This window comes from Tachypleus tridentatus, chromosome 11 (assembly GCF_004210375.1).
Source record: "Tachypleus tridentatus isolate NWPU-2018 chromosome 11, ASM421037v1, whole genome shotgun sequence".
NCBI lineage: Eukaryota > Metazoa > Arthropoda > Merostomata > Xiphosura > Limulidae > Tachypleus > Tachypleus tridentatus.
The window spans coordinates 64,362,965-64,651,322 of NC_134835.1; the positions used below are offsets into that span (position 1 = coordinate 64,362,965).

Sequence of the window (288,358 nt, forward strand, 5' to 3'; positions counted from 1 at the left end):
TTGCAGTATATTTCTCGTATAACGATGAAAAGTTAAACCTCAAAAAGAATAGAGTGAAGCAAGCGCAAAATTCTTGCACTACGTGGCCAGAACTTTCATACATCTATCGGGAGGCTCGGCATGGCCAGGTGGGTTAAGGCGTTTGACTCGTAATCTGAGGGTCGCGGGTTCGAATCTCCGTCACACCAAATATACTCGCCCTTTCAGCCGTGGGGGCGTTATAATGTGACGGTCAATCCCACTATTCGTTGGTAAAAGAGTAGCCCAAGAGTTGGCGGTGGGTGGTGATGACTAGCTGCCTTCCCTCTAGTCTTACAGTGCTAAATTAGGGACGGCTCGCAGATATCCCTTGAGTAGCTTTGCGTGAAATTCAAAAACAAACAAACATCTATCAGGACTAAACGAAATCTTAGTCTATGGCAGTATTTTCAGTAACAGTGGAGAATGAAACCGGTGTTCATATCATCTCATCCTCGACATCTTCGTGAAGACACCTCAATATGCATGCATAGACTTCTGTACGATTGGTGTAGTTGAACACGTGGCAACTATGTACATTGTGAAGAGTACGAAAATTTCGTGAACATTACGTAATAATGGTCATCAAGCTCAAAACAATCGATGGTTGAAGCAATAGTTCCAAGGACAGCATGGCACCTGAGACATCGTACTTTTACAATGCGATTAACATTCCACAGAACATTCTAACCAGTTAATTTTGTAAATAAGTATTCTGAAAACAATTTTCTGAATACTTTTTAAGTACGTAGATGAAGGTTTTATTATTCTGGAACTTATATATATGAAATCAGTATCTCAAATGAGTTACGACACTTTACAGTCGGGCCCGGCATGGCCAAGCGTGTTAAGGCGTGCGACTCGTAATCTGAGGTTAACGGGTTCGCATCCCCATCGTGCTAAACATGCTCGCCCTTTCAGCCGTGGGGACGTTATAATGTAACGGTCAATCCAACTATTCGTTGGTAAAAGAGTAGCCCAAGAGTTGGCGATGGGTGGTGATGACTAGCTGCCTTCCCTCTAGTCTTATACTGCTAAATTAGGGACGGCTAGCACAGATAGCCCTCGAGTAGCTTTGTGCAAAATTCAAAATAACAAATAACTTTACAGTCATATCAGACGATAACAAACGTAACGTTTAAAGTAAATTCGTGCACTTGTACGAATAGAAATTTTGACATAACGTATTTTAATCTCCGTTTAAATGTTTTGATATCGCTATAAGCTATTACTAAAAGCTACTAAAAACACGAGCAGCATGCGTGCTTCTTAAAGCCTCCTCGTATTTGAAACATAATTAGGATCACTGTAGTCTGTATCACTTAATCATAGGGCATTCATGTGATCACCAGTTGTTGAAATAAATGAACACGGAACGTAAAATTAAAATCAAAGAAGAAAAGCTATTAAAACCTGACATAAAATCTACTGACCTAATAACTACAAAACAAAAAACCTGGTATCACCAAAGATTTTATCTGGAACGGAAACTGGCTGAACGCCTTTGAAACTTTATATAAAAATAACATAACTGCAATCAATAATGCGACAATAGTTGCATGAAAAAATCAGAAAATCGTATTTAAATGGATAAAAAAGTACATTCTGCAATACAGACATTTGGGAAATTTGCAAATTAAAATGCTATAATGAAGAATTTTTAAAATGAGGTAAATAGGATAACAAGCTACGTATCAAGAAAACAGGTATCATCATGAATTTGTTTCAAGGGGAGTTCTCAAAAGTTTTCAGCCAATGATCCCCTTATTTAAGAGTGAACATTCAAGACTCCCCACGTGATTAATTAACACATAATAACTGCTGATGAAAACGCTTGTAAAAATATTTTCAAAACGTTCAATTTGATCAAACAGAGAATTATAAAAGAAGTTCTGGGTATGATCTAGTGATTATTGTGCTCTGGAATACGAAGCTGAGGATTTGTGGATTGTGTCCCGTTGTCACAAAACGCTTTCCTTACATTGGAGCCAAAGGTGCGCTATAAGTGTGACAGTAGGTTCCACTTTTTTGATCGAAGAAGAATGGTCTAAGAACTGGCGGTATCTTTAACCAGTTACCTTAACTTTAGTTTGTCAGTTCAAAATTGCGTACGCCTATTGCGCAGATAGTTCTTGTGTAACTTTGTGTGAGCATCGAAAATAAACTGAAAATGGAAATGTTTCCCCTGTATCACAACCAGACTTTGATGTCAAGCGCAAAACTACACAATGGCGCGGCTACCTGTACTATGTCCACTACAGGTAGCAGAAGAGACTGGAAAGGTAAAGTAACTCTCTTTGAATACATAAGTATTACAAAAAGAACAACAAAAAACCCAAGAAATCTGCTGCATCATTTCAACTTTTTCATCTGGAGCTTCCTCTGTGTGAGATCTTCTGGCCTAGAAAATAGAATAAAACGAGTATCGCGTCATAAGTATACGTAACAATGGGATCGATTTATGTCATGCACACAGTTGCTATGGCTGGAACTGCCACGGTCAAAGTCAGAACCGGACCGATCACCAATAAGTAAAGCTCTTCTACAACGTAACGTGGAACAATCTTATATTCAACGAGGTTATCTGGCAAAGAGGTGGCCTACCCGATAGGTACGTCTTTATATTTCAGTTATTATTGTGACCTACAAGTAATACGTAGACGTCTTATGAGGGTTGGTTTACAAAGTACGTTGTGCAAAGCAGTAATATATAACACAAGTAATTAACTTTTTTTTTTTTTAAATCGTTAAATTTCGATATGGTTGAAATTGTGAATTATTGTTATTGCAACAAAGTATAGTTTCACAATTTTTCAAATATTAACATATTTATGTAAATACAATTTATTAATCATAATTACAGATTGTTGAGCACTAACTGAATTAAAAACAGTTTTAACACTTTTATCGTATGACACAAAACAGTATTTCGAAATTTAATTTATTCAGTGTATCATCCTTTCTTATCCTATCTTTAATTCGGTTTCGATATCTGCAGAGAGCAGCACAGATACTTTATTATGTAGCTTTGCCCTTGCCAATAACAACAAGAAAGCAATGTTGAAAATAACTCCCAGCTTCTGATACACAATTTTGATTTTACCAAATTAAAGTCAAGATTTGTATTATTCAGTCGTAGTGTCATAGGCCAGGTTTAAAGTAAATCATTGTATATTAAGTAACGCGAGTGAAATTTCTCTTTCTAGTAAACTATTATAGTTTTTATTATTGCTATGTATAACCAGGATTCACAACAAACAGAAGAGTATAAAGTTCCAATATTTGGACAGTTTTTGCTTCACGTTATTAAATATAGTTTTGTACAATATGGAGGATAATTCTGGTAAGTTATTTATTTATTGCTGTGTTTCATTTTTCATGTTCAAAATTATGTTTCTTTTAAACCTACATGACTACGGCTTACACGACCTGGTGGTTAAAATGCTCATCTTTCAAGCTACGGGTTCTAATATGCTCATAGAAACTTTTTGTTGGTCGAAGAGTAGGCTAAAAGTGGACGATAGTGGTGCTGACCAGTTGTTTTCCTTCTAGTCTATCATTTCAAAATTAGAAATCATTAACCCAAATAGCTCTCTAGTGTACACGAAATTTGACAGACCAAATAAAATGTTCGATTACTTGTACAGTGAATTACAATGAAAATAATAATGTCAAATGATGAAACAAGAGTTAAACTAAATGTAACTGTTAAAAGATGGGAAAACTTAACTGAAAAGCAGCTTCACTAAAGGCGACTATTGTGGTGGCTTGTCAGAAGTGTTCTGTCTTTATATCAGAATAAAAAGTGGTTGAACTTTCGCCATTAAATATATATAGGAAAACTCCTACCCTTATTACAGGTACGTTAGTGTAACCTGCTCCTAAACTATCGTTGTTTTCTTTTACTGCAAGCTGAAGGCTCGAATCTGACATTCGTCAAATTACATTTTTAGACATATTTTTTATAAAAGTTTATAAACAAGTTATTTTCTGTGTCAAGTAAAATACTGCTAATCTACAAATATTTCTGTTAAGTGAAGACTTTCATGTGCTTATAAACACAACTTACCCGATCTTTCTGATTTTCTAGAATGTTTCTTCTCAATAAGCTTGAAAATTATCAAAACAATATTCTACAATTTTTTTCTACTGTCTTTATGTTTGTTCATTCACACACCAAAACATCAATCTGTCTTATCTGTGTTGGCAATTTTTCACGAGTAAGAGATTTCACAAACAATGTTCCTTTTCTTGTCATATGTTTTGTTTGTACTAATATATATCTAACTGTCCTGTATCATTTCCAGTGGATATCTAAGTTTAAAGTTTTACTATTTTTAATTTATATTCTGTGTATAAGGGAGGTAAATAAGAGCTGCAGATATATTATTAATTTTCATGCTAGTGGGACTTGCGTGCTGTTCATGCTGTGTTTTATAAAGTTATAAAAGTAGTATATATGGTCGTACATTATGAAACCTTTGAAACAGATGTTTTTAACTTTATTACTTGGGTATTTGATGGTACAATGTTTTATTGAAAATGGGTCACGTAATTGGAAAAAAGCTTAGATTTCAATCTGCATATCCTGCTATTTCGTATACTGTAGTTGTGAATTTGCCATCATATTTGCTGATGAAAATCTCCGAAAATAGCAGAGTTTACGTTATTTTCCATTTCTAATGGGAATATAATACTGTGGTTTATAGACTATGTGTTTTCAAGTGACATTTTAAAATATATATATGAGTGAAAGGAAAGATCTTAAAACATATCAGTCACGCTACATCTGCCATATCCAGTGTCGACGAGGCTTTTCGTCAAATAGTAAGGCTCAACAAGCCAGCTGGAATACCACATACATAGTAGTAGGCCAGGTGTCATCGTGAATACCAATTCTGAAGATGTGAATCAAGTTAAGTCAGGTGTTCCTATCCATGTGACCAGACGACAAATGTATTGTCAACAGAACATCTAAACTCTGATCAATCAATGTAGTTCCAATACATCAAAGGCCCAGCATGGCCGGGTGGTTAAGGCACTCGAGTTGTAATCTGAGGATCGCGGGTTCGAATCCTCGTTACACCAAACATGCTCGCCCTTTCAGTTGTGGGGTCGTTATAATGTGAAGGCCCATCCCACTATTCGTTGGTAAAAGGGTAGCCCAAGAGCTGGTGGTGGATGGTGATGACTAGGTGCCTTCCCTCTAGTCTTACACTGCTAAGTTATGGACGGCTAGAGCTGATAGCCCTCGTGTAGCTTTACGCGAAATTCAAAACAAACCAATCTAAAGAATCACATCTTACATCAACACCTTCTCCCAAACATTTTATATAAACTAGTTGTTATTCTGACCTAAAGACTGAATATTTCTGGATCGTTATTACTTTAATTTCGCTTTCTTCTTGTCGAAAGTTCTACTTTAGGTGTAAAGCTGTTTAGCACTCTCTATAAATGTAAATATTAGATATTGTAGTTTAGTTACGTTGCTAATGAACATGCTTTGTACGATATAATAAATGTGTGTTTCTCTTATAGCAATGCCACATCGGGCTATCTGCTGAGCTCACCAAGGGGAATCGAACCACTGATTTTAGCGTTGTAAATCCGTAAGCTTACCGCTGTACTAGTAGCGGGCACACGATATAATAATAATTATTCGTATATATTTTAATTCTTCGTTAATTTTTTATTGATCAATAATTAAGAAGTAGTCATATGCACCTACCTACAAAAAGGAATCGGTTTTCAAATATATACTGCTGGCCAAAATCTTAAGGCCAATGAACATAAAGAAAAAATATGCATTTTGCATTGTTCGTCTCAACCACTTATTTGAATAGAGCTTCGAAAGATGAAAAAAAGAAAAGGGAAAATAAAAAAAAACATTTTTAGTATTTAATAGGGAAAATGTGAGCACTGTGAAATTAGCCTAAATACTAGCTGGTCAAAAGTTTAAGACCATACCAAAAAGAAGTCCTAAACAGGGTAGGAAATGCCCAAAAAGAGGTCTCAGTAGTGAGACTCTTGCACAACCGTCATTGCGAATAATTGCAAACATTCGCTTTGGCATGGTCGATATAAGCGTTTGCAGAAGGCTGGCTGGAATGGTATTCTAAGTGGTGAAGATGGCTTCACGAAGATCATGCACCATTTGGAATTAACGTCAATTTCTATAGACTTCCCTTGCCATTCACCCCAAACATTTTCAACGGGGTTTAGTTCGGGCGAACACGTTAAATGGTCCAAAATAATCACGTTATTCGCCATGAAAACGTCCTTTGTCCTGCGGGCATTATGGATTGCAGCGTTGTCCTGCTAAAAGATCCAGTCATTTCCACACAAACGATGGCCTTCAGTCAATAAGGATGTTTTCTCTAACATTCCAATGTAGCTAGCTGCTGTTTGACGCCCCTGTATAACCTGAATCTCCATTGTTCTATGAAAGGAGAAAGCACCACAGATCATGATGGAACCTCCTCCACTGTGTCGTGTAGAAAATGTTTCCGGTGGGATATCCTTATCGTACCAGTAAGGGTTGAAGCCATCTGGACCATCCAGGTTAATTTTTTTTCTCATCAGAGAACAAAACCTTCATCCACTTTTCTCCGTCCCATATTTGGTGCTTTTCAGCAAAGTTTAACCGAGCTCTTTCGTGTTATGAAAGGAGGCGTGGCCTTTGAAGACGTTTACGGTTTTTAAAGCCTTTCTCTCGTAGATGCCATCTTATTGTTTTTGAGCTGCATTCTGCGTCCGTAAGGGCCTTAATCTGGTTCGACGATTGGCTGGTGTCTTGCCGGACAACTCGTCGAATTTTCCTGCTCAACGCCGGCGATATTTTCTTGGGCCGACCACTTGAAATTTTCGTTCCGTATCTCTCAAGGTGTTTTAAGAAATTTGCAACAGCAGTTTTACTACACCCAATCTCACCAGCGATGGCACGTTGAGAGAGACCTTGCTTTTGCAGCTCGACAATTCTGCCACGTTCAAACTCTGTCAACTTTTTAGCCTTTGCCACGTTTTTACCCAATGTAACAATGTTGACAACGCTAATGCTTGAACACAAATGACTAAATTTGGTTACGTGTTTTCCGATAACGCTTCGTTTCAGTATGGTCTTAAACTTTTGACCAGCTAGTATTTAGGCTAAGTTCATAGTGTTCACATTTTCCCTATTAAATGCTAAAAAAGTTTATATTTTTATCCTCCCTTTTCTTATTTTCATCTTTCGAAGCACTACTCAAATAAGTGGTTGAGTCTAACAACGCAAAATGCATATTTTTTCTTTATGTTCATTGGCCAGCAGTGTACAAAGAATAGAAGGTATGCCTTTTAATAACATCATACTTTGAAAGATAGCGCCATTCTAGTTAATATGTTATAAGGCTTCATGAAGATAAAAGTCGTATGTGTTATACTTACATTTTTAAATTGTTTACGCAATACATAGGCACACACAGTAGATATGTTGTGCATGAATATTAAATGTCTCTTTCGCCACATCATCATTAAGTGAAAATAATGTAATAACGCAAGAGCAACTGGAGTTTTGTTACGAAATAGTTTTTATACACAAAGTTTTAATAGCTTGAGTTTATGATATAAGTCACTTAGCTCATTGTTGATTTTGTTCTTTTATGTTTGGCTTGGAATGGTCACGTGGTTAGGGCGCTCGACTCGTAATCTGAGGGTCGTGGGTTCGAATCCCCGTTACACCAACCATGCTTGCCCTTTCAGCCGTGGGGCGTTATATGTTTCAGTTAATCCAACTATTTGTTGGTAAAAGAGTAGCCCAAGAGTTAGCTGTGGCCGGTGATGATTGGCTGATTTTCCTCTAGTCTTTCGCTGCTAAATTAAGAACGACTAGCGCAGTTAGCCCTCGTGTAGCTTTGCACGAAATTAAAAACAAAAAGAGACAAATATTTTATACTCCATCGAATTACTAAAACATTTTAAATACAACAGTAAGTGTTTTCTAGCAACAAATAGATTTCAATGATACAATTTCTGTGCTAAAAAGCGGGTTTCGAAATCCGCAATGGTCACAGCAAAAATAGTCTGTATGTAGTGTTGTAGTTAACACGAAGTAAGTAGTAAGTGAGAAATACTGTTTTTTACTGAATTCGTATTGCCTTTATGCTTGAGATTTTTGTTTGTTTTGTTGAATATTCGCACAAACATATTCGAGAGTTGTCTATGCTTGCTGTCCCTGGTTTTTAAATGAGAGACTAGAGGAAGGGTAGCTAGTTAAAAACACTCACACCCTAACGTCTCATATACTCTTGTATGACCATCACCATTATGTCCGAAAGTGGAGGATACGTCTTTCCTTTTGTTACTGGACGGTGGACGCGGATATTATAGTTAGGCAAGCTAATCAATGGGCTATGTTCGGTCACTTGATTTTGAACTTGATAAAAACATCAAATATTATAAAATCATATATATTTCTACATGAACTGGCATCGCAGGAATGTGAATCAGAGTAGGGACAAGTAATGTTTATATTATCGAAAAATAAAAACATATTGGAAAACGGAGCAATGAAGAAAACAATCGTTTTAATTTTATTTGAGCAGTTTTAGAATAGTGATCATACGTGAAACGAAAAAATAACAACTAAACCTATTGGTGTTACATCGACATCCAGGTAATACTCTAGCAACTTGTATTATAACTTAGTTAATTATCTAGAATTCTGTTCTATTATAGCCCAGCTAATGCGGCATCATTTGCTGTATCACAGCAAGATTAATACTGGAATATCATTTTGTATAACAACCTGGCTAATACTGCAGCATTCCGCTCTATAATAACGCAGCTAATATTATTGTAGCATCCTGCTGCATAATGACCTGGCTAATACTGTACCATTATGCTATATCATAAACTGGCTAACGCTGCAACATCCTGCTGCAACGTAAATCATCTAATTCCGTAAAATTTGCTGCATCATAACCCTGTTAATACTGCAGCACTGTGTTATAGTGTAGACAAACAAATAATATTGCATCTTGTAGCGAAACCGTGCTAACCTTAGTGACATTTTGATATCGTTGAAACAGGCTAATTTGGCGACGTCCAACTTTATAGAGTTGTTTGTTGTTAAACGCAAATCTACACAATGGGCTATCTGTATTGTGCCCACAACAAGTATAAAAAAATTATACTTAACGATTTAAGTGATTTTAAAAATTATTGACTGACCTAGCGACACTGTAATACAGAGGAAACCGTCTATTTTACTGGTATTCTCTGCTCAGAAAAACTGGCTATTGTTCCAGAGAAATCCGGCTAACGTTGCAGAGAAAATCGGCTGTTTTAGTTACATCCTATTGCAGAGAAAATCGGCTAATTTAGCGATATCCAGCTGTAAAGGAAAGCGTCTATTTCAGTCACATCCAGCTACTGAAAAAAAATCGGTTAGTGCTGCAAAGAAAGCCAGCTATTTTAGTTACATCCTACTGCAAAGAAACCAGCTATTTTAGTTACATCCTGCTGCAGAGAAATCAGCTATTTTAGTTACATCTCGTTTCAGAAGAAACCGTTTATTTTAATTCCATCCAGCTAATTAAAAAAACAGCTAGTGTTGCAGAGAAAAAAATTCTTTGACTGAAGTAAATTTTCCACAAAATACCACCTTTATTAGAAATAAAAAGATCAAAACGTTCTGTCAGAACAGTTGCTGCAGGAAACTACTCAGTTTATCAGAACAGTTGCTGCAGGAAACTACTCAGTTTTTCAGAAAATGCATCAAAAAATGAATTGGCTACCAGAAGAACTCTTATTGGTCAGCACACACTTGACCTGCAGGGCATGTAGTTAGCGTTTTGTAACTGGTCACTTATTTCAACAGTCTCTGGTTCAAATCACTGAGGATGACCTGAAACAGCTATTTCACAGGGCAGTGGCGTGACTTTGGTCACAAAAATATGGATGAGGGTGAAGTTTCTGTAACAGGGATGTTCATGAAGGTATTCTGTTCTTGGAGGTCTTACCTGTAACCTGGGGCCTTTTCAACGCTCTGACTTGGAACAAGCAATATCACTAACAGTCTGTCCTTCTTGTTTTCGACTATATTAACTGTAAGGTTATAAAGCTACATCTGCTAATTTTGACTCACAGAACAGATCGTCAGATGTCAAGTTAGCATTAAGTGATCTAAGAATGACATCGAAGATGTCCAGCTAATGAAACGTGCATTATAAGTAAGAAAAGTATATTTAAATAGCTATGTTGATTACCAGGCTGGTTATAATTTTGATCTAAGTAGTTAGACTGCTTTGATCAGAAATGAGTGATAATTATTCTTTGTTGGTAAAGATGTAGGAAAATGCTGTTTATAAGCACTATCTTTACACTACAAGGAAATTGCTTTACGTAAATGGGACATTTTACACACATTTTAGTAAGAAAATGATATTTTTTATATTTCCTATCGTGCACACATAACAAATTATTCCACAGAAATATGAATCAGTTTCTCATATTTACAATATAAGTAACATTAACTGGAATATAGATGAAGGTTCGCTCATAAGAACGTTAATTTTACTTCTCGTATCTTCAGATATCTTCATATGTAGCCCCTTTATTGCACGTTGTCTTCCAAAAAAAAAAACGTTTACCTCCTACCCCATAATGAGTAGCAGAAACAAAATCATTAAAGGACTTATGCGTTAATTTGTGTAATTTTGAACGTTTCTTTCTGTGGTATATATATATATGAGTCCTACATTCACTGTGCTAGGATATAAAACAGCAAGGAAATAAATACACGTTTTTATCTGCTTGACTTCTTCTGAACATAGTTATCTGTGTATAAATATTTCTATAGGCCCATCGGTGTGTGAAACTGTACTTTTATCACGGTATAAAACATATCTATATATTATCAGTATATAAAACATTATTATACATTCATTGTAGAATAAAAACAGCTGTAAGTTCTTCGGAGTATGAAACACTTTTTATACGTTCACCAGTGTATAAAACACTCAACACATTCAGCAGGGTATGAAACACTATTACAGTTTATTAGAGTATAAAACATTTATATTCTTCATTGTGAAAGGAAGCAGATAATTATATATACATATATACAGTCAAAATTTTTACATACCGTTCTGTACTGATGTTAATATTATTGTCTACATGAAAAAGTAGTAACCCAGAAAGTAACGTATGATTGGACAATTCCTCCACTAATACAGCGGTACGTCTCCGGATTTACAACGCTAAAATCAGGGGTTTGATCCCCTCGGTGGGCTCAGCAGATAGCCCTATGTGGCTTTGCTATAGGAAAACACAAACACACATGATTGGACAAATATGTACGAGTTGTTATTCTGACTTGTGTAAGCTGTTTTGAACATTTGTTTGTCAAAGCACACATACACAAACAAACATGGGCATTTACGTAATTTTTATCAGCACAAATTAAGAATAACGTTAGTCGTAGTTAATTTTGAAAAATGAGGAACATATACTTTTTATATTATTATTCAATCACGCAAACCATGATCCGACATCACTATAATGTCAGATGGTAAAGTGGTTTATATTATCTGCAATATAATCCAAATAAACTATTTCATAATAAACAGCTCGAAAAATAACTATTGTAATCTATTAAAAAAGTTATTATAACGTGTATTATGGTATAAAATTATACACTAACTTCCAACGATATATTACAGAATGTAAAAGTTGTCAACATTATCCGTGGAGCTTTGTCATAATCGATAATTATTTAATAAACATCCAATTATGAACATGCAATTGCTAAAAATACCTTTCTGGAAAATTCTACTTAACTTGTAATGTGAAACACTATACCGTTAAGCCTAGCATGGTAGACTTTTCTTCTATTAAGGATGAAAAACATCTATGTTTATATTAGGTTTTTATAATAATATAGAAACAGTTAGGGGAACCTGAAAGTTGGGTAACTGAAAAACAAACAAAAAAATTAATAATTTCCCAACTCAACATATTTTGACATCAGCCACTCTTGGGAGATCTGGTATGGCCAATGTTTAGGGGTGCTTGATTCGTAATCTGAGGGTTGCGGGTTCGGATCCCCGTCTCTCCAAATATAATTGACTTTTCATCCGTGTGTGGTTATAATGTGACGTTCAATCTCACTATTTGTTGGTAAAAAGAGTAGCGTAAGAGTTGATAATGGTTGATAATGACTAACTGCCTTTCACTGCTAAATTAGGGGCGCCTTATGTATACAGCTCTTATGCAGTTTTGCGTGAAATTCAAACTAATCTTTAGATAAGGGCGTCTTCTTCTTCACTTAAATTTAAAGTTATATAAACAGTATCATTTTATTGTAAGACTACTCATCTTGATTTTCACTAATTTTGAACCCTTATATTGCAATCCAAATTAAATTTCATTCAGATATGTAAAATGCAACACGAAAAATTAAACAAGTGTGTCACGATTACGACTGGTTGTCAGCTAGTTAAGCCAAAATTTCTGGTAAGTTTTATAACAAATCTATTTTTATTATAATTTATGCAAAATAAACAAGTAGTGTCTTTGCATTACAAGATGTCTGCAACGAAACCAACATACAAAAATTCATTTTCTGTCACTGACTAGACGAGTGGCAAATGTTTCAGATGTAGCGAAAACTAAAATAACGTAGACATTCACCTAGTGAGACATACATCAGGTATGAAGGAGGACTGTAAGAGATAAATAATGCCCTGCAGCAGTGAGAAATATAACTGTAGAAAGTGGTCACTCTAAGTGCAAAAAGTGATACCTTTAGTAATCAATATTATAGCTGTAAAAAGTAATCAGTCTAACTGTGGAAAATGATCAATATAACTGTGAAAAGCGCTAAAGGTAAGGTAGGAAGAAAAAATACCGTTACTCAGGAAGTAATCATATAACTGTGGAAAGTAGTTAATATTATAACTGTGATAGGTAATCAATATATCTGTGGAAAGGAATTAACCAATAAATTTGTGAAAATTAATCAATATTATAATCGTGGAAGGTAATCAATATAACTGTGGAAAGGGATTAACCAATATAATTGTGAAAATTAATCAATATTATAATCGTGGAAGGTAATCAATATGACTGTATAAAGGAATCAACCAATATAATTGTGAAAATTAATCAATATTATAACCGTGGAAGGTAATCAATATAACTATGGAAAGTAATGAATATTATAACTATGGAAACAATAGGAACATCCTTCAAGAACAACTATAATCACTTACTAAGACATCATAATGTCAGCTGAAGCTGTGAATGTATAAACTTACACCTGAGGATCCGTCTTAATTACACCAAAAATGTCGAATGTCGGAAATCAGAATCCAGGAGTTCGTGTATTTTGCGATCTACTTTTAATCTACGTTTGGATGCTTTATTCTGGCGTTAACATGAACTAACAACAGCCTGAACTAGTTAAAACGACTCAGATCGAGGTTTTTATTGTGGATTTTCTATGGGGATTCATGAACTGTATGTACACATAACATTATAAAATCTGAAAATAAGGGAAATCCGAATGTTTTAGATGCTAAGCTACAGTTTCAAATTATTTTTCTCAATTAATAATTAATAAAAATGTTTTTTTTTAAAGTACACCAGTAATAAGAACTTCTGCATGATATTCTCGCTATAAAATTTCAAACAACATTTTAAGGTCTTAAGCGATTTTCAACTGAATTTGCTCCCCATTGGCACAGCAGAATGTTTGCAGACTTAGAACGGTAGAATCAGGGTTTCGATACTTTTGTATAGGGTTTGTGTAGCTTTGTGTTTAATTCAAAACAACAACAACAACTCATTATACGCCTGATTATAAACCTGGTTAGTGGACACGAGCTGCATCAGTTTTTGAAGATTTCTAAATCACATATCCAGAAGTCGTGTACCCAACGGCAGTCTATAAACATTAAATTTATTTTATATATCACAGTGTAACAGTGAATCTCATACTGCGGATGTTATATATATACATATTGTGATTTCTATTTCCTGTCTCTTACAATGCACTTTATTTCCAACTTCCTATTTAGAAGCCTGATATTTTGAATTGCAAACACTAAATGATTGGTTTATTTCAGGTTTCCTCGCTTCACCCACTTTTTAGTTTTTGTAGTACGCTTTAATTGCATGTGTCGGTCGTGAGACACGCGAACAGTCTATTAAAATGATATACAATAGTCCTCTTATGTATATATTAATAACAAACGCCTTAACCTCGCTGTTCGTTAGTTAATGAGTGATTTTGAGACTATACTTCACAGAACTGCTTCCTATTCCAAGAATCTTAATTCGTCATTAACCATTACAGATTTAACTTCTTTTTTTGCATATTAACATTCCATATGTAATTATTTAAGCACGTTACTGAGAAGGACCATTATGTATTACCATTCTACTTTAAAAATGGATTATACTTAAAAACTAAAAACAAATACATCACAAACAGCTGATTTCAAAACAATGTAACAGCAGCCACAACAATGCAAGTGAAATAAATTTCCTTTAACAAAAAAAAACAAAACAAGATTCATGTGCTGAATTAGAGAATTTCATGATGTACTTTATGCATACAGTGCTACATATATATATATATTTTAAACAAAAGAAAGCTAAAATCCTGATTTACTACATACAAAACGAGAGAATTTCCTGATATACTTTATGAATAGAGTTCTACATATATATATATATATATATATGTTTTTTAAAACAAAAGAAAGTTTAAATTCTGATTTACTTCACACAAAACGAGAGAATTTCATGATGTACTTTATGGATGCAGTTCTACATATATATATACATTACGTATAAAGTGAGAGAACTTCGTAGTGTAATTCATGAAGGGAGAATTACTACTATATGTACTTCAAGAAGATAACCAACTTTATCATGTACTCCAAGTAAAGACATTTTATTTCATTCACTTTCGTATCCCAAGTTAAACGAAAAGTGTGACCTGGCGAACTAATGAATGAACATTTGCTATAAAATTATTATGACTGCTATAAGTGCAGCAACCAGTTTGACAACCAATGTTGATTTCAGTCCTTTAAGTCGCACGTTTAATACTATTGTGACCGTACCTCTTTTCACACCTAAGGTGTTTTGGATTGGATAGATACTAGCATGTACACACGTACTAACTAATGATTAACATGCTGTGAATTTGATGTGAGTCTCACCAAAGACCCCTTTAGAAGCCGGTGAAAATATTTTTTCATAATTAATTCTGGCCCGGCATGGCCAAGCTTGTTAAGGCGTGCGACTCGTAAGCTGAGGGTCGCGGGTTCGCATCCCCGTCGCGCCAAACATGCTCGCCCTTTCAGCCGTGGGGGCGTTATAATGTGACGGTCAATCCCACTATTCGTTGGTAAAAGAGTAGCCCAAGAGTTGGCGGTTGGTGGTGCTGACTAGCTGCCTTCTCTCTAGTCTTACACTGCTACATTATAGACGGCTAGTGCAGATAGCTCTCGTGTAGCTTTGTGCGAAATTCAAAAACAAAAACAAACATAATTCTTGAACGTCGTAAATCTATTGATTTTCACTTTAGATAGAAGTACAGTCATTTGTAGTTAAAAAAGTTAAATACTAAATTTTACGTAATGTGCTTAATTCGTCAAAATCAAGAAGTATTAAACTGTGGTTGATGTTGAAACACCGTACATGCACGTGTACGGAGAACAAGGAGCAATTACAACAGCTGTACGAACAATAATTTACTTACAACAGAAGCCGGGCTCACCCAAGAAAACGTGGCACGCATGAAGACAATGCGTGAGTTGAGATTGTAATACGCGTGTATATACCTTACACGATATATATATTATTTCTTTTTTTAATACGGTGAGCTACTAATTAGATCAAAATCGAGATTTATATGAAGATTCATTTTTCTGAAATTTACTTACCATTTATCTGTTTAGGGAAACCGGTATTTCTGATTAATTACTTTTTTCAAGCATAAGTTGGTTTATTGTTGTAGCGGAAGAATACGATATTCGTAGCGTACTTTCGAAAAAGAAGCGACATTGATTACAAGTCGCAGATCAAAATATTGTTTAGTTCGATTGAAGTTAAGCACAAAGCCACACAATGGGTTATTTGTGCTCGACCCACCACTTGTATCGAAACAATATTTCTAGCATTGTAAGTCCTTAGACATACCGCTGTGCCACTGGGTGGACAGATCAATAGATTAAAACAATCTAAATTCGTTACATGTTCATAAAATCGAAACAGCCGCGATTTGGTTCATGGTTTGTCTTTTCAATATTTTTGTTTTAAAATGACCGCTAACGCTAGAAATGAGTCATTAATTAGCTTTATAAACCCTTAAACTTACTGCAAAGTTACCAGAGGACATTTAAAAGTGACTTAAAACAAAATATGTAAGGAAACATTTCTAACTGTTGCATTATTTAACTTTCCAATGCTTGTCTTATAGAATATGTTTGTTTTAATATAAGCAGTTTTGTGACTGGTAAAAACAAATTTTATTTGTTTTTCAAGTTATGACTCTGCCTGCAACTAAAACCATGGGCATTTTTATCAACACTAATATCTGCATCCTTACAATAAATTCAGTAAATTAACCAAAAAGATCATTAACAACTTTACTTTTTTAGGAGACCTCAACAGCCAGCGGAAAGTTTTATAAACTTACAATATTAAAACCTAAGGTTCGATTCCTTGCGGTAGACAGAAGGTAGCCAGCCCATTGAATAACTTTGCGCTGAAACATCAAACAACAAAAACTATTTTTAGAAACATAAACATTAATGCTCTCTGTACATTATACCGAGGTTCGGCATGGCCAGATGGTTGAGGTACTCGACTCGTAATCCGAGGGTTCCGAGTTCGAATCCACGTCACACCAAACATGCTCGCCCTTTCAGCCGTGGGGCCGTTCAATCCCACTATTCGCTAGTAAAAGAGTAGCCCAAGAGTTGGCGGTGGGTGGTGATGGCAAGCTGCCTTCCCTCTAGCCTTACATTGCTAAATTAGGGACGACTAGCGCAGATAGCCTTCGTGTAACTCCGCGCGAAATTCAAACCAAACATTATACTGAATTTTTATGTACCTTTTTTATTATTTAAGTGAAATCTGGCGTTATGCTTAATAATTAATGCATGCCGTGAAAATAACTATTGACTGTTGGATTCAATCTAATGAGATCTGATAGTCTAACCCTAGTTCACGTTACTATTAACAATAGTTGAACTTGGCTTGAATAATGTATGATTTGACCTTTATTTACGAAAAAAAATGTTTGAATTAATTTAGCAATGGTTCGAAAATGAATATTTGATATTTATTGATTTATCTACATTTAGAAATTATAATGCTGCAATCTATAGCTCAATTCCTCACGATGTACAGAGTATAAATAGCCCATTGTGTGGTTTTGTGTTGAAACGATCAAACTTAAACAGCCTAAATTACAATATATTAGTGTAACATTAGTTCAAACTAATTTTCAAGACACACAAACACATGTATATAGCGGTTTCAATCATAAGAAGTAATAAAATGTAAATTAAAACGCATATAAATAAATTATAACATCATTTGTTTTAGTTGCTACATAAAAATAAAAATAAAACAATTATCAGCCTACAAATGTGAGTTTGATTTTTGGTCCTCCATGTTGTTAGGTGCAACGAGTATATGAACAGCTCTTGGGCTTACTCGTTGGGTTCGAATTTGCATTCATTACAAAGACATGTAATTGTATTTTAGCTCGTACTTTCGCGAGCAGAGCATACAAGCAACCAACTCGAGGAAGTTCATGTGTGGAATAAAGAACTTACACAGAGACAACTGAATACAAAATCAAACAACTTTTTTATTTGTAACCGGTGAACAGTTGCTGTATATCGAAACTCTCAATGTTTGTTGTTTTTTTTCTATAAAACTATCTCTAAGTCATTCAGTTCTTCATGTTGGAAATCTAGATGCCCGTCAATAAACCTTTTTATTGCATTCAATAACACAGATACAATATTAGTTAAGTTATCAATTAAGTTTATACAAGAAATTTTCTCGGTTATAATCTGTATAACGTTGTCAGTTATTCTTCTAAGTTATATTTAAGTAATTTTACTTCAAGCTTTTCAAATCAGTTAACGTTCTTCACTTTTCTCTTGGAGCAACTTGATCAGTGCAGAGAAATCAATGAAGTCGGAAAGGTGTCATTTAGAGTCAGAAACATAGAAGTATATACATAATTGTTAGTGTTTTTCCGACTTTTAAAGAAATTTATTAGAGCTGTTTTCAAAAGTAGCTCTTTTAACTCGACTGGTACAAGTGGGATCTTCTAGCAACAAGTGAACTAATCAATCAGAATGTAACCAAAATCTACTTTGTTATTGGTCCTTACAGAACTTATTTTTGTCCACATCATCCAAGACAATTAACTTAGGGTGTACAGAGACAAACCTTGTAACTCTTCACTTGGTATATCTTACCCTTGTCTTTCTCCGCCTCTGTTAACTGCTTTTTGTGTGTGTGACATTGGTTCATTTCGTTGTACTATTGAAGTTCCTCACCATGCCATCTCTGCAAGCTATCTTTCTCTTTGCTTGCTCACGCTTACTTCCATAACACTTCCTTGTATTATTCAGGAGTATTTTTATATTTTTTTACTTAGTCTATTTAAGAGTATGTGTGCTTGTTCTTACTGAGTATATTATTCAGAAGTAGGTGTGTTTGTTCTTATTAAGTGTACTATTCAGAAGTATGTGTGTTTGTTCTTACTAAGTGTACTATTCAGAAGTACATTTATTTTACGTTGTGTGAAAATTGTTAAAAATCCGTTATTTTTCAAATTCTGCGAAAGCCTGCGATTTGTTTAAACTTGTGTTGCTTAAAGGATTTTCATATTTAATATTTTAAACACAGGATAACCGTTTCTGAAGAATAGGAATGGCCAGAAGCAGATATTAACTATAACATGTTCAAACCGTATTGTACGACACTACATTAAGTATGACAAGAAACACACAGTAACTCAACTTAGAGGAATTAGTATGAAGCTCAATCTACCATGCGATCCATAACTTGTCACTTAGATACCTGTTTCGAGATACTTCAGCCCTCACCAGTAACCCTGGACAAGGGCAAACAGAAAAGATACAAGAATAGTCCACAGTGGTGGACCGAATTACATGCATGGACTCTTTAGTTATCTTTTGCCTATCATTGTGGATCTGTATTATGAAACGTGTAAATATTTAATATTTGTAGATGTCATGAGTTGACATATAGCAAAATTATAGTGTTAAAAATACAGAGTTCTAAATTCTCAGAAAAAATTGAAAGAGGAAAATATAACAAAGTTTAACTTATAGTTATACTGTGATAGAACGTGACTGCTTGCACAATAATGTAACACACAACAATGCACCTAGACTGTACTCTAGACTGAATAGAGGAAATGTCAAGAGTCACAACATAGAAGTTATGAAATATATTACCAGAGCAATAATTCTAATGTGGTAACAATGAACATAAATACTTTTCGAGAAATGAATTCCATACTTGAGTAAAATATTTTTGGTGACATGAATTGTTGTTGTTATTATTTTCGAGACTGCATAGAAATATATTATAATCATTTAGACAGATTAAGGACATCAGTTTTCCCAAGCATTAATAAGAACGGCTTAAAAATTGTAAGTATGTTAAATTGTTTATAGCAAAAAAAAAGTCATTAAAGTTATGAGAATTGAAATAATCGATATAAACAACACTAGTAGGCACAAAAAACACTAATAAAAATACGTAAGTGCAAACGTGCCTATTATCTAAAGATACAATAGTGTTGTAGACACGTCCTCCAAATGAAATTTACTTCCCAGCTTTTGTAATCTCTCGGTAACAAAGGTAAGTTTATAAAACACGAATATAGCCATTGATGTAAATATGCTTAAAAAAAACAACATTTATTTGGAGAAATGAAAGAAGTGGTGTTACCTTGACAATTAGTCTACGTCACAGTTATGGTGAACGTTAGAACGTAGAAAAATCTACACATTGTTACTGCGAGTTGTTATACTGTTTCTCTTTCGTGGCTTCAGAATATATATGATTTCCAGTGTAAAGTGGTCGGATAAATTTATAGACGGTTCAACACGGACGCGTTATAGAATCATTTTTGCGTTTTTAAATAAAAAAAATACCTAAATGTCAACTTTTCTGTCTAATTTGAAACTTTGTCATTTATCATAAACGTCGAATAAATCCATCCGTTGGTCTTATTGCATAAGACAAAAATTCATTCTATCTTTGTCGTGACATTTAGTTGAAACGAAGGGAAAACATAACGGTATCAGTCCACAAGCAATTTGACAAATGGTTATCTCAGAAAGTAATTCAGACGAGTACAAAGCTTCATAAATTAAAAACTGTTAAATTAAATTGTATCAACCGTTACCTCTTTTTTTTTTTTTTTCTTTCTTTCTTTTTTTGTTCACTGAGGCAAAGTGTTTTAGTTTCATCTTCTGTGCCATAAACTTTCAGATACAGTCTGGTAATGTAATTTAAAAATATCGTGAGGTACGTCAAAATGCTATTAAATGTTACTCTGGCACGCGCTGACTACACGTTTTCCCGTTATGTAAATCAAGCGTTATCGATAAACTCGTGCTGCGAGTGTTCATAAGTAAAACCAGTAATGCCTGTTATCTTCAGTATTGTCTTTTCATGATTATAAAGCAATATGTTTTCTTTAGCTTCTATCAGTACTCTATTCGTTTATAAATATACTGGCCAAATGTTAGCGTGCCGGACTGTGAATCAGATAGTCCATGGCTCGCGTCCCGTTGCCGCAAAACTGCACTTTGCGCTCTGAGGCTATGGGTACTTCATAAGATTAACTGTAAAGTTCGATTTATCTCTGTGTTTTCCCACGTTAGTAGCTGTATTCTATCAGAAACTTCCACACATCACCAGGCAGTATTATGGCAAAAACGTACGGAATCAGTAATTGAAACAAGTAGCAAACCTAGAGACAAAATGGGAACACTGTTTTTCAAGTGGAAGTAATATCACATATCTAACTGTATATATATTTATAGGTTGATACATGGATTTTTGGAATTACAGTCAAATGTAATTTTCCAGACTGTACTAACTATTTGTGGGCCCGGCATGGGCAAGCGTGTTAAAGCGTTCGACTCGTAATCCGACGAGTGCGGGTTCGAATCCCGGTCGCACCAAACATGCTCGCCCTCCCACCTGTAGGGGCGTAATAATGTGACAGTCAATCCCACTATTCGTTGGTAAAAGAGTAGCCCAAGAGTTGGCGGTAGGTGGTGATGACTAGCTGCCTTCCCTCTAGTCTTACACTGCTAAATTAGGGACGGCTAGCACAGATAGCCCTCGAGTAGCTTTGCGCGAAATTCAAAAAAAAAAAAAACTAAATATTTGCCCTCTGATTGTTTTTGTAGTGAAAGAGTTGATATGTCGCGTGCGAAAAGTGGACAAACGTTACATACACGCCATTTAATTAATCCATAGTTTCGTTTTCAGTTTACTTATTCGTTATAAGCATTATTTTATTACAAGTTGCAACTTTTACATTAAGAAAGAATGTTTTTTGAAACAGACACGACGTCTTGCCTGTTTTTAAAATATTCTTCCTTACTGTAACTTGTAATAAAATAATGAATATTTGAGTTTCAATACATTACTATATTTGAATGTATAAGAAAGTGATCAAAACTTTTATCAAAATTTGCCAAAGAGCTGATAGTTTATTATAAAGTTTCACAAACCTAAAGGTCATTCTAATAATAGCTGTAAGTCTAACAGATTATCAAAATAATTTTAATGCTGACAGATTAAGACAATAATTTTAATGCTGACAGATTAATAATTTCCCGGATGACAGGTTAAGACTACAAATGTGAGGGATTAAGAAAATTAATGGAAAGTTTACGCGTTAAAACATGAAATGTAAGGTTAACAGATTGAGATATTAAGTCTAAGGCTGACAGATTATAACTATAAATGTAAGACTGATAGACGAAGACATTAATTTTAAAGCTGAAAGATTAAGACAATAATTGCAAAGGTGGCAGGTTAAGACCATGTTTGTAACGTTGACAAGTAAAGATGGTGATTGTAAACCTGAGTTAACTTTATGAACACTTTATGAAATGTAATAATCTGCAATCACATACTATTTTATTATTTCGTCTCTATCATCATGACTAAATAGAATTAGGGTCAGATATTTTTTCATCCTAAATGATAATAGAGTTAGGAAATTTAACTGTTTCTGACCTAATTAACTGACCTAATATTTGTAATGTATGAATGAGGGGGTAATAAGATAAAAATAATCAGCCGTTATTAAAACAAATCAACTATTTTATTAACATAACCAACTGTTCTTTAAGGGGACAATGTTGTATAGAATCATATAAGTCAGGTCTTCCCAAAGTCTAGATGTAAACTTTCATTTCGTCCTAGCTAACACTTTCTACATTTAAATTAAACGTTTTAATTAGATGTTTTAATAAATAGCTAAAAGTCGTGGCTTACAGACATTGTAGATGTGCACATGTCTCTCTGTATATGTTAGGATGACTAGTCATTTTTAAATAAAAGACCAGATTTTAATACAGCTAACGCAATACAGACATTCATATTTTTGGTAAGTGACACACCTCACAAGAATACGTGAGACTGAAGATTTTTTATTTTATTGTCAGTGACTGAAGTCTATTGAAAGTACGATGGGTTAAAATTAGTCACATATATAGAACTAAGTCTGTCAGAAATTCATCAGAAGATTTTTTCTTTTAAATATTGTTTCTGGTTTTATAAAAAGACTTTAAAAGGTATTCCTGATGTCAAAACGGAAAAATAATTAAAGGCGAAGCAGTCTTTCGTTTCCAATGATTACTATAAATAGAAAATAGCTTTCTTTTTTTGCGTGATATTATACCAAACGAAAACATAATTAAGTGTGTTCGTGTGTGGCATTAGGAGTTCGGTCTCCATTATAAACTGGCTTAGTCTTTTCCTGAATCAAAGTTATTTCCTTGAAGACAGTTAAATTTATATTATAGTTTAACTTATTTCCAAGTGGGGACATCTGACGGTAAACAATATACTGTTAATTTACTTTAGTTCTCTTTCTGTTGGTGTTATTTTTTTATCTGAATGAATGACATTTCTAACATTAAGAAAATGAAATTTACCGAAAGAAGACCCCTAATATTTCGAATTATCCTCTGTTCGAATTAAACGCTTTACTCTAACTCACGTACTAGTTATTATAAAACGCTTTAACCTCAAGAAAGCTTAAGCTATAATGATGGATAAATACAGGGGTTAATTGCATTTTATAAGAAGGATTTGCATATGTTAATACAGTGGCGTATTGCCACACATGCGAGGAATGGTGCCACGGGCGATATGTTTCAGTCTTTATAATTTGGTTCACAGATTACCAATCATTCAACTATGCAATGCGCATAAGATAGACTTATGGCCTAAGAGCTATGCCAAGACACTGTCCCAGGAAATATTTTCGTACACACTTATATATCATACAGAATATCTAATTGTTAAACATTAACACGAAACAACTCTCTTATCTGCAAAGTAGGCTACAGTTACAGAAGATAAACCTAAGGTCGAATAAATTTAATGCAATAAAGTTTGGTATGTCACTTACTTAAAGGCCCGGCATGGCCAAGCGTGTTAAGGCGTTCGATTCGTAATCCGAGGGTCACTGGTTCGAATCCTCGATGCACCAAACATGCTCGCCCTTTCAGCCGTGGGGGCGTTATAATGTGACGGTCAGTCCCACTATTCGTTGGTAAAAGAGTAGCCCAAGAATTGGCGGTGGGTGGTGATAACTAGCTGCCTTCCCTCTAGTTTTACACTCCTAAACTAGGGGCGGCTAGCACAGATAGCCCTCGAATAGCTTTGTGCGAAATTCAAAAACAAACAAAACAAACACTTACTAAAAACATAAACAAGGATCTAAAATTGAAGACAGCTCACAAGCCAAGTTCCTACAGTTTTCCGGTTCTAGCTCGTGAATAGTAATTGTTTTATTGTAAAAATATAGGTGGTTAAAAAACCTGGAATTACAATAATTCAATTTGGCCATAAACCTGACAAATCCCATGATTTAACTCTAATGAACTTTTTGTACCTTAAATGTGATCTTGGAAGTTGAAGCCCACATACAGTTCAGTGTTTGTGGACAGTCCATCAGAATATGTGGCTTAACATTGACTTCGTTACACTTCACACAGACTCACTACAATGAAAATTGTGGGGTCAAGCAGCTATACGTAATGGTGGTTATTAGATGGAAAAAGTGTTTCAGATGGTGGCAAAGAACCTAAAGCATTATTCTGATAAAATGTGTTGAAGAGCAAATAGTTTTTTTCTATAAGGTTAAGTCAGTTTTGCTACCCGCTAGTACAGCGGCATGTCTACGGATTTATAACGCTAAAATCAGGGGTTCGATTCCCCTTGGTGAGCTCAGCAGATAGCCCAATGTGGCTTTGCTATAAGAAAACACACACACTTGAGTCAGTTTTAGTGGTAAAATATTCTTTACTCTACTGTTCTCTATACAAGATTGAAGCTTTGAGAACAGATGATGAATCTATTTTAAACAAGGCGATATCTCAACTGAATTAATTTGGGTAAATAACTCGAATATTCATTTCAGTGTGGAGAATAAGTTTCGTTTGTCTTGACTTTATGCGCAAGTCTAGCAGTGAACTACTTGAATTTTGGCCATTGCAAGAATGTATCCCCAAAATTTAGCATTATACGCTCTGAAACTTACCGCTGAACTACTAGGGAGTGTGAAACAAGTATGTTGCTGTTTTATTTGAAAAGTCTTGGAAATAAATACAATAATTTTTATTAAGACATATAAAATGATAAATGTTATTGCTTTATACAAGTTATTATTAACATTTACTCAACTACTAGCAAAAGTACTCGACTCTGCTCAAGTTATTAAATTGATAGTGTTTGTATTCTGAACACATTTTAGCAACAAAATAGAATCTATATACTTTTGTTGCTAAGCAAAATGACATAAAAGGTATTGTTGGAACGCATAGTTATTAAAACATATTGGCTTTTCTTTATATTAGAAGTTGTTATACAAAGAACCACTTTTTTGTGTGTGGTTTTTCGCTGGCTTGCATCATTAAAAAGCGAATTAAGAAGCGCACGCGCGAATTCAAGTGGATAAGATAAGTAATACCCAGGTGCATACCCTCAGAGTCTACTCAGTATGATTGCAAAATTTCAGGTTTCTAGATTCTTTCCTCTTGGAGTTATATTGGACACATTTTCTCTATGTGGTTTTTAATATAAAAAAAAGAGCATGCGTGCGTGCATGTAGATAAATGTTAATACTCGGATGCACATCCTCTGGATCCACTTAATATGAATTATTTTATTTTTTATATTTACTTAAAAATTATTTAAACCGTAATTCCAGAAGATAAAAAGCAACCCATAATTCTAACTTCAATTAAGCTGCATTGAATAACACAATATTTTACAAAAAGCACTTATGAAGAATAATATTACACGTTACACAATCTGAAATCATAGTTTTAAAAGAAACTCTCCTTACTCTTGGGGAAGAAGAAAGTAAAGCTAATAATCTTACGTTTAGCAGTTCTGTGTTTCTTTAGAATAAAATATTGAAGCTGAGAATATGAGTTTTGATCCATGCCAAACCTTTTACATAAACACCCCAACTACTTAAATGAGTGGCTTATATTAAACATTTTTACTAGCAAATCTCTGCAGCTCAGGCTCACAGGTTTAAAAAAATCACACAACAAGGTGTTTAAAATTTCACAGGACTGCATAGTTGAGGTTGTGATTGCTTGTTTTGGAATTTCGCACAAAGCTACTCGAAGGCTATCTGTGCTAGCCGTCCCTAATTTAGCAGTGTAAGACTAGAGGGAAGGCAGCTAGTCATCACCACCCACCGCCAACTCTTGGGCTACTCTTTTACCAACGAATAGTGGGATTGACCGTCACATTATAACGCCCCCATGCGACGGGGATGCGAACCCACGACCCTCAGATTACGAGCCGTACGCCTTAACACGCTTTGCCATGCTGGGCCTATTGAAGTTGTGAAGCACTTTCTGAGATTTTTAATTATGCTTCCACTGGTTATATTCTATTTAACTACTTGTTCTATTTAGTGGTAAATTAAAGCACGTCTCCAGCATTATTAAGGAAATAGTTTAGGAAATTAGAAAACTTTGTTTTATTTTACATAACAATTAACTTTTGCGTGAATTCCAACGACACAATAGTAAAAAGATATCTTTAACGAAGTAATTAATTTTAATGAAAGAATCTCGTGTATATCTGTGTACATTCAATGTTACCCAGTAAGGAATAAAACAGCAACAAAAACATTTGCTTTTTATAAAGGATTTGTTGTGTTTCCATTAAAACAAATTTTGTTCCACCCGTTTTTATGAAAAATGAGGCTATAAACAAAAAGTAGATATTAAGTAGTCCACCCATTTAGTCTGTATTTACATACAATGCTAGAAGGATAGTAAAAACAAATACGATACTTTTGCATGTTGAGAGTAATTATCTTTCACTAAATAATACGTCTAACTAATACTTAGTCTTAGTAACAGCCTTAATAAGTTACTTTATTAACTCGTACTTTATTCAGGCTATGTTTATAAAAAATCGAAAACATCTCAGGAATAATTTAAAATTACGTTACTACTAAATAAGAGAGAATCTACTGTAATAAAGATAGCGCAAACGTAGCCAGTTCGACCATAGCACAGATAAGCGTTTTTGAACTGATTTTGCTATAACTCATTTTCATCATAAAACTGTAGATATTGTTATACACAGATGTGAAGAGCAGCAAATACATTAATCCTAGTGATAAAACTGCTGAAACAGCTTCTGTCGGCAAAACCTTTTCCTTTATGAAAAGCATAAAAGTTCATAGCGTTTGAATCTTGTTTGTATTAATATGTCTACATAAGACATAAACAGAGTTGACAAATAATGCTAGAAGAGTTGTTACCGGAATGTTCCTCAACCATTACCGCGAGAAATCTAAGAACTTTTATTTGTTTTTTTGTTTTATTTCGCGCAAATCTACACAAGGACAATCTGCGTAAGTCGTCTATAATTTAGCATGGTATGAATAGAGGAAAAACAGCTATTCACCACCATCCACCGGCAATGCTTGGGCTACTCTTTTACCAACGAATAGTGGGATAGACCATAATATTATAACATCCCCACGGGTGAAAGGACAAGCATGTTTGGTGTGACGGAGATTAGAACTCGCGACTTTCAGGTTACGATTCGAGCGCCCTGACCATCTGGCCATGCTGGGCCTTAGAAAACCTGAAGAGGCATTAGTAAAATCTGAGGAAGCTACATCCAAAAGCATTGTTGGAGAACCGCTCCTGTAAATGTAAGAAATGTTTCTGTTTGAATTTAGGTTTAGACATTATGTATATTTCATTGTTTGTAATTAGTTGCTTGGAATTAAGCGCAAAGCTACACAGTAGATTATCTGTGCTCTGCCCACCACAGGTATTAAAACCCAGACTCTAGCGCTGTAACTCCGCAGACATGCTGCTGTGCCAATGGAGGGCATGTACATTTGAAACGAAATTCTGTATCGTTTCGTCGCTGTGAGCTACGATAGTTTAACAATACACTGTTGTTGTAATTACATTATACCTGTATTTATATGAATGGCCAACGTTTAGAATAAAAATGTTTATGTATTTGCTTATTTTTTTTATTCGATGGTTCTATGATACATTCATGACAATAGTTCAGAGCAATTTTTTTTCATTTCCTTCCAAGTGAAACATCTATCTGTATTGAACTTGTAAAATACCAGTAACACAATAGTTATGCTCTGTGAAAAACAAATAAATGAAATTTACGTTATAATGCTAAAATAAGCCAGTTTTGGGTTATATTTCGAAGAGGACTGTCGAATTTTATTTCTACCCTTCACTATTAAAATAACACAACACAAAATCAAAAGTTTATTTACTTTTAGTTTTCAGTCAGATAAAACTTCTCTGCTTTTTCTGACACTTCGTGTGTATTGCAATAATGTTTCTTTGTGTTCTTAAATTAATCCATGTTCTTCACCGTCCTCAGTTGTATATTTTAATACAATAGAAAAACCTACATTAGCGTCACGATTCTTGCAACTATAGTTTATTGTAGTTCCGGGTAATCAAGCCTGGTAGCATTATCTACTTTTATTACCTACTTAATACATCCATTAGTGCCATATATGATGATTAATCTCCTAGTATGTCTGAAAAAATGATTACATTTAACATTCTAATAACGTACGACTATGATATTAAGAGTACCAAACGGTTTTAACATATTAACACGAAAAGCGTTAAAACATATACTGAATATCATACTAACTTACCAAATACTTTTAACATATTAACATGTCAAGCACGTAAATATACAATAGATTAAATATCGTACTAGTCTGCCAAAGAGTTTTATAGTGCTAGTACGTCAAACATTGAAACATGCACTGATTATCGTATCAACGTATTAACATGCCCAGCAATAAAACATTAATTTCTCACTGTGTCAGACAAAATAATTACATTTCGCATTCTATTAACGTATTAAGCACTAAAATATACAGTGTATACTAAACTAACATACTAAATACTTTTAACTTGTTAGAATTGCAAGCATTAAAACACACTAACCTACCAAACAGTTTTAACATGTTAGCATGTAACGCATTAAACATATATTGAGTATTGTGTTAACCTGCGAAGAACTTTTAACATGCTAACATGTAATGCGTTGAGTATACACTAAGTATTATACTAATTTGACAGTTTTTACATATTAACATGTCAAGCACTGAAATATATACCGAGTATTGTACTGGCCTGTCAAATAGTTTAATAGTGTTACCATGTCAAGCACCGAAACATACACTGATTATCGTACCAACCCGTAAAAGAGTTTTAACATGATAACATATCAACCAATAGAACCTTCAGTAAGTAGTGTGATAATTCTGTCAAACAATTTGAACATGTTGTTACCATATCAAGCACTAAGAAACACTCTGGATATTGATAGCGTTCCATACAATTTTAATATGTTAATATGCCAAGCATGTTATATATACCGAGTAGCATATTAATCTGTTAATCAGTTTGAATATGATAATAAGACAAAACTTTCAAACAACTCAACAGACTTTAAATATTATACTATCATGTTTTAGCATTTTTACTTTTAACCTTACATGGAGTCATCATTATCAAATGATGAACCATGCATGAGTATAGAACTGTTTCATCTAAGATTTTTAAAATCGTTTTTAATGTCACACTTTATTCTACACACCTTCAAACAGTTCATAAAAACGTATCTATGTGTAAACATATCCGAATCATTTTTCGTAAATTGCTTTATTTTATGAATGCTCAAAATATTTTTGGGCAATTTCTAAGGAATACAATGATAAACATGAAAACTAAGCCTATTAAATTTGAACACACTATATATGTGTTTACACGACTTTGTCACATTTCTTCTTGTGTGTTTAATACGGACTACCGGAAATGTTATACTGAAATACGTAAGTTTGGTTTGTTTTGAATTTCGCGCAAAGCTACTCGAGGATTATTTGCGGTAGCCGTCCCTAATTTAGCAGTGTAAGACTAGAGGGAAGACAGCTAGTCATAATCACCCACCGCCAGCTCTTGGGCTACTATTTTACCAACAAATAGTAGAATTGGTCGTAACATTATAACGCTCTCACGGCTGAAAGGGCGAGCACGTTTGGTGTGACGAGAATTCGAACCCGCAATCCTCAGATTATGAGTCGAGTGCTTTAATCACCTGGCCATGCCGGTCCAATGCATAAGCCAAACCACAAAACAAATATATAACTTTGAAATAAACATAAGGAAGCATAGAAAATTCTGAAAAATAAACAACATAAATTGTAGTTTAATATACCTATATGCTGGTTGCAAATGTAGATAAGCCATAGCAAACTGTGAGCGTTAGAGAAAAGAAAATTTAGACAACTTTACAGTAAAAGACAGTGAACGTGTAAGAAAAGTGAGATAACTTTACAGCAAAAGACAATAAAGGTACATGAAAAGTGAGATAACTATACAGTAAAGACAATAAAGGTACATGAAAAGTGAGATAACTATACAGTAAAGACAATAAAGGTACATGAAAAGTGAGATAACTATACAGTAAAGGAGTAAAAGGCAATGAAAATACAAGAAAAGTTGGACAACTTTAGAGTAAAAAAGAACGAACATGTAAGAAACGTTTGAAAACTGTACATACAAGAAAAGTCAGACAGCCTTACAGTAAAAGACACCTTGTGTTTTGATAACTCCTAGAACCCTTACAGTAAAAGACGCCTTGTGTTTTGATAACTCCTAGAAACCGGGAAATTACGAGTGAAAACCAGTAACGCTGACTTCATTTTATTACTTGTACGATAAAAGTAGTCTTTCTTTAGAGTCTGGTCACAACGGTTTGTTTGTTTTTTGTAATAACGACACACGAATGAAAATACACGAGAGTTTTGAGTCGATTGAGCGTTACTATCTTTTAATTTTTTATGCTTAATCTAGAACCCATGAAATGACAGCTTGCGCACATATGATGAGAAGAAATATTACATATGATCTATCGTCTACACAATAGTAAACATGATATAAATAAACCTAGGTACTCTAAAGATCTTTATTCATTAACAGTAGAACAAAATGTTCGGTATTGATTCAACTTTCGTATACATATCTTAAAACATACTGATTTTTTTTCTACCTGTTATTCGAGATACATTTAGTTGTTTTTCTTCCGTGTGAGTGTGTAAACCTGCACATTGGATTCATTAAAGTTTCAACAGTCTGTTTCTTTTCTCCTGCTGGGGTAAACAGAAAAGCGGCCACTCACAGCTCTGGAATAGTGTGATGTACAAGTAGTCGCTGTCGTGACAAACGATATACAAACATCCAGCTTTCTTTGGTCACTTTAAACTGCCTGCTTTTAATAGAGAAGCTCCGTGTTTTTTTCTGTCATAAATTTACCGAGGTATTCTTTTTATCGACAGCTGGGTTGGAACAAATTTGTGTTGAAGTTATTTTGAAAGAGAAAACATTGCAGTGAAATTCAGCTTAAAATGGCAAGACAAGAAGACCTCCATCTTGTTCCACTGCCTAAGGAAACAACGGGTAGAAAGTTGTATACCAGTTCTACAGTTCTGAAAAAAGGTAGGAGTAGACAGATAGATACATTCGTACACAGTTATTTGATAAAATCTCAAATAGAAGTTGCAATTACGGATGTAAAATGTTTATTTTCTTTTACTTGTATCTTCAATAACTATGTAAAAGTTTTCTCTTACTTGTATCTTCAATAACTACGTAAAAGTATTCAAGTATTACGAATAACTGCAAAAAAAAATAATGTTTTTACGTTATTGTGTTATTTGAATCTAAGAAAGGTGTTTTCATTTATAAAGTAACGAAGTAAATCTTAGGTAATAACAACTAATAAAACTGTGTGCAGCAACATTTATGTCTTTTAGATGTATGGACGATGTTAGAACCAAATAATTTGTTTCAGGTAGTATTCTTTACCCTCGATGCCAAGGTTCTCAAAGCTCGAGTTTTCAGCTTCCACCAGGTGGTGTTCCAGTGACGAAAGACATAGCAATGGTTCGTATTACAGTCATAGATTATACCTAATTGATTACGAGTTCTTGCTGTGTTGTTATTGTATCGGTTTTGAATAAAAGCAAGTCAAGTTAAATAATTTCGCTTGTTTAAAAACGTATTATGCATACGTGTTTACACAAAACTTTGCTATTCATTTATTTAGCAAAAATAAAAGTATATCATATCAGCACGTTATTTTGTTTTACTATATCATAAGAACTAATGCTTCTGAGTTAATGCGATAATGTGTTTTACATTAGCTTCCATCGTTACTGGAGAACGTAATAAATCAACACATACTTTCACGTCTGTGGGCGTTGTCCGAAATGCATGGGAACACATTGTTATAAAAATCACTTAATCAACATAATTCATCAACTGAAATTTAACAAGTATTCATATTGCATGTTATAAATCATTCGGAATGTTCGTAAACCGATGAAAGTGAAAATTACGTAGATTCAAATGTAGATATTTCCATTCTGATGTTATAGCTTTGGATCAAAAACTAATGTTATGTGTTTCACTACAGGAAGCTGTAACTGTCGCGCTTTCGTTAAAACTGAGCGAATTTCGCATTCAAGGAAATGATTTGAACCTAAGTCGTCTCGTATTCCACATTGAATTCCTTATTTTGTCTCATCAAGCAGGCGTTTTAAGAATAATGTTTAATAACAATATTTCGATGACACTATATCCGCCTTATAAAAAAATGTGACTAATTATAATCATGTTTCGCCAACGCATAAAAACTTAATATAATTATCGTTGTTCTACAAATCAGTTAAATCAAGCATCACTAACTGTAAAAGGCTTATTTTCTATGTCGCTCCTTCAAGAACTATTTCTCGATCCTTTTGTTTTGTCGTTTGGCAAAGCGTCATCTGATTGTTCTTAGGCCAACTATGGTGTTTATGTTGAATGCTCAATATTCATGTTGATTTGATAAAAAGGTTTTCTTTATTCTTTATTTTTGATAAAAAAAATAATTTAATTCAAAAATTTTATAAAATTGCGTTGTAGCCACAAGCAAAAAAAAACAAGTATTATTTCAGCTAAGTCTTACGTTAAATTTATGCATTAAATTAGACAACAAATAGGCCTACTATTACTAAGGTTATAGAGTCACTATTTAAAAACTTTTAAGTGATGTATAAATGTTAATTAACACATATATTATCTTTTTTGGCCTTAAAACATAAAGAAAAGTAAACGTTTATTAGTACCAAATATCGTTTATCCTTTGTACAATAACAAAAATATGAAAATCTGTGTTCGTGTTTAAAAGGTTTTAAGTAGTGAATAAATGTTACTTAATATATATTATTTTCATATTTTAACACATATATGATCTACTTGGCCTTTAAACATAAAGAAAAATAAAAGATTCGAAAATATTTATCGGAATGTTCGCACAGTGTTTTCTACTTCCTGACCTAGATGTCAGGGAAAAAATAAAAGCGCTATATAGGTTTTTCAGATTGCACACGCACTTTTGTTCTCAATATTGGTGAAATAAGTGTAGAGTAGGTGCATGTTGGAGGTGCAGTTTGTTTGTTTTTTTTAATTTCGCCCAAAGCTACTCGAGGGCTATCTGTGCTAGCCGTCCCTAATTTAGTAGTGTAAGACAAGAGGGAAAGCAGCTAGTCATCACCACCCACCATCAACTCTTGGGCGACTCTTTTACCAATGAATAGTGGGATTGACCGTCACATTATAACGCCCCAACGGCTGAAAGGGCGAGCATGTTTGGCGCGACGGGGATGCGAACCCGCGACCCTCAGATTATGAGTCGAACTCCTTAACACGCTCGACCATGCCGGGCTAAAAACGAAAACATCCCATGCAGGGAATCGAACGCGGGCCTCCTGGGTGAATGGCAGGTATCCTAGCCACTAGACCACATGGGATGTGGAGGTACATACAAATTTGTTTTAGTTTAATCCAAGAATTTTCATTAGTTATTCAACAGTAATTTTCGTCATTTTTGACGGGCTTTTATACTAATCATGTTGGAAATACAAACCACAGTCTTTTTTTTTTCTTGTTTTTAAAATTTTCCGTATATTAAAATAGAGAACAATGGTTTTTGCAAAACCTTAATTCAGGTGTTCGGCTTAATGGAAGTGTAAGGAAAAAAATGTGTGTCTTTCTTCTAGCAAAGGCAGATTACGAGTCGCGGGTTCGAATCTCCGTTGCACTAAACATGCTCGCCCTCTCAGCCGTGGGCGCGTTATAATATAACAGTCAATCCCACTATTCGTTGGTAAAAGAGTAGCCCAAGAGTTGGCGGTGGGTGATGATGACTAGCTGCCTTCCCTCTAGTTTTACACTGCTAAATTAGGGACGGCCAGCGCAGATAGCCCTCGAGTATCTTTGCGCGAAATTAAAAAAAAATATTCTTGCAAAACTACATCGGGCTATCTGCTGAACCCACCTAGGTGAAGGGGTTTTAGAATTTTTTCTCATAGCAAAGCCACATCGCGCTATCTGTTAAGCCCTCCGAGAGGAATCGAACCCCTGATTTTCGCGTTGTAAATCCGTAGACTTACCGCTGTACTAGCGGGGGGGCCGAGGTGAAGGAAAAAAATTTATTTCAATAAATAGTTTCATTAAGACAAACTAATTACTCTGAGCCCTTATTTTTGTTGTACACCATTTTGAGAGGCTAAGAGAAAATAATATAGTTTTCTTTAACGAACTCACGTATTTCTTGAATGGAAGTTAGAGTTTTATTTGAATTTTAATAATATTATTTGTGCTGAACAATTTTTTTTAAATGCATTTGTGTATTTGAGGCTTCCTATTTTCAGTTTTTTCACAGTTATTTTTAGATATAGAAACTGATTTTAGTTATTAATATTGACCTTAATTCAAGATAATTTTTTTTTTCGTTTTTACAAAAAGGTCAGCTAACTTGTTCAGTTACTCAGGATAATCAGAATGAATGTCACAACTTACCTAATTCATGATTACTTATGATAATAACAATGCGTACTTGAAACGTAGAATACCACAGGGTTTGAAGATGCACTCTAGTGAAATAATGAACACCCCACAAATGGTTGTTTTTAGAAACTTGATACCTAAAATAGGTGATCGAAATTAATTTTATGTTTGTATTTTGTGATATGTTAATAAAAAAACCCACATAAAACCACGCCAGAGATCTATGCTTGCTCCCTAACATAAGCAATCAGGTCACTTGATTTCGAGAAAAGAACCCTCGCCTGTCATATCCTTGTTACAGGCCTGTCATGTCACCATCTGAAGTGGCCTAGTGTTAAAATTTCATTTGGAAACCACTGATTTATGGTCAACTAACGTGTAGTTCTGCAAATATAATTCATAATTATATAAAATAAATTATGAATATTGTTATTCTGTGTTTTTATACAGTCGTTACGAACACTGCTCTTCGGTGGTTGTATTTATTTGGGAAACCAGGAATGGATGAAATCAACCTTCACCTTTCGTGAACCAGGCTCTGTGTTCGGATACGGACTAGTGGCTGTCAAAGTAAGAATACATTTACAGAGTACAGAGAGTTGAGTACGTTATATTAAAACGGCAGAGCAGCATTTCTCAGAACTACGTATTGACACTGTTTCGCCTTATGTAGGAAATGAGATGCCTCAGAAACCTGACAAGTTTGGTAAGAGAATATGATATCCCTTTCCAATACAAATTATTCAAACATTTACATTGTCAAACTGAATTCAGATTGGGAATTTTCGAGACGGAAATATTCCTTGTATTCAATGACAATGGAAAACAAAATAATGTAAATCAACTTGGGAACCAAGACCATCAAGAAAGAGACCTGCAACAAGTCGTACCAGGAAGTGATAAGTAATGTACGACGTGTTATAATAGATAAGAATCTATGAGTACAAAGATCATTTGCAAAAACAACCTAGCTAACCCAGGCATCAGTGTATAACATAACCAAGAATGGTTTCTGTATACAAAAGCGACACAAGTCAAATATTCATAAATTGTTTATGCGATATATGCGGTAAGTTGTGGCATACCTCAAGCAATAGGACAATTAAACGGGAATTACATGCAATTCCATACAAAGATGCATCAGTCAAGTCGCTAGATGCTGCACTATGGATTTCTGTGCGATCACCATTGACCTCCTAGACTAGAAGGCTTGCGAAAAATTAACAAAGAGCAAGAGTGTAACTTTGACATGAAAGCTTTATGACGGAGCCTTTTGCAATTGAAACTACGCTGCAGGACTATTGTCAGTATGCATGACCGCCATACTGAGAATGACTAGAAGTAGACACATGGAATGTAACGGCGTGGTAAGGCTCCGAAATCGTTTTCATGTAACGCACTCAACCTCTGTATATTTAAACAAATCTAGAATAGTTCTGACAATCTGATAATACTTCTAATCAGTTTAGGGATGATTTTGTTTGAAACTACAGTTCTCGGACATCCGTGTATGATATTGTTATCCAAGTGAGCTGGCTAGTGTGTTTAATATTATCAATGTTTCTTACGTTCCAACTTTGTATTTATTTTGTAGAAAAGTAAAAATATACATGCTTATATCTAAAAAATACTAATACAAATAAGTAAATACTAGTTATACTTTATAAAATTATGCTTTGTTTAATCCCTTAGAACAACTCCAAAGCTGTTATTATGTGTGTCCAAGCCTACATTTTAAAAAACTTGCTGTTTAATAACAAAGATGTCAGCCAGGAGTCGTCCCGTGACAGGTGAGTCAAAATCTATGATTATCATTTTATTTCAATATAATAATTTAGGTGGTGTTAGAATCTTTTTTTTTTTCAATTTTTCATTTGGCAGTGTTCAGAAAAATAAAATGAAAAAGAAAAAACGTGAAATGACCTCTGCCTCTCTAGGTCACAGGTCATATTCTATTTATCTACCTTGAATGGTTTTGCAGAAAAGCCTTAATTACTTTGATCGATAAAATTGCAGTTAAAGACACTCTTAATTAAGAACTTTCTCATAGGGTGTGCTGCGGCACACCAGTGTGTCACAAGTGAGCTGAGCGTGTAATGCAAAGAACAACAACCATTCACTTTTCAGTAAGTTCCCTGATAACTAACAGCAGAAATTTAGAATTTATGACATTAAGATTCGAGGCTCAATGGCCACCAGTGTAGCTTTGTGATTAAAAAAAACCACAAACAACGTTTACCATTATTTTGAATAAATAAACAATTATAATAAAATACATCAGAAGATCAGTTTCAATGAGATGACCAAATGTAATCACGAGTCATTTTACTTAACCCTGATTGCTTTCATACGTTTGTGTGTGTGGTTTTATTCTCACTTTATTATGAGCGCCTCCATGTATGCCTTGGAGAAAAAGGTATGAGAAAAATTATTTCAGTCCAAGATACTTTTTCGTGTATTGAAATATGAAATAACAAAATATATTGATCCTGTATTTCCTTGTTTTTCAAAATAAATCGATATCCTAAACAGTAGAAACAGATAAAGTAATATCCAAGTTTCCATATAATTTCAGTCTTTACCAAATAAGAGCCCGGCATGGCCAGGCGTGCGACTCGTAATCTGACGGTCGCGGATTCGCATCCCCGTCGCGCCAAACATGCTCGCCCTCTCAGCCGTGGGGATGTTATAATGTGACGATCAATCCCACTATTCGTTGGTAAAAGAGTAGCCCAAGAGTTGGCGGTGGGTGGTGATGACTAGCTGCCTTCCCTCTAGTCTTACACTGCTAAATTAGGGACGGCTAGCGCAGATAACCCTCGAGTAGCTTTGCGCAAAATTAAAAAAACAAACAAAACAAACTTTACCAAATACCTCTCTAAACTTGAAATTCTATGTACAATAGGATATCTCTTTTCATATTTCTTATATTGTCTGTTCCTTCCGTTTGACCCGGCATGCCTAGGTGATCGGGGAAGGGGGGGTCGTCTCGCAATCTGAGTGTCGCGGATTCGAATGTACGCCATACCAAACATGCTCTCCTTATCAGCCGTAGATCCTTGTAATGTGACGATGAATCCCACAATTCGTTGATAAAAAGAGTATCCCAAGAATTGGCGTTGGGTTGTGATGACTATCTGCCTTCCCTCGAGTCTTACGTTGCTAAATTATGAACGGCTAGCACAGATATAACTTGTGTAGCTTTGCACAAAATTCAAACAGTCCTTCATTTCTCGATTTCCACTTTGCTGTCACCTCTCCTTATCATATGTCTAGCCATCTCAATTTTCGTTCCTTTAATGTTTTTAGCGTATTAATAATTTAGGCCATTTTCTTATAGTTCTATATTTGGTCTTGTCTTTTATTACGACGCCCAACACTGATCTCCCATTGTTTTATACCTTGCTTTCTGTCTTCTTAGCAGTAACCCATACTTGTAATCTGTATAACATTGTTGGAATGTACGCAAAAAGGATATTTTCAGCTTGAGAAAGTTGCCCAGGTATTTTTTCCTTTGTTTAAAACACAGTTATAATGTATTTAGTTATTTTAGTTACGTCCTATGACGTAATCAGTGTGAACTATTCAGTGATAGATTTACACTACACATTCCTCTCTCTTCAACAAATGGTCCGGCATGGCCAGGTGGGTTAAGGCGTTCGACTCGTAATCTGAGGATCGCGGGTTCGAATCCCCGTTGCTCGCCTTTTCAGTCGTGGTGGCGTTATAATGTGACGGTCAATCCCACAATTCGTTGGTAAAAAAGTAGTCCAAGAGGTGGAGGTGGGTGGTGATGACTAGCTGCCTTCCCGCTAGTCTTACACCGCAAAATTAGGGACGGCTAGCGCAGATAGCCCTCGTGTAGCTTTGCGCGAAATTTAATCAAAAACAAAAACAAACAAACCCTTAAAAACACACCCACAAAAAATAAGAATATGTCAATAGTGTGTTTTCCACCATCGTAACATTTTTATTTGAAATTAATTTTTACCTATCTTCTTTTTTGTTTATCTTAGAGGCAATAGTAAAAAGCAAGTGAATCAGGCGTGGACTAGTGGCTAAAATGCTCCGGCTGTAACTCCTAGGTTCAAAGTTCGCAGTTGCCACAAAATGACCCTTCGCGTTTTGGGCTCAGAATAAGAGTAAATATTAAATTCCACCATTCTGTCAGACAATAATAACCACTAGAACTGGCGGTGAGTGGCCCGACTGGTTAAATTCCATCTGGTCTATCAGTTTAGAATTAGGTACGTCTATGTGCAGCTGAGATTTGTGCACAATATTTTTGTGAAAATCCTAAACAAACAAAAGAGTTCTAAAACCATTCGAAGTTTAGTGGTAGTTCTTATAAGTTTCTTATGTGTTCTAATACTCCTTTTTACCACAAGAAATGTGTGATAAACTTTAGAAAGAGTGCAACAAATTAACACACAGTCATGTAAACAGAAAATATGCACTTGTTAAATAAATATTTAAAGAACGGATGAACTACAAAACCGCACAGTCGGGTGTAAAGTTACGTGTAAAACTCAGACGAAAGCAGCGTTGCACATCGTACGCTGTAATTGAATTACATAAAGACAAAATGTTAATGTACCATGACTGTTACGTGTGAACACATCAGGTGATAAGATATCTTGTGTCATAATCAAGAATTGTCTTTTATTGTCTATGTAAAACTTCTCGTATGTGACTTGAAGGACGAATGGAGAACCAAATTACATATGTAGACGTTGGAAAGCTTTGGTGAATATACAATGTATTTCTGTTTCAGGGGTCGTTAAATATGTATATTGAATGAGCGCTAAACCACGTTTTGCAGTTTATGAGATTGCATTATGTTTCACACAGTTTAAACAAGTGTATATTGAAAAATGCTTAATAAACTAGATTTTCGGCAACTGCTTATGAAACTATCTTACTCAAAATACTAAAGGTCCCTCAACAATATTCGATATTTTTAACCTGAACAACACCTCATGAGACGTTGGGCTTACGGGCAAGGTCAGATACTTTAAGATTCACGCATAGCCATCTTTAATTTATAACTGCTGACCAGAAAGAGAGAATAAGGTATTAGCAGTACCTGTCACCTGGCCTGGCATGGCCAAGCGCGTAAGGCGTGCGACTCGTAATCTGAGGGTCGCGGGTTCGCGCCCGCGTCGCGCCAAAACATGCTCGCCCTCCCAGCTGTGGGGGCGTATAATGTTACGGTCAATCCCACTATTCGTTGGTAAAAGAGTAGCCCAAGAGTTGGCGGTGGGTGGTGATGACTAGCTGCCTTCCCTCTAGTCTTACACTGCCAAATTAGGGACGGCTAGCACAGATAGTCCTCGAGTAGCTTTGTGCGAAATTCCAAAACAAACAAACAAAACCTGTCACCTATGGAACTACTCTTAACCAGCTAGCAAGATTAACTGAGACGGTTATAACAATCTCACGCTCAGGGTTTAAAGTATTTTCAACTGTATATCGCCACCACCACTTAGATGTCCATTTATTTGTTGTTGACAATGCTATTACCTTTAGTCAAGCTTATAATTTTTAATCTTAGTTTATTTGTGCTTGTATTGGAGCTAATATTTTAAATTGGGAATTGAGAAGTCTCAGAGTCTTGCACTGTTAAAAATAAGTATTTCACCCAGATAAACAGACTAAAAATAGTGTTACTAGAACGTATTAAACATATTATTTAGTTTCAAAAGCTAACAGTAGGTAATGTGAAATCCGCACTATAAATTTATAAGTTCTTTCGTAACCGTGAAAATAAATTTTGGGACATATGAATTCAACGTTTATTCTCACTGTACAGACTTTGTATTACATTCCTTATTCGTAGTCTAAAGTTCGCAGTTAAAAGTCATGAATTTTATCCAGAAGCAACGAAACATTTTCAACTTCCAAGCGTAAGACAAATTTCAGTTAACAAACTCTCAAAGTTAGTGAGAACAGAGCAGTTTTGAAAAATGCGTATCTTGATTTTTTTAAAAACGTTATACAAATGAAAGAATAAGCAAAAAGTTTTGCAAAGAGTTTGTATGTCATTGGATCCAGTGTGAAGTTTTAAAACAATAACCGATACTTTATTATATTCTAGAACAATCTTAAATATTTCCAGTAAAGAGATGATAAACTAAGTTTAAATTAACCATTTTGGTAATATCTCTGTATTTACATGTGTTTTTCCTCCTAAGATGGCCCGGCATGGCCAAGTGGGTTAAGGCGTTCAACTTGAAATCTGAGGTCGCGGGTTTGAATCCCTGTCGTACCAAACATCCTCGCCCTTTCAGCCGTGAGGGCGTTATAATATGACGGTCACTCCCACTATTCGTTGGTAAAAGAGTAGCCCAAGAGTTGTCGGTAGATAGTGATGACTAGCAGTCATCCCTGTAGTCTTACACTGCAAAATTAGGGACGGCTAGCGCAGATAGCCCGTGTGTAGTTTTGCGTGAAATTCAAAAACAAACAAACCTCCTAAGATATTTCCAATTAGGAAAATTGCTGATGGTTAGGTATTTACAAGATTTCAAATAATATCCAGTGAGGAGAATGTTAAACTTAAGATATAGTAATTAACTTTTTGTTCTCGGCTGGTACTTTGCTTTTTTATTTCCCCAAGCGCGTTTTCCAACAATGAAAATATTGATTTGAAACTAAATTAACCCTTTCGGACAAACTGTGGCCATAGAAACGTTATTCGAATTATGATAAATTTCCAATAGTGAAGAAAGCTTCACTCAGTGCAAGCAATTAACCAAATAGCTCAGTTACAATGAAGAAAAAAATTACAGCCTTAAAAAAAGAAAGAAATTATGCATTGAAATGTTTTTCAGTTGTAAAAGTTCATCCACACGCTTGTTGAAAATTGCGGAAATAGTAGTTTCTTTTGACGGAGGCTCGAATAAAGAAACCATTTGGTTTAATGACACATCAACTTAGAAATCTGTATTTATACCGCTTTAAAAAGTAGAAGAATTTCAAGCACACAAAAACATAAAACAATCACATTTCGTGAAATAGTAGGGTATTATTGGATCCGAACAAAAAAAATGAAACTTTCATGATGTGTTAATGATAACAAAAATATTAGTTTCGTAATGAAATAGTAGTTTCACACAATTCTAGATTAGAGGGAGCTTATATAAGTAGATAAAAAGAAATTTTAGGTTACTAAAAAAAAACGAAACCAGATAGTGAAATTGAAAAGGACTTTTTGTTTTTGTGTAAATATTATATATCTTGTACACAATGACCTCTGACCTTCTAATACAGTAATAGTTGACAAAATAGATTCCTTAGCCATTCAAATATCTAATTTTATAGCTAGCTTTGTTCATTAGAGTTATGTATATATATACATAACGTTGTAGATCTCTGTAGTACACAGATTTGAGAGCTTCTAGAACTGGGAGGACTAATATTTAACCTTTTATTTTTCTTGAATGATGTCACACCTGTTAATGTTACCACAAGACATGAGTAATTTTATCACAATTACTGTTTAGGTTCGCTAGGTTGTTTTTCTTACTTCTAGCCTACACTTCATGGTTGCGATCTTTGTGAAGGAGTTTTGGTTTTGGTTTTGATTTCACAGCTTATTGTTCTCTTAAACAAACATTACCTTGAGAATGTTTCCGCTTCCATGGCGAACATCGAAACATCCCTTCGTCAAAATGTTGTAGTTGTTCTTTGTGATTAAGCACACGACTACATAATAGTCTATCTATGCTCTGTCCACCACGGGTATCGAAACACGGATTCAAGCGTTGTAAGTCCGCAGACCTGCCGCTGTGCAATTGAGGGCCAAAATGTTGTATCTATTGCTCTAGGTCGATTTTTACAAACTCGCTCTACAAATATTTCTCTTCCGAAATACTTTAATTTTTTCTCCAGTTATAAATTTTTCTTGCTGAAAATGAATGCATTGCAGAATAGCAAGGAATTTGCTGTGACTTCCACGGATCGCACCAACCTTCTGTAATTTCTAGATGATTTACGAGTGTTTGTGTGTGTGTGTTTTTCTTATAGAAAAGCCACATTGGGCTATCTGCTGAGTCTACCGAAGGGAATCGAACTCCTGATTTTAGCGTTGTTAATCCTTAGACTTACCGCTGTGGCCCGGCATGGCCAAGCGTGTTAAGGCGTGCGACTCGTAATCTGAGGGTCGCGGATTCGCATCCCGGTCGCACCAAACATGCTCGCCCTTTCAGCCGTGGGGGCGTTATAATGTGACAGTCAATCCCACTATTCTTTGGTAAAATAGTAGCCCAAAAGTTGGCGGTGGGTGGTGATGACTAGCTGCCTTCCCTCTAGTCTTACACTGCTAAATTAAGGACGGCCAGCACAGATAGCCCTCGAGTAGCTTTGTGCGAAACTCCAAAACAAACAAAACAAACAAACAATCTAAATTTGATTTCACATAACGACAATTTACTTTCAAACTACTGGGAACAACAGTCTCAATGTTAGGACTATTTTATAGTTATTAAACTAATTCACTTAATGCTATCGTAGTTATCGTATTTCACATATATTGTGGTAATAAACTATTTTTTAAATCACTAGTCATTTTGTCAAAAACCATTTATAATTATATTTTAAATTATCTAAAAGTTATAATTAATAACTTTCTTACCCATAATATAAATAAGTATTTTAATACAATATGTATTTTATACTTATTGAAGTCAATCGATACATTTGACAATTACTTCCAATCTGTATAGATTAAACTAATGTGTGCTAATTTGTTTTGGTTTGTTTAAAATTAAGCCCACAGCTACACAATTGGATATCTGTGCTCTGCCCGTCACAGGTATCGAAACCCGGTTTTTAGCGGTGTGAGTTCGTAAACATACTTCTGTCCCACTGGGGGTAGAGCTAATTTATTTTATGGCACCTTCTTTCTAAACATACATTCCCTCCACACACACAAATATTGTATAACCTATTTGTGTATATATACTGTGCATATTATTTTCCCATATTAATTGTTGTTACTATATCACTCAACACTAGTAATATTTGTACTGTAGTTCGTATTACTTTATTTTAAAATTTGTATTTTTTAGACATAATTTATATGCCTCTATACTAATAGTTGCGCGCCCCCACAGTCTGCGCACAATGAATGTAAACAGATTTAGGCTAAAATGTATTTGCAATTATTTGTAAGATATTTTAGGTAGTACAGATGTATGTATTTGCCTAATGTTCATAGTACCAATAAAGAATATTGAGTATTTCTATTTTAAAACGAAGAAAAAATCGATCAAATGCATGTTTTTGCATATGCACACTCTCTATATGTACATCATGTCACGAGCGTTCATTTATTTAGAGACCCTTTGCGACCTTACAAAGAAAAACAACAGCAGACGTTAGGCCTTGCCATAACAGATATAATCTGGAAAGCTATCGAAGGGAACTCGCGTTGCACAGTGTGTTTACCTGGAGAACAAGCATATCTGGAAAGAGATCTCACCTACACTCCCGATGGACTGACAGAAAAGGTAAAGTTCTGGTTATTCTGATAAATAAATGAATAAGTTATCAACAGAATCTCTAATATAGCTGGTTGATATAGACATATTTTGTGAATCTTGACAATATAGCGTTTTTTAAAAATTTGCAATAAGACATTTTGTAAATATAGAAAATTAAGTGAAACTTAGTCAATAGAGGTATAAGAAATTGAATCAATATAACGCGACTGTTGACCAAAACATGTCTAGATGTCAAATAGTAAATGCAAAGAACTATATTCATCTTGACCAATAAAAAATCAATTTAAAAATTCATGCGTTTCTTGAATAACAGAATTCATTTAGAACTAGTTTGTGTGAACAAAATCACGTAACTCATAAATCACAAGGTTTTAATAGTTCAGGAAATATCTTCACCGTATTTAGTTTTAACTGACCTTTTAGTGTTAACATTACAGCCAAAAAGTACAGTTTTTTTGTTTGGCGAAGGGCCTGGCATGGCCTACCGCGTTAAGGCGTGTACTTCGTAATCTGAGGGTCGCGGGTTCGCGCCCGAGTCGCGCCAAAACATGCTCGCCCTCCCATCCGTGGGGGCGTTATAAGTGACAGTCAATCCCACTTTTCGTTGGTAAAAGAGTAGCCCAAGAGTTGGCGGTGGGTGGTGATGACTAGCTGCCTTCCCTCTAGTCTTACACTGCTAAAGTAGGGACGGCTAGCACAGATAGCCCTCGAGTAGCTTTGTGCAAAATTCCAAAACAAGGAAACAAATGTTTGGCGAAATTCCAAAACTATTAATAGTTATAATGTCCTTACAAAAATAAAATATTAATTATTTCAATTTACGTTCTGAGAGTTTTCTATCGATATTTCATTTGTGAAATACTCATTATTGATTTATTTTATGTATAAAATATGATGGATAAATTATACTATATTTTAGTATAATTAATAGTATAATATATAGTATATACTATATTTTAGTATAATTAATAGTATAATATATAGTATATACTATATTATAGTATAAATATACTATATTTATACTCTAGATGCTTATCAGATATATATATTTGTAAAGTTTTATTTTACACACAATAATGAAAATAGTGTTTGGTAGTGTAAGTGAAATGAATATAAAATGCGAATATTAGTGAGTGTTCCACCCTTTATATATATATATGTGTGTGTGTGTGTGTACATAAATAAACTGCCCAGATTACAGCCATATGTTGATAGTTTACATTGCTACTGGCTGTCATCCAACCAATAAGACAGTACCACACCTTTATAATACCTATAAAAGAATTTGTGTGAGGGATGCACTCGTGGCTCCCAGGATGTGACATAACAAATGCGTAGAAATAAAAGTCTTAATGAGGAAAGATACATGAGGAACACGTGAAACTACAACTCTTTGAGATAGAAGAAGTCGGGGTGAAAAGCTCAGATCTTTTAAAATCGTATTAGAATTAATAGTGATTTTGCGAAGGATCTAACTCAAAAATATTCCTCAGAAGAGTTAATTAAATCAAACGGTTAAAATGTCTATCAGACTTCAAACAATGAGCAAGTCTGGATTAAAGTGCTCTTTACATATGAATCAAAATTTAAATTGTTTGGCAACTGTTGACGATAGTTTCTTCTGTTCTTGCGGGTAAAATAGTATTACAGTTAACTTACGACATCTACCGTAATGTATGATTGGAGAAACAATACAAATACGGGCTGTATCTCACTCTATATTAATGGAAATCTATATAAAACGGACTAGCTGGGCTACCCCTATCCTGGAAGAAAGTTATGTAAATTCATGATTAATGAAATATTATTTTAATATAGGGACAGATATTTTCTTTATGTACAATTTAAAAAAGACACCAAAACGCTCATAAAACTAGCAAAACACAAAATGCGAAACCATAACTTTGCATGTATCTCCTCATGGACCCAACTAACCTTCATGCCAAAGTTAATAAAGATCCATCAACAGGAGCGAAGTAGTGGTAAAAAAACCGCATAAACACTTATAAAAAGTTCAAAATGCAAAATTGAAAATTTGTGTGTATTTCCCCATAGACCTAATGAACCTCCATACCAATTTTGGTGAAGATCTATCTACACACTGCGAAGTATTTACATAGACATACAACAGACAGTACTATTATATTTATATAGATGGCGCCAGTGCCATATATCTGCGTGTGACTTTTCATGATGTCATATCTCCACCCTGAGAATGGAAAAAATGAAGTTCTCCGTGACGGGAAACGGAGGTGAAGCAGGAAAACCTTGACCACTATTGCAAATCTACATGCACACAAAACAAAAACTGCGCGAAGTTGTAGGTTGCACATCACGTAATAAAGATTTTTTTTTTCCAGTATCATATAAGCAAGAGTTCCTTTATATTAAGATGGCACCTTGACCACTAATAGATACAATCGTATTATTATTTGGCATGCCCTTCTTTTAGAAAGAAACTCATATTCAACAAGACAGTGATCCCAAGTATGCAGCAAATGTGGTTAAATAGTACCTGGATATGAAGAGAGGCCGAAGGAATATTAACAACTGTGGTTTGACCTATTTACATTCCGAGTATAGATATTAATAAGACTGTATGGGTTATATAGAAAATGAAAAGGTCAATAAACAACCAAACAACTTATAGAATTCTGTGGAGTAATAGACAACATTTGGCACAATATTTCACTATCATATATTAATAATCTTAGTGTAATATAAAAGAAATACAAAACACTGGTACCATATACCACTTATTAACTTGTCTGTTATATTTAATATAGTAATGTGTTACACTAATGATTAACTGGTTGTTTAATCGTAATTACTCATTGTTGGCGATTCCTGTGTATCATCTTTGCGTTTTAGTAATTGTTTCCAATATATATTTTATAAAGACATAATTATACCTTAAGTTTAAGAAGTGCAAGTCTTATTATACCTTGTTGCAGTTGCACGTGAGCTTAAAATAAAATACAAAATCTAATTATGGAATATGGTTTTGGTATTTACAGTCCGAAATGGACCTCGTGTGAACACAAAGTAAAAAGGCTTAAGTATAATTGGCCCCAGTTTAGAACAACTGACAAGAAAAAAACTGTTGGCAGCAAATGACGCTTTCACTGATACTGTTGATCAAAGAGCAGTTATTTTTATAGCAGAGCCGAAGCTTGCTTAGGGGCATATCCCGAACACGAACCTCAGACTTTCTAACCTCTAGGTTACGGTCTGTTGAAGAAAAGTATCGAAAAATATTTATTTTTAGTAAGCAGCATAACTAACAGACCGTTACTTCGGCTTCTTTAGATTTACGATGAAAGAGACATGGACTTATCATTTCTTATGTCAAAATTTTGAAGTTGTATGATCTTTTTCAATACTTGCATTGCTGGTATCTTGGTTTTTACAATGAAATATTGATTAAAAAATTCTAATATTGTAATCTTGTTTTTCAACAGCTGAATTTGTTCGAATTTGACAGAAGAGAAGATTTATTATGTTTCGTTACGAAATACTTGTACGTGGTAAGTGGTTTCATAAAACAAAATTAAATTTGCATATACTTATTTCATTACTGGTATGTGGCAAATTAACTGAATAATTCTGTTTTTATGTAATATTAAATTATTAAATGCCATAGAAATTGTGAAAACGTAAAAAAAGAAAACTAAATCAGTCACACAAAATAAATTGATATAATTGAAGTAGCAGATAAATTGTCCTTATTAATGCTCGTCTTGTTTTCATTCGCTTAGAAGCTAAAACCTTTAGATTTATAACGTTAAGTATGCAGAGATGGTACTGCCGTCTATTGTAAGGATAATTACAACAAAGGTTGTATGCACTTCGACTTTATACAGTAATCTGTGATTGTTACATAACTTGCTGATCTGCTTTTCCAAACTTATTTTAACGCAAAGCAATCAGCATCTTTCTATGGATTTAAGACTAATATACATCTCATTCGGATTACAGACGAAAATACTTATAGCTCCGACAGAACCCAGCTGATGAATCAATGAATTCTAATCACTACCAAAAATACCCGTACTCTGCTGCGAGGGTCAATGGTCCCTTTATGATTCACAGAAGCTCAAGTGCTTCCATATCTGCTCTCAAAGGATAATTTTTACCCGAAGAAAAACCTTTAGTTTCATTCCACTAGCTTGTGAGTAGGATTATAGCATCCCTAGAATAAAAAGAAACGAATACAAAAACACAAAATCCAATAACACATATATGATAAATGATGACAAAAATCTATTCACAGACCCCAAGCACGCTTGAGTAATCTTAAGGGCGCGTTTTAGTCCTCCTTCGTAAGAAGCTATGCCGTATGAATAAAGACAGTTCCAGTTTTGACAAATTGGTTTTACTAGCTCTAGAAATATGGGAAGAGTTAACTGTACATACATACAAACAAAACTGGAATCTAAATTATTAGTTTGATCTTTATGATCCTACATACTCCTAGTTTGACCAAAATATTAATTAGATACTTTATTTACTAAGTTTATTTACTTTATTTTTGACCTCTGGAGCTAAATTATTTTGATCGGAAATTACTCATAAAACTATTCTAGAAAATGTTATGGTCTCAACTAAGGGCATGGCTTGTGGGTTAGAATGATAGACTCAAGATCTGTGGGACGTGAGACCACAATCCGGAGCTGAACGTGCCCGCTCTTTCAGCCATAGGAGACGTTATAATACGACGGCTAATCCTACTATCCTATGACAAAAGAATAGCTCAAAAGTTGACGGTAGTTGGTGGTGACTAATTATCCTCCGTCTGATGTCTCGCTTTAAAATTAGGGATGGTTAGCACAAATATCTCTCGAGTAGTCAGTGCGAAATTTCAAAACACAGAAAACATGATGACTTCCAATGTGATTTAACTTCCAAATCGTTTTTTTTATTTACTTGTGACTTGTTATTGTGAACAAATTGAAGAACAGTCCTGGAATGGAAAGAAATGAAAAAATAAAATTTATTGATTATTCAGCACTTACATGAACAAGAAGGTTATTTTCCCACCACTTTTAACATTTTTTTGTTTTGTGTCTGCAACTAAAGCACATTTATTGAAATGTAATACCAGTTTGAAATGCGAGTGTTTACATTTAAGTCATATTATTGGGATTCTGATAATTATACTTTTTTTCAACTAATACCTGAGTTGAGACATGGAAAACCATTGTTTGTTTGTTTGAATTTCGTGCAAAACCACACAAGGTTTATCTGCAATAGCCGTCCCTAACTTAACAGTGCAAGACTAAAAAAGAAGGCAGCTAATCATCACCACTCACCCTAACTTATGGGTTATGTTTTTACCAACGAATAGTGGGATTGACAGTCAAATAATAATGTCCCCACGCCTGATAGGACGAACGTGTTTGATGTCACAGGGATTCGAACCCGTAACCCTCAGATTACGAGTCGAGCCCACTAACTGGGCCATGCCGGGCCCTAGGAAGAACCACTCACTCTTTTATAAGTTCGTTTTAGTTACGTTTGAAAAAAGTAGCTTGATTTGAGCTTTACTTACAGTTTGAATTTAGTAAGCTGCTATCTACAATTAGCACTATGTAAATCGAACCAGGAACTGGTGTTTGTTCATTTGTATAATAATACACGTTTGTCTTTTATCTTGAGTAGATGGTAGTTCAGGTTTTCACATAATATCAGATATTAGACTGGTAATACTAATGCACATGTTTGTAAATTATTTGGAAATTATAGATGAATACAAAAACAATGACTACAACAACACATTCTGTTTGTAATTTCTACGTTTCTCATTTACAGTTCCAGCAAGGAATAGGACACGGAGTCATGTTACTTTTATACAGTGTAATTTTGTCTCGAGGGATCGCCAGGTAATTATAGAGAAATCGATGAGTGATTGTTTTCTGTGCAGTGATGCCATATAGATAGTCCTAAGTATCCACACAGCGTAGGCTTCAGAAATATTGCGTAAGTATAATATGGAACACGTATAGCAAATGAGATTGAAACAACAATTCCAGCACTCAAACACAACAAACTTTATTCATACAAGTAAGTGTAATTCTTAACTTACTGGCCGTCTTGTAATTCGTATATATCTTCAACTGACTGCTATGATAATGAACAGATGAAAAGCAAAACATATGCACAAGACGAAGATAAATTAAAAAAGAGAAAGAGAAAAAAATATCACGCTATTAAGTTGGACTAAATTCTTAGTGCTGTATCCCACAATTCTCAAATTACCTACGTCAACAATAATTTCCATCATACTTATAACGAAAAATAGAGAGAAGCGCCAAAGTTATATTAACTTTGTATATCTACCACCCTTTGTAGTTGCCACATTTGGTTACAAAGATATAGTAGCTAGATACTAAACATCTGAAGGAGGATAATTTGATAAATAATTAGCCATATTTACCTCCGCTACTGAAGGTTAGAGGTTATGATTCACCACAGTATGTGTGTGTGTATGTATTTGTCAGCAAGGTTTCTCGAAAACAAAAAATAATGTTAAGAACGTTCGTAACTTTGCTGTGACCTTGACCCTCCAAAACTAATCTATTTTAAACTGGATCGTACTCCAAATATATATCAGCTTAGGATAGATTAGTTTTTGGATTGTCGAGATCACAGCAAAGTTACGAAAATCCTTAACTTTCCTTTTAGTTAGCACGATGACTGATTTTTCACATTATTTTGCTCTTTAACTTTGTAAAAAATGGTTAGATTGGGATAAAACTTGGTGGATTTTTGTAAAATATTATTTCTTATTGTCCAACCGAAACTAGTACGTGTTTGTTGTTAAAGACGGACATACTGACACATATTTGAGATCCGTTGCGTGACCGATGCGCTATACTGAGTACTTCTCCAGTTCTTACGACAGAGTTGACAAAGTTATGCAGTAGTCAATATATCGTTAGATTAATTTTGTTACTATCGCTTTTCATTGAACATAGTAATATATAAGGATGCCACATTGTTACAACGGCTAACTGTCGAATATTAGGACATGCTGCAAGTATAACAGATATTTAAAAAAACATTGTCTGTTAACACTTTAGTACATGACGTAAGAAACCTTTAAACTCACCATTTAACAATAATAAAGAAAGTGATGTTTATTCTGGGAAAAGTGGTACGAAACCTTAAAATGTGGTTTGGGTTTAGGGCAGGTTTCTTTAATATATTGGTTTATTTGAGTTGCATTTAATGATTTTTACAGCATTAAAACTACAATTATAATTGTACTTAGTTAATTATTTTATACTTTTTACTTTAAAAAATGTAGATTTTTTGCGGGAGGGAAGGTCTTACTCCCCTGATTTAGGGGATGGTTTCGTAGAATATCATCTCTTATCAGTAGTCTCTCGCTATACCAAAGCAAATTACCCCCAGTGGCACGACGATATGTCCGCATACTTACAACGCTAGAGACTGAGTTTTGATAATCCATGGCGGGCACAGCATAAATAGTCCATTGTGTAGCTTTGTGCTTAGTCCAAACAAAAGCAATTAGTTTTTATCCGAAACCTCAACGTTCGTTGTTACAATGCTTTCATAAGCCATGTTTACTGCTACTATTTGTTTCAGCCCTTGCTTTTTTGAGAGAAATTAATGTTTTTTGTTTGTTTGTTTTTAATAGTAATTGCATGGTCATTTGTGAGATATATTAGCAAAGACGCCTTAAATATCCTCACATTTCATTGCCGTAGGATGCGGTCTATTATATAAAAAAGGTTTAATCACACTTTATAAAAGTAATTTTCACATTCTAATAATATAGTAGTACGTTACCATATGTAAGAGTCTTCGATGATACGTTAAGCACCAATATATTTGGTAAATTTACTGTTCAGAAATGTGTCACAGTCCTTCCTCAAGATGAGATTTTTAAAGGATGTAGGACCAATATCTGAAACATTTCGAGCAAAGGAACACTCATTGCTTTCCATGGAATTGGAATATTTTGCACAGCAGAATTATTAAGACAGCAATAGGCTCTGAAATAATACCACAAGCCACTATGGAACAACACTCACATCAGTAAAATGAAAATTATGATTACGAAAGAGAACCCTCTAACTCAATCAGTCATTACAGTGAAATTGGCTATACGTTCTTGTGCCCTTAAAAATGATAGACATAAATTTGATGTAGATAAATCACCAGCTGTTTTTATGCATCAGATATGAATGAAGACACTGGAATGTCGGAAATCCTTTCATTACATGTCCGTTAAAAGCTCGGATAGATCTTTGCGCATATGGCTCACTTCAGTGTACACTGTTTCGAAAACCGACAACTTGAAAAAGGGAGAATCTGTAGAAAATTTATTAATATGACTGGTCCATTAGTAGGCCTGCTATCATTCCTAGAAATTTGTTGCTTTAGGAATTGTGGTGTCAGGCGATGGCCATAAGAATGAACCCAAAATGAGTGCTTTCAAAGGTTTAACTGGGTGTAAAGCATCGTTCTTGGAAATTGCAACTAACCTTCAACATTTTATTTTCATATTAATTTAACGTAACTGAAAAAAATATTAAAAATACAAAGTGCCAAAAAAATGGTGTAACATATTGGCTTTCAATGTCGAGACATCTCTACTTGGTACCCCAAGTACTATCAGCTGAACGTATGATACAAATAAAGTATGAAATTATGTGTTTTGTGTGTGCTTTGACGGTTTTGTGTGTTGTGTTTTTTTAGAAACATTCTTTCAATGAACTAAATGTTAATTATGGAACTATCTGTACATTAGTGAGGCTTTCTAAATGTGTAATATTTTTTTATGATAAGTATTGATATTTGGTAAACTTGTAATGTGTTAATGACTGGTTAATGGTATTCAGTGAATATGTAATGTATTTATGACAGGAAAATGATAGAAACTTTCTATTTATACAGAAATATTTATAATAATTTGATTTTTAAATAGAGGAATGACAAAATACATGATAAATTGCTTGAGTTTTTAAATTATTGTAACAAAAGTACTTCATTCCTGTTACATATTTTTTCTGGTTTTCAACAAACAAATCTCTTTCTTGTGGTATGAATTAGATATAAAAAATATTAACAATAATAGACACAATCTGGTCTTTGAAGTTTGTGACGTAAGTCTTAGTATAATTATTTCATATGTAAATATTTGTAGTTGCTTTTATCAGTTCGTTTTAGTTAATCCATTGCTGATTGCATGAAAAATCCATTAGTATTTATTTACTTATGAAAAAATGTATGGAACTGTTGACTAACAATATCAGATATTATAATAACACTTGCTGTAATCGTTACTCAGGGTACAAGAAGATTTAAATGAAGAGTACAGTGAATTACTAACACCTGGGTGTGAGGCTAGTCAGTCTCTAGTAACTCTCTTTCTGACCGGTAGGGCTACTCCTTACCTTCACAATGGCGTAGTCAATACATTGAATGAAAACAATGAGGTAAATATGCACAAGGTTTAAAGATGTTCTTTTGAATCCACTTAATTCTGTAGCTAATTTCATAAAATTGTGGCTTGCAAAAGTGTTTAAAAGCAATGTTTAAGCTAGTTATTATAAGCTAACAAATGAGTAATTTAGTAAAAAGTTACACCTAGTTTACATTATATTGAGAATAGTAACTGGAGGATACATAAACAGTTTTGTGTTTACTGTTATTATTTATTTACTGATATAATAAGAAACCTACTTTTTCTTCCATATCTTCCTTTGTGTGTCTTCTGATAATATAGCGATTTGGTGCCTAGTATGCTTAGAACTTTAGAAAATGATTGTCGAATATTTATGTTATTGATTTTTATTAGGTTAAAGAACAAGTTGGTCTAATGTCCAGAGGAGAAATTGGTCTTCTCAAGCATAACCGGAATGATGAACGATCAAAAGAGGTAGTTGTACAAATATGTACTGAAAACATTTAATTGTATGAGTGAGAGGGAAAAAAGTCAATATTTATACAGTTTAATTGCAAACTACGTAAACACCTACTGATGTATGGAAGATGAATATTTCTAGTGTTATTACAGTATCTAAATGTGTTCAGAAATTTCACATAAAACGGATAATTTCGAGGTAGACTTTGTGTGAAAGTCCTGTCAGAGAGATTAAATACAAAATTTAAAAACTTGAAAATTATTTGCTTTTAAGGTGTATTTGCTAATAAATAGAAAATAATATTTTAACAGGAACAGTGAAATTAAGAGTAATGTGGGTGTCATTGTGATGGAATAGGCTCTTGATGAATATTGTGGATAATAAATATTACATTAATGATATTTGGTTTTTAGTAATTATTCAGTAAAACATTGTGTATTTAGATGTTTCTTTGTTTCTGTTAATCTTATAAGAAAACTGTACGTGTCATTCTTAAGTCTCTAACCTAGGACCCTTTCAAAATGTTGGAATATCATATTCTGTTATTATATCGTTCTAACATACTGATTTTACACAAATTTTTAATATATTAATAATGTGTTAATGTACTGTGGCACCATCTATTGAAAATTTCTAAACGTTTCCAGATTGTAATGTCTTTGCTTTATATATGTATATATTTTCATAAGCTAGTCTAATTTAAGCTTTTTTGTCCCTGAGCATCAGTATTTTAAAGCTATATCCCAATTCTGTTTATTTGTTTATTAACTTTAAATCTCGGGTATAAATTTATTTTGGAAAAGACTAATATTTTGAATTTTTAAGATATTTTAAAATTGATTATTGAAGCTAGTTTCCACAGTTTTTATCAAACTATTTCCTTATCAGTGTTATTTCAATTTTTGGTAAGTCAGGAATGACATTTATTTTTTAATGTAGCTAGGAAGTCGACTCAAAACTCCATCGTTTCCAATTTGGGTTACGTGTGCAGATAATCATTACGGTGTACTTTTCAACCCGCGCAGAGACTTAATACGTGATCATCGAGCAGAACATCGTTTTGATCTACATTACTACAACGGTTGTCCTTCTCAAGTCGATTCGACAGTACTTACATTAGGTAGCTAATTTAATGACAAGTAATTCAGTATTCTAACCGTTGGTTTACCTATATTCTTTAATCAAATTGTTTAAAATTATTGATCGTGTAGTTAGCGTGACGCCAACCAAACTAGTTAGTTAGTTGAACTTAATCCCGACTAACATCTCATGGGGCATTTTACCCAAGATGGTCATTAATTTAGACAATATTTAAAATTAAGTTCGTCACGATTGAGCAGTTACCATGGTTCAAGGGTGACAGAGTTTGCTGGACATAAAGCTACCACAAAATGTACATAGCCTCTCCTGTTGCTCTCATACAATGCTTATTGTCCACTAGAAGGAAGGCAACTAGCCATTACCACCTACTGCCAACTTTTTGGCTACTGTTTTACCAACGAATAGTAGGATTGATCGTTACATTATAATATTATGAGTCGATCTCCCTAACCATCTGGCCATGCCGGGCCCTTTTAATTTAGAAGTGATACACTAGAGGGAAAGCAGCGAAATCATCACCACTCACCGACAATCTTGTGGGTACTCCTTACTAAAGAATAGTGTGATTGACAGTTGCATTATTACACCCCCATGGTTGAAAAGGTAAGCATATTCGGTGATGGGTATTTGAAATCATTACCTGCAGAATACGAGCCACTGCCTTAATCACCAGTCCATGCCAAGCCGATAGGGTTAGATGGTAGTTGTAAGTTCGGCCCGACATGGCCAAGTGTGTTAAGGCGTTCGACTCGTAATCCGAGGGTCGCGGGTTCGCGCCCGCGTCACACCAAACATGCTCGCCTTCCCAGCCGTGGGGGCGTTATAATGTGATGATCAATCCAACTATTTGTTGGTAAAAGAATAGCCCAAGAGTTGGCGGTGGGTGGTGATGACTAGCTGCCTTCCCTCTAGTCTTACACTGCTAAATTAGGGACGGCTAGCGCAGATAGCCCTCGAGTAGCTTTGTGCGAAATCCAAAAAACAAACAAACACACTTGTAAATTCATTGACACGTACTCGTAATGGTAACAAACCTCAGTTTCGAATAAGTAGAAATACGTGTTACTATTTTAAATAAAGAAACAACTTTTAATATTGTTTCAATGAAAATGTACTAAATAATGTACTATGGTATTTTGGTATAAATCAGAAGTATATGTTACTGACACGTTTTAAAGCATCAGTATAGTTTTTTAGACTTATGTAATGAAGCACATGTCCTAGTGCAAGTATATAAAGTTGGGTTTAAAAAATATATATATGTATGTAGGTGACATTTTGTTCATTAAAATACTGAAAAATATTTTGTGAAACACTTTAAAATTCATTTTTTCTAATACGACAAACATGGCTGTTAAACACGATAACATATTAGTAAAACACTATAAATATATCTATTTATGAACAATAATTATGCTAATAAAACACAATAAACATGTCAAAGAAGGCTAATTAAACATGTTAGTAAAACACGATGAACATCGCTACTTAAACATTATAAACACATAATAAGTATATCATGTTAAACACAACAAAAATATTTATTAAAATCCTACGAATCATTGAGGAATGTATTCTGGTTTGTCGTTAAGTTGAATATAACGTTTCGAAACTGGTTTGGTTGAAGATAAACTAGTTATTATTTTTTACGCTTTTTTATTTCAGACACGAGATTCAACAAATCTCAAAACGAGTACCGGATGCCCGCTCTTGAGAAAATAATAATAACCAAGTGAGTAAAGCAGTTTTGTATAGTTTTTGATGTTCACTGACTGATTGTTCTAGACAGGGGCGGTTGTGGCCGACTGATTAGTGTGCCTTGACTGTGAATCCGTCCATTCGTGGCTTGTGTCCCGTTTCTGTAGAAAACTCGTTCCGAACTTTGAGGTCATGGGAACGTCGTAAGAGTAATGGTCAAATTACATTATTCGACTAAATAAAAGTAGCGCAAGAGTTGGCAGTGGGCGTTTTAGTTTAGCTGCCTTCCCTTCTGGTCCATCTGTTTAAAATTACGTTCTCAAACAGACAAACTATTCTGTGCTATCCAGAACCTTGTTGGTAGAGCAGTGACGTAGCATGTTCCGCGTGACTTTTGCTTATTTACTAACTGGGAAAGATTGTTATGTGGTAATTGAAATCTTAGTTACCCTACGTTGCAAGGTAGCTTCAAAATAATCCCAAAACATAATAGTTTCGAGTAATCTTTAGCATTTACACTAAACAAGAAAAAATGAAAATAAAATATATGCAAGGAGCGAATTTTTTACGCTGTTTCTATAGTTTCTTTATCTCAAATAACACTTAAAAATTAACCTAGGCAAACATCGGATGTAATTTTGTATAACTGTATTGTGCAAGTTGTTGTACATGTGAACATTGTGTGTACGTTATTAAATTTAAACTTAGGGTAATCTTTGGCTGTTTAAATGGTATGATTACCATTGATATGATTATTGATTTCATCTTATCCTTAATGATTTCCTGTAATTTCTTGGTTGTATACTTACAGATGGCAAGGGGCTAAAGTCAGCTGGAATGAAACCGAACCTTACATCTAGTTTTTGCTATTGACTAGTGAAACTGAATATTACGTCTAGTTTCCTACTGAAACCGAATATTACATATAGTTTTCCTACTGACTTATGAAATCGAATCTTATATCTAGTTTTCTTACTGATCTATTCAACCAAAACTGACATAAGCCTTCCTGATCACTAATGAAACCAAACTGCACGTCTAATCTTACTATTGACTTATAAAATCGAACCTTACGTCTAGTTTCCTATTAACATATGAAACCGCAGCTTAAATCTAGTTTTCTTACTAACCTATAAATCCGAACCTTAAATATAGTTTTTCTAGTGACTTATAAAACTGAGCCTGACATATAGCCTTCTTACTAAATAATAAAACTGTCTAGTTTTCTTACTGACTTATGAAACTGAACTTGACATATAGCCTTCTTACTAAATAATAAAACTATGTCTAATTTTCTTAGTGACTTATGAAAACGAAACTTAAATTTAGTTTCCTACTGACTTACAAAACCGAATCTCGCATGTAGTTTTCTTACTGCTTAATGAAACTGGGCCTTACATCTAGTTTTTCTAGTGACTTATGAAACAGAACCTAGCATATAGTCTTCCCACTGGCAAAATAACCTGAATCTTATATCTTAGTTTTCCTACTGACTTATAAAACTGACCCTGACATCTAGTTTACCTACTAACCAGTATGACCGAACCTTAAATCATGTTTCTATATTGACTTGAAAAGGTAAAGGCTGAACCGTTTAAGATATTTGTATATAAGACAGTTTCAGGTTGAACTTTGAACGTTTACTGTTAAATAAGATCTATTTTATTGTGTTTGTTTTTTATATATTTTTTCTCTTTTTATGGTATACAAAACAAAACTAGTGATTTCACTGAGAAAACTTTTGCAAAACTGCTTTCATTTTGTTATAGAGCACAAAACGAAATAATCCTTTCACCTAAATATGTGAGTGAATTTCTTATAAAATGAATAAACAGTTTCCTAATTTTCTTCGCTGTTATAATAAGTGTATATTTCTTTGAAACCGTTCTCGACATTCTAAGTAGATTCAATAATCCTACCAGATTTGGAACAGTATTTATCTATACATTAAAACATTTCGTGAAAGGAGATCTTCAAAGTTTACTCCCCCGTGTTATGAGTTTACAGTGAAAATATAGTATTTTGCTGTAAAATTCCCAGGTGTTTCCTGTCACAAAGAAATACATATTTTTAGAACGCCTAGATCCCCACGGGTCGACAATCCATACAACAAAAAGAGCCATTTTTTTCAAATTTGGTAAAAAAACACAAGATATTGAAAGCAGCAATGTATGTAACCCCGCTTTAATAAATGGACAGAACAGGGATAGATAGCCGCAGTTTGCCGAACCCCTAATCCACGATAAACGAAGCTTACAATCAGCAGACATTAATTGTTTACAAATAAATGATTTTTTCAAACTTGTAACATCTATTAAAAGTTGCTGGTTTCCTTTTCTGTCACAACTCGCTAAGAAAACCAGGTTAGCACAGATAAAGAAGAAAAGAAAATTGTTGTAACTATTGTAAATGGGAATTTCAGAACATGTGGTTTAAGAAGCCAAACATGCATACTCTAATAACGTAATGAAAATAATTAAAAACTCATTTTCATTTTACCACCTTTAAAACAACCTGAAAGCTGTTTAGAGGTAGCATAATTCTGTCACCATTTAATAACCGTGTTGTTCTCTTAAAAATAAAACATAGCACAATGTTTCTAATGGTCTCAAACTTGCAGCAATGTTAAGAGCTTACGCAATTCTGACACATCTTAACAAACATGTCCTTCAAATTTGAAACAGTATTGTTTCAACTTATCTCAAGTTAGCACTTGGAATGCAATAACAAAATTCTTTATATTAATATTGGTTGTTGTATGGATTTGTTTTGTTTTTATGTGTTGGTTTTACATCCAAGTGTTTTACCAGCTTTTATCAGTCGTTCTTAGTTTTAATGGTAAACTTTAATATGCTATAATCTGAAGACGACTAACACACCTCTATATTAAAGAAAACTATATACTACACGCACACTTAGCTTGTGGTACAAGACATGGAAATATAAAAACTGATTTCAGGGTAAACACGACCTACGGCATCTGGATCCACTGCCATTCATGGGGAATTTTATTTAAATAATCACGCTTATTTCATATGATTCGTGTTGCTTATGAGGAATCAAAACACACATTAGTGTGTCGTGCGGGCCTAAACAACCTTCTGCCAAACACATTGTGTTGTTAACAAAAGTGATAGTTTAGACATTTTCCACCTATTATATTTCAGATTGCGGTAATCCAAATTATCGTATATTTTCAGTGATTTGTTCTGCTGGGCTCTTACTTCAAATACCAAAATTCAAGATATCCATTAAGAAATACCAGAAATACAACATATTCAATTTTGACTCAGTTTTTTTCTACTTTTTTTTCTTTCTTCGTATCAAAGTATGAAAACTTTATTTAATAGAAAAACATATTTAACTTCTACGGATTTTTTTTTCAAATTTGATACACTGCTAGGTCTTTTCAGTCAACAATTAGAAGTTTCATTTGGTGTAAATATACTCTTCAAAAAAAGAAACGCAAAAGTGATATTTTTGTTATTTTAAAGAGAAATATATGTAATAACGTTACAAGCTCAGAGTATGTGACGTTACACGTGTTAAGGCACTGATTGTCAGACCAAAATGACAATAAAAGTTGTGCACGTTGAAAACGGAGGAAAACATCGGATTTTTCGCCAAAACGCATTCGTGTCCAATAAATTTGTTTGAGAGATCTGCATGTTCTGCAAGTGCAACATGTGCAAAATCCCTATAAAAATGACGGGTTCTCGGTTTCCATAGCTCAGTGTTAAGCCACCGACACGCAATACAGTTACGCCAAGACTGACTGAAGCACAAGCAATAACGCCATTGGTCGCTTGGAAGCAGGCGAATCTCGATCAGATGTTGCCAGAGCTGTGAATGTCCACCCAAGCACCATCACAAGGCTATGGAATCGTCACCAACAACATCGATCAACTCGTGACCGTCCACGATCTGGCAGACCTCGTGTGACCACGCCCGCACAAGATCGCTACATCCGGTTACGTCACCTTCGGGATAGGACCACCACTGCGACGTCTACTGCCTCAACCATACCAGGGCTGCGTAGGATTTCCGATCAGACCGTACGCAACCGTCGACGAGATTCTTAGGCCCCATGTGCAACCCATCATGGTGAACGTCAACGACGTTTTTCAACATGACAACGCCCGTCCTCACACAGCCCGACTCACCACCGTCTTCTTGAGACACCACAACATCAATGTTCTTCCCTGGCTCTCCAGATCACCAGATTTAAATCCCATCGAACATCTTTGAGACTAGTTGGACCGACGTCTGCAACGGCGACAACCTCTACCGCACACCCTACCTCAGCTTGCAGCAGCTTTGCAGGACAGCCGTTCCACAAGATGTGATTCGTCATCTCATCGCTTCCATGGGCAGGAGATGCCAAGCAGTTATTGATGCTCACGGGGGGCATACTCGTTATTGACGTTGAGTGACGTTGAACGTCAACTAGTGAGCGTGGACTTCGCCTTTGCAGACTTTGGATGTTCAGCAGTGAATGTGCAAAGTTTCACACATGTCATACAGAACTACCCGGAATAAACTTGTTAACAATATGTCTCAAATTTTGCCTTTTGCGTTTCTTTGTTTGAAGAGTATATGTACCGTACGTTCAAATTTATTCAACAAAAATCGCTCAATTTCCACTAAAAAGTCACGTGAGCTATCGGTTTAACATTTTTTTACTACATCTTCATCCAGGAGCAAAAAATGAACCATTTGTAAATCTTTGTCGTTCGAATTAAAGACAGTTATTTAGATCAGCAAAACTATAAGATAAAAGAACGTGTATATACATAAGTATTGACTAGGCCAAGCGAACTAAATTAGCAGTTTCTAACTCGAGCTTTCAAAAGAATCATACGAGTGGACGGTATTATTCATTACCACCTTTTCAGCAGATATTTTCTAAATTTTATGAAACTATCCTAATTAAAAAGCGTCTAGCGTTACGCGATATTAGCTTAAGAATTAATATAAATAATGATGCTTTATGCCGCTGTACCGATTGTAAGGGGGTGATGACAAGACACTGTTTATCTAAATTCTATGGCTTTACTATAAAGGAAACTATTAATTAACACTTATTTAGAAAGGAAAATCATCCCATATATTCTAAAGAGTATGGTTGGTTCTGTAAAGTAAAGATCTGTTCATAATGTTCCCCAGTGGTGCAGCGGTATGTCTTCAGACATACACTGTTAGAAACCGGGTTTCAACACCCGTGGTGAGCAGAGTAGAGATAGTCAGTTCTGTAGCTTTGTGCTTAATTATAAGCAAACAAACTGTTCAGAATGATAACGTTGCGATCCTAAAGCTAATCTGGGTTGCTATCGATTGTCACTTTCTTACCTACTGTTGTTTGTTGGTATGTATTGAGAAAAAGTCATGATATCTAATCATAAACACTTTAGGTAGGAAAGAAAAAGTAAGCCAAAAAAAAAGGATTGAATGTGCCATTTAAATGAATAAAAGCAAAATTGGCAGCCAAACTTGTAGTTGCACTTATAGCATTAATAAGAATTTTACAGCAAATATTCACTCATAAGCTAGCTAGGCTGCGTATTTCGTTTCATCCACAACCATTATGCCCCACGTTGAACAAAATACGCGGTTTGGCTAACTAATGAGTGAATATTTGCTGTAAAATTATTATTAATGCTATAAGTGTAACTACCTGTTTGACTGTCAATTCTGACTTCATTCCTTTAAGTCGTGTACCCGATTATTATCCCTCAGATTTACTCTTTAGCTACTTGTTTGTTCGTATGTGGATGTGAGTAGGTGTTGGAAAGGATATATATATATATATATATGATGATGAATTTGTTATATCTATATCTTAAGTAGCACCAGTGAGCATGTTCAAACCAATACATTAACATGACTGGCACCAGCATACATGTTCAAATGAATACATTAACATAACTAGTTCCAGTGTACATGTTGAAACCAATACATTAACACAGCCAACACCAGAGAGCATGTTGAGACCGATACATTAACGTAACTGGCACCAATATACATGTTGAAATCAGTACATTAATGTAACTAGCACCAGTGTACATGTTTAAGCCAATACATTAACTCATCTAGCACCAGCGCCCATTTTGAAATAATACCTCAACAAGTACAGTAGCTGGCCCGATGATCTTATACCTTATTGTACCATAACCCAAACCAAAATGCAAAAGAATTTCTGTCTCCTGTTTTGAATTATTATGAGTCTCTCTAACTTTGACAGAAGTTATAACTTTCTGCGACTTTGCATAATCTCGAAAAATTGATTTTGATAACGTCATAGGTAAACAAAACTATCAGTTTGCTGTTTCCACTGCATACATCATCATACAGTGTCTCATTAGGAAGATTTTGAAAAATTAGTTTTGATTAGCAAAGAAATGATAGAAGTAAACGATAATGTTGATTTATTGATCTGTTATTATGTAGTATTGACTCTCATACCGTCATTTGCCAACAGTCACTACGTACGCTGTCACAACAAGTATAACCTCATCATGTAGGAACTTTTTAAAATAGTTTCGAAAAATTATTTCCAATAAAAAATGAGATACATTCTTTTTGGAGATAATTCAATGAAGAAATTATTGTGTAATCCTTGTGCATAGTCAAAAGGCACTATCAACTTGTGAATCAATGGAAAGGATCACCAGTCCAAAACTACGTCTCATTCAATAGACAGGGAACGAGGACTGGCACAGCTGATACCATGACACTCTTCACAACCAAGTGAACACTCAAGTACAGTTTTGTGCAGTTGCAACACTTTGTGTCACATCATTGCGACAGGTGCATCGAATTACTTTCAGTAGGCCTGCAGGGGGCGAGGAGCAAGTCAGTTATAGTTGACACAAGGATGCTTATGTCGATATTCCAGTCACATTCTGTTGGTTTCAGACCGTCTTCTATTCACTGCTTCACTTGAAAGTATACGCTTAGGCTATGTAATTTTACTGTCGCTGAAGTCGGTGGTAGAGTGTGGAACTGCAGAAACATCGTCGTTCCAAATGCCAATTTTGAGCAGAACACTCAGTGGTGCAATTCACCTAAACTATTCTCAGATTTTCCTCTGTACAGCAGGGCAAGCGTTTTTTCACCTTTTAATTACACATGTTCAACAGACTACAACTCCTGAAAGAAGACACACGTAAAACGTTGAAAGACTGCATTCTCCTGGATTTGCTTGAATGTTGTACCTTTCCAGATTCTAAAAAGCTTTGATGTTGTCACAACCCATCGTAAATCTCCAAGAATAGTGATCAGCTCTTCCATGCTCCAAGTCTCTTTGATTTTCATTCTTTCTCTGAGAAAAGAAGAACATCATTCGAAACCACATCACTGCAATGTGCCAACAGCACGAGAAGGTCTGTGTTCTCTACAATAACGACTAGGATGCTGTATTTGGCACAATTTGTTGCCTCCATGACAATCTTCAAATCAGTATCACCATTAGCATGACTGATAAAACGTGATGATGCCTACCAAGCGTCTCCAAGTGTTGCTTATTGTCTTTATTTGCCAGACACAGATATTTTGTAGATTAAATTATTGTGTTAAGCACAAAGTGTATTGCAGTTTCTTGGAGTCTTCTCTCTTATCTGGGATTGGTCATTTCCTTTGTCGAAAGGCCAGACATTTACTCATCAAAGACTAGAACTGCCTTGGGATATTTTTTTCACTGACCAAGTGGACATACACGTCATTGATTTGATGACAAGAAACCCACTTTGTAGAAAATGAAAGTTTGGAGACGACCTGACTGAAGTCCAGTTTCGACAACATTATGTCATCCTCGGGTGCCAGTCAGGTTCTGAAAAGCGCTACCACATTTTCATGGTGCCTGTAGGTGCTGCAGTAGAGAGCCTCGATCAAGCACAAACTGTACATCAATGGATGTTGGTTTACTTGGAGTGATGTCTTGAACAAACGCCCAATTTCATTGTTAATAATGCTTGTTTGGTTGCCGAAGAAGTCTTGTAAGTCAAAGAGCGAAAACGAGAAGCAGTAATTTTTATATTGTAAGACCTCCTTTTTGTCTTCATTATTTGTATTAGTTCTTGCTGTTAAACGCCGAAAGAGCAGTTGTGGGTCGACTGATATGGGGTTTCATTGGCTTTCACTGACTTTTCGTCCCAAGTGTCATAACATGAGTTGTTGTTTTTTTTCTTAGGGTGAGTTCCATGCCTTTGCAGATGCATAACCAACAAAACCAGTCACAATGTTTCTGACAGTGGGTCTGCAGCAAACGGGTTTCTTCCAAGAAGGTGTGAAAGGATAAACATCATATCCTCGGTGTTCTTTGACGTTCTTGTGGGTCTCAATTCTATGTGATGGTCTCTCGTACGTCAATGTGTTCCTGTTACTTCTCGCATCATGTTTTTCATTTCAGCACATAATGGCATGGGCAGAAGTCAGCTGACACGCTGTAACTCGATCATTCCTCTTCCACACGTTAATTTCCCGGTTGATTTCACATTTCGCATCAGACTCTAGTCAATAGTTAGGTCATATAAAAGACCAGACCAATATTTGCTGCTATATCAAACAACGTGATGTTCATTCTTGAAGATTTTGTGAACATCAGGATGAATTTTCTCAAGTTTGTTCATCAGCTTTAGGTAAAAATAGGTAGAATTTATGTAAAGGTTGTGTTCAGCAGTGGCCAAGTATGGTAGAATCACTTCAACAGCAGCTTGTTCTTCCTACTTTCAAAACAAAATTCATGATGTGCACTATTGATGTGTACTGAAGCTGCAGTTTACTGTTTTTACCAGTCAATGCCAGTTTTCTGTCATGCAACTTCCTGCTGACTTCGGCAAGGCAATCGATGTTCTTGAAAAATTGTTAGTGACAACCTCTCCCCGCGACATTTAGCCGTACAAAGCAGAGGTTGAATTTATATCTTTCCTAACATCCATAAGATTCTTTGCTACACATTGGACATTACATGAGAGTTCTAGTTTTGAAACAAGTTCCAGTTGAAGTCTCACCAAGTTCGAGATGCTCCAGCTCATTGCTTTGAAAAATATGTTGTTCATGAAAAATAAGCGTGAGATATTAATCAGTGACTAAAATCTTTACAGATCAAGCTATATAAACGGATAAAATATAATGTCAGACCTTTAAATATGAGTGGGCTGGGATTCTTCTGCAGTAATTGTCTGTAAGTTGTTGGAGATAAATTTGGACAATAAGCATACAATACACAATACACTTATTTTGAAATAATATATATATTCAAAACAAGTCAAACACATGTACAAAAAAAATTTTTCACCATAGGAAATCACAGTTTTATCTAAACTCTAAATAATTCTTTTTTGTCAAGAATCCAAACAATTTGATTCAATTACTTTAGAAATCAATTGACAAGACGAATTTTTTCTCTCTACTCTTATCAGTGAGTAATTCACTTACGTTACTTAATAGGCTACTACAGTTGTATCCTAAACTTGTATCAAAATCTGCGCAGTCTAGTTCAACTACTTTAGAACACCCTGTGACAAGATAACTTATCCCCTTATCTCTATTAAACTGTGAAACTCACTTTAAGATATTACCCGTCAAGGCTAATTACTCACACATCCGCTAATTTCACGTTTTCTTTTACTAACTGTCTTGTTTTCTATCTCCTGAAGGCCCGGCATGGCCAAGCGTGTTAAGGCGTGCGACTCGTAATCTGAGGGTCGCGGGTTCGCATCCCGGTCGCGCCAAACATGCTCGCCCTTTCAGCCGTGGGGGCGTTATAATGTTACAATCAATCCCATTATTCGTTGGTAAAAGAGTAGCCCAAGAGTTAGATGAAACTTGTAGATATTACTTACCAGCGTTCACTTGATCAGTCTTAAAGTAGATTATTTCTTATGCAGTTACTTTTGGGGAAAACTTTCATGGCTCCAGGATATAGTGGCAAACATACTAAGTCCGAAATTTTTACATATCGAGCAAAATTGTCAATAGTGTTTTCTACGTCTCTGCAAAGATACATATTGTTTTGCTTTTTCTTTTAAACACTTTTCATTTGGCCACCAATCCTTCAAGAAATGAAGGACTGACTTGATATGGTAGTGTTATATTTCAGTCCTTCACGCCCAAACTTTAATTATTATTTCATTTAAGCCTTTTCGTGGCGTTAAAAACCAATCAACACAAAATTCTATATTTTGGGCTCCTATGCTGCCATATTTACAGCAATCAAGGTGGAAATTGGCATAAATGAAAATGTTCACGCACCAAACATACTGTCATAATAAAAAAAGGTTAAATTTGCCCATTTTGAATCATTTTAGGGCAGTGGTTTTTAACCTTTTTCATCATCTTAACCCCTGAGTATTACCGTGACTCCTATAATAATTTTTTGTAATGGTGAACTTTGCGTAAAGGTAGAATAAAACAAAACTATATAAAGATCCTAATTTATTGAAAATGTTACAAATAAATGACCTTGAGAAATGCTACAAATGCAAAACAAATGTAAAATCCATGGAATTAATGAACATCATACAAAACCTACATATTTACTCAGTGTGAGGGTTGATATAATATATATATAATGAGAAAATATAGTAAGTACGATGAAAACTTTGATATTTAAATTTTAAGTTCGATGTATTAATATTATATAGTTAAAAAATTTAGGCAATTTAAAGCGTTGTAATATATGAAAATTTTTACTCAAAATTCGACAGGTGGTTACACAACATGCATCTCGACGTGGTTCAACTGCCGCACTTCAGCGTGTTTCTCATTGGTGGACAGTTACAGGCACTTGCAACAAAAACTACAAACTGCTCCGTGACTTCCCCAATAATTCCCAAACCTTCCGTGACCCCCGAGAAACTTCAAACGACCCCCAAGTTAAAAACCACTAGTTTAGGGGATCAGAACTAATATAAACACAATTTTTATGTTTAGATCTATTATTCGACCATATGTCGACCAGTTTAAATAGGATTTGTTACGAAAATACCTTCTTATAAGTCTGAAGTCGTAATATAGACAATTCTTTTCTCTGTTGTCGCAATTTTTCTTTGTCAAAATTGACCATGTTGGGATTGCATAGTGAATACATGCTGCATTCACGAACAAATGTTGACCTCTTTGACTTTGTCCAATTCTTTAATTACTAGAAAATTATTTTACAGCCTAAGTACTCAAAATTAATAACCTATTCACAAGCAACAAATAAGGTGTTTTCCTTTCAAATTGTAGTGCACGAATTGTCATAAAAAATGCCACAGTAAACGGATTGTTATCAGAGAATATCTTATTACTTATTATAAATATACAAGTGACAAGGAACTTTGTTTGTTCCTTGCAGTCTGTTTAGTAAATATCTATGAATGTTTGATAAGATAATGTTTGTTCAAATAAATTGAAAAACAAAGTACTGACACTGGCCCACCGTCATCTGGATATAATATACGAAAAACTGAATTCATTCATAAGACAGAGTAAATACTCATGAAAAACACCTACTTCTTATTTCAATCCTTTTTTGTTATTTGAAACATCAAAAGTTTCCTAAAAGGTATTTTGCTTTGACGCATTTTTGTCTGTGTAAAATGTTCGAGTATCGTTTTTATTACATAGATGGCGCTCTTCTGAGCTAAGATTTGTGGCTTAATTAATTGTTAAAAAAACGTCATGTCTCAATGTATCAATCGTACAAGTTATAGCGTGTGTTCTGTAATGGATAGAAATTATTAATTTAATTTATTAAAGAAAATTAATATCTTTAATTCTGACATGCGTGAAATCTGGGAAATTATTTACGAAACGTTTAAGTATCTCAAACAACGCATACAACATAAGTTATACAGGAATAGAGAGAAAAAAAAGAACTATTTATTGTACATATAAACCGATTATGCAAAGACTGAGTGATATTAGAATAGAACTGACACAAGTCTCGAGCTAATGTTATGTTCAGCATGGATATGATTATGCAAAGACTGAGTAATATTAGAATAGAATTAACACAAGTCTCGAGCTAATGTTATGTTCAGCATGGATATGATTATGCAAAGACTGAGTAATATTAGAATAGAATTGACACAAGTCTCGAGCTAATGTTATGTTCAACATGAATATGACATAAAATAACAATAGAAAAAGTTCAGAAATTATAATAAAAAGTATATGATTTTTAATACTATCCGCTTCGTCTTTATTTTCTCCCTTACATAAATCTCGTGATATTGGCACATCAAAATATTTGTTGTTTTCGATCTCAATATTCCATAAACAAAGCTGCTAAGAAGCTTTAAAACCATCAGAAAATTGTTACAAATGGCTTAAACAGAACCGGAGCCAAATTTGATTCATATAAATCTTCAGTGAACTCAGTGTTGGGCCTGGCATGGCTAGGTGGTTAAGGCACTCGACTCGTAATCTGAGGGTCGCGGGTTTGAATCCCCGTCGTACCAAACATGCTCGCCCTTTCAGTCGTGGGGGCGTTACAATGTAACGGTCAATCCCACTATTCGCTGGTAAAAGAGTAGCCCAAGAGTTGGCGGTGGGTGGTGATGACTAGATGCCTTCCCTGTAGTCTTACACTGCTAAATTAGGGACGGCTAGCGCAGATAGTCCTCGTGTAGCTTTGCGCGAAATTCAAAACAAACCAAACTCAGTCTAATTAAAGTGTGGATCCACAGAACTGAATAAATCAGAGATGGGAGCTAAGACCTTGTCATTCCATGTCGTATAAACGAACTCTATAGAAATAAATAACTAGAGGGATAAAAATCTCATAACTTATGCAAATTAAAAACCTAACCAGTGTCTATGGCAGGAAGATGTCTGTCTAATCTACGCAGAAAATATTTAAAGAATCTCGTCTACTCAGAAACATGGGTCAAAGTACTGTTTAGAGCATCCGCAGTAATCACGAGTGAATCTGTACTTTCTTTGTTATTTAGCGAAGATATGATATCTGAGTTTACAAGAAAAATGTTTTATATGAACTATCACTCTTTCTTTTAAAGTGAGTGAGTTTTTGTTAGTTGTTTGGTTTATATGAAATGTGAAGTATTTTTCTTAAATAGCTTGTTACGTCCACAGACAGTTACACCAAGAACAGTCGTACTAATCTACGTATTTCGAGATTGGGCGAACGTCGACAGCACATGCCCGTGTCTACACGCGTAAACTTCGTGCGTATCCAGAATTCTTGCTGTCTGTAACGGAGTTCCTATTTCTCACGGCCTGGCATGGCCAGGTAGTTAAGGCACTCGACTTGTAATCCGAGGATCGCAGGTTCGAATCCCCATCACATCAAACGTGCTCGCCCTTTTAGCCGTGGGGGCGTATAATGTGACGGTCAATCCCACTATTCGTTGGTAAAAGAGTAGCCCAAGAGTTGGCGGTGGGTGGTGATGACTAGCTGCCTTCCCTCTAGTCTTACACTGCTAAATTAGGGACGGCTAGCACAGATAGCCCTCGAGTAGCTTTGTGCGAAATTCCAAAAACAACAACAACAACAACTTTGTTAAATCTCTTGTACTAAAGCAGCAAATCTACAAGTTTAAAAAAACAAATTTATAAAAAGGGAAGTAAAGGTAGTGGTGACTAATATCCATTCTTCAAAACAATTAAAATGGGATAGTATGGATATCATTAACATCATCCATACGTAATAACACAGGCACACAGCCATCTCTACACTTACTTATTTTTAAAGTTTTTCTATAGTTGTTTGCTTGTTTATTTTTAATGTAGTGCCTTAATAGAGATAAAAAGGTCGAATTTATAGTAAAATTGTAAATACAATGAGATTCCAAGTGAAATATTTATTGTTCATCAATTGTTGGATTGGTAATTCCTGATTCATTCTGTATTCAAGATTTTTAAAGAACACCAAATGCCTGTATAAAAGCCAACTTAAAGGGGTAATAATAACATGGTTTACACTGTAATGATGATCTTTAAATTACTACTAATTATTAATAATAATACTTATAATAGTGGATACTCCATTTAAAACTGTCATCTCAGTGAAATTGGTTGACACCATTGTTTTGGTTCATAAGTCATAATGTAATAGAAAAAGAATGAAAGGAATGAATTGTAACAGATTTACTGTTATACATTTATTTTAATACCTACGCTATTCTCAGTATAATTTTCGTTTTTGCATGTGACGTATATTGTTGGCTGAGTATGACGTATGTTCCGCCTGTCCTCTAAATTTGTAAAAGATTCTTGAAAGTAAGAATCAACAATTTTTGTTTTATATATGTAAAAACAGTTGATTTGGGATGAGAAAATTTTTATGTAGAGAAACGAACAACGTTTCGACCCTCTTTGGTCATTGTCAGGTTCACAAAGAAAGAAAGAGGTAACAGACCGATAGCTGACCACATGTTTGTGAGGAGTTGTGTTACTGAGTGTAGGAATGTAAAGAGCGTGCTTAGATGTTTGATTATATTTATTAATATAGGTATAAAGGTGTTTATATTGGTTTATTTTGAGTTTGAGTTGTTGTATAAGTAAGGCTTCTTTAATTTTGCGTTTGTTTATGTTTGTTTCTTTATTTAATATTTGGGTGTTTTCTATGGTTATGTTGTGTTTATTTGATTTGCAGTGTTCGAAAACGTGTGAAGATGACTTTTTGTGTTCTTTGAACCTGGTTTCCATTTTTCTACTTGTTTCTCCAATATAGAAGTCGTGGCAGTTATCACATTGTATTTTATAAATAATGTTGGTGTGGTGTTTGTCAGTGTAGTTCTTATATAGTATAGACCTTAGTTTTGTGCTTGGTTTTTGAATAAATTTGGTATTAACTGGAATGTCATATTTTGTTACTAGTTTTTGCCAAATGTTGGTTATTTTTCTGCTGATGTCGGGAATATATGGTATGCAGCAGTATATGGTTTCGTGATTTTTTAATTCGTGAGATATATTTACTTTTGTTGGTTGATTTTGCTTTCTGTCCAGGTGTGTTTGTATAATGTTTTCTACGGTTTGTAGAGGAAACGTATTAATGTTGATGAAGTATTGTTTTATCTTATCTAATTAATCGTTAATTTTATCTGGTGAGCATAGTTTTATGGTTGTGTTTATTTGGTTGCTTAGTATGTTGAGTTTTTGTTTTGTTTCATGTGCTGAATCTCAAGGAATGTAGAGTCCAGTATGGGTGATTTTTCAGTGGATTTCTGTTTAAAATTGTGTATCGGTTCTTGTAATTTTGAGGTTAAGAAATGATATTTGATTGCTTTCTTCCTGTTCACATGTGAAGTTAATGTTGGGATGTATAGCGTTAATGTGATTGAAAAAATTAAGTGTGTGTTCTGTAGATCTGAATCCCGCAACCGTGTCATCTATATATCTGTACCAGTATAGTGGTGGATGTAATGCTGTGTTAAATGCTTGTGTTTCAACTTGTGTCATAAAAATATTGGCTAGAACTGGCGATATTGGGTTGCCCATGCTTAGGCCATTTGTTTGTATATAGTTGTGGTTGTTGAACATGAAGTTTGTCTTCATCGTGGTGAATTCTATGACGGTTGCTAATTGGTTGCTGGGAATGTCTATTGATGGGTTAGGGTCTCGGGTATAGAGTGCTAAGGCTATCTTGCAGGCTTCAGTGGGTGGGACTTCTGTAAAGAGGGATATAACATCGAAACTGGCTATTAAGGCTTTATGATTAAGTTGATTTAGATTAAACTTGAAATTAAAAGAGTCTTTGATGAATGAGCTGGCTGATGTTACATATTTGGAGAATGCCCATGCTATGTATTTACCAAGATTGCAATTAAACGATTCATATGTGGACATTATTGGTCGTAATGGACAATCTGGTTTATGAGGTTTGGGGATGCCGTATATTTGTGGTGTGCGTGAGTTGGTCTTGCGTAGGTAGGAATAAAGTGTTTGTGAAATTGTGTGGCTTTTTTCATTTTTAGTAGAATTTTGTTTTGTTGCGTTTCGTGTGTCTTTGTTAGATTTGTGTGTATTGGTTTAAAATTGTTTGTGTCTGATAGGATGTTCTTCATTTTTTGGATGTATTCATTATAACGCCCCCATGACTGAAAGGGCGAGCATGTTTGGTGCGACGGGGAACGTAACATAATAAATCGGAGACTCGTTAGAAATAAATAATTTTTGTTTTAAGAAAACGCTAGTGCGTTTTCGAACATTGTTGAAACTTCGAGAAACTCGCGTAATTCGTATAAAACCAACTAGCCGAGTTACTGTAACGGAAAATTATTAGTAGTCAGCTACAGTCAGTGTGCTATAAGCCTCCAAAGTTATATTTGTGATTAACGCCTATTAATCGGAAAAATACAGATACAGAATTGGATCAGGAAAGTTTGTACATTTTGACTTCAGTGAATTAACTTCTGTCATTAGTATTTCTATGAGGCCAGTAAATATATTCACCGGAAAAAGTCAGCTTGTAAGGGTGTGAGGCTAGTAAAGCTGGGTGGCTTAACAGAGGTGCTACAATATCAACTCAAAATCAGTTTGCTCGTCGTGGATCTGGATCGTCGATAAAATATTCAGTTCTAAGACTCTGTGTTGTCTGTAACTTTGTAGATCTGTTGTACATAAACCATCACTTGTAATAACTGTTAGTAATAACCGTCATTATAAATTGTACTGTTTTTGTTGTTGTTCTTGTTTTATATCAAAATATAAGAAAGAATATTATGTGTATCAATATTGTTTGCAGATATCTTAATTTAATACATATCAACATTTAATTAACTTCTAACTTAAAATTTCTGGTTATTTGCGCTACTCAAGGGCTATCTGCCCTAGCCGTCCCTAATTTAGCAGTGTATGACTAGAGGGAAGGCAGCTTGTCATCACCACCCACCGCCAACTCTTGGGCTACTCTTTTTACCAACGAATAGTGGTATTGACCGTCACATTATACCCTCCCCCCTACGACTGAAAGGGCGAGCATGTTTGGTGCGACGGGGAACGTAATATAATAAATCGGAGACTCGTCAGAAATAAATTATAATACATAATAGAAGTAACAAGGAATTTGAACTTTTAGCTATGATATGTACAGACTTTATCAAAACTTGTGACTCAGTCATTAAATAGATATTGTTATAAAAGAAAACACTGTATAGTATCGTAAACTTCTGATAACCTATTAAGAAGATTCTAAAATACTATTTCGATGAACAATCAAAGCCATCCATACATAGACAGTGCTACTACCTGAGTGATTACATACTTTAGCCGATTACATTTTGAGATATGTTTGTAACCATTCCAGAGACTTATGTTATTGTTACCCGTAGTGAAACCTTCCAATTTTTTTAAAACATTGTATTAAAATTCTCAGAATAATAATCATATGATTATTATCATCGAAACAGATTGATAAAGGTAAATAACAATACAGAGATTTAAACAAACTTCAATACCAGTAGCGGAGATTTTCCGGAATATCATATCACACTAGTTCCACGAAACATGCTCAATCTTTCAACTGTGGGGGCGTTATAATATCACGATCAATCCCACTATTCGTTGGTAAAAGAGTAGCCCGAGTTGGCGGTGAGTGGTAATGACTAGTTGCCTTCCCTCTAGTCTAACACTGCTAAATTAGGGACGGCTAGCGCAGACAGCCCTCGTTTAGCTTTGCGCAAGTTTCAAAAACAAACAAACAAATCATATCACATCGCTATGACCCCTTTAACTTTACATCGCGGGTTAAACATGGAAATCTAAATATTATCCAACTTCTCACTAGCGTTTCAGAATTTGAGCTGCATCCACTCTTTAGGATATCACTGCACAACAATTGTTTTGAAAAGTTTTGCTCCTGAAACGTTTTTGCTGATTGCGACAGGTACCTGGTGGGTATGCACAAATATAGTTTTGGTTTTGCTTCATCACGTAGGAACTCTGAGAAATAGACAGTTAACTGTTTACCGGCAATAACGTATTTATTTGCGTTTATGTTTCTAATACGCCATTAAGTTCAACATGATTTTCGTTTGTATTCAATGTCCGGTGCATCACGTTGCAGCGTCCAACAATAGTCAGCAAGCATTGACGGATTCCAATTGCCCTGATATCGTTTTTCCATTGTAGAATGTCCTGGTGAAACTGAAGATTTCGATGAAATGGTACGTGATGGGCAAATTTGGATGTGATTTTCGTGATCAGCAGCCAAAAAATCTATATGAAACACCCAACAGTGTTCAAGTTTATTTGTTTTTTTAATTTCGCACAAAGCTACCCGAGGGCTATCTGTGCTAGCCGTCTCTAATTTAGCAGTGTAAGACTAGAGGGAAGGCAGCTAGTCAACACTACCCACCGCCAACTCTTGGGCTACTCTTTTACCAACTAATAGTGGGATTACCGTCACATTATAACGCCCCCACCGCTGAAAGGGGCGAGCATATTTGGCGCGACGGGGATGCGAACCCGCGACCCTCAGATTACGAGTCGCACACCTTAACACGCTTGGCCATACCGGCCCCAGTGTTCAACAGGCAAATACTTTGTTGTGCAGTGTATTTATTATCTAAACAGATGCGTTACGCTGTTTGAAATATAAAGGTGATCATGAAGGCTTTCATTATCGAATATCTTATTTTAAGTATTATGTTTCGATGACGTTTAAGCGCGGTCAGATTTTTAAGATCTGTTATTTCCTGGCTGAGAACACTTCTATTTATACATACTTTCAAAAACCTGGTTGACTTATGCTCCCATTTTTAGGTTATTTCAAAAGAGCTGTGTAATTATTTCAAACTTCTGCTTAAGCTTTATTCGAAACTCCTAGGTGTAACCTAAAAATTGAAATTTTAAAATCTAGCAGTTTCTCTGTGAGCCCCAAAATATAATTTAAGCATCTGTTCAAATGTTTTTAAGAAACGTGAATGGACCTTTTCAGAGCTCCAGTGTTTCCATCTAAAAATCTATAAATGTGCCAAAAACGTAACTGAATTTGGAAACATAAGTGTTACTAATATTACGACAAAGTGTATGTGTTATATTAACACTGAAAACAAATTATCCAAATTAGGAGAAGAACACGATTCAGTTATAGTTTGTTTTTTTAATATCGCGCAAAGCTACACGAGGGCTATCTGCGCTAGCCGACCCTAATTTAGCAGTGTAAAACCAGAGGGAAGGCAGCTAGTCATCACCACCCACCGCCAACTCGTGAGCTACTCTTTTACCAACGAATAGTAGGATTGATCGTCACATTAAAACGCCCCCACGGCGGAAAGGGGCGAAAATGTTTGATTCAACATTCGATGCCACGATCCTCAGATGACGAGTCAAACGCCTTAACCCACCTGGCCAGGCCGGGCCGCTTTAGTTATGAGCATTTTAAATCGGAACCCAGACCAACTTCCAAAGGAAAACCTAACCACATTAATGTAGCAAAAATTTGAAGTTTCACGTAACGTGGAAAGAAAATTGTTTAAACTATGGTGCAGTTATCGACCATCATAATATTCAGTATTAAAAAAAAGTGAAACATTAGTTATTATCACATGATCTGAATTTATTTCAACGTTTCTTACCGTCCGCTTGGATAGCGGATTTTATTTTAAATTTGTCGTTGTTTATGACCAAGATTAATATTGCGTTTTATAATAATTTGTTTCTTTAAAGGCAAAGCGACGTTGGACTATCTGTTTGGCCTGCTGCTAAGAACCACCGATCTTAGCGTTGTAATTCTGTAGACTTAACATCTGTATAATATAAACACAGACTACAAAGATTCGTTAGCCGTCACTGCTTCACTTCTCTAACTCATTCGTGTTAATCAATTTACTCAACTTTCTACATGAGTAAAAACTAGACACCATGGAACATTCTTAACTTTAACAAAGCTGAAAAAGTGTTTGAACAAAGACTTATGACAATGAATAATGGCATATTTATCTCTTTGTTCTGCGGCACGTGGCAATGACCCGTATGAATGATTTACATATTCAAGAAAAATAGGGTTCTGCTTACCAAAATAAAAGTACGATAAGCTATTCGAAACGCTTATTTGAATTTGAACACCTGTGTTAAGGAAGCTATAATTTGCTTGAAGCCATACACGATTTTAACGACCTCACAAAACAGGTAAAAGGTTTAAAGTTAAGTGCATATGTTTATTGTTTGTTTTTTGAATTTCGCGCAAAGCTACTCGAGGGCTATCTGCGCTAGCTGTCCCTAATTTAGCAGCGTAAGACTAGAGGGAAGGCAGCTAGTCATCACCACCCACCGCCAACTCTTGGGCTACTCTTGTACCAACGAATAGTAGGATTGACCGTCACATTACAACGCCCCACGGCTGAAAGGGCGAGCATGTTTGGTGCGACCTGGATTCAAACCCGCGACCCTCGGATTACGAGTCGAACGCCTTAACACACTTGGCCATGCGGGGCCTGGTCAGGTATAAAGAACAATAACTTAACATAAGTGCATACGTTGTGGGAAAAAAAGAAAAGAAAATTTTAACGTCTATTCCGATTAGTGATTGCCAGGTAAGCTGTACATTATTTACAAAACATTTCTATGAATGATTTTAATTTAAATAATATTTTTCGTTTACTCCAACTAATTCCGCGTCGTCGTGAAATTTCGCTAGCAGAATGTATGTGTACTTTCTTTATAGCAAAGCCACATCGGGCTATCTGCTGAGTCCACCGAAGGGGTTTCAAACCCCCTGCTATAGCGTTGTAAATCCGTAGACTTGCCGCTGTACCACCAGGGGACCTCTAAGGGCCTCTAACAACTGATTATATTACTTCATAAGACTTTATCCGATAGTCATACAAAGAACAGTTGCTATTAAGACTCCTGCCAATTGTCGGATTGGACCAACTGTGACCATGAGAAGAGAATGCGATCGGCGTGACATATTCTTTACCAGGTTCTGGAAGGTTTAGGTACTCACGGTGAGGATTAACCGATTAGATATCAGTCGTTGTAATGGCTAGTAGTCTGTATGATGAAATTATTACTGTGTTTCTAATTTAATTACAATATTATTAATTGCTAATAATTAATAATTATTTTATGACTCAAGTGTGAATCTGCTGCCGTCCTTAAGGAAGTCCTCACAAGGACTTGGTTCTTGGTCACCTTGTCAGAAAGGCTTGCATGATAACTACGTGATTGACCTGCTTCCCCTCTCTGTTAAAACTTCATCTAGCTGATTATTTTTAACGGAGATGAAGTTTTGCTAACTTCTATACTAGATTAAGTGTGTATACAAGTCTTTTTTTACCTTTTTTTTGTGTGTGGTTCATATCCTATTTATTCCAATTTATTGTACACAGTCTTCTTTGATATGACAGGTTATTGCAGATAGGCCGGTACTACAAGGTCTTCTATACATATTATATTTGTGAGTTCTAGCTTTATTATTTGTGTTTCCAATGTATTGGTGCCCACATTTACAAGAGATTTTGGAAATGATTTTTGTTCTCCACTGAACCTCTCTAGGTGGCGCGATATGTCTAAATTATGACCATACTGTGTTATGGTTTCTATATACTGTTTTGACCTCGTACTCTTTGTATACCCTCTACTTGCTTTCGGAGAGACACCTTGGACAAAGAAGAATATTGTTATGCACCTATTCTTGGTGTTTACCTATATTTCCTCTTTATATGGCTAATTAAGTTGAGGTTACAACTTCCTTATATGTATATATATATATATATATATGAGTGTGTGTGTGATTTGTACATTTCGTTAAACACGTTATTGTACTTGTTCTGTTTCAAAACGAAGTACGTCAAAAACGCATGAGTAACAAACAAAGTGTTTTACCTTAATATTTTCATTTCGTTTTTGTTGTTTTTGCCAGGAAGTGTGAAAAAAAAAATCCCAAGACATAAACTTAATGCGCTGTTGTTGAGAGCTGCACCCTCCCTCTAAAATTACATCTTCACAACATTGAAGATACGCTTGAAGCATTAAAATGTCTATTGGTTAAGCTGTCAGACCCTGATGTACAAAATGAAGTAGAACATTTTCTAAAAATTATCTTACAATAACAAAACAAATTGGTTGGTTATTTTTAATCACGGTCTCGAACGTGTTTTTATTGGAGTTGCGTGAATGTATTGTTTAACTCAGTAAATAAGGCTGATCAAAAACTGAATCGTAAAAATGTGTATTTCTCATGATGATGCGTAATTTAGTCTGAATATAAGTTGTTTTTTTCATTTCATTTCCTATACATAGCTAAAGTAACAACTGCTCATCTTAAATAGTTACTGGTAGAAACAAACATTCCTTTGAATGGGAGGTGATGTATTAACCAAGAAAGTCATTAGTCAAAAAGACTTATCCTGGTGAAGAAAATGTTCTCCCAAACGTGACTGTTAAAAAATTGGTTAGTTCGATCCACTCTATCTCAAGAATCGTTTAATATTAGGAGAAAAAATGACCTTTCCTCTTTGTTACATATTAAGTCAACTCAATCTTTCGTCCATTTTAATTACACGTTATTGTTATTTCATCTTTCGTGGAGTTATTTCACAATGACCCATAGATTACCCCATCACATTACTGTAATCCTACTTCTTTGTGAAAACCTGTTTCCTTATTTTCGGCCCAGTGTGTGTTCATAAATATTTTATTGTTATAGTTCTGCTACGCCCGAAGCGTTGTTTGCTTTATTCCTTCCCTCTAAATCCATCACTTCGTAAACATATTCTAGTTCTTCTCTTGCGTTAACCCAAAGCTGTATTAGTTGATGCAAGGGACGAAGGTGCAAAGAACATTCGTGTCAAGAGCCCACGAACAGTTTTGTCGATACATAGCACTGTAGGGAAAAATAAAACAAAAAAAGTCCAAACAGAGTCTACATAAGTACGTGGCATAATTAATTATCCTAGGGGTCTTTTACTAGTTCGTTTACAATTACAAGTGTTCGTAGGGGTTTTTTACTAGTTCGTTTACAATTACAAGTGTTCGTAGGGGTTTTTTACTAGTTCGTTTATAATTAGAAGTGTTTTTAAGTGCCGTTTATAATTAGATCTGCTAAACAAAAGTGTTTCTACAAATTAAATTAGAAACATGAAATTCTTGCGTACTTGAAGGGAAACTTCATATGGCTAATACTAATACTGTTCGACGTATTGCAACATTGTAGATTTTATTTTTAATGTACTTTTAACGTTTATTTAATTAATATATCCTTTTTACCGCTTAAACAAACTAATGATTGTTTGGATTTGTCGATCGTCTAACATCGTAACTGACTAATTACAGAATCTTTCTATGTTGTATGTTTGAAAAGTTTCTTAAAGGTAAAAAAACTTTAGTTCTAAGAGTGTCTCGTATTGGAATAATGAGTCCATAGGATTAAATTTTGTAAGTTAGCTTACAAACAATGACAGTGTATAAATCTCTAAATCTAGAAGAAAATACCTGTTGTTTTGTTCAAATCTAACAGTAGATTAAAAAGTACTAGCTATTGTTTTTTCGGTAATTCTCTGTAACAAACGTGTAAAGATGCAAGTCTAGATAGATTAACATCTTTCTAGCAACTATGGAGGTCGTGGAAAGCTACAATTGTAATGCATTAAAATATTATAATCCTCTTGAGTTATTTACGTTTAAATCTGAAAAAGAAAAATCACGTTTATAATTATAATATTTTCTATTGTTAATTTTTAAGTATCTTTTTACCTGCATAGATCCGTGGAAAATAATAAAATAAAAGTGATCCGTTATTGGTTACTGAAATTAAATATTATTATTTTTTTCATTATTTGTATAAGAAAGGTTAGGTTTTAGTCAGGGCATTGTGTTATTCACATTTGATTGGCTGAGATTTAAAAGAATCTGTTGAGCTTAACATGCATATCGAGGTCAAAGTTTAGATCTTATCTAAGAAACAGCTTTTAATAAGGTATCTGGTACAACTGGATTTTTAAGGGACCACTGCTATTTGGTCTATTTAGCTGTAGAGACGTGTTGACAAATGATAAAATGATACCAAAAAATATATGAAGCAAAAACACAATTACTTCGCTTGCACAACCAAATAATTAACAGTTTTTTTAATAAAACAAGTAATATTTTATCTTATGCCAGGTTTAATAATCAACCGTCTATTATCTGCCCAGTGAAGGAAATAACCGTTTAATCTTCAGTCTGTTCTAATAGTGAGCTGTTTTCATGTGTTCAGTACAACATCAACCCTTCTTATTTTATACTTTTTTTCATCAGGTAACCATTTTCATCTGTGTAGTAAAATTAAACATACATATTATCTTAAGTCTTATCTATTCAACTCTGGAACTAGGAGTGAGTAAAATAGATTAGGCCTAGTAATACTACATTCAGTGTTATTAAAGTTCATGAAATCGCTACCATTAGCACTAACATTGCTCTATATAATGACTTAAATGATGAGCGACAAAAGGTTTTATTGGGGTGTGATCTTTGATAAACGTAGACAACTGCTGGTCGACCCAACACATTCCTTCGCACATTCAGAACATGCGAACTTATAAACTGCAAAGAACTGTTTATTTAGGAAAATTATATCTTTAAAACGTGCTCTTACATATAGCCTGCAGTATAACTTTGCGCTTCAAAATAAACCTTAAAATGAAATTGCTTTTTCGTCTAAAAATATGTTTTAAAGCACATCTGATTATGTATAAGAATTATGGTACTTTAACTACTACTTAACATATATAGTCTGCTGCTGTATACAATAGTACTGTTATAACCAGTTTGTTGGGCAGGTTAAATCATAAAATGTAAGAGTGAACACTTTATTTACTCGATCAGAGGTTTCGGTAATAATGAATTTTAATAAAAGTTAATATGCATTAAAAGTAAAAGAAACATTTATTATTCATAATATGTTTGTTTGTTTTAGCGCAAATTGTTCTGAACTCTGTTGATTGTAGGGAATCGAATCTCTAATTTTAGCGTTATAAGTTCATAAACGTACCTCTGACCAACTGGGAAAGAGTGCCTAATCTAAATACTATCTGTTTCAATAAGATAAGTTTTACTTCATCGTTTTAATCAGATATTAATTACTTTTGCCTTTGTTTAATGAACTGTGGTGGCCTAATGGTTATAGTTATTAGACTGTGAATCCGAGGATTTAAAGTTTGTAGCCCATTTTCACGAAGCGCATTCTGCACTTTGAGGTGGTAGGTGAACTCTAACGGTAAAATCACGTTTTTCTATCATTTAAGTGTAGCCAGTAGGTGTCGAAGGATACTTTAACAGCTTCCTTCAACTCAAAATTAGGACTAATTACGGATAGCCCGTTGTGTCGCTCCGCGCAACATTTTTAAAACAAATTATTTGTTTAAACTAGAAGTCAATTTTTTTATTATATCTAACATAATAATGTTATAAGCTATATCTTTAAAACTTTAATTTAGATGTTTGTTTGCTAGAGGGAGCTAATCTTACATCATGAATAGAAATTTCATAAGAATTAAGGAATCAGTAGAATATGAAAACTTCCTATATTGCATAGAAAACTACACTGTATATAAATACCAGACTCAGCGAACTATCCAGTTTAGTGTCAGTTATTTAATTAGACAATAAGAATTAGTGTGTCTGATCAAGTTAGTATTATATATAGTAATAATAAGTTAGTACGTTAGTTAGCGGACGAATTCTGCAAGTAAATCTATAAGAAAGTTAGACGCATATTAGTCTTCGAATTTGTGTTGCAACTTTGTTTGTGAAGTTAGGCTTACCAATGAACGTAACTTCTAGTAAATTTTGCAAAAATAAATAAATTAATTCAATAATTTTACGTGGAGAGGACTTTCCGTTTTCTTTATTTTACTACGTTGTCCAAAAACAAAATCGCAACCGCCCAACGACAGAACACGTTACAAAAATAATTAACTTATGAACAGTAAAGTTTCTTTTCCTCTTTTTTTTCTGTATATAAGAAATAATTTGGTATTTTCTCATGTTTTATGTTTAATAATACTGTATACACCAAACAAATTGCGCTGACTCTGTATGTGAATGATTTTAAAATATTTCAAACAACATAACGAATTTTCATGCTGTTGGCTATTTTGACCACTGCTCTGTTTGTTATGTTCCAACAATATGACTGATGAGTTCTGGATTGAGTAAAACGCGTCGTAGACAATGGATACAGTAAATATAATGTCGTTGCAATACCATTTCTGTCCCCCCAGTAGGAAAGCGGTATGCTTACGAAGTTGTAGTGTTAAATCTGTTGTTTAATTCCTTGCACAATAAGTCTCCAAGAAGATTTAATCAATTAGCAGTGCCCTAAAAACAAACAAACACTCCTCTACTTCTTAAAAATCTATTAGAAAACAGATATAAAATGCAGTGTTAAAAATATAATAGGCCCAAAAGTAATGCCTAATAACCAGTGATTTTACTGAGTGTGGAAAAACACTGAAAATATTTTTTCAAAACAAGGACCTGGATTATGTAAATGCTTAGTCCATTATAAAGGTACTTTATGTCTATTACTTTAAATAAGACTAAAAAAAAAAGAACTTAAGAGGAGGAGTTCATTTATGGCTTCAAACAAACTAACGCCGTAGGTTTTTTTCCTTGTGCCATATAATCAATAATCTTGCAAACTACCCTTCGTAATTTTATTTCAAATATCAAACTCTGTGTTCACGTTTAAAATATATGTTTTTAAAGTAATGATAATATCATTTCTCATTGGCATCTTAATCTTCGGAAATTACAACAACTCCATTGGATCGATAGAAGCTTGTGGAAAGAAAGTGATGTAGGATTTCTGCATGTTCTCGCACTTGACTTAAGAACTGGTTTGATTCACGTAGTCTGGAGCTAGGTCATCCAAAGGACGTTGTTTCGTGTGCTACTTTTAAGGGTCAATAACATCTGGGAGAGCTGGTAACAACAAACATGAACTGAATGTTTCAGGAACTGCCACAGGGTCGGTACCCATAGCTGTCACAGGAAGGTGAGTATACATACATGAATCAATCCTAGTTAGTCTTTTCCTATTGGTGAGTTAGTTAATCCTGTAGTACCTTCTCCTCTTAATAAGTTAGTTAATCCTGTATTGCCTTCTCCTGTTGATGAATTAGTTAGTCCTGTATTGCCTTCTCCTGTTGATGAATTAGTTAGTCCTGTATTGCCTTCTCCTGTTAATGAGTTAGCTAGTCCTATATTGCCTTTTCCTGTTAATGAGTTAGCTAGTCCTATGTGGCCTTCTTCTGTTAATGAGTTAGCTAGCCCTATGTGGCCTTCTTCTGTTAATGAGTTAGCTAGTCCTATGTGGCCTTCTTCTGTTAATGAGTTAGCTAGTCTTATATGGCCTTCTCCTGTTAATGAGTTAGCTAGTCCTCTATGGCCTTCTCCTGTTAATGAGTTAGCTAGTCCTATATGGCCTTCTCCTGTTAATGAGTTAGCTAGTCCTATATGGCCTTCTTCTGTTAATGAGTTAGCTAGTCCTATATGGCCTTCTCCTGTTAATGAGTTAGCTAGTCCTATATGGCCTTCTTCTGTTAATGAGTTAGCTAGTCCTATATTGCCTTCTCCTGTTAATGAGTTAGCTAGTCCTATGTGGCCTTCTCCTGTTAATGAGTTAGCTAGTCCTCTATGGCCTTCTCCTGTTAATGAGTTAGCTAGTCCTCTATGGCCTTCTCCTGTTAATGAGTTAGCTAGTCCTATATGGCCTTCTTCTGTTAATGAGTTAGCTAGTCCTATATGGCCTTCTTCTGTTAATGAGTTAGCTAGTCCTATATGGCCTTCTTCTGTAAATAAGTTCCGTTCTTTTTGTGTTTTCTATCCTCCCTTTCCTTTAGTTCCACTTCATTGTTTGATTGTTTATATATTGTGTTTCTAATTAATACATTTTAACAACATGCCTTCTTCTTCATCATCATGCACATTACATCCTATACATTTCATTCACGAACAAACAAAAGATCATAGAACTCATCATGAACACCCTGGGCTTGGTCCTATCACAATAAACATAACACCGAAGCTGTTTCAGTGGAAACTGTTTTCATGCGAGGAAATTACATTTTTCTGATTTTTATTCTGTAAAAAGATATACACTAATACAACTAAATTACACTCTGACAGTTTCTGAATGGCATATTTTTATACTTATTTCTTTAAGTTAATCATAAGTATCACAAACAAAAGAAAGGATCAGCTGTAGAGCCCCACCTGTCACTTGTAGGTGGATGTGTATAAAAACTGATGTTTAGGTAATGTAAAAAAAAATTAAAATTTAAGCCACAGGATTGGATAAGGTCTGCAGATTACACATTCTTAATGTGGCATCATGACAACAGTATGGTAAAATAATTTGTTAATTGTTTAATTTGTATTAACTCACCAATCTAGTTTACACATGAAATTGAAGGAAATAATCATTTAACTTCTGTCGATGTTGTTCTAAACAATATATAAAGATTATGCTTTAAAATATTAGTTAATTATAAACTTTTGCTGTTGTGATGCCGACACCTCAGCACCCCGCTAGTACAACGGTATCTCTACGGATTTACAATGCTAAAATTAGGGATTCGATATCCCTCGGTGGGCTCAGCAGATAGCGCGATATGGCTTTTCTATAAGAAAACACACACCGACACCTCAAAAATAATGTCATATAAGAAGATACGAAAATTTTGCGAACCGTACTTATGTTTGCAGAACTTTGAAAATAAGTTTTCTCCAAGAAGTTTTGTTTATTTGTTTTGGATTTCGCACAAAGCTACTCAAGGGCTGTCTGCACTAGTCGTCCCTAATTTAGCAGTGTAAGACTAGAGGGAAGGCAGCTAGTCATCACCACCCACCGCCAACTCTTGGGCTACTCTTTTACCAACGAATAGTGGGATTCATCGAAACATTATAACGCCCCTACGACTGAAAGGGCGAGCATGTTTGGTGCAACCAGGTTTCGAACCCGCGACCCTCAGATTACGAGTCGATTACGCCTCAGATTACGCCTTAACCCACCTGGCCATACCGGGTCAATCTCCAAGAAGATTTAATCAATAAGTTGTTAGTAATCAAATACGCAGCGATTAAAATAGGAGTTAAACCAGATATTACAGATAAAACTTTTAATAAATTGAATAATGCTTAAATAGCAGTTAAAATTATTGTGTTCAAATCTGTCTATGAGAAAAACTCAAACAAGAACTTTATATTTCATGATTAAAAGGTTCAGTTGTATCCTATCTTTAAACTAATGAAAAAGAATAAACAAATGTTAGGGACACCAAAAATAAAACTGAGTTTTATCAAATATAATATGAATTCGGTTGTATTTGTGTCAGTCAAAGTAAAAAGAGCTTAAAAGACAGAGTGCAAGAACATAATAATTATGTAAGGAACAGCTATATCATAACATATGAAAGCAACAAGACACATATTTGCCAGACAAAAGTATAATTCTAAATATCACACTGTGACTATTATATATCCAAAAATATTGGATATAGTAAGACGTAGAAAATATGAATTACTATAAAGCAGAGATGAGGACCCAGCTAGTCATTGAATTGGTATATGTCGTGATCCATTGTAAAGGTTGGCCAAAAAGTTATGAGCATAACTGGGAAACTAATATCACATCACTTGTAACCAGTATATAAATATTGAAAACCTAGTCATGCTAGGTACTCCTAAATATTACTTAGAAGACTAGAAAACATCGAATCATGTACCGCTTTACATATATTGGTTTGTTTTGAATTTCGCGCAAAGCTACTCGAGGGCTGTCTGCGCTAGCCGTCCCTAATTTAGCAGTGTAAGACAAGAGGGAAGGCAGCTAGTCATCATCACCCACCGCCAGCTCTTGGGCTATTCTGTTACCAACGAATAGTGTGATTGACCATCACATTATTACGCTCCCACGGCTGAAAGGGCGAGCATGTTTTGTGTGACGGGGATTTGAACCCGCGACCCTCAGATTACGAGTCGAGTGCCTTAACCACATGGCCATGCCGGGCCCTGTTTTAAATAGAGGCTGTTGAGAGCTTCATTGAATATTTTTTAATTGTGTAAAGTAAAATGTTGTGTTTAAATTATTTATTTAATTTTAAGTTCAAATCATTCGTTTCCTCAAAAGGTTGCCTTTTTTAACTACTCGTACAATTTTACAGTAGCGGGCTGGCAGTTAGTCAGTAGACACTAAAACGACATTACACATAAGGGAAGGTTAATGTTGCAATTTCCTTTCTCATGACGTTAATAAAACGTGCGCATGTCATGAATCACGTGAAGAATTGTGCACCTCATAGGCTACAACATAACATCACAAACTTCAAAACAAAAAGTATTTGTTGTTGTTAGTCTTGATTTTATTCACTCTTGAAACAGAACTCTTTCTGGGACCTTGCGAAAATATATGTAGTAACTTACTGTTTTACTGTTAGTGTACATTTCCTTCTATTAACATTTAACTGTTGGCTAATTGATGTAACATGCATATCATCCTTTGCTACATTTCAACCGTTAACTCAACAATGAAAACAATATTCTGCTCGTTGGTATCAAACAGTGAACATAAAATTCAAATCAGTGCACGTCTTTCCGATTTCTATGTTCATTCTTTACTGAAAACACTAATATCATGGTCTTGTGTGAGAGTTCCTGGTTCTATAAGTTTTATAAATCACTAAAATGGATTTTCCTTTTGCAAAAAGTAGAAAAATTGTATACCAATATTACATGAGAAAAACCTTGCTTCAGTTGTAAACAAGAAATAATCCTCAATATCTTCGACTGTAATTAGGTCTTAAATCGATCACGAGATGGAGGTATGAACTAAAAGTATGTACTTGGAGAAAAAACAAATTCAGAGGTATTCTGTGAGCTGCTACGTCAAGGTTAGAAATGAACAAAGAAATGTTTTAAATGACTTGCATAAATACATATATATCTAAATTATACTTTACCAAATCTATACTTTGTCATTAGTATAGGATTTAAGTTTAGCTCCAAATGCGTTAACCAATATTTCTAACAGTTTAGATATTGAAATTACTTGTTGTATAGAAACTCTCCATCACGAATATCTCACATAGTTACCAATTCTTGCTGGAAGTAGCTCAGGATACCATATAAAAAAGAACAAAATATTAAAAGTGAATAATAAATCATAGTGTTTCATACATATTACCCGAGTTGAGTTTTATAGACCTTCGTATTTCAGTCACAACCATCTTGATCTCCTCTACCTTGGGTCGGTTGGTACTGTTTTAAGTCAAGAATTTTTATACGTTGGTATCCGACCAAGTACATAGTATAAAGTGGATTCGAACTTGCGGCCCTCATATTTGCGAGTCGAGCGCCCTAACACTAAGCTTACAGTTCGGACACCGTTACCTCCAACATACCAACAGGTCTTCCAGAGTCGGTGTTATTACAATCCCTTCAGCCTCGTGTGACCAAAATAGAGGTTTAATTAATATTTACTTCGAAATTAAGGAAGGCTGGGTGAGCTATCTGGTTGGCGTGCTTGAATTGGGAATCTCGTTGGATTGCTTCCCGTCGTTGTTAAAAAGCGCTGCGTACTTTAAGGCTGTGACGAGCAAATTCCACTAATTAGTCAGAAAAAGCGCAGCCGAAAGGTTGACAATCATGCTGTGGGGTTGATATTCTTATCTATCAGATTAAAATTTGGAAAGGCCCAGCTTTGTACAAAACGTCTAAAAACACGTGGGCACGGCGTGGCCAGGTAGTTAGAGCGCTCGACTCGTATTCTGAGAGTCGCAGATTCGAATCTCTGTCACACCAAACATGCTCACCCTCTCAGCCGTGGAGGTGTTATTGTGTCACGATCAATCCCCCTATTCAAAATAAACAATCTAAAAAGACGTAAATAAAATCATTTATGACACACCATTTATGTCAGTGACACAAGGCCCGGCATGGCCAAGCGTGTTATGATGTGCGACTCGTAATCTGAAGGTCGCGGGTTCAAATCCCGGTCGCGCCAAACATGTTTGCCCTTTCAGCCGTGGGGACTTTATAGTGTTACGGTCAATCCCACTATTCGTTGGTAAAAGAGTAGCCCAAGAGTTGGCGGTGGGTGGTGATGACTAGCTGCCTTCCCTCTAGTCTTACACTGCTAAATTAGGGACGGCTAGCACAGATAGCCCTCGGGTAGCTTTGTGCGAAATTCAAAAACAAAGAAACAGTAACACAATCTTTTATAATTCAGTTACATTGTGCAGCGAGGTGTCACAGGCATACACATTCTACTGGTAAAACGGTGAGTATCCTAACTTCTTATTTTCACGTTCAACAGCCGAAACTGGGCAGGATTTAAATAATAAATATATATATATATATTATGTGCAAAATAAAATAATCAATTGTACTGTCTTTAATTTGTACATGAAAAATTAAAGATCTTTGTTTCACAAAGTGTGACAGCTCCGAAAACATTACATCTTTAAAAGTTGTGATACAATTCAATTTTCGTCTGTTACTGGACGAGTGCGACATTGTGATTAGTGCGCCCAGGCTGTAAATCCACAAATTCGTAGATTCATGATACAAATATGTTCTCTGCATTCTGGAGCACGTCCCACTATTCGATCAGATAAAGACTAGCCAAGAGTTGGAGGTAGGTGGTGTTGACTAGCTATAGTCTCTCTAGTGTATCAATTAAAACTGCCGTCGGCCATACACAGATAACCATTTGTTTAGTTTTGCGAGAAATTCTGAAATAAGCAAATTATTTTGTAAATTTGAAGCATAAAACGAAACTCTAAGTCCAGTTGAACCATAAGTTCACGTCTTATTAAGAACGAAGCTTCATCATGAACTATCTAATCCCTTCCCACAACTGGTATCGGAACCCGATGAAAGCACACTTACACTTGGGCCACTGGGAAACTAGTTATACGGCCCCCGCTAGTACAGCGGTGAGTCAACGGATTTACAACACTAAAATCAGTCTTATGTGGCTTTGCTATAAAAAAACACATACACTAGTTATACTGGTAATGGTAATAGTTTTTAAGATATATTTTTGTCAGTATCGAAGAAGTAGATTTGAAATAAGTTATTTTACAAAAAATAAGACTGAAGCATCAAACTATTTTCTTAAAATGTACTAATTATTATAATCGGTTTATTTTTGCAACTGATCCATTTTTAGCAATTCGGAACACAGCTTCTAGAAAAGCAATATTTTAATATTATGTTAGAAACATCAGCTATACTGAAAGTTTGTTCTAGTATCATTCAGATATGTAAAATGTCAAAGCTGAATTTCCGACAGTTCTCCCAAATATAATAAGCTTCTAGAAAAAGATGACTAAAATATCAAAGCTAAATCAATTACATTAACGAAAAACGAATTACTAAGAACACCGTACATAAGAGAAAACTTGTGTTCATGTATGTATTTTTCGCAGTGTTTTTTTCTAGTGTTTTGTTATTTTGTTGGCACAGAGCTACACAATAAAATATATACGCTGTTTCTATCTCAGAGATCGAACCTCAAATTTTAGCATTAGAAGAGTCACCCAAAATGCCGAAATTGAAAAAAAAAAAAAGAATATACTTACCTGACTTAAGTCGGTAGTCTCTACGTGGAGATACATTCATGATAGTAGAAAAAGATAAAAATGTTTGGTAGGTCATACTAAACAAGAAAGAATTAACACTGTTGTTGGAAGAAAGTGAGATAACATTTGGACTTGTTTTCTGAGACCTCAGTACAAAAGTCGAAACGAGACTTCTTTTTTTTCGACAGGAGATTGCAGTCCATTAAATTTATCAAACCTACTATGTTCACTCTGCTTAAAGTTCCACAGCACTAACTACAGTGCTTGGTTTTAATGGGGGTCAAATCGGGCTTTATATTTTTATTCAAATCCAACATACATTTTACTATCATTAACACAGTAAAATTAATATGAAAACCGAAATGATTACGAATAAATTTACTTAAAACATTTACTGCTCTATAAATCTTAGTTACTTTAATTAATAACTAATGTTTTGCCAAAACACACTACTTGATCAGTATCACATTTTCCGTGTATAGAAAACTAAACTATATTACACAATTCATCTACGTGATACAACATTTCGTGTCACCGTATGTTGTACACCGGTCCTTAGTATGTCCAAAGAAAGTAAAATGAGGACAGAAAGTACACACTCACTATTTCTGTAACTTCATGACCTTCAAAGAACTTTTTGATTTATATTTAAAAAACTGCTTGAATTATCTTACAAATAGAAACATCAAACCTAGAAACTCGTACAACACATTGTTAGACCATTCTTAGTACGTGGAACAATAAACCATAGAGATAAGAATCTAGCAGTGAAAGCAATTTCAGCGATACTGATTCCTCAGATCACTAAGTCTGGTTCTCTACTGAAGTTTAAAATTATGTTTTATATTTTGTATATTTAAAAACGACTACTTAATAAAAACTTGGAGAAATTATATAAGGTCACAGATATATCATTTCAAGGCACACTGACTAAAACGTCCAGATCAGAGATACCACGTAGTTCAAATATATCTGTCCCTAACTTATTTGATCGGTTTCTTTCCAGCCCAAAGACGTATAATGGTCTATCTGCGAGCTGTCCAACGCGGGAAATCTAACCCTGGATTTTATCGTTCTCAGCCTGTAAACTTATTTCTAACCCACCGGAGGACTCCTAATTTAGAACTGCTAAAAGGATGAGGGCACTAGTCGCCTATTTAAGTATTCATAACCGAGTAACGAGATTAACTGTCAAATCTGTAAGACATCCATAACTATGGAAGGTGTTTAGCGGAATATCGCGAGCTCGAACCTTGGATCTTCCAGTCCACAGCGCGGTGTGCTAAATAAAACCATTATACCAGGCTTAGCCTATTAAATATACTTATTCGTGGTAACATCTACACGAAACGTCTGAATAAAGATATTGCTTGATACATTTTGTATGTACAATCATAACTGTAGTTTAATTAATCACTTTTGTCCATCTAATAATAGATATGTTCGTATTTGAATGGATATAAAATTATCCATCATGCTATAATACAGTTTTGACTAATGTGGACGGAGTTATTTAACTTGTACATCATATTATTCTACACTTTTTGTATTATTTAAACACAGCACAATAATTTTCAAATCCAAGTCTACCTGGTCAAAAACTTACTTGTTTCATGATCAGTTCTTCCTTGGTTTAAGATGGTTTCAGTCAAATCTGTAAACCTACATGCAACATTTGCAGACTCATATGATAAATTATCATGACAAATACTTCGTCTTGCTTGTTTACAATTATGTCAAGTTGGTCTATCAATATAAATGACAATACATGTATTGAAAGAAATAACTCAACTTTATAAAGTTGGAATATATGTTTGATATTAAAATTGCTGAGTGGGAAATTATTCATTTTTTGTAAATTTGTTTATCGTGAAGAATTTTCAAAAACAGACTTTCAGTTTAACCTGTTTAAACTATTAAGTTTTTTATTTAATTTGCAGTTAATAAATTCCAATACAACTTATACAGGTCGTATAATCTACAGTAAATAAATTCGTATTAATAAAATAGTTGCCAATAAAAAACGAACTTTAACCTGCAAAACTACTTTTCTCTTTGTCAGAACTTTTATTTATTTTGTACTTAAACGAAAGTCAAACAGTTACAATATTTTACAGAAACTGATATTATAATATTTTACGTTCAAGTTATTTTAATTTCATTTCTCACACTTTATTTCTGTATATTTAAAGTGTTTAATTTTGAAGAACCATGAATAATATCAGTAAATATATTAGTTATTAGTTCAACAAAAATAACTACAAATAATATATTTGTTTAAGCTCACATGTATGATAACTGTTTTTCAAATTCGATTACTTATATGTTCACAGTATTGAGATAACATCACATTAAGTCCGTCGATGATACAGCGGTAAGTCTACGGACTTACAATACTAAAATCATGGGTTCGATTCCCCTCGGTAAACTCATCAGATAGGCCGATGTGGCTTTGCTATAAACAAAACACACATCGTATTAAACTTAGGAAAACAAACCATTTGGCAAATGATCATTCACCCTTAGAACAACAACAGTGACCATGAATTCAAACTACATGCAGTCTTCCGTAACCAAATACCCATTAATTAATCGATATTAATTTGAAACAGTTAGCGCACTCTAAATTAGCCTTGCAAATAAGGGAAATTATCCCCATATTATTTATTATATTTCTCAGCCCTATCGCGAGTCTCTCACTGACAAAAGTCAGTAACGATTTTTTGATAGTGTGGTTATTTATAAGTTTTCTCCAGATACCCTTTTGGCTTCAAATTACTTCAAACTATTTCAAGCCAAATATAAGAATAATGTAATTAGTAGAGCATTAAAACAAACTCCCAGATAATCTGCATTTCAAAATCATCAAATAGTCTTATTAAATAACTTCTAAAAGTAAATCTTTATGGAACCCAGATGGAAATATCCACGTCAGTTAAATCTGTGTGCCGAACCTAACTAAGATACCAAACATAGATTAAACATAGAGTTAATTATAGCTTAAATTTGAAAAAGAACCAACAATGTCAGAAGTCTAGCTGACCGCAGAAGATTTACTAAGTAATTTATAAAACATTAATTACATTAACATTGAATAAGCATGTCCTGTGAATTTTTAATGTCTCCAACTATAACATCTAGAAGCTACAAATAATTCAAAATTCTATTTCACCTACAGTCAGACCCGGCATGACCAGGTGGTTAAAGCACTGGACTCGAAATTAGTTAGTTCGAATCCCTCTCATATAAAACATGCCCACCCTTTCAACCGTGGGGGCATTATAATGTGACGGTTAATCCCACTGTTCGTTGGTAAAAGAGTGGCCCAAGAGTTTGCGGTGGGTGGTGATGACTAGCTGCCTTCCTTCTAACCTTACACTGCTAAATTAGGGACGGCTACCGCAGATAGCCCTCGTGTAGCTTTGCGCGAAATTAAAACAAACAAACACCTACAGTCACATAGTTTATCCAGACGTTGTCACGTAGAGTCCGCCAATATTCCGTTACTTCCTTTAAGAAAAATTTGAACATAAGAATGAACTGAAAACTAATCTCAATAAGTTTATTAAACACAATAATCAAATAAAACGGGAGTTTCGTAACCAAAATTAAAATGGCGAAGAAGAGGCGAAACTGTTGTAGTTCTTTTTCTGTTTATGTAGTTCGCTCATTAAGCATTACACACACATATTTATTGCTTTCCTTCACAATAAGAACAAATGTTTTACTTTATGTCGAACATTATGCACCCATAGCAACAGGTCATTAAAATTTCACTTCACCCCTGCCTACTTTTAACTTGAAAATGTCCAGAAAAATGTTGACACTTTATCTATCGCCAATATTTGATCAGCAATAAAAAAATGTTGATGCAAGCATTCTTCTTCTCAGTGTATAAATATAAAGAGGGAAATTCAGTGTGCATCCGCTTTCAAAGTTTTATTGACAAAAGTTTGAAACCTACTTCAATATGGCTTTCAAAATAACCTAAGGGAAGTAGCTCCGAAAAAGTAAGCGTGTCAAGTGTAGTGGCGGACGCTGAACTGAAAAACTTGGAAAAAACAAGAAGCTAACAACCCCAGTAAACAGATTCTTTACTTACGTCTTATGTTTCGCAAACGTTTCGATATATTAAGCAATAATATATCATTTATTGTTATTTTCATTAACAGCATTGGTTACACTATGTATTATAATGAATGTCATCATCTTTTCTTTTGTTTACTGTTAATTATTATTCTCTTATTATAACGTTTGTTTTACATTGTCATCTTAATATATGCATTTAGGACTAACTTAGATCTCCTAAGATATCTAAACCTTGTAAGGTATTATTGGGATTACGGCCAAAAGTATCGATAACAGCAAAGGCACCAAACTAATTAAACAATGCTTTCTTATCCATTTAAGAAGATACTTTAGAAACGTATACTTTGTTAGCTAACTGATTCCCAGCTATAACGTCTCTCATAAATAAAATATAACCACTTTTGTTTCCTGTCGCACGATCGACATCAAACATATCCCTAATGATGTGAATTATGTTAGGGTCACATAATTTGATTACATATATGTATCTCTATTTGGATGCAGAAACAAAGTATACAACAGATAAATTTAGTTATGTGCATCATTCATTTAGTTTTAACAATTACCAATTTACAAAAAGCACACGAAGTAGAAATGGGGAAGACGGTGGAACTTTCAGGTTGCAATGTTTCAAAAACCACCTTTTAAGTGTTGTAATGTCAACCCACCAATTCATACCTTGTTTCCTTACATTTTGGTGTTCCCATTTCTACTTCCAAAGTTTTATATTTAAAAATATTTCACACTTGTTAACATACTGATCCTAGCGCTAACGGCATGTAGCAATTATTTCAATTTATGTCTACCTAGCTGAGGCAGTTATCTAGTAATTTTTATTTCAAATAATAATGTTTGAAAGTTTGCCACATCACCTGAAACGAAAAATAACTCAATTAATAGAAATATTATTCTCTCCTTCTCAGACTTCGTTTGGCATAGGTCAGATACATGCTAAAGTTTTATGATGTAAAACAAACGGATTAGTACTGTGTTCGGGCCGGCATGGCCAGATGGTTAAGGCACTCGACTCGTAATTTGAAAGTCGTTGGTTCGATCCCCGTAAGACCAAACGTGCTCGCCCTTTCAGCCGTGGGGGCGTTATAATGTGACAGTCAAACTCACTATTCGTTGGTAAACGAGTAGCCCAAGAGTTGGCGGTGGGTGGTGTTGACTAGCTGCCTTCCCTCTAGTCTTACGCTGCTAAAGTAGGGACGGCTAGCGCAGATAGCCCTCGTGTAGTTTTGCGCGATAATCAAAACAAACCAAACTACTATTTGTCAAGAAGATTTAACTATTTTAACACAAAACAAAAGTCCCAATGGAAAACATGTAATTCTGTAAATATGACCTGACTTACTAGTAGTTCACCTGTGCATGAGACGTTTCAGTTAGATAATAGGTAAAATACCAAACAGTAGCCTATTAGTGCGCCTGAATACTTGATTTAAATCTTTATAAGCCATACAAATATCTAAATTTAGAAAGCATATTTAAAACGGTACATTTATCAATAGCACTCTGAAGAGGAAAACCAAAACGATCTTAATGAACTGCAAATAGAAAAAAATGTTCTAAAGTAACCTCAGGTGTACTACTTCTGTTGCTTTCCAAGTTTCAGGTCAGTATGTCATTGGTCGGGCGCTGCCCCAGCCTTGTTTGGATAACTGAATGCGAGAGGGTAACTATTTAACGAACACACACCAGTAGAGGACGCATCACCACACCTAGCTCGTGACTGACATTAGGCGTTATAATTGAATGAAAACCAAGATAATGTACCAGTAGCACGATCTCGACTTTTTTAACTTACAACATATTGCAGTGTCATAAAAACATTCTTTTTTTCTCTTTAATATTATGTGCTAACTGTCTTGTAACAGTCGGCATGAAACTTAAGAAGTTGGATGTGAAATTTTGTTTAAGTTTTGTGATTTTGGATTCAGCATTAAATACCAACATTGCTAGTAGATTTTTCCTGCTTTTAGCATAACAAAACAGTGTTTTCTCAAAAGTTTTACAAGTGTTTAGCTATTTCATTCAGAGCACGTCTGATACAACTAAAAAAAGGTATTATCCGTAAACTTATGTCTGATATATTATAAACCTCTTTAATAAAGAGAACCGAAATGGCCAGGTGGTTAAGGCACTCTAATCGTAATCTGAGGATCGCGGGTTTGAATCCCCGTCGTACCAAACATGCTCGCCCTTTCAGCCGTGGGAGCGTTATAATGTGACGGTCAATCCCACTATTCGTTGGCAAAAGAGTAGCCCAAGAGTTGGCGATGGGTGATGATGACTGGCTCCCTTCCCTCTAGTCTGACACTGCTAAATTAGGGACGGCTGGCCCAGATATCCCTCGTGTAGCTTTGCGCGAAATTTAAAACGGACCAATCTTTCATAAAGACATAAATAATTTGAAAGATTACATTTAGCTTATAATTTTTAGGAACATAATGTTCCTTATCTGGAAATTTATGTGTTGATCCTAAGTTAACTTGGAAAAGTAGATACCATCAAATTAATGTGATTTGTTTTTTTTGTTTCTTATCTGAAAATTAAGTTTTTTGGACCTAAGTTAATTTTAAAGAGTAAATTAAGAATATGTACTGGAAAGCTTTGGGTTACTTATTTAAAAAACTGATGTTTTGAATGTACGTTAACTTGAAATAGTATATTTACAGTTTCGGACCTAAATCTTCTTCTGAGATAGAGACATAAATAAAGGCAAGGAAAATCTAATGCGTTTACATTATTAACCACGCATTAGATCCTCACTTTCGTCTTTTGCGTTATAATATTAAGCAAAACATAACAATGATATCGTCCACTCTGACTGCGTTACCCCTGTTGTATATCATTTATACTGTTATTCTATGTTCGAAATATGGGCAGATTCACAACTTGACGCAAGTGTTTTTATATTTATCAGGTCAATACTACTCAAGAAATTTTCGTTTATTTGTTTGAAATTAAGCACAAAGCTACACGGTGCCCATCACAGGTCTAGAAATCTTGTTTCTAGTGTTGTAAGTCTGCAGACATACAGATGTGCCACTCGGGGCACCTAAAATGTATCCATTGAGTTGTTTGTTTGTTTTGAATTTCGCACAAAGCTACTCGAGGGCTACCTGTGCTAGCCGTCCCTAATTTAGCAGTGTAAGACTAGAGGGAAGGCAGCTAGTCATCACCACCCACCGCCATCTCTTGAGCTACTCCTTTAACAACGAATAGTGGGATTGACCGTCACGCTGAAAGGGCGAGCATGTTTGGCGCGACTGGGATGTGAACCCACGACCCTCAGATTACGAGTCGCACGCCTTAACACGCTTGGCCATGCCGGGCCCCATTGCGTGGAAAGAATAAGTTTGTATTTAACTTCCTATAACTTATCTTTTGAATAATTTTGGAGTTAAAATGTATAAGCATCATGATAATAAAAATAAGGAGATTTATATATTTATTATAATAATATCTGATTGATGTTAAAGTTCACCCCACTTATTTAGAGTCGTGATTTTATATATATATAAACTAGACTAGTTAGCGGCTCCTGGTTTTTCATTCAAGGCCCCCAGTGTCTCAGCAATATATCTGAAGGTTTATAACGCTAAAAACTGGGTTGAAACCAAGGTTTTGCTCACTAGTGGCACAGCGATATGCCTGTGGACTTAAAACGTTAGACACCGACTTTCGATACCTAAATCGAGTCTGGAACTGGTGCAACAAGTGGAGAGTGGTTTTATGTCCATCAAAAAAGGAAGCAATCACTTTTTATGGAAAATTAAAATAGAAAATTTCTGGAATAAGTTAACATCTCACTCTGCAATACGCCTATCACATTCTTTGGTATCACTTTCGACTCAAGATTAACATGGCAAACACATGTTAACAACATACACTTATCCATTAAAAAACGCATTTCACATTTGATGACCACAGCTAGCAAACACTCAAACTGCTCACCAGAGACCATCATCCAAATATACAAGGCTTACATCAGTTCGTTTATAGAATATGAATGTCATATCACATACAACGTCTAACAACACACTACAAAAAATCCAAATATAACAAAATAAAATATTAAGAGCAGCTAACCGACTACCATCGTACACACCTGTAAACTATGTACACAAAATCAGCAACCTACTCACCCTTAGTAACAGGCTCACAGAAATATCATACAAATATTACTTAAAAACAAAACATAGAAATCAACTAACTGCATCACTATGTAAATTATCCAGTGCACCTACAAAATACATTTCACCATATAACATATTTCAACAATCACAAATCATTCAACAAAATACATAATCACAGATAAGGTGAATAGTGAATAAATGTTTATATTTGCATGTATTTCCTTTCAGATCCGGGCACAGGACAGGTAAAGCGTTCGGCGCTTCTCCTGTGAAAGTGGGTTTTTTCGGGACACTCCCGTTCCCCTACATCCAAATCTCAGGCATTGGATCGATTCCAGCCAAGAAAACACTAATGCCGAGCCCTAAATCGGGTCGTTTTACTTTGATATCTGCTCCGGCCTGACTCACTTCTCCGGTGCCGCCTTTGTCTCGCTCCCCCCTTTCTCACCCGTCATTTTATAATGCCCCACTGTACTTCATCACCTTAAATAAGTAATAGTTAAATAGAGGCAAATTTCCAAGCACAGTTAAATAATCTTTAATGTGAGAGAAACCACAATGTTTCTGATCACCCATATTGGGGTGAGAATTCTTCAGACTTCACTCTCTCTAAACTAAATCCCTGTCAAGTTTCTTTTGCGTTCGATGCCTGTAGTGGGCAAAGCACAAACAGCCCATAGTGCAGCTTAATGTTTACCTATAAATCACACCTTTTCTTTTTAGTTATATATTGATATTGATTTACTGCACATGAATTTATTTTGCTGTAATAAATTTCCTACTTTATTACTGCAATTATTTGTAAAATGTATTAAAAAAATATCAAATATAATTATTATAGAAACCTCTATGTGACTAAATTACAGTTCATTATTAATAACATGAATGCACTGTAAAGGGTGACGAGTTAACTTTCTACGTTATCACGTTTCTCAGTATCTGGTTGTTTATTCAATAACTTGACTTTATCAAGTACCAATAATTGGTCTAAGAGAAATTTTTGGTAAAATAACTACTTAACTAACGATCCGTGAGCGACGTTTTATTAAAAGCACGTGTTATCAGAACCAAACCGTTATGCAGTGTCTTTGTTAATAAAATAATCGCATTCGTGTTACTTATGACGTGTTAACTTAGCGTTCTAGTAGATGTTGCGAAACCGATAGAATGAGATTGACACAAAGTCTGAAGTGACGAAACAATATATCAGTACTCGAAAAAAACGACGCTACGCTTAACTCTATTATCCAACTTGATAACACAAGTTGTCATGACTAATACATTTAAGGTGTACCCAATTTGCATAACACAGAAAATGATTTATCCGTGTAGATTTTGCTATTGAGACATCTTGTTGTCTCTACGTATATGTGTACATATGAGTATGCGTATGAGACATCTTTATGATTAGTAATGTTAACTACACTGCATCAAGTGTTGTTGTAAACTTTATTAGAAGAAGGCATGAAACGCCACAGATTGCTTAAAGGGAAAATTCTATCCTTATTGAATAACACACGTTGGCTTTCAGAAGCTAATTTCTTTATTTTACTATACACATAGGTATGTACGTGTCTAACCAGGCTTGGCCAGGTGGTTAGGGCACTCAACTCGTAATTTGAGGGTCGCGGATTTGAATTCCTGTCACACCAGGAGACGTTATAATGTGACGGTCAGTTCCACTATTTGCTGGTAAAAGAATAGCCCAAGAGTTGGCGGTTGGTGGCGATGACTAGCTGCCTTCCCTCTAGTCTTACACTGCTAAATTAGGGACGGCTAGTGCAGATAGCCCACAAGCAGCTTTGCGCGAAATTCAAAACAAACAAACAGACATTCCTAGTGTCCACTTTAGATGTAAACTTATACACGAGAATGGACTAAGACAAGTTGTTTCTTGAAGTTCTCGTTTATTTTTTGTGTTGTTATTAACACCTGACTAAGGTGCTATTATTGAAAAAATCACTACCAACTGTACCGATCGTTCAAATCTGTAATCTCTTTCTCTGATCTAACTGAAAACATGTGATTTCCAGTGTATCTATATACAAAACATTCTTTTCAGTTATTTTTAACGTTGTAAATGCAAGATTTTTTTCAAATCGGTTTAATCTAATATAGGATGTATCATTTAACTACTAATTATTTTTAACCCTACATATGTTACGACACTAACGCAGCAGGGGGTAATATTTTCTTGTGGGCTCTACTTTACTTGTCTTTTTCTTACAATCACATGCATACACTATTGTTGTATATAGCAAATGATGTTTAGGTTTTGTGCATCGTGCTACAATCACGTACGTACATTATTGATGTAATGACAGATGATATTTTTCTTCCAAACATCTTCATCGCGCACAGTTTCTTACTGAGTAACAGTTTAGTTTGAAGACTGCTCCAAGAAAACAAAGAGTTGAAAGCTTGCTCAACAAATATTGAACATGGAAATAAAAATACGAATGAGTTATTATTTCATCTGTTATTTAAAAACATTGTAGAGTATTTTATTTTTTTTAATTAATAATTTATTTCATTTTTATAAAGACTTTTCGGTGGGTCCTGGGACAATTACCCCAACTTACCTTAACTATTCCGACGTACGTATATTCCGACGTGAAATAGATTAAGCAACCCTTAACCAGATAAATAATTCTTCCCATTCCAAAACCTTAAAAGAAATATCGCCCTTTTCTCAGAATGAAAGAAAAACCACCGGAAGTCTGCGCCATTTTGCGACGTCACATAAAACCAGACGGACTCGGTATGGAAGAGAATGTTCGGATTGTTTGCATTGAAAAAAATCTACTTCCAGAATCCTACAACGAAACATTTCATTCTAATGTGGTTAGAGAAATGCTTAGAGTTCTTCCGCTTTTACATGAAAAATCAGAAAGACCACGTGTGCTAATACATCGAAACGTCTAGTTTAACCCACTTCCAACACACACATAAACGGTGTTCCTGTTCTTCCGTATGAACTACAGTACTCCAAGTGTGAGTTCTAATCAACAGTTTAACCGACACGCTGCTTTGTAATTGTATCAGGCAGGTAATTTTTATAGAACTGTACGTGTGTGTGTGCATTTGTCTAATTTAAATGGTTTAAGTACACTTAGTGTATGTATTAATGTGTGTGTATATATATATGTGTGTGTGTATATATATATGTGTGTGTGTGTGTGTGTATATATATATGTGTGTGTGTGTGAGGATTACCATACTTTCCGCTTCGTAAGAGTTGCATACTATGTTTTTAAATGCGCTTCTCTACGTCACATAAAAACAAATCCTCGGTAGTTTAAGACAAGTGGATTGACTTTCCTAAGGAAATCAGAACTATAATAAATGTTTTATAAAAAAAATAAATCCATTTAGAGATAGAGATTTAATCGTAATAATTTATTCTCCAGACAAAATTAAACACATTAAAAAGACTTACCTACGATTATATAGATAACAGGCAAAAGATAAACATAACAATGTTTCTCACTACGTTGAGATCGTTCCCTTGACAACCACTTAACACTCTATTGCAACACTGTCCAACTTAGAAAGATTAGGCTGAAACTACATAGCCTTAGTGCTAATAATTTACAGGAAAAGGCAGAGTGAAAAGCTGAGTCATTATAATATATGAGGTATATAAATCAAATGCAAACTTCGAATCACTTCGAGGGACCGATGATTTCTCACCATCACATATACATGCGTACAAAGTATGTAACATTTGAGAAGCACCGGAAAAACTAAAAAGGCCCTTTCAGTTAAACAACAGTATAAATACACCTCAGAATTGTTCCTATGTGTATCTGTGTGTGCGTGTTATAGGTACAGATATCACGTCGACTTTGATTTTCATGTTACCAGTAACTTTTGTAACAAGCGCTTAACAAGAAATAATAGCCAGTATAATAAAACCATAGAAATGATATATCACTGTATTCAAGCTTCCAGTTCGACTTGGAGGGTAGAAACGTCGAAGTGTCTTGAATTAAGTTTTCCTGGATAGAATTAACTTGTTTAACAAACCCTGGTATTACTTGAGAATGTTTAAAGCTAGGATGAAACATGTGACCTAGCAAGATTCAATATGCAGGCATGAAGGAAAAAAAAAGTGAGCCTTATCGATTTCGCAGTTAGATATGGGTGAAGTTTCTTACATTACTTCTTCACAAACAACAAACAAAAGCCAGAACCACACACACAACAACAATATAAACGCAATATCTCCACTTCACTATGCACGATATGCTCTTATAAAAGTTCAAGGGCATCTATAGATTATTAATAGTAATTTCTGCCCAGAGTTTTGTCTCTTTAATCGTATTTATATTTCGTTTGAATGTAGCAACAAGCCACATGTCTGTATATCACCCACCCACCCCGAGGCATAGCAGGATTTATAAAGCGACGGGGATTTGAGCTCGCGACCCTCAGATTACGAGTTGGGCGCCCTAACCACCTGGCCATGTTGGGCCAAAACTTATATAGTTCATATAACATGAATATACATAACGATAACAGCAAAATCAGACACTTACACGTTTTATTTTGAAGTTACTTATTATACACTATATTTTACGAGATGTCTGAACCCTACACATTGCAGACAAGTGATTTAAACTTTTTTTTTCCCTCCTTAGGCATAGAAAAAAGGCCTTGGACAATGAAAAGTAATAAATAATGAACGACAAATTATGCTAAGGTCATACTTAAATTTGCTTCATCTTGTCTGTGATATATGATATACACTTCATACCCTGTAGAGGAAGTGAAGATACACCGGTATTTTATTTTGTGGACTTCAGTAACAACACCTAGCAGCAGACGGCTTCCTCAGCCAATGGGACGCGCGAATGTTTCTGTGACGTCAGTAGACAGTGTAGACAGGTAGTAGTCGAGTTAGTTCACAGTATCAGGTAGGACGTGATACGGTGTTTGCGCTTAAATGGTGAATTATTTTAGTATTTTAAGATATTTTATGTTAAGCTTAGAGTTATCAGAAGGTAACGCCAAGTTTTTACATTTTAATGTTGTAGCACTGGCAAAGTAAACTTGATCCTTGTTCTTGTAAAGTTCTTCCGAAAAATACCTACCAGGTGGTTCTGCCTCCGCGCGTTCGTCTGTAGAAAGAGTCCTCAAAGCGTGGCAAGTTTAGGTGTAGCAGCATAGGAGGGATTTCTGAACCCTGCGGCTACGTTTAAAGGAAGCCAAGCAAGGAACGACGTTGGGTACCCTTTCTTGAAGCCATTGAACTGACCTTATTCAGTCATAGTTTGTGTACAAGAGAACTAAGTAGTAAGCGTAGAAATTTGATCATAAGTTCGTTGTTCTCTTTTGGTGGTGATTATGAGTTAGAAGAGTGTAGGAAAGAGACACAAAGTAATGGCTCTTCCAAACAAACCGTTTTCTCCTTCAAATATGAAACGAAAATTAAAGTTCTGGAACAAAAAATCTGTGCTAATAACTGAATATGATCCCACATATAAAGTGATTTACCTCGGAAACGTCCTCACACAGTGGGCCAAAGGAGAGAGTTGTGTAGATAAACCGCTGGCGACTTTGTGGAAAAATTATTGTTCTAATGTTAAACATGAAATCACTATGAAAGTTACAGTGTGTAATTCAGGTATCAAAGCAGTGACAAAGGAGCACGGGCTGACAGAGTACTGGGCCAACAGAATAACGTTCTGTACCCACCATCCTCAGTATCCACGGGTATTTTGCTGGGTGTATCGGCACGAGGGCCGACGAATGAAGCAGGAACTACGCTGTCACGCTGTTCTGTGTGGTAAAGAGGAGAAAGCTCAAACAATGGCAGTTCGGCTGAACCAGAAACTCTCGGCAGCACTTCAAGAATTTCGACGTGAAAAAATCAGTCGACAGAAGGCGAGACTCTCGTTGGCTAACTCTATCGTCGAACATCCAAGTCTTCCAAGGCGGAAACAACTGCTAATTACGGGAACTGTAAATTTTAGACCTCCGATGGAACGTTCTAGGAGTGCTCCCAAATTAACGTCCATCGACGAAATTGAAGAAGAGCTGGACGAAGATGACGACGATTTCGAGGATATGGAAGAATATCTAAATGGATCGATGGTGTCAGAACAAGAATCGTCATCTGACATTATACCAGATGATATGGACTCACTTTCTGATCAGTATGTTGTTCTCGGTAGAGAGAACGATTCTCTGGATTCAGACTCTGTAGAAGAATTACCCAATCCTCGCCTTCTTAAACCGCTCAATTCCATAGATGAAGAAACTGACAATATATCCGATGAGTCTGGTTATTCAGAAGAGAAAGAATATATTTCAAGAATGTAACCCATGTGTTCTACTTCCAGGTCTTAGACAATTTTTCTAGGGAAAAAAAATATCAAAATTTAAAATCATGTTTAATTAAATGAATATGTAAATATATGTAAAATTTCATCACAGAACCGGATAAATAATTGTGTTATTTGTCTCAGCTTATGTTCTTGCGAACATTCGCAGGTATGTATGAGTTTTCAAATAGTTATTTTTAAGGCAGTTCTTGGCTTATTTTATTCATTGCGCCATCATATGTCGAGGTAGTTATTTCAGCTTTAGAACAAGTCTTACAAACTTAAAAAGCAAATTTTATGCAAGACTAAGGCGTCAATATAAAATGGAAGCGACATCTAGAAAGTGTCCTTTTTTGTAAACCCAACACACACAGTTTTAGTATTTGTAAAATGTACCTTTTAACTATTACTAAGCACTAAAATAATCTGTTTTTTATTTTATAAGTTTCTAAGATAAATTAACTTCGCAAGTATTTTTTTCCGAATCTCAAACTTTCTCCAATTTCCACTAAGTATACATATATATATAAAGAGAGAACATAGTAAACAAATGCCTGATTTAAGTTTTTCTTGGGTTTTTTCAACTTGATTAACTTGTTAAATATAAAGTTCAATACGTGGGAGATCAACCACGTGAAATATTAAGAGCAAAATTATATACCTACAAAATAAACATTTAATTTGTACTTTAAGTATATTATTTTTTCATTATCGCTCATGTTACAAAACTTAGATTTAACAAGGTGTTCTAAAATTGTCATCAGCTCAAAAGTTCCAGTCTTTACCGATAGGTTTAATATTAATTATTACAGTTACTTTCGAGCCTTACTTTCGAACACGAGATAATACTACTACTGTTACTAAAACTATAAAAAAAGGTCATCGCTACATAAAAAAAACAAATTTCACGCAGAAAACTATTGTAAGTCCAAGTAACGTTTACAGAAATAATATTTGTGCACATAGTTTACTTAATTTATTTGAAATATATTTAGTCACCAAATGAAAATATTATGGTTGTGTTTTTATATGTTCGTAAGTTTTAAGATTTTTTTTTCGAATGAGTGATGTAAATCGGGTTATAGTAGGAATCGTACGTCAATGTTTAACGATTATTGTTGCATTTCTGACACAAAGTTGCTTGATACCTCCACTATTAAAGTCACTATTACTTATTAGACAATGATTACTGCTATGACACGAAAAATGTCTTATTTATATTTAAGGTTTACCTGAGGTGATTTATCAGCGTAATTAATTATTTCCTGTTGGTTTAATTTAAAAAAATAAACTAAATATTTAAGTTTGAGATTAGCTGTGACAGAACTAAAAAGTTAACAGCACTTTTTAAAACTTTTGTGTGCAAAGTTCCCCACATTTTTTTTTTTTTTTTTTTTTTTACAATTTCAAAATTTTCCAATGTTGAGAAATTATTTATGTAATTTATGTGATTAGCTTACGTAGAATTTGACTCTTTCTAAATAAATACAACACACGTGGGAAAGCAAAACATAATTTAATAGCTTTAATATTATATTTATTCACTAAGTCTCAGTTTTATGCTTTAATTAACACTTGTATAATTGCCTGAAGGTAATATAAGGGATATTTTTATCATTGTGGATAATATTGTAATGCTTCGAAAAAAACAAACTGCTGTAATCTCGACTGTAGTGTTGTATTATATTGTTTAAGTGTAAATATAAACGTTGATATTTCAATTGTGAAGATTCTGATTATTAATTTAATCTTAAAATAATTCGTTATCATTACTAGTAAATGCTTAGTTCCCCAAACTTGTGGCTTTTATTATAACGTCTAGATACGTCTAAGTACATAATAAAAAGCACCCATCGAGTCCACTCTTCATAAAAAAATAAAAACAAAACACTAACGATCAAAATATCCTAATTTTTAGCAGAAGCAATCGAACCCCTCATGCATGGCCGTTTTTTCAACAAAATATTATAAGAATTTACACTAACAGCATAATCCATATCACCAGGAAAACTACTCAATAATTTTATAACTGTAACAAAAAATACATAAAATAATATTGTCTAAGAACAATTCCTCATCTACAAGTCTGGAAATGAAACTTAATTCACCTTATATTCAAGTTAACAATTTCAACTTTTTCATTGAAAGAAGTGAGAAAATCATTTACTAAAAGCGAACTAAGAACAATTAATTAAATAACAACTTCCCTAATGCTTTCCTGAATGACTTCTAACAATAAATATTTAAAACATTGCTAACAATAACACTTGGACTAATAAGCTTATATATTCTTGAATCTTTCCTTCAAATCCCAACAGAAATTTTTGTTCACAATGTTCTTACCATAACGAATTTTTATTTAGTATTATTTTTCTCTTAGTTTTTCTTATAGCAAAGCCACATCGGGCTATCTGCTGAGCCCACCGAGGGGAATCGAACCGCTGATTTTAGCGTTGTAAATCCGTAGACATACCGCTGTACTAGCGGGAGACTATTTTTCTCTTACATGTCTGTAGATAGCTCAGCACTCACAGTTTTAGGAGAGAATTGCATACTTTTATAAACTATAATTTATTTTTTAAATAAAAAGTTTAATTCGCTTATAAAAGAAAGTTTTCTGTTTAGGTGTAAAGTTTAGCTACCCAGTTTCTCTCTTTCAGCTATTCTGCAGCTATAGGAAGTCTCCTTTTCTAAATTCAAGGAAGTGGGTTTCAGGTATCCACAACTGATTTCAATGGAAATATAACGTCGTTGTTATTGGTGTTCAAACATACTTTGTATTAAGTTTCATTTTCAACCATATTCTGGTTAAGCATGGTTGAGCAGTATCAAGAAAAAATTCTAAATTAACATTCTCGAGATGCTAGGATCTTTCACGAACTCAGATATAATCAATCAAATCTTCAACTTAATACAAAGAAAATAATCAATTTTTCCTTAGATGAAAATGTTCCATAAGTCAAAACCCATTTCTCTTTGGCACCATAAGCTATCTGCTGTGCGCATTTGAGTTGGACTGTTCTAGAAAGTTCCAGTAACATTTCCTTTATTTCAGGAAACACAACCTAAACATTCTTCATATTTGTTTTTACCTGTAATGATGTTACTTTTTCAGTGAACTTTCACTTCGAACAATTAAAATTACTCCTCCAACTGCTTCATTATCACAGATTCTATGAAACAAATACATTAAATCTTTCTAAACGATCTCGTACTTCTTATCCTTGTCGGGTTTTTGACCTTATAGACCAGGGAGGTCAGGTTAGCTTGAACATCTTCCTTCTAACGATCTCGTACTTCTTATCCTTGTCGGGTTTTTGACCTTATAGACCAGGGAGGTCAGGTTAGCTTGAACATCTTCCTTCTAACGATCTCGTACTTCTTATCCTTGTCGGGTTTTTGATCTTATAGACCAGGGAGGTCAGGTTAGCTTGAACATCTTCCTTCTAACGATCTCGTACTTCTTATCCTTGTCGGGTTTTTGATCTTATAGACCAGGGAGGTCAGGTTAGCTTGAACCTCTTCCTCCTAACGATCTCGTACTTCTTATCCTTGTCGGGTTTTGATCTTATAGACCACAGATAAACATCTTCCTTCTAACGATCTCGTACTTCTTATCCTTGTCGGGTTTTTGATCTTATAGACCAGGGAGGTCAGGTTAGCTTGAACCTCTTCCTCCTAACGAACTCGTACTTCTTATTCTTGTCGGGTTTTTGAATTTTATGCAAAGCTACAAAGGCTATTTGTGCTAGCCATCCCTAATTTAGCAGGGAAGGACTAGAGGGAAGACAGTTAGTCATTACCACCCACCGCCAACACTCGGGTTACTCTTTTACCAACGAATAGTGGGATATTGACCGAAACGTTATAATGCCCTCGCGGCTGAAAGGGCGAGCATGTTTGATGTGACGGGGATTCGAACCCGTTATTCACAGATTACATGTCGAGCGCCTTATCCAAATGGCCATACTGGGCCGTCTCGCTTATCTTCTATTTAATATAAATCAAAACTGACTTATCCACTTGATCTGAAATCAATGCATAATTGTTCATGCAAATTGATCGTAATAAATGTAACAGGTGAATGAACAATGGTGTTTTTTTTGTTTACATAGGACAAACGTTATGTAGACTGAAAAAATTAGTAAAATGTATCAAAACGAGAGATTTAACTAACAAAACTTTGTACACCTTAACCGCGTTTTAAATTTTAAAATAATTATCATTAAATGAAATGTTCTTGCATAGAGTTTAATATTGTTATTTATATATAGAAACGGTCAGTTATAATTTACCGTTGTTAGTTCCGAATAATGAATTATGCTTAGTAAGTTTCTTAAATTTGTCAAATCAAAGTAGGAATCACATTTACGTGAAATACATTGTAAGTTTGGATGTTAAATATTTTATATTACTGTTTCACCAGAAGTAAACTGATACTCACGAACATACGAACGTATAACACAAATAATTAGAAATGTTTAAAACAAATAATGTGTCAGGTTGTGAATGGAAATGCACAAGTTTCAAGACTGTTTAGTAATATTACTAAAAACAGAAAATGAACCAAAATATTACAATATATTTTGATCCAGTTCTTGAAAAAATCACTAAAAATAAAAGCACAAAATAGTATTTTCATTTTATGATTATTTTAGTAATTTTTCGACAACTTCAGTTAAGTCTGTTGCTACTTTCACAACAACACTTACTATTCATTTTCATCCAATACAATAAGCTATTTTATAAGTTGGTTTAAATATGTAATACCAACGTGACGATTAATGATCATGTATTCATAATCAATATATTTCAATTCAGCCGACTTGACGAGCCCTATATTGAGCGGGTCCGGCACGGCCAAGCGTGTTAAGGCGAGCGACTCGTAATCTGAGGGTCGCGGGTTCGAATCTCCATCACACCAAATATGCTCGTCCTTTCAGCCGTGGGGGCGTTATAATGTGACAGTCAATCCCACTATTCGTTGGTAAAAGAGTAGCCCAAGAGTTGGCGGTGGGTGGTGATGACTAGCTGCCTTCCCTCTAGTCTTACACTGCTAAATTAGGGACGGCTAGCACAGATAGCCCTCGAGTAGCTTCGTGCGAAATTTAAAAAAAACAAAAAAACAAAAAACTATATTGAGCGAAACACGCCCTTGACAAAGTAATGGCGTACATAGTGGGCCCGGTGGGTTAAGGCGTGCGACTCGTAATTCGCGGGTTCGCATCTCCGTCGCGCCAAACATGCTCGCTCTTTCAGCCGTGGGGGCATTATAATGCGACGGTCAATCCAACTATTCGTTGGTAAAAGAGTAGCCCAAGAGTTGGCGGTGGGTGGTGATGAATAGCTGCCTTCCCTCTAGTCTTACACTGTTAAATTAGGGACGGCTAGCGCAGATAGCCCTCGAGTAGTTTGCCTGAAATTACTTTAGAACGTTTTTTTTCAAGCAGTTCATTAGATCGTTGTTGAAATACTATACTTCAGAGTCTCCCACTAAATGTACCGTTTTAAATATGCTTTCTGAATAAAGATATTTGTAGTGTTAGAAAAAATAATAGACCTGGTACTAATGTCTTCGGCCTTTCGTAGGTTAAAATACCTATAGTTTGCTTGATTTTGTTATCCTGGTGAACTAGTAGTAAAAGGTCATATTTACAATGTTTCATGTTTACCATTATGGACGTTTGTTTTATGTTAAAATAGTTAAATTTTCTTGTATAAATAGCATATTGTTTGGTTTGAATTTCGCGCAAAGCTACTCGAGGGCTATCTGCGCTAGCCGTCCCTAATTTAGCAGTGTAAGAAAAGAGTGAAGGCTGCTAGCCATCACCACCCACCGCTAACTCTTGGGCTACTTTTTTACCAACGAATAGTGGGATTGACTGTCACATTATAACGACCCCACGGCTGAAAGGGCGAGCATATTTGGTGTGATGGAGATTCGAACCCGCGACCCTCGGATTACGAGTCGAGTGCCTTAACCACCTGGCTATTCCGGGTCAAAACTGTATATATAATTTAATTTCAATAAAGTAGCTTTATGATAACATAAATTAAAAGCGCATAGCTAGTGATATACCAACGTACTTCAAAAGTAAATTAGCAACAACATGTGTTATTTTGAATCATTAACAGCAGGTTTACAATTATTTTAATTGCATTGAACAATGAAGAAATTGAAGTTATAATAAAATTCTATAATTTTTTTTTCAGTCATCATTATCTTTTACTTCCATAAAATTCTATACAAATCTAATCTTTTTTCTATATAATATAAAAGTTTTCACTTTATTATGTACTATATCTCTGGAGAAATAAGCAAGAAAATTATGCAAGGCATCTAAAAATTGATTGTGGGCTCAACGTCCAAATGACAAAGAATTCTTATAAAGCAAAACACAAACTATGTTTTCCTTAAAGAATTTGATGCTTGGTTACTGACAAAATATTACTTAATATTTTCTACTAATATATTATATTAAAATTATATTTGCTGCAAAATTCTTAATAGTACACTAATAAATATAAATACATTGATATTTCTTTAAGAAATGTGAGTCTCCTGATGAAGTAGCGGTAAGTGACCACAACAGATATAACTTAATGTAGTTTTGCTCTGAAAACAAACAAGCAAAAATAAACCAGAAAATGCGAAAGCCATACAAAGTAGAATACGTCAACTACAGTTAGACATTCTCTACCTTCCAGTCAGGCAATATTATAACTATTCTTGCTTGTCTCTTTCTGTTGAGCCCTCCAGTGATACAGTGGTATGTCTACAAAATTATGAACGCTAGAAACCGGGTTTCAATATCCGTGGTGGGCAGAGCACAAATAGCTCATTTTGTAGCTCAGTGCTTGACTTCAAACAAACAAACAAAGTTTCTGCTGAAATACAGACATAACTGGGAGAGCATAACGTTAATAAGATATACAAAACCACCAAAGGGAAACTACAGATCTGATGTAAACTCATATTCTACAAGTGCATATCATCTAATCATATTAGCAGTTTTACCCTGCTTTAAATCAAGGTAGTGAATCATAACCACTGGAAAATATGTTTACACTTTATCCCAGTTAATATTTTAGCACGGTGTTTCAACACTTTCTCTCACGAAGCCATTAGCGCACGCTGTATAAAATTTAAATAGTAGACATTATGATTTTTGACGTGTTTCTTCTTAAACAATCGCAGACTTTATTGCAAGAGATTGAAAAGTAGTTCTTTATGTGTCGAAATACTGCGTGTATACTGATGACGTAATTCTCATCCGTCACGCTAGGAATAAATATTCTATTCACTAACTCTGTTTCCATCGTTAATACCATCTAATTCAATTTGTTATTAAACAATTGGCAAACTACGTTATATTGCCATCTCCGAAGCTGAAGCAGTTACTATATTATCATTCGCATCCTCAGATGCTAATTTTCCTTCATTTTACTCCCAACCAACTGAGCGGTAAGTCTGAGAGCTTATAGCGCTAAAATTGGATTTCGATACTAGATTAGGCATAGCACACATAGCTTACTGTGTAGTTTTGTGCTCAATAATAGATAAAATGAGCAGCAGAAGAATGCTAGTCTTTGTTGTTGGTGTTTTCAAAACACGTAAAAACTTCATGTGTCACTTGTCTGAATTGTTTCAAATAATTAATTCAGACACGAGATCACCTACCTACAATGATACTTTAGTTTAGAATATTCAAGTGCAGTTTTTTATTGATATCTGCCACGTAAAATAAACCTCTATGTATAGTCTATAAGTACCAAACATTCGCTTTGTAAAAACCATTTATTTAAACGTCATAACTTAGAAGAGTCAGAAAGAACATCGACCTGCAGTCTTACAATAAATATTTTTTATGTGCATGTTTTAAGTTTCTGTTATTGGTCTGAAAAAAAAGCCTTAAAAGTTCAGACACGTGTTTCATGATGTAAGCAAAATCTTCAGAAACCTCTGTCTCTCTTTTTTTAATAAGTTGTTTCTTTCTTAACTTCAGTGATTCTGTGAACCCAGAGTAACTTCTCTTCGAACTGTTTTGAAGCAAAACGAAAGAAAACCAAATCAAGGGACGTTACCTTGACGTGGCAGTATGGCCTAGTAAAACGTCCGACAGAAAAGGAAGATATCTTTTTTTTTTTCCTTTTGTATTCGAAATCACTGAGCCAGAGAGTGCCGGTTAAAACCAGTTTGTACTTAGTGGAAATGTACGAGATTCTTTCTTCATCTAGTATGGCTTCATTCATAAGGCACAACAATCCTGAGGTGAAATGACGTGTTCCAAGTCAAACAGGGGTTAAAAATGGAACCAGAGGTGAAAAGGTGATACATTCCTATTCTTGAGTCGTGTTACTCATATGGTTGAAAATTAATGCGCACAGAGTTAGTTTCTTGCGACTATCATGTCGATCTTGAATTGATTTGTAATTCTTTATTTGATGTATAATAACATAAAATGTATGCATTACTGCTAACCCTAACACATGCTATTAACAGCATAATATGTAAATCAATTTGCGTATTAATTATCTGAAATCTATTCAACATGGGGCAAAATGTAGTTAGTACTTTACTTAACGCTAGGACGTATGTAAAACACTTTTAGGATGTATATACAGTGATATTGTTTAACGAACTAACCTCTGCAATACATGATGTATGAATTTTATCATTAAAATTCATAGATCATAAAATGGATACGAAACTCGCAAGGACAAAAACTCTTGCAACTCTGCACCCAACAAATTACTTTGAGCCAAAGTAGCTGTGGAAAGTGGAAATATGTTTTTAACTTTCATAAAAGGCTTTCAAACCCGTATTTTATCAGTACGGAGATATACGGTTACAATAATATCCTGGCGAGCTATTCATCCCTATTTTACACAGAGATATGAAACAAAAAACTGATCGAGTTTTTTTTTTTCCAGGACTGAAGTCATCTGAGCATGTTATAATACAAACTGATCGTTCTACCAAACACATTATTGATGTTCATTGAAAAACCTGTTCCCCAGAACTGTTCGCCTTTACATGTACAACCTAAACTTACAAGCAACCTACACTCGTCCCGTCAATCTTTATGTGACAAGTACGACACTGGCGGTCACGGATAACTGGTTTCCCACGCATCATACCTATACGCATGCTCTGTAAAAGTAACCTTGTAACAAGCTGGATTTAAATATAGACCACAGGAAACATTTGTTTTCTAATGATTGTGTGTTTATCTTCTGTAAATAATCTTTGGTAAGACTGATATGTTAAATATAATATTTCAAAAATAATATCAATACCTATCTACGATATCTGAAAACTATATATTTTAATTTTGATAAAATTCCATAAGATATGGGGGAACTGGTAACTTTAAAGTGGCGAAAAAACTCCAGTGAATCAACAGCAAGTTCACAAACTTCAAATACTAAAACCCGAGATTCGATTCCCATGGGTAAAAAGAACACAGCTACTCCAGTATACAGTTTTCTGCTAAAACAAATAAGTATACTTATTATGAATATTACGATTTCTATCTTCCAAGCCCCCCAGTGGCTCAGCGGTATGTCTGCGGACTTATAATGCTAAAATCCGGGTTTAGATACCCGTGGTGAGTAGAGCACAGATAGCCCATTGTGTAGCTTTGTGTTTAATTCAAAACAACAACTATCTTCCAAACAACTTACAAACATTTCTCTAGCTTAAATATTCAATTTTTAAAATTTCTGTGCGCTCTCTTGTTATTGCTGTGTATCTTAATTTTCATTTACCAATTTGAATGTAGATAACGTAACGTTATTGTATATTCTATATCAAAAAGAAATTCACCACCGAAAATGATTAGCTGCAACATAAAACTGAAAGTAACTCTCACACTTATAGTTCTCTCACGAACAAGAGAGAGAAGAAAAAATACTTCAGTGAGTTTTTACATCCAGATTCAATGTTTTTATTCAAGAAAATTTACTGTGCGTGGGTGTTTGTATGTGTATTTAGTTTTTTGTAATGAAACACAAAGCTAAACAATGAAATAACTGTGCTTTGCCAATACGGGTATCGAAACCCGGTTTATAGCGTTCGAAGTCCGCAGACATATCGCCGTGCCACTGGGGGAAGGGGGGGTATGTATTCAGTTAAATATACGATTGTTGTTGTTTTTTTTCGTGCTCTAAAAAAACAAATAATGTACTACAACAGTCATAAAAAAATACTTTAACGGAAGTCGTTACTTAGTAATTAATTAATTCGGGTTAACACCTGGAAAGTCTCTGGAAACACCAGAATCCGAAAATGCTCACTTTTTTTGGTCCATTGCACATTCTATACTTAGTTGAAACTTTAGCTAGCAGAAAAGTGTAATTGTTTGCGTTTTATAGAAAATCTACATACATCTTTCCCGTTTCAAACAAAATATAAATTTTTAGCTGCAATCGAACTCCCCTAGCCCGATGGTTTTTAAATTATTAAATAGTTATTGTTTTCAATAAGTTTGTACCTTAATGTGTTTATAGAGCTCAGACTTATCAAACTGTTGGTGGTATTTTTAACTTGAATTAACTTATAAACTTTAGAGTTAATTTCACAAATGATTGCATATTTATACTAGCATAGTGTTATATATAAACATATAATTATTTACAGAAGTGAATATTTTCTAAAGACAATACTCTTGTGTGAATGTGTGAACTTTTAGTTCTTAATTTCTAACGTGAAAGTTTCATGTTCTTCTTTCTAATGTGGAAGTTTCATGTACTAATGTCTAATATGAAAATTTCATGTTCTAATTTCTAATGTGAAAGTTTCAGGTTATAATTTCTAATGTGAAAGTTTCATGTAATACTTTCTAATGTTAAGGTGTGAAAATCTATTATCTAGTTAAAATATTTAAGGTAATAGTTCTTAGTATGAAAGTTTATTATACTTTTAATCTTCCTAATTCTTACCACTGCCAATCTTCTACGAGTTTAGTACTAATCTTTTTTTCATGCTCAGCACTACGAAATTTTAAAGATAGCCTTTCTCAGGCCCATCGGTATTAATCCTTCTCTATTTCCCCGCTGTTAATCTTTTTTTAATACTGAGCACTGTTAATATTTTTATAAGTAATGATAACTTCCATCAGTTCCAACACTGTTAACTATAATCAAGGCTTGGCATGGCCAAGCGTGTAAGGCGTGCGACTCGTAATCCGAGGGTCGCGGGTTCGTGCCCGCGTCACACCAAACATGCTCGCCCTCCCAGCCGTGGGGGCGTTATAATGTAACAGTCAATCCCACTATTCGTTGGTACAAGAGTAGCCCAAGAGTTGGCGGTGGGTGGTGATGACTAGCTGCCTTTCCTCTAGTCTTACACTGCTAAATTAGGGACGGCTAGCACAGATAGCCCTCGAGTAGTTTTGTGCGAAATTCCAACAAACTATAATCAAGACCAGCATTATTAATTTATAAATTTTTTCTCATTTTCTGCACTGTTAATATGTCTAATACTTAGCATTATTAATGATTTTGTTGTTTTCTTAGCTTTTGCTCTCTTAACGTTCATCATTTTTCAGTTTTTCGTAGACCATTTTCTTAACATTCAACATTGTCAAGCTCAATACAGTAAGAGCAGTAGGCTTATATTTTATTCTAATATAGTCTGATCAAAACACTTATTTTATAGCTTTGTAATTTCAATATTCGAACTTACATGGCCAGGCTATTGGGAAGAAAGTCAAATACACCAGTATTCATGATGGCGAAAACTTTAACATATAGCTCCAAAGAAATGTACTTGAATATTTAAAAGTTAGAAGAATAAATTATATTTGTTTTCGTCAGCTTTTTACATTACTAAATAAAATGTTTTTTTTTATTGAATTTCGCACAAAGCTACTTCATGGCTATCTGCTTTAGCCGTCCCTAATTTAGCAGTGTAAGACTAGAGGGAAGGCAGCTAGTCATCACCACCCACCGCCAACTCTTGGGCTACTATTTACCAACGAATAGTGGGATTAACCATTACATTATAACGACCCCAAAGCTCAAAGGGCGAGCATGTTTGGTGCAACGGGGATTCGAACCCCTGACCCTTGGGTTACGAGTCGAACGTCTTAACCCACCTGGCCATGCCGGGCCACGAAATAAATGTTTTGTATTAGAAGTTGGAGTCAACAACCTGAAGAAGCTCAAATAAAGCTTTTTCTCAGTTGTTAAAAGACGAATTTATGTTTAAAGCTAAATTATGGTAGACTCCTGAGAAATCATGTCTATTGATTAGACATCGTTTTAGTCTATTGGGAAACAATGTAAAAAAAAAGAACTTCGTTATTTACAGTTAAACAAGTTAAAGAGAATTTACGCAATTTTTTTTCATCTAAATCATTATTTGACAAAGTTACGTGTGTTTTAGAGTGTCTGCTTATAATTGGCAAAATATGGGGTCTCCAGGGGAGTAACTTGGGGAAAGCTTTCGGATATGGCCTGCTCCAAGTCATCCTCAAAGCCCCTATGTTTCCCTCTGCATTTTGTCCGCTTATGACTAGCAAATTCCTGGACTAATTGTCACCAGCCATGGCAAGGTGGTTAAGGCACTTGACTCGTAATCTGAGAGTCGCTGGTTCGATCATCCGACATACCAAACATGCTCCTCCTTTGAGATTTGGGGGCGTTATAATGTCACGGTCAATCCCAATATTCGTTGGTAAAAATGTAGCCCAAGAGTTGGTGATGACTAGCTGCCTTCCCTCTACTCTTACACTGCTAAATTAGGGACGGCTATCGTAGATAGCCCTCGCGTAGCTTTGCGCGAAATTCAAAACAGACCAAAACCCTTAGGGCTTCTAGAAACGAAACATAAGTATTAGTGTTCGAACCTTGATTTCCTAGTTCATTTCACTTTTCGACGTCTTCAAGGGGAGGCCCTTGCGTTGAACGAATAGTCAACTAGCATTTTATTAAATCTGTTTGCAAACATATTTTTATGTATAATAATCTTTCAATATATATTCAAAAGTAAAACATTTTTATTACGTGTCAGCATATTGCTAAATCACAACATCTTCCGTGTCACTATTTTTGATTTATTACGCAAAGTTAAACTCGAAAGTATCATTTAATCGAAAATTTGAATTAAGATTCATGAGTTAAAGTAAGAAATTCTTTAAGATATTTACATATGGTCAAAGCTTTCGTGCTCCTAAACTTGGTGATTTTAAACACAAAAATAAAATAGCCGTTCCGTCACTTCTTGGATTGTTTGACACACCCAAAAAAACAACGACTAAGGAATAATCTTCTAATGAACACTTTGTGTAACATTCCATTGTTACAATCTTGTATATGGTTAACAGAAAGCATGTGTGATACAGGCTTAACGGAATTGTTATACAGAAAGTATGTGTTATGTGGACTTAACAGCCTTGCTATACATAAAATATGAGTTATATGGGCTTAACAGCCTTGCTATATCATGATACCCAGGGTTCTGGGATATAAAACATTTCCTAGGTTTTGGAGGTGACTGATTAAATAGGACCCATATTGCGGTGGGCACGCATCGTAAATTAGTCTTGATTTCCGTTCGCCAGTCTCGTATGAAGAATATTTAAATAATAAAATAATCAAACGAATAGAAATAGAAATTAGGAGAGCGACTCCCACAACGTCCCACATTCGTTCGAAGGTGACTTCTCTCCAAAGTAAAGGAAAAGAATACAAAATAATAAAGAAAAATAATCATATTATTATTATTATTTTCTTTATTATCATAAGTCAGAGATTTGGATTGTTTTTAACGCAGTCCTTTGTATTTTGTCCCCTGCCAGTGAACTCAGCACATCGCCAGATGTGGGTTTGTTATAAGAAAACACACACACAAACTTTTTATTTTGGTTTATTTTACTTGAGGATTCAGCATTGACATTATATATATATATATATATATATATAAGCGTGAAGTATATATATACATGAAACTGAAGTTACGCGAAGTTTGATGCAGCACAGGAATTACATGTGGTTACACAGTTATTTTTATAAAAGTACTGACGTAAAAGCACATGTCAAGATCACGAGGTGGAACAGCATGCCGTTCAGTTCGTAATGATCTTGAAGATGAAAAAAAGAAAGACATTTTCTCGACAGACTAAACATACATTCAACTGTTAATATGTAACCACATATCGTCTTAAAATCTGACACTAAAGGATGAGGAAAACTTGAATATGGTGTATAAACAGGGATGATGTAAAAATAATTTTCATCCATTTTTCAGAATTTACAAAATTACGTTTGGATTTTTAAGCTTTAAGTCCTTCACATGGTTAATATGATAATAACGTTTCTTGGAACAGCTGACATCGACACATCAGAGAACTTTCTTTACAAGTTCCTTCTTATATCACGGCCCGGCATGGTCAGGTGTTAAGACACTCGACTTGTAATCTGAGGGTCGCGGGTTCGAATCCCCGTCACTCCAAACATGCTCGCCCTTTCAGCCGTGGGGGCGTTATAATGTAACGGTCAATTCCACTATTCGTTCGTAAAATAGTAGCCCAAGAGTTGATGGTGGGTGATGATGACTAGCTGCCTTCCCTCTTGTATTACACTGCTAAATTAGGGACGACTAGTGCAGATAGCCCTCGTGTATCTGTGCGCGAAATTCAAAACAACCTAAACCTTATATCTTAATTAGCAAAATATAAACTAATGATAGTTATTTTTTGTATTTAATGCATGGGCAAGCGGACAGGTGGTATAACCCAAAAGTAGCGACGATCAACAAATAGGCCTTTTCTGTATCAAAGAAAGTGACCTACGAAATTTCGTTTATCAAAAACTTGAATTGCGTTTGTTTTGTTTATCGATATTTCTAGTTTTATTACATCTTTAGTATAAAGGTTACACATTCCCCTTCCCTGTCTTGATTCGTAATCCTTCGTTCGTTTTCAATACACCTAGTCTATTCTTATGTTCTTCAAGTGGGGTACTTTCGTTTTCCCACATAGCAAAATTATCGTTTTGAATTGTCGGATCCTGTGAACCCTGCTTTGAAAAGGTACCTTTTAAACTTAAATGTATAATTAAAATTTAAAGTTGAAACAAAACTAAAAACGTTTATTCAGCAAATTTCAATCTAAAGTTACTGCTATAATCAATCACAGTTTGTTATCCTTTAATCCAAAAACTCTCTACTTTTTCACAGCCTTCAGTGGACCGCTAATTACCACTGCCGATCATTCAAGCCGTCCTCCTTTACTACAATTCTTGGTTCACAACTCTCATCATCGTTTTAATGTTAATGATTTGCGAGATATGAAACCAAAACCACTGCAAAGATGTAGTGTAATGTAGGTGATTCAAATATCAGTAAATGTTTACCCTACACTTTGAATGAGAATAAATTGGAGAACAGGACGAGATGACTTGAGGTAAGAAAATAACAACTCGAACATCACACACACTTTCCCAGGGTTGTTTTGTTCTTCTACTTTAAAGTTATTCTTAATTTCTATTTGTTGCTGCTTGTTTGAAAATTGTCTGCAATCTTAATTCGGTGAAGCTACAAACTCCTCAAAATAAACAACAAATATACCATCTTTTTTTAACATTAAATAAGAAATTAAAAATGTGTTAATAAAGTAAAATCCACCCTCAAAATTTAAAAGCTGCTTCGAGGTAGTAACACTTCAAAACAAAGAAATTAACAACCTTTCATTGATAATTTTGGTAATTAGCTACAGATATGTGAAAACTTGTCTTTGTTCGTGTTACTAATTACTACAGATATATATATAAACTTATTTGTGTTCGTGTTGGTAATTACCTACAGGTCTGTGTGGAGTTATCTGTATTCGTGTTGGTAATTAGCTACAAGTATGTAGAAACTTATACGTGTTCGTCTTGGTAATTAGCTACATACATAAATAAACTTGTGTGTTGTTGTTGGTAATTAGCTTCAGGTATGGGTAAACGTACCTGCGTTCGTGTTGGTAATACAGGTATATGTGGATTCATCTTGTTCGTGTTGGTAATTAGATACAGGTATATGTGAACTCATCTTGGTTTGTGTTGGTAATTAGCTACAGGTATATGTAAACTTATCTGTGTCCATGTTGGTAATTAGCTACAAGTATATGTGGACTTATCTGTGTTCGTGTTCATAATTAGTTACAGGTGTATGTGGACATATCTGTGTTCATGTTGGTAATTAGCCACATATATTTATATAAGCTTATCTGTGTTCGTAATGGTAATTAGCTACAGGTATATGTAAACTTATCTGTGTTCGTGTTGGTGATTAGCTACATATATGTATATATAAAGAGAGATTTATGTGTTCGTTTTGGTAATTCGCTACATACATATATAATCTTATCTGTGCTCGTGTTGGTAATTACCTACATATATATATAAATTTATCTGTGTTCGTGTTGGTATTTAGGTACATATATATGTAGTTTTATGTGTTCGTGTTGGCAATTAACTAAAGGTATATGTGGACTTATCTGTGTTTGTGTTGGTAATTAGCTGCATGTATATGTATAATTGTCTATGTTCGTGTTGTTAATTAGCTACATGTATATGTGGACTTATCTGTGTTCGTCTTGGTAATTAGCTACATACATAAATAAACTTATGTAATTAATTGTAAACTGTGTTCGTGTTGGTAATATATGTGGACTCATCTTGTTCGTATATGGTATATGTGAACTTATCTATGTTCGTGTTGGTAATTAGCTACAGGTATATGTAAACTTATCTATGTTCGTGTTGGTAATTAGCCACAAGTATATGTGAACTTATCTGTGTTCGTGTTGGTAAGTAGCTACAGGTATATATAAACTTGTCTGTGTTCGTGTTGGTATTTAGCTACATATATATGGAGTTTTATGTGTTCGTATTGGCAATTAACTAAAGGTATATGTGGACTTATCTGTGTTTGTGTTGGTAATTAGCTGCATGTATATGTATAATTGTCTGTGTTCGTGTTGGTAATTAACTACAGGTATATGTAAACTTATCTATGTTCGTGTTGGTAATTAGCTACAAGTATATGTGAACTTATCTGTGTTCGTGTTGGTAATTAGCTACAAGTTTAGATAACCTTACCTGTGTTCGTGTTGGTAATTAACTACAGGTATATGTGGAGTTATCTGTATTCATGTTGGTAATTAGCTACAGGTGTACGTGGACTTAACTGTGTTCGTGTTGGTAATTAGCTACATATATATATAAACTTATCTGTATTCATGTTGGTAATTAGCTACAGGTATATGTGGACATATCTGTGTTCATGTTGGTAATTAGCCACATATATTTATATAAACTTATCTGTGTTCGTAATGGTAATTAGCTACAGGTATATGTGGCCTTATCTGTGTTCGTGTTGGTAATTAGCTACATATATATATATATATAAAACTTATCTGTATTCGCGTTGGTAATTAGCTACAGGTATGGGTAAACTTATCTGTGTCCGTGTTGGTAATTAGCTACAAGTATATGTGGACTTATCTGTGTTCGTGTTCATAATTAGCTACAGGTATATGTGGACATATCTGTGTTCATGTTGGTAATTAGCCACATATATTTATATAAACTTATCTGTGTTCGTGTTGGTAATTAGCTACAGGTATATGTGGCCTTATCTGTGTTCGTGTTAGTGATTAGCTACATATATGTATATATAGAGAGATTTGTGTTCGTTTTGGTAATTCGCTACATACATATATAAACTTATCTGTGTTCGTGTTGGTATTTAGCTACATATATATGTAGTTTTATGTGTTCGTGTTGGTAATTAACTAAAGGTATATGTGGACTTATCTGTGTTCGTGTTGGTAATTAGCTACATGTATATGTATACTTGTCTGTGTTCGTGTTGTTAATTAGCTACATATATATGTGGATTTATCTGTGTTCGTGTTGGTAATTAGTTACATGTATATGTAAACTTATCTGTGTTCGTATTGGTAGTTAGCTACTTATATACGTGGACTTATTTGTGTTCGTATTGGTAATTACCTATAGATATATGTGGACTTATCAGTGTTTGTGTTGTCTGCTGTTAGATTAGGGGCACGTTAAAGAAACTTATCCTCCCACACATATGTATAACAATGTGTTTATATGTATCCATTAACGATATCAACAAACACACATACATCATATGACTCGCCAGAATTATGATTCTGTTTGCATAGAATTATTGGAGTGTAACTGCTCGCTCCTCTCTACACGCCCCTGTGTAACAGAACCTCTATGTGATTAATAGTGCAATCCTTCATAATTCAACCTCCATACTGTATATTTTAAAAGCCTGAAGACTGAGCACAAACTTCGGACTAAAACTCCCACTTCCAAACTTTACAAACAAGAAGACTTGAGCATTTTAAATAAAACGTATAGGAGAAGACTGATAAGTTGTCACAATGGATCACAGTGTAATAGAGTTTTGGTTTGTTCATTAAATATAAAAGAAAGTTGGCAACGAAGGTTGATGTTAATGACTTGTCTGTGACAAGCGGAATTATTATGCATATCAAATAAGGTTTTAATGAAAGTTAAAAAGCCTTACAGATCGTAGCAGCCTAAGATACGCGATGTAATGTTAATATATTTAGAAGGATCCAAAGTTCAAACGTGGTTGTTTTCCTGTAATTTGTTTTTCGTCACTCTTTGTACTACACCACCAAATTTCAGTTGAATGTGTTATCATTATATAGTTTGTGCTCCGTATTTTTATTGTAGTATAATATGTGTTAATTTCAAATTTTCGTACCATTCGCACATTCTTGCTATTCGAAAAACATCATCAAACCTTCGTTTATAAGATTTGTCATAAACTTTCTAGTGCAATAAAATCCAATCCGTCTTTTATATTTCTGTCTTTTTCTCTTAATGGAAATCACACACGTCTTTTACCATGTTGTGGCAATATTATCGTGAAATTATATTTAATACTTTTATATTTGTGGGAGAGGCGTATTTTCAATGTAACACATTTTTCTATTTCTTAAACAAAATATGATTTGCATTATATATATAAGACAGGTAGATGACATGCGTTATATAAATTTATTACCTTTACGATGAACCTGAAAAATATAAACTGATTACTTGTAAGTGTAAATAAACTTTTTTTTTTTTTTTTTTATGAATGACACTGCCATTTTCTTCTGTCCATTGGTTCACTGAAACCGGCGCTTTGTGTAACCGAGTTCGATATCGATGTCTTGTACAAACAATTCAAAGAATTCGCCATAGTTTTGTGTCACTTTTTCTTTAAAAATGCCATGTTTAACGAGAAACCGCCAGCCACTTCTGCATTCAAACGATTGCACTGGTGCTATTATCAGGATCAGTGTGTTAGTTTGTGTAGACCAGCTGTCTTTCCGTTATTCAAGCCTGTCATCCTGTTTCCTTTCACGCGGCACGCATGATCAGTAACGCATACGATCACGTGATATACGTCGATTGCAACGGTTGCAGACTTCGAACAATTTTAATTGTGCTATATTGAAGGGTTTGGAAAGACGGACAAAGAAATGTACACTAACTTATTTTGCGTTGATTGGTTAAGCCATTTGTTGGCTGAATTATAAGAAAGTAATAATAATAACGTGACGCAATACCAAAGACGTCCTCGATAACGCTTCGATGAACTTTCATGGTAACCCAAATAATTAATTCAAGTTTAGAAAGAAAAAAAATTAAGAAAGTTCATATAATAAGCATGACTTCAATTGCCATTGTTTATTTATTAAGCATATGGTGACCTTTATAACATAGTTTTATTTCGGCCGTGTCTTCTAAATGATTTCTAAATATATATTATAAAACAATCAGCTTAATACAATGTATTTCTTTCCCAACATACTTATGTTACCGTCAATTCCTCTTCCTACTTAGGGTCAAGTACTAGTTTTATTCCTGCCTTTTTAAAAGCAGTTTCTATTCCGTTTGGTTAATAACATTTTACGGTTGTAAGTGTTATTCATTCTGTTTCAATGTCAAAAGGGGGATTTGGTTTGCTTGGAAGTTCGCGCAAGACTACACGATGATTATCTGAGCTAACAGTCCCTGATTTAGCAGTGAAAGACTGGAGAGAAGGCAACTAGTCAACCACCTGCCAACTCCTGGGCTATTATTTTACCAGTGAATAGTGGGATTGACTATCACATTATAACGTTCCCACGTTTGAAAGGGTGAGCATGTTTGGTAGGACGAGAATTCGAACCCCGCGACCTCCAAATTGCGAGCCGAACTCCCCTACTGCCATGCTAGGCTTAAGAAAGAGGGAGATTAATGTTTCCTCGCCTTCAATACCAAACACTCAATTTTAAACTTTTAAATGCTTGTATAATAGGGGTGTTTTGAAAACTGAAAGTTTCTTTTAATAATTCCTAAGAAATATTCAGTCATGTATATGTGATTGTGTATTCTGTTACTATGGTAACATTAATAACGTGACCGGAGCGAGTTCTACGAATATATAAATAACAGACAAATCAAGGAACAGTTTTAGGACAATAAATAAATTAAAACGTCACTTGTATATGTACAACTGAAAATAGTACAAGGTTGAAGTAATTACACAGTAAATAATTTATTAAAAACAGGGTTCAGTCTATAAATAAGTGTACATGTTTCTATGTTCTATTGGGTTGAGGAATAATTCGTGAGTGTTTTTTCAAGTTAAAAAAATATATTCATAAATGAAACGCTTTCGCAAAATATTTCATGTCATTTGGTAGATAATTTTTTGCTCTAATAGATGGTGTGTTTGATTTTCATATGTCTTTAATTTTTGCTTTCATTTTCAGCTCATTAAATGGAATGTCAAGTGGACAAAATCGAGCATTTTCGACACCATCTGCTTTTCGCATTTAATTTCTTGCAATTTCGTTTAAAACAATGCATACTATATACCTAGGTATTACATGAACTAAAGTTTCCTAATAAATGTTTTGGGTGTAATGTGTTCATGCATTGAACTATTGTATAGTCTTGCATGTAATGCTTGAATGAAATTATTTAAAAACGCTCACGAATTATTCCTCAACCTAATACATTACAGTCTTCAGGTTAAATACCGTTCGATCAAGACCTATATCAATACACAATAATTTGAATATCTTTGACGCCATCTAGACTTAAACATCCAGAATTTATAAGACATATGACCAATACTTCGTTTCTTCTGAACATGGACCAACCTCTTTGTTCAGTACAATGTTTCCGTTTCTTTTTTTTTTCAGTTCCTGTTATTACTCTGAAACTTAATTTACATTTCAACCCCACCTGATTTATCAATTTAACATTATCCTGAGATGTGTTTGCCACATCTTCTGCTAAGGACGACTCGTTTATTTTGTTTTTCTCCCTATGTTTATGTTCCTTAAGTTTCAAATTTCTATACGTTTGGCCATTTGAAAGTTGACCACAGACACATGGAATTTTAAACACCTCAAACTTATCAACTTGTTCTACTTTATATTTTATACACGTGAAATAGTTATTGAACTTACAACCCGGAAAGAATGTTACACTAGAATCTATGTATTTCTAAATATATTACCCATTATTGTCGACGAATCTTGGACATATGGCGTTATCAACTTTCCCCTTAACTTTGTACATTTGCGATTTCTAACTTATTGCTATGTTTCCGTATTATCTATTATTGTTTTCGAGATTACGATTTCTGCCTTTAGCGACACGTTTCAATAATTAACTCTGATCTTATGTTATAAATCGTGAATTCATATTTATAACGCTTTAAATAAAAACGTGGAGAAAGCGGATAGCTTCTGTTTCCATTGGTGACACGATCTATTGTGTTGTGGAACAGCCGCACAAAACGAAAAGAAGCCCATCATCCCGTTTAGCTGCCATGTCTATAAAAGTTAACTAAACCTCATTTTCCATCTTCAGCGTAAATTTAATATTACGACTAATCGAAGACGGTGGCGTAAAAACGTCGAAGCATGTAGTGTTTTCAGAGCTAAGCTGTTTTCATAATACGTTAATTACTGTGTAATCATTTTAAAGTTGTACTCCTTTAAGTAGGTGGTGATAACTAAGCTGCCTTCCCTCTAGTCTTACACCACTGCTAAATTAGGGACGGCTAGCGCTGATAGGTCTCGTGTAGGTTTAGCAAAACTCAAAAAGAAACAAATTCAGTCATGCAAAAAAAAAAGAGGAAGAGGTTAAAGAAACCTGACCCTCCTGGGTAGAAAAACATCACAAAATACAAACATGGGAAGCTGTGGAAGTTTGCAGTGTTTTTTTTATAAAAACTTAGAAAACTGATGAGTTATCACAATGCCCTAATAGAATTGAAGAACGTGTTACAAATAACGCGAGCGAGACGTTCTTTCTGCTGTAGGTTAGGTTAAAAAAAATAAATTAAAATCGCGTCATTATTGTTACGTCATTTTCCACTCACTCAGATAATCAAACAGAAGTAAAATCTGGTTGTTACTGCCAACCCCGCGCCTCTTCTCTCTCTCGTTTCCTTACTATGGAACATTTTCTTATTCGATGTAGTATCAGTTGGTTTATTATATATCGATAACATGCGATTTGTTTTAAACCAAAAATCCTCAGTTTCTCCTTCGTCTTTATACACAGACGGACAAATCTCCGTTAATCGAACAACAGCCATAACATGCCGAGCGTTGGCCGTTTGTGCCCTATAATCATGATAAAAAAATCGCTTTCCGCATTTTAAGGAGGTGCAGAATAGCCCTTGAGTTGGCAGTGATGAGTTACCTTGTTTTTTACTTACCAGTTCAAAATTATGAGAGGTTAGTTCAAAACGACTTTGAATTGCTTTGTGCGAATATCCAAACAATAAAAATAATAAGCAACATAATTTTCGTCTTGAAATCAAAGTAGTTTTACACTCATAGAATGAACTGCACAAAACACTCGAGTATTCATTCCCCTTGACAGAGAACGAGAGCAAATACGTTTGTTTCAAAATCAAACTAAAGCCACTAGTTCCTAAGTTAATCTACTATTGTTTTACATTTATCGTGTTTAAATATCGAAAATTAGTTTTCTTTGTTAAAGTGTCGGAATATTTTTACGTTTAAAACTTGAAGTTAATTTAGAAGTGCTTTTCACGGATCATTTTCAAACATTAAAGTAAGTTTTCTCTGTAATAGAATGTACAAACAAATACATTTCGGTTAAAGAACTCACGCAAGAAGCTTGCGCCTATAAATACGAATATTGCTCTTCACGCATGCGTGAATCACGTTTTGTGATGTCAAGGGTAAAGAGAGTAGAATTTTCTAAATGTAATAGCATTTAAATTATTCAATAGTTATTTATTTAATCGATTATTTATACTTATGTTTACTAGCGTATACGTATACTAGTTCTGTAATTTTGATATTGATCTGTATCTATCTTATTTATAGTAGTTCTGTGTAATATTTGTAAGCCTAACGTTAAACAGCGGGCTGGGATACAGGCATAGACATAGCTACAAACAGGTAGTTCTCTTCGTTGTTAAAGCCAACAAAGTTTGCAATTGGACTCGAGAGAAAGAACTAAATAAAACAGACAAAAGTGTACTAAATACATTATGTTTATACCCAAATGACAGTTTGATCCGCTCACTTGTCTTACAACACTGTGACGAACTTTTCATAGCACTTGGAACAAAGTTACTACTGTTTTTAACATTCACTGTTCTTGTGGACTTGGCCCAACCAGTCAGTTTAGTGGTTGCATCCGAGCAAATACACCACGGGTATAGAAACCCGCTTTTTGGCGTATTCAGCTTTTATACTTTTTATTTTCACAACCAATTTGTGTGTGTGTGTGTGTGTGTGTGTGTGTGTGTGTGTGTGTGTGTGTGTGTGTGTGAGAGAGAGAGAGAGAGAGAAGTATGTTTTAATGTTTCAATTGAGATATTTTGTATCTTTAACTCGAAGGGTTTCTGATACGTAATATAATATATGACAACTGGATATTTCATTAACGTCTATATTTGAACCGACGTCTCCGATTTTATTTGGAGTTGGGGAAAATATAAGATAAATAGAAAAACACTAAAAGGTTAGTTAGTTACCTGGATATTTTGTTACAGTGCTGCCAAACAATTACTAAGCTAGCGAGCGTGTTAACAAGCCAGTTTTAAGTTTGTGAAATAGATGCGAATCGGTTTGTAATAAGACTTCAGTTTTGTTTGTGAGTTAGGCCTAATGCTCAGTGAGCGTGTAGAACTTGTAGCAGAAGAAACAAAGCAGGTTCATTTTCGTTAACTGGTCTTTAATTTTTACCATACAAAAAAACAAAAAACTAAAAACGTACAACAATAGAAACCTTAACAATTACAGCAGTGTTATCGAGTTCCAAAACTTTAGTGTGAAGGTAATAGTATCACGTGCATATTAAACCTTTGATACCAATCGAACTGATGATCAAAGAAAGTGAATCCATGGTTTAGGAACATGGATACATAAAAGGCTCCGACTTCAAGGCTCTTAGTAACAGTGCTTGGAATTCATACCGATTAAACGAGGTTCATGAAGCGAAGGACGTAAAGTGACCTTCCCGAGCTGCAGGATGCCTGTTACCAAGGCCAGTTCTTCGTAATTCCCCTCCTCCCACAAATATTCAGACAGTTATTTATACAAATACGTGTTGCAAAGTTCCTTCAAAACTGGTTATATTTCACGATTGTTAATGTATTAAAGCACGCGAACGCATAATCTACAATTTTATAACCGGCAATGTTTATTATCCAAATCAACAAGGTACAAAGAATAATTCGTGATTGTGAGAAACCCACTTAAAGTAAAAATGTGTTCTAAAAATGGTTGGAATAGGTATTAAAACTAACATTCGAAGAAACACTTACAACAAAACAAAAGATTCCAAATAAATATTAAATTCTTGCAAAACCAGGTACAGAAATGAAGTCCATCCTGTGTAAAAACTACACTGACAAACATAATACCAACATTATATATAAAATGGAATGCAACAACTGCCACAACTTCTATATCAGAGAAACAGGTAGAAACATGGAAAGCAGATTTAAAGAACAAAAACACCTTCGCACATTTTTCAACCATGCAATTCAAACAAGCACAACATAACTATAGAAAACACCCAGATACTAAGTAGGGAAACAAACGCAAAATCAAAGAAGCCCTATTTATAAAAGAACTCAAACCAATATAAAGGATCACCTTTATACCTCTGCGATATGGCCAGGTGGGTTAAGGCGTTCGACTCGTAATCTGAGGGTCGCGGGATCGAATCCCGGTCGTACCAAACATGCTCGCCCTTTCAGCCGTGGGGGTGATATAATGTTTCGGTCAATCCCACTATTCGTTGGTAAAAGAGTAGCCCAAGAGTTGGCGGTGGATGGTGATGACTAGGTGCCTTCCCTTTAGTTTTACACTGCTAAATTAGGGAAGGCTAGCGCAGATAGCCCTCGTGTAGCTTTGCGCGAAATTCAAAAACAAACAAACAAACAAACCTATAGTAGTTAATACCCTAACAGCCGACTGCAACGCCATTACAATATCGTACTCACTCACACTCTTGTCCTACGACATGCACCCAGAAACGGCTAGTTGCAAACTTTCTTTTTTAAGCCGAAGATAACCTAAGAAAGTGGAAACGTTGTTATGTAGTTTGTTTTAATTAAAATTTTAATACCCATACCAGCCATCTTGAGAATACAGGAAAACAACATACAAAACAGGTTGAATTTTCTCACTCATTTCCGTCCTCTCATGTCGCACAACTCAACTGCTTTCATGATTAAGCAGTTGTAAATTACTTCCTTTTATTCACGTCTCTTCAAAAGTAAGTTTTCTCTGTAAAAGAAATATGACATTCCGATGTTTAAAATCTAAAATTGACTTAGAATTACTAAGTAACAAAAGTGAGTTTTCTCTGTAAAAGAAATTACATTTTAATGTTTAAAGTCTAAAATTAACTTACAATTGGCCCGGCATGGCCAAGCGTGTTAAGGCGTGCGACTCGTAATCCAAAGGTCGCGGGTTCGAATCCCGCTCGCAACAAACGTGCTCGCCCTCCCAGCCGTGGGGGCGTTATAATGTTGCGGTCAATCCCACTATTCGTTGGTAAAAGAGTAGCCCAAGAGTTGGCGGTGGGTGGTGATGACTAGCTGCCTTCCCTCTAGTCTTACACTGCTAAATTAGGGACGGCTAGCACAGATAGCCCTCGAGTAGCTTTGTGCGAAATTCAAAAACAAACAAACAAACAATAACTTAGAATTACTGAGTAACAAAACTGAGTTTTCTCTGTAAAAGAAATATGACATTCTGATGTTTAAAATCTAAAGTTAACTTAGAATTACTAATTAACAAATGTGAGTTTTCTCCCTAGAAGAATGATATTTAAAACGTGAAATTAACTTAAATTTTCTTTTCACTGATTTTGTTTAAATGTCAAAAATTAGGTTTTTTCTGTAAAGTATAACATTTTAGGTTTAAAATCTGAACCAACTTGCACTGATCTTTTTAAACACCAGAAACTTAATTTTCTCTGTCTAATTAAGAATAGGAACGTTTTGAGGTCTATAACCCTAAGTTAACCTAGAATTACTTTAATCTGGTTTTAGCATTAAGTAAACCTGATTTCTTCCATGTACAAATTACAGAAGTGTAACATGAACCTAATCTTGACTTTGAACACGAGTCTTTTATGAACACCCTTTAATTTATATTCAACTCTTTTGACTCGGTCGTGATGACCAAACCCAAATTCTTTCATAATGCTTTTATGAAGTCCACCCTTTCCGCAGCGTCAAAATTTGCAAAGAACGACTCCAATATATAACAATACTTGTACTGAACGTGCATTTAAAAATACTTTTAAAATTCTTTTCTGAGTGAAAGCAAAGGGTTGAGAATGGTAGTGTCCAGTTATTATGAAAGTTCACCTCAACGTTTCTTTCTCTAACTTTATGTATAGTTTTATTTTATTTCAAAAGTTTTTTTTGTTTGTTTTTTTATAATCATACAATTATGCGAGTAGGTTTATAAAGGGAGAGATTTGTGATCTTGAGAAACCGTTAGATGTGTGTAAACATTAGAAGTACGATCCTAATGATTTTCAGCAATAAAACACTGTCGTGATTTCGCATTTTGCTTATGGACATTATTTTCACTAGCATAAACACCGCCCTATGGGGGCTGTTTCAGCTAGCGATTACTAATTGCAGTACTCATACCGCAGTGAAAATTTTCCAAAAAAAACAACTTTTTTTTTGGCAACTACTACACGGGAAAAGTCTACAGAAAGTGTCAGTAGTCATACACAACCCATTACATCAAAATGATTTAACCTATAGAACACATTACTTACATACATTTTACTGATATAAATGTGTAGAATTTTTATACATTAAAAGTGGTACTGTTTATTTAAAGAACTCCAATTTCTCACTACTGTGTTTAAATATCACATCATTAAAGACATAATAAAACCATCACCTACAGTCCTATTCTAGTCTTGTTGAAAAAGAATATTTTTACTCAAAATTGTGTTCCGTTATAAAGAAGTTTTCTTTTTTGTACATACGACATTTATTTTCGTAACTGTATGAATTTTGAATACCCTAAGTACGAATTTTTTTTCTTTGTGGTGCAAACAAATGATGGCACCCATTGATTGTTTTAGAACTTCGCGCAAAGCTACACAAGGGCTATCTGCGCTAGCCGTCCCAGATTATGAGTCGAGTGCCTTAACCACCTGGCAATGCCGGGGGCTGTCTTTCTATGCAAAATATATTTATTTTACAGGATAGAGTTCACCCCATGTTTCAAATCAGTTTTGAAGAAGTGTCGTACCTGCTACTTGATTGACCGTCGATTTGGAAAGGTTGCTTAGACTCCTTTATTGTTTATCGATATTACAATTTAGATTATGCTATTTGGCATCATGCGGTGACTACCAATATTAAGTTGGCTCAAATGTTTCAACATCCGACTGGCTCATGTTTTCCCTCGGTTTCCTGGAGCTCCCGTGTTAACTCTCCAAATAAGATTTAGCGACAAATTTAAACAATTCTCAGACAATTACCGTAGTCACAAATAATTTATATGATATCTGTTCAATCACTTCGGTTACCGAGAAATGGCTGACGAAAAGGAAAAAAAAAAAAACATTGGAAAGAAATCCTATAACAACAATGATTGTATTTACGGGCAGTTTTTTTTTTCTTTTTATTGTTGCCGTTTGTTTGTTTTTTCTTTTTATATATCTCGGACATTATGAAATTTTAACTAAAGACAAAGACCACTATACATCGGTACGTGTAAAATAAAACGTTGAAGATTAATTTTTTTAAATGTAGAATTTTATATTATTGTAGTAGATAGAATATATATACTCTTCAAAAAAAGAAACGCAAAAGGGATATTTTTGTTATTTGAAAGAGAAATATACGTAATAACGTTACAAGCTCAGAGTATGTGATGTTACACGTGTTAAGGCACTGATTGTCAGACCAAAATTACAATAAAAAGTTGTGCACATTGAAAACGGAGGAAAACATCGGATTTTTCGCCAAAACGCATTCGTGTCCAATAAATTTGTTTGAGAGATCTGCATGTTCTGCAAGTGCAACATGTGCAAAATCCCTATAAAAGTGACGGGTTCTCGGTTTCCATAGCTCAGTGTTAAGCCACCGACACGCAATACAGTTACGCCAAGACTGACTGAAGCACAACGCAACAACGTCATTGGTCGCTTGGAAGCAGACGAATCTCGATCAGATGTTGCCAGAGCTGTGAATGTCCACCCAAGCACCATCACAAGGCTATGGAATCGTCACCAACAACATGGATCAACTTGTGACCGTCCACGATCTGGCAGACCTCGTGTGACCACGCCCGCACAAGATCGCTACATCCGGTTACGTCACCTTCGGGATAGGACCACCACTGCGACGTCTACTGCCTCAACCATACCAGGGCTGCGTAGGATTTCCGATCAGACCGTACGCAACCGTCGACGAGATTCTTAGGCCCCATGTGCAACCCATCATGTTGAACGTCAACGACGTTTTTCAACATGACAACGCCCGTCCTCACACAGCCCGACTAACCACCGTCTTCTTGAGACACCACAACATCAACGTTCTTCCCTGGCCCTCCAGATCACCAGATTTAAACCCCATCGAACATCTTTGGGACGAGTTGGACCGACGTCTGCGACAACCTCAACCGCAGACTCTACCTCAGCTTGCAGCAGCTTTGCAGGACAGCCATTCCACAGGATGTGATTCGTCATCTCATCGCTTCCATGGGCAGGAGATTCCAAGCAATTATTGATGCTCACGGGGGGCATACTAGTTATTGACGTTGAGTGACGTTAAACTTCAACTAGTGAGCGTGGACTTCGCCTTTGCAGACTTTGGATGTTCAGCAGTGAATGTGCAAAGTTTCACACATGTCATACAGAACTACCCGGAATAAACTTGTTAACAATATGTCTCAAATTTTGCCTTTTGCGTTTCTTTTTTTGAAGAGTATATTTGTTTTTTTGTAATAAAAACATGTTTTACTCATACTACGAATATAAATGCATACCACGATCATCTGTGTACCGTAGTTTAAGAGTGTTATTAGCACTAATCAACTTACGAAACTTTTACATACATTTAGATTGGAGAAGTAAGTTCCTACTCATTATATTAAAAATGATATCTTTACCCTTACCACAAGTTGTCATGTTCTATCTGACGTCCTTTGCACCTTAACAATAGATCTGCAACGCAGTTTCCATTACGAAAGGCTCCATCGCAAGGTTGTCACTCCAAAATCACAGCCAGCTTGAACAATGTGATCATAGAGAAGTCTAAACGCCCAGCATTTTCAACTTGATATGTATATCTTTTCATGAAATAGCATGAACACCCGTTTCATACTGCAGACACTTGAGGTACACGATAGTTGAATACAATATGGAAAAGAAATCACTTGTGTAAATGTGAATCCTCAAAATGTATCATTTTACAGCATAACATAAAATTACGTTAAAGTCGATATTGTACGAAGAAATCAATGAAAACCGGAAGTTACTAGTCCTTAGCTGTGTAACACAGAATGACTTTATTGATTATCATTGTATGTTGATCGGAGAAAGTATAGAGTTGAAAACTGTACTTAGTTTACAGAACAAATCATGAAGATGTCGATCTAAGTCCACTTTATATCCTTTATATACTACTTACACACACATACCTCTCTCCAAACCATTGTTATGCGAGTTTGGGATTTTCTACCATCATGAAAGTAGATAATTCCCATTCAAAGCTATCAAAAATCAGTGTTGAGTTCAGGGAGAAATCCCTGTGTATAAATAGTCTCTCCCTGAATTACAGTACTTTCTCTTTTATCGAATTTGAATTATAATTCGTCCCCCAGTTCCACAGTCTCCTGGCGGAAAGATCTCGATTTAGCAGTGCTTTAAATATATTACTTTCAAGTTTCAGATAAGTAATACTATTTTTAATGTGTATCTTTGTTTTTTTGTTGTGTATATAAACATAAACCTTACAAGATAAACGATTAACTAATAAAATATCCAGCCGTTAGATTTGTCATATTAGAGAAATAAAATGAATTTCATGATGGTACAATATCTTCACACCATAGGTGATTTGAACTTGAACTTGAAAAAATGATCTTACTGTAATGAATGAACGCTGAAAATCTGTTTACATACGTAATTGATTTAATAAATTAAATGGGCGCCCGGCCTGGTATGGCCAGGTGGGTTAAGGCGTTCGACTCGTTATTCGAGGGTCGCGAGTTCGAATCCCCGTCGCCCAAACATGCTCGCCCTTTCAGCCGTGGAGGCGTTATGATGTTACGATCAATCCCACTATTCTCTGGTAAAAGAGTAGCCCAAGAGTTGGCGGCGAGTGGTGATGACTAGCTGCCTTCCCTCTAGTTTTACACTGCTGATTTAGGGACGGCTAGCGCAAATAGCCCTCATGCAGCTTTGCGCGAAATTCAGAACAAACCAAACCATTAAAAGACCCTGAAATAAACTAAAATTCAAACCAACATTACTTGAATAATACGAAACTCGTGTGGGAAAGCATCCACCTGAAGGTAATCTAAAAGTTAGTAAAGACAACCAAACCTGGGGAAGAGCCGAATAAAGAAGACAAACGTTCACTAACAAATCCTTAGAGACTTCACTATTAGTGGACATCATCATCCCGGTCATCTCGTAATGTAAATGACGAAGTCGTGTGATACCTGCGGCTACAAATTAGAGAAATAAAATGTTCGCCTTTGAGTATCCACTAAATTAGGGTTGAGAAACAAAGGTTGCTCAAATATTTCCAGAAAATCGTCAGTTGGTTGCCGTGTGAAACCACCTGCAAATATCATCCATACCTTAAAGATCTCAACAATATATGAAGGTATGACCCGCATAAAATGAGAAACTATTTGATAGGAAAGTATGTCAGCACCAAGTTGTAAATCACCACAAAGACCAAAATAAAAACCTTGTAACGAGCTTAAAACCTCGTGACACTCTTCAGATAAGCAATTCTGAAGCAGTTTTAATCTATAAATAATATAAGCATATTTACGGAGACGAATATCTTCAAACTTTAGCCCCCCATTCACGAGCTGGTTTAATCAACACTACATAACTTTGTGTATTCCTCCATCTCATATAAAGGTCAAAAACTGTTTCCGTAATAAAGGAAAAATAGACTTCCATATGTATAACCTGAAGAAAATACCATAGTACTGAGACAACTACAGCATTAATAATCAACATCCGATCCTTCAGGGACAAATCTCTATGTCATGAAGATGTTAAAATACGAGTGACTCGTCGACAGATATCATGTGATACACGTCAACACTATCAGGGTGAAATTGTATACCAAGAACAGTTAAAACTTGTGAAGAGACTAATACCTTCAAATACCTCCATTCCCCGAGCAATCAAACTTCCTCGCCACAGATCCTTGCTCTTATTATAATTAGCCAGACTACCCGATGCACGCTCATAACTTGACAAATTCTTGTAATAATAGTTATAGAATAGACATCACTTAGTATAAAAGTAGTATCATCACAATATCGAAACATAAGATTAGTACGAGAAAATATCATTGTGCCGAACAATCATATTATGTGAAGGTTCTGCACAAAGAATGTATAATATCGCCGATAGAGGACACCCCTGACGAAGCCCTCGGATAGTTTGTTAACCACCTACCTATGTCGGGCCACCTTCGGGTAATGTTGATATTGTCAGTAGTATCACCATAATATTTAATAGTACTAGAAGTATCAGAATAACAAAGTTTCATCCGCCGAAGGAAATTGAAGCCAAAACCACAACGCTGAAGTAAGGGAAAATATAATCATATTCAACACGATCAAAAAGCCCTCATCTGATCAATCCTGAGCAAAATCCCACCTCTTTGTGTTCGATCTAAGCAATCCATTAACACGTTGACTCCCAAGCCTATTTTGCCGATACTTTCCAGGGTCCCACTAGTCATTATACAAATTACGTTTCTGCTAAACACAGAAGTGGCAAATGTTTTGGTATTATTCAGTACAGCACACAAAAAAAAAAAAATACAAATGCACGAGTTTCAAAACTCAATCATTGAATCACTGTGTCAAGTAAATGTCCAAGCAGCAATAACATCAAGGACAATAGCAAGAAGAGCCAACACACAGAACACTATGAAGACTTAACTGAAAGAAACAAGTCTAACAGAATAATTCACAAAAGATGCATTGACTGCTACAGTGAAATAAGAAAGACAATTGCTGCAAGAGAAGCAGACAGAAAGGCCAAAAATTTCAAACATACTGTGAAGAATCTGAAGGTAGCCCTGCATTACTTGTTTCAGTAAAACACATTAGGCCATGTAATTTCAAACTATACCTATAATGATAACTGTCACTTTGTACTGCTTTCTTACTATTCATTATTTTTATTTTTTATGGTGAACTGATTTATTTGTTCTTTATTCTCTTTTGGTTTGGTTTGTTTTGAATTTCGTGCAAAGCTACTCGAGGGCTATCTGCGCTAGCCGTCCCTAATTTAGCAGTGTAAGACTAGAGGGAAAACAGCTATTCATCACCACCAATCGCCAGCTCTTGGGGCTACTCTTTTAAAAACAAATAGTGGGATTGACAGTAACATTATAATATCCTCCTGGCTGAAAGGGGGAGCATATTTGGTGTGATGGGGATTCGAACCCACGACCCTAGGATTACGAGTCGGGTGTCTCAACCACCTGGCCATGCCAGTATTTAGAAACAGTATGTTGGAAAATTTCCCATAACATTTCGCTTAAAAATTCTTGTTTTACATTCACTATATCAAAATAACAATTTTGTTGCAAAATTAATTTTTTGTTATATCCATATATGTCTAAATAAAGTTATATGCTTAGTCTATTTTTATATACTGTACACAACTGTCAGGTTAATAAAACATAAAAAAACTTAAGAAAATATAGGTGGACTTAGAAAAAAAAAAAAATTGTCCTGATGTCCAACTCTCATCTATATATGTAGCCGTTGTGTCACAGCCAATAAATGGCCATTTAAAAAGAAAAGAGAGCAAGACTCACCGGGTTGGTCATGTGGGTCTTATTGGAATACTAATCACACACCCACACCGGTGGGTTGTATGGGATCCAACGTGTTAACAATAAAAGGAGGGGCACTACAACCACATCCCTACCTGAAATACAACTATTATGATCCTGTGATACGAGTCCAGAAATGACCGGAGACAATTCATAAGTTAATATTTTAGTTACACTTTTTTAGTTACAATTCAGTAACGTTATCGAGCGATAGTTTTACAGTAATCGTCTATCTCCGCCGTTCGGAATTAAGATAAAGAATACACGCTTCATTATTTCAAGTAAATAACCGCATGAGAAAATCTCCCGCAAAAACATTAATGAAAGAAGGTAAGAAGCACTTATAAAATTCAAAAGAGAAACCATCTTCTCCTGGAGACGTGTTCCCTTTGAGATGTTGCTGAACTTCTCGAACATCGTCAACGCTGATATGAGCATCACATAAGAGACAATCAGAGACACTTAATGTTGTTGAAAACAAGTGACAAAACCTCATACAAAGCCGAATCTTCGACACCCTCCGACTTGTGAAGTCTAGAATATTTGAATAAAACAATTGAAATATCCTTAATACCGAAAACTAGACCCGGCATGGCCAGGTAGATTAAGGCGTTTGACTCGTAATCTGAGGGTCGCGGGTTCGAATTCCCGTCGCACCAAACATGTTCGCCCTTTAGCCGTGAGGGCGCTATAATGTTACGGTCAATCTCACTATTCGTTGGTAAAAGAGTAGCCCAAGAGTTGGCGGTGGGTGGTAATGAATAGCTGTTTTCCCTCTAGTCTTACACTGCTAAATTAGGGACGGCTAGCGCAGATAGCCCTCGCGTAGCTTTGCGCGAAATTCAAAAAACAAACAAACAATACCGAAAACTAACCTACCCTCTGGTGTGAAACCATGTCCCATTTCCCTTCTTCTGGCACGAACCGGTTCAGTACGCCAAAGATATTTGTTGGATCGTTTTCCTTCCTCAAACCACATCACATGAGACTTTAATAATATACTAATATACTGTATATTCACTGCTACACATCCAAGCCTGCTAAATCAGCCTCCAAATCACAGAGTTTCTGTTAAGACCGAAAAGCGCAAGATGAAATTATGGTATTGTTATGCATTATAATTTATTTCAGATGAGTCTCAGATTTATTGTTACGTACATTATATATTACTCTTTCAAATAGCCGAAAATTTTAAGAGTTATTTAAATGTTAATAGTTATTAAATTTATGATACTTGCCAACAAGAGTTATACACGTAATTTCTTTCTAAACACAAATATATTTGAATATAAAAAAACAATACCATTTATAATCAATGATGTCGAGAAGACCCACTTGTAGAGAAAAATATATGTAAAAACGGCTCGTTTGGGTTGAGAAAGTATTTTACGTAGAAAAGCGAACAACGTTTCGACCTTCTTCGGTCATCGTCAGGTTCACAAAGAAAGAAAGAGGTAACTGACCGGAAGCTGACCACATGTTTGTAGCATCAGCCAGCTCATTCAAAGACTTTTAATTTCAAGTCTAATCTAAATCAACTTAATCATAAAGCTTTAATGGCCAGTTTCGATGTAATATCCCTTTTACAGAAGTTCCAACCACTGAAGCCTGCAAGATAGCCTTAGAACTCTATATCCGAGACCCTAACCCATCTATAGACATTCTCAGCAACCAATTAGCAACCGTCATAGAATTCACCACGATGAAGACAAACTTCATGTTCAACAACCACAACTATATACAAACAAATGGCCCAAGCATAGACAACTCAGTATCACTAGTTCTAGCCAATATTTTTATGGCACAAGTTGAAACGCAAGCAAATAACACAGCATTACATCCACCACTATACTGGTACAGATATATAGATGACACGGTTGCGGGATTCAGATCTGCAGAACACACACTTAATTTTTTCACTCACATTAACGCTATACATCCCAACAGTAACTTCACATGTGAACAGGAAGAAAGCAATAAAATATCATTTCTTAACCTCAAAATTACAAGAACCGATACACAATTTAAAACAGAAATCCATCGAAAAATCACACACACTGGACTATACATTCCTTTGGACTCAGCACATGAAACAAAACAAAAACTCAACATACTAAGCAACCAAATAAACACAGCTATAAAACTATGCTCACCAGATAAAATTAACGATGAATTAGACAAAATAAAACAATACTTCATCAACATCAATAAGTTTCCTCCACAAACCGTAGAAAACATTATACGCACACACCTAGACAGAAAGCAAAATCAACCAACTACAGTAAATACAGCTCACGAATAAAAAAACCACGAAACCATATATTCCCGACATCAGCAGAAAAATAACCAATATTTTGCAAAAACTAGTGACAAAATATGACATTTCAGTTAATACCAAATTTATTCAAAAACCAGGCACAAAACTAAGGTCTATACTATATAAAAACTACACTGACAAATATCACACCAACATTATTTATAAAATACAATGTGATAACTGCCACTTGGAGAAACAAGTAGAAAAATGGAAACTAGATTCAAAGAACATAAAATGTCACCTTCACACGTTTTCGAACACTGAAAGTCAAATAAACACAACATAATCATAGAAAACACTCAAATACTAAATAAAGAAACAAGCATAAACAAACGCAAAATTAAAGAAGCCTTACTTATACAACAACTTAAACCAAGAATAAACCAATACAAAGGAACACCTTTATACTTGTATTAATATAATAAAATAAATAAAATTATATATTGAAACATCTAACACCGCCCTCTACATTCCGACACTCAGTTACACAACCCCTTTCAAACATGTGGTCAGTTACCTCTTCCTTTCTTTGTGAACCTGACGATGATCGAAGAAGGTCGAAACGTTGTTCGCTCCTCTACGTAAAATATTTTCTTAACCCAAACGAGCCGTTTTTACATATAATACCATTTATAATAACGGTCATTACTGATAGTTATTACAAATGATAGTTTATATACAAGTTTTATAAACTTGTAAACAATACTGAGTCTTATATCTGGTCTAGAACTGAATCTTTTTTCGACATTCGCTAAGAACAAATTAATTATACTTTTTGAAAGCAGACTAAACTTGAAGCACCTGTATGTCTTCGCTAGCGAAAATATCTAATGTCCTCGCAGAAATACTAATGACCGAAGTTAATTAACTGAAGTTAAACGGTTTGTGATATTCGAAATCTATAAATATTCCTGGTCAACTTTTGTAGTTTTCCAATTAATAGGCGATAATCACAAACTATAGCTTCCAAGGCCTATAGCACACTGACCATAGCTGTCTAATAATTATCTTCTTGTCTCTTGGCGCGTTGGTTTATATCATTTAAAGCGAATTTCTAGAAAGTTCAATAATGTTCAAACACGATGCCGTTCTTATAAAATGATATTGTTCATTCTTGCTCTCAATTATCTTATACAAATGTAGAGAACAGGCTGGACTTGCGCAATACACATCCAGCAATATACGTCACATGCATAGAAAATTACTGAAACAATCACAGGTATTAAACTAAACGTAAAACAATAAATCAGTTACAGTATGTTCACGTTCTATGGCCCTCTTCACGAGAATCGTGAAGTAAAGTAATTTGTTGTATAACCTCCTTAAACGTCACTTACCACTGGCAAATACCGTTGTGATAATCAGCCGAACTCCGAATTCGTCGAATTAAAAAGACGAAATGTTTCAATATAATCTATATCCATCAACAAACGATTATTAAAATGCCACAAACCAGGACCGTGAGGTACCGATTAAACTAAAATCAAATGTCAGAAAAAGCGCGATATGTTTCAGATAACCAAGACTGATTCACCCCCCCCTGCCCAAAAGAAAGCAATACGTTAGTGTAACAAGAATTTCTTGTCAATACGAGACTGAATTAGTGAGCCACGAATTAACTTTTTCTACATAAAATTACCTCGATTACCATACAGTAGGGGTGGGTAAGTTATTTTTCATAGTGGCCACAATTGTGGCTAATGAAAACAATGTTGGCCACAAGTTAAGAAAATAAAAAAGAAAGACGTTCGTTTAATCAAAATAATTGCATTTCAACTGACCTTCAATCTAAAAATTGATGGGGTTTTCATCAACAAGTTTCGTGAAATTTGACTTAATATCAATGCTCAATGAGCATCTTAGCTCTGCCTCTAAATTTATGAGTAAGCCAAGATCTTTATCTAGACTTCAGAAAACCTAGCGAAGAAAAATCTTGACTCGCATACCCATGTGGATCCAAACATGGAAAATAATTTTAAAATTGCTATCTTTGAATTTGGAAGACTCATTTATCAAAATAGTGAGCCACATCTCTCTGATAGAACATTTTTGTTTACCTTTTATGTGTTCTACACTTTGCAGGGTAAGCATCTCATCTTCAAATCCACACTTATCAAAAGACAAAAAAGATGCAACTTCCTAACTGAAATTTTCTAAATCAAGTTGTAATGGATCTTTCCAAAATTCAAATATCAATTTCAAATTTAAGTTGGAGAAACGAGATTCAAATTTTTGATCCAATTTACATAGAGATCATCTTTAACATCAGAGAAACCATAGTCCTTATTGTTTTCTAGAAAACTATTCAACTTTGCAAAATGTGTCAAATCATTATTTTGTAATTTTTCCGCAAGGAGGTTTAGCTTTAATTGAAATTCATGGATAGCCTGTAAATAGACAAAGTGCAAATCACACTACCATGACAAAGTTTCAATTTCAGAGAAATTTTAAATCTTACCTTTTTCAACAAGATACTCTTATTTGAGGAAATAAGGAAGTAAATCGGTCCAAGACTTTTCCTCTACTTAACCACCTTACATTTGCAAAATCAGTAAGATAATCAAAAGTACAGTCACTGCTTTTCTTCAAAGACTCAACAAACTGTTGATGGATGAGAGAACTTCCACTTCTAATATAATTCACAATTTGTACAACAATGTCCATCAAATTTTTCAATTCATCACTTTAAGACATCAGAGCACATAAATTTTCTTGATGCAAAGTCCAATGGAAAGATGGCAGCATGGACTTCACATTATTTTAAATTAAATGCTGCTTCAAAAGACAAAATTCCTAATTTCGCCACAGTCGTGGCAGGAGAACAGTCTCTTGTGACAGAAACCAGTTTTTTAAAATTTAGATTAAATTTGTTTTGGCATTTTCAAAGATGCTTTTTCCACACGTTCGATCTCGTAATCCACAAAGGCCAAGCATTTCTTACCTCATTTGATGATCTGAAGTTACATATCGAACTCAAAATATCAACTATGCAGTATCACTAACATCTGTTGATTAATCTAGTGATAAAGAAAAATACAAACAGTATTTCAGTTGTTCAAGCAACTAATTTTCTGTCTTTCACTAACTCTAGCATTCTGCGAAAAATTGTTCTTCGACTTAATTGCAAATTATTTACCTTTTGAAGAATATTATCTTTTATTTTTGAATCATAATTCTCTAACAGTTTCAATGACCACAATCAATATTTCTTTTACTACTTCAGCATCAGAAGATGATTTTTTTAGCTAGAATTCAAGCGACTTTATAGTTAGCTAAGGTAACTAGATCTATCGATGATAAAAATATTTTAGGTCTCCCTTTTGTTTATGAAGTTGTGCTTTCAGATGGCTAATTTCATTTACACGATTTTTGCTATCAACTGGAAATTTTACATCAAATTCGTTACTTAAGGTTGTACATCTTATTACTTACAAAAACTTTGTTACACAAAAATCACACTGACTTATTATTTACTTTAATCATTACAAATTTCAACTACCAACTTTCATTAAATTCTCGTTTCATGTTTTTCCAGTCACGCGTCATTCTCTTTTCAACAGCAATGTCAAAATCAATTAAATTATCTTTATTTTCTGAATGTTCACCATCATCCGGGTTCTTTCGTTTTCGAATTATCCACTTACCCATATTTTGAGATTAATAACAAAATCTCATGAAAGTTGCACAGCAAAAATATGTTTGCAAGCGCATGCAAAACAACACACACTCAACAACAAACATCGAAACCAGACCCACGTTACAAAATGGGCGGAGTCTGTGGCAGTGATGAAGTGTGCGATATTAGCAATGATGTGAGGTAGTGCAGTTGCTGATTACCGAATTTGCGATAAAAAATAAATGATGGAAAAAAATTTTGATTCCTAAACTCGAGCTGGCCATAATTGTGCTATCCATTGGCCATGGAGTTGCCCAACCCTGCCATAGAGGAACCAAAATACGTCCGATATGAAAGCCTAACGACTAGCATCGCACTAGAATTTTATCGGAGTTATATTTAATTGCATGAATAATATTAAGTTAGATATAACACCTACTACAACTAGATTTGTTTCAGCTAGAAAAGTTTAAAAAAAAACCCCAATAAAAACAACCCGTTCAGAAATGGAAAAAAAAACGCACATATTAAAACAATACAAATGAAAAATTGTTAAAATTACAATTAATAGCTTTTACTCTTCCCAAATTATTAGCATCGTGTAAACTCACATTCAGAAAGTGAAAGATGGACCAAAACTTTTACCGCTTGACGACCACTCGCCACATTTGAGATAAAAGGCAACCCTTGCCAGAATTTACTAATTAAATAATGATATCGATCAGTAAAAAAGTCTCTTGAAACCTAATTACAGAATGAAGCGAACTAAACTATGTCAAATAATTGTTTCATTTACTACAGTATACAAGCCCGTTACAATTTGATCAACACTATCTTGAACAGATTCGCCATACTGAGCAAAAAATAATAAAAAGTTTACTTCTCGTCTCTGGCTTTTCTCACACTAGGAATTCAAATCTTATTCTGATAAGTATCAGACGACTCCAATAACTCTCTTCGAAGTTTCCACCCCCATATCAACCAATTTCGCATATACTTTAGAGATATAGATAGACCAGCCTCCTTCCTCTCGAACGGTGGAAATTCATTACCACAGTCAGTTGATAACATTTTAGTACTTGCTATGCACTCATGGTTCGATATATAAGGTATCGGAGATCAAGATTGCTGATTTACGAAAGACATCATTTCCACCTTCCACCCCTTTCGAATTGTCCGTCACTGTGTCCTTTAAACATAAGGTTAATACAGACTGTTCCTCAATAACAGGTTCTTTCACGCGGTATTTTCAACAGCCAACAATATGACCTTGCCAATGGCAACAATTACAAATCAACTGGGGACAATTACTGAATAGATGCTCTACAGCTTAACACGAGCCACATGCACGACGCTGCTAATCATGTTTCGTTTTAATAAATATACACATTTCCTCAACGAATCCAACACCTTTTAAACACATAGCGTAAAAATGTACAACAATCAGAAAAGATAGACGCACAAACTGGATACCGTTTCCATACAACAGCACTTTTAACACGACCTTCAAATTCATGCAACATGGAAATTATGCTCGCGTCAGTAACATATTCCGGGAACACTGAGAAATGAAACACTCAAAAAGCACAGCTAAACACACCTTGCACAATATAGTTCCCATCATTAATAGTCAATCCAGAATTCCCCATAAAATATACATCATCATTTAAAACAAAAGCAACTTCATCAACCCTACAACGAGAGACAATTAAAACAAAAAAGTAGTATATTCACCATCTTTGTATAAGGTATCAACCTATCTAGCACGAAACTAGACCCTAGTGATGAACTTATTGAAGATAGTTCAAAGCATGAAATAGCATTGGTTTATGTTTTCCAATGACAAATTATCAGCCGTTCAGAGATATGGCCATTTGTTTTTTAGTTCAAAATTAGTAGTTTTGTTATAAATAAAATACTTAGTACAATTTCACTCTTTTCTTTTTTTCCAAGCCATACTAAAATATGCAAACCCAAACAATAATGAAAAAATTTACTCTCTCCCCGGCGGGGAATCGAACCCCGGTCTCCCGCGTGACAGGCGGGGATACTTACCACTATACTACCGAGGATTGAGTAAAATTGTCTCTAGAAACATTATTGAATATGTTATATATTATTATTAATTTGTTTTAAGTATAACTATATATTTAATATTAATAGTATTTAATTGCAAATCATTAAAAGGGATATTTTTCTTTGTACAAAGCCTTTGAAGGTGCGGAGTTCTGATCTGTGTAGATGGAACATAAATCATACACCCTCGAAAGAGTCCGAAGTTGAAAATCACTTGTTCTCGCCTGATAGTTATACGCAAGGAATATGTTTAAATTATTACCTCACAAAACATCTATGCTTCCGAAAACTTACCTCTTTAACTCAATACCCATTGTGATAGATTTGGTTCTTTGAAGATGTATTAACATTTTCAATACAACAACATAAAAAGTTCAGTGATGTCGAGAAACCCACTTGTTGAGAAATTTATATGCAAAAACGGCTCGTTTGGGTTGAGAAAATATCTTACATAGAAGAGCGAACAACGTTTCGACCTTCTTCGGTCATAATGTGAACATAAAAAGTTGTATGGATCGATCTAGTTCTAACACACAACGGCAACAGAAGAGAAACTGATACAAAGAGAATAAAATTCCACTGGGTACAAGAAAGTAACCTATCCGACAAGGAGTCAAACCCAGGTTTATATATGACAGATGAGTATATTCAAACCAGCACTAAAGTTGGGTTTTCTTAAAGCATTTTAACAGTCCGAATAACAAAACCAAACCTTTATTTACTTTTAGTGTTTGAATATTTGGAAGATATAGCGTGTTCTGTTCCTTTATTCATATATTGTTTTCATAAACGTTTCTTTTGTAGTTAAGTGCAAAGCTAACAATAGGCTATCTGTATTTTGCCCACTATTGGTATCGAAATCCAATTTTTATCGTTATAAGTCTGTAGTCATATCGCTGTGCCACTAAGGGGCTTTCACGAACAATTTATTTTTAGAGCAAAGCCACATTAAGCTATCTCCCGTATCTACTGCGGGGAAAACCCAGGTTTTAGCGTTGTAGTTTCATAATCTTATTGCTGTCTCTCTGGGGAACTTCACAAACGAAAATGGAAAAGTAACATTGATCGTAAGGGATTGATCGTACATTACAACGCCCCACGGCTGAAAGGGCAAGCATGTTTGATGTGACGGGGATTCGAACTCGTGACCTTCAGATTACGAGTCGAACACCTTAACCATCTAGCCAAATTAATAAGAAAAAAATACAATACTAAAATGCATAATTCCCTTAACTTTAAAAACGAATTAATTAATTTATACACATTTTTCTTACGGTATATTCAAACCAAAAACAGTTTCACAGAAGTATTAGTGTTGAGTAAGAAAAGTGCCGTTGGTATTGGTTTTGCACTTCTGTATTTTAATATCAGTACCATACCTTAGAGAGAAAGTTCCCCAAGAGTCCATAATCCAAGCTTAATTATAAACTTATAGAATTTTAAAGAATCGAAAAGGAACTTATTAGTTCATCAAGAATGTCTCTTCCAGCTTCCAACTATGACTACGCCTTACTGTCTGTAGTTTATATTACGAGACCACCAGGATCGCTTTCTTCAACCACAGGTATCCCAAGTGCAAGACATTTCTTTTTATATCCACTAACACTAACCCAAAGTGACTCATCACAATGATGTTTTCTTTAATTAATATGATCTAACTCATCAGGGTACAACTCACTCCTCACATGTAAAATTAATCCCCCACTTTTCTCAGGTACTTTATCTCTATCTTGAAACCGAGTTAAACAATAATTTGAATTTAGAAGTTAAATAAATGTCGATTGTAACAAATTTACTTTTATACATTTAATTTAATGTCTACGTTTGTTTCAGTTTAAGGCATGCAAGGTATTTAAATGTGCATTGCACATATTTTATATGTGCATTGCAAAAGTCCTGCCTGCTCTCTAAATTTGTAAAAGATTCTGTAGCGTAAAGAATCAGCAATGCACTAGGTGTGTAAGTAGCTAATAATTGACAATACTGTTGCCAAATGAACTTTCGACAACGCCTCCTGAAAACAGTTTATAAATCGACGCACCAACAGAAAAATTTATTGTTGGTCAGCTACAATCAGTATACTGCAATCCTCAGACGTTAGTATTTCTATGAGGACATTAGAAATATATCTTCTTATGTGAAAAGTAAGCTTATAAACCATCTTACATCAAACATAAAAAGAGCTAGCTAGCATTCCCGTCAAGGGAAATGTAACTATATATCAACATAAAATTAAATCGTTCATCATGGACCTGGACCGTCGACAAAATTTTCGGTTCCAGACCAGATAGAAGACTGAATATTGTTTGTGTTTGTACAATTTTCGTGTATACGTAATTATTTTTAATAACCGTTATTACAAATTGTATTTACTTTTGTTCTGAGTTTGTATATTAAAATATTTTTGTGTTAAGAAAGAAATGTGTGTGCATCAATTTTGTTGGCAAATATCATAAAGTTGATACATGTGGACATTCAATTAATTTCTAAATTAAAATTTACGACTATTTGAAATCGTAATAGGTAACGTACGTAAAATAATAAATTCCAGACTTGTCCGAGATAAATTATATGTGACACGTACCGAATTTGAGATATTTACAAACAAAATTGATATACACAGTTTTCTTTCATAATAAAAATAATTTTAATATACAAACAATAATGCAATTTATAACAATTTATAATAATAATTACAAATATTAATTTACATACAAAGGTTTTACAAACTTATAAACAATATTGAGATTTGGATGATTTATCAAGGGTTCAGAATGAGCGAATTAATTTTGAGTTGATATAGGTGCAATTCACTTACTGGGAAGTTAGCTAGCTTTGCATTCTTGGTCGAATTTTCCATTGATGAAATTATATAATGTTTTCGCAAAAATATTCATGTCCGATGTGAATCCGCTTAAGTTGAATGATTTATAAAGTTCGTAATTTATAAACATTCCTGGTGCATTTTCTGAAGTTTCTAATTAATAAGCATTAATCACAGTTATAACTTCCAAGAATTATAGTATACAAACTATATCAAACCAAGAATATATAGTCTCTTCATGCGTCGCGTTGGTTGTTTTGAATTAAGCACAAAGCTGCACAATAAGCTATGCTCTGCCCACCATGGGTATCGAAAATCCGGTTTTTAGCGTTGTAAGTCCGCAGACACACCGCTGAGCCACTGGTGGGCGCGTCGCGTTGGTTAGATTTAACAGTACAAGTTATATAAATTTATAACTAACTTAAGCATCTACATTAAAATAGAATATAATAGCAAATCCGTCACATTATAAACAGTATTTTTTTCAATACTCGATACATTTAGCAAATAATCTGTAACCTGTATTTCAAAAATATTTTTCATAAAAATTATTCAAATCTAACCAAGTGTTAGTGATACTCATAACATCAGATTTCTAAGTTTCCACAACTGTTTTGAACTTATCAGTTTTATTTCTAATACTTCTTGTGTTATAATAGCGACAATTAATCATATATTTTAAAATCCATTCAAATTTTATGGCTGTTGTATACATTTTCCTGTCAATTGTATTTACTATTTTCTAATTTCATATCCTTCACCTCTGTCTAGCTCTAGTATAAATTTATCATTACAGCTGAGTTAATAGCCCTTGCTAACATGCTAGCCTCCGCCTTGTTCAAGTGTAAGCCATCCATTTCAAAACGATTAAATTTCCCATTAAAATTATCCCACAAATCCAACCAACCTATTTTCTCATCTCTACATATTGATCTAAGTCTGGCATTCAATTCTAGTGACATACTTAGTATCTGATCCACACAATGTATTCTTGGCACCATCCGTGACAAAATCAAGCTTTGACTCCTTATTAATGTTTTATGTATCAATAAAATATGCCTTTTGTAGTCTATGGCATTATAATGATTTTGGAAAGATTTGGAATGGAAAAAAAACGTTTTGGGATTCCTGACCTAAAGGATTAACTCACTGGTGATAAGTTTATTTAATATTTTTAGTTGATTTTTAACTTTCTTAAATCCTCTTCTGATAGACCACAATCCAATAGTTCTGTTCTGCACAAGTTCCAGTAGGCCAGTTACACTTACAAATTTATGTGGTGGATACTTTATTTGAAATAAACTCAAATCAACTGCAGGTCATAGACAACAGTTTGTTCAGTGACAATACGTACAAAGTAACTATTATTAAAAGAATTTGAAGTTAAGCCACTGAACTAAATTTGTCTTTAAAAATTAAAGTCACATATTACAAGAGAATCACAAATAATATCACATCAACCCACATGAACATATCAAGGTGTAAATTAAGTCACATTGTGTTTTTTTTGTTGTTGTCATCATAAAATATAAGTATTGCAAATATTATCTTTAAGCCTTACCATTTCTACCATTCAAAATTAATTTAAACAACATCTACCTAAACTACAAACACGTAAAACTTTATGTAGAATATATTTTAAATATTATCCAATAATAATAAAAAGGCACAACTGTGAAAATACATAACAGAATTATTATTAATTGCACAAAATCATACTAATCAAAACAAGGAGACAGACAATGTATTAATCAACCAAAACAAACTATAAAAAGAATGTTTTCCTGCAAATTAAAAATGTTGAAATGATACATACAATTACAAAATGTTGATTCAGGTGAAATATGGCACAAAAATCTAATATATATATACACAAAATATATAAATTACTAAAGCTAATTTAAGTTCAGACGTGCCAGTACAATTAATAAAACCATACTTGTACTGTTCATTTCAAATATTACATGAGTTTAGACTTTCTGATCCACTAAACCATAAGTGTATCAGTTGATAGCATTAATCCCTCTAGATCCTAACATATTTCACTTACATCTTTAGTTTTTTTTATCTAATATTGCAAAATAACCAGAATGAATATGTAAAAAAAAGCAAAATAATTGAAATGTTTAGAAGTCACAATCAGAGCAGAATTATTAATATCTACAACTTTGTTTTATAAAATAATGCAACACTTTATTATCATCACAAATTTTAACCCACTCAACTTAGAATTACTGACATAAGCACAATATATGCTAAAATATTAATACCTCAAATTATTTTTCCTTTTGATGAACAATCCTTTTTTTAAGTAAGCTTGTAAGATATCACTTCATCAGTCAGAGCAAAAACATGATTTCTTAAAATTTTGTTATTTAATAACGAATTAGGCTAGCAACTGTTTCTTTTTCCAAAAAGCTAGTTAAGACCATCAAACTGTCAGTTAATCCCTTAACTCCATTGATGTGTACACTTTCCATTCACATAACTTTTCTGTAGATAAAATTGTTCCTTAAATACTTGGTTAAAATAAGCATGAAACAATATTAATTTGCTTTTTATTTCAAAACAAAGTATAAAAACTCCAGTGCTGTTGAATAGCTAAAGAATACTTAATTATTTGAAAGCTCTTGAGTTTGGGACTTTCTCTGAAATTCAATGTACTTTATATACATATGATTCTGTGTGATAACTCTTGTAATAATTAATGTAATTTTACACATTCTACCTTTCACAGAACCATCTGATTTTAATTACATATTCAGCAATACTAACTATTACTTGTTAGTAAAATCTGTATGAATGCAGTAAATGTCTACAGATCTGTATATAGGGTAACAAGCTATAATAAAGTAAAGTTATACAATTAACAAAGTACTGTAAAATTGCTTTAGCTACTAGATATGCTTGTTGAATGCAAAACGTTTTGAACAGGTATACATACAAGAATAAATAAAGAATAAAATTTAATTATTTCAAAAGCTTCTATACATAGAATTGCTAAATAAATTAATTACATTTATAGTCACTTCAAATTGTTTCTTCTGTGGATTAAATAGCCAAACGTTAAAAAAAATTCATTTTTTTAGTTTACTAATGGATGACATTGGAATAAAAAGGAATAAATTACCTCAATATTTTATGACAAAAATTTAAAACAACACTAATCTAACATAACTGGTTGTGCACACATGTACAAAAAGTTCACATCTTGCAGTGATTTATCTTGTTATCGATTGCTAGTAGCTGGTCTCTCCCGTTCTTTCTGATATTCTTGTTCAATTTTAGCAGTGATCTGATCCCAGTCAGGTTTGATCTATTAGAAAAACAAAACAAAAACAATATTAAACATAAAATGTATTACTATGTAAATAGACACTATAATTCATTACACAGATGCTGTTGTTTGAAGCTATCAGTAAATTACAATTTCATACCAAAACAAAAAAATGAATTGTTTAAAATGACAAAACCATACAGTAACCTAAATTAAACAAATTACTGTTAAGAAATGAAACATACAGATGTTAAGAAATAAACACCAAAAAGAAAACACACATCAGCTATAGCAACCAATCATTAAGAATGGTAACACCAAAATATTACCCAGTAATGATCAATAGTAGAATAAAGCTCAAAAACAAAATACCCATCATTATTATTATTAAAGCAACCAGTAAACAGAAAATCTACTGTCCTGGGATATTAAAAAAACATTTCTTACTTCTTGGTTATACTGTTGAAACCTCTGATTGGTTTCTTCTTTTTCAAATTTCCCCAAGTATTTTTTCCTGTATGCCAACACAGTATCAACATGAGTCTTATGTTTAACAGCAAGGTCTAAAGCCCTGGAAGTTAACAAAAATGTCACATCAATATTGAGCTGGAAAGACTGCAGCCATAGTGCTTAAATTTACAATTCTTTTTATTGTTAGCTTAGGATGACTTTCAATATGATTTTGTATATAAAATAACTTAATTATGTCACCTTATCCGTGTAGAAATAATAGAAGTTTTGATTAACTCTAGGTTACTACATGAACACATATTCACTAAATATTAAAGTAAAAATATATTAACTATTAAAGGAAACTTCAATAGTTATTAGAAAATATATTTATTTTTAAAACAATTTATTCAACAGCCCAATTTCATGTGTTTGAATTACAAAGGTAACAATTCTATGTAAAATGACAAATATATTTTAATTTAGTATACAAATAGGTATGTTACATTAAATTGGTTTCTATTAACAGTTAAGCACTTTTAACATTTAAACAAGTCAAAAAATGAGATCTTTCATTCTGCCTCCACATTAAATATAAAACTAAACCACACATCCTACAGTTTTATTAAACTGTGATTTGAAGATCAACAGATTTGATGAACAAGACCAGCAAGACTTGAATAATGGAGTCAATGAACAGACCAATGACTAAATTAAGTCTTAGAGAACAGAGACAAATACCTATAAGAAAGAACCATGTATTTATATCTCAAAGCAATATTAAGATCACAATAAAGATAACATCAACCTTTATTTGGTAAGTCATACCTCCAGTAAAAATTACAAAAATAAGGAGATAAAACTGTGTGATGAATCCATAATATTCTTTAGAAAGAGCCAAAAAGAACTAAAGTGTATAGCCAATTCTCATAAGCATGTCAAGGTCCAAGCCACATGGGCAAGACAAATCAGTTGTAAATGAATTAAAAGTCTATATAACCCCAATATGAAATCAGGTAACAAAGAAATGAACAACTTTTGTGAAATGTTAGAAGCTGTTACCAGTTCATAAGGAAAAACATGGAACTAAATTATAGGATTACACTGCATATAAAAATAGTTTTGGAGAATCTTTTGCTTCTCATTGTCCAACCCAACTGAAGAGATTTGGTATTGAACACAAAATCCTCTTGGGAGAAAAGAGGAGAAGCTGTAGAAAACACTGATTAGAATGGCTAGAACATGAGAAGAACAAAATCATCCAGACAAGGAGAATGAGAAATATTGGATGAGGAAGCAGAAAACTCCCCAATGTGCAAGTCATATTTAACCACTAAGGCCACATGAAAATAAGGGTAGGGGGAACAGTAATAAGAGCTAACAAAAGATTCCTGCAAAATTCTACTAGTTGTAAAAAGCCCAAGAAACAGCACATATATGACCTTGCCCTAAGATGATAAGGCATAGCAGGAAAGATCATATCCCCAAAGCGATGAAACTTCACAAGCTGTAATCAAAATGAAAACCCATTGAATGAAAAGGAAGAGGAGAAGGGATGGCCTAACAGAGATGCATGTAGAAAAAACCCACCTATATCAACAGGATACTGGATAGATCACAGTAAGGACTCTGTCACTTTGTATAACATACCATTATAATAAGCCCCCTCCACCTAATAGCAAACAAGTAACAAATGATTATTTTGAACAATTGAAAAATAGGTAAGGCTGAAGCAACCCCAGGAAGAATAAACCAAAAAAAAGGAAGAGTCATGAGTGATGAAATATCAGGATATGAAAATAATCATTTGCAACACACCTCTTTGAAACCTGAAGAAAATGTCCACATAAGGGTGAGAAATAACTCCAAAGCAAAATGGAACAGATTAAAAATTAGAATGAGGTGGGACAAACCCAGTACAGGCTACAAACTGCCAGTTTCGCATGAAGACAACAAACAGCCTGAAGAAAATGGCCTGTAGAAACATAACATTTTGTACCTCCTCGGACAGTTATTTGATGGTGGCAGAATCCCATGTCATGTGGAAAGAAAAGGGTACCAAGGACAAAGGAATAGTAGGACAAATTCTTCTGATAAAGCCCAAAGAACCCATAAAACTGCAGCAAAAGATCACCAAAGAATAAAAATACAGTCTAACACCCACTGGACCAGAATCCTGTCTCTGATACTGTTGGTAACATGCTAACAACGTTGAATAAAAAAATGAGAAGCCCCTGATACGGAAACAGAAACATGCAGAAAGGGAAAGAATAGGGGCACTTTGTGGCTCCAACTGTGACAAACATGCAACCAAAGAGGAAAATGTCAGGTGTTGATGCACATATTACACATGAGATTCCAAAGTCTCAGATACATGATCAAAAACATATCACCACAAAAAAACGACAAAAATCCTGAAAAGAACAGATACAGCAAATGTACCTGTGACAAGGTTGTATTACAACCCAGAAAAATCCAACTACATTGAAACCACAGGTGTAAAGCAAGAGACAAATGAGCTAATACTGATGTAACAAAGAATCACAGAAAAACAGGGAAATGGATGAAACACACTTAACAAATCATGTCACAAAATCCAGTATTAGGCCTAGTTGATTCTGCAGGAAGAAAAACGGCAAAATCCGGTGGCGTAAAAAGGTTGTCAAATCTTCATTAGTCCAAACAAGTTTGGCTCATTCAGGAGGATTAGTGGGGCAAGTTCAAGAGAAAAAAGGTTGATCCACATAACAATCAATCTCACAGTGAATAATAGCAGAAAAAATCCAAATTCAAGTCTCTCCTAATTGCAGTCTGTGAAAATAGTGCTGGAGTTATAACACCTGAAGTGGAACTTGAATCTCAGAATTCATTGCAGAAACAAGGAAATCAAACAAAGGCATTTCATATAAAATATGTAAGTGTGAGAAGAAAATAAAGACTGGGATATTAAGATAAACTAAAATATCTTTTCAATGAAGAAAAAAATATAATAAAGAAATACTTCTTTGGAAAATTAAACTATTAAAATCCCAATTCCCATGAAGAGCACTAAAAAAAAAACGTCTGAACACAAGTGCTGCCAAACAAGAAGTAACAGTTCAGAAAAATGGAATAGAGGGAGTCACATGCATCTATGGAGTATATCACACTCCTATTGTCTGATTCCAAAAGAGCCATGCAGAAAAATGGAATAGAGGGAGTCACATGCATCTATGGAGTATATCACACTCCTATTGTCTGATTCCAAAAGAGCCATGCACAAATATTTTCCTTTTTGTGTATAGAAGGAACACTGAATGAAAATAGCTATTTATGTACATGAAGGTAATGTAATGTATTGGAATTGTATACTGCAGTTAGTGAGGAAAAAGGCTTAACACATTATGTCACTAAAATTATAATCTATACAAACAATTATTTTACTAAACTACCTTTCCCAATGGTAAAGTTGAATATTCATCATGATTGCTCGAAATACAAGTCCTGCTTGAAGAAGTATCCCCTCAGCTTCCCTCCAATTTCCACATAATTGTGCCATTTCAGCCGTCCTAAGTTCTTTCAGAGGTAGTTCTTTGATATACTGAATATACTGTACTTTATCCACCTGCATGAATATGTGCATTATGGTTTGCTATAATACTAATAACTATAAAAAAGTTCACTGATGGGTTGAAATGGTTTACCCTAAACTATTCAAGATTAATGGGATGTCTAGGAAAGATAACTAAAATAAAAAAAATCTAAAAAGGTAAGCACTAAGGTTTTGAAACTTTCAGAGACAACAGAAAAACAAACAACACTAAAATTAAAAGTAAGTATAATAAAATAGTAACAAAACAGTAATATTAGATTTTGACTTGAAACTTCATCAATAAACTATAGTATATACCCTGTTTGAAAAGTTTTATGATGCTGATTTCAATGTTCCACATAGATTACAGCAAAGATTACCTGGCATAAGTAAATGCTTTACTATAAAATATACATTGATTATAAAGAAAACACCAATTTTAAAATGGTTACACAATAAAAACTACTTGCCTTGGGAAAAACATTTTAACAGATGCATACTGATAATCCTATGTTTTAATCAAAAAAGTTTGGAAACTATAGTTAAAATATGTAATGTCCAAAATCTTATAGGTCATTTCTTTTGAGTGTTTCATGTTAAAGTTGTTGCTGGAAGTCTATTACTGTGATAATAAATTAAAGGAAGTCCCAGTGTTGTTGAAAAATGTTTTCAGTATTCTGCTCTACCATGTGTGGAATAAAATTATCTTTAATTTGTTTACATGTTTAGTAACCTATATTATCATCTTAGTCTAGTCATTAAACAGTTTGTAGTAAAACAAGCACTGAATTTTATCATGTGTTTTTTTATGTATTTAAATCTTGAATTGATTATAAGTTTTTTCCTGCAACAAATATACTGAATTATTTAACTTGCTTTAATTTATGACAGATTGAAGGAAAAAAAAACACATGAAGCTGTAAGTCAAATGTTCCAGGTGAATGAAAAGTTTGAAAAATATAACAAATGTACCAAATTTAAACCAGGTCAGCATACGAAATTTCTTATATGATTCTATAAGATGAAACGTGGTAATATTCTTATGTCAATATCCAACTCAATTTCATAGTAACTAAAACACATGATATACAATTGTATATAAAAGATAAAACCAAGTAATATGCAGCTTTTTTATAAAAATGTAGTATTATCAACTTCAGAGCAGTGTAAACAATAAAAAGTACTACCTCTTCTATAGCAGAATATGCTATTTCTGCTGTGTTAAGATCCTTTGCAGCAGTAGCCATGGCAGCCAAACAAGCCCATAAAGCAGTGTCCTTTAAATGACATAAAAAATGTATACTTGTTTAAATTTACCACTAAAGTCAGTACCACGTGATATTACATGAACATAACAACTATCATTTTTCAAAATCAATAATAACAAATGTCACAGGATAATTAAACATACAGCTGATTCAGGTGAATATGATTATAGCCATCATAAAACCTTTTTACAAGATAAAACAGTCAGATGCTAGAACATCAAATTAAAAATGTATGATATTAAATTTAAACATACACCAAAATATTTTCATCTATGAGGAAGTATAAACTTTTTTTCTTTAGTAAAACATAAGTCATAAATATTCATGATTGTCTTATGGAAAACAAAACTCAGAGTGGCCTGAAAGCTTCAATGGTTGAATAAAAGTAAAACAGGATGAATAAATCTTGTGAATAAGTAAGTGCATTACATAAATATGTGTTAACTAATATGACTTTTGAGAAACATATGTAGTTGAAACCCAAGAGTAAATATTTGCAGTAAACCTCTATACTTAGAAACAATCAATAAAGAGATAATACTTAGAGCACTTAAGTTTCTCATAAAAAAAACTGTAATACTTGAACGAATGCAGCATCAGGTACTAAAAAAAATATTGAAAACTGGCAAAATTAACAATTAAAATAAACAGTTTATTAGCACCTTATGTCAGAATCCAGTAATACTTTAGTTATCAGCAAATTATTTAATAGGAATTCTGAAAAAGTATTAAGCTTATATAGTTTCATGGATAGAAATAAACTGATAATCAGTAATACCATAAGAAATGATATTTATTGAGTTCTCCTCTTTAAACTACATCAGGGTTGCATACAAACTATAATAAAATATACAGCTTATGATTATTTTATCAAAATATCCCACCACTCAGCTTCTATGATTCCTCTTAACAGCAATGTTTTTAATTACTATTATCCCACTGTTAAATCATGAATAACATTTATATAATATAAAACATTTGTGTGTCTCTTATCTAACTATTCCCAGGATGCTGGGCCAATCTCAACCAAACTTAGTGGGATGATATTCTAGAACAAGGGGCATATTAATCAGGGGTTCACAACCCTCTCCACACCACATTACTGTTGTTATTGAGCTTTTATTATCTTTGACATAAGCTAATGCTAATTATGTTCATAGATAGCACCACATTCTTACACTGAACAGAAAACTATTAAATTTTCCACACCACAGTGTGACAGCAGTAAGTATTTAGATTTACAATGCTACAATTAGTGGTTTAATTTCCCTTGGTGGATACAAAAGATAGTCCAATGTGGCTTTGCTATAAGAAAACACTCAAACACACACCATTCAATTTTTGTAACATTAACACACACGGTGTGTGGAAGAGAACACACAAACATCAGATATATCTCAGAGAGTGCACTAGCACTCTATGGAGGAATGCAATGAAAGAAATGGTTGTTGCTATTGCAATGATACATAAACTCAGATGAAGCTAATACTACAACAGCCACAATAATATTGACATGAATAGCCATTTGTTAAGTTATATCTACTTCTTACTTTGACAACTGATCTTAAAAAACTTCATTCTGTAAGACCCTTCTGAGGTTACTGACAGTCAGTTAATCCGTGATGACAAGAAAACCCACTTGTAGAGAAAATTATATATGTAAAAATGGCTCTTATGGGTAGAGAAAGCACTTTGTAGAGGAGCGAACGTTTCAACCTTCTATGGTCATCGTCAGGTTCTAACACATTGTTCACTCCTCTACATAGCCTTCTCTACCCATACCAGCCATTTTTACATATATAATTGACTGTCATTTAATTAATAACTTGAAATATTGTGGAGGTACAATAACAGATGACTGTTGAAATTAGGTAACAGAAATCAACCCTACTGCCACTACCTCTTCATACAAAGTCACCCTAACCATCACCCAGTATATACCATGTTTTAAGTATGCACACAGTGAGCTCTTACAGCTTATACAAAACTACTGGGAATGTAATAATAAATACTATAACAATATGTTATATTATGAATAAATTGTGTGAAAATTATGATTTTGGTGTTGTTTATCTTAGCATTTTCCACACTTTTTAAAGTCCATAACCTAAACAAAGGATAGGTATCTTAGTTTGTAATTTAATAAAACATTATGAATATATATTATTATTTCTGATCCTGTTTTATGTTCTACTTAGCACTTTCTAAAAGTATATAAAATATTAGTTGTTTTCTTCAGTCCAGTTTTCTATTACCAGTTTATAAAATTGTTAAAAAACTTGCTTACATTTTTCATCAAGAACAAAATATTTAATTTATATAGAAAGAACAACACAAAACAAAACAATTTCATAACAAAAGATATTACAAGTATATCTTCTTGAAATTATTACTTATCTTTTATTTAGAAAACTTGATTACATTTTTTCATCAGAGATGAAATATTTAATTTAAATAGAAAGAACAAAAAACAAAACAATTTCATAACAAAAGATATAACAAGTATATCTTCTTGAAATTATTACATATCTTTTATTTAGAAAACTTAATTACATTTTTTCATCAGAGATAAAATATTTAATTTAAATAGAAAGAACAAAAAACAAAACAACAACTTCATAACAAAAGATATAACAAGTATATCTTCTTGAAATTATTACATATCTTTTATTTAGAAAACTTAATTACATGTTTTCAGAGATAAAATATTTAATTTATATAGAAAGAACAAAAAACAAAACAACAATTTCATAACAAAAGATATTACAAGTATATCTTCTTGAATTGATTACTTACCTTTTATACATTCAATAATTAGAAAACCAGAAACATATGTTTACTAATCTGTACTTATCAAAAACTAGTTACTACCTTAATGAACCGACAGAGTCTCACAGCATCATCCCATCGAGAAGATGCCACAAAGCCATGGAGTATAGAAGGATAAGGTGATACTGACGTGGAAACAAGAGATCCATCTGCTCGGCGAATACTAATGTGTGTTCCAGAGAAACTGACTATTTGTGGGTTTTTTCCAAATTCACTGTTGAGGTGTTTAAAATTGACACAAGAATCACTTTCACATAAGTAACAGCAGAAACTACATTTCTGTAACATTTTACAAATAGTTCTTTTTATAATTTTCAATGTAAGAATACTAGTGAATTGTTTTATTTTTCATATTTTGAATCACAATAACTTAATTACTGAATAAAATTACAAAGTTTCCATTTAAAGAAGAGACTACTTAAAAATCAAAACATAATGTAACAATTTATAAACATTTTAAAATATAAAACATCAGTCATATTTGGTGATCAGTAATGACATGTAAACCATTACTTGGATTCAGTTAATCCTATATTAAAAGGTAGCACAAAAAGGCAGATTTGTATTTAGCTATATAATATAATATTCATTACTGTAGTATTCTACTTCATACATTATCTCCATGTAAGAGTAAAAGGACACCATCATACAACTAATATTAAATCTTATATTTTGAGCTCTATGTCAGAAAATGTCTTATTTTTAACTACCACCATCCCCAACAATCATATCATTAATCCTATAAAAGCAGAAGCATCTAATTAAAGCATCATATCATTAATAGATACACAGTATATTCTATGTTAACACAGATAACCGAATGATAAGTAAAACTCTCTAACCTGCCTTCCTTTTCATGGATAGTTCGAGAAAGAAGACTGCGGTCAACAAAAACAACACTTGGAAAATACCAGACAGTTAACTTTCCACTTTGAAGTGCAGCTAACATGTTGGTGTTGTCATTCCACACAACTGACTGAACCATAACCCCTGGAACATGACATCCAATACACTAACTATATGACATCCATGAGATAATAACTTAAGTATTATGTTTACTAAATCACATTGCCTTCTATGCACAGTAGAATAATGGAATAAAATCTGATGACACACTAATATTAAAACATATCTGTGCTTAATAGTTTCTCATATCAAGTATGCATATGGTGTCAACTGCATCAATTAGAATTTTTCACTTCCCTTTTAGAAACAGGACTTACCTTGAAAAATAAAGCCATACCTATCTTTATTGTCTTTACTGAAGCATTGGGTTGTTGCTTTACTGGCAATAAGTAGAGGTCTCTATTTTTATCCACTATGGCCAGTTTTCGCTCACTGGGAGGTCCAACTTTGTCTAGTGCAACCTCCATTACTTCCAACTGAAAGTTTGAAAACAATTCTTGAGATAACATAATGAAAACTATGTACACAGAGAATAAATTAATGGATATTCTAAAAAATGAACATCTTCATAAAAGAACTATCTGAATATTAAATACTAGTGAACTGAAAAATATGTTTAGCTTTGTTATGGCAATTGACAAGAAAGACAGGTTTCAATAATTAGCAATGATAAATAATGAAAATAATACAAGTTTCATTAAAAAATGTAATTTATATCATGTTTCTGAAAAGGATCCAAAGTGCCTATGTAAGTATTTTTTCATAGACCCAGAAATGTTTACATTTACAAGATGCTCAATACACGCTACCACAAAATCTTGCCTCTAAATATTCATTTATGAAGTCATACCAGTCTGTTTTAATCATACTTTAGTGTAATAAAATTCAAGTCAACATTGTTGGTTCTGCATAATTTATACTCTATGAAGGGTTATCCAAAAATACTGACAGGTGATAGGATAAAACTAGTTCACTCCAGTTTCATTTCCCCACTTTTATTTCCAGCTGAACAATGAATGATGCCATATTAAACCAATACTCTTCCTTCCAATTTTGTGATTGATTAGAATTATAATTATTATTTATATTAAATACATCTTGCGTTGTATACTAGAAACTACCGAGAATATAATCAACTATGATGTTAATAAAAATAATCTTTGACTTCTGCTAAAAGAGAGCAGCTAAACATTAAATGTTACTAGGTGACAATGCGAAAGAAAAATTCACACATTTATATTTATGCTTTTGAAGTAAGGTCAACTGGACAACATGGCCAAAATTAATATGACAGGCTGAGCCAGATAAAACTTTAGTCATGTTTAGGGTATCATAAATATTTCCCAAAACCATTAGAGGTAAATTGTAAAAGGTTTGATAACTTAATTTTTTGATTTTGCAACTTCATGTACACCCTGTGATTAAGCATAAGAATAAAGTTGCAATAACCCTTAATAAAGTTGTGATTTTGAAAAGATGAAAAAAATCAGAGTGCCCCTGATTATTTGACCAAGAACACAAGTATTTATTTGACCAGTAAAATAAACTTTCAGGTCTTCAACTAAATGTGATTATTTCATAAAAAATAATTTGTATTGCCCATATTAATACATATTATACTACCCGTATAAAAACATTCTGTTTGGAAAAACATTTCAGCAGGTTTTTTTTCTTTTCTTTTCTTTTCCAGATGAATAAATACTGACCATCTAAGTGTCCTGTATGACAGGTGGTTTCCTTCATTTTGTGTGAATTTGTGAAATAAAAAATCTTAACAAAACTGGACAAGCTTGAGAGGTTTCTTACTATAAAGAAGTTCTATTATGTTTGTGTTTATTCACACCCACTAACCACAGTTGGCTGGTTTGATAACTGTAATTTTATGTATGATAACTAGGAACTGTTTGAAGGTGTATATGTGTTATTTTAACATTTTTGTTTGAGAGCTATGATAACACAAAAAGATCCTGAAGTTGCACACATTTCTACTTTTTTTATAGTTTTAGCTTTAAATTTAAAAGACAATTACTTAGTCAGTCAAATGAGTTAATTGTTACTGTACACAAAGTAGGGTATGCAATTAGCATCTAATAAGGTTATTAAAGATTTAATAGAATAAAGAAGGAATGAAAGTAAACATTATCTAACACTGCATTTTATACAATTTTTGCCCTGTGCAAGTACTCTCAGCTAGTTAGAATAAAGATTGTACTGTAAACAGTTTAGTGGTTCCTTTGAAACAACTGAAATGTATTTCAAGGATAAAAAAAATAACTTTTTTAATAATTTCTATTCATACAGTGTATACACAAAAACAGACTGCAAAAAGAAATCACCATTCAATAGAATAAATGAGAAATAAAAAGCAAGCTTCAAAACAATTTGGACTATTAATAAATATGTAATTAATAAAATTAGCCTTTTCTTCACACATTGTATCATTAGCAATATTATAACTAGGATGCCCAAATAGTATGATTTATATCCATGATTTTATCTAATTCTCTACAGAGATATCACCATTCAAATTTCAACAGTATTTGATACTTAGCAGATCCTGATTTTGTAAAACTGAGATGAAAGGTTTAATAAAAAAATTACCAATATGCCTGGCTTATTAATTTATACATTCCAAACCCCATACTAGTAGTATTCTCACTACTAGTCAATTATGTTATTACATATTACACCCAGGCAATTAGCAGCATTTGCTAATTGGTTAAGGGACAGCCACATTGGTCAATTAGTGCAATGCTCCTTAAACCATGGTGCATACAAGTAAACAAGCCAGAAAATAGGAAAAGAGAGAAAGAAAAAAAAGCTGATGGAAGATCATGCCAGCCAGTTGCCAGTAAGCAATTCACAATTAGTGACAGTTGCAGATAGCCCTAACAGCTTTGTCATAACAAACAAAGAGAAAAAACAGGTAAGATCTGTAGCAACTGGGACCTAACTGAACTGTTAAGTTGTAAGGTTAAAATTAGGAAAAGCAAAATCTCAGACCATTATGTAGCTTTGCGATTAACAATAAATAACAATATTTTGATTACTTGGATAGTTGGAATAATTAAGAAAACAATAAATGGAAATGCTAATACTGATTAGTTTTTTTTCATGACAATAAATTAATAAACATCTTAATCAACCAACTGTTTAAATAATTGAAGACAGTAATAATAACTATGACACTAATAAATGTAATTACTACTCAGAGGTAATCTAGGGTATCAAATAATTCTATCAACATGGCTCAGTTAATTTGACTGACCATGTGACCTCTTTGTACTTGTTTAAAAGCTTTATAGTTGTGATACCACTATATTATATCTTCAAAAAATTTGGTTGAGTTTCAGTAAACATTATAAGCTTTTCATATGCAGTATTTTTAATAAACTAAAGAAGTATCCATGATATATCAAGTTCTTTTTTTTACTGGTCCACCTCATAACCACCAAAGAGAAAGTCTATATAAATTTAACTGGCCCTTTTTTCTTTCTAAAATGATTTCAAATTATAGCATGAAACAACATTAATTTATACTAAGTAAATTTAAACTTGTAATAGTATACATCTATTTATACTTTCATTATTCTATTGCCCTTTGAACTGCATTTGACTACAGTTTGCACCATTATAAATTGTAAATCACTCGAACATGGAGCTCGTGTTGCACTACTGAATTACCCAATGAAACAAACTTTTAAAATGTATTTAGCAGGTTTTAGAGATTATGCAAATAACATTTGAGATTTTTGAGATGTAGAATGGTTTTCTTAATCATGACATACAATCACTTTGCACTCACACTAGTAATGATACAGACTCCAGTTCCACAAACATATCTGTAGTAAAAACATTTCATTACAAAATCTTATCTTCTTTTTTTTGCAAAAAACTTGTAATATTTGCTAAAAGTTTACCAAATTTTGTGAAGATACATATGCTGTATCAAAAGGGATGGTGCAAATACTTAACTTGCAAATGTGTAGAGGAATTCGTGTTTGTCATACTGAGCCGATTAGAAAAAAGGTTAAATAATGTAACAAAGAATGTTGAATAATAACATGCAAAAAAGCAGATAATTTCCACTAACTATCACAATTTTTCTGACTTGTTAACTATGCAACAATGGTCATTGCAAATTCATTCAAGCCAGTCTATCTTTCCACTGGAATGAAGCTTGTACCAACAGAGAAACTGACAATTCTTTATTTAAAAAACAATGTATTATAATTTATATGCAAAAGGTTTGTGAACCTGACGATGACCGAAGAAGGTCGAAACGTTGTTCGCTCTTCTATGTAAAATATTTTCTCAACCCAAACGAGCCGTTTTTGCATATAAATTTCTCAACAAGTGGGTTTCTTGACATCACTGATTAATGTATTATAATTCTTCATTTGTCATTTGATAGATAAAAACCTTGACTTTCTATTGGATATACATAACACAAAATTAAACGTAAAAGATCTATTAACAAATACCATGAGAGGACGTCACAGTGTGTTTGTGTGTGGCAAGAGGAATCCAATTTCCTGTTTGATAACCAAACAACACTGAAGGCTATAAAAATTATTGTTCGTCTGAACAATGACATTTTTATATTGAGTAATTTACGTTAAATTTTGTTTACTTATTGGAGGGATGGTGAATAAAAATGTCACATTTCTCACACTACAGGAAATTCAGAATTTTTAAAATATTACCTTATTAAGTTAATAACATAAAACTTATGCACTATTAAAATATGGATTATTAGCTATGATTTTATGCTATACTAATTGATATAACTTAAACAAAAAGTAGTTTAATAAAATTTTGAATATCACTAAAACCTTGTGATATGGACAGCTAATGATGCCTTGGCAGAGAAGATTAATTGACTGAGCTGTCAAGCTCTGGTAGTGAGTAAGAAAAACTTTCTTAAAAACCCACCCAGCACTGAAATAAATGTGTTACAAGCTTATATATTAAATGTTTAATCTAGCTTCTAGAGACTGATAAAAGTTTATAACTTTCATCTCTGTTTATCTTACCTTGTGAGCAAAAGGTTTCCCATCTTTGGCAGGCTTGCCTGTCTGAGTGTCAAACAAATGAACCACTATAACAAAGCAATTACAAGAATTAAAATCAAACTAAATTGTTTTGATTATTATTGTAAGTTCACCCTTAAGCACACTTTTCCTTCACCAGAAATATATAAAACTCAAATCTATAACCCTCATTGTTTTGGGTTTTTTTCAATATAAAAAAAATTCATTAGTAATTACGGACTATTGTGTACAAATGTAATGTTTCTGAAAATTAATACATAACCTTTTTGTTCTTTACTAATAAAACATCAAATCTGAAACTTGTTATCTAAAAACTGGCATTCAAACTGAAAGGTTAAACTAAGCCTATGTTCTCGAAAAATAATAGATAATTTATAAATGTAAAAATTACAAAAATAAATTATACCAACAACAGTTAAACTCTATATATTAATTAGTTATAGAGAATGAAATATTAACTATGAAAATGCTTCAGTGTTTTAAATATAAATAACAAATTTCTATTTACACCTTTTTCATCTCCTTTATCCCTTACAGCCAGGGTGTCATTACTCAGGCTAACTGTAAAATGGTTCAGTAAATGAGGCCTCATTCCTGCCCATTTTGGTGTACTAGCCATCTTGCCATCATAAAAATGTATGTACAAGCCTCCACCATCAACAAGCAGAAAGTGTCTGTGAAAAAAGTTAAAGATAAATATATTGTTGCACTTACTAAGTGGTATTACTTAAACACATATATGAATATATTCATTAAGGATGCTAAGTAGCAATGTATGGACATGCATGTTCAGTCTGAAAAAATGGCTAACAATCAGAAATTCACCAATCATATCTGATAAATGCACATCAGCTTTAAGAACTTCAGGTTTTGGCTGGTAAATTTCAAATGAAAATTGTGACAGACAAGTTTTAAAGAAATCATCTTAATATGGATTCTGTGACTTGATGTCTGTATAGTTCTCTGTACAAGTTGCTTATGGTTTCTCATTAATGATGATTTTAAGCTTTTTCTTGTAAATCTTCAATCAGCTTAACTGCACTTCTATAAAATACATGAGCATGTACAGTATATTAATATTCTGTTTACTGTAAGTTGGGATGATTTTGTAACAACTGTCTTCTGTATTTTGAAAGAAGTGACTTCCTCTGCTTTTCTTTAAAGTTAATTTCATTGTTATAAGTCATCATATTTAAAGAAAGTTTGTTATAATCATCAATGTATTATTTAATGATTATTACTTTTCACTAACATTTCTGAGCCTAAGATATTATTTAAGTAATAACAAATAACTTGTTAATATTGATGTTATCCAATTGATAATTTAATGTTTTCTAATCAAATCTACCAGTAAATGCAATATGAAACATGGAAGCAGAAAATCTGAACAGATCCCCATCAATACTGGTATACTTTAAAAATCATCTCTCTCTCTCTCTCCAGTTTCTTCTCCAATGTATAACATGTATCTGTCTCATGTTGACAATCTAACCAGATGCAGTTTACCAGTATTAGCTGATTGCATCAGTGTACATTAGAAGCTCTAGCAAAATTAAAATTGAAAGCAAGATGTAACTACCTCTCAGCAAGGGAGCAAATGGTACAATAACACAAGAATGGTTATTAATTCAACCAAACCCATAGTCATGTTCTGCATACTTAACAAGACATGCTGATGAGGACAAATCATCACCCTTCTTTGCATATACTACCATCTCTCTAAAAGAAACACTTAAATATCTTTGACAGATAACTCTAATTCAGTAGGCACAATGCACTGAAAGCTACACAGTGGGAAACTGAAGAAACTCATCTGTTCTTTCTTTGCCAAAGTCTCATCCACTCAATCCTGTATTATGCATTAGTGATGATACGAATGAGTGCTATATATCTAGATAAGACTGACAGAGACAAAACATCTGTTTCAGACACCTCCATCAAGATTCTATTACACCTCAAACACTTCAGTAACTCTGAAAAGCACCACCAAAGCTTTCAAGACAAATTCTTCATTTGGGCATTGCAATGCAAATGCCATGTATTCCACCATGAAGCCATTGCCATTTGAAAGAAGGAAAACACTATCAACGCCTCTTTCAAGACCAAGGTGGACAGTCACTTGTCATTATAGCCACAGATGATTTCTATACAACAGATTATGGGAGAAAGATGGTTGGGAATTCTTTGTTTTGTGGTCTAACAACATTTTGTGTAAAAATGGAGCTGGAAATCATAAATTAAGCTCTGCCCCGAACTTTTTAAGGGAATGAGCTGCACCTGATTATCTGTGCCAGATCATACAAGAGTAACACTAAATGAAGAAGCTAATAAGCTTCCAAAAGAAGTCCTTATATTAAAATCAAATCAAGCAGGATAATGTCCTCCTCTGTACTATTTAGTTCATAATGATGACCAAAAAAGTCTTCATCAACATTCAGAGAAAATGAGACTAATTGAAAGCAAAGCACCAATACACATGTAGCTTTGAAAAGCAAAAGGTGGATAATCATAGAACAATGTACAGCCACCAGACTGCTAATAACATCAGTAAAAAGGCTCTCTCCTACCTTCTGCCAGTTAGCCTCTACAAGAAAGAATGACTAGTACATCTTGATTCACCTCCTGGGATTGCCACCTAGCACTCAACTCAAACCATTATAGGTTTCAGTTTTCTTTATGAAATTAAGTAATTCTTGTAATTTTATGATATATAATGATTTATAAGTTACATACTATGAGTTCTACTCTATATAATTATCTGACTTTTGACTAATAAGTTTTTAGTTACTGAAATATTTGTTAAAATTAAGCTAAATATATGTTTTAATAAAATATTAAAACCTTAAAATATAAGGTATATAACAGTTTTAATTAAACCTTACATAATTATACAAACTTTTTTCTATATTGAGGTTAGTCAACCATAGCAAACAAGATTAAGTGTTAAGAAAAATGTGGTACACATAATACGTTTCTTCAGTTGTTTTTTTTGAAAGACTTAAATGCTTCAAAATGTAAGCAGTATTATAGCTCATTTTCTTATATATTATTGTCATAAAGTTTGATAATTAAAGATACATTTTATCTTTTCCAACACTGTTAAAATTTCACAGTTCTATATTCTAAAATTTTATAGGAATTATCACTTGTGCTTCTATTTTATTAACCACACAAGAAGCTGTTTACCATAATATTTCCCTTCTACAAATGACAAGATATACAAAACACATTTTAAAATTCTTTATTTCCTGGATGATTGCCATGTGAGAAATGTTATATTAAAATATTTACCCTCCACTATGTCAGTAACCACATGAGAAACATCTTTCCCCAGTCTATTAATAAATCATCTGAGGAAATACACTACAGTATTAAATTTTCTATCTAACTGACCAACCATACAAGATACATATTATGGTCTTTACCTTTCTGCTTGAATGACTAAACTCACACGACATTCTTTCAAGTCAAATATCTGAGGGGTGTTCCAGTTCTTTGTGCTGTATGTAACAAATAATAATAAAATCATCAGTTTAGTTTATTTCTTTTACTTTTTCTTTATTTGACTTTGCAGATGTTTATGAAAGCATGAAGAGACACTTTACTTCCAGTTTATAATTTAAATTTCAAACTGTTTGTTGTATCTTACTTTTAAGTTATCCTTGTTGCATATTTACATATCATACTTTGGCTTAAATCATTCTTTACTTTTAAAAACATGATTTATAAAAACAAAGTGAAAAGCAGGTAGATAATGCAAATAACTTCTGTAAGTACCAACTGCTTAATTTTTTTAAACTACGTGTAACATATAATTTTCAATATCTATCTTGCATGTTGATGATTTCAATAAAACTAACTTTTAACCTTACTTGATGATAATCAAGTTTATATATCAGCTTTATGCAGACAAAGTCTACAGAGACATCGAGCTTGGTTCTGAAATATAATACATGGATACAGTTACAACAGAAAGTGTTCGCACCCCTGCATCATGAGTAGTTTTATCCTCATAACTTAAAAAGTATCATGACTAGGATAATGAAAGTATAGTATATTATAAGTATTATACTAACACATATCTACATAAATTTTTATGTAAATTGAATGACAAATAAACTGTTTATAAACAAAAAACCAAACATAGGAGGGCAGAAATTGTTCGTGAATCAGTTGTGTAGCCTTTCAGGTGAATTACTTAGCACAATCTCTCCTCATAGCTCTCCATGATCGTTTGACAGTACTCAACTGGTATTTTCTTCAATTCTTCTTTACAGAAGGCCTCCAAATCTTGCAAGTTTTTAGGATGACGCTGATGAACCCTGGTCTTCAACTCATGTCAAATGTTTTCAATTGGGTTGAGAATGGGTGACTGCAATGGCCACTCCAGAACACTTATATGGTTACTCTGCAACCAGGATTGCACATATTTTGATGTGTGCTTAGGGTCATTGTCGCGATGGAAGATCCAACGACGCCCAAGCCGCAAGTTCCGAGCATCAATCTTGATATAAATGCCTAATATATCAATGTACTATTCTTTTTTCATAATCCCGTTGACCCGGTGAAGAATGTCTATACCAGAAGAGCTGAAGGAACCCCATAGCATAATCGAGCCACCTCTGTGTTTAACTGTAGAGACGGTGTTCTTTGAAAGATTTCATTCCCCCTTCTTACGGAAAATATTGTGAACATCATTGTGGCTGAAAAGCTCAATTTTAGTCTTGTCTGACTAAAGAATACTCTTCCAATAGGTAAAGGGTTAATCTACATGCTTTCTTGCATACCTCAATCGTGCTTCTAAATGAACAGGCTTTAAATATGGAGTTCTACGAGGACTGCATGCTTTGAACCCAGAAGAGCACAATATGTTCGTAACTGTAGAGGCACTTACTTCAACCCCAGTTTCCCTTATCAGTTTCTGTATGTCATTACATGTTAAACGAGGGTTCATACTAACTTCTCTGAGAACCTTCCTCTTGGTTCTCTCTAGAATTTTAGTGGGGTTCCCGGAACAAGGGAGGTTAGAAGTTGATCCTGAAAGCTTAAACTTGGCAATTATGCTTTGAACAGTAGATTTTGGTACATTAAGTTGCGTAGCAATACAGGAAAGAGACACACGAGACTTGTATTTTACAATAATTCGATTTTTTAAATCACTGGACAGTTGTTTCCTGTTTGTCATGATGACCAAGCAGATAATGACGGAGACGGCGCTAAATTGCCGGAAGTAAATATTTTGCTGATTAAATTCCAATAATTATGAACCCAGTGTCTAGTTCTGGAATGGTATAATGTAGTTTATTTGCCAAACTAAACAAAAGTTTTAAAGGAATATCAGTTTTTTTCACATGTTCTGAAATGTATGAACAATTTCTGCTCCTCCTATTTTTGGTTATTTGTTTATAAACAGTTTATTTGTCATTTAATTTACATAAAAGTTTATGTAGATGTTTGTTAGTATAGTATTTATAATATACTATATGTCTATTAGCCTAATCATGATACTTTTGAAGTTATGGGCAAAAAACTACTCAGGACACAGGGATACGAACACTTTCTGTCATAACTGTAACCTTCAATGAAGCATTGTTCTTGCTAAAAGAAATAAAAATAACCTATATATTCTGCTTATCAAAATTTGTGTCAGTTTGTCTAACTGGGCTGAGTAAATTATTCTGAGAAATAAATAACATAACACAATAATAATAATACTCTTTTATATATGATGTGACTACAGAGTAGTGAGAATGATCCTTAAACTTAGCTTACTTGATTAATGATCTGAAAAAGTGGAGTTGGGTTAGTTTCTTTTATTTGTTTGAACCTTTTTATGCACGTCCTACTACATATTTTAGTCATTAAAGCCTTCTACAAAGACAGAAATGATGATGCACTTTCTGTATTAACTTTTCGGACATTACTTATGGGATAACCTGATAATAAGTAATTACTTAGTTGGCTGTATTGGCTACTAACAATGATAAACTATGCTAACTATGTTGCCTAACTTTTATGAAATGATAAATAAGATTACATACTTAATAATTAACTTTTATAGAATGATAAATAAGATTACATACATAATAATTAACTTTTATTTAATGATAAATAATATTACATACATAATAATTAACTTTTATTTAATGATAAATAAGATTACACACATAACAACTGACTTTTGTAGAATGATAAATAAGATTACATGCTTAATAATTAATATTTACTAAATTACATTCAGTTTTAAACATATTCAATTTTTTACTGGGTGACAATGTTTCAAGCTATATTGTCTTAACTGGATAAAATATCGTCTTCTTAACATGCTAATCAGTCTTTACTGGATGATGCTGACTAACTTAATAACCTAAACAGAGGTCATCCAGTAGTTGTATATATTTTTTGTTTAATATGGAATTATATAATTTTAGAACCTCAAATTATATTTCTTTTGCTTATGCCAATGAAAACATAATAAGGTAATACTTTATAAATTTAAGGAGAATTACGGAGCTCTTTCTTGGCCCCAAATTAAACCTAAATGTAACCATAAGTCAATCTTCATTAAGTAACTATGATTCTTAATATGCTGATAAAAGACAGATAAACTTGAGGTTTGTAGTTATCAAACATGCTTAACTAAAGACAAAGCAATGCATCACATGGCCAGAAGATAATCTCAACATATAAGTATTACCTGTAGATATAGCACTGTGCTGAAGTTACCACTACAAGGTGGTTGTACTCTAAGGACACTTTTATTATACAGTCTCTGAAGTCTAACTTCTCCCAGACTTCATTGTTGACATTCAACACAGAAATGGTCTTTCTGCCTGTAACTGTCACTTCATAGTTCTTCCATTCTAGACGACTAGCAACAAACATTCCATTTAAATTATAAACCTTGAATAAAATTTTACATCACAAACTGACAAGGAATCTCAAAAATTTTTTTCTCATCTCATCACTTTTGAAAGCTGTATTGTCTATCATGTACATAAATATAGATTTGAATGTTTATATTATTTATATTTAGTATCAAGTGCAAAACTATTCCACATTTTTACGTGCATGTCTTAAAAATTGTTTCTTCTCATACAAACACTAAAATTAAACTGCATAAAATGCATGAAATGCTTGTCAAGTAAATATAGAATTACAAAACAGTAAGAGAACTAGCAATTTAAAAGCATAGTTAAATATGTAGAGTGTAATACTGCTGCTTGAATTGCCTTCTTTAACTTTATTTATACATGAAACTAGCTAAAACTTTTATATGACTTAGTTACATGTTAAATATATTCCATTAAAAACCCTTTGGTTTCAAGAATGAACCTTTAAAAATAAAATGAAAAATATTCCAATTTTCTTCTTCAGTCTGTGACAAACTGAAAAAGTATTATTTTTTTATTATTTTTAATTAACTTAAATTTCAATTCAGTTATATTCAAAAGAAAGGGAATTACCCAACTGAACTAAAGAAAAAAATGATAACAATAACAGTTTCTTACCGTTCAATTACATGGGCAAAAACAACATGACCATTTCCACAAGCTCCAGCAATCTGAGTTCCATCACTGGACCAAGCTAAAGAGAAAATACTCTGGGTTTGTGGCTTATCTAGGGAGTAAGACCACTGAAAAGAGGCATGGTTTTAGAAAATGTCAAGGTTAGTTCTTTTACAGTTTATAAGGATATAAGACAATGAAAAAATACCTTAGTTTCTATTGTGAATCATTTGTTGCATGTATGTTGGGGAAAAAAAATCCAACAATTAATATATAAATAAATGGACACTAATTTTGGGCTTAAATGACCAAAGAAAAAATAACAATGCAAAAAACAAAACAAAACATATAAAATTATTTATCAAATATAGTCATACACTTCCATGTACAAAAACTATTGTTTAAAAGTTAACAAATGGTGTATATATATATGTTAGAAAAACACAGTCCTTACAATAAATATAATTAAACTGATTAAACCAAGTTGGAAATCTAGTTCTATGTTTTTAACGCTATGAAAACACAAGTCTATCGCATAAGCTATATAGACTACATGGTACATTTTACAAAAGTGTGCTAAAGGCAAAAGAATAAAGAAAAGTATGTGCATCTAAGGATGTTACATAAATTTCTGATTAGTTTATATGAATAGAGCAGTTGGCCATTTAAAGTGAAAAATTATTCACTATTTTGCGACATAATATTAAATTCTTTCTTTAACCATATTGCAACAGGTTACAGGTCAAAGGCCATGTCATTGCGTTTGTTGACTCGTATTCAAAATATACATTTTTGTCATAAAGTTGGGTATCAAAATATAAATTACAATTAAAATCTTCATATTATAAATTATTTAATTTAATTTAAAAGTAAATATTTAAAAAAACATCTAAACATCAATTTTTTGAAACCGATTGAAAGCTCAGAATATCCCACAAGTGGTTTTCTCAGCCATTTTCAAATATAATGGCAGCATCTCTTCTTTTTGAGACAAACATTCATGCTAGTAAATTGAGTATTTAGCCTGTTCAAAAAAAATTTTTTTTTCTTTTTTTTGTTAACCCAAATACAGCTCAGATATTAAACTTGATAAATTTTATTGGAATTCTATGGAATCAATATTACGAGATAGGTGGATTACATCCAACCTGTAATAAAAGTTAATTATTAATACTAAATGTAATGGTAATGCAGGTTATACCCATCTGTAAAATAAATCAGTAAATAATTCTCTGTCATAAGAATTAAGTGAAGAAAAAAAATTAATGACAGGAAAAGTTCTCTGTCAGATTAAGCACATTTAGAAGTAATATTTATTTACAATGCAATCTCAAAGTACACATTAACATCTGCTTCTTTCATACCCAAAGCACATCATTTATTTTCTTTACAGAGCAGAGTATACATAAATATATTTTTTTACCCCAATTTTATCACAAAGTCTAAGAGTGTTAAAGGACCCAACAGCAAACAGTTCTCCATCTGGTGACCAAGACACTGAAGTAATAGGGTAGTCATGAGGTTGACTACTATACAAGACTCTTCCATATGTGTCCCATACCTACAGAGAAGAATATCTGTCAAAATTCTCATATACATGCATTTATTCATATGAAAGTATGTACTTATGAATGCCATATTTTATTGTTTTGGAACTGAAACATGTCAAAAAATATCTTCATACTCTGAATTGATTCTAAGCTACACTTTGTTCAACATTTTTGTATATTTTTAGAAAACAGACAGGATGACAATGATCTGAAATAGTGCAAATAAAGATTACCTTGTACTTGCAATCTTCAGCACCAGAAACAATAATATTGTTGTTTGGATTCCATGAAACTTTTAAAACTAACCCATCATGAGCTTTCCACTGAAAATGAATGAAAATATAGTGCTAAATTGAGATGATACCAGAAAACATAAATATGTCAATATATATTACAATAATGCTGTGTACTCATATTAAAATAAAAATTTTAACATTTTTAGAGAAAAACAATGTTTCATTCATTATGAATCTTTAAAATAAAAAGTTAAGATAACAGAGCCATAAATTGCTCTAGAGGTCTACTTATTTCAAAGAAAGTCTAAAACATATCCAAGTGTATTTCAAGTATACTATGGTCACATTCTTGAAATAAACACTATATATCTCTTCCCAAAATATAATAATAACTGTATTTATAAAAGCTGATTAAATTTCAAATATTTTTTTCTGAAACACTTTACTGCAGAAATTAGCACACAGATGATAAAATAACAGCCTATTAATATCGTTTTTCTATAATTTATTTCCATTTTACTACATTTTTTTCAGTTATAACAAAATATTAGGAAAATAACCTATAGTATGATTTTAAAAAATTGTTTTGGTATATTACACTTTTCCCTAAGTTCAGTGATACAAGTTTTACTGTATTTTATGTATGGTGTCTTTCACTCACCACAGTAAATCATATAGGATTTGAAGAGTATTTAGCATTGATGTTACTAATTTATTCTTCTGTCTAGTGTTACTTATGAGGGACGAACTCCAACAAGGTCAGTATAACTCAGTGATAAATGGTGAATTGAATGATAAATTATACTTTATAATTTTTTTATTTTAAACAGCATATCTGCTGATCAATTTAGATGAATAAATTAAAACCATCATATTCTTGAAATCCTACATAAATATAGGTTTACTATGGTGAGTGAAAGATAACTAAAGACACAATGTACATTTCACCAATATATATATTTTAGTCTTGCACATTTGATTTGCTCTTGTCCAGAGATAATAATGAGTGGAAGTCTCTGGAACCAGTATAACTCAGTGAGAAGTGATGACTTCAATGATAAACTAAACATAATCTCTATTTAAGTTTTACTGTAACTGTATTCCTACAAACTCCATGACAGCAAATGACTAGTAAAGTCAGTTTCTATGAACCTTATTTTGTGAATGATTTATATTTTTAGATTACCTGCAGAGGTTTAGAGTTTGGTTGTAGAGACTTAATCACCAAATACTTATCCCATGTATAAAGCACATCTCCACAATTTGGTCCCCAAGCTAGTGAATACACAGGTGCACCTGTAATATTATAAAATAACCATTTAGTAGTAATACATAATTCAGGGAGAGTTATCTATACTGTAATTATGTGGTAGCTATACCTTCTTGATGACAAGAAACCCACTTGAAATAAAAATGTATCTCAGAACAGCTGGTATGGGTATTAACACTTTTATTGATAAGGAGAGAACGTTGTTTTTCTCTCCTTATCTATAAGTGTTAATACCCACACCAGCAGCTATACCTCTTGTTAAATCTTTTTATTTTTCTCTTTTTCCTCCTATCACGTTTATTTTCAGCCAGCTGCCTTATATGTGTGGTCATATATCTCAAACCACTTACCACTGACAGAATTTCTTGGCTAATAACCTTTCATCATGTATTACTACCTTTAATTGTCATCTACTGTGCTCTCATACAACTTTATATGATAACATTTTTTTCCAAGCCTACAAATGTGGGGAGTGGCAGAAACAGTTGCTGTGCAGGTCAAGTATTTCTTTGAACTATGGTTTACTAAAAAATACAAATTTGCTATGTCTTAATCATATTTAGTATAAACCCTTGTCAGAATCCATACATTTCAGTGAAAGGACAAAAGGAAGCAAAAAGATGTTTATCATTTCTGGTCAAGAACTTTAAGAAAGTATCAGTTTTATAAACTGAATTAGTACCATGAAACTTGAAAGAACAACTAAACCATGGGTATGTTACTGGGTCCCTTTTATGTGTTAAAGTTAAACTGTTGCAAGAAAGATATAAGCTGTCAAGCAATCCAATACGTTCTATTGTTTGCTCCATGCACAACCACTGACAGTTTAAATCCTGGCATAACATACATTATGTCTGAGACTAAGATATATATTTAAAAGTACTAAATAGGCAATTAAAAAAAAAAGGTGCTAAGGCACTGTGTTTCATCAGAAAGCTCCTGTTACACCAAGGTGGTATCCATAAGGACAAACATTTGGGAGAGTATACAGAATCACTACACAAGTAATTAGTTTCAAGGAATATAACAAAGATCAGTTACTACAGGAGGAATATATTTTTCTGCCAATGTATCTTTGACATGATGAAGATAATGGTTATTGAAAGCATGAGATGATTACCACATCTCAGCTTTAAGATCTTTCTTTGGAGATCTAAGTTACAGTTAAAATACAGCAAGATGATAAATAACATGAGAAGAAATATATGAAAGCTTTAAAAACCCAATGCTTCTATGAACATAATCTATAACATGGAATTCAAAAGAATAACTAGACCATGAGTGATGTTACTGACTCCCTTTTAAGTGTTAAGGCCAAATTCTTGAAGAAAAGATATATAATCTATCAAGCAATCTAACAAGATGAGCAGTTTAAGCCTCTTATAGCAAAATAGTAAACAGCTCCTATATTTCTTGTTTCTGATATTTAAAAGGTGCTCATGTGAACTAAAGAACTTTACAGCCTTTATTAGGTTCACAAAACAATCAATATCAGAGAAAGTGGTAAATTTGACAAAATAAAATAAGAGAGGTGAAGTCTTCTTAGTCATCTAATGTAAGCACATTAGATTAAAAACTTCTTCCTAGATTTAAATACAGCAATTCTACAGAAAAGAAAGAGTGGTTTACAACAACAATGAGCAAGTTAAATTGACAACAAGTAAGAGCAAATAGTGAATTTCTAACAAAGACTGGTAGCTAGAGCAGACTTGGAAAAAAGCATATCTGATCAGGTGTCACCCACCACTAACTGGGATTCAATAAAAATGATGAGAAGGTTCTGAAAAAGAATAGAAATAAATACAAAAGTAATGAAGTCACTCACCTCTCTTACCATCTAGTTGAGGTATGGAGAACAGTAATAGGGGTAGCCAAAAACTTTCCTAGGAGGCAACCACCAAATCATAAATAATGAGATATAAATGTATTAGGTGAGGTCCACATACAAACATATAAAACTCCTCCACCAGGTGACATAGCTGAGCTGCCAGGGAGATTGAGATATGACAAATTGATGAGGTAAAACCCAAAGAAGTCTCTACTTCTCCAATGAAAGAATAGAGTAAGCAAGATGAGCCCAATTAGTCAAAGTAACTAGGGGTAAATCACATGGCACCTTAGGATTCCAACGGTGAAGCAAATGATGATGTAAACCCTTCAGTGCATGAAACATAATATTAGAGAGCAACAGGGTACAAAAGATGATCCATAACAGAGTGATCATAAAAATGAGAAATGGAAGGAAGATGAATAGGAGAGAAAGCCTTATCCCTTTCTCTAGTTGCTGTAGTTTGGGGTTGAAAAGAGTTATCAGGATACAATAGAATATAAGCAGAATGATAAAGTGTCCTGTTACCAGATCTCACAAACACATCCAAATATCAATAGCTGCTAACTGACAATAGAAGTAAATAAGTCTTAAGAGATTGAAAGAGAGAAAGAAAAGGCATGGAGAACCAGTATGATATCCCAATAGGCACATGGAATGGACATCAAGGACAGATAACTTGAAAATATTTCAAAAGGACAAAACTTGGGACTCAAAACCAAAAAATAACTGACAAAACTGCCTTATACAGAAAAATGGATGAAGTCACCAACCCTTTGCCAAATAACCATGGCAGAAGCCAAGAAACGTGGCACAGTGAGACAAGAAGGATTAAAACCTTGTCTGAGAGACCACTGATGAGAAGTAAACCATTTTCTTTGACAAGTATCTGAAACAAAATGCTGAATAGACTGTATTAAGAAAGATGCCACCAGAGAGGTCAATCTTTGGCATCCTTCATAAAAAAGTAGTTCAATAAAATTTAGAATGCAAGTCAACAAACATGATGACATGGCCTTTGACCCATGACCCATAATGAAAGGACTAAAGGAATCCAAAGAAATTTAACACTGTGAAAAGACAAAGTGATTTTGATAAAATATACTAAGTTTAAACTTAAAAGAAACATCCCTTAAAGACAGTGCCAAGGATAAGGAAACATTTAATTTCAAGTGTAAGTCCTTATCAGGATCTACTGTATATGGAAAATGTGTTGCCAACCTACTATTAGAGAGCTATTGTCACATGATGATTAGATCATGCACCAGCACAGTTCATATTGCAGTACGTGTCTTAAGTAGAAAATTGCTTTAGGCTAGTGACATGCGTAAAAATTCAGAGGCACCTCCACAAAGAATAGCTATTGCACTTAGATAAGTAAGTATATCATTTTGGAATTATGATATTATAACTCTTAAGTTACAAAGTATGTTTTCAAGAAATTTGGCACAAAGCTAAAACATGTTAGGATCAACTGACCATCTAAAATGTGATAGAAAAATGTTTTCATATGGTGAAGATAGAATTTAATGGCTTGGATGACTCTGGTAAAATAAAAAAAACAACAAAGCAAGATCAAAATATAAATATAAAACTGACAAATTTGGTTATTGATGATAAAGTGAAAGTAATACAAAAATTGGAGAGTTTGCTATGGCAATATTCTTTGCAATATCCAACTTGTAAGTCACAAATCATCCAATAGGAGTGCAAAATAACTTAAAATCAATTCAGAGGATAGAAAGAGATCTATAACTGGTTTCTAAAAACACAATTCTTTAAAAAAAGTTGTTCATGATTCATATACATTAGATACATGCTCATTCACCACCTTAGGAAGGAAAAAGATGGAAAAGTTCAGGAAAAAGAAATATCCTCATTGGCCAGAATTGTAGATAAGCTACTACCCTCAGCCAATAATGACTAGAAGAACTTTCATAATTGCAATGGGTTGATCGGTGCAATAGATTTATGCTAATACATCATTTTAAAAAGTACTGGTAGAGATACATCAGTTTCTGAAAGTTGGTGATGCACTTGCACAATCAAGCACTACTGATGTTACATCCCTTACAGCATTGGCATACTCCATACAACAATGAAGTCAGGTTAACCCTTTAAAAAACGTCCTGTGTAATTTTAAGTGAAAATAAAAATCTCTGTAATACAAGAATAATAAATACTTTAAGACCAAGAAGACTTAGATAATGACCTTAAAGGCATTAAAAGGAACAAGAGTAATCTGTTTTGTAGCAAATTAAGAAACTGATCACACCAGTGCCTCATCAACAAGGTATGCTAATAAATGAATCCAAAAAAAGGAGTTAATCATAGACAAGAATGCACATCACATACAAGAACGGGGAAGTATCCTAATCGTGAACTAACACAGATAACTGTTGATGAGAAAGATACATGTACAGTATATACATATATATATATATAGACACACACACATAAACTAGTTAAAGGCAAGAAGATAGAAAATTAATCTACCAGTTGGGAAGTTAAAAACCCTGGAATCCTAAAGTCTATATAGAAAAATTGTGAATAGCATACTTTAAATGCAAAAGTGAAACAGACAAATTTAATGGGACAAGTTAGTTTATTTCAACAACTGCATCTGAGGAGAGAAGATCCTCCACTGCAATTGTCCCAGTTCCATAACAATTCAAGTCAAAAGTTACAAGTTTCTCTCCTTGCACAAAGTGTTCTCAACTAAAGAAGCAGGGTCAAAGAAATCATCTCGAAAGATAAGATAGCTTCTAGTAAAATATAAGCTATAAAAAGTAACAGTAATCATACACTGATAATTCACACCTTCTAGAAATTCAGAAAGACTTATAGCCTGGCTAAACCATTACATTGTGTTACAACTATAAAGTGGAATGTCCTGGGTCACATTTGGTAAAATGAAATGAAAGAAGGGAAAATTAAACAATAAAACTGAGTTACTAGAATTACTTTATTTTATCAGAGTCTATCTCTAGTATTAATTCTAATGAAATTTTCAAATGTCAACAAAACAGCTTCAAATTAAAGTAGCATGAGTGTACTATTCAGAATGCAAGGGAAAATGTAACCATACATGGTTGACAAGTATAAGAATGAAGATACGTAAGATTATAGATAACAAATTTTAGACAATAAGTGAGGGAGGGAATAGAGAGGAATAAAAAATGTATAATTCATAGTATAAATAAAATATTGCAAATAACATGTTTTAATATATAAAATTATAATTGGTGTATATAAAAACATAATAAATTGTCAGGAGTAACTAAAGCATTTCTTAATTTGTCCTGAACTTTCGAAAATTCTCTTCAGATGTAAATGCGTAGTTATTATTTGAACATTAGTCTAAACAAGTGAGATTTTTACCACAGTGCGACATATATAGTGTGTGTTAGGATATTTATTATATCTACATCTATTTTGTATTATTTATTTAATGTTCATTATTTCATTATAATGATTATTCTGCATTGTTAATTTATTAAATGAATTTAGGAATAATCTCAGCCTTTTGGGTTGGCTAAACCTTAATGATATATAATTGGATTTATGGCTAACAATATCATTAATACTGAGGGTATCATTACTCAATTAATGAAACAATGTATTCTAATGACCTTGAGAAAAACAGTTTATAGGTTATATTTAAATTTCATTACTAGATACATATTTTTATTGTGATACATGTGAAAACCAGCCTTTTAACATCAGTTAATATTAATTCCAGTTTGCAAAATTATTTGAATAGTAAGTTATTTATTCGCATACTAAATATAGCTTCATAAAAACTTTTAATGACATCTATAACATTAACCTTTAACACAATTATTTCACACAAACACAATAAAGGTAAATATTTTTCAATATTCAAGGATTATTACTTTGCATGTAGATTGCTATATTTTATTGAGTCTTTTTAGCGACAATACATATACATGTAGATTTAACATTTTTATCACCTGATATGATTAAGTACAATATTATATATTTTAGTATGACCTTCCAGGTAGTTCTTTAATTATCTTAAAAACAAAAATTTCCAAAACTTAGTTGCAGTTTTAAGGATATTTTTGATTTTTTTTTATGTTGTTGGATTTTAAGCAAACATTCTCAAGAACTGCTTGCCCTAGCCATCTATAATTTTGAAGTGACCAAATAACTGGGAAAGAAGTTAGTCAATATCACTCTTTGCTAACTCAAAGACTACTCTAATCAAATAGCAAAATTTGACTGTTATTCTTTATAATGCACCATGACTTCAAGTTGAAGAACATAAGCATTTTATAACAATAATGAGGTATAAACAACAAACCCTCAGATCCCATATCCAGAACACTAACCTCTAGCCCGTGCTAAACCCCTCCCCCTGTACTATGAGTCACAAAGTTAAAATAAACATATGTACTTTTACATGAGAATTTTAAACTACAAACAGTAATTGCATGATGGGAATGATTTCTAAGTTAGATTTAATATATAATAAATTATTTAATGTAATATATATTAAAATAGCTGGGTAGAACAAAATAACTTTACTTCAACCAGTGATATTAATATTGATATTTAATTTACAACACCAATTATTTTATAAAAATGATGAATGGTTTGCACAATCCCACCAAAAGACAAACATCATAACAAGCTATAACAGATTTCATTTCAGTCAAATATTAATTTAATTAAAGACGACCAAAAAAAATTTTGTACTTGGGTTACCCTATATTAAAAGGTGATAAAATTTTATTGTTCATTTTAGAAATTATTACAAAAACAAAATTAAACCAGATTTTTATATCAATTGTAATCACTACCAATAATGATTAGAAATAACAAGAAATATGAAGTTCATACAAATATTTTGCCAAACTAGAATGCTAAAATATTGGATTACTGAATGAACTTTTTCATAAATGTAAAATAATTTTATAATCAAATACAAAATTCTTATTAATAAAATCACTTCAAGTATCCTTCTTAAAACTTCAATGATCTGCTTAAAAATTAAGAAAACTCACTATTTGATGCTAAGATAGATCGTAACATCCCAGTACGTGACCAAATTTTCACTAATCCATCTTCTCCACCTGAAAAAGATGCATATATTTATCTTTATTTGATACACTAAAACATTTTCATTACATAAAGAAATATAATAAAACATTTTCTTTAAAATTGCAAACAAGAAAAATTATAAAAACAAATAAGAGTTCTTTTGAGAGAAAATATATTTAAACAAAAGTAATTTGTTGAATGAATGACAACATATATGTCAAATATTATGACTGCTAGCAGTTAAAAAAAAACTTACTTATTAGCAACAGATATTTAGATACTGGTAAAAGTGTTCCTTTTTTTAATCACAAACAAGAACTAAAATAAAAGGGTGTCTGAATAGTACTACAAAACAATTGGTGTCACATTAAAACCTTATAACTTTGACTTTTTAGACTTACGACAAGCCTTGCTTAATTAGAGTATCATAACTAAACAAATTTAGGGTTTACAAAATGCTGTACTAGCAATATCTGATGAGTTAATTTTTTAGCTCAGTTGTTAAGAACACTTGATTTTGAATACCTTGTCAGAATCAAATCAAATTTCAGTAGTTCAGATATAAAGATATCCAAATAGTAAGGTAAAAATCTTAAAAAAAAAAGTTAAAGACCTGAAAGGTTGCTTTTGTTTAAGTACAAAGCTACATAATAGTATAGCTGTATTCCATCCACCATAGAAAATTGAAGCCCAAATTTTAGTAATGCAAGTTTCTAAACTTGCAGATAATGATCCAACAGGATAAAAGCTAAAAGGTACAAGGAATTATGTGGTCAACACTTTAGCCAACAACCTCCATCACTGATTGCTGTTCCTACTATTACCTGTTATGAAGAATCTTTCTCACCTGTAACAAGAGCTGAACCATCATGACTCCACTGTCCAACTAGTATAGCACCTCTGTGACCTTCAACACTCTTTTCAATTCTACCTCCTTTAGATAACAGATGAAATTTCCCTGTAATTTTTAAAAACATGCTATGATATTTACTCCTAATATTTTGTGTATAAAAAGGAAAATAATATATATTTAATTAGAATGTATAATCATAATATTATGTTATATTCAGTTAAAGGTTATTGGTCCCTTTCCTAATATTTCATTAATTTAAATGTTATGTAATACAATTAAATTTTACAGCAGACTATGTTGAAAACCACAGTAAAACTTAAGATTCTAGCTCTGGTGATAATTACAGAAGTATGCTAATAACAACAGAATTACTGGAAGGCAAGCTTTTACACATTTATACACATTAAGATTAATAGCAATATATTTACTGTGTAAGTCACATATATGAAATATTTAACTACAAAAAGCTGTTTATATGAAATTCTGAATAAACAGAAAATCAACAATAAAATCCAAAAATTTTGACAAAACTTTAAGAATTTGATATTACACTATTTTAATAATATCAGTAGTAAATCATATAATGAGTAACATTTAAATTGAAGATAAGGTACTACATGTCTTTAAAAATGTCTCAGAATATCAATTGTTTATGTTATTTAATATTTGCAAGTTCAACCTTATGTAGCTCTTTTAGCAAAGAACTGCTTTAGTTTGAAAATGACTTAGATATTAGTTTATCAATAACACAAATGAATAATAAACCAAAGCTTTGAATCACCAGACAGAAATTACCTAGTGGCTGAAAGAGCATGAGACACATAGACTAGTAAACTGTGATTAAAGGGTGTCATGACCACCTCATGAAACAGTCAGACACACAAAACCATATAGGCATATAATTCTATATGTGCTGTGACAGCAACATCAATTAGTTCAAAAACTAGAGGAAATAAAGCATGTCATACCAACAGAAAGAAATTAACTAAGATAGGTACCAAGGGCTGATGTTAATCAGATATAACCTCCACAGTCCACAAGAGTTTCATGATCAGACATACTGTTAAAAACAACTGGTATCTTTATAATAAGTAACACCACATTTTAAATGCCCAAAGTGTCAAGTTCACCATTTAGATGTTATCAAAGCAAAACTAAATTTTCATTGCCAAGCCATCACATATGTATATGGATGGTATGCAAGAAAAGGAATTGTGATAGTTCAAAGCACCTGAACTGCTTTTGAGGTAGGTTCAATGGAAAAAAATAAATTCTACTTCAAGAAGTATACCCTGAGGTAAACAAAAATATCACAAGAGTGGATGACACAAGTGTTAATGCTCTCCACATACTGTCACTCAAGATTTCCAATAGAAAATAATAAGTTGAGCTTGTCATGAAGATAGGGAGATGCTCAAGCTGATAAAGTATGAAATACTCAAGGTTAGTCATTAACCGAATCGAAATTGTGGCAGGGGTTTGGTTTGAAGAAGGGGAGATAATCTTCTAACCAGGGTGCTCTGGAACTTTCTGTTCCCCTTCAACCCTACTTGTGAGTTTATTTGGTTGGCATAAGTAAAGTGTGGTGACTGATGTTGGAAAGTCGTGGAATCCATTTTCTGTGGGAGCTGCAGCAGTGGCTGGAGGAAACTAATGCTATGGCAAAGCAGCAAGTTCTTGTAGTTACACAAAGGATTTAATTTTGAATTTTTAGTACTGTGATTATGAACTTTAAATGAAGTTTTGGATAATTATACTCATGGGTGGTGAATGGACCCTTTTCAGACCTTAGTCATTAACAAATAAATAAGCCCTTCAAAAAAAAAGATGCTTATACAAATACTACCAAGAGATTTCTCTTAAAGAAAATACAAAATGAGAGACATCCTGGTGAACTGAAAAATCAGTATCCAAGGTATAAAGTTTGGCAAATCAATATTAAAGTTGTAGAGACAGGTGATTTAGTCAATTGTTTGATAAAACCAATTACCTACAAACAGTGATTATTGAATAGTGTCTTATAAACTGTTCAATAAATCAAATTCTGATTAACTCTATTAACCAAAATCAGCATTTCCAACTATTACTGTTTCTGATTATTTCACCAGTCAATTAATGAAAATTATGATTAAATTGACTGTCGTGAAAATAACCAACTAATCAAAATTACTCTTGCCCATTATTACCGTTTTCAATTATTCCAACGATAAATTAATCAAGTCTGCTTATGTTGAATATCATGAAAATAATTAACTAAATAAAATTAGCATTTCCAATTATTACTGTTTTCAATAATTCCAATAATTAATTAGTCAAAAATGATTACATCAACTTTCATGAAAGTAACCATCGAATTATTCTGGCTCTCCAGTTATTTTTTCTTTTGAACTACTGCCTAAAAGACAACCATTTGGCAGCACTTGACACTAACGTTTTATTCTTTTTCTTAAACTGATGACTATAAGGAATGAATGAAACCAGTTGTCCTTAACTTTTTGCTTGTAACATGGTTTGAAGAGCACTGTATTGTTCAATTAAAAAAATGGCACTAATTAATGAAGGCAGTGATTAACTGATTAGCAAACACCATTAAATACCCAGCTCTATCAAGATTTAAATTCAAGAGACAAAGGCCAGAAAACCATTGTCTGAATATAACATTTTGTTGCTAATTAGTTATTGGCATTATGTGTGTGAAGCTGATAACTATTACACTCTCAAATTTAAATGAAGAATACAAACTGATAAACAACATAAGAAACAAAAACACCTTCAATAGACAAGATAGTAAAGTACAGCAATTCAAATGTTTTTGTTTTAAGTTCAAGGAACTAAATTAAAGAATGGTACCTCCTTAATGTACAAATAAATCCAGTAAAAACCTAAAAGCAGATGGAAAACCACATAAAACCATTTAGAGCAACCTAAAATACTATTAAAAAAAGAATTAAAAGTGTATCAAAAACTTTAATCTTTCACATGTACGGAGCCAATGAATGGGTGAAGATGACATTGGCCTTACATAAAAATGAAACACTTGTCTTAACAACTTAATTTTTTTAAAAGAAAATCAAAATGTCCATTTCATTCATGGAATTACTATACGTCACTAAGAGATACTGATCTTGATAAAAGCAACTTCATATGAATAACATTGAAAAAAGGCATAAAAATTCATAGAGAGGTTTCTAATCAATGAAGGATACTCTAAAAAAACTAATCCATCAAGATTAAGGTAACTTTTAACACATATTAAGTTAAAGAAAATTATCACGTTGGTGAAAGAATACTTCACACATTAACCAGACTAAATACTGAAGACAAAAAATAACCAATGTGAAGACTGCCCAAAACTTACATAATGAAGAACAACACACACAAAGTTATCATTTCTCTTGTATACTCAAAACATCAATATGAGATTTCCTTCTACAAGGAATAAAAAAACCAAAAAACTCCACAAAAACAATTTTAGCCACAGACTGTGAACAACTATGATGAACCATGAAAGAGAATCAAATACAAAAATTTCATTAAAAGAGCCTGGCAATGTACTGAAAGACAGAGGAAAAAAGAACCAACAAAATACATCCTCTCGCCCAGAACTTGGTAATATATACAAAGTGAGGAAAAGACTAGTCAAGAAACAGCATGAAACAAACTATCAGAAATTATAACATCACTTGGATTGTTATTGTAAGAAGAGATTAATTGTCATAATTGCTAAAAAATAGTTGCTAAATAGTACATAATTTTTTCATTTATAATCATTTCATGATGAGTGAGCTACAAATAAGTGTTCTCTAGATTTAGCATTGAACTGTGTTTTGTAAATTCTTTAAGTTTCATTCCTGGATGTTATTTTAAGTGAGATGGCTTGAGATATTTGACAATAATTCCAAATATATTTTAACGAGTTTTATGCTACCATCATATTACCTATTTAATGGCAGCCCTAAGAAACAGTAACAGAGATCTGGTTTTTATGTTCTGCTTAATGACTGTAAACAGCTCCACTGAATTTATTATTACTACATCCCAACAAGACATAATGCGTAACTCTTACTTATGACTTTTTCACGTTTGAAAGAGCTACTCTATACTCATAAAATTCTAAAAAATTTTGGCAGTTTCTATTTCTGAGATTATATCATTAACAATACACTATCATGAGCATGAACAGTGTAATGCAAGTTTTGAGTTCCTTTCTAAAGGAAAACTGAAACCACCTGTACCAAAATGATCATTCCAGAAAATTTGTGACTCAGTAGCATAAACTAATCTATTATTAAATACCTGTTAATAAATATTTTATATCTACAATATACTTAGACAGAAATTATGTTTCAAAATTTTTATGGGCAACTGCACTATTGTCCATAATTTTGAACTGACAGACTAGAGTGAAATAGGCTAGTCAAAAACTAGCCAACTCATGGGCTACTCTAATCAAAAAGTGGGTTCTCACCATCACTCTTTTAATATCTCTATAGCTCCAAAGTGTGGAACTAATTTTTTTGCCAATAAGAAATAAACCATGGACCCTGGGATTCACAGTCTGGCACCCTAACTACTAGGTTACGTCCAACTCAAGTAGAATATAAGACCAATTGATACTATCTACTGCTGCTACAATGTTAGGTAGAAAGCATTTAGTGATTTCAAAAATGATCTTTTTACACACATGGTGATAATACCAATGGCTGAAGAGTGTTGCTAAGTAAGAATAACATCTAGTATTAAATATTGAAAAAACAAAGCAAATACAACAACTTCCATATAAGTCAAAGATCAGAGATATGTGGCCTCATGCATCAAGAGAAACACAAAATTAATTTTACATAACCTACAGGAAAGCAAATCCATAGAGGTGAACAAAATACACCATAATGTCTACAAAGCTGAAAAAGTGAACTGGGAGTCTCACTCATGTAAGCTCAGATCCTTGGGGATCCCAAGCAGTACAAGAGTCTCAGAGAAGAAAAGTGTGACCAAAAACATCTGTACAGTCTGGAATAAATCTTGTTACGTGCACTATTGTGTTCTCTCACAGTGAAAGAGGCTTTCAGACAATCTAAGGTTACTGTTAAATGTTGCACTTTTGTTCTTTTCTTCTTGTGGTGATACAGTTTTAAACAAGAAACACATTTACTTTCACAAGATAAAAAAACTGATTAATAAGTTTAACTTAAAAAAAAACGTTTCAACCTCTAATACTTTTTGCTGTGCAAAAGTGAAATCTTCAACAAACTGTTTCATACACCTAAAAGTCATATAAAGCTTATCTGTTTAACACTCCATATAACTGAATGAGAAGGTATAGCTGGCATAGGTTCAACAGATCATATGGAATATGTTTTCTAATATTAGTAAATATGTTTCATATTTCAACTATATGGTTTGATTTATCATGAAATGAACATACATGAAAATAAATTAATGAGAGGAATCTTACTCAAAATGAAAAAAAACTGCTAGAAAAAAAAAATAGAAACATGAGCACAGGATCTACCTCAAAACATATAGACCATAAACTGGAGGATAAAGTATAGACAAACTAAACCTTAAGGTATGAAAAATCCAAGGTGGCCACTACAGTATATAAAAAAACAACAACATACATATGAAAAATGCAACTATGTGGTAACATTGTCAGAAATGAAAGATGATCTACAAATAAAAATGCTTACAGATGCAATTCAATACATTTTGTAGATGTGTGTAAACATGACACTTATTTAATGAATAACTTATTTCATTTAGGGCAAGATCACATGAATAACAATCTAGACATATCACAAATTGATGAATGATAATGGTAAAAGTTAGACTTAGTACAAATGTTAAAATGTTGAAGAAGGGTATTTCTACACACAGAAGTAAAGTATGTTTTACATAATTCTTGCTTACTTCTGAGCTACCCATGACAGCCAGTGCTTTCTCCATTCTTAGTTATTGTAAATGTTTTGGTTTTGGACATTCACCACAATTAATTTTACTTTATTTAACAGCCTAGCCATGTGGTGCACTTAGGATTAAATCTGCCATTGTATGTCATTCACAGTCCTTTGGATTTTTATCACATATCAAGTAATCAGTTTTTTTTTCTTTGTTAGTATGGTAAGAATCTTTGGTGTTCAACCTGCTCTAAACTAACTCATTAGTATTATTTTGACAAATACATTTTGTGTTTAATGTTTTAACTTGTATAGACATTATAACATGATTCTCTACAAATTAAAATTTGGATCAGGTTTCTGTTAAATACACAAGTAAAATGTGTCTGTGTGTGTGTATATGTATGTATATATATATATATATTACTTTAATACTGTTTATGGGGAGTTTCAACAACTACATGTATTTAAAATTGACATAGCTTACCATCAGTGGAGGTAAGTACAAACAGATCAGGAATGCCTTGTTTCTTTCCTGAACCACCACCAGCAGCCAAGCGAGGTAACCAATGAATATCAGTTGGATACAGTTCTTCAGGAAGAGATGCTACTTTTGTGGTATCACCAGTCAAAAGGTTCCAAGACAACAGCTGGTGGTCATCACCACATGAATAAACTTCTTCAGTAGAGTTCCAAGCTACACAACTCACCAGTTCACGATGTTTGGTAGAATTAAGTAAAATATTTACATGAAAGGTTTTCAAGAAATGCTACATTATTCATTCATCTAACTACAAATTAATACATGTATCAAAGGATTGCAAACAATTATTTCCAAACTAAAAGTTTCAATACCAAACAACCGACAAATTAATAAAAGCCCTATAACCCAAGTGTTTTCAAAAGGTCCACCTTTTGAAAGCACTTGGATTATAGGTTGTTGTTTTTTTACATTGCTATCAAGACTTATTAAACATATGCATTTTTCTAATATCAGCTTATTGTGGATTTTTAAAGAAATTTTCAAAATATCCTTTCTTTAATAAGTTAGTCATAGACAGGTATAGAAATGTATGATTAAATTACTTTTATAGATGTAATATGTTGCACTTAAAAATGTATCATACAGGAAATGGAATATGAAACCTTTAAGAGACTTGAAGTATAATTAATACCATTCCATAGTTTCTTCCCTCTGTCACAAATTTTCTTGTGACTATTCTATAATAACTAAATAAATTACCTGTTATTTCAAAATTATTATTTTTAGATTTCAAGCAATAAACCTAATAAGGATTCTTATCACAATGTGTGGTAGATGACATATCAACCAGCAAAAAAATTTATCCTAATGCTACAGGAAGAAAGATAGTACAACATTTACTTATTGTCACAAGATATATGTGATTATGCTAGATGACTTCTCTGCAGTGATTAAAGTGAATTATTAAGTGGAAATTGAGGTACTTTTTAAAAAACTATTAAAATCCCTATAACATGAAAAATATCTGTAATTACTCAACTCTGAACTTTTTTCTAATTCTATAATTAATGTAAAAACTTGAAAATAATTAGCAATTTTATAAGGATAAAAAATAAAGATTTTAAGGAGAAATTTGTTGATACTGACAGAAGTTTAGAAAAAAATATAAAAATTATTTACATTTTATAGTACATTCTGGAAGAAACTATAGAAAAATGTGGATGCTGAGAAAACAGTATACGTGTGTGTGTGTTTTTCTTATAGCAGAGCCACATGGGGCTATCTGCTGAGCCCACCGAGGGGAATCAGACCCCTGATTTCAGTGTTGTAAATCTGCAGACTTACTGCTATACTAGCAGGACTGGCAAAAACAGCATATTTAACAACCTAAAGCTTACTCTACTAGACAGTTTTGAAGTGGAACATGAAGACAGTCAAGGTTATTTCTCTTTTCAGTGCTTCCTAGCATGCTAGAGGTAGTCATAATTAAACATAGTGAGGTTAATGTTCTAACATTGTTAGAATGTTATTAGTCCACATCGAGTAATTTCTCACAAATTACTAGACAAATGAGCAAGTTATTTCACAATCATCAATAGATGAGTGAATAAAGAATAACTTGCCACTTTGTTTTCTTTTTTTTACTAAAACAGTCTTACCCTTAGCAACACTGGTTACAACTGTAACTTGTAATACGTTATCAATATATTAAAGTTACACACATTCCTGTATACACAAGGAAAACATTAACAAGAAGCATCACCTTGGCTGGTTATGTAACAAATGGCCACAATGCCACTCCTTCATGTTTGTAAGCTGTGTACAAGCTGAATTGATGCATATTGTTATATATAAAAACACCAACAGAAGTAGAAAGAGCTAGTAAGTTTATTACTTGGATAGTTGGAATAATCAATAATAATAATAATTGAAAACATTAGTTTTGCTTGTTGATTATTTAAATAAAAACAACCTGCAATGTTAAAATTTATTAAACAATATCTTATTGTCAATATTTCTACTACTTGAATAATCATATTCTAACTGATGGAATAATAATAAATGGTAGTTTTAAGAAACACTAATTTCAGTTAGTTGATTATTTTCTTGAGAATCAAATTAACAATTTTGATTTATGGATTAATGTATGCAACACTAAATGGTGCTCATACGTAATTCACTATATCAATTAATTAGTTAATTATCCAGCTTTAGTTCTTTTTAACCTAACTGTATTTGATTTTTATCAAGTTTCCTCAATATAAAATTTATGACAATTTGAGCATTCTATTTTACATACTGCTTATTGCTAATTTCTTATTTCTAAATGCTTATTTCTAATAGGTAGAAAAGTAAGTTTACAGTTCAATAATAAGTTTAAATTCTTGCTAACATTTAATCAATTTACTTCTGAAACTGCAGGTAATCCATGAATTTATGGAATAATACAAAAAAACACAAAACACTTTAGCGATATTCAGAACGTTTTGGAAACTTCTGGCAATCCTAAGTGTCTACTGACAATACTCAGAGTGAACTGATTGACTTATCTAAAGCTACTTTAATATATCTTTTTCAAAATCAAAGTATTTTGGTAACTATTGTACACAAGAGGGAAGTTTTGATAAAATTTTTACTAAAAAAATATTCCACAAAACATTGTAAGTTACCTTCCAATTCATATATATAAATCTGTACAAGTCTTTTTCCTAAATATACTAGCATGAAAAGAATCAAAAACAATTTACAGTAAGTTTCTTCTTTGTCTTTAAGCTTTACCTAAGGACAAAAACAGCTTTAAAAAAAACACAAAACTGTTCTACAACATCTACCAATAAAACACTGGTAGGAGTATGACCTACATACCTAAAATAAAAATAAGTTATTGAACATTAACAAGTATTAAAGACAAAAAGCTTCTCTTACCAGCATGTGGTATCAATCCAATCAAATACAGAATCATTAAAAATAAGAACATGTTTCTGTAGTAACAAAAATTAGAAGTATTTTTCTCAAACATGGATAGGTAAAAAAAAATTTAGCACTAATCATGTAAAGCTAAATTTGTTAGATCAGAAAGAGACTTAAGCAAAAATGGAGCTAATATTAAAGCTTACCAAAAGTTTCTCAAAATTAAGTTGACTAGAACAAGAAACAGACAATTTCAGTAGTTTTAATTAAAGTATCTGTTTGAGACACAAAAATGTAATCTAAAAGCTTCCCTGAATTACCATTAAAATATATATTAACTTAAACAATAGGTTTTAAAGAATTCTTATTTTTACTGGAAGTCCATATAAGATTAAGTAGTCATTTTACATTGAAATCCGATACAGGGATTTATTTATAAGTTCATAATGCTCAATGAAATGAATTAATTTTCTATTTCTACATCTATTAGGATTATTGTTAACAAGTTTAAAATACATAGTACAAAAAGCAAAAATCCATTTTACAAATATATTCTTTAAATCTTTCATAAAACCACCTCCCTTTATCCAAACTTGGAATGAGAATGTCTTTATTCTTTATCCAAACTTGGAATGAGAATGTCTTTATTCTTTATCCAAACTTGGAATGAGAATGTCTTTATTTTGATATAATTATTCAAACCTTTCAGCTCATTTTTCAAAAACTGGTTTTCACCATCCTTTACATATTCAAAACTTCATATATACTGTTGGGAAACTCTTTTAAAACAAAAGCTACTTAATACACCCATTTTGTTATTGCAAAAAAACATTGGATTGTAAGAATTATTTACAGTTTTAGAAATCAATCTGCTGGTTATGACTAGTTAGTCAGCAAAATCTCTGAGTCCAGTTTTTGACTTCAATAATAGGTGTTTTTTTAAAGGAAAAAATAAATTTTCCAAGATATGGGTATATAAAAATTATACAAAGCAAATAAAGACATGTTTTGCACTACAGCCCACAAGTAACAGTTTTGTACAAGACATTATAAAATGTTATAAGAAACTACTGTCTTCAGAAGACACAAATAAACAACTAAAACCATCAACATAAGAATAACCATGATTTTAATTCTCTTTAATCACACAATACACCATTTCAGCATATTTATTATGCTATTGTTACTGTCCTGTTTTTTCATCACATGGTAATATCTTGTTAACATAATGAAATATCATATGGCTTTCCTTTAGCACTGTTTCAGCAATTGTTTTTAACCCTTTGATGATTTAAAACCTGAAATACCCATAGTTTTTAACAACAGCAGGAATTTCATAAAGCTGACAAACTGTACTTTGACTCATTTTCTCACCCATTTAAAGTTTTTGTAATGATTTACTTAAATATTCTACAAATTACAATCAGCTGAAGATACAATTAACATTTTAGTAATAAAAATACCACAAAACATAATACACAGGTAACTGTTTTAACATGTTCTTAAACACAAAGCTAATAAAAGTAACAATAACTGCCTGAAAGAATAATCATGTGATTTCAAAAAATTATTAAAATTATCTTTTAACAATGCTCTTAACTATAATTTTAATTTTAGTATAATAAAAATGTAAACTTTTTAAACAAAGAAAAAGATATGTTTAGGATCTTTCTGAAGATACGTCTTGAACCTCATGTTATGTCCTGTTCAAATCCTGTGGAAATGAACAACAGAAAATCAGAGAGCTGTTCTTTTCAGAATAACAAGATCAGCTCAGATAATTTCTTGATAAAAACTAAGACACTTTACCAAAAAAATTAAAATAGAGATCTGTAAAGGAACATTTGCTCTAAACTCTCCCACTGTCATGTTTACAGATTAAAAAAATTCTCCTAATGCCAGATTTATTTTTTGATACATAACATTTGTAATATGTTAATCAATCCAGGCTATTATGCTTACTAAACTATAAAAACTTATTACATTCAAACATTTACAAGGTTTCCATTCTATGTACTTAATATTTTAATTCCACCACATCTAAAGGCAACTCATTCCAAAGACCACCTACACTGTTATAAAAATAAAACTATCTTAACTAAAGTTGATTTCTACCCTGCCAAAAGCTATAACTGTGTCTCCTAGTCTTACCTTTCAAATCGTTAAATACAAAAAAGATAAAAACAATATCAATCCCCTTTACAATCTTATACACCTCAAATACGATCCCCCTAACTCTTCCTTTCCAGAGAAAACAATGAAAGATTTCAGTATCTTCTTATATGACAAGTGCTCCATTTTAGTAACCCTTCTCTGAATCATTTCCAACAATTCAAAATATTTCTTTAAAGTAAGAAGCCCAAGACTGAACACAATATTCCAAATACATTCTAACCAGTGGCATGTACAATTAAGTTATAACCTCTTTTAGACTTATGTTAAAAACGTCTGTAGATACAACCTAAAATATATTTTTGCCCTATCACTAACAACGGCGCACTGCTTGGATGACTGATCAACTATGACACAAAGAACCTTTTCCTTCTTAACACTAAGGTTATTCCCATCTAAATGATAACATACAAGCAATATCATGCATTTATTAACTATTACTATTAATAGTAATACATCTTATTCGTTTAAATCGTAATACCTGAAAGTTACAAAATAACATGCTATTGAGCTTTAATAAATACAAATATATATATATATTATACAATAATAATAAGTATTGTTGTTAAATATTTCCCACTTTAAAATAATTTAAGCTTTAAACCGTTATTAATACTTCATAAATTACAGTATACTAGAACTTCAGTACAAGTTAAAAACATTTTTCAAACTAGGTTATCGTTAAACTTTCTTACTAAAATATTCGCTCCAATGACTGTTTTTTTTTTTTCTTGTGGTCGTACTTTCTATTCGTGTTTGTCGAGTCTAAACAATGTGGACATAGGCTTAACAAAAAATAGCCTAAAATTGTTTCTTACGTACGTTCACGTTCAAGCAATTTCTCTTCTGCAGATTTAAATACAAAGTTAATTTAAGATCAGATCATTAAGGTTATTACTCAAAACAACGCCATTATAAAATGAAATCAGTTTTACTATTTACTTTTTTTTTAATAAATATATACTTGAATATGTAATCGACATATTTACTTCACAATATATTATGTGGCGAAATTATAATACTCGACAGATGTAAAATCGATACACAAAAATTTAACGGAGGTACGGTAATTGCTTCTCAGAAAGCGGCTAAGCGTCCTTTCATATAATCGTAATTTGCTGAAAAAATCCAAACTTTGTAATTTTTCGGAATTATAATAAAATATAAACCTTACTATATATAGTTCACATACTAATGGCATTAAAAGTAGCAGTTTCTTTGACTAGATAATTTTAATATTCTAAATTTGTTTGTTTTTTTTATTTTGTATCAGTGTTGCAATTATTCGTTACCTACTTTTTAAATTTATTTATCTAAAGAAGTTAAGGCTTTTGGAAGTGAACGCAGAGTTATGAGAACAGCAGCGCCGGTCGAGAATTTTCCAATAGCATCGTCTGCTATGTTATTTAACTTTTAAGTGCTCTATTTTCAATTTTGTTACACTTTAGTTGTAGCGGTTTATACGAAATATTATGACACTAATAATAGCATGTTTCTACTCGATGGAAAGGCTGAACAGTAATTTAGTATTTAATATCGTATAGAATAACAAGTTGTATTTGAATATTTTAAATAAATACGTAATGATAAGAACATCAAATTCATCTATTTCACTTTACACAGTAACTTTACAAGCGTTTTACTTTTAGCCTATTGATACTATTGTATAGCAAAACAAGTTATATCATTTATCATTGAATTTTATTAAACTTATAAAAACTTACCTACAGTATGAAATATTCTGGATATAGCCTGTGGAATTATATAACATACAAGTAACGAAAAACTTCAAGAAGGGAAGTAAATTTAGAATTGGCTAATACATATTCTTCAAAAACAATGCAAAAAAGGTAGTTGGGATAGTATTTGCATCATCCCTTCATAACATCATGGGCACACAGTGTAGTAGAATCTTAACAGAAAAATATATAAATTAAACTGAACAGTGATTGAATAGTTATGTATATGTATATTTTTGTATGTTAATTATTGCCTGTGTTCTTATGTATGGATAATGTAAATGCCTTACCATCTGTACTATATTGTTTGCATTATTTTTGAAAAATTGATATTAGCCATTCCTAAAATTACTTTCTTTTTTGAGAATATTTACTTGTTTGCTCGTTTTTTAATGCCATGTTTTGAAAGACATAGGAAGTTTGTATTTGTAACCCAGTTCTAAAAACAGTAAGGTTCCAACTGTGATATTTATTGTTGATCTATTATTGTTTGGTAATTCCTGTTTCATCCTAACCTTAAGCTTTTAAGAGGAACATCAAATTTTTGTATGAAAGCTAACTTCAAGGGTAATGATAACACCATTTATACTAAAATATGATTTTTTAACTTGCTACTAGTTATTAATAATAATTTATAAAAGTAGGTACTCCAACTGAAACTATGCTCACCTCAGTGAAATTGGATGACACTGTTGTTTTGGTTTTTGAGTTATTATGTAATATAAAAAAGTTGAAGAGCAAGAAATTAAATCTTTTAGCTATGATATTAACAAACATAAATACTGTTAGAAAAAGAAACACTGTGTTGTAAAGTTCTGATGAACTATTGAGGAGATATTTAAGGTACCATTCTTATGAAGAATTCCTAAACAGACAATGCTACTGCTTGCCTGATAGTTAAAACTATACTCATAGGAGTCACAGCCATCATTTGCTTTAAATTTTCCATGACCATAATGAAAGTATTTTATGAGTAGGCCTACAATGGATGTAATTTTTTTACTTATCATGTGCTGTGAATAAATAACATATATTTATAGTACTTGTGCAAACCCATTTACCTATGTGTTTTTTTTATGTGTATACATATATATACCATCATTGGAGAACATTTTCATTTATTATTCATTTATTTATGTTTTGCACAATATGTACTGTAATAAAACTAAAAGGTTCTCCAAACTGTGTTTCTGTTGGTTTTTTTTTACAGATTTATAATAAAACTCTTAGCCCAATCTCAAAGTATCACCATTGTGAGCTTTATTGAACTAAGAATGTAGTTTCCATAATAGAACATTACCACAGGTTCACATGAATGAAACAGCTTCTGTATAGGCTTTTGCACAAATTGCATGGGTATGGATAAAATACCATGAAAGAAAATACTTCCAGCACTTAGTTGAAGCAGTTGAAGGATTTGTAAGTTTAAATAAAAACTATAAAAGGTAATTTGAAACATATATATTGAATAAAATAACTACAACTGAAACAATTGATGTATTTAAACTTATGAAACAGTATTTCATCTGCTACGGCAGCTCCTGTGCTGGTTTTTTTTTCAGCAAAATTGAGTAATTTTTAAAACAAAGGATATAAGAAACAAGTACTATTTTTTCTCTAAGCCAAACTTATAGTAGTACACAAAATGAAGAAATATGTACAAAACATGAAACAATAACTTGTCTGTGGCACTGTGTTACTGATCAGCTTGGATGAGTTATCTCGTCTACGGCACTGAACAGGTTAAATTAGTGTTGTTTGTTTTTTGTAGGAAAAACCTCTTCAGTCATTCTAACTTTCTTATCTCCAAAGGAAGCTCAACTTTTATGGGACTCCACTTTACATTTCAAGGTTTGGTTCAGGTATAGTACAAGAAATGTATTGCATTTGTGACATTATATGTTTAAACTTTAGATATATGTTAAAATTAACTGCTAATGTTAGCATAATGTGACCTATCAACAACAAGGGATAGCTTAGGCTGACCTTTCACACACATGCATACCCATTGTATAATTAAAAATTCATTGTTTTTTTAATTCCTCTTTTAAACTTCTTTAAAATTCTGGTGTCTACTACTGTCAGTGGAAATTCATACCATAAGTTAATCAACTTCTTAAAAGAATCTAAACTGTGATAATTGCAGCCTATCCTGTCTTTTTTTTCCTAATTTTAAACTTGTGTCCTATCATTGTTTTATCTACAGAATGCTGCACAAATAAATTATCAGTCTTAAGACTAAAACATTTCTCCAAATGAGGCCTAACGTGTCTTATGTAGATATATGATTATTTCTTTTAAATATGTGTATATAACTTATTAATTTGTTGTAGTCATTCAGTAGTACTATAACATTCTTAACACAGCTAGGAATACTCAAGAGTTAAAGGTAATGAGTTAACTACTAACTATTCCTCAATTAATATCATTAGTGTGTTTAAGGAAGAGGAAAAACTCATGCACTCAGTAACATGTGTCCAATTTTACTGAATAAAATACTTTTTCATTCACTCTCATCCAACAACCTAATAATAGAACTACCCATTCTTTTGACAAACCCCTACTGTTGTGATTTTTTAAGGTAATCATTAGCCCTGGCCCTAATTAAAAGTTTTTTGAAAATCTAAGTAGAGCCCTTACATTCACTAGTCCAAATAACAAGTAACAGTGTTGGAAAATGATAAAAGATTAGTTAGTCAAGATTTCTCTTTTGTGGATGCAAGGTGAGTTTTTTTTCATTTATGAGAAACATATTTCATTAAATGAAGCTGTTAGAAATGAAGAGCTTATGTGGGCTGAGACAAATCCCTGGTCTGGTTTAGCTCACAAATATTTAATGTACCTAAGTCAACCACAAACTAAATTGAAAGCATGGGTTTTCAATGGTTGTACACTCAGGTGGGTACTCCCTATCTGGATGTATTTGTTACCATGCTCAATTCCATGTTACCTTAGTTCTGGTCTCTAGTACCTGGATCTTGCTCTGGGTGTCAATGTGGTTAGTCAATATTGTACAGAAAAATTTCTCTATTCTCCTAACTGACTTCTTTTCAGGGTGATTTATATCATTCACTCAACTCCATATCAGGCCCTTCTTATTGCATCCTATTAGTTGGCTCAGCTGTGATTTCTATGGCTGCTTCAGGCCCAATCTCCTCCACTGTTGCCTCTTCCTTACACTTCTACATTAGATTCAGTCTTGGGTAGTTCATATTACTATTCCTGCCCTTCATGTACTCTGTATCATTCCTCCTATCTTCTTCTTTACCCAGATCAATCCTCCCTTCCTAAGACTTTGGCAGCTAAGGAAGGTACTTCCTCCTCCTTGCTGATTTCCCTTCCTTCCATTTCCCACCTCTATTCCCAGTCTGATCTGTATAGACTTCTATGTACCATTCATGCTCTTTATTGTTATATTTTATGCACAGCTTCTTTCCATCATAACTATTCCCATGTATTTATCCCTTGACAATTATTCTCTGTTCATGATCTATCTTCTGTTCTTAACAATTGGTTTTGAATTTTAAATTGACTGGCTTATTCTTCCTTGTCTCCTTCTTCTCATTAATTCTTCCAGATATCTTTCCATCAGATTAGATACCTACCTGTTGTCTTATCTGCATCATCCATTGGAGAAACTTCTTCAGATGGACATGTGGACCACACTGCATACTTTCATCTCTCACTGTCTGCATCATCTTACTTTTTATTCCTTGTTGGGCTATTGTTTTTTGCCTGTTGCCATTCTTCAGATCTTGGTGTGACTGTAACTGAGTATGTTTTTATTTTTTTCCATGTTTATCTTTTTCAGGGGCCTAACTCTTGTTTTGACCTGGATCGAGCTCTGAGGCAAGTGGTTCCTGTCTAAGTATACTTCATTAGTTTGGTATTCAAATCTACACTGAAATGCCATGTTGATTTTATTTTTTCTTCCATGGCTGCTAAATACACACTGTTCTGTAACATACTACAGACGAGGTGTTCTGCATGATTGCTTGTATGTTATTCTTCACAATATATATAACTTTTTTTTCTTAAAACTGCCCATTCTGGACTGTACTCACCCATGGATTTCATGGGTAAAGCAGAAGTGGATAACTGCCCATACCTGCCATTCCTTAGATTAAATAAATCAGATTTGTTCTGCTTTTCAATATTGAGTTTTATGGTAAGTCATTGTACTTGCTCCCCCCCCTCTGCATTTCTTCCAGTGGAATAAGTCTTTACTTCTTTTCAGTTCCAAGCTGTTTGGGTGGTGGACCAGGTAAGTCTCCTCCTCAATATGAAATAAACAATATAAAAATATATTTGAGAGGATGATGGGGTGTTCTGCTGGTGTAGATGTAATTGAGATCTTTCATCCTACTCCTGCATGGAAGTCAGTTCCCACACTTGAGTTTTGGATTTAGAGCTGAACCAATCTATGTATTAACCACACTCACAGTGTGACATTTGTGATCCTTCATCCTACACTCACCTGGATGTCAGTTCTTTGTAGTTAAATTTTGGATGTAGAGCTGAAACAATTGCAATATGTCTTCATGCATGTAGTGTGCCAGCATAAGTGCAGTTCATCCCTTACATTAGGATCCTTTATCCCAGTCCCACATGGATGTTTTTCCCAGAGGTTGGGTTTTGGACTTGCAGCTGAATCAATCAACACAAGTTCTTACACATGTGTTAGGGTGTCCCTTTTCCCTTACTCAGTCTGTTTTGGGTTCACTTTCCTGGGTTGTAGGTCATAATGGGTGCACTTGGTCATTGAATGGCTTCCTATTTTTACACTTCCCTTGATATCTTTTTGCTGATGATGATATTCCATTTGGAGTGGTTGCAGTATGTTTGATTTGATGTCTGTATTTCATTCTTATTACACATGCTCTGTTCATTGATTTGTGGTGATAATTCTCTCTCTGGTTGACTGAACTTGAGGTGAAGATGGTATGATTGTTGTCCTATCCTATGTGGATGTTGATTTCTGGTGGTAGGGTTTTGGATGAAGTTGACTTGTCATATACAGTCTGTTGTGCCATAACAACTCTATATCTTGGGTTACATCCCATCTTTTACCCACAATGAGGTGATCTCATTTTTGTCTGTCTGACTCAGTCTCACCTTTTACATGTCTGGATGAAAAGAATACCTGCTACAGAAGTGGTTCAGTTTTCCATACATCATCCTCTTCTTTGGCTATTCCATTTTGAGGGGGGGGGGTCATTTCTATGCTTTTGGAGGATCCTTATCCTTTCTTCCTTGCACTTGTCTCTCCACCTATTCAGTGTGGGATTCTAGCTATGTATGTGAGCTAAAGTAAGGTACCTTTTTGGAAATTATAATTTTCCTACACTGAAAATAAATTTTTGAAAGGTACTTACTTCCACTCACACTTCTCATCCATTCTCCCACACTGTGTACCAGTGCTTAGTTTTCTGAGTAAATTCAAAGAGATAGTTATATAGACTAGCATAGAGAAAGTTACATGAGTCACATGCATGTGAGGCACATCTATCGGTAGAGGTTTGTTGCATGATAATTTGCAAGTGTGAATCAGTTAAACCATGTGAACCTAAAGGGTACATGGGAATAAAAGGCTTGTAACATGCAAAAAAAATTTTGGAAATAGAGCACAACACTGAATGAGAATTGCTATGTATGTAAATGTAAGTAAAACTTATCTGAAATATATTTTTAGTGTATGAAAATTATAACTTTCCAACCTACCTGTCAATTTAAAGCTCAAACAATTTATCATTTTTCCTGATTTTGTCATTATTACAAAGAGTTGGTTTTTCCTTTTATTAGGAGCATGCAGATCTTGAGTTAAAGCAATATGTTGTAAAAATTTTCTATATCTATCCCATTACACCTTTTAATTAATTGTCACAATTCACTAATGATGAATATACTCATGGCATCAAAATTAGGAAATACAATGTATTAAATTATTATCTCAACATTTATCAAAACATAAAATCTAATTATCCCCTAATCTCTCTTCCCAATATATTCTCATATTTCAACTCTTACAAGCATACTGGTATTAATGGTTAACAGTAAGTCTAAAATGGTGTACTCCCTCTACAGTTGACTCAGTTTTGACTATTTCAAATAGAAAACCATCCTGAACCACTTCAAGAAATCTTTCTTTCTTTGTATGTTAGCAGGTTGGCTAATGTTACTTTGCTTTATAAGGAAGGTGATAGAAATTGTTTTAGTAATTAATAACCTATTAATCATACATGATTGGTGGGAAAAGATTTTGAAAGACTGATAAAAGATGTCTTTAAAAGTCATTTAACAAAGTTTATTTTTATGTAGATGATGGTAAGTATGTGAATGTGGTGCATCTGATTTTTCAACAAGCATTTAACAAGGTGCTACGTGAAGTGCTTGTTAGAAAAAATCAAGATCTCAGTATGTGTAGGAAATAAGTTGGCTCAATGGACAGAAAAAAGGTAGTTGAAGAGAATATACCAGAAGGCTGTTGTAAATGGAATTCAATTAAACTGAAATAACAGCACAATTAGGTTACTTCAGGACTCAAAGTTTGGACCTTTGCTTGCTGTTTTTGGTTTCTACTAATGACAGATGAAAATATGGTCAATAAATCAGATGAGTTTTAATTATAAACAATGTAAGGTATATGGGATATCATACTTTGGATTATGAGTATAATTTTGATGAGAAGAAGCTCAACAGTGCCATGGAAACAAAAAAGTGATCTTGATATAGTGGTTAATCAGTTTTGTAAGCTACTCGAGCACAGTGCTGTTGCTAGTGGTAGGGCAAATAGGAATTTAGGTTGTTTCTATAGAAATATTGTACACAACTCTAAAGTGGTTGTAATTTAATTTCACTATAAAGTTTATTGGTTAGGCCATGTTTAGAGTATTATGTTCATTCTTGTTTTTCTTACTTTAAAAAAACCCTTGAACTGTTAAAAAGCATTCAGAGGATGGTCATTAGAATGATACTTCATATGAAGAAGTTGACATATAATTACAGAGTAATATTTCTGAAATGATTTTGTGAAAAAAGGTGGTCTGACTGAGGACACATATATAAAGTTTGGCAGGATAGGAGTCAAATGTTAAGATAGTTTAATTTTTTCAACAGGTAAGTTGACATTTGGAATGGTTTGTCTTCAGGTGTATTAAATGTAGTAATTTTAAAGAAAGGCTTGATAAATATTTCAATAAGTACTGGTTTTGAGTTTTTTAAAATTTAATTCATATTAATGGATTGAATGGTTTAGGTGGACCAACAGGTCTCTTGGTGTCCTTCAATGTCATTTTGACGACCTTTACAATACCACACAATATGTTTAATATTAAAGCCTCTCATAATTATTGCATTAATGTTCTTGTTAATAGCAGTCATGATCCATTTATACACTCTCTCATTTCCTTTGTCTGTTTGACTAGATGACCTTAATATTTGCCAGGTAAAAATTTCTACTCTTGAATCTCTTGATTGTAACTCGTATACCTTTGAAGTGGGTAAACAAGTTATATTTTGAATCTCTTTTTTCCCAAACTACTATTGATATTCTATCAATTTGTTTATTCCCTATTTCTTTCACGAACATGCAAGTTTAAACTATCTTCAAAGAATGTGTTAAAAGCTTTCCTAAGTGACAGAATACATAACCTGCTTAAGTGGAACCTATTTATAGTCTATCATTACTTTATAAATAATCTCAACCAGGTTCATACTATTTGTTTTGGGGAACAGTTGCAGTCTGTGGTCAGTATGCTTCATTCACTTTATACATTGGATGATCATGTGTTTTGCTTTTCATTGTGCCTTCTACCATATTTAGACTCCCAACATTTGAAATTTCTTATTCTTTGTTGGGATCAAACTCTAGCACTGGCTTGATGTTTGTCCTACCCACCCATTCTTGTCATAGTGGCTAATCCTTACCATCTAACACTTTGTGAGTCCTGACTTCTCGTTTGTCTGCACTTTATGATCATTTCACTGTTCTATGTTGTTTTTGAGACATTCTGCATTGGTGACTTGGTACTTGAGTCAGGGATAGTGGGGGCCACTATTTTGCATGCATTTGGAGGTCATTTGTTGCTGATTCATGGGTTTTGAAGGTTGTTTATTCAGGTCTGGCCCTCTGCTTCCTTTCATCTCCCCATCCAATTTCCTTCCCCCCCTTCTAGGATCCCATTTCATGTCAGCATTGTCAAAGGTTGTTTGGGATTTTATTTTCTAGGGTGCCATCAAATGAGGGGATCCTTGTGTCCTGGGTTTTGTTCTAGTCTGTTTGTCATTCCCAGAGTGATGGAAGACTGGCACCCAGTGACCAGTTTGTCGTCCCTGAATTGCTTCCTCACCATTCACAATTTTACCATGATACATAACTCTGTTGAGTTGTCACTCCAGATCTGTAGATGACTAAGGTCAGTGTGTGAAATGCGTATCTCTATATTCCCATCTTCCAGCATACCGGCATTTCCTTTGATTTCTTCATTACAGTTCTGTGTTTTTTCAATTTTGGGTACTCCCATTTGGCCTAGCATTGGCTCCCTATTTGTTCTGCTGAGCTGTCTAGTCCTTTTTTTTTTGGACTGCTTTATTCCCCGGGGCTTCTATTTCCACCATTTTATGGATGAACGACTTCTTTTGGCATCCTTACAGGCGAGCTCTACCTGCAGTTTTTTTATCTGAAAGCAGAGTCAGTTAACTCATAAAGGTGAAGAGTCATTCCTCACATCTCCCTAGTTTTTGGTTCATCTTAGTGTGCTTTTCAATATTTTTCTCAGTTGGGCCCAGCATTCTCCACTTTGGTTGAGAGACATGGAACATCTCATTTGCAAGGTCTCTTCTTCACCATCTGCTACTACATGAGAGGTTCTATCTCTTTTGGGGATGTGGATTTCTCTTGAGTCCCTCATTCCTCTTGTTCAGACCCACAACATAATCTTCAGTGGGATTTAATCAATCAATGAAACTTTGTTCAGGATCTCTTGGATGCTCCACTTACTTTTCCCTCTCCATTACTAACAGACTTTGCCTGTATGCTGGATTGAACTAAAACTACAGCAGGAATTCCTCCACTTCATCTGCATTATCACTTTTTTACAGATGTTCCCCTTTTTAATTGGAGAATGATCTCAACTGTCAGGAGGTTTTAGGATGATGGACTTTTACAAGATTTAGTCTGCATATCAATATCATGGTTATCCTGACACAACAAGATTTACTGATGGAATGGTCATTGAATCCTATTACTTTTCAGGAGTTGTGTTCTCACTGATGCGTCCCTGATTTGGATGCATTTGCATCTCCTTGCAGCACATAATTTCTTCATTTTTGGTCACCTGTTCCTCATTTACAGGTGGATGCAATGGATGCTCTCGTCCAGAATTGGACTGATTGTTACATATATGCTTATTCTCCTATTCAGCTTCTTCATTGTATGTTTTTGATAGTTCTGATCACTCCTTGCCGAGTTCTGTTTGTGGCACGATATTGGCTGGCCTAGATGTGGTTTTCACTTGTACAGTTGCTGTTGGTGTCACCACTCGTTCCTCTCACTTTGTCTCCCACACTCATATTCTAGCCTTACTCCAACATGTGTCATCCTTCTCTATACATACTTCATCTTCATGTTTGGCTTTTGTGTGAGCCATCACCAGATGATCCAGGCTTTTCAGGAATATATCTTCTTGATTTCCAGTCAAATTCAAACACAATCATTAGTGGTTTATCAGTGTAAGTGAGCAACTTACTGCTCTTGGACAAAACAGTGAAGTTACCATCCTTCTCGATTTACAGTTTCTCACTTGTCACTCTTTTCCACTTGGCCTTATGATAGGGGCCTATTGGTTTCCTTTGTTGCAATTTATATGGTGGCTTTGTCTTCCATCTTTCGGTTTTACAAATTTGTTTCTGTATTCCTTTCACCTGTCCTACCTGTGTTGTTTGGTTCATTCTCCATTGCTTGTTCTCCCTGCTCTGCCTTTCTCTCTCAGATTGGAGCTGTAGTGTTATCATTCACACTCTTACTTGTGTTCCATTTAACCTTTGGTATTTTGCTCATTATATCACTTTTCAATGAAGTCCTTTTTTGTTGTTGTTATTGGCATGTGTTACCATTGTCCCAATTACTCTGCAGTCAATGTTTGCATGTTTCCTTTATCTTCCTTCTATCTCCCAATTTTATGATCATTCAAATCCTAATCATCTCCTTTGCCTGATCAGGGACTTCAGATGATATATGATAAGCACTGTTTTTTTCCATAGTCTTCTGTGTCCATTTGTTTCTTCATTGGAATCCTATCATTTCATGTGACCATCCTTCCATTGATCATATGGATCGTATTTGGCAGGTTCTTCATCTGACATACCTTCCCTTTCTCCAGATGATTGTCACCTTTCTTGTACTTTTTACTATCATATTCATCACTTGATCATGACCCTGCCCTGGCTGCCCACTTTCATCTTCCTATGGGGAACATCTTCAAAAGAGGTATGTGGACTACCCTACATACATTTTACATCTCACTACTTACATCACATAACTACTTCATGCTCTGCAGTCTTTTGTTTATCTTCAGTCAACAATTTCCACACCTTTCTTTCTTTGTGACTGGTAAGTACTCAGTTTCTTTCTCTTTTCCTTATGGATCCCACTCTGTGGTGAGTGGTGCCTGACCAGGTAAACTTAGTTTCATGTTCACACTGTCCTTTTTATAATCTATAACATTGAGGCTCTTTCTACTGCATACCTGATGTACAATTCCAGATGCTACCAGGTTTTGTTTAATTGATTCGATCAATGTAGTAGCCTTGCTTTTCAAAATAGTGTGTTAAATTTATCCATTGCACTGTATTCAGTATTGAAGTCCTTTGGACTCTCCAGTGATATCTCCTTCTCTTCTTCTTATGCAGTATTGAAGTTCTTACTTGTTAATAGCCACTGACATAGTGGACCATGGAGGTCTGTCCTCCTGAGGGTACCACTGCCCTACCCTCAAACTCAGTGGCATTCTGCTGGCATTGATGTAGAATTCCAGATGCTGCCAAATATTTGTTGTAGCACTCTATCATGTCTATATATATTACAGTTTGCCCCTCCAGCTGAGGCATTCCTTTTTCCTACCACCTTCTGGATGTTGGTTCCCAGTGAATCAGGTGTTGGTTGGAGATTATCCAGCCACATAAGTCCTCACATGTGTTTGGCCTATACCATTCTCCTACTGTGAACCAAATATTAAATACTCAATGCTGCCAAGTTTCTGATTGGAGATGCAACACCAAATTGCAGCTTTTCTTTCTACTGTTCACTAGATTTTGCTTCCTGGTGGATTTGGTGTTGGTTGGAAGCTGGACAAGGCACATGAATTCTCACATGTGTAAGACTAGGTTCCCTGCTCCTATTGTGGACTGAATGACACATTCCCACTGCTGCCAGGTTTAACTGGAAATGAATGCCTCCTGAGCTTTCCATATTTCCTACCATATGCTGGATGTCAGTTTCCATTGGATCAGGTGGTAGTTGTATTGGAGATACACACACTTGGAGATGGGTTCTTATCTTCCCTCCCAGCAACCATTTGTGAGGTGAATGATAGAGGAGCAGAGGACCTTCATTCTGCCGTGGAGCTGACATTTTATTCCAGATGTTGTCAGGTGTTGGTTGAAGTCAATCTTCCAATTTCAGTTTGTCATGCAAGGTTGCTTTAAAACTATGAAATCTCGGATTTAGCATTCTGGTGTGGAACATCAATGAAGACAGTCTGGTAGGTGATCTTGACTTGAGAGAGCATTCAGTTAGAGAATGTCCAATACCTATAAGTATAATTCAAGTATGCACACTATATTTGTGTTTGATACTTAATCAAGATTATTCACTTTGTTTTACATTTGTGTCCTCTTTTATTATTCTGTCTAATATTGACTCATTTATGTAAGAGTTTTAGTAACATACTTTCATCATTATTCTTATGAAATCTTCAGTTATTAAATGCATCTATCCAATTTTTTTAAATGTGTGTGTATGTATATATATATATAAATAGTTCATCCAAATGTGCCTCAGTGGTCACCCTTAACCAGTCTGAAAACTGCTCATCATTTTTGTACTGAAAAGAACAACTTGTTATTCAGTTTTGTTCTATTTCTGTTATATAGTTCTTCACTTACTAAAGGCCCTAATCAAAGTATTCTGAAGGTTAGTACAGAGGGGACTTGTAAATGAAAGTCTGTGAAAAAACAACAACAATAATTCTGTCTTAAACAAACTTATATAGTATGTTCTGTGGTAAATCACTGATTGAAATGGTCTTAGCTAATTGAAATAATTTTCAAAAGAAAAATGTAGTTAAAATAATCATTATTTCATAACAAGTATTAAAATAATCACTATTTTCACTATTTTCCAAAAAGGTTATTAGGCAATACTACATTTTATGCATATTGCTATTAATTTTATAAACAAAATTTTTAATAAATTAGAGCTCTCACTGTTCCTTCTGATTACCTTAGGCTTACAGGAAGCCATCTTCTACCTGATGTGGTTTTCAAGGTTTTCTTGGAGAATACTCATACTAAAGTGCTATATTACAGTAGAAATTGAATCTCTCTATCAGTAAGTTATTTATGAATGCTACTAAAATAAGTTTGAAGTTGTATACTTTGTAGTTATTTTCTCCACATTTCTTTTGCAATTCACAATAGCTTCGTGTGGTAATTAATTAGAATAATTTAAGTTTTGGGTCAATAAAGACACTTAGTAACAAGTCAGTACAGGTCATGCATACCCCACATGTAGTGAGTGTCTTCGTGGATAATTTTGGTCACATTCATGTATATTTTGTTTTATTTTAGCATTGTTCAACGTTCATTCACTTGTTTATGATTTATTTTTATCACAGCCATAAGTACACTGTTTAACTTGTGAAAATGGATGATATTTTAAATGTAATCTAGTATAAATGATATAATGACTTATACAGAACCAACAGAAAATAAGAAAATGACTGAGACTAAAGTTTAAAGTTAGTGCTCCTGATTTACAGGGACCATGTGACCAACTGAGCCAAACTGTTCATTTTATCCATTTATAATACTCTAAAAACTAGTATCATCCTGTATTACTGTGTCAAGTTTCTTATTGATTGATCAGGAAGTGTGGAAATGTATATGGAATAGATACACACACACATATTGACATTTATTTATAGAGATTAGAATGGGGGGGTCGAACACCCCTCACGATCTTCCTTATATCAGTCTGTATTACTTTGTCAAGTTGTTCTGATTTGGTTGTTTTTCTGAAATTAAATGGGGTTACACCTCCATAGGTCCAACACCCTCACCTTCTGTAGAAGAAGTTAGATTACAAAGTTTTTATTGCACTAAGAATGTGATATCATAGATGTTAAAACTGAGTATACTGATTTCATATCTTTATTATGTACTATTATAAAAGCTGAAAAGCACAAAGAAACAGACACAAATTTAACTTTATATATCATATATATTTTTGTGTGCCAGCAATACCAAGCATGGGGCATGCATATACTTCATTTGATTTTATTATCTATCAGGCTCTCTACCAGCCTACTCTCAAATTGAAATTCTTTTAGCCAGGATTGGAGTAAATTAATCTATGAGACTTTGGTCTTGGTCAAATGCATCAATTGAAATGGTTTGAATTAAAAGTTAAAAACTGAGCCACATATTTGATGTTTGGAGCTGTCAGTATGAGTGAAGTGTATAGTGTAACTATAATTAAAGTTTTACATTTCTAGCTTAATTTAAGTTTTAGACATTTGTAATCCTTTAACAGTGCTAGAGATAACTCTAACCAGATAGTGTAACATAAACTTCAGTTGTTCATGTTAAATTTATCATGTTTATGAATGTTATAAGTGAACCAATTATGGTATTAGTCACTTTGTAAAGACAAATTGGGGACTAAATAACTAATAAGGATATAAATATATAAGATGATAAAACAAGAAAAGCATGGATAAAATTAGATATAGTTAGATAAAAATAGGATTATGAAATACTAAACTAAAGCTACAGATAGATTACCACAAATCTTGTGTAAAGCTTATTAGTTGATATCTTATGATTTCACTTCTATTTTAATAATGTTGAAAGACTGAAAATCATGAAATAGAGAAATTAATGTTAGATGAATATGTGTCTGTAGATGTCACTCTTGTTAACAGTATTTCAATTTTAAATATGAGAAAACAAATGCACAAAAAACTAGCACTTATGGTTGAACTGTATTACATTTTCACTGTTTGACAATGATGCATTCAGCATATTTTTATGATATAATAACGTAATAATAATAATAACAATAAAAAAACGTTTTGAGGAGTGTTTTTTAACATTGGTTTTAACTGCCTAGTAAATTAATTTTTTCTTATAAGATTCCTAATTACCTAGCCTGAAAGTTTATAAATAACTGCTTTAGTGACAAAAATATTAACCTCTACATTTTCTAAATTTTTAAGTGAACTGTGAGTTATCTGCTAATGTTTTCCCACATCCTGCAATTTGCAGAAGTTGTTATCCATTCAGAAATTTTTCATGTTGAGGAACATAATTAAAATTTCTAGGATATTTCAAATTATAGTGTTGATAATATACTTATATTTTACCACAGAAAAAACACTTTTCCTGCTTTCAAAAATTCTGTTGATATGTGGACTTCTGATATTAAGAATGATTTACTTAAAAGTGTAAGTTAACATCACTGTTTAGATATATTTTTAGGATGTGTAGTTTTGTGATACACTTCAGCTGCAGTGTTATTAGCAACTTTTATCTTTGCAAAACCCTATTACACTATATTTCAGTATATTCACATTTTGAACACATGATCTGATATTATACTAGCAAGATATACCATTTACAGAGAAACTATAAAATTTCTTATATAATTAATACATCTCTGTTACAGGATGGGCACAATCTTATTTAAAGAAAATTCAGTTTCTTGGGTGATAATTAAATATACTCTTAACACTCTTCTATACATTAATCCCATATCCCCTTAAAAAAAGAATTTGTTGATCAAGGCACTATATAGAGACAAACTATGTTAAATGATGAATAGTATTTCTGTTTTGTGGTTAAATAGACTTAAAGAAAAACTATTAGGATTCATTTAGAGAAAGTCATAAATGTTTAATTTCAGTGTATAAAGAATTAACTTATAAATATCAAGTATTTTACTGACGTTTTCTTTGAATTAGAGAATATGTGTGGTATTATAGATTATTAGTCAGTCAGTCTGTTACAAAACCATTTTGAATTACAGTATAGTTTGTCTTTTCCAAATTTTAAACTTTAGTCTTCTCATTGTATTGGATTTTTTTCCTGTCATTTCATCAGATAATCTTGTTACCTTTGGTAAGATCACATCTTATCTTTATTTTCTCTAAAAAGATAAACAGTTTTAACCTCTCCCTGTTAGATAACCATTTTATTCCCATAGTTGTCCTAGCAGCCTTCATTTTAACACTTTTTTGTAGTATATGTACGATAATTTAAATGTATTTTTTTTAACTTGGCACATTTACATTTATTTAGTGCCTTTTGTAAATATGGTCAGCTTCTAACTAAACTAAACTAACGTGGCAGGGGTTCAGTTTAGAGAGAGAGAAATCCGAAGAGTTCTCTCTCCAACTGGGGTGTTCAGGAACTTTGTAGTTCCTCTTCGTCCCCTTTCGTGGATTGTTATTAGGATTAAGTGGTGTTTTTTTTTTATTATTATTTTAATAATTTAATTATCTTTATTATTCTTGACTTTTTGGGTGGGGAATGTCTCACTAAATGGTCTTTTGGGTGGAGGCAAAGGTGGCAGTGGAAAGAAGGAAAGGTCGGGACCTGTCTCGAAAGAAAAAAGTTGGGTAGATGTGAACATGAATGTAATTCATTCAAGTTCAGATCAAATCAAACGGCCGATTCTGGGTCTCGCAAAAGGTTGCCTGGGCTGGGATCTAGAAATCCAATGCCTGAAGATTTTGATGTGGGGAAACGGGAGTACCCGAGAAAACCCACTTTCACACGACAGGCGCGAAAGTTTTGCCTGTCGTGTGCCCTGTACCTGAAAAAAAAGGAATTCATGTTAATAACATAGTTTTATGTATTTAAACTCTTTGTTGAGTGGATTGTGATTCTTGAAATATGTTGTATGGTGATATGTATTTTGTTGGTGCACTTGATAATTTGTGTAGTGATGCCGTTAGTTTGTTTCTGTTTTCTGCTTTTCGATAATATTTCAGAGAAAGTTCTGTTATTCTGTCTCTTATAGTTGGTAAATTACTAATTTGGTGTAGATAATTTGTTGGTGTAAAAGATGGTAAACTGAATGCGGATTTTAATATTTTGTTTTGTTGCACTTGGATTTTTTTGGAGTGTGTTGTTTGACATGTTGTATGTTACTTGACATCCGTACTCTATTAGTGGACGGATGTAAGCCTTGTATATTTGTATAATGGTGTTCGGTGCGCATTTTGATTGTTTTTTAGTTATAGTCTTTAGATATGAAATCCTTTTTCTTATTGATGAGTGTATATTGTTTATGTGTTTTTCCATGTTAGTTTTGTGTCGAAAGTGACGCCAAGGAATGTGATGTTTTTGCTCATGTTGATGGTTGTGTTTCCAAGTGATAGATTTATTTTTCCTAGATTTTTCTTTGCTTCTTTAGTTTTCTATAGAAGGTGATTGCTTGTGTTTTTGTCGGATTTAACACGACCCTCCACTTGTTGCTCCATGTTGAGACGTTGTTTAGTGATTCTTGTACGCGAGACATGGCCATTACTGGGTTTCTGGAGGTGCTCCAGATTGCGATGTCATCTGCGTATTGTGAATTGTGTGTGTATGTTAGATTTGGAAAAGGTATGTCACTGACGAAAATTATGTAAAGAAGTGGAGAGAGGGACTGATCCTTGGGGCACTCCTGCCGTTATATTAAATAATTTGGATATGGTTTTATTGACTTTTACTTGTGCTGTTCTATTGGTTAAAAAATTTGAAATCCATTTGACTATCGTAGGATTTATTTGTAGGTGGTTTAGTTTGTATATGATGGCATTGTGCCAAACGCTGTCGAATGCTTTTTTGACATCTAGGAATTGGTCAGCTTCTTGTACTCTATGTAATAATTATACTAGTGTGTGTATACAATCAGTTTGGTGCTGAAAAAGCCTAACACATGACTTGACCAATTGCACTTGATTATTTTTCAAATATATTAATCAGTTAGGCATTATAATATTTTGTGGTCCAATTTGTATGTTGGCTTCCTTTTAAACATCATAAGTTATTAAGAAAGATTTGTTATATGTATTTATATCTGGTTCATTAAATGTACAGGGTAATCCAAAATTATCTTTCCTATTTCAAAATGTAATAATTAACTAACTAATGAAATACAACCATGCAGTTTTAAACATCTTGTAGCCTAAATTAAAGAGTTTTTATTGGCATGTTAGTAGACTGCTATGTGTTCACCATAATAATGTAGCTCTCAGTATGTATAATTGATATCCAGTTTTAGTTCACAATCCCTCAACATGTTTCCAGTTACAGTAGTGATAGTTGTATATTGTCTTAGTCTTTAACTCCATGGAATTTTCTATAGGTGTGTAATATACAATATCCTTAACATACCTCCATACTTCTTGTCTATACTATCATCTGTAATTATGCTACATCACAGTCACTGTCTTGATCTCTGTAAGCCCAATGACACGTTGAGCCTTTTCTTGCATGGTTACCATTTTACTAACTGTAGTGAAAAACGATATGTGAATAAAAACTGTTTGAGTTGGGCTGCAAGATGTTGAAACCTGCACAGTTGTGTTCCATTAGTCCTTTAATTATTAGACTTTAAAATAAGAAAGATAATTTTGGACCACCTTATATATTAGCAAAAACAACAAATATTGACCTCATTACTATAAGCTTTTATAAACTTTGTAAATATTTTATTTATTCCTAAAGATGAAAAAATAAATTAACTATTCCATTTAAAAAACACATAGCACATGATAGAATACATTGGTAGAATGGATTTAAAAATATTTTTATGGAACTAGATACTGAAATACTGGTATGAAATCAGTAGGTTCATTAATATTTAATATATTGAAAAACCGGTAGTTTGCTATTCAAGTCTCAGGATCCTGTGTGTAAATTAACAATTTAAATATTTAAAACCATCAATGAATTTTCTGTTGAAGTAGCTTGTAATGACCAATAGATGGAACCACAAAAGCATTGTGTTAGAATGGATGAGGAGTGTGAAGAAACAATGTGTGTTTGTTTTGATCTGTGGTCCCAAACATCACCATTGCTGTGAGGTTTTATTAGTTTTGTTTGTTCTCCTACGCCTATTTTATATGATATTTTACGTTACTTATTTTTGTACAATTGGGATATGTTGGTGTTTTCTCTTCATAAACAAAATACATGCTGAATGTCAAAAAGTTTAAAAATAACGATCTTAATGATTTTGAATTTGCATTTTTTGTGTATTATATTTTTAATATAAGTTTTTTACTCAAAAATTTTATGTACGTTTGAGAACAGTTGAAAATAAATGTGTAACTAAGAGAAACATGTTTCAAAAATGAGTACACATATATTTGTGGTTGTCAAACAATGCCTTCCAATATTTTAGTTCTTTAAAACATTTTATGTGAATATAATGTACCTAGCAAACTCGTGGGTCAATAACTCACATCTGCAGGGCGCCATAATGTAAATTGAATGCCTGAATTACTGTTTTACACTTTTTCAGTTTAATTGGCGCTTTAACCCTTAAACAGTAGGAATGTTGTAGGTAGCAGCATCTGTTAATGATGGCTGCCGTTTAAGGGTTAATGCAAATTTGATTTCTTTAACCAAGTTACTAATGGTAATTAGTAGACCTAAGTATTTATGTGTCCAAATGTAAATCAATGACAAATTTAGGGCATGCTTTTGGGGAATTTACGTAGTGTTTTCGTGAAATATCCGGGTTCTCCAAAGGTTAAGTGAAAGTTTTACCTTTGTACAAACCTCAGAGCCAAGATTATTTGTTTGGTTCATGTAGAAGTTGGTGAATCCATCAGTTTAGGAGAAGGGATTTCGGGATTCTCCCAGGTTTTTCAAGAGGTGGAACGTGGAGTTTTATCTTTATAGAAACCTCGAAACCGAGACGGATTCGTTTGGCACCAGTTAGAAGTCGGTGCAACCGGCGGTTTAGGAGTTACGTAACACATACACATACGATAAACCCTATTATTTATATTAGTAAAAAATATAAAATGGTTAACCATTACGAATAACACATATATTCATTCTTTTATATCACATTTTCAATTAATTTGCGTCACACGGACACAATTTCAAATTTTCCAAATATAGATAGCCTGTTATGGCCAGGTGTTTAAGGCACTCTACTCGTAATCTGAGGGTCGCGGGTTTGAATTCCTGTCATTTTTGCAGGGTTTAATAAAGTTTACTTTTTTTCACACGCACGCACATACATTACTGTTTTATTTATATAGATATTTGAAAAAGTATTCACAGAACTAAGTTGATATAGAAAGGCGAAAAAGTCGAAAGGATAACAATTAGTTAGTATAATGCTTAACGGAATTATAAGTTGATAAATGTGCTTTTAGTTTGGTACATCAGAAAATAAGAAACCTAATAAATCAAACTGTCTCCTTATGTACACCATTCGAGTTATTATTTTTGTGTGTGTGATTTATCAGTTGTTTGATCTCAGTTGTTTATTAGCACTGCAATAGCAGACCGAATATTCAGATTCATCAAACTTTTCTTGTAACTTGACAACACATAGAAAAGATATATGAATTTTTTCCTACAGAATTGAATAGATTTGATGTGTATACCATGATATGAAATTCCTCATTTGTGAAGTTTAAACACGAGGTTTTGAGCTTTATCCACGGAATTTGGTAGTGTTGGTCAAATTTTGTCCATCTATTCAAATCTGAGGAGTAAATGCCATTTTGAAAAATCTGTTATCATAAGGAGAAAATTATAACTTTAGAATTACAGGAAATGTCTGAAACAACAAGATACTTTGAATTAAGAATTATTTTTTTTATCTCACTCTAAACAATAAGTTGTGGCATGAAAATTATATATATATGTACACTAGATGGAGAACCCACCTCATGGATGGAAGTTATGTAAATACTGATTACTGAAAGGTTATCTTAGAGCATGAAAAGTTGCTTTCCTTATACTTAATTTTGGAAAACGCTCATTTAAAACTGAAACACAGTATGTGAAACTATAAATTTGCATGTATTTCCACATGGATCCAACAAACTTTCATGCCAAATTTGGTTTGTTTGTTTCTTTTTTAATTTCGCGCAAAGCTACACGAGGACTATCTGCGCTATCCATTCCTAATTCAGCAGCGTAAAACTAGATGGAAGGCAGCTGGTCATCACCACCCACCGCCAACTCTTGGGCTACTATTTTACCAACGAATAGTGGGATTTACCATCACATTATAACGCCCTCACAGCTGAAAGGGCGAGCATGTTTAGTGGTACCGGGATTCGAACCCGCGACCCTCGGATTATGAGTCGAACGCCTTAACCTACCTGGCCATGCCGGACCTATCAAATTTGCTAAAGATCCATCAACAGGAGGCAACGTATTGATTTAAGAAAAAAGCAAAAAGTCCATAAAAATCTCAAGACGCAAAATACAAAACCGAAAGTTTGTATGTATTTCCCCATGGGCCTAGTGAACCTCCATACTAATTTTAGTGAACATCAATCGTCAAAGGACGAATAGTGGTTAAAAAAAATCCATAAAAACTGCAAAAAGCAAAATTGAAAATTTGTTGTATCTTCCCGTGGACATAATGAACTTCCTTACCAGTTTTGGTGAAGATCATTCCACACCTTGTAAAGTAGTTACATGGGCATACAACAGACACTACTATTATATTTATATAGATATGTATCAAACTACAAGAACAGAAATTATAAAGTAGAAAATGTTACTGAAGGTATTCATATCTAAGTTTAAGTATTGTGCATTCTCTGTAACAAAATAACTCTTTTTTGGGGGAAATTCAGTGCAGCTCCCTACGCACAGTTAATAAACTCATAGGGAAAGTCCTGATGCACCACCAATTTTTTGTTATAAAGGACACAATATGAAATCATATATATTTCATGTAATTGAGTATAACAGATGGTGTTAGCCTAGAATTGATGAAAGTACACCATGATCATGTTCTGATTATTCATGTTTTGATCAAGTTCAGGAAGATTTTTGTGTCGGTGAAGGGACTTCATCCTATTTTATTTGGCAGAACAATATTATTTCTTTGTTGTTGTTTTTGTGTGTGTCATTCTGGGGACTCCATCATATTTCATTGGGCTGTACAGTCTTATTTTTGGTGTAAACTTCGGGACTCTGTCATATTTCTTTGGGCTGTGTGGTGTTATTCCTTTGTTATTTTTGTATTAACCTAGGGACTGCATCATATTTAATTGTACCATGCAGTTGTGTTTTAATGGTATGCTAAAGTTTCTTTGGTAAGCTGTTTGTTTGGTTTCCTCCCTTTAGGCTGATGACCTGTAATTGTCATGGGATAAAGTTGCTGCTATGAGCCAACACTATGGCTTTTTTATAGGACTTTTTTGTTAGGTAATGGAAGATATCAGCAGATAGTCCTGTGAAACAAATTTTATTGGTGTTCCCTCCGTGCCACTCCATTGTTCAATTTTCAGGTTACCCAGAGAGGGTGAGGTACAAATTTGATGTCTTCCTTCCAACTGGATGTAGGGTACAACATGGGATTTTAAAATTGACACTTGTCATCATAGATAGCAAACAGTTGATTCAATGTAGCATTATTATAAAATAGGATGTGTAACAAAGAACACCACCCAATGTTTATGTAGACGAATTCTATCAAATAACTTATATATATATATTAGTTGTTTGAAAACAAGTGATAAAGACACTTAGTGAAAACTGATCTTATAATATGTTTATATCTTCTGTTCTATAGTTGTAAGATGTGAAAAATTGTAAAAGATAAGCACAATTGTAAACAGAAATTCAGAATATTTTACTTTATTATTGGAGGGATGTAAATTTTTTGCAGTTAATTAATTATTATGTTAATGATGAAGGAGAAAGAAAAGTTATTACAAAGTTAATATAATTGAATGTTTTCCATTCCTTGATTAAATCTTTGAAAATTTCTGAATTAATTATAGACTTGAAATACAAAAACAGATACAAGTCTATAGAATTAGTAAAAGCAGCCATAGGATAACAGGAAGCTGTGAATTTTGTTGACTTGTTTAAGATATTTATGCAAGTACTGTCTGCACTAATCAATCTTAATTTTACATTGATAAATTATGGGTAAGTCAGCTAGTCAACAGCACTCACCACCAATTTTGGGCTAATCTTGTGTGACAGAATAGTTAGATTTGACCTTCACCTCTATAATGCACTTATAAGTCCAGACTTAAAACTCTATAAAATGTTGGTGTAAAGCAAGGTTGTCTTATTTTACATCCCAGGATTCTAAATGTATATATATTGGTAGGTTGTGATTTCATACAGATAAAAATCAGCTGATGAAAGAAACATTGTGAAAAGGGTGCTATATATCTATTTGCATATGAGGCAATATCAAAGCAGCAGAAATAAGCAATTCTCATTCATTTTTTAACTAACTCTGGACAGTATTACAGTTGGTATTATATAATCGATTAAAACAGCAGTACATGATATGCATCTTATTGTAAACAGATTAGATAAAACAAACAGATCATGTAGTTGAAGTTGTTGCAGAAGTTTGGAAAATGACACTTGATTATGCAGAAACATGTGCACATAGAAAATGCAACACATGTCAGATTGCCAAACAATGTGAAATTCTACAAACAACAATGTAGAAGGTCATGCGTAAGGTGTTGAATTTGTACTCCTACAAGACACAGAGAGTCCATGCACTGGAACTAAGAAATGGAAATTAACAACTAAACCTTGCACTTAAGTTAATGAAGATAGTGTTTCACCCCACGTCTCAAGATAATAAGCAAACATTTTCCTTTTTATATGGCCAACATGTTTCCATGGCTTTACCCCTGTTGATTTTTTGGATATCTGTAGCTGGTTTTAATGTTTTGCTTCTTCTGGTAATATATTATCTACCTCCACCCGTACATATTGGATATTGGACAGTTTCATGTGTCAGGAATAAAAGCCATAGCATGGAAGAATGATTACCACATTGGAAACCAAGTGCAATCATGCTGCTGTGCACATTTCATTAAATAATGTACCTACAGTACCCAATCTTTATATTTTGTCAATATTTTTCCCATCACATGGTAATATTATATGTACAAAACTTCACAGTCTATATTTAGTTATGAGAGTTAGAATAGGCCAGTTAAATTTACACTAGCTCTTTGCATACTTTATTTATTGTTTTAAAAACATATAGTTCTATTTAAAATGAAAAGGGTATTTTTTGGTGAAAGATTCAAGAAGTTTGATAATGGATTTCTTTAACAACTATGAAATGAATTACCCAACTCAAAATTATGACTTCATATAAAGAACATTAATGTAGAGATGTTTTGTATTAAGACTAACTTTATAAACACTATTTATATATCTCTTCTAAACTGTTTATTTATTAAACTTTATAAAAGTCTCAACAAATCATTTGGAAGAACATTTTAACCTTTGGTAACAAGTGTTAATATTGTGAACAACAAGTTCACTCAGACAGTGTTTTTTGTAATTAACTAAGTTAATTAAGTTTTTTGTTTGTTTAAAAAGTTTGAACAAAATTGTTCTTTGACAACCTTGTTACCCGTACAGAGTTTTGGGTGAAACAAAATGAATATTTTAAGGTTTAAAGTGAGAAATCCAATGGTATATATGTATGTATATGTATATATGTGTGTTCAAAATGAGCATAATGATTACAATTCTATGGATTTTTTTTTCTGTCATATTAGCCTGGCAAGTGTTATTAGAACAGTGCAGGTATGTCTAGTAATACCAGATATTTTGATATGGTGTATTTTTTAGAACTTTGCATATGTAATACATTTACTTTTGTGTCACACAGTAGTAACTATATATCATTATAGAATTTAGTGTTAGCTGTATGTTATCAATATGTAACATTGTAAATGCATACCCAATAACTATAAAATATTTTCATTTCCACTGGCTAAGTCTTGTGATTTTACTCTATATTTATCAAACTTCAAATTAACAATTTGTTTATAAGCCATTTGCAACTGGTGTTGAATATACAATACTGTTCAGTGTAAGAGTTATTACTTAGTTTGTTTTGTGATCTATTATTTAATAATTATTTAGTTTTCATAACAAGAGTGTTAAAAGTAATTATTTTAAAAGCATTAGTTATTACAAATTTTGTTACATAACATGGTAAGTGTTGTACATTATATACGTAGTTAGTTGTAAACTGACATCACATTACTTGAACCTTCTGTAGTTTTCTCATTGCCTTACGTAAGTATTGTTACATCATAGCATCTCTCTTTAGTACTCTATTCATATTAAATTGCTTGTAACCTTGTATTTCAAAGAAATTTCTGTCATTGAAATTCTCTACATTTAACCATTTTTAAGTTATACTCCTTATATCAAAATCATCTAATGCTACCAGTGTTATAAAGTCATCTATTTTACTTTCCTATCCTTATAACTACTTATATACTCATTTCCTATGCTAAACTTTTCTCTGCCTCTTATTCTTTTTACATTTAGTTTCTCCTGGCCCTCACCACTGTCTAGTCCTAGTTTAAATTTCCTTTACAGCTGAATTAATAGATTTAGCAAACAAGCCAGCCCCTACCCTATTTAAATGTAAACCATCCATTCCAAAAAGCTCTCTTCCACTGAACTGATCCCACAAGTCCAACCAACCTATACATATATCCTTTCCTACTAACCTAAGTTTATCATTTAGCCCTAGTGACTTACTTATAACTTCATCCCCACAATTAATTCTGGATAGTATTTCTGAATACAATTTGTCCCTAAAGAAGAAAGGTCCACCTTTTGAATGTGCTCAGATTATTGGGTTTTTATTTCATTTCTATCACTTGAACCTTCATGTTTTTCTGACATCATGAATGTACCTAACAAAATTAAGTTATGGATTTTTACTTTAAATGCCTTTATCACATTCCCTTGTACTTATTAATTAGCTCTTCTGACCTACCTTTCCCTCGATCATTAGCCCCTGCATGCACCACAAAAACTAGATCTCTGCTATTTTCCCTTTATTATATCTCATGCTCTATTAGGTCTAACCTCCACCTGTGCTCCTGGGTAACATAATCTAACTCTTTTCTCCCTGTTTATCCCACAGATTATCCTATCTACATGTCTTGTCAAGAAATCACATATAACCTTGTTATCATCTTCGTGATTCTCTGATCCTTTTAATGTGAGATTCACAGTTTGAAAGAGATAAGGAGAATAGTTTGTTGTCTCAATGGGTGGTATAAAGTAATTGAACCCATATGTGTAGACAATTATTTACAGTCTGGCATGCAACTACGGTATGAAGTAACAGAAGGGAATTTATCATTTATTTTATTGTGTGTGTGTGAGAAAGAGAGAGAGATAAAGAAGGATTATTCATCTTTTCAGTTGAGTTCTAAAGTAACTGAACTAACCTGTGTGGAAATTTGACAAGAAAATAGGACTATTTAGAATTGTAAATAGAACTATCATATCCTGTAATGTAAAGTTATTTTGTGCATATGTTTGACTTGCTTTAAATATATTATTTTAAAACAAGTGGATTGTATACTGTCCGTTTATTGTTTGAGTTGATCGCCAACAAGTAGCAGACACCTAAAGTAGAAGAATCCAGCTCACATATATAAAATCGTAATAACTGGTAAGACCTATACATATTGAGTAATTTTATGGTTTTACCTGTTACAGCACTCGGTGTAAAGAAACAACAAAAATGAAGTGAAAATCACTCATCTCTGTGCTAAATATATCGGAAGGCATAGCAGTAATTAATGAAATTAATTGCAATATTCATAATATTTTGTGTAGTTTTTATTGTCACATGCTCTGAGTACAATGAAAGTAGCTCACTGTTCACATTTCCTTGTGTATGACAGCAAAACTAATTTAAAAAAGGAATTGTATAAATAAATAATGACAGTTAAAAATAATTTTGAGTTATCAGTTTGTTACCCTGTAAGTTTAATTTATAAATAAGTTCATAATAATTAGAATTCACTTGCTTAATTAGATTTACACCATAACAGTTGTGTTTATTAAAAATTATTGGTTTATGTAGAATCTAGTAGAATCTGCTGGTAGAGTGCGAAAGACCTCGTCGACTGTGGATGCAACAGATGTAGTTAACATATGATAATATATTATGTTTTACTCTCTTCGTACGTGGGTTTTTAGAATCATTAGGAAACAATCAAGTTGTGACTCCATAAGCAATCTGGTACATAAATAAATAAATACTTTAGAAAAATGTTTCTGAAAAGATGGCAGGATTCATATTGTAATTTTATGGTTAATTTATGAATCAGAGGAATCTGTTTATGGAGTATTATGTTTGTAAATAACAAAGACAACTGCCGAAGCCAGTGCACAGCATTCAGAGCTTTCTGGTGCATAATAGTTCTTAGCAGAAATGTGGCGTTATATTGCACGATATGAAGCGTACATTAACCTTATGTAAAAGAATACAGTTTACAGATCCTAAGGAAGCCACGTGGCTGTTCACAAGGAAGTTTGGAAGTTTTGGAATTTTGCACAAAGCTACTCGCGGGCTATCTGTGCTAGCCGTCCCTAATTTAGCAGTGTAAGACTAGAGGAAAGGCAGCTAGTCATCACCACCCACCGCCAATTCTTGGGCTACTCTTTTACCAACGAATAGTGGGATTGACCGTCACATTATACACCCCCACGGCTGGGAGGGCGAGCATGTTTAGCGCGACGCGGGCGCGAACCCGCGACCCTCGGATTACGAGTCGCACGCCTTACGCGCTTGGCCATGCCAGGCCCTTGGCTGTTCACAAAACAAGTGAAACTGTAGCTGCAGCCTTGTTTCTGAACTAAAAACCGCACGCATGCCATCTGCTGTACATAATGACAACAGTAACATATTTTGAGTCTTGTAACAAATTGTATTATTCATTTAACAAAGCAAAGTTTATCTTAACTTTCGAAATTCGTCGCATACGTGGAATCGTAAATAAAATGAAACGACTTAACAGAGATTTTTTTCTGTGGTTTAAGTTTTATTTGATATAAGTTTTAGACTTATCAGTACTATAGGTGAATGCAAATATCAAATAAAACTTAATATATATATAGAAAGCGTTTATTAATGTTGTATTTAAAATTTATTTTATGCTTTCACCGACAATTTAAAAAATCTTTGAAACATACTTATATTGTTTAATGTGTTTGATTCTGGAAACAATGATACTTTATAAATAAAATGGTTTCAAATTTAGATCTAAGTCGCGTCCATTCTTTTTATATTGTTCAATAACATTAGAAGATGTAAACTACGCGTTGTGTAGTTATAACTTCATACAATCTCAGGATACTTTGTTTTTACAAGATTACGAAGTCGGTAATCTATATTTGGTTTGTTAGTTTTGAATTTCGCGTAAAGCTACTCGAGGGCTATCTGCGCTAACCATCTCTAATTTAGCAGTAAGACTAGAGGGAAGGCAGATAGCCCTCAGCAGTCACCTCCAACTCTTGGGCTACTCTTGCACTAATGAATAGTGGAATTAACCGTCACAAAATAACGCCTCTACAGCTGAAAGGGCGAACATGTTTGGTGTGACAGGGATTCGAACCGCAACCCTCGGATTACGAGTCGAGTGCCTTGACCACCTGGCCATGACAGGCCATCTATATTTGGAAAATTTGAAATTATGTCCGTATGACGTAAATTAATTGAATTGTGATCTAAAAGAATGAATATTCGTAATGTTTAATCATTTTATATTTTCTAGTAGTATAAAAGCCCTTCAGAAATGACGGAGTGGCAAAAAATGTTGAATTTTAACTAAAACAGGTTTGTCTGTACCTCCACAATGTACACACTCTTCACTTATTTCATCAGTCTCAAAGCCCCCAAGTGGCACAGTGATATTTCCGCGGACTTATAGTGTTAAAAAACGGGTTTCGGTTCCCTTGACAGGCAGAACACAGATAGTCCTTTGTGTAGCTTTGTGCTTAATAACAAACAAATCACTCTCAAAGTAATTCTTTAATCACCATTTAGTAAGAGCTACACATAAAAATGAAATGTTATTGTCAACAAAAGCATGTGTGCACTCTGAAAGAGACATAAACAGCACACACCAAACATGCTCGCCCTTTCAGCCATGGGGGTGTTATAAAGTTATGGTCAATCTCACTATTCGTTAGTAAAGGAGTAGCCCAAGCATTAGTGGTGGGTGGTGAAGACTAGCTGTCTTCCCTCTAGCCTTACACTGCTAAATTAGGGACGGCTAAAGCAGATAGCCATGAAGTAGCTTTGCGCAAAAGTCGAAAACGAACAAACAAACTGTTGATTATGAGACGTTGAAATCGTTGTTTTGTGAGAGAGTTTAGATAAAATTGAGCTTCTCACATATGATTTAGAAACCATCTCAGCTAATGAACTCAAGAAAACTGAGTATAGGTTATTAACTACTTTAATACAGTATTTCTTTTACTTGCCTGTTTTCTTCCCTTTCCTCTTTGAATCATTGGAAAAGTATACCAATTTTAAAAAATTCAGGATCATTATGATATATAGCTCTAAAGGAAATTTGAAAATTTGCGAGAGTTTTCCTTTGCAGAAGTCACGAAGCATAACACTTGAACAGCACTTGTCCAAAAAAACAACAAAAAACACAATTCTTGTAGATATTTACTTTTAAATTTCTGGGATTTAAATGTTAAACCTCCTCCTTTCCCGAGTGAATCAAGTGGTGTTTTTATTTATAATAAAACAAAGCTACACAACAAGTGGCTTTTGCTTCTAACAACTATAACACAATTAAAAAAGGGCATTAGATAGTTTATAGGTGAGGGGAAACTTAAAACGTTGATCAAGGTGGATAAATACATGTAAACTAGTTCTCTTACTAAGAATTTTAGCAGAATTCTGGATAATTTCCTTGTTGAATTTCGCGTAAAGATACACAAGAGTTATCTGCACTAGTCGTCCCAAATTTAGTAATGTACGGCTTGTCATCACCACCCACCAGCAGCTCTTGGGCTACCTTTTTACCAACATATAGTGGGATTCATTGTCACATTATAATGCCTTCATGGCTGAAATGGCGAACATGTTTGGTTTCAGTTGATTCGAACTCGCAACTCTCAGATTACGACTCGAGCGCCCTAACCACCTGGCCATGCCCTCACCCTGAAACAATTAAGAGCCTTCTATGTCAGAGATTACCTGTGTATACGAACAATTTATATCTTATTTGTTTATTTTCTGTGTTAGTTTTATTTCATTTGTTTGCTTGGATATAAAACACAAAACTACACTCGAAGCTATCTATGCTCTACCAAAAACAATATCGAAATCAAGAGACAATTTAATTAACAAACAACAGAAAAGCAAGAGAAAGACAACAGAAGTACGAAATGTTAAGCTGCGATTAGTATTGAATAATAGTATGAAAATTGGCACTCCAAAATCCAGTTATATTTGCCACTCGAAATATACTCGGATCCCACATTGTTATGACCATGAGAAACAAAGTGTATAGGTTGCTTAGCAAATTTCCTAGCAACCTTAGACATTAGTGAAAATGGAATAAAGCATGATATGCTGTTGTGTTATGTGTAACTAACAATGTACGACATCCTTGAAAAATCGTGAGACACAAAATGGGTTAATAGTTATGGTGCAGCTTGAACTCGTGTACTGTGGACACGTGGTTGAGGCGCTCGACTCGTAATCCGAAAATAGCAGGGTCGAATCCTCGTCACACCAACGATGCTCGTCCTTTTCAGTAGTGGCAGCGTTATAATTTTCGAGCAATCCCACTCTTCGTTGGTGAAAGAGTAGCTTAAGAAATACTGGTGGGTTGTGATGACTAGCTAGCTTCCCTTTAGTGTTTCGCTGCTAAATTAGGGACGGCTAGCGCAGATAGTCCTTGTGTAGCTTTTCCCGAAATTGAAAAAACAAACAAGCTCATGTACTAGAAAAAAACAAAAACAGTCTGGAGTCTACAACAAGGCCGTCAAAACTCAGACAATGTAGTTGGTGAGTCCCGTGAAAAATTGTAACAGCTGGTACAACAGTGTGAATTTTGAGATATCGAAAAAAAGAGAGAAATTTCAGATAATTCAAAACTGCTCTTCATCATGACTTGAAAGTAAAGCTTAACTGAAAGCCTACATCTATTACACTGAAAGGTTACTAAAGTATCACAATAACATTTGTTCAGCACAAAAAGATAAAATGACAACCACGAGATTTAAATAATAAAAGAATATCAAAAATCTGCAAAAAGAAATTCAAGTACATTTCAGTAATGTGAGAACAGAACTTACGCCGTATTCAGTTAACTGTTGACTCTGTGGATTATAATAACTTAAATATCCTGTACTACAAAAGTCTAATAAAAGTATGTGTTTTTGGCTCAATAACTCCAATACCGGCCCGGCAGGGCCAAGCGTGTTAAGGAGTTCGACTCGTAATCCGAGGGTCGCGGGTTCGAATCCTGGTCGCATCAAACATGCTCGCCCTCCCAGCCGTGGGGGCGTTATAATGTGACGGTTAATCCCACTATTCGTTGGTAAAAGAGTAGCCCAAGAGTTGGGGTTGGGTGGTGATGACTAGCTGCCTTCCTTCTAGTCTTACACTGCTAAATTAGGGACGGCTAGCGCAGATAGCCCTCGAGTATCTTTGCGCGAAATTCAAAAACAAACGAACAAACAAATCCAATACCACTAGGGGAACTTTCTAAGGTATTGGTGAAACAAAAAACAAAGTTATCGAAGTCATATTTTATGTCGCTTTTGAGCTTCGAAACCTCATCTACACCTGGACTTAACAAGAACTCCTGAGACAAGGGACAACAATTTTGATAAACGAATATTAAGATTTTTTTTTCTTTTGAATACGGAAATTGTAAAGTTCACCTAAACCAAAAACATAAAACTGCTAATTCGATCCTGAAAGCAAACTTTATTCACCATGAAAGAGCATATATAAACCCAAGGATGGGTTAACTCCATGGGTTTCACTGACAGTCACTTCCCAAGCCTTAAAACCCTAGCATAGCTCACGAATGTTTAGGCACGAGATTAATATATCGAGCCATTGAAAGAGAGCTACGTATCACTCAAGCGAGTGAAACATTGCACAAGATTCGAATGGAGCATAGATATTTTATAAATTAGATCGGAAAATACGATATTACTAGCTGAAACTGGAACTAGCTCCAGAAGGCTTGTACATCAACACGTTTTGTACTCACAATGGTCTCAGAATATACACTAGATTAACCTTCGGGATATCGTCAACCACAAAACTTTTTCAAAACAATATTCGTCAAGATTTAGATGGTGCTCAGGGCGTTATAAATATCAGGCTGACATTTGAATATATGGTGTTTACCAAGAAATACACGACAAACGTTGTTGGAACTATCGCAATCCTCTTCGTGAGTTAACACAAACAAATTGACAACACATATGGACAAGACAACGTTAGAATGCAGTGACTCTGCTACAACAGCGCCACTCGCCAGTGACAGCATAATCGAATATTTTAATTTCAGTCTTTTAAGTACATGTTGACGTTAGTTCTGTAGAACTAGGAGCTGTCTTAATGCGAAAGAAGGAAACTAAAACTATTTATATCTATTAAGCAGTCGCTAGTGTAAATATATATATATGCATACATTCACAGATAGAAAAGTAGTTCTTGTCATAATCTGGGCATGTGAACGTTACCAACTCTACCTCTGTGTCATACGTTCATTTTGATGACAGACTAAAAAGCCTTAAAGCACATCTTCGATAGATCAAGACCTCGTCTGTTTGCAGTAATTGAATACTGAAACATTACATTACAATTGTACAACTTTTAAGTTCTATAACCTTCTCCCTACAGAAAAAACAACAACAAACAAACAGAAGAAAGCATAACTCTGAAATAAATCAAACAAAAGACAAGAGACTAGAATCTATGATCACAGATATCACGTAGGCTAACCACTTTACGATTCGCCATGCGTAAAGGTACTATACGTAAAGGTACTAAAAGAATTAACTGTATTAAAAGGACATGGCGTCATTCTGAAAGGCTCAGCATTGTTATATATCTACTGTTCTCATACATCTTAGAACACAGCTTACTGACTAAGTTATCTTGTTTAAATAAAACAACTCCTTTGATAAAAAGTGTAGTTTCTCAGTCTAAAAAGTTTTGGGAAAAATCAGGTTTTAAAATGTTTTTTTGTTGTGAGTCTAACAGCTCACCACTCTATTGTGAGTCTTTAAAGATGTTAACCCTTCACTGGAAATCGTGAGTAGAACTTGGGATGAGTTTCTCTAAACCTCTACCGTTGGGAAAAATACTTGCTTGTAATTCAAGTACAGACCAGTCACATTCCACAGAAGGCACGAAAAAGGGTTGGATTAAGAGCATTTGGTCCGTAGAGAACATTGCAAGGAAATTAACATTTTTAGAAACCAAAGAAACATCCATTTCAGTGAAATCTGTTACACCAAACTTGAATTCTATTCTGGCGATCTTTGGTATTGCTTCAGTATTAAAAATTGGAAGTAGATTACTATTTAAAGGCTGAAACTTTAATACATCATATCGAACTAGAGATAACGCTAAAGCAGAAATATTTATGAGAAATAAAAAGAAAGTATTAAGAATCGGCAATGAAAGTTTGGATGATTTTCTACAAAACTAGTGAACTATTCCACAACAGGAAAATCAGCTGCCGAAGCGATATTCCAAAGAAATATTAAAACAGCTCAACCAAATTATGAAGTCAAGCAGCAAAGATAAAAAAAACTCTGACTAAGAGATTTAACGACCAAAATGCGAAACAAACAACTCCACACACATCAATCTACACGAATAATGTTTGGCCTCGTACTGGTGTGACAGGAAAGACAAGCAGAACTCACTAACCCTTTTGGTCCCAAGCCTTTCACAGTCTGACATACAAAAGAATCACTTACAACTGACAAGTATATAAGAGTGTATAGAAAACAAAATCACCTTCACAGGCCCCCACTGGTACAATGGTATATCTGCAAATTTACATTGCTAGAAACTGAGCTTCGATACCCGTGATGGGCAAAGCACAAATAGCTCACTGTGTAGCTTTGTGCTTGATTTTAAAAGAAACAATAAACCACCATCACAGACATAGAAAACAACAATCCAAAAATATAAAATTTTGTCCCCTCAGACTGGGTTTGTTTAGCATCCAGTCATTGTAAAAGTGAAACATTCAACACAAACAACGGGCACTCTGTCTGAAGAGACGTTATCTTAAATATTCACGCTAAGCTATTTGAGGACTATTTGTGCTAGTTGTCCCTAAAGTTGAACTAATGTACTAAAGCTACATGAGGACTATCTGCGCTTGCCATCCCTAATTTAGCACTGTAAGACTAGTGGAAAGGCAGCTAGTCATTACCACCCACCGCCAATTCTTGAGCTATTCTTTTACCAACGCATAGTGGGATTGAACGTACATTATAATGTACCCACGTCTGAAAGGGGCGAGCATGGTTGATATGATGGGGAGTCGAATCCGCGACCTTACAGATTACGAGTAGAACGTCCAAACCACATGGCCATACAGGACAGATTGTACTAAAGATAAGGCAAGTAATCAATAGTACTGTCAACTCTTGAGAGAGTCTTGTCTGACCAAATAGTGGTACCTGATTATTACCCCAATAACGGTAGCAAAGTCCGTAGCGTGATCATACGGATACATGAAATGAATTACGTTTAACTTCGTATTTCATTTTTGTTTGAGAATGCTAGGATAGGGATATCCCTATTTGTGGATAGGGCTCAATGTGACCCAAAGTTTCTAAGTTCGCGTTCCGTTACCTCGAGATAACATACGTATATCACGCTAATAAGGCATCTCATATTGAGCAAACTGCACAATGAACTAACTACTCACGTTATGCCCACTGTGAAACGTTGATTTTAGCGTTATAAGCCTCAGACTTATCGTTGAGCCATCGGTGATTATGGATATATGAAAAACTCTTGTCTGAGTGGTCTAAAAATCAAACATTATTGAAACAAAGAAAACGAAAAGTACAAATTGACATAATCCGACCCCAAGAGCCACATGGAAAGTATTTGATTACCTCTTCTAGATCTTATGTGTAGAATGTAAACCGGACTTAGTTAAATACTGATGACCAATCTAAATAACATGTATAATAATATCTATGCATTACTATACAAAAAAAAAAAAATCAGAGAAGGAGAAAGATATTATTATTATCCGATGTTTTGGTTCAACGTTTCGTATTTGCTCGTCAACGTACGATCGTATGAATTTGGTTTTCAAACAGTATAACTTTACATTTAAATACAACTGCTGATATAACCACACGAAAATGTACATGGAAAGATACTTCTGCAGTGCCTTCTAGAGTTACAATGCCGAATAGAAAGAAACCTTGTTGTCTCAAAAATTTCTCTATAAATGTATGCAATTTATCTGACATTTTGTAAAAAAAAGCACAACTTTCAAAACTCTGAAGAATTAGAACTCATGACATTAACAAAAAAATGATTAACAAAATTATGAAGTTTTGTACGTCTTATTCATATTGTTGAAAGTTAACACTAACGTATATAATAATGATTAACAAAATTATGAAGTTTTGTATGTTTTATTCATATTGTTGAAGTTAACACTAACGTATATAATAATTATTAACAAAATTATGAAGTTTTGTATGTTTTATTCATATTGTTGAAGTTAACACTAACGTATATAATAATTATTAACAAAATTATGAAGTTTTGTATGTTTTATTCATATTATTGAAAGTTAACACTAACATATATAATAATGATCAGCAAAATTATGAAGTTTTGTATGTTTTATTCATATTGTTGAAAGTTAACACTAACGTATATAATAATGATTAACAAAATTATGAAGTTTTGTATGTTTTATTCATATTGTTGAAGTTAACACTAACGTATATAATAATTATTAACAAAATTATGAAGTTTTGTATGTTTTATTCATATTGTTGAAGTTAACACTAACGTATATAATAATTATTAACAAAATTATGAAGTTTTGTATGTTTTATTCATATTGTTGAAAGTTAACACTAACATATATAATAATGATCAGCAAAATTATGAAGTTTTGTATGTTTTATTCATATTGTTGAAGTTAACACTAACGTATATAATAATGATTAACAAAATCATGAAATTTTGTATGTTTTATTCATATTGTTGAAAGTTAATACTAAAGTATACAATAATGATTAACAAAATCATGAAATTTTGTATGTTTTATTCATATTGTTGAAAGTTAATACTAAAGTATACAATAATGATTAACAAAATCATGAAATTTTATATGTTGTATCCATATTGCTAAGAGTTAGCATTGACATACGTAATAATTATTAGCGAAATAATGAAGTTTTATTTGTTTTACTGATATTATTGCTGTTCTAAATTTTAGTGTTTCTTGGTGATACAAATATATATGATTAAACAAACATTTTACTCTGATTCGTTTTGGTAATAATTCTCCTAAGTTGTATTGTATTGCATTAGGTGCAATAAATATTTTGATAAATGATAAATATTTCGAACTGATAGACCAAAAAAAGAAAGTAACCAGTAACCATCACCCACCATTGTCTCCTAGGTTACTCATCGAATCGATTTGTGAGATTTAACTACCACTCTTATAGGACCACACGACCTCAAAGTGTGAAGTGTGTTTTTGTGGTAAACTGTCGCGAAGCTGGAATTTTAAAATCACATTCCGGACATGCTAATCAGTAGACGACATCTGACCCAAGTTAAATAGAAATAGCTCGTTGTCAGTACATTTAGACTCGAGGAAAAGTATTGCATTAATAATCACATTTGTGCAGCATATAGATTTGCCATTTCTCGAACATGTTTTGACCATTTATGGTAAAGAAATAAAGCAAAATCAATAAAAACGAAGAATTTTAAACGATCGGTTTATTTGTTTATTGAGAAGCACCAAACTGTACAGTGGTTTATCTGTGCTCTGCCTTTTGCGGGAATCTAAACCTGATGTATAGCGTGATAAGCGTTCAGGCTTACCCTCGACCATGGCCCGGCATGACAAGATGGTTACCTGAGGATCGCAAGGTAGAATCCCCTTCTCACCAAATATGCTCGCCATAGGGGCGCTATAATATGATAGTCAATCCCACTATTTATTGGTAAAAGATTTGCCCAAGAGTTTGCGTTTGGTAGTGATGATTAGCTACCTTCCCCCTAATCTGTTACCCGGTGAGACAATAGTAAGTCTTTGGATTTACATCGCTAAATCCAGAAGTTTGATTCTCCTCAGTGGATACAGCATATATCTCAGTCTGGCTTTGGTGTAACCAAAACACACATACACTCTGTATAAAGTCTTTCACTGCTAAATTAGAGATGGCTAGCACAGATAACCCTCGTGTAGCTATGCACGAATTTCAAAACAAACCAAACCCTCGAGCACTCAAGGACCAGACAACTAAAAGAAAGAAAATGTATGCAATAATGCAAAAAGAGGGCGTGTAGATGGGGAAAATATCATAAAAGTAGGAAGAAATTATGGAAGAACGTGGAAAGAGAAGATGTGAACGTGTATGAAAATAAAATGAATGGAAGAATAAAGATTGTTGTTTTGAATTAAGCACAAAGCTACACAATGGGCTATCTGTGCTCTGCCTACCACGGGTATCGAAACCCGGTTTTTAGCGTTGTAACTCCGCAGACATGCCGCTGAGCCACTGGGAAGCGAAAAATGAAGAGACAGGGAAGTGCAGATGAAAAGATAAATATGTAAAATAATGAAGATAGAAGGAGAAATGGGAGTAGCGGATTTCCTTATACGGCAGAATACAGTTACCAATCAAAAATGGTCTTTAATCTTTCATGATTTACTAATAAAACTGCTTGAACAATTAGTGCTGTTTGTAAGTTTTCCAAATTAACCAATTTTTATTGATATAGTTTATATTTAGTATTACAATATCAGCATAATACTTGAACGATATATTTTTATTTTGTGTTTGACTTACAAGCTATTCTAACTAAACGTGTCCTGCACATCCGTATATGAAGTAACACGTCATTAAAGCAGAAGAAAATCCATTATACTATCCAGTTGTATACACGTGCATAGTGTTATGAGTCAACCTAAAACTTTATGACTGATAGAAAATAATAACAGCATGTAAACAGTACTGCATCTGCCATTTTCAGTGCCAGCTGTGATATCTATATAAATATATCAGTACTGTCTGTTGTATGTCCATATAATTATTTCGCTGGGTGTGGATGGATCTCATCAAGATTGGTATGGGATTCATTAGATTAATGCATGGGTACTACTACTTTGCCCCCTGTTGATGAAATTTCAAAAAAAATGTTAACTTTCTTAATTATTTCACAGTGATTTGTTAACATCAAGCGAAAACACGTGCAAATTTGGGGTTTCAGATTTTGTGTTTTGCAGTTCTTTATGACGTTTTGTTTCTTCTTTTTCTCTTGGGTCAATATTTGGTTTTACTTCTTTTGAAAATCCGGTCAAATATTACGGTACGTCACTTTTAATGTCTAAGTGAATATATATATTTACAGAGTTAGGAGTAAAGCCTCTGTTAAGTCGTAGTAATAAAAGGACTGTTTTGGAAAAACCGGATGGTGGTGTAGGGCACGAGCTCTGGGAAGGTGTGATATACAAAAGGATGTGTGGGACAAATGAAGCAGCTCTGTTGCAATTAGCTTTTGCCATGAAAGGACGGTAAGGAAAGCATTAGTGGCTCGGCCTCATGCTGGGTCTTCTCGTTTGTTTCACCGCGGTGTAATATGAGCACTCATTATATCTCAGTAGCTGCTCCGAGCTTCACGGGAGGGCGCTATTGACAAGTACCAGAGAACGCCAAGCTTAACAGCGTCGTTTCTTGGGGAGGAAACACGCTTGCGTGACACGAGCAGTACAGATGCTGACGGACCGTACGTATTACGCCAAGACAGTTTCCTGAACTGTGCGTACGTACCCAACATCTTCAATATTACAGGGCTGCAATATCGGCGTTTGTATTTGCCCAGCAGGGAGAATTCTAGGAGAACAGTATTTGAATTGATACGATAGGCCCAGGACTTGTTCACATAAAGATAGTACACAAAAAACATTTTTTAACTTTACACGTTTTTGTGAATAAAAATAACGATTCAAAACCACAGGTCGTTTTTCACGGTAGCCCCTAGGGAACATGGGGTAACTGTCACGCAATTCAGCCGCAAGCTCGGGATAAACATAAGGCAATAAAGCACGGTGATTCGACCAGATAGATAGTGAACAAACCACCAGGTTTCATTTCCTGAATACAAAGCTTATTCCTATTCAACCAAATTCTGATAGACATGAAAAATCTCCTTATATCAGAAAGCGATAGGTGGAACAGTGCACTTATCTTTTTCACTTTTTCTTTTTTTTTTGACACTGACAAGTTTTATTTTTACTCAAAAGATTTTCTATTTAAACGTAACATCTAAATAAGTAGCTTTCTCAAATAGCATCGCGCCATCGAATGTCACAACTGTATGGAAGGTTGAAGTTTCAAAAACATTTTCGCTCATACATCTCTTCTATCGCTTCAAGAGGATAGAGTTAAGAACTCGGGTTGGAGAAAGCTCTTAAACTTCAAATGGAAGTTTATGAATGTTCCCTTTTGGCAACTGAAGATAAGAAAGCCATAGAACTTCAAACTGTTTCAGTATCTCACAGTTAAACGTAGATAATACAAGTGGTTCATCAAATAGAAGTACGAATTTAGGCCCAGTATGTACACACACAAACATATATATATATTTACTTCTTTCCCAACGTTTGTTATGAAGAGAGCTTATCTCACTAGCTTTACTGTTCAGTGCATGTATATATGTGTATAAGGAAATCTGACACTAGATGTCAAACATTATTGAAAACGGACCAAAAGGTATTATAGATATAACTAAGCCGTATACAAAGTTTTTTCTAGTTTCTTTGTGCCATAAAACACCACCACAAATATTAAAACACAAAAAAATTCTTTTTTACTATTTTCTGCCTTCTATTCTAATAAAAAAAGGAAAGCAAAGAAAAACAGATAATAATAAATCAACCATACTGTATTTTCTGTTCCAGTGTCGACGGACAGCGGTATGTCTCCGGATTTACAACGCTAAAATCAGGGGTTCGATTCCCCTCGGTGGGCTGAGCAGATAGCCCTTTGTGGCTTTGCTATAAGAAAATACACACAAATACAGTGTCGACGGGGTCTTTCTCTCAGTTCCATTGTTCATCAGTTCGCCCAGTTCCACAGACATAGTGATGTCTAGTGTACGCGCTATTTATATTGTAATTTGCATGAACAAAACTCATTATGGTGTGAACTTGATTAAGTAAGTGAAGCGTAGTTATAATCAATTTTTTTTTTTTATTTAAATTGGTTTGAATTTCGCGCAAAGCTATTCAAGGGCTATCTGCGCTAGCCGTTCCTAATTTAGCAAAGTAAGAGAAGAGGGAAGGCAGATAGTTATCACCACCCATCACTAACTCTTGGGCTACTCTTTTCCCAACGAATAGTGGGATTGACCGTCACATTATAACATCCCCCACGGCTTAAAGGGTGAGCATGTTTGATGCGACGGGGATTCGAACCCGCAACCCGGACCAGTTATTTAAATATCAAGATTAATGTGAGGATTACGAACGCATTAGTGTTTATTCGTTTTTAACAACAATTATCTATTATTATATTAACTTGAATTAATTTTGCAATTATTCAGAAATGGTGGATCAGCTGGTCTTCTTGTTACTAGGAGGGATCAAACAACCATTACAAACTACAGAAGAAAAACGTGTTAGTAATTCTAAGAACTGAAGCGTGAACGCAAAGAATACGTCACAATATGTCAACCACACTATATGACATCAGTTGGTCAATATTCATTCTTCCGGTTTCGTGACTTCAATGGCCACTCACTCCCCATGATGTAATTTTAAAGATAACCTATATAAAAAAGAAACAACAAAAACTTTTAGATATGGTATTTTGAGCTAAAAATAAATAACACGAATTAAATACATATTTTAAAAACTATTTACAAATAACATACAGTTTTTATGTAAGTTGAATAGAATAATAGATATTCAACAATAAGTTAGTTTATGCTTATAAAATATACATTTTTATTTTATAATTTTATAAGATTAAAACTTTACCTTAATTTTACTTTATCCTCTTGTTATAGACGAAATAGCTCTCTAGTGGCTCAGTGAAAAGCCTAAATGCTTATAACACTAAAAACCTGGTTTCAATACCTGTGGTGTGTACAGCACAGATAACCTATCGTATAGCTTTGTGTTTAATTAGAAATAAAACAAACAGACAGAAATATATATATGCACTACAGGGTGTTCGGAAAGTCACTGTGCAGTTTTGTAATCATATTTTGTTCAGTCTATTTCAAGCTAGCAACTGATAGCGGTTTTTAGAAACAAAATAAGAAGGATCCAAGCCTGTATTAATGCCAACGGGGGTCACTTTCAACATTGTTTATAATTGTCATTCATATTTACCACCTGTATTCTATATTGAAACATGTCTGTTAATAAATATATACGTGCACAGTGACTTTCCGAACACCTTGTAGAACTGTTGAGAATATTCTTTACGTATTTTAACAAATAATAATAATTTAATTTTACTAGTCGGTGAAAGCACCTTTTATTTAAGTCCCCAAACAAAATAATTACCTTAATACATAAACATAATCCCGAAACATTACTGATTTAACGCAGACTTCGATAAGTCCTTTTGTACATTTTTATGAGTTACAAGGCTCTGTTGTCAAGTTATTTGAAATACTTACATAAATAACGTTTCTTTAGGTCGTGTTTATGTACAAAACTTAAACTCGTATTCAATTGTTCTTTAAAATTAATCTGAATATTTGTACAAAGAGTAATTTCCTAGTTCTGTGAATTTTGGGTTGGTGAGGTGGGTTCGAATCTGTGTATTACTACAAAAGGTTCCGTGCACGTTACGCTGTAGGTGAGTTACAGCGTGCCAATCCATCTCTAATTATTTCTTAGTGTAGACGATGGGTGGTAGGGTGCTATTGACTGGCAACCTTAAATCTGGTCAGTAATTCAAAATTAGGGACGGTTTAACTGTTAATTAAAATTCGTAGTTTCTGAAAAGTAATGATATTTTTTTTGGGGGTGGGTGTGCTAATGTAAAAGCTTTTCAGCAATATTGATATAAATATTGACACTTTAGTAAAGTTTACAAACATTTTAACACTCTTCTGAATATTTTATGGTATAATTGATTCACATAAATGTGTATGTTATTTAAAGTTTCACGTGTACGACCTGACACTGCGAGTTCTGGGATCCTTCTAAACGTTTTTATGAGACTTGATAAATATCTCTCGTTTTAAACGTTTTTATTTAGAATTTTTAAGTGCCAGTTCACGCGAGTGCCTAACTTGTTATTAAAGTTGTTGGTTTACGAAATTTAACTACAGGTGGCTTAGCGTTGCCAGGTAGGTAGGGCGATCGACTCGCAATCTGTTCCTTTTTATCCGTAGAGGCATTATTATGTGACGGGCAATCCCACAATTCGTCGCTACAAGATTAGCCCAAGAGTTGATGGTGGGTAGTGATGGCTAACTGCCTTTTCTCTAGTATTTCGGGACCGGCATGGCCAGGTGGTTAAAACGCTCGGCTCGAAATCCGAGGGTTGTGGTTTCGAATCCTTGTCACACCAAAGATGCTCGCTCTTTCATCCGTGGGGGCATTATAAAGTTACGGTTAATCTCACTATTCGTTGGTAAAATATTTGGTAGAAGTGTTGGCGGTGGGTGCTGGTGACCAGCTGCTTTCCGTCTAGTCTTACACTGCTAAATTACACGGCTTTTGAATTTCGCACAAAAGGGTGAGCATATTTGGCGCGACGGGGATGCGAACCTGCGACCTTCAGATTACGAGTCGCACGCCTTAACACACTTGGCTATCCCGGGCTAAAGACAAAAGGAAACAACGCCTAATATCTAGTGCTCTGTGCATGTAAACATTGAGTAGGATATTTTGTACCTTCTACTTTTTAATTCATTTTTTTCCTTAGTTCATAAAGTTTATAAAGTACTGTATAGACTGTTTAAGCACTCATTTCTTTTCTGAAAGTATTTGTTTAAAACAAGACTCATGAAATCTAATGATATGTGTAATAGGAGTTGATACAACTAATTGTAAGCCATACGTATGGTACGGCCCGTTGTTGTTGTTGAGGGGTCCCTTTAGAAACGAAATCCTATTGAAAGACTTGAACTAAAGGGTCTACTTGTCATAGTAACAGCTTAGCTACGTCATTACCATTATGAGGTTTATCTGAAAGGCTTTCTAAGGACTGTCATAAACAGGCGCTACTTTCATAATAAAAGTTCGGTTTTCCTCCATCTAATTGATGAAACTCTCTCTCTGTGTGAAACGTAATTTGCTTCTGTTTTCTAAGGGCTCTCGTTTTTTTTCGCTTATTTTTGGTAGCAGGCTGAGACAAAAGTAGCCACGTGCCCCGGGTGTAGGCGCGTGCTTTGTTACCCGCTCCTGAATTCTGGTTCTGTCAGCCGATACAAACGCTGAAGCGTCCCACAAAAACAATACGATCCGCGTTCTCATCAGACAATTTCTGTAATCTCTGTTCTGAAGATCGGGTTTCTTAATAAGATTCCTTTATCATTTAGGAAGGGGAAAAAAAAGTTTAAAGTTTGTTGTTGTTGTTGAAACAGTAACCAGATTCCAGTGTATTTTTATTATAACACCGAATCGTCACGACAATTGCTGTCTCGAAGCTACAAGTAATGATTTCTCCAGAGAATGAATACAGTTTTATGAAACGTGCCAATTTGTACCACCTCATTAATTGTGTCAGGGTGACATAGAAATATTAAAAAGTTCACTCCAAAAATTATTTTTTACATGCATGAAAACAAAACTTTGTTTAAAGGTAAAATTTCATTTGACAATTCATGTCAACCGCTATGCGAAATGAAGCTATAATGATTGAATGTTCTCGTGTAATAAATACCGTTTCTTAATATTAGAATAATGACATTTGTTTAGGTAATTGTTTTTTTAATCGTCGTTCACTATGCTGTATCTGATAGACGTACGTTTAGTGAAATTATTGATAAAATCAACATAAGTTTATATATATATATATATATATATTTTGTTTGTTTGTTTTTGAATTTCGCACAAAGCTACTCGAGGGCTATCTGTGCTAGCCGTCCCTAATTTAGGAGTGTAAGACTAGAGGGAAGGCAGCTAGTCATCACCGCCCACCGCCAACTCTTGGGCTACTCTTTTACCAACGAATAGTGGGATTGACCATCACATTATAACGTACCCACGGCTGAAAGGGCGAGCATGTTTGGCGCGACCGGGATGCGAACCCGCGACCCTCAGATTACGAGTCGCACGCCTTAACACGCTTGGCCAGTATATGTATATAAATGATGCTCTGTTAAGCTAAATTGAGTCTACTGCTTCTTGTGTTTCATATTAACATTAAACAAACAACTGACATATTTCTTTGCTGAGTATTTAGGTGATAAATGAAACATTTTTATAGATTTGTATTTCATCCCTATATCTGTTATGTCTGATTCACAACTTTTGTTGACTATAATTTCATAGGTTTGCGTAATGTTTTCCGAACATAATTTAGAAATTGTGACGTGTTATTTTTTGAACAGTAAAAATGCCAAAGTTGTATTTTCAGCAGTCACGAAAACAGTTATTTTTACATGTTATTTTGCTGTTATACGTTCTCACTTATTACCAAAAGACCGAGATATCAATTATTTACATTTACAATTTGTTTTTGGTAGGATTTAGTAACATATACATTATCTTTGAAGCTTGTATGTTCCGAGAGCAAAGTGCAAAAATTGGATCGTTTGCGTTACGGTCAATTCTTAACAAACCGCACTTTAAAGTAGTGTATCGAATATTGAGTTATCTACTTTTTAATGTTAGTTACTTCTGAAAGATTCATTCATGTTCCTTTACAATTATGTTTGTCCTAGTCATTTCAACGTAATCCGTTCAGGCGTTAAAGCAGCTGCCACAGGTATAGTTATATTTATAGGAGTCTCTGTATCATTTGGGGATTTATCTACCTTTATGCAATAACAGAGGGTCTTCTGGTTCTGCTTCGTACTGCATGTGTTAGATTGACAAACACAAAAGTGTTTTATGCATCTACCATCTGCTCCAAAGTGTATATTCCTGGCACTCTCCTAGATATTTTCAAACAGAATATTTTTGAGCTATGATCACATTTACAGCTAGGTTTTTGAAAATGTAAAAATATTTTATGTGCTTGGTATGTTTTGGTGTGATACAAGGTACGTTTCCAGATCCTGGTTATATTGGTAGTACGATTCGCAATTTTTTAAGGTCGGTTTTACACTGATGAACATATTACTTTTTTTCCTGAAATGTGCAATAATTACTTTCAGTACACAGCATATTTTTTTTTGATAAAGTGGAAGGTGGTTATGAATTGAGACGGGTATTTGGAACAGTATGCATGGTGGTTCGTATGGCATATGGGGAAATATTTTGTGTACATGTTCCACGACTTTTTGGGAATGGCATCAAGGATGTAGCAACTGTTCATTGTTAAGATAATAATTTTATATCACTGTGTTTGTCCTGACAACGGTATTGAATGTTGTAGCAGTAACATATTTCCAATAATCATCCTAAACTTTGTCCCAATACCATCCTCCTGATGAAGAAGGTGTGGGGATTGTGGTGATAGAGTGCATCTTTCGAGGGTTGCATGATCAGTAATCATTCAGGTTTTTGTGACCAGTCATGACGGAGGTGCTTGTGAGAGGTTTCTAACCATTCTGGTGATAGAAACATCTGTGTGTGGTCCACATTTCATGTTGGTCTTGCAGAGGTATGTCTCGAAAACTTCCTCATTATTTCAGCCATTTTGATGACACAGCTCCATCACGATAACTTGCTGTTTCTAACTTAACATGTCATTGCGCTGTACACTACTGCCGATAAAAAATCTTTATTTTAACCCGTGCTTTTATTACAACCTAATTTACACCTAGTGCCATTTCCACAAACTGGAATCCGCTCTTACGATCATATCCTTGTACGTGTATTTATTTGCGACTATTACGCGGTTAGAAGTGCCAGCTACTCCAGAATGTTAATACTGTCTTTATTTATAATCACACTTTGCAGTTTCTAGGTTTAGTGTGGAACATCTTCATTCCTGAAGAATTACACGTCTTATACAGGTGTATCATATGTATATCTTTTATTTGAAACTAAAGATATTTTCTGTGAATCGCCATTTTTTTATCAAATTTGATCGACTTTTATTACGTTGTTCATAATATCAGCTGATCAACAAACTTTTAATCACAAAATTGAAACACCAGAAGGCGTAGAGGTTCAGATAATTAGGTATATGGGGCGCAATTACTATTTTGAAAACCTTGTACTTAGAATGTTTTTTTGTTTTTTTTATAATTTCGCGCAAAGCTACACCAGTGCTATTTGCGCTAGGAGTCCCTAATTTAGCAGTATAAGATTAGAGGGAAGGCAGCTATTCATCACCACCCACCGCCAACTCTTGGGCTACTCTTTTACCAACGAATAGTGGGATTGATCGTCACATTATAACGCCCCTACGGCTGAAAAGGCGAGCATGTTTGGTGAGACGGGGATTCAAACCCACAACCCTCAGATTATCAGTCGAACGCCTTAACGAACCTGGTCATGACAGACCTTATTTAGAATGAAATTAGAAAATTTAAAATGAAGAGCAACAGTTGATGCTAACAATAATTTAATTTAAATGTTTGTGTTTTTAATGTAGGAAAAAACTACAAACTCGGATTTTTTACTCTAACTTGCAGATACATAAAATTGTCCTTAATGTGAACTAGAGTGAAGTAGTTAGTCAACAGTACCCAGCGTCAACTCTTTGGTCCTCTTGTCTAATCGAATAGTGGGATTTGACCTTTATATTTACGGTTAGGTGGATCACATGTTCGAATCCTTGTCCCTGAACATTATCGCTCTTTCAGCCGTAGGGGCATTATAATGTTACGGATAAACACTATAACACGATACGGTAAAGTACATTACATAACAAGATACACCAGCGCTAATGAACAACTTTACTGACGAGATGATTATCATAACAGAAGTCAACAATAAATCAATGTAAGTTTAATAACGTATTAAATTTTAAAATAAAGAGAAACAATAACTTATATGTGGATATCATTGTATTAAACACAATGATAATAATGCTCATGTTACCACATTAATGATTCAAAAACGTTTTCTTTAATTTTATAAAATTTTTAAGTTTGTATTCTCAACTTAAGTGTAGTGTTAACACATTGCGCTTGAGCAACAAATACTGCAGTTTTTGCCTTAAAATGTTTTATAAGTTTTCCATTAATTAGATTGAAGTAAAAATATAGTAAGCACAGATAAGTTTCGGTCTGACTTTTGAGGGCCCGGCATGGCCTAGCGCGTTAAGGCGTGCGCTTCGTAATCTGAGGGTCGCGGGTTCGCGCCCGAGTCGCGCCAAACATGCTCGCCCTCCCAGGCGTGGGGGCGTTATAAAGTTCGGTCAATCCCACTATTTGTTGGTAAAAGAGTCGCCCAAGAGTTGGCGGTGGGTGGTGATGACTAGCTGCCTTCCCTCTAGTCTTACACTGCTAAATTAGGGACGGCCAGCACAGATAGCCCTCGAGTAGCTTTGTGCGAAATTTAAAAAAAAACCTGACTTTTGAAGCAACTTACTCATCCTAATTTTCCTAATTTCGCCATATTTAAAATGTTTTTACCTAACTTCTCGACAAAAATAGATGTTTCAGTCTGTTGTAGATCAGGTTAATATATTCTTTTTTTTGCAATTCTTTCACTCAGCTTTACCCAAGTTAGATATAATTCGTTTATTTCTTCAGATCTGCACGACTTATTTTTGATTTGGTGGTCGTTGACTGGTGCTAGACAGATATAAGTATTGTATTGTTTGTTTGAAATATTCCGGGAAAATATCTTACCTGCTGTGTAGTATGCTATTGTTAGGTTGGTGTCTGGTTCAGTAGCTGGTTTAGTTGTTTACTTCTTTATTTGACAGGAATGAAACGGAGTTTGTCACGTCAGCTGAAACAGGTATTTTTAGATGAACATCTGTCGTGTTGCGGTTTTTGTGCCATACAGTAAGTACCACACCTAGAAATAAACGCTTGACGCACAACTGAATTAGCATACATTTCGTACAGATGTAATCAGTTTAAATTTATTTCAATTGATATCATTAAAACAATATTAGGAAGTAATATTTTAGTATGTATTCAGTAAGCCAGTTCTATGTTACCAAAGTTACGAAATCTTGGAAACTGTTACGTTAATACAAAAGTCGTTGAACAAGTTACGAGCACCAACCTATTTTATTAATTTTGTGAGATAGCTTGATTCTGACGGATTTTAAATGGGCAGCTTTAATAAGTGTACATTGGATATAAGTAATCATTGATGTAAGTTTAACAGTAAAAACAAACCATTTCTATTTAAACGATATATTTCGTTCCTCAAGTAAATGGAATAATGTGACACATCTACCTCATGGACAAAATGTGGTTTAGTGAGTACTCATACAACTGTAGTTAACCCTATGTATTGACTTTGACTAACACTACATACGGAGATGGTGGTATATGGTTTTTAGGCTTAATTATGTTGGCAGTTACACGGATAGGTTTTTATTTACACACATAAACAAGTTATGTTATGAAATAAAGATTGGTCGTCAATGGTTTTCGACTGATTTCAATTGTACATCACATCTTCGAAACTGGGAAAGTGAAAATCCCGTTTCTTTGTTGTTTTACTATAAATTATTTTTCGGTTTAGCGATATATATATATACATAGTTGGATTTTGATCCTAATAACGCACATACACACTTACACATCACACGAATATACTTCAGCTCTCTCAAAAAAAACCCAACAAAAACCATCATAAAGCAGAGGTGTTGTTTATCATAGAAACAACACGTTTCCGGAATTTTATCCATTTATTATTAAGGTCGTGTATATTTCCTATCAACCACGTGATTAAATTTGTATGTTTTGTAGTATATATATATATTAAATATTAATGTTACAGATTGAAGTTAATATTTTCATAAGGGTGATTATAGGGTAGCAAGAATTCAAATATGTATGAAATATGAAAAAATATTAATCTACTCTTCAGTCCACTTACTACACAGCAAAGAAACTGAACAGCTTATGAAACAGGCAGTGTTTTACTAGCTGCAATGCGTTTTTACATGTATTGGTGTATTACAAAGACTCTAACAAGCTCATGAAACAGGCAGTGTTTTACCAGCTGCAACGCGGTTTTACAAGTACTGTTGTATTACAAAGAAACTAACCAGCTCATGAAACAGACAGTATTTTATTAGCGGCAACGCGGTGTTACGAGTATTGCTGTATTACAAAGAAACTGACCAGTTCATGAAACAGGCAGTATTTTATTAGCTGCAACGCGGTGCTACAAGTATTGTTGTATTACAAAGAAACTGACCAGCTCATGAAACAGGCAGTGTTTTAATAGCTGCAATGTGGTTTAAAAGTATTGTTGTATTACAATGCGGGTAATGAATTACAAGATTCTTCTGTATAGAAAGATTAGATGTTGATATAATAGTCAATTAATAGGGGCGTTATAATGTTCAGTCAATCCCTTTATTTGTAGGTAAAAGAATAGCTCAAGAATTGGCAGTGGGTGGTGATGACTAGTTGCCTTCTCTCTTGTCTTACACTGCTAAATTAAGAACGACCAGTGCAAATTGCTCCCATGTAGCTTTGGGCGAAATTGAAAACAAACAAACAAATTTTCGACTGAAGAAGATAGACTAGTAATGTTCTGTCGAAACATGTAGTGTATTCCCCAGAAGTAAACAGTTTCATTACATTTATAAACTGATGTTTGTCAGTTCAATAGATGGAATGCGTTGTTATCTTGGTTAAAAAATACGAGTAATGAAATACAGGTTATATTGTGTTCTAAAAAGTATCGTAGTCTATAAATGCAAATAATGAAATACAGGTTATATTGTGTTGTAAAAAGTATCGTAATCTACAAATGCAAATAATGAAATACAGATTATATTGTGTTGTAAAAAGTATCGTAGTCTACAAATGCAAGTAATGAAATACAGGTTATATTGTATCGTAATTTACAAATGCAAATAATGAAATACAGGTTATATTGTGTTGTAAAAAGTATCGTAATCTACAAATGCAAATAATGAAATACAGGTTATATTGTGTTGTAAAAAGTATTGTAGTCTACAAATGCAAGTAATGAAATACAGGTTATATTGTGTTGTAAAAAGTATCGTAGTCTACAAATGCAAGTAATGAAATACAGGTTATATTGTATCGTAATTTACAAATGCAAATAATGAAATACAGGTTATATTGTGTTGTAAAAAGTATCGTAATCTACAAATGCAAATAATGAAATACAGGTTATATTGTGTTGTAAAAAGTATTGTAGTCTACAAATGCAAGTAATGAAATACAGGTTATATTGTGTTGTAAAAAGTATCGTAGTCTACAAATGCAAGTAATGAAATACAGGTTATATTGTGTTGTAAAAAGTATCGTAGTCTACAAATGCAAGTAATGAAATACAGGTTATATTGTGTTGTAAAAAGTATCGTAGTCTACAAATGCAAGTAATGAAATACAGGTTATATTGTATCGTAATTTACAAATGCAAATAATGAAATACAGGTTATATTGTGTTGTAAAATGTATCGTAGTCTACAAATGCAAATAATGAAATACAGGTTACATTGTGTTGTAAAAAGGTACTTAGTCTACAAATGCAAGTAATGAAATACAGGCAGGGGCGTAGATTTTTTACACCCGATAGTGGGGGATGATTTTTGCAACCAGTTATGTGGACTGTTTAATTTGCAAATTGGTAATCTCTGATTACGTGAACCTGAAAGCTGTAAACATGCAGTCACAGAGTAATCTTGTTGCCACGATACTTCAAGGTTTCCATGTAGGTTTGTATAAGTGAGGTGTTGTGAACAGTTTTCAAAATGTTAATAGAATAAAGACAAATGTGTTATAAATTAACTGCCACATGAATTTATTCCTGCACACTGCAGAGTATAAAAGATGGCCATTATACTTGACAAGGTTACTAATAACTTTAATTGCATGAATTATGTTTTAAAATATTAATAAAATTAGTAATTATCCTTGATAAGTATATATATCTACCGAAAAACTGTTCATGTTGTTTGATAAAAATAATGAAAATGTCTTTGCGAACTCTTGAAAATTACACATCAATACAATGTAGCACATAATTATTCATACTTTTCATTGAAGTAAGATTCATTTAGTCCTCTAGTCTACATGTTCCCAAACGTAGACCTCCTTTGTGATGATCTGTTTATGAATTCTTTCATAAGCTCTTCTATATTTATCTTGTCAACCTCATCTTTGCGAGTGTGACAAACTGCCACATGGTTGAGGCGGCACTGAGACATAGTTGACCTTAACCACATCTTCAACCGTCTTAATGAGAAAAGCTGCGTTCACATTTGCAGCTGGATACTGGACATACAAGCACAATTTTCATGAGAAGAAACACTTTACTAAACATCTGCTGGCTTGTTTCATGCATTTTACCGTAAGCATCATTCGCACCTTTCAGAGATACTGCTTTTGTTGTTCCTTTGAACATGGGCAACTGAAACTCGAGCCGTTATGCAGAGATTTCGGGATAGACGTTTATAACCGAGTTGTCAATCTTGCCAGATGTGATCATGTTCTCAAGTGCCAGATATTGCCTCAAGTCATTGTTGTCTGCATTGAATCTAGTGGTCAGATGTTCTATGACTGTGTCCACAAATTCCAAATATTGGCTTATGTAGTAATCTCTAGCTGTTGCAGAATTGTGTGCTGAACCATCACCTGTAATCCTTCTGGGAAGTCTGCGAATGCGTGGTAGTTCAATAGGCACCAGATCTAGAGAAGTTACCTAAACTAAACTAAACTAAACTAAACTAAACGTGGCAGGGGTTCAGTTTAGAGAGAGAGAAATCAGAAGAGTTCTCTCCCCAACTGGGGTGTTCAGGAACTTTGTTGTTCCTCTTCGTCCCCTTACATGAGAAATATTTTAAGATATCCGTGGAATTTTTACTTTATTTTTAACATCTCAAAAAAAAAATGTAGTGGTGTATTTGTGAGTGAGAGGAAGGACGGGAGAACTGGACGAAAGCAGCGAAAGTGAAGTGAGCCAGACCTTGGCTCGAGGATGGAGTACACTGGCGGCTGGCGAATTGGTTATTAAAATTTACTGTAATTGATTAGATACCCTTGACTGGGAAAACGGCCCTTTTCAGAATGAGGCTGGGACCTACAGGTTCGATGCCAGAGATTTTGCTGTGGGGGGAAACGGGAGTGCCCCGAGAAAACCCACTTTCACGGCCTGGGCGCAAGAGAAGTTACCTTTTTCTCAGCTTCATCAAATATTTATTGTAATTTTCCTCTGTTCGCAATACCCGCAATTGCTCAACTGTCATTGGATATACTTCAATCATGCCAGATACTGTCGCTGATTTTACTTGGAATGCACGGTTTAGTTCCTCTAATGCAGCTAATGGATGCTGAGCCATCAACAATCCTAAAACTGTCTTTCATTTGTCAAATCTGTCCAGCAGACCTCGTGCTTTCACTGCTACATTTGATTTTTCATTTGCTAATTCAGACAAAGAATCAACAATGTCACTATAGTGATCATTAGCACATGTAATTGCAGATAGGCGGCACAACCAGCGTGTTGGAAACAGTGGGCGGATGTATTTAACTGAACCATTGTGGCTGTTTGACGATACAATATTTTCAAAGATTGTCTTGTATTTGCCTGACCTCTGAAGCAAGACACCAAGTTCATGTACCCACTGGATAGAATCTCGAACACATTCACAAGCTTCAACTGCATGTTACATTATTAAATTAGCCTTGTGTGCTCTGCAGTGAAAAAAACAAAGCTGACGGTTGCTTCTCTTTTATTTTTTCCTGGCATTCACTGTACGCACCACTCATGTTAGCGGCTCTATTATAAGTTTGTGCTCTTAATCCTGACAGTGGTAAATTGAGTCTAGTTAGTACATCAAGTACAGTCGAGGATATTGTTTCACCAGTTGTATTGGAAACACTGTACAAATCAAAAACGTCTCATGGATGTCAAGGTTTTCATCTACGTATTGTACACATATTGCTTCCTGTTCGGCACCTGTAACATTTTGAGTGCCATCAAATATTAATGCAAAGATTTTACTTTGTTGCACTTTGTGTGCTATGTTCCTCAGTATTTGAAGGCTGAACATCTCCATTATTTCATTCTGAGCCTGGGGTGATATGAATGTGTTTTTTTTTTTTTTTTGACAAGTAGGCCGTCAACTCAGGATCTTCCTCTTCCAGGAGCTTCATTAACTGCAGGAAGTTCCCCTCCGTATCAGTATGTCCACCTAATGCTAAACCTTGACGCAGTCAAAAATGTAAACTTCTGAATATTTTGGCTAGACTTCTTTTGCATTCTTCCTGCTGCTTCTTTTTTCCATCATATAGCTGGACAGTCACTGGAGTTACATCAAGTGAACCTTCTGGAGATATAGCGAATCTGTGCTGAGAGGAGGATTGGTGTTCGTTGAATTTCTGTTTTGCCTTTTTCCAGTTGCAAAAACCGGTGGATATGAAGGTATACTCCACTGGCGTCTCCAATTTCCCTGTAAAAAGGCCTCTATTTTCCACCTTGGCACAATGAAAGCATATGACTTTTTGAGTCTGATTGTCGAAGTGCAGCCATGGGAACTCATCAAACCACTTGCTCTGGAAGTTGATATTTTGAGATTTTGCTTTCTGTCGTGGCATTAGTTGTGCGTCTGGATGATATGGCTTTTGACACTGTATCTGTGGAGTGTCAGATTTTTCATTACTGTACAAACTTGTTTCACAACTATCTGGTGGTTCATGATATGCAATAGTTGCACAAGCATTTTCACACTCGTCCTATGATGAACATGGTATTTCCTCTGTATGGCAAGTTTCTATTCCTTTGCTTGAGGTTGTTGGATTATCTGCATCTGCATTGTCACTTGTAGTACTAGTAACTGGCTTGCAGAACTGTCTAATATCGGAAGGTTTCAGATGGTTGCTTGTCATAATTGGAATCTGTTTCCCAGATGACTCAACAGGCTAAAATACAGTATTTATTGAAAAACTCTAAAGTACAACGAACGAAGATTGAACAGAATGGAAGTAGGACTGAACTGTACAGTTTATTTAAGTCGAACGCGCGAACCTCACAGTGACTACCGAGCCGACTGACCGCCTGGGCATCGCTGGGACAATAACGTGTGCTAGTTACAACACAAGTAATTGCAAGTTTCTCGAAAAAATACTTAAACAATCCTAAATATATTATATTCCTGTTAAAGCTCATCAAAAGGCAAACACGTTGTGATATAATGTCTATAAGCACGTCTATTAAATAAAAACACCTAAACAAAAACTAGCAATACAATTCAAGTAGAGGCTTCAGGTCGTTGAAATCGCTCCTTTTGTGTTCTAATTATACAAGAAAATACAATATTTTTACTATCTATGATAAGAGAATATATTGTTCTTTTACCATAAAGCTCCAGCACTTTATTAGAGGGCGGTGATAATCTGAAATTTCATGGACTAATGAGGGCCTCAAACACAGGTCTAATGAACCCTGTTGTAAAATCGAAGCTCAGGCTAAAGGGAGCGGAGGGGGGTGATGTCGGGCGCATCTTGATCCGAGCGGCCTGAACCTGTCGTTAACTTTACACTAAACGTACCCTATGGTCAGCAGCTTCGGCAGCGAAGGAGAGTAAGGCGTTTGACAATAAAACCGGCTAGACATGCATAAGAACAAATAGCTTAGAAGACCGCACAATATACACATAAGATTGATGCAGCTATAAGCTACAAATGGCCTGCCAGATCTAGATCACAGGAGTTTACGCTTGGGAGTAATATTTTCGAATTTCATGCTCTGTTCAATCAGTTGTGATAAAAATTTTACTTAATCTTACACTACATACAAGATGCAGGTAGATTCTGTGATAGTGCTTGCAAGCCTTGCATGTATACTTAGGCCTACTGACTGATACTTACGAACTATCACTTAAGATTGAAAAGCTTAGAAGCACGCCTATATTAAAGATGTACATTTTGGCTACTGAAAAAGCTTACATCTAGGCCTAATTATGTAATTCGATTGGCAAGAACACGAGAATCACAAGAACAAACACACAATTTGTAGGTGTGTGATGCAATAAAACAATTCAACAGACCAAACTGTAGGGGGGATGATTGTATGCATCATACCCCAACTTAAAATGAAGGGGAGATGTATCCCACCCATCCCCCCAGGATCTACGCCCATGAATACAAGTTATATTGTGTTGTAAAAAGTATCGTAGTCTACAAATGCAAGTAATGAGATACAGGTTATATTGTGTTGTAAAAAGTATCGTAGTCTACAAATGCAAGTAATGAGATACAGGTTATATTGTGTTGTAAAAAGTATCGTAGTCTACAAATGCAAGTAATGAGATACAGGTTATATTGTGTTGTAAAAAGTATCGTAGTCTACAAATGCAAGTAATGAGATACAGGTTATATTGTGTTGTAAAAAGTATCAGTCTACAAATGTAATAAATATTGTATCGTAACTTACAAATGCAAATAATGAAATACAGGTTATATTGTGTTGTAAAAAGTATCGTAGTCTACAAATGCAAGTAATGAAATACAGGTTATATTGTGTTGTAAAAAGTATCATAGTCTACAAATTTGATTAATTAAATACAACAATTATAGTGTTGAACAAACGCAAGTAAAGAATTACGCTTACATTACACTGTTAAAAGTTTCACAGTGAACCAATAATAGAAGGTGTATTCTCTCGATACAGCGTGTACTCAAAATCCCGTGATATCAAAAATACATGCGGGATTGCTGTAACATAGAAATATCAGTTGCAAGTTAAAATGACTGAAGGTTTCGCTGAAATGTTATTGTATTTCGACATTGTTACTGTGGTAACGAAAGCTGAGAAGTCTTGATTTACAATGACACAGCATGAGACAAAAGTTAAATTTTACAAACAGCTTTGAACTGAAAACTGAAATAGGCTTAGAAGTCTACTATTTAGGAAGTCTGTTGATGTAGGAAGTCTAGTAGCTCATTCAGTTTTTGAAATATATTGCAATAAATTTAAATAACAGCATAACGTTCGTTCAGAGCGTTGACACGTTTTAGTATTGGATGACTGAGTTTTTTAAAGGTTCTTTTCGCAATTAAAATATAAAAGAAACTATATAAATATTCTGAAGAGAATTGGAATGTTCAGGAAGACATCTCAAAAGTCTCTGAACTTAGCTAAATTCATCAGGCTATCTTACTAAAACGGGTAAGTACTGGTGTACTTGCGTTAGGACCCTGCACATCATCGGATGTCTTTCTCTCTCACTTTTTTATAAGTACAAAGAGTTATAGTATTTTGAATTCTGATAGGTAACTCTTAGCATATGGATAATTGGGAGTGAGTGTGGCCGTAATTAGTTGAGGGTCCTTCACAGTAGTTTAAACACTGGTGCCTAAAATGTATAATTTTGATATTATTTCATGATTTGGATGGTGTGAAGCACAAATCTACACAACGAGCTATCTGTGTTCAGACCACTGCTGATATCGAAAGCCAATTTTTCTTGTCGTAAGCCTATAAACTTACTGCTGAACCACTGGGAGGATTTAATTAAAGGTTTTGAATAACGTATCATTATCAGTATTTTAATTACAATATTAATGCATATTTGTTACTGTATTGTTTATTTTTATGTGTCATATTATAAAACACACGCAAAATTACTGCCTTCGGACACTGATTAAGAACACTTAATTTTTTAACATTGCGTTAGGCCTCCTAAACGTTTGAATAAAGGGCATGGATAACAGTTTATTTAACGTTATTCTGATAGTGAATTTTGGAATGGATAACAATATACATTGTTTCCATGGTGAACGACGTGATATAAAATGTGTTTTTTTCAGATACGTTAATATACAGTCAGGAACACAATTAATACTTATTTTGTTTTGTTTTTTTTAAATTTCGCACAAAGCTACTCGAGGGCTATCTGTGCTAGCCGTCCCTAATTTAGTAGTGTAAGACTAGAGGGAAGGCAGCTAGTCATCAACACCCACCACCAACTCTTGGGCTACTTTTTTACCAACGAATAGTGGGATTGACCGTCACATTATAACGCCCTCACAGCTGAAAGGGCGAGCATGTTTGGTGTGACCGGGATTCGAACCCGCAACCCTCAAATTACGAGTCGAACGCCTTAACCCACCTGGCAATGACGGGCATGCAATTAATAAACAGAATCTACTGTAAAAATATTTTTCATTTTTTGTATCTTATGATATTTTGTAACTTTTACAATTAGTTTCATTTCATTTCTGATTATTGGAGCTTACAAAAATTGGAGTCATTACTTTTTTGCATAGATAAATAATTAAGGTTTAAAATTCTTTGAAAACTTTATTAAGTCAATAAGGGTACTACTGTGAATATTTACCCTTAGGTTCTATCATTCCTATTCTATAACTTACAAATGTAAAAAAATTATAAAAAAAACCATTAACTGTAATCCTAATTCACGTGTTTATATATTATCACCATGCTATTATACTTCTTACTTAGGGACAACCGTGTCCCCCAGTGGCATATCGGTATGTCTGCACGCTAGCAACCGGCTTTCGATACCCATGGTAGGCAGAGAACAGATAACTCATTTTGTAGCCATGTGCTGAACAACAAGCAATAGAGTCTTGGTAATTCACACTTCTATATTCGGATACAATTTCAGAATCATTAGCATCTTGAGATTATTAACCGTAGCATCACGTTTTTGGATTACAAGAATTTAACGTTTTGCGATATTGTACACAATATTTTGTAATTCAACACTGATTTCATTTCTGCTGTGATACACTTTTTCTTCAATCCGCGGGACACCTTCCAGGTTTTGCTCTTTAAGTTTTCTATCACACTATACTGTCGTTCTACAATGTTTGTCCCTGCATGGCCAGTTGTTTCTCACTTTCGAGGGCCCGGAATGGCCAGGTGGTTAGGACAGCTCGACTCGTAATATGAGGTACGCGGGATCGAAACCACGTCACACTAAAACATGTTCACCCTCTCAGCATTGGAGAAATTATAATATTACGACCAATTCCATTATTTGTTGGTAAAAATAGCTGCGGTGGGTGGTGATAATTAGCTGTCTTCCCTCTAGTCTTACAATGCCCAATTAGGGATGCCTAGCGCAGATATCCTCGTATAGTTTTGCGTGGAATAAAAAACAAACAAACAAATCAACAACACTCTATAGATTCTGCTGTTTCAGCAACTTTGTAACTTCCTGTTCATTTTGTTATTTGTAAGTGAATGTTTCTGCCACATTAATGATTATATTTTTAATTGTTTTACTGTCACGTTTCTTGCTTGTTAGTTTTCTATGATGCTCTTCTGAAGTCAACCTTAAAAATTTTGCCAATTATATAGTTTTTAGCATCCTGTTATTTAATTTCATTTCTTTAATGCTTTTTTTTTTCGCCTTCTGGTTTTTCAAAATTTTGCGAAAATTTAAAGAGATTTCCTAAATGGTTACAGTTTTGTACAACTTCTTAAAACTGGGACTACTTTGAATATCCAGCCGATAACCCATGATTGCTTACCAGGCTTTAAACTGAATCTTGTTCGGGTTAACTCACATATCTTTTGAGATATAATTAGTCTATAACTATCCAAAAATACGCAAATACTTAAACTATATCAAAACACAATATATTTCTCGTTCTAAGACCAACTTTCTGATATCTTATTTCTCTTCAGAATTAAAAGACGATACTTATTTTAAAATATTCTAATTTCAAGTACTTCACAATATCGTTCGGCCTCGTTAGCTTTTACACAGAAGGAAAACAATATGATCGGTTAGACTTCAACTGAAGAACTGATAATTGACCAGTTTATCTCCATTAGTGTTAAACAGTATCTGTCTGCTAAATACTGTTTGACATTTCTACTTCTCGACATAGCCAGGTGGTTAGGGTGCTCGACTCGTAATCTGAGGGTCGCAGGTTCGAATTCCTGTTACATCACACATGCTCGCCCTTTCAGCGGTGGGGGCGTTATGTGTGAAGATCAATCTCACTATTCATTGGCAAAAGATTAGTCTAAGGATTGGAGGTGGATGGTGATGACTAGCTGCCTTCCCTCTAGTCTTACGCTGCTAAATTAGGGATGGCTAGCGCGGATAGCCCTCGTGTAGCTTTGTGCAAAATTCAAAAACAAACAAACAGACATGTTTATATGTGTGGTCTTTCTTGATCTCAAGCTCTTCACATTCACACTAACCACAATATAAAATACACATTTGTATAGTCTACGAAATTATTTAGATACAATAATTCACTGTTGCAGTTTTCTGTTTATCTCACACTGAGGAAGCTTCAGTTATTGACACTACATTACCAAACAAGGTTACACAAACATGTTTTGTTTTATTCTAAACAATTTCACGCTAAGCAGTTTACTAAATAATAGCAATGTGACTATTTAACCTTGTTACAACACTTTCAATTGTCTTGTAGAAAGTAGTGTTACATATACTAGTTTAATGCGCGCGTGTGTATAAATAATACCTACATATGTCAACGTACAAATGTTCCATAAGAAGAGTATGTGCTTTCTATAATACATACATATATTTATATACACATAATAGTACAACTTGTACATTGTTCAATCCGTATCTGTTTCATAGGGGAAATCATTACTTTTAGTGACCGTAAAACAAACAAAATGAAACATAACAAAGTGTGATAAAAGCTGTTGGATGTCCTTTTTTTTTTTTGAAAACGCTGACTTTTTATTTTCTCACAGCTTTTTTAATAATTTAACTCTAACAATATTTCAACATAGTGTTATATTGAACATAAAGTATCGCACTCTCTTTACTAGTTTACTTATTTAGTTTGGATTAAATAGACCGCCTCTATCCGATTACCTTCGTTGGGTTTGAATATTTTAGTGGTTTACCCGGTAAAGGTCACTACTCAAAAGTCAATATATTCTACAGATAGAGAGAAGCTTTCATGGTAATATTAGTTATATTTGTCTGGGCCCGGCGTGGCCAGGTGGTTAAGGCACTCGACTCGTAATTCGAGGATCGCGGGTTTGAATTATCCTCACGCCAAACACGCTCGTCCTTTCAGCTGTGGGGGCGTTGTAATGTAACGGTCAATCTCAGTATTCGTTGCTAAAAGAGTAGACCAAGATTTGGCGGTGGGTGGTGATGACTAGTTGCCTTCCCTCTAGTCTAACACTGTTAAATTAGGGCCGGCTAGCGCAGATAGCTCCGTGTAGCTTTGCGCGAAATTCAAAATAAACCAAATCTATTTTTCTGATGTCATGCAGTGATTACTAGTCATATTCTTCAATTGAATATATATATATAGGTGAGGTATACCGAAATAATTACTGAATATTTGACACATATACAAAATATTTCTAAAATATTATATTGCGTGAAGATTGTCATTCTTTTGAGTTCTGTTGGAATTTTGTCACTATAGCTGAATTTTCAAGTGAAATTACACTTTCTAAAGCCTTTAAAGCTAATTGTAAACCTACAACTATTGTTGCGAATAACTTTAATTAATTGTTTATAAAATTGATTAAAAGACAAAAGAACATGTCCCTTTTTACCAAATATTACAGAACATGTCCCTTTTTACCAAGTATTACAAAACATGTCCCTTTTTTACCAAATATTATAGAACATGTCCCTTTTTTATCCAATAATACAGAAAATGTCCCTTTTGACCAAATATTACAGAACATGTCCCTTTTGACCAAATATTATTTACTATTGAGGCAGTTAAGCAGGGATGTAAATTAACCGGAGAACTGTGGTAGAAAAACAAGGCCAGACAAGTTCTTACTTTATCTTTACACAGCTGGTATTTTGCTCTAAATGTTTGTCTTAATCGTAGGGCAGACGTTATAAAAGACACTTTTTTAAAAAGAAGCATCTCTCTGTAAAAGCTGTATTCAATAAAAACTTAACTCAATGGCTTCTTGGCCCCTGTTATAAAAAAAACAAATTTAATTTGCCACCCTCCGCATCAAACCTCTACCATATATATATATATATATATAAGATGCCCAAGTAATATTTTTTTCACAGTAAAGTGAAAAACTGAAGTCATAAAAGTTAAGATATCATATGATCCATGTTTAATGTTCATCAGTGTACAAGGATTTGTTGTAGTCTCTAAGGACTGTCATGGATTTGATTTCGCAGTCTTTATATATAAGCTCACTGACCTATTGTACCCTGATGGTAGTAATACAAGATTTGAAGATAAAACACTCTATTGGTTCTGTAAAAACAATAGGACTTCTACATACCTTCAGCTGTATCTGTTTTATAGGATTAATCAGTGTTTTTCTGAATAAAGTACATCTAACAAAATATCTTATACAAAAGTATGAAACCATATACCCTGAACTCTTTCAGTTAACGGACCTTTCTTCATCAGGGGATAAGTTATTTGTCCCCTGATGAAGAAAGATCCGCTTTTCGAAAGTGTTCGCGTTGTAGGGATTTATATATTTTCTCTTTAGTTGATTTTGTTCAATCTGCGTGTTTTCCTGGTATCATTAAAATATTTTATACAAAACTTATTATTCATCTTTCCTGGAACAATAATCTACAGTCTTTTTAACAATGTTCATACATAGAAAGTGATTTATACATATTTGACATTCATCTTGTCTCTAGAGGGAACCTTACAATATTTTGAACAATACACATATTACAAAATATGTTATACAGAACTTATTATTCATCTTTTCTGGAACAATAATCTACAGTATTATATGGGTCTGATTTGTAGAAAGTACTTTTCTCTGAACGCTGTGGCCCAGCATACCCAGGTGGTTAAGGCACTAGACTCGTAATCTTAATGTCGAGGGTTCGAATCCCAGTTACACGAAACATGTTCGCCCTTTCAGCCGTGGGGGCGTTATGTGACGGTGAATCCCACTATTATGTCAACTGCATTTAAATAAAACTTCTTCAAGATCTTACTTTATTTTGCCTTCAAAATTTCAAGTACTTAGAGTTTCTGCATAAATAATTTAATTATATGAAATAATACAGTTGAGACGTAGTTTCAAGCCTATTTCTCACTTACATAACTTTTAAAACTTAATTAATGTATTCCTTTACTTGTTTGGATAAATTATAAGATCATTCTTGGTTGAATTAATTGTCTTTCACTAATAATTGCCTGTGGATGATGAAATATATTCGTATTTTTATTCATAAGTCATCGAACGTTTACTCGAGACTGTTTAAATATCAGGCTTCACAAGAATTACATACAGAATGCATTACTCTATAGGGCCCGGCGTGGCTAGGTGGGTTAAGGCGTTCGACTCGTAATTTGAGGGTCGCGGGTTCGCATCCCCGTCGCGCCAAACATGCTCGCCCTTTCAGCCGTGGGGGCGTTATAATGTGACGGTTAATCCCACTATTCGTTGGTAAAATAGTAGCCCAAGAGTTGGCGGTGGGTGGTGATGACTAGCTGCCTTCCCTCTAGTCTTACATTGCTAAATTGAGAACGGCGAGCGCAGATAGCCCTCATGTAGTTTTGCGCGAAATTCAAAACAAACCAAACTGAACAATATACATACAACGAAATGTTTCCAGTACAATTCGATATTTATATAATTTTTAGCTTCTAGCCTGTGATGGTTATTTCTGATTAGCTTATTATAATTCAAGGTTTCACAATAAATGTTTCTTACTTAAATAAAATATCATACTTAATGCCTGCCTGTCTGTTTTTCCGGATGTATAAAATATAATATTTTCGCGTGAATTCGGTAATGGAAATTGAGATTTAGATTTAATTTGGAGAATGAGACCGAATATCATTAACGTGCCACTGGTGGAAATATGGGAATAGATTTTATTTTGAAAATACTCCTGATTTCAACACGATACACAAACTTCTTAGGTATGGTAATTCTACTTGAAGAAAAGGAAACTATTTGTGTAATTTCATAAAGAAACAAAACTATAGTTACACAACAGTGTAATCCAGCCACAAATTAAGAATTCTCAAAACATAAACTCCCACTAGATTCGACAGGTCAAACTATTCATTCTCAAGTTTTACCCTGTACCTTGATCTACCAAAACTAGAGGGTTTTTATAATGTTTTAATTCTTCAATCTTTCGTTCTTTGTTATGCTGATGTGTTAGTAAGGTTGTTTTCTTTATGATCATCCTATTCATAAGGATTCCATGAACATAGATTTATGAATATAGATATATATTAACTATTTAAGATAACCTGAGCATACTTGTGATAAACCTTGTGCTACAAATGTTGTAGTTTAAGTGCTTCTAAAATTCCATTATTTAAAAGTTGAACACCTTGAAATCGGGTACTATGTGACTCGTAAAAATATCAGTGTGCAGTTTATAGTGTGAAAGTAGATCATGTATAGCGTAAAAATGCTTTATCAAAACATGGCAGTGGCTTACTTTGTGTCTTCTATTTTACTAAACTTCTATGTCGATCTACTTAAATGATTATTTCTGACTTATTAATTTGTCCTGTATACTAAATATCATTTTTATTTTCAAAACTTTGCTACAAAAATGTTTTCGGGGAACATTACGGATCTAATTTCATCTTGTGATTAAAACTAACAAAATTTGGCGTAAGATTTAAAGGACATTGACTTAACATTTCAAATAATGCAATGTTTTTTCTTAGAATATTCGCTTTAGATAAAGTTTGTATAGCATGAATTGTATGCTTAGTTTAAGATCATTGTATGACTCCAATAATGTTTTATTTCATTTCTTGGTGTGATATTTTATCTTTTATAAATTCATTTAAATGAAATCATTTCTATCGACTCGAGTTCATGCCTAGTTTTATATCATTCAGTCTTTATTTCGTTTTACGTATTCAACTCCAATATTTGCAGACTTGTGAAAATAAAAACCTTTTGTCTATTCATTGTTACCTTTTATCCTGTGTAACTCAGAATTATATTTTGCATCAAAGTTTATAAAGCTGTGAACCTTTTTATGACGTGTTTTCTCTCATGTTTATTTTTTTTTCTCCTTTTCTCAAACTTAGGAAATTTAACTAATTGGATTCACGAGGTCCCTTCAGTGACAAAGGTTCAGTTTTCAAAAGAAGTTTTGTTGCAAAGTGAAGGCAGTTTTGTAGAGCTCTCGCGAATACAAGAAATGAAACCAGTTAAAATGATTCCAAAGCTTAAGATAGAGTTTTAAACAGGTCTTATTCAAGGAGATATAGGAATTAAGAGTTGGGTAACAGACGAACAAGAAGACGACCCCCCAGGGACTTGCAACCGTCTTTCAATTTCTCGATACTTGTTCGATTTCTTTAAACATATAAGATCAGGCGATCTTTGTAATACTTGCTGAAAAGATGTCTTGATAAAAGGTTTTTCTCCATGAAAGAAAGCCAAGAATGACTTGACATCTTCGTACTTTCAACCAAAAACTAATTCAGGATTAACTTATTCGATCAATGTTGGAATAGTAAGTGCCAGACAACGGAAAGATTCTGAATACACTGATGCAGCAGCGTTGACTTCTGAAAAGTTGCTTTAATATATTTGTTTGTTTTTCGTAATCCTATGTTTCAGACTTGTTATAAAGCTTAATAATACTCAAAGTTATTCAAAGCAGAATATAAATACTTGTTAAGATAATCAGGTGACGGGTTTATTAAGAGTTTCTTTAATTTAACAAACACGAACTCTATTCAATAGTAATTTGCAGGTTCTAAATTACGATTTAAAGTTAGGATAAAACAAATTATGTGTTGAAGATTTCTTATATACGGTTTCAGTGCTTTCCACACAGCATCATTACGTAATGTAGTTCTAATTACATTTCCAAGATCACAGAAATTGTTGGTATTAAAAGTATATTATAATAGATTCACGTGTAACACAATTTCTATACAAAATCCACTGGGTCATGGTTTTCGTTCACTTTCAGTAAGCTAAAAGTAAATAATTCAGTTGTTTTTTTTCACATATTCAACAATGCAATGTTCGTTCCCTCACTTAAATAATCAGGAGAGTTTAACAGTCATGCCACATGTCCACTAATCACAAGGAAAAATGTTGCTTTCCGTGTATAAATATTACTGTGTGTTTCATTGAGAGTTTTGAGGTTTTCTAAAGTGTACATTTAGGCTTACCGATCTGTAATGTCGAACACCGAAAGATTCACACAGTACTACCAGGGGGATAGTTTCAATATATATCACAAGGAGTCAGGTAGTTTCAAAATGTGCTATTAAGAATTAGTACTAGTACAGCTTAACTTTACTACACACTCATTTATTAATATTCATGTAGTATCCTTTAAATTCACAACCGTGAAAAGGTCTGTCTTTCATTAACCTAACACATTCAGACAGTAGATAATTATCTCATATATCACAGTACCCAAATATCATGCAGTATTTCTAAAAGGAAATGATATTTCGTAGGCAGTAGGATTGTTTAAAGTTGTATTTTATTCAATATATCTATTTATCTATCTATATATATATATACTTTAATTTTCACTCTTAAGTGTTATAATTTTTTTATGTAACCCTCTCCTTATTAAAATGTATAGGAAATAATTTATTCTAATTCAAGATTGCCCAAATGCAACGTTTTCCTTAACATATAAATCGGAAGTATGTACACTTACTGTTTTATGCGTAACATTATTTGAAATGTACGTCTTTTCGTTGATCAGTTCCTCGGGTCGTTGTTACTTACGATTTATTCCATAAATAGTGGCACATTTCGAATCATACATATATACTGAACATGTACCTTGTGAGTCACTGACCAAAGACTGACCTTCAACTCTACTCAACAGTGTAATCTGTTTCAGAGCAGAATATAAAAATAAATGTATTTTTTTATTATTTCTAAATATATCAGGTCTATAATATAAAAGTTATTGTCCACCCACGTATTTGATGAAAAAAATGGACTATTTAGTTTATGTATGACTTTATTGGCTTTCATACAACTTTTCGACATTTCTACGTTGTGTCCATATTGGAACAGCTACTTCGATTTTTTCGTTGAAACTTGTCCAGAATGTATTTTAAAATAATCACATGACACAACGCAACGTTAAACTTCAACGATCAAAGTCTTATACTTCAACGATGTATATTACAATAACATTGCTAATGTAGTTATTTAGCTTTCGTCTAATATCTATTCATATTATTAGCCTAAAACTTTATTACATTTATGAGATTACATTAACATAGCAATAAATATTGATATTTTGCACCTTAAAACGTTAATTAAAATTTTACAAAAATATTTAGTATTCGTAACAGTAAGAGAAATATAACAATCCCTTCATGTTTCAAAATAAAGACAAAGGTTGTCAAATCAAACTAATAACTAACTGCTTGTAAGAAGCAAACTTAACAGCTCACCAAATAATCGGGTAATCATTCATAATTAACGTTCCTAACATTAAAATTAGTTTCTTTATGATCTGTTCTACATCTTCACTTTCAGAGTCTAAGCTTACTACTTTTAATATTTATCCTATCTACTTCTAATACTACTGTGATTCTAATTAAATATCCCCTATAAGCTGGTTATCCACACGTACACATCCAGTTCCTGTCGTATCTACGTTTTCTATATTCCTGAATAATAAATAACACATGTTGTAATCCTTCATTACTGTCTAAAGTTAAACAGCATAAATCATATAAGTTAAACCACTGTCTAAGTAAGACTGGTATCACACGTTTAGAATAATTTGTTGACTTTACAAAACTAAAGTTTTCGAAAGGATATGATTTTAGATCAATTGTTTAAAGTTATAGTCAACCGTTTATATCAAACTTGGAAGGTTGGAATAAACTAAATATACCAATATGGACAAAGTTACCAAACACAAAAAATACGGGCAGTCTTGTAACTAAGTAGATGTATTTTTTAACACTCTTTTACAAATAGGTCTGCGACACTGATGCTAACAAATATTAAATCAGTTGTTTTCTAGACTGTAGCAAAACAAACAAAGAAACTGTATTACAGAGCTAGCTTATCACCGTACCAGTCAGTCACCTATAACATCTACAATTTTACAAAGAGGTATATTTGTAAAGTCTACTGGATTATGTAAGTTAAATATCTTAAGTATCCTGATGGAGGGTAATAATAAATACGAACTCAGGATAGTGTGAACAACAAGTTGAACCTCTTGGTTACCAGATTGTCGTTATCCGGGAACAAGAATTTAACGTAATGAAGAAATATAATATTGATTTACAGTATTACCTTACAGAGCATGAAGTGGTTCGTGGTTTTGACGCCCGTGGTACTTTTCATGGAGGTAGAGCCAACGCCACAAGACTCTTGTGCGACGTAAAGGAAGGAGATTGCGTTAAATACATCGAATTTACGTCCGTCACTCTATCCTTGGACCAATAATTACTGTGAACACCCTGTTTGATATCCAGTTATATTCACTATTAATGTCTCTGATTTAAAATCTTAATTTGGATTTGTCAAATGCAAAATGTTATCCCCCCCCCCAAAAAAAAAACCACCAAAAAACTTTATCACCCACATCTTCTATTGGGAAGTCTTGGACAAGGAACTTTTTAAGTATGAATCTCTGTATAAAAACAATTACCACTGCTTTTCAGTATTTGGACGAAGAATGAGGTTTTAATGGAACCTGGGTGACAGAAGAGGTTTAGAACAACCTTAAGTATGGATATCAGGTAATGGGTGTTTATACAATTTACCATTTTGCTTGAAAATCTTCTGAGCTTCTCAGGAAATAAATAGCTAGATACATTTTAAAGGCTCAAACACAAAATATAATCTGCACCTCCAATAAATCTATTCAGAACTTTGTTGTGTATGTGTTACTCTGACGGGTTAATGTTAACTTTATGCACTTGCAACGCTGAAATGTTGAATTCGATTTTCTGCAATGGACAAAGTGCAGATAGCCCATTATGTAGCTTTACATCAAGCAAACAACCTGAGTAGTTTGTTGCTGTTTTTTTTAATCACAGTTTTTGAAGTTTTTCGTGTTAGGGAATTTCTTTCACCGAAGTGTGTGTAATGGTGTTTGTTACATAAAAACAAACGTGTCATTCAGTCACTTTGTGGAGTGTGTAAAATAGTTTCTTCATAGCAGTTTTCGTGGAATACGTTTCAGAGAGGTCTTTTATTAACATGTCTTTAATATTCATTCATTTTGCTAAAAACTACATGGCAAAAAAGTTCTTTGTGCAGTATGTGAAACTAGTTTTTCATGACGCTTAACGAAGGTTAAATGTTAGAGAATTTTCTTCTCGGAAATGTGTGTGATATCTTCTTAATTTATCTTCATATGAACCAATATATTACAGAATATCTTTGTGAACTATTTATAAGTAGCGTCCTCATGCAAGTATTCAGAATTATATATCTTCAATTAGTTCATTACACTTTGCAACATCTACTTGTTACAGGAGCTCTTTTTGTAGTACGTGAAAATACTTCCGTCATTATACGTTTCAAAAAGTACGTATTAACATGGAAGAATCTTATTTTCCAAAGAGCTGATGTAGCTTATTTTTATTCCCATTTATTAAAATTGTATATCCAGCAATGTCTTTGTAAATGATTTCTTTATAACCCATTAGAAATATTATGTTACAGAAACTACTTTTTCAAAGTTCATGTGTACTTTTTCTCCAATATGTTTCGTAAAACCTATGTATTACAGAGTCTCTTTGTGAATTACTTGTAAGTACTTTGTTCGTAACGTTACAAAGAGTATGTGGTAGAGAATCTCTTTCTTCGAAGTGTAATTCTTTTCATTACACGTTTAAAAACATCAACCATTCAAATAATCATTTTGTGGAATACGGATAAACAGTTTATCCATGACACATGTTATAGAGTAGGTGATTAGTTATTTTTATTACACTTTTTTGTTGGAAAAAAAACATTTTCAACAATCTTTATTTTTGTGCAATATGTGAAAGCAGATTTTTCATGACACATTAAAAAGCGTGCGTGTTAGAAACCACTTTCCCTATAGTGCGTTTCTCTTCATTTCCTTTTATTAAATTATGTCTCAAAAAATTTCTTTGTGCTTTGCGTCTAAATAGTTGATCGAAGCTGTTTCTTTAAATTGTTTTTTCAATTACGTATCACAGAATCTATCGGGAGAATCTGTGTAAATATTTTCTTCGGGACTCTTTAGAAAAACAACAGATTGAAGAATTTCTTTATGCAAAGTGTTTTGTTTGTTTTTTGTCAAGCTCAAATGTTATCAAAACCTCTGAGTTACTGGAAATTTTAGGAAGCGTGTTTGTAACATCTTTACACCTTGTAAAAACAAGAACCTCAACATGAAGTTAATGAAATATTTTCATTGTTAATTGTTACTCATGGATGAGAATCTCTTACAGTGATAGGAGATGTGTGTTAGTGGATTACAGAAAGTACGCCTTGGTTTGAATTAGCAAAGCTACACGAGGACTATATGCGGCAGTCGTTCCTAATTTAGCAGTGAAAGACTAGAGGGAAATCAGTTAGCCATCACCACTCACTGCTAACTCTTGGGCTACTCTTTTGCCAACAAATTAACTGTCACGTTATAACGTTCCCAAGATTGAAAGGAAAGCATGTTTGATGACATGTGGACTCGAACTCGCAACCCTCAGAGTTCAAGCCAAGTACCAGTGTGACAAGTCAAGTTTGGAGAAATTATAAGAACTGTAGGGTACCTGAGTGCTTGCCTATCTCGTGAAGTGTAATCTAACTACATAGTGTATTATTTACAAGTTTACAATTTACTCATAAAGTATAGATTTCCTGACGAGGAAGTATTGGACTTTAATTTCTCATGAATTAAAACGGACGTTTTTCTTGAGGTTATTTCATTAAACACTGTTTTGTGTATTTTGTCTACTCAATAACTTTTATCTGTTTTTAAACTTCTTGTCTTTTGTGGGTTTTTTTGCTCATTTATAAGCCTCATATTTTCATGTGTCTGACCTGTTACGCTGTGGTATACTTTTTGCTGGCCCGGCATGGCCAGGTGGTTAAGGCACTCGACTCGTAATTCAAGGGTCGCGGGTTCAAATCCCCGTCACACCAAACATGTTCACCCTTTCAACCGTGGGGTCGTTATAGTGTGACGGTCAATCCCACTATTCGTTGGTAAAAAAGTAGCCCAAGAGTTAGCGGTGGGTGGTGGTGACTAGCTGTCTTCCCTCTAGTTTTACGCTGCTAAATTAGGGACGGCTAGCGCAGGTAGCCCTCGTATAGCTTTGCGCAAAATTCAGAAAACAAACAAATACTTTTTGCTTATTCTGTTTTCCTCGCCTGAGAGGTCGAATCCCTCTGCCTTTTCATCTGAATAATTAGTTGATGAGTTTGATTTTGTTTCTGGAGGTTTTATGACAAGTGTCGTGATTAAAAAAACAAAACAAAACACTAAGCTGTAACGTGGCGCCCTCTGTAGATATTCATCGCTGTATGCTAAATCAAGTAATTGGCTTTAGTACATAGAAATATTGTGTTCTTCTGCAAAGTAGAGGTAGCCATTATTATGACAGGATGTTTAATGATTAGTTAAAACTCCTCTGAATGGTTTATTCTGGAAAATTAGCGGTCTGTGAAATTTCTGTTTATTGAATCCTGTATAACGTCGAATGTATTCTGTGCATGCGTATTTCGTAGTTCTTAAGACTAACGACAGAGCCAACAGAAACAAACGCTATCTGACACACAATGTTAAAAGTGTAAAGCGCCTGCTGATTGGTTGTTACACACTTGGCTAGTTCTGATAAAATACGCCTCGCGCTATGTTGCACGTGCTTGCAGTAAATAAAGTGGCGTGGAGTCGCAACCGGCCCTGAAAAATCAATCAGCATCCATTACAAGTGGTGAAAGGGCAGCCCAGCAAACAAGGTCGAGTTGGTCGATTAATTCACGGAACACGAGTCGTAGCGCGCTGTTGGCGAGAATAACGTTTGTCGGTTCACCCCAAGAGCACATGAATGTTTGCGGTATGACAAACCCGTGTGAGGCTCAATTGAAAAAGAGCTTTTCCTCGAGTCCTGTGTGAACTCACCAGTGCCCCCACCCGTTTGGAAGCATGTGTTAAAACTTGTGTGAAAACTTGTTGAGTGCATTTGTAATTATTAGTTTATTTACACGGAATAAAAATGTCTCTTGAAGTTTCGTAAAATAAAGGGCTTCAATTCGCGAAAGCCGAAGAGAGGGAAAACACACACTCTTCACACACAGTAGTCACTCTCTTAAGGTATACCTAAGATTAACATGTCAGGTTCCAAACCATGTTCTAGTAGTAAGGACGAACACGTAAAGCGTCCCATGAACGCTTTCATGGTGTGGTCTCGCGCTCAACGGCGAAAGATCGCCTTAGAGAATCCGAAGATGCACAACTCAGAGATCAGCAAGCGGCTGGGCGCTCAGTGGAAAAATCTGTCTGAGGCTGAGAAACGGCCTTTTATTGAAGAAGCTAAGCGACTACGAGCGATGCACATGCAGGAACACCCGGACTATAAATACAAACCTCGTCGTAAACCTAAAAGTCTGTCGAAAAGAGACCGCTTCCCTTTTCCATTACCTTACATCCCGGCTCCGATGGATTATCTTGGTAGCAGCTTCACCAGAGGTCTTCTCGGTCCTACTTCGACACTGCCGACGCATGTTCCAGGACTTTTTCCTTTCGTCACTCATGCTATAGACAATCCGGGGAACCTTGTTGGAGTTCCAACTATGAGCTCTACCGGTGTTGGTGAACGGTGGTCACCGGCGGACACTGCTATTAAGACCAGACATGTCCTACCTGGGACCCCAAGCCCTGATTCCGCCTCTAGCCATTCCTTTAAGCCGGTAAGTCCTAGCAGTATTCCTACATCATCTCTTAGCTGTAACGGATATCCAACCGCAGCGGCGACCCTGTATCCTAGCGTGCCACTCTCGGCCTACCTCATGCCATGTGGCTGCGGCCCGTCTGGATACAACTGTCCCTCCAGTTCGGAGTCAGTAGACCTTACACGACATACCTGCACTGCGGCTAGTTCTTTGTTCATAAATCCTTATCTGAAGCCACCGGATGGAAGCCTTTTCTCTTCCTCTGCAGTAGGAGGAGAACCCTCCGTTTTGCGGGACCACAGCTTGGGACCACCGACAGCGTCCGCTCTGACTAGTGGGTTATCAGCATCAAGTCAACTGTTAGGACTGTACTCATCGTACTTAAGCAGACCTAAGGTACCTGAATCACGCCTAGAAGTGTAGGTTATAATGTATGGGAACAGGTGAACAATAACTTTTACAACTCTAATGTAAGTGATGTTTGTCAGTAAAGCAGGTGGCGCAGGACTAACACCACCAACGAGTACAGAAAATAACCTTTGTCCCAAAAATAAAAATGTAGAACAGATAGTTTATCAATGAGTCACAGTGCCATGAAATTCAAGCAATTATAGGACACAAGAACTTTCAGACCTAAGCTAATAAAATAAGCTGATGTTACATCTGTTTTTCATTTTATTAAACGAAGAATTTCTTTGAGTGTTTCTGAGTTTTCTGTCAAGTGAGTGATATTTAACTACATTTTATGAAACGTTGTATGATATACATGCACACGCACATTGTTTTAGTGTTAAACAATAGACGTGTAAATGCTTGTGAAAATGAAACGTCAGTCGATGCGTTGTGCGTAATTTAGACTAATAAGTTTGTTTCCTATGTGTGGTAAATTCCCTAGTTACTTGATTAAGAGAATAAAGCAAGGGCTAAGTAAAGGTAATTATTCAAAACATATTTAACAATAAAAGCTGGATCTTTGAAATGGTCAAATTAGGCTAGATAGGTTTAGTGAAATTCTCTATTTAAGAATGTAAAATAGCATATTGAACACTGTTGTTTGCTTTATAAATATGGAATTTATCAACTGTCTTATAATATATTGAAAATATTTATATCGCTGTAAAATAATAAAACCGTTTCTTTAATTCTGTTCAGCCTCACTAGTTTACTGCTGTAAAAACCGTTTCTTTAATTCTGTTCAGCCTCACTAGTTTACTGCTGTAAAAATCGTTTCTTTAATTCTGTTCAGTTTCACTAGTTTACTGCTGTAAAAATCGTTTCTTTAATTCTGTTCAGCCTCACTAGTTTACTGCTGCAAAAACCGTTTCTTTAATTCTGTTCAGCCTCACTAGTTTACTGCTGTTAAAACCGTTTCTTTAATTCTGTTCAGCCTCACTAGTTTACTGCTCTATAGACAATTTTAAGATATCTCACCTGAGTTGATAGTTCTAAACAGAAACAGCAATAACTCTTGTGTGGAAAACAAACAAACAAGTATTTTACTGTTTAAATCTGTGTTCTTCTAAACGGTTCGTGCGTGATCTTGTAATTAGCATCCGGGCTGTGGATCTATGGGTCTATCATTCATATCCCGCTATCATTAAGAGAAACAAAAATACGCTTTACAGTTTGAGTCGTTGGTGGTATCACTGTCATATCCTTCTATTCAACGAGATAACAGTAAACCAAGAGTGGTCTATCGGTTCAAGCCCCCTAGTGGCACAGCGGAATGTCTTCGGACTTAAAACGCTAGAAACCGGTTTTCGATACTTGTGGTGAGCATAGCACACGATAGTCCATTGAGTAGCTTTGTGGTTAATTACAAACAAACCATCGGATCAAAATTATTTACGGTTAGCTCAGAGAGCGAATCATTATTAGCTTTATGTGAATAACCGAAAAGAAGCAAACAATGCTTTTGAACCGCCGAAGATTAAATGTTGAGAGTAAGAAAAAATTTGTCATACAAGCTTAATAAGAACATATGGATGGTAACTGTATATCCAAGTACTTCGTTATATTGTGGACTTACAAACCACGTGAGTTTTCAAATATGAATTGTGCGAGTCTTACAGTATTTATGTTGTTAGTCTTTAATGAACTGATCTATATTATTGCTGCTGAAATATTCTGCATAGCAGGACTTAGCTTTATGTTTTATATGTCACAAAATTCCCATACGATTGTAAATTACACGTTCGTAAGAAACCACCATTGCTACTTCATGAGAACCAATAACTAAGTAAAACATTTTGAACACCTTGCTTTCAAAGACCATTTACAATTTCTTTTAAGTAAATCGACTCAACAAACTTCCAGCTTTTTAATTGGCTGCCTCTCTCCACTACCTTTATCATCCTTTCGATTTGTTTTCATTAATATACTATCAAGGTTACGTGAAAAGTTGTAAATCATATTGTCAAAAATGAGGGAATCAGGGTGTTCAAACAGCAAGTAGATATTGAAACATGGATTCAGGTGAAAGTAATAACATAGATATGAATAACAATATTATTGAAATATTGTAAAAATAACTCAAAGATTTGAAATAAAGAACAAGAGCAAATCTTTATTTCGCTGAGACAAACAGAATCTCGTGTTCCTTAATTATATACACATGATATATGGATATGTTATTAATTTTACATGCTGAATACTAAAATTTCGTTGCACAGTTTACAAAGGGCGTCTCACGAAACCTGAAAGAAGAACATCACAGAACGAATTAACAACAGTGCAATCTATATAATCTGATCTACAAAATTCAATAACTCATAAAAAATAAGTTATAATTTCAACAAACAATTAGGTTTTATTTATTCTTTCGTAAATGAAAAAACAGTATTTGAATATTATGTCAGCATAAGTGGAATTTATCTTGAACCTTACGTAAAAAACAATTTCTAGTTAACAATCTAACTCTTCACTTATATGTATACCTATCAGATTATAAATCTAGTTGTCTCTCTGTATTTGCTATGTATATGCAGTTATTTATCCAGCAGCCCGTCTCTCTTTATTTTTTTATCTCTCGTTCTTTTTATTGATTAGTCTTTCTTTTTTATTTATCCGTTAATCAGTTTACCTATTTATGTATATATTTACTTAATTAAAAACACCTTAGGTGGGAAAAAAAGGTGCTTCCGAAAAAGGATTGAGCATGTGATATAAAGAAATGAAATCCAAGTTGGCGGCCAAACTGGTAGTTAACACTAATAGTATTGATAATAATTTTACAGCAAATATTCATTCATTAGTTAGCCAGGCCTCGTTTTTTTGTTCAACTTATAGCATGATGATAGCATATTCGGTCTAGCTAACTAATGGGGCATGGTGTTGGGTAAAACAAATTCGGGACATAGCTAACTAATGAATGAATATTTTCTGTAAAATTATTATCAATGGTATAAGTGTAGCTAACAGTTTGGTTGCCAATTTTGATTGCTTTTATTTAAGTTTGACCTTTTTCAAACCTAAGGTGCTTTTGATTAAATATCATGATTTTTTCTCAACACACACCAACAAACCACAAGATATAAGTAAGCAACACTCGATAATAACTCACATTAGCTGTAGAATGCATTATTCGGAACAGAATTATAATCTACTGGACCAAACAGAGTTTTTTAAAAATATATGGTGGCAGTTTCCTTCCCTAAAACATTGTTTATAGCTTCCTTGATAGCAACGCCATGGAGTCTAAACTGACAGCTTCTTGTCATCGCCCGTGTCAAGCATCATTATTTACTTTAATTGCTTAGGCTAATATCATGTGGCACTAAACGCTCTTTAATAAGATAATTTCATAAAATTTAGCAAATTTGTGCTGAAAAATTGGCAATGAATAATAACCGTTCATCTGTATGATTCTTTTAAAAACTTAACCTAGAAAATCTAGTTTACTTGGCCTAACCAATGCTTATATACCTACACATCCTTTCACCTTATAGTTTTGCTGCTCTAAATCAATCATCTTTAATTCGAATGACAAAGACTAAAAGAAATATTTTCTTTTACTCTCAGTTGAAGCTGTAGTAAAACGTTTTAATCGATATCTCTCGTGACTTTTTTGTAGGCGTGCCCAAAAATTTTGGTCAAAACTGAGCGGTTTTTGTTGAATAATTTTGCACATATTTAGATCATATTTGACAGCTAACTGTAAGCTGTAAAGGTCTATAAGTGCACTAGTTTTGTAAAAAAATTCATAAAAGTTTTTCAATCACATAAAGTTTCTACACTTATGGTGTGAATGCGAAAATTGGAAACTCAATCAAAATTAGAGATTTTATATCTTGTGTATTCCTGAATAGATTGCCTTGAAAACTGGTATTTGAAGTAAGGGTCTAGTAGAGTATATCAACTGAAAATATATGTTAGGTTGGATTACCACAGCCCGAGCGACAAAAAGTGTAAAATTGCTAAACTACTACTCGTGATAATAGAACGCAATGTGTCCTGCATGTTGTCTTGGCCGCACGACACAATATCATGTGTTTTGATTTATATAACATTCTACTCAACAATATCACGTGTTTTGATTTATATAACATTCTACTCAACAATAACACGTGTTCTGATGCATGTAAGATTCTACTGAACTACCGTGTTTCTCCGATAATAAGACCTACCCATAAAATAAGACCTAGTGTGATTTTTGGGGATAGTTTTAATATAAGCCTTACCCTTAAAATAAGCCCTAGTTAAGAGTGGCAGGAAGAGGAAAGAAATAAAAAAAATAATTTATTAATTAGTTTAATAGTTAGTTAATTAGTTTGTTTGAGTATTAATCAGTTAGTTTAATAGTTTAATAATAGTTTATTTTAAATGGTTAGTTTAATAGTTTTACTTTGTAACTTCATTTTTTTAATATATCAAAATAAGACATCCCCCGAAAATAAGCCCTAGTGTCATATTTTGGGTGAAAATTAATATAAGCCCTGTCTTATTTTCGGAGAAACACGGTAGCTGTTTTTATTTATATAACACCAGACTTAGCGTCCAGCTGTTTGTTTCTTGATATTTACCAAATTATCTAATTAGTTGCCACTTAATCTTTATTTATCTATCCATCTATGTATCAGACTATCTACCCAGTTGTCAGTGTATCTGTATAGCTATCCGTCTCTTCATTTACCTATCAACTCCATTATATATTTTTTTTATTTCACCAACGCTTTTCTGAAATTTCAAAAAAAATATTTTAAGAAATATGAAATAAAATATTTTTCTTAAAATTACATCCACATGACTTAAACATTTAATTTAATAATATACATTTTCGTGCAGAGAGATTTTTTTTTTCCAAAATAAAGAGCATCAATAAGTTTGGAGGTCCCCGAAAACATTTTATATTAAAAGGGATCTTCGGGTTACTAAAGTGTCAGGTTTATAAATTCTCCACTAGCTTTTCATCATACACACTTTCCAGAATTTTTTTAAAAATCCATTGGTCTCTCTACTTTACGCATTTATCTATCAGACTGTTTATCTCGCCAGAATTTCTCTTGTGATATGTCTTTCTTTTCTTCTATCACTTTACTTGTTTTTATATATTTCTCTTTAAATAACATATTCGATTAGTCTAACGTTTTTTTACGTTTTTGTCTTTCTTTTCTACAAGGCTGTCTATCTTGTTCTCTGTCTATTTTTAATTAATATATTTATATCTTGCCTTTTGTTTGTTTTGGAATTTCGCGCAAAGCTACACGAGAGCTATCTGCGCTAGCCGTCCTAAATTTAGCAGTGTAAGACTAGAGGGAAGGCAGCTAGTCATCACCACCCACCGCCAGCTCTTGAGCTACTCTTTTACCAACATCTCTTTTGCTGACCGTCACATTATAACGTCCCCACGACTGAAAGGGCGAGTATGTTTGGTGCGACGGGGATTCCAACCTGCGAAACTCAGATTACGAGTCGAACACCTTAACCCCCCTGGCCATGCCAGGCCCCTAGCCTTTTGTCTGTTTTTTTATATGTAGCTTTCAGACTATATTTTTGTAGAAACTGTAAATGTTTCAGTCTGTTGGAAAATCTGTTTTCCCACAGTCCCTGTCTATTTCTGATCGGTTGTAGCAAAGTGTTTTTATTTTTTGTTATCCTTTATTCAGATTAGTGGTTCGTTTTTACCGTTACATAATTTTGTTCAATTTTAATTCGTAATTATGTGCTTAATAAACACCTCAACATCCTTTTTCTTAACTTTGTGAATTTTCTGATATATTCAAATAAGATAGTTATTTTTAATCTAGATTAAAGCTAGAATTATTACTGGTACTTGAACCTTGTCTATAAAATTGTTCATTCTGAATAATTAAGAAAAAGTAGATTCAATTCTATATAAACATTGAAATGGAATCTGTATTTAAACTACCAATTTCTAGGCACAGCGTAGCCATATGGTTAGGGCGCCTGACTAGCAATTTAAGGATCGCGGCTTCGAAATCTCGTCTCTCCAAACATGCTCACACTTTCAGCTGTGGAAGCGTTATAAAATAACGGTAAAAGAGTAGCTCCAAACATGCTCACACTTTCAGCTGTGGAAGCGTTATAAAATAACGGTAAAAGAGTAGCTCCAAACATGCTCACACTTTCAGCTGTGGAAGCGTTATAAAATAACGGTAAAAGAGTAGCTCAAGAGTTGACAGTGGGTGGTGATGACTAGCTGCCTTTCGTCTAGTTTTTACCCTCCGCTAGTACAGCGGTATGCCTCCGAATTTACAACGCTAAAATCAGGGGTTCGATTCCCCTCGGTGGGCTGAGCAGATAGCTCGATGTGGCTTTGCTATAAGAAAAACACACTTCTAGTTTTCCCTGCTAAATTAGGAAAGGCTAACGCAGATAGTACTTGTGTAGCTTTGCTCTAAATTCAAAACAAATCAAACCTTTCTGTACGTGACGATTATTGCTTTGCGTACCTCATTACAGTTTTGTTAAACAAACTGTATGCATTATTTTCCCACTCATTTCCTGAAGTTCATTTATTCTTTAGTTCATCAGAAGTTTTCTAAAAACGTTATGAGTTGTTTTGCTTCTGATTTCATGGTGGTCGTTTCGTTACTTAACTCGTAACAATTTTCATTAAAAGCCATATTTTTTTTTTCTGGTTCTATGATTATAATGTTATAGCCTATTTATAAAATTACTAGTAGGTTATATACAATATGTTCCCTCTTTTTAATCCCCTAACAACCCTTTCGCGTACTACTGCTTTACAGCTTTACTAGCAAATTATATGCGTTATTATGTCCATGACTCATTTATAGTAATTTCACAATCTGTCAATAACTTTGATAATAAGTTATATGTAACACTTGTTCTCTCGTTACTTTTCGAATATTTGATTGTTTATAATTTTACAAGTTTCTTTGGACTTAGATGTATTATTTTCTATCATATTCCTTGAAGATTCTTCTTGTTTGCCTTTTCAATAGTTTGCTAACCAATTATAAATGATTTTTTTTCTCTAACTAAAAGGTAGCCTTATGTAGCTTTGCTATAAGAAAACGCACACACCTTAATTATCATATCAGTAAACTATGCATATTATTTTGTCTGTCTGATTCAGTAAATGATCAGTTCTTAGTTTAACTTTTTACAGTTTTACCTGCAAATTTTTTATTCTAAATAAAAAATATATTATTTACTTTCTATGAGTTTTTGTGGACAGTTTCATAGTCTGCTTACTCTCAACACTGAAAGCAATGTATATGCATTATTTCTCTCTTAGACTTCATGTTGATTACTTCATTAGCCTACCTTTTAACAACTTCCTATAAAGCTGCACACATTATTTTCCCCGGTTCTTTAACAATAGCCTCATAGCCTAGCTCCTTACAGCATTGCTAAATTATGTGCGCTATTTTGTTCTGATACCATGACAATACGTTAATAACCTACCTCTTTCAATTTTGCTATTTTGTTCTGGTACCCTGACAATACATTTATTATCTACCTCTTTGCTAACTTTGCTAACAAGAAATATGTTAATATCTGCCCTATGACTTCTTTTAAAATATTTCATTTAATTCGATTTTTAAAAGTTCTTAGCATGTAAGAGACATTATTTATTTTCTGACTTCTTGATAATCACTTCATGGCCTATCTGTTCACAGTTTTCTCATTAAATCGTCTTATTTCATCTGATTCCTTAATGAACAACACTTTATTCTTTAGAACACAAGTTATATGCTGGTTAAGTTATTTGTAAATACGTCCAAACACACAAGAAAGACTATCTTCTAGCCTTGTAAGTCCGCAGACATATGTCTTCCAATAGGGAGCGAGTTATAGGCATGATTTACTCTCTGATTCTTTAATGATCATTTTATAGCCTACCTATTTTTTTTAGCAACTTTGCTAACAAGTTATTTGTATCATGTTGCCTCTGATTTCTTCATGATTATTTTGTAGCGTGTTTCTTTACAACTTTGGTATAAAGTTACATGTGCTGTTCTGTCTCTGACTCTCTGATTATCATTTCAAAGATTACATTTTTAGAGCTTTACTAGGAAGTTATTTGTATTATTTAATCTTGATGGTTACTTGACGAGTATTTCATATTTTTGTTATTGACAACATATCTAACAAGTTATGTTTATTATTTTTTCTCTGATTCCATGACAACATTATTAACAAGAAAGGATTATTTTTTGTTCCATAACTTAACTATTAACAACATAAACGTGATATCTGCTCTGCGATAATTGCTTTTTTCGTCATTTCATTTCCCTCTATATGACATTACAATTTTCTTGGAAAGCTAGGCTTATTATTTTCCGTTTGGTTTCTTGACGATAATTAACTTGACTGCCTCTTGTAACTTTTCTAAATATTTGTATATATTATTTTGTCTCTCTCTGATTCCTTGAAAATCATTACATAGCCTACCGCTTTGCAGCTTTGGCAACAAGTTACTTGTATTAATTTGTCTTTTTAATTCTTTGACGATGAATTCTGAGCCTAAGTATAACTTACTAGCAAGTTATAGGCATTCCTTAATAAGGGGTCCCCAGTCGAACAGCGGCATGTCTGTGGAATCACACCGCTAGAAACTGGGTTTGGATACCCGTAGGGGGGCAGAGCACAGACAGCTCATTGCGTATCTTTGTCATTAATTCCAAACAGACAAACAAACCTTAACAATGGTCTCAAAGCCTAACTCTTTACAGGTTTGCTGAAAAGTCATAAGGACTATTTTGATCCTAATACCTTGACCATCACTTCGTAGTCCAGGAACCTTTATAATAAAAAATACGTTAGTATTTGCATCATGAATGTTTTTCCATCGTTTCACTGAGTACGGTTTTACATTTGTCTTAACAAGCTAGAGGTATAATCTATTTTGTTTGATTCCTCGAAATCATTCCACAATCTACTTCTTTATAACTTTGTTAGCAAATTTTATGTACAGCTGTTTGTTTTCTTCACAATAACTTTATATGTTAGTTCTTTACAGCAGTTTTAACAACTTATATGCCATTTTGTTTCTCAGTTATTCACGATGAGTTCATAGCTAACTTCTTTAGAACTTCGCTAAAAATGTATGCGTAATATTTCCTATCTGATTCGTATCGCATAATTAATATTTTAAACATTTATTACCTAGCTTGGAACATTTCTTTCGCATGTTGTTCTTTGGCGTCTATTTATTTCTTTACTTTAAGTTTACAGCATTGCTAACAAGTTAAATTTATTTTCTCTCGAATTCCTTCTAGATCGTTTTCTATCCCAGTTCTTCCTATTTTGCAAACAAGAATTATGTTTATTTTTGTCTCTGATTATTCGACTATTATTCCATAAACCATCTCTGTAAAACTTTAATAGAACGTCATGTCAAGTGTTTTGTTTTTTTGATTCATTGGTGACCATTTTACAGCCATCTTTACAAGATTGATAAAAAGTTTTAATCTCCGATTTCGTCATGGTTATTTCTTAGCATGCCTCTTTCGAAGATTGCTAGCAATTTATTTGTGTAAATTTGCCTCTGATTCCTTGACGATTATTTCATTGTCTATGATTTTACAACTTTCTTTGCGAGTAAGTTCAATTATTTTCTGTTTAGCTCATTTCCCTGATTGCCTTTTTACAACATTTTTAACAAGTTACATGTATTATTGTGTCACTGCTTACTTGTCGTTGTTTCATAGCCTAATTCGTCACATTACTAATAAGTTGTATGTATATGGTTTACTCTGTAATTCCTCGAATATTATTTCATAGCCTAATTCGTCACATTACTAATAAGTTGTATGTATATGGTTTACTCTGTAATTTCTCGAATATTATTTCATAGCCTAATTCGTCACATTACTAATAAGTTGTATGTATATGGTTTACTCTGTAATTCCTCGAATATTATTTCATTGCCTAATTCGTCACATTACTAATAAGTTGTATGTATATGGTTTACTCTGTAATTCCTCGAATATTATTTCATTGCCTAATTCGTCACATTACTAATAAGTTGTATGTATATGGTTTACTCTGTACTTCCTCGAATATTATTTCATTGCCTAGTTATTTACATCGTTATTAGTTATATACATTGTTTTCTATTATTTATCCATTAACGATCATTTTATGGCCAGATTTTTTACAACTTTACCAGGAAGTTTCGTATGTTAACTTGTCTCATATTCCGTGACAATGGGTTTATAACCTATCTCTTTCCAACTTTGGTAGCAATTAGTATGTGTTATTTTGTTTCTCATTCTTTGATGATTCTTTCATAACTTATCTTTACAAGATTTTACTATTTAGCTAATAAATTATTTGTACTATTTTCTCTATATTTGTTAATTGTTTTTAACTCATTTTATTGGCTATGATTCTAGAACTTTCTTAACAAACTAAATTATTATTTTCTGTATGGTTATTTGACGATCATTTCTTTGTTTGCCTCTTCACAACTTGACTAACAAGTTATATGAATTAGTTGATCTTTAATTCTACGATGGTATAATGATAGTTTAATAGCCTATCTAACTGAAACTTTGCTTACAAGTCATATATTACTGTGTCTTTGATATCTTGACGATCATTTTGTAGCCTGCCTCTTTGCAAACATCTTACCAAATTAAGTATTTTCTCTCTGATTCCTTTAAGATAATTCCATAGCCTACCTGTTTTCAACTTGCTTGCAAATTCTGTGTCTTATTTTCTGACTCTTTGTTTAACGTTTAAGTGCACCTCTTTACATCTTTGCTAACATGTTACACGTGTTGTTTTGTGTACAATTCCTTGAAAATCATCCTATAGTCTACTTATTTAAACTTTGCTCTTAGGTTACATATGTATTATTTCTTCTCTACTTTCCTTATGATCGTTTTAAGTTTACCACTTCATTACTTTCCTTCTAAACTGTAAATATTTGCTCTTCTCTTGCATATATATCTATGTGTGTATCATATTGATGTCTCCTATTTTTGTTCGAAAGCTATGGGTACTACATCTGCAACCTGACAGTTATTATTCTGCCTAGATTTTCACAGTTTTTCAAACAAGTTATTATATGTAATATGTTTCTGATTATTTTTATGACCATTTATTTGACTACTCTTTATTATTTTATTAACAAGTTACATGCTTTATTTTGTCTTAGATTCCTTTGCGTTCATTTCATTGCTTGCTTCTTTGCAGCTTGTTAACAAGGTTCATAACGTATGTTATTTTCTCTCTTGTTTATTTCTGGATCATTTCATAGTCTATTGATTTACAACTTTACCAGCATGTTGTATGAACTTTTATTTTTCTCCTTCCCCCCGAATCCGTAAGAATGATTTCATAGCCTTTTCATTTACAACTTGTATATGTATTATTTGATCTTTGATTCCTTCCAAACATTTCATTACCAAATTATTTAAAACATTCCTAACAGGTTACATGGGCCATTTTTCGATCAATTCATAATGTAATCCTTTTCAACTTTGCTCGTAGGTTATATGTAATAATTCTGATAAAACAATTAACACACATGATCACACAAAATTGGTGCAACGAATTACACAAGAAGACCCAAAATTTGAACGTTTTCGAATAGTTGACTACTTTTATTGAGGAGTAAAATAGTTAACTATTCGAAAGCACCAGAGTTCAGGGTTTGTTTGTTTCAACTTCCAGTTACATGTAGTATTTACTCTTAAGATCATTTTTCATCCTTTACAACATTTCATCTTTCTCATATTTCAAGATAATTTCGTATCTTAATTTTTACTACTTTAATAACAAGTTATTATTCTTTTCGAATTTTGCCGGATATTTTTTTTTCCATTTCTGCTTTTAATTTCATTTTTTTCTCTTCCTAATATTTCGACTGTTAAAGTTTCGTCTTTGTAGTTTCTAGTAATCATATTCTAATATCGTCATGGTTCTTTAATTAGAAATTTAATACCAAATTAATTTATTACGTTAGACATTTGAACAAATATTAATATTTAACTTGTCATTAAAATTAATAGATATATTCTATGTTCAGAAAACTACGTTTCTTTACATTATCTCTCATTCAAGACACTAAGGTGTGAGAATAAACAGCATTTCTTCTCCTTACTAAATATTGTAGATTGTTTGTTTTGTTTGTTTGATTTTTTTTTAATTTCGCGCAAAGCTACTCAAGGACTATCTGCGCTAGCCGTCCCTAATTTAACAGTGTAAGACTAGAGGAAAGGTGGCTAGTCATCACCACCTATCGCCAACTCTTGTGCTACTCTTTTACCAACGAATAATGGGATTGATCGTAACTTTATAACGCCCCCACGGCTGAAAGGGCGAGTATATTTGGTGTGACGGAGATTCGAACCCGCGACCCTCAGATTACGAGTCAAACGCCTTAAATCACCTGGCCATGCCGGGCTCAAATATTGTGGAAACACCGTAGTAAAGAAATGACAAATTATATGTATTTTCTTAAAACTTTCGTCTACTTAAATATTTATATTTTCTCCTGAGGAGTGTTTCTTATTTTATTTTACAATTGGTTTTATTTGATAAAATTAAAGGGTGAGTTAATTGTTGAAATCTATGATCTTGACCTCGTGAGGAATTTTCTTTATTTTTAACTGTTTTCTGAAGAATGCGCCTACTTCATCAAAATAGAAAAGTCCCCAAAAAACTTTGAAGTCGGTAACGAGGAAAGTCAGTGAACTTTATAAATATTTGCACATACACATATGTACATATAGCGAAACCACAATCAATAGAATGGGGCTAAGAGAAATAAGTGAGGAATAATTATACTGTGAAGTGCATATGTAATATATATCAGACAAGCTAATATAAAAAAAAACTACTATATAAAAACAATAACAGTCTCTCAGAACACTTATTGTTGGCTGAATATTCAGAATTTTATATGTTTTTCATCTTTACTCTAATGGTTTAAAAATCTTTACTAGATCTGTAGAGAAATAGAATTATAAAATCAACATAATATATCTGCAAAATAGATGCAATATTAATCATAAAAAGAATAAAAAGGAAAGTGGGCAAAAACAGTGATTAAAACCGTAAGAAAAATTTATAAAAACAATTGTGTCTTGCAAAAATATTTAAAAAATGAATACATCAAATTATTTAGTCCGAGTGTTTTTAAATATTCAGTTTCTTAGTGTTACCTAAATTTCATGTATATCTTAGATGTCTTGGAAACAATTAAAGAAATCGTGTTCAAGAATCTTACAGAAAATGATCCACAAAGTACAGAATTGCCGTTTTATATTTAAGTACATGGTGTTCTACAGAGCATGTAACTTTGTAAAGAAATGGGGTTTTAAGATCAGTTACAAAATGCAGTGAACCTGACAAAATGAAAATAACATCAGTGAGCGTGTGGCTCTGAATATTACTGGATTTTTTTCCACTAAAATCTTATTTGAAGGGAATATAAATTACTGCCTTAACAGATATAAATGCAAAACAAGTAATAAATTACAGTAAGCATTTGTGAAAAACCGGTTTTAAGTTTAAAACTTTATATAATAGGTTTTGTTTTCTTTCTACCAGACGGTGGCCAAAAACAGATATTAGTTTTTACGTATACAGTCGTTAACACAGATATACATACACAGTCGGTCGGGTTTGTTTCGAGGCGCATTTCAAGCATAAACATTCACGAGAAAATACGCACACTATAATTTTCTCGACAGTAATAACTCAGTAAAATTTTTGTTCATGATATATTAACAGAAATCCATGTATTTCCTCCGTATTGATGTTGACCAACTTCCATAATTAGAAGAAATCGAAAAATCTTAAAAGCGAATCTCGAAAAAAATTACAGATCACCTATACACTTTTATTTAAAGGTGTCTAGACATAAAGTCGTTTTTACTTAGCCACACAAACATTTCTTAAACTTCTGGTTTCATGCTTTCAATTTGACATCAACAACTCAGCGTCTTTACACTTGCGCACAAAAGTAGAATTTTAAAATTACTTACCGAGGTAAAATTCTTCAAAAAACAAGAGTATAATACAGAGTATTATATTAAAACTATTTTGGAGGGTCACTTCGTCTCTACAGTTCACGTCGCCAAGTCTATTCGTGCCCTAAATGATGACCATGTATTTTGACAGTATTCCTGCAACGTAATTTTATTGCAAATGGCTCCATCATAAAGCTGTCATAACAAAAGTACACGACTTCTACCGGCAGATTTTTCGTATTCCATCTGGTGTACGAGGAGGATGGCAGTTCCACGGCGCCTGTTTTCAAGATTCAAATCGCATAGAAATGTAAAAGCGCCCGCGTCTGACGACTTGACAGGTATATTTTAACAAAATACTGAATGAATCACCATTTCACTCTTTAGCTGCTTAAGGTATGCGACAGTTAAACGGGTGTGTGGCGGAAGCAACTCGTGTGCTTTATTAGACGGAGAATCTCCTTGATTTTGCGTACTGTTACCTGAGACAGGTGGATTGAGTTTGCCATATGACCTTTGTGTTAGCGAATAGTTACATGTTACAAGATGTCAAATTTTGCTTACCACGGCTGAACTAAGACTTATTGTAGGTCTATTTTTTGATGGTCCTTGTGTCTCAAGTTGGTCCATATTCCTTTGTTTTCCAATGGCCTTAAATACAAGGAATATCTCCGTCTTGGAAATTTCTAAATCCCAAGTCAAAACTTCTTTATAATATGAGTACATGAATAGTTTGTGTCGGAAAATGCTGCAACATACTATTCCCAAAATCGACGAATTTTGGTGATATAATATTAATTACAAAACTCCAAACAATGTGACTTAGATACATTCCTTTACACTGTGTCTTTATCTTGGGTATGGTTATTACATGGTTTTATGATGTGTATATTCCAACTCGTTGCAATATAGCGTATTCAACCCTTTATATATCATCATAACTTTTGTACTACGGACACTTTGTATTTGAAAAAATAAGAACTTAAGAACGAGAAGATAACTCTCTGGAGAAATAAAGATGTATCTTAGCACTTCCTGCTACTTGTGATTAAGCGTAGAATGACTTGTTCGAGAACCTTATTGTCTGAGGCACAAAATAAAATTACAGATTTATAAATCGGTGAAACGATGTTGGCTATTTTGTGTTGTTTTGTTTTAGTCACGTATCCGTGACTAAATTCGTAAATATAATATATTTACCGTAAAACAAATTTTCAGATCCCCAGACAAAAATTACAAAGGAAAGTTGTTTACTTCCTTTTCTAAGTCAACACTAAAAACAATCTAAATAATATTTCTTCAAAATAGTTTAACTATTTTTGAGATTTAAAATAACCTCAGCTGAAATCTAACATTATGTTCAACCTTACATGTTATTAGTCTGTTATTATTCACTGCTAAAATTAGATTAAGTTAAACTAGCATCTTCTTAGTCTCTTTTTACTCATTGTTGAAATTACATTAAGTTAAACCTAGTATGTTATTAGTCTACTTTTTATTTACTGTTAAAATTACATTAAATTAAGTCTAACATGTTATTAGTCTCCTTTAATTTACTGTTAATTTAAATTAAGTTAAACCTAGCATGTTATTAGTTTATTTTTATTCACTGTTTAAATTAGATTAATTAAACCTAGCAGCTTGTTAGTCTTTTTATTCTCTGATAAAATTACATTAACTTAAGCCTAACATTTTATTAGTATATTTTTATCCACTTTTAAAATTCCATTCAGTTAAGCCTAAAGTTTGTTAGTCCCTTTTTATTCACTATTAAAATTACATTAAGATATGGTCCTCATGATTTTAGTTAATTTCTATCCAATTTAAAGTAATGTTAGTTTATTTTTATAACATCAACCTAGCTTGAACACAATGTTACTCATATTTTCAATCTTTGTTAAACTGACTTCACATCAACTCTAGCAAGATATTAGTGTAATTTATGTTCATTGCTTAAATGAAATGGATCATCCATAACGAAAGTTTAATTTTTGATGCATTACTAAAATAACGTTAAAATGAGTTCAGCATGGTGTTAATCTTTTTATACAGGCCGAGAATAGTTTGTTTGTTTTTGGAATTTCGCACAAAGCTACTCGAGGGCTACCTGTGCTAGCCGTCCCTAATTTAGCAGTGTAAGACTAGAGGGAAGGCAGCTAGTCATCACCACCCACCGCCAACTCTTGGGCTACTCTTTTACGCCGAGAATAGATAGATCAGTGGTTATTGTGTTAGGCTATTAATGTATGGGTCCATTGGTTGCGTCCCATTACTATAAAAACACAAAAAACGTATCTCATATTTTCAAGCCGTGTGTGAGTTGTAAAGCTATAAGAGGGACGTTAAAATCCTGCTATTCAATCATAGAAGAGTAGCTCAAGAGATGATGGATGGTGCTATTGACTCAATGCCTTCCTTCTGGTTTATCAATGCTAATTTAGAGGCGGCAAATGCAGATTGTCCTTGCGTAGGTTTGAGCAAGTAATCGAAAACAAACAATTTTTATTTGCTTTTAAAATTATATTAAGTTAAATCCAGTACGGTGTAAGTTTGATTCTTTTTTGCTTAAATAACATTACACCAAGTCCAGCAAGAAATTAGTGTCATTTATGTTCACTCTTAAAATTACATTGAGCTAACTCTAGCCTCGGGTTGATTTAATTTGTATGAACTGTTAAAATGGCATTGAGTCAAATTTATCATTGTGTTAGCGTACTTACTATTCAATATTAAAATGGCATTAAACTAATTCCAACATAGCGTTAGTTTAATTTGTGCGTTACATACCCGGAGACCCTGGTTTAGGTAGCCCAAAAAGGTCGAATCCGTAGTCCCCTCATGGTCTAGCGGTAAGTCTATGGATTTACAACGCTAAAATTAGGGGTTTGATTTCCCTTTGGTGGACACAGCAGATAGCCCAATGTTGCTTTGTTATAAGAAAGCATACACGCACACACACAAATCTATGAACACTAATGGAAGAAAAAAGTTGCAGGACTACAGTTTATTTTAAAAATGAATTAAAATAATGTTAAACCTTTATATGATTACATCACGACCAACTTTAAGAAAGTTCCCACCTACCCGTGGCTGAGCGACAAGTCTGTGCTCGTATAACGCCAAAACTGTGGTGGGCACAATGAAGTCAACCCGTTGTATTTCTTTGTGTTTAACAATAAAGTTGAAAGAAATTGCAGGTGTAAAAAGTTATCTAACAAAAAGATGAAACACAAAATTAATGTTAATGTAATTAGTTTGATTTGATAAAGTTGTTCATCCTTTTTATATGTCAAGATAAATACTATTATTGCTATTTGTGTGCGTGTACAGTATTAGAAGTAATTATGGAAAGTGTGAGGAAAGAAGGTATGAAAGGGAAATGTATAGGAATACCAACTCTTTATCACGTGAAAATAAGTTACTTTGTTTTTATAATGTACACTGGAATTAGTTGTAATCCAAACAGTCAGAAAGTATGATACTTATAAAAGTACAGGAAGTCATGCTATGCCCAGTAGTAGTGGTGTCATCCTCACAGAACTAAAACTGGCATCACAAAGTTTCTTCTGCTCAAGGATAATCTGTACGAACAATTGTGGCAAGATTCCATGATCCAGTAAGATTTATGTACACGACTCTGAGGTGGCACGTGAAATTGACGCCCTTAATAATCGAAATGCTGGAAGACGAAACCGAAAATCTCCAAAGGTTATAGTAAGTGTATCAGGGTATATGTTCTTTATGAACTAAAGGACGATCGAGTAATATATTACGAACAACGTTGCTGTAGATATATGTGTGAATGTATCTCGGGAATAGTAAGAAAGAAATTAGTAAGAAATTGTATGAATGGATGTGTAATTCCTTAAAATCCACTGTTAAGAAAACGTAACCAAATTTAAAAGGTTGAAAAAGATTCTAAACAATGGAATAATTAAAGATTAAGACAAACGTTCTTTATAAATGAAACCGAATTGAAATTGTTAATTACAT

General features: G+C 33.8%; 4 protein-coding genes, 1 long non-coding RNA gene and 1 other non-coding gene across 12 annotated transcripts; 3 read left to right on the forward strand and 3 right to left on the reverse strand.

Moving 5' to 3' along the window:
- Positions 1-2,531: 2,531 nt before the first annotated feature.
- On the forward strand, positions 2,532-58,769 carry LOC143232325 (inactive ubiquitin carboxyl-terminal hydrolase MINDY-4B-like). Of its 2 annotated transcripts, XM_076467598.1 has the most exons (13): positions 2,532-2,629; positions 31,205-31,364; positions 31,720-31,811; positions 35,211-35,330; positions 36,453-36,550; positions 44,101-44,272; positions 47,728-47,793; positions 50,078-50,148; positions 53,586-53,733; positions 54,096-54,176; positions 55,102-55,282; positions 56,929-56,995; positions 57,773-58,769. In XM_076467598.1, exons 2-13 carry the CDS (start codon positions 31,274-31,276, stop codon positions 57,819-57,821), a joined length of 1,236 nt encoding a protein of 411 aa, XP_076323713.1. In that variant the 5' UTR covers positions 2,532-2,629; positions 31,205-31,273; the 3' UTR covers positions 57,822-58,769. The 2 variants fall into 2 exon arrangements, with proteins under 2 accessions (XP_076323713.1, XP_076323714.1); XM_076467599.1 differs by lacking the exon at positions 2,532-2,629 and having other exon boundaries at positions 30,822-31,364.
- On the reverse strand, positions 48,116-102,282 carry LOC143232327 (uncharacterized). The gene is made up of 3 exons (XR_013017497.1): positions 102,156-102,282; positions 49,193-49,229; positions 48,116-48,458 (listed from the first exon to the last, which is right to left on the reverse strand). It is a non-coding gene; the product is annotated as an uncharacterized LOC143232327 (long non-coding RNA).
- LOC143232326 (protein FAM43A-like) lies at positions 101,494-106,766 on the forward strand. The gene is made up of 2 exons (XM_076467600.1): positions 101,494-101,765; positions 103,360-106,766. The coding sequence occupies exon 2, from the start codon at positions 104,102-104,104 to the stop codon at positions 105,041-105,043; it is 942 nt and encodes a 313-aa protein (XP_076323715.1). The 5' UTR covers positions 101,494-101,765; positions 103,360-104,101; the 3' UTR covers positions 105,044-106,766.
- A 39,846-nt stretch (positions 106,767-146,612) lies between these two features.
- Positions 146,613-146,684, reverse strand: TRNAD-GUC (transfer RNA aspartic acid (anticodon GUC)). The gene has a single exon. It is a non-coding gene; the product is annotated as a tRNA-Asp (tRNA).
- Positions 146,685-150,825: 4,141 nt separating this feature from the next.
- Oseg5 (intraflagellar transport protein Oseg5) lies at positions 150,826-197,769 on the reverse strand. Of its 6 annotated transcripts, none has more exons than XM_076467601.1 (20): positions 197,338-197,769; positions 196,127-196,184; positions 191,564-191,795; positions 185,174-185,284; positions 184,290-184,358; positions 177,348-177,457; positions 176,159-176,248; positions 175,799-175,936; positions 174,379-174,503; positions 173,565-173,738; positions 170,293-170,367; positions 167,378-167,541; positions 166,850-166,914; positions 162,151-162,289; positions 161,750-161,897; positions 160,950-161,121; positions 157,998-158,087; positions 156,671-156,843; positions 153,237-153,360; positions 150,826-152,828 (listed from the first exon to the last, which is right to left on the reverse strand). In XM_076467601.1, the coding sequence occupies exons 2-20, from the start codon at positions 196,163-196,165 to the stop codon at positions 152,742-152,744; spliced, it is 2,325 nt and encodes a 774-aa protein (XP_076323716.1). In that variant the 5' UTR covers positions 196,166-196,184; positions 197,338-197,769; the 3' UTR covers positions 150,826-152,741. The 6 variants fall into 6 exon arrangements, with proteins under 6 accessions (XP_076323716.1, XP_076323718.1, XP_076323721.1 ...); XM_076467603.1 differs by having other exon boundaries at positions 197,465-197,639; XM_076467606.1 differs by lacking the exon at positions 197,338-197,769 and adding an exon at positions 196,686-196,991.
- Positions 197,770-269,227: 71,458 nt separating this feature from the next.
- On the forward strand, positions 269,228-272,486 carry LOC143232330 (uncharacterized). The gene has a single exon (XM_076467607.1). It carries the CDS (start codon positions 269,388-269,390, stop codon positions 270,369-270,371), a length of 984 nt encoding a protein of 327 aa, XP_076323722.1. The 5' UTR covers positions 269,228-269,387; the 3' UTR covers positions 270,372-272,486.
- Positions 272,487-288,358: the final 15,872 nt, after the last annotated feature.

Bases quoted from the DNA above. Each gene is read 5' to 3' on its own strand.
- Oseg5 (XM_076467601.1), bottom strand. From the start codon at position 196,165: ATGAGGTTCAAGACGTATCTTCAGAAAGATCCTAAACAT. The intron at 158,088-160,949 runs GTAGTAACTAGT...TGTCATTTAAAG, and splicing joins GACTCTGTCGGTTCATTAAG to GACACTGCTTTATGGGCTTG. The intron at 152,829-153,236 runs GTAAGAAATGTT...TTTTTCTAATAG, and splicing joins TTCAACAGTATAACCAAGAA to ATCAAACCTGACTGGGATCA.
- LOC143232325 (XM_076467598.1), top strand. From the start codon at position 31,274: ATGGCAAGACAAGAAGACCTCCATCTTGTTCCACTGCCTAAGGAAACA. The intron at 54,177-55,101 runs GTAGTTGTACAA...TTTTTAATGTAG, and splicing joins ATGATGAACGATCAAAAGAG to CTAGGAAGTCGACTCAAAAC. The intron at 55,283-56,928 runs GTAGCTAATTTA...TTTTTATTTCAG, and splicing joins TTCGACAGTACTTACATTAG to ACACGAGATTCAACAAATCT.
- LOC143232326 (XM_076467600.1), top strand. From the start codon at position 104,102: ATGGCTCTTCCAAACAAACCGTTTTCTCCTTCAAATATGAAACGAAAA.
- LOC143232330 (XM_076467607.1), top strand. From the start codon at position 269,388: ATGTCAGGTTCCAAACCATGTTCTAGTAGTAAGGACGAACACGTAAAG.